General features: G+C 47.1%; 5 protein-coding genes and 1 non-coding gene across 8 annotated transcripts; 3 read left to right on the forward strand and 3 right to left on the reverse strand.

The window, feature by feature from the left end:
- The first annotated feature begins 8,585 nt into the window (after positions 1-8,585).
- TOP1 (DNA topoisomerase I) lies at positions 8,586-63,665 on the forward strand. The gene is made up of 20 exons (XM_065893295.1): positions 8,586-8,595; positions 9,314-9,416; positions 22,335-22,458; positions 23,634-23,689; positions 26,553-26,648; positions 27,657-27,732; positions 30,962-31,074; positions 36,392-36,507; positions 39,788-39,909; positions 40,834-40,956; positions 43,092-43,279; positions 43,541-43,685; positions 54,461-54,604; positions 55,548-55,733; positions 56,821-56,889; positions 57,433-57,547; positions 58,836-58,963; positions 62,061-62,155; positions 62,377-62,526; positions 63,563-63,665. Exons 1-20 carry the CDS (start codon positions 8,586-8,588, stop codon positions 63,663-63,665), a joined length of 2,262 nt encoding a protein of 753 aa, XP_065749367.1.
- An 11,012-nt stretch (positions 63,666-74,677) lies between these two features.
- On the forward strand, positions 74,678-108,808 carry PLCG1 (phospholipase C gamma 1). Of its 2 annotated transcripts, none has more exons than XM_065893676.1 (32): positions 74,678-75,158; positions 94,659-94,811; positions 94,889-94,982; positions 95,125-95,172; positions 97,370-97,454; positions 97,549-97,632; positions 97,856-97,890; positions 98,114-98,186; positions 98,286-98,387; positions 98,575-98,693; positions 98,772-98,857; positions 98,935-99,055; positions 99,761-99,929; positions 100,043-100,165; positions 100,247-100,348; positions 100,429-100,616; positions 100,844-101,044; positions 101,116-101,235; positions 101,325-101,505; positions 102,280-102,357; positions 103,161-103,264; positions 103,416-103,512; positions 103,767-103,836; positions 104,291-104,448; positions 105,819-105,915; positions 106,008-106,232; positions 106,307-106,455; positions 107,290-107,404; positions 107,523-107,684; positions 107,802-107,890; positions 107,988-108,172; positions 108,343-108,385. In XM_065893676.1, exons 1-32 carry the CDS (start codon positions 74,942-74,944, stop codon positions 108,383-108,385), a joined length of 3,873 nt encoding a protein of 1,290 aa, XP_065749748.1. In that variant the 5' UTR covers positions 74,678-74,941. The 2 variants fall into 2 exon arrangements, with proteins under 2 accessions (XP_065749748.1, XP_065749747.1); XM_065893675.1 differs by having other exon boundaries at positions 74,907-75,158; positions 107,985-108,172; positions 108,343-108,808.
- Positions 108,809-119,344: 10,536 nt separating this feature from the next.
- Positions 119,345-124,342, reverse strand: ZHX3 (zinc fingers and homeoboxes 3). The gene is made up of 2 exons (XM_065893392.1): positions 121,492-124,342; positions 119,345-119,387 (listed from the first exon to the last, which is right to left on the reverse strand). The coding sequence occupies exons 1-2, from the start codon at positions 124,340-124,342 to the stop codon at positions 119,377-119,379; spliced, it is 2,862 nt and encodes a 953-aa protein (XP_065749464.1). The 3' UTR covers positions 119,345-119,376.
- Positions 124,343-217,456: 93,114 nt separating this feature from the next.
- On the reverse strand, positions 217,457-217,563 carry LOC136135781 (U6 spliceosomal RNA). Its single transcript, XR_010656623.1, has one exon. It is a non-coding gene; the product is annotated as a U6 spliceosomal RNA (small nuclear RNA).
- Positions 217,564-261,349: 43,786 nt separating this feature from the next.
- On the forward strand, positions 261,350-272,864 carry LPIN3 (lipin 3). Of its 2 annotated transcripts, none has more exons than XM_065893703.1 (19): positions 261,350-261,535; positions 262,629-262,724; positions 263,668-263,933; positions 264,139-264,222; positions 264,750-264,870; positions 265,038-265,380; positions 266,278-266,377; positions 266,518-266,678; positions 267,082-267,175; positions 267,247-267,316; positions 268,940-269,039; positions 269,116-269,155; positions 269,890-270,028; positions 271,003-271,151; positions 271,329-271,415; positions 271,853-272,005; positions 272,225-272,339; positions 272,428-272,531; positions 272,720-272,864. In XM_065893703.1, exons 1-19 carry the CDS (start codon positions 261,350-261,352, stop codon positions 272,862-272,864), a joined length of 2,553 nt encoding a protein of 850 aa, XP_065749775.1. The 2 variants fall into 2 exon arrangements, with proteins under 2 accessions (XP_065749775.1, XP_065749776.1); XM_065893704.1 differs by having other exon boundaries at positions 264,142-264,222.
- Positions 272,865-274,831: 1,967 nt separating this feature from the next.
- On the reverse strand, positions 274,832-279,841 carry EMILIN3 (elastin microfibril interfacer 3). Its single transcript, XM_065893571.1, has 4 exons — positions 279,675-279,841; positions 278,286-278,408; positions 276,881-277,104; positions 274,832-276,618 (listed from the first exon to the last, which is right to left on the reverse strand). Exons 1-4 carry the CDS (start codon positions 279,839-279,841, stop codon positions 274,832-274,834), a joined length of 2,301 nt encoding a protein of 766 aa, XP_065749643.1.
- Between the last annotated feature and the right edge of the window lie 7,226 nt (positions 279,842-287,067).

The following is a 287,067-nucleotide window of genomic DNA, read 5'->3' on the forward strand; positions in this document are numbered from 1 at the left end:
GGGGATGTGGTATCCATGGGTTTAAAGGTCAGGGAGGAAGGAGAAGATACAAGGATTTATCCCAATAGAAGTGATTTAATAAATGATCAGGTGATGAATATCTTCTTTAGAAAATAAATTTCTTTTTTTTTTTTTTTTTTAATATTTAGGCTGTGCTGGGTCTTAGTTGCGGCACACAGGATCTTAAGTTGTGGCATGCAGGCTTCTTAGTTGCGGCATGCATGTGGGATCGAGGTCCCTGACCAGGAATCGAACCTGGGCCCCCTTCATTGGAAGCACAGATTCTTACCCACTGGATCACCAGGGAAGTCCCTAGAAAATAAATTTTTTCACCCACTGTTTTCACCCAAATCGTTCCACTGTCCACTTTCCTAAGGCACTGGCTATATATCTGTGTGTCAGAGATGAGCAGAGATTATCTTTGACAATGTTGTTTGAAGGCCTCTTTGGGGAAGGCATCTTTTGGTTGAATAACTATTCCCCACTCCCATCCTCCACACACTTGACTATCTTTGAAGGAAGAGCCCATCATATTTTACAGCTACTGCTTTAAGTCTCAAAACCTGTTGTCAGAAGTCAGTGTAAAGAGGTCTGCCTCAAAGCTTGGCAAAGAACCCTTCTTTATACCAGAAAAGTCTCTGCTTTTGTTTATAAGGAAGCAAAGGACTCTCCTGCTCTGATCTGATTACCCTAATCATTTAGAAGAAGGTTGGAGTGGTAAAATCCTTAAAGATCATGGAGTAGTTGATAAAATGGTCAGAAATCTTTGCCAATTCCTTTGCCTTTTCTCTCTTAACAAAATGTAAATGTTTGTGCTTGGGTTGAATTGTAGTTGCGTTAGTGACTTAATGCAGCTACCTAAGTCACTATGTAGCTTGTAATAAGCTTGGTAACACTGTTAGCCACCTGCTGATAACCGCTAAACTCATGCAAATATTTCTACCTGGGGGTGTTAACTGGTTTAGCAGTGTATCCCTTAAAACCAGTAGGTATTTTAGGGTTCTGGGTACAGGATTGTTAGATCAGGCCAAAGTTTTACTTCTTTCTTTGTAAGCTGCATCCAGGAAAGAAAATCAGACGGCCTTTTATTTATCGTTCGCTGGTCAGGCAAGGTGAATGGGCATGGTTGCCGCCTTAAATGCATGTATAAAACCTGAACCCTAAGTTATTTGGAATGATTGGGTAGGCTTATTTCAGTTTGATGTAAATTAATCATGAAGAGGGGTCAGTAACAATTGTACCTTATTGACAGTTGTGAACATGTTTGGAATTTTGTGAAGATTAGCCAGGAATTCTGTTACAACCATACACAAAGAATCTGATTGACTTTTGAAGTTAAAATTCTTTCAGGTCACTTAAATTTTCTGAGCCCCAATTTCTTCATCTATAAGAGAGGTGATACTGAGATTACAGGTATCAAGTCAATGATGAACAGATTTGAAGCTCTTAATCACTAACTATGCTGCCTTCTTATAGACCCAGTAGTTAAGTGACTTTTACCCAAGGTCATACAGTCAGTGGTAGAACAAGATTTGAATTGGATCTTTTTCACTCTATTGAACCAGTCTGCTTCCTTCAGAGGTTGTTTCCAACCTTCTGTGCTTGTCTGTTATGTCTCTAATCGTCATTAGGGTTTAACTATGATCTTTTGTTCTAACGGCATCGTTCTTGAACTTTTTTTCTTTTTTCTCTGGCCCTGCCGAGTGACTTGTGGGATATTAGTTCCCTGACCAGGGATTGAACCTGAGCCCTCGGCAGTGAAAGCGTGGAGTCTTAACCACTGGACTGCCGGGGACTTCCCATTCTTGAGCATATTTAACAAAGTGTTTTATGGACTTGGCTTCCTTTTTCATATGATTTGTATATGTGTCTGTGAGGAGTGAACTCTTCATCTTACACCTTGATACTGATTTGGCTACTTGGGGCTGGTTCTGTACCTGGTTTCCAAACCTGCAGCTTCATTGTCATCCTGGGATTAGGCCAGCTTTCAGGTACTTTATAACAGTTGGATCAAATTTTGCTGGATTTATTTGATACTGAAGTTTCTTATTCCTATAGGTGTTTTGTTTCTCTTCTGTCTAAGCAGAGGATTGGGACGCTAAAGCTACAAGCAGTAGAAGTGTATCTATATCTTTTTTAAGAAACTGCTTTTGGGACACATGGCTTTAGAAAAGCAAATTAAATATAACTCTGGGATTTTATTTTCTTGTATGCCCTGACAAGAATCAACTCTACCATTTCCTAGCTGGCAGGAAGTACATCACACTTAATTTTGCTCAATCATGAGAAGATACATTTTTCAGTAATAACAACAACAACAACAATAATGATAGTAATAATAGGTAGTTGACTTTCATGGCTCATCTGCCAAGAATTCCCTCTAGAGAGGGAATTCCCTCTACCTTGCTAAAACTCCTTCTTAGCCTTTAGCAAGACTTAGTTCAAATACTGCCTCCTCCAGGAAGTCTGTGTTAATGCCTCATTGCCCTGTTGGATCCAGGCTCTATTTCTATTCTCTGGTGGAATCAGATTGTTTCTCCTCATTATATTACTTTTCACTTGGAAACAAGGAGGCAGGTAACCCAGATTCATTATTTTTACTCTTAAGACTTGTTTCAAAATGCTCATAATCCTACTACCTTACTACCCTTTCTAAAAAATAACAGGGCAGAAAAGTAGAAAATCCTACCATGGTGTAAGAGACAGAGGTAATGACACCCATGTGTTTCATGTGTAGACATTTAGAAAAATGTCTGTTACCTTTTTAAATATAGGAGCATCATGATGCAATACAAACACTGTTGCTTTAAGGTCAATCATTTGACATCCGAGATTTTTGGAGATAGGAAAGGAATTTTAATCCATTTTAGCAAGTCTAAAATTAAGGTTTCTTCTCTGATGACCTAATTTTCTCTGCCTTCACATATACATAGACCAGCATAAATTTTCTGCTTTTAAATTATATATTCAGGCTAAATTCCTAGATATGGATTGCTGGGTTAAAACAGAGTATGTGAGTTAGTTCTGCTGGATATTGCCAAATTCCCCCTCTATACGAACCATATGCACCTTTTCAGAGATGTCTTAAGAGGCAAAAATGTGTATTAGATTTGGTGAAATCAGTACTGCCCAGAGTTGTGAAAACTAGAGGTAATACATAAAGCATACTACCTTGTGCAGAATGCACCCTTAGAAAGGGATAACTATTACTCTTGTGTGAAATTGGGAATATTTCCTTATCATAAGAGTAGTAAGAAAATTGAATGAGACAGTGTAAGTACTCTAGCATGGTTCAGCACCTCTATTAGTGCCCCTTTTCTCTTGCTTGCCAATGGCTGTTTGGGTTCATATCTTAATTACCTTCCTGGACAGTAAACTCCTTGAGGGCAGAGTATCTGATGAGTCTTGAGCAGGGTGCTTTTGATTTAAGAATACATTTCAAATAGTTGTAAACTGAATCAGCCCTCAGAATATAATTCTGAATCGTAAAAGTTTGTTGGTTTTTTGCTTTTTGTTTTTGTTTTGCACATTATCCATCAAGTCACTGTGTAATGCCAGCCAGCAACTATTCCTGCAATCTGAGAAGACACAGATACTTACCTCTTTTGTCGTTTGGAAGTCTCTTTACTTAAAATCTTTGTTAACCTCAAGGAACATCTTAGGTGACAATAACAGAAAATGTTGATTCCTGTTCTCTCTCTCTGTTCATTGACATATCTATTCTTAGGGAGTAACTCTAGTTAAGTTAGAGTGAAAGGAATTAGTTGTTAACGTCTTCTCAAGGCTGCCTTATTTCAGGGATCGATCTTCCTCCCATGTCTTTATCTTGAATTTTTGAAGGCTAGGGTTTGAAACACCTGTCATCAAGAGGTTATTAGGTGACCAGAATTCACAATGAATGGGGTTTTCTGGTGACTTAATATACGGTGGTTTGCACCTTTCATTTCTAATCTCCAGTCAAGTTCAAAACAATTCTTTTTGCATTTAACAGATGCTTGAAGTGGCAAGATCCTTTCTCCAAAACATTTTAACAATATCTATTCTTAGGTGAATTCCAGATAAGGGAAAGAGTATGTACTAAAAGTAATCTTCAAGTCCATTAGTATGCTGTCTACATTTTCACTATGGGGATGTAGATTATTGTGCCCTTATCGGCATCTCTTCTGACCAGCATCTTTAGATTTCCCAGTTTTACCTTAAATACAATATGACTTCAGTTAGTTTCATCATTTCTTCACTCTTTTTGTTCTCTTCGTTTTTGTTCTGCACAGCTTTCCTGTGTCTTCTTCCAAGGCACCTTGTTCTCATCACCTCGACTTAAAGTCTTTGAGTCTACTTTGACTCTTCCCCTGCGTTTATTGATTACACATACCAGTGAGTTCCTGGAACTGGATTCTACTTCCTCTTTTTCAACATGCTTTTACGTTTTCTCCTTTCTTCTCCATCCCTTTGTTATCACATTTTTCTAGATTGCTTCAAAAACACTAGCTAGTTATTTTGCTTTTACCTTCTACCCACACTGCCCTTCAATTAATCCTCCTTAAGTATGGCTTTTATTTTGTTCCTTTTCTGCTTGAAGTAGCTCCTTGTCATCCTGAGAGTAGGACACCCTGACTTGGGTTAATTTCATCTATCAGACTTTATCTCTTACTGCTCCTTAACACAAATCCTCTCTTGAACTAGGCTGGTCTTCTCCTTGCTGTACCCTATATAAGAAGAAAAAATAAGGGATTGGAAGGGACGAAGCTTAAAGATAGTGTTTAACTTTCTATTATGAAAAGTTTCAAGCATATTTAGGTAGAGAGTAGTATAGTGAACTCCCACGTATCTTATCTGCTCACTTCAATAACTATCAACCTCTTGCCAATCTTGTTTTCTCTATTCTCATATTGCTCCAATTTTTTTTTTTTTTTTTTTGCCTGAGAGTATTTTAAAGCTAATTGCAGACATCCTTCACCTGGAAGTACTTGCGTATGCATCTTTAAAGGTTATTTATCAGTTTACGTAGTGCAGATCATCTCTATGGTGGTTTCCCTGTCAGTTGGTAATTTAGCTTGTTTACACACTTTTGGTGTTCATGAGATGCCTCATTCCATTTTGCCTCCCTGTCATTTCTCCTCAGAAGGCCCAGGCTGCCATGTGGAACTATACTATAGCTATTCAGATATTTGAAGAAGTTGTCACATATTATTCTTTTTGGTACCTGTCACATCACACATAGCACAATTTGAGCATACAGGAGACATGTAATAACTTTTAAAATTAGGGGCACTTGGGTTTCAGATCTTTGACCTAGGTCTTACTTGCACTAGTGGGATTTTCAGCTACAACTTGTAAGTTTCTTACCAGACATTTTGGTTTTATGTTTTTAGATTAGCAATTGAAAGAATTGGGGACCTGGCTTTCAAAATCGATTCTGAGGTTTTGTGCACGTAAAACAATGTTTTGGGCAGACTGGTTATCTAAACCTACCTGGAATTATTTTCAACTTTTACTTAGTTTTCTTTTTCTTTAAATTTAGTGCTTTTTAGTGAGCTAATAATACGTTTTCCTTGTGTACACCAGTACTTGTCAAAATAAATTTTTAAAGCTGGGTAATTTTAAAAAATAACTTCTCTTTTTTATTATAAAAGTGACTCATCTTGGGAAAAAATTGGAAAACAAGGCAAAGTATACACACAGAAACTCAAACTGCTTATAAATTTACCACCCAAACTACTTTTAACATTTGGTGTCTATCTTCTAGTCTTTTTGGACATGTTTCTGTGTTTGTTGAATTATACACAGAATAATTTTTTTTTTAATATATTATGTCCCTGCCATTTGCTTGTGCCATAATAGCAGATCCTAATGTTCTGTTTCTTGTTTGCTAAATCTGGCCTGTAAACAAAATCAAACAACACAGACTTCATTCCAGGTTGTAGTGCTGGTGGCATGTTTTGTCATTATTGTGGTTTTAACCACAAGTGCTAGTTGGGCACAGAAGTAATGAGGGTATTAATTATTGTCAAGTGAACAGGGACCACCAACTTTGTATCAGATTGACTCAGCATTTTAAAATTGTAGACTTGAGATTTTCAGAAATTGGAGGGTTCTTTATGCTACATGGAAGATGGGGTTCAAGTCCTATTTCTGACACCATATGATTTTATTTTCCCATCTCTGTGGGATGAGAATTTCTTACAGCTAGGGGTACGGTCATGCAAATTTCTGTTTCCCTAGGGCCTGGCACAGAATAGATACTTAATGGATTGTGCCAAATGTGGCTTCTTTTTTTGCCACAGGAGTAGTGTGAACACACACATTGCCTATACATTATTGTTAGTTATCTATTGCTATTAAACATGTTATCTCAAAATTTAATGGCTTAAAATAACAAACATTTGTCTTACACAGTTTGTGTGAACCAGGAATCCAGGAACAGCTTAGCTGGGTGGTTTTGGCTCAGAGTCTGAGACTGCGGTCATATGAATGCTTAATTGAGGACCCACTTCCAAGGTGGTTCATTCGCATAGCTATTGTCGGGAAGTTTCAGTTCCTCACCACATGGGCCTCTCCATAGGGCTGCTTGGATGTCCTAACAGTATGGCAACTGGATTCCTCCAGGGCAAGGAGAAAGATCCAGTGCCTTTTATGACCTGGTGTTAGAAATTGCACACTGACATTTCCACTTTATCCTGTTTTTAGGAGTCACTAAGTCCAGCCCATATTTAAGGAGAAGGAAATTAGCACACCTTGAAAGGAAGAGTATGAAAGAATCTGTTGGACATATTTTAAAACTACCACATGTGTTGGATACATAAACTTCTAATTGATTCATATTCAACATTGGGGTCACATGTCCCCAGTGAGCTGCATTTTTAATATGCCCTTGGGTTAATTCTGATACACTAAAATTTGAGAGTCACTAACTTAAAAAAGTGGAGAGAGATACCATGTTCGTGGATGCAAAGACACAGTAATTTTTTTTTTTTTTTTTTTGCGGTACTTGGGCCTCTCACTGTTGTGGCCTCTCCCGTTGCGGAGCACAGGCTCCGGACGCACAGGCTCAGCGGCCATGGCTCGCGGGCCCAGCCGCTCCGCGGCAAGTGGGATCTTCCCGGACCAGGGCACCAACCCGTGTCCCCTGCATTGGCAGGCGGACTCTCAACCACTGTACCACCAGGGAAGCCCCACAGTAATGTTTTGATGTCACATCTCTCCAAATTGTCCTATGAACACAAACTCCCAGCTGGCTTTTTTTTTTTTTTAAAGAAATCAACCAACTGAATCTAAAATTTATATGGAAATACAGAATAGCCAAAACAATTTTGAAAAAGAACAAAGTTAAAGTACTTATATTACCTGATATCAAAACTTACTATGGAAAAAAGCTCTACTGTGAAGCTTTAGTAGTCAAGATAGTGTATAGTGTGTGTGTGTGTAGGATAAAATGGGGTCCAGAAACAGATCGATGATTATGTGGTCATTTCATTTCCAGTAAAGAGGCCTAAGGCAATTCAATGGAGAAAAGGCAGTCTTTTCAAGAAATGGTGCTAGAACAACTAGACATCTTTATAGATTAAAAAAATGTTCCCTGTCCCTTACCTCTGTAAAGCTCCTAGAAAAAAAGAATATTCACAATACACATGTCTAACCAAAAATTTGTAATGGATAATGTATAAAGAACTCTTACAACTTAGGAATAAGACAAATTTTTTTAAGTGGGGGAAGGATTTGAAGAGATACTTTACTGAAGGAGATATATGAGTGGCCAATCTGCACATGAAAAGTTACCCATCATTTAATCAGGAAACTGTATTAAAACCACAGTGAGAGGGACTTCCCTGGTGGCGCAGTGGTTAAGAATCCGCCTGCTGATGCAGGGTACACGGGTTCGAGCCCTGGCCCAGGAAGATCCCACATGCCACAGAGCAACTAAACCCGTGCACCACAACTACTGAGCCTGCACTCTAGAACCCATGAGCCACAACTGCTGGGACTGTGTGCCACAACTACTGAAGCCCGCGCGCCTAGAGCCCATGCTCTGCAACAAGAGAAGCCACTGCAATGAGAAGCCTGCACACCACAACAAAGAGTAGCCCCCGCTCATTGCAACTAGAGAAAGCCTGCGCGCAGCAATGAAGACCCAACGCAGCCAAAAATAAATAAATTATTTATTAAAAAAAAAAAAAAAGCACCACAGTGAGATACCTCTACATACCTGCTAGAATGGCTAAAATTAGAGACTGATAATACTAGGTATTGGTGAGAATTTGTAGCAGTTGGAACTCTAATCCGTTGGTGGTGGGAATGTGTAATGATACAATCACTTGGGAATACAGTTTGGCAGTTTCCTATCAGGTTAAACATGTACTTACCCTATGACCCTATAACTTCACTATTAAGTATGTACCCGAGAGAAATGAAAACACATCTACACAAAGACTTGTATATGAAAGTTCTTAACAGATTTATTCGTAAAAACCAGTGCCTGAAAAGAACTCAAATGTCCATCAACAGGTGATTGGGTAAATTGCAGTGTATCCACACAATGGGATACCATTCTAATAAAAATCTAACCAATTACTGATCCATCCAGCAACATGGTTGAATGTAAAAAAATATTTTGCTAAGCGTAAGAAGTCAGACACAGAAGAGTAAATTCTGTAATTTCATTCATATGAAACTAGAAATGTAGACAAATCTAATTCATTGTGCTAGCAGATCAGTGGTTGCTTTGGGCTGGTGATGGAAAATGGGGATTGACTGGGAATGGGCACAAGGGAGACTTCCAGGGATGATGGAATTGTTCTAAATTTTGATTGTGGTGGGGATTATATCTGTGCATATGTTTGCTAGACTTATCACACTGTATCTTTGAAATTGTATATCTTACTGTATAGAAATTATACTTCATTGAAGTTGATTTAAAAAACAGGTATCTCTTAAGGTTTGAATTTTCCAGAAGTTACATAGATAACCATCTGATCTTGAAAGTCAGTGTTCAAGATTTATCCCTTCGAATCATTTATGGCTTAGTCTTCATAGTACCTGATCTACGAGAAGAATACCAAACTGTTGCTTCCTTTTATGGTAGAATTGGCTCCCCTCCCCTTCCTGCTTATTTGTAACACATCTTGGTTTTAGAGGCAGGGTAATGGGATGCCTTGTCTGGGCTGCTTTGTGAAATCTTTCCCTCCAATGGAATGTGCTATTATGGCTACCATGCCATTTAAATCCTGTCATTGTGCTTCTTGACCAGCTTGTCAAGGTAGGTGGGCAGGAGATAGCTCATGACTGCTCTTTACTGACTCATCTCTTATGGTTACAGATTCTCATAAACACAAAGATAAACATAAAGATCGAGAACACCGGCACAAAGAACACAAGAAGGACAAGGAGAAGGACCGGGAAAAGTCCAAGCATAGCAACAGGTAAGGGTTGAACCAGCAAGTCCCTCATCATTCAGCAGTGGGTTGGCTATGGCTTGGCTCACCTGGAACAGGCCTTAACTTGAACCACAGGTAAATACCATGGATAGCAAAGTCAGCAGAGACTTTGATTCCAGAGTTGTTAAGAGGATGGCCTTGACAATTCATGCTTCCTGGGGATGCCATTTTTCAGATCAGGATGTACAAAGCAGGTATGGTGAATTGTTAACTCATGATGGCATTTAATCAAGTGTCCAGAGAGCTTGCCTTGATAAAAGGTGACTGGATTGGAGACTTGATAGATATATATTTTTCTTCTTTCCGTACTTTAAAGGGTATAAATTTAAAAATTCTTAACTTAGGCTTCCATGGTTTATAAGCCCCTGAAATCATATACAAAAGGTTGGGTATATGAGATATTCCAGGAGAGAATATTCCTAGCTTTCGTCAGGTTACCAGAAGAGTTCAGCTCTCACAAAAGCCAATAACCACCAATGTAAATGAAACTCAGCGGTGCTGCCCTCTGGGATCCAAAGGAATCAGAAAGATGTTTTCTTGTTCATTTTGCTTCCATTTTTTTGATGTAGGAGACAAGTGGTTAAGCCCAGAGACTTAGGTTATCTTTGGATATAGGACCACTTATTGAAAATGAGGACTTAAACTTCCATTTTGAGTTAAAGGCAGTTGTTGGTGAGAAAGCCATAGGGTATTCTCATAGTGGCCAAAGTTTTGGTAGAGGGAACATAATAAAGTTCAGTCATTTATTGGCACAAGTGCCTGTAGCCTAGAGTCTCTTAGAACTACTTCATTAGGTTGGCTTATTGTCTGTGGACAAGATATTTTCAACATAAATAATAGTCAAAAGTTTCTTGTCCAATATATACAGAAACCTTCTACAAATGAATAAAAATGAGGCAGATAATCCAACAGAAAAATTCATGAGAGGATTGAGTAAGCTCTTCACAAAAGAAGATATCCACATGGCCAATAAAAATACTAGAAGACGCTCAACATTATTCATCAGGGAAATGCAACCTCAATATAATATCCTACACATTGTAATAATGGCTAAATATTAAAATAACACTAATACCAAGATCTTACAATGATGTGGATCAATCCCATTTCTGATGGGACTATAAATTGTTAAATCATTTTGGAAAACTACTTAGCAGTGTCTTCTAAAGTTAACATATGTATACCCTATAACTTAAGAATTCCGTTCCTGAATGTGCTCACAACAGAAATGTGTGTATTTGTGCACCAAAGGGCATGTACAAAGCTATTCAGAGCTGCATTGCTTTTAATAGCCCCAAAGTGAAAATCTCCTAAATGCTCATTGATAGTAAAATGGATAAAGTGTGGTATATTCACATCTTAGGATACTATATATAAATAAATATGAAATAACTACTGTTAAAGTAATAAGCATAGGTGAATTCCACAAACCTATGTTGAGTGAAATAAACCAGCCAAAAAATACATATTGTATGCTTCAATTTACTTGAAGTTCAAAAACAAAAAAATTAATCAAGACCTTTAGAATTCAGTCATGGTTATCTTTGGGAAGGAAGGAAGGGTAGCAATTGTAAAATGGTATTAGGGGAACTTCTGGTGGGGTATCAATGGTATTTTTCTTAACTTTGGTGGTAATCACATATTTATCGTTATTTTGTGATAACTCTGAACTCTGCACATACGATCAGAATATAATTATGTGTATATGCTACTTTTATTTTTAAAAGTTATAAAAATAAGGCTTATCAAGAAAAAAGATAAAGTGAGAATTCTAAGTGTTCTTTTTATGAGTAATGAAAAATTTTTAACTATTTTAAATGAAAATTTTAAATTAATAAGTCTTTATGAATCATTAACCAGATTAATTTCGCTAGTGAGGATGTTTCTTCACAAAATCATCTATCACTCCTGTGGTCGGTCTTTTTCTTTTTTAATTTTTATTTCTTTTTTTTTAACTTTCTGGCTGCGTTGGGTCTTCATTGCTGCACACAGGCTTTCTCTAGTCACGGCGAGCAGGGGCTACTCTTCGTTGTGGTGTGTGGGCTTCTCATTGCAGTAGCTTCTCTTGTTTCAGAGCATGGGCCCTAGGGTGCGTGGGCTTCGGTAGTTGTGGTGCGTGGGCTCAGTAGTTGTGGTGCGTGGGCTCTAGGGCACGTGAGCTTCAGTAGTTGTGACACATGGGCTCAGTAGTTGTGGCTCTCAGGCTCAGTAGTTGTGGCTCGCAGGCTCTAGAGCACAGGCACGGTAGTTGTGGTGCGTGGGCTTAGTTGCTCCACGGCATGTGGGATCTTCCTGGACCAAGGATCAAACCCATGTCCCCTGCATTGGCAGGTGGATTCTTAACCACTGCGCCACCAGGGAAGTCCAGTCCTGTGGTCCTTCCCCACCGCTCACTCATTTCTTACCACTTGATTATCTAGTTTCCATTTTCATTAGTCTAGTGATATTAATTTTAGTAGTGGAATCCAGTCTCAGTTCACATGCATCTTTTCTTCAGTTTGTAGGTGTCCAGCCTATATTAATATCTACCAAAGTAGATTTGAGAGCAAAGAATAATGCCAGTAATGAAGAAGTTCATTTCATAATGATAAAAAGGGACCAATTAATCAGGAGGACATAGCAGTTATAAATGTTTATACACTGATATCAGAGCCTCAAAATACATGAAGTAAAAACTGATAGAATTGCAAAGAAAAATAATTCATATTTATAGTTAGATTTTACTACCTCTTTCTCAATCGATAAGCAGAGAGAAAAGCATTAAGGATATAGAAGACTTTGAACATCATCAACCAACCTAATTTAATTGACATTTATAGAATATTACGCTCAACAGTAAAATACACGTGGAACATTTGCCAAGATATACCATATTCTGGGCCCAGGCCTTCTCCTTGAAATCAGCTTCCCTTGGCTTTCCACTTTTCTGGCCACCTTTTTCATCTTCTCATTCCAGTTCACAGAGTGATTCTCTTAAGTTTTTGGCTCTCTTCCTCTGCCACCTCTCTTGCCATTTACCCTTCTCTCAAATTCCATTTCCAGTCTCCCTGAACTTCTTTTCAGTTCCCCAAACACAGCATGTCTTCTGAATACTCTGGGTTTTAAAATATGCTGTTACTGATTCTGGAATACTCTGTTGCCCTCTTAAGAACATTCTTTTAGTTGCAGCATAGAGTTTACTTCTTTCAGGTATCCTTTATGCCCTCCACCCTCATATTAAATTTTTATGAGTTCCCTCGCACCTTGAATATATCCCTATCACAGTAATTATCAGTTGTGGTGGTGTTGTAATTGTCTCTTTACTTTTCTGTGTGCCTTATTAGACTCTTGAGGTCCCTGGGAACAATGTTGGGGTCTGTTGTATTCATTTTACATCCTCAAGGCTTAGTATAGTACCTGGCAGATAGGTGGTACTTAGTAGTGTATGTTTATTGAATCAATGAGTGGTTGACCTATGGTTACACCAGTTACCATCTTCTCTCTCCTTTTCATATATTCTCAATGCTATAGGATGGTTCCCTTTGGCCATCCCACATTTCAGATACCTTTGTGTGTGTGTGTGTGTGTGTGGTGAAATATGCATAACATAAAGTTTGCCATTTTGAAGTGGCATTAAGTACATTCACCATATTGTGCAACCATCCCCAGTATCCACCTTCAGAACTTTATCGTCATCCCAAATAATCTCTGAACCTCTTAAATAATACCTCCTCATCCCCCTTCCCCCCATCCATTAGCAACTTCTACTTTTTATCTCTGTGAATTTTTCCACTCTAGCTACCTCATGTAAGTGGAATCATAAAATATTTGTCATTTTTGTGTCTGGCTTATTTTTCTTAGCATAATGTTTTCAAGGTTCATCCATTTTGTCAAATATCAGAATTCCATTCCTTTTTATAGTTGACTAATATTTCTTTTTTTTTTTTTTTTTTTTTTTTGCGGTACGCGGGCCTCTCACTGTTGTGGCCTCTCCCGTTGCGGGGCACAGGCTCCGGACGCACAGGCTCAGCGGCCATGGCTCACGGGCCCAGCCGCTCCGCGGCATGCGGGATCTTCCCGGACCGGGGCACGAACCCGCGTCCCCCGCATCGGCAGGCGGATTCTCAACCACTGCACCACCAGGGAAGCCCTAGTTGACTAATATTTCGTTGTATGTCTACCACATTTTTAAAAATTCATTCATCTGTTGATGGATATTTGGGGTTGTTTCTACCTGTTGGCTGTTGTGAATAATGCTGCTAAGAACATGGGTGTACAAGTGTCTGTTTGAGTCCTTGCTTTCAATTCTTTTGGGTGTATACTTAGGAGTAGAATTGCTGATCATGTCAAACAAGAATTATCTTGCTTGCCATGTTTATGATGTGCTAGTTGATGTGAAGTGCCAAAAAATGTGAGATAGTCTTGACCATGAAGAACTTCATCATCTGAGGAAAATGCTTACAGATCAGATGAAGAAAAACTAATTTTCATGTTACCTGAAATCTGTCCAAAAAGACTTTAAAAAGATAGAAGTTACTATTTAAACCATAAGCTTTTTTTTTTTTTAAGTTGAGAATTACGTTTTATTTGACGGACTTGCTGAGGACTTAAGCCTGGAAGACAGCCTCTCAGATGACTCTGAGGGACTGCTCCGAAGAGGTAAGGGAGGAGCCAGGATACATAGGAGTTTTTGCAAGAAACCAGGTAGTAGGAAGGTCAAAAGATTATTTTTAATTAAAGAAAAACAGGGACTTCCCTGGTGGTCCAGTGGTTAAGACTCCAGGCTTCCACTGCAGGGGGTGTGGGTTTGATCCGTGTAAACCATAAGCTTTTAAAAATGGATCTCTTACTCTCTGATACATCTTACTTCACCAACCATAATTTGCAATTGTGATGGGAGAAAAGATTAGGTAGAAGTGGCATAAAAGACTTTGGGATATAAATTTGGCCCTCTCCTGTTTTGCCAGAATCTCCTTTTTAAAAATAAAGGATGTAATTTTGGCATCATTTTTCTTGAAAAGTCCACAGTGGTTTCTTGCCTGTATCTAGGAGAAGGCCTCTGGTCTGGTCTATCCACTTAGGTCTCATGAGATCTTGACTAGGTTATCTAACCTTCCTCAACTGAGCTTTCTCGTCTTCCTTAGTTTCCCCATATTAATACATGCTTCAGAAGGGACCCTGGGAGTCAATAAGTATGAAAGCTCTTTAACTGTGATCTGCTCTACAGATGTGAGGAGATAATATTTTGTACATCTATTAAAAGCATGCTTTTCCAAGATTATAGCATAGGCAATCAGGAATTTGTTCTACGCAATTTTGTGCCTTTTAATATTTTCTTCATTTCTAATCAGAAGACTTGAGAAAACAGTAGCCTGTTTGCCAAAAGGCATTGGAAGAACCTGCTCTGAGTTTCTGTTTATATATGACTAAATCTAGCCCTGGATCTCTAATTCACATGTGAGTAAGTTTAAGACAGTTTAACCAGATGATGTGTTGTAAGCAGACTTTTAAATGCTTCCTGTTTTGACCTCTCCTGACACACTACCTCTTTGCAACAAAGCAAGTGTGTTGGTTATGGTCCAGTAAAATCCTGTACACTGTGTTCCTTTTTAAGTGACTTCTGATCTTAACGGTAGTTTTGGGTTTCTTCATTTTTCTTCTTAGCACATTAAGGAAACCTTGAGGATTGTTTAATCACCTCTGAAGCCCAGAATAATTAAGATGTAGTATGTTCTGTTCCAAAATGCTTCACTTTAACACCTTGATCATCAACCCTGCCTAATTTTGTGGCTATCTATATGAGGAAACAAGTTCTACAGTAATGTGTTTCTATATTCCCTCCTTCTCTGCTAGATATTAGCATCAGTCATTTTTCATTAGGCTACACTTCGGACCCAAATCCAGGAGGCCTCTTTGTCCTGCATAGTAATATGTACTGCATATTTGGAGTGTCAGAGGATGGGAAACAAGCCTTTGAGAGCTAGAATGGGATTTAGACCTACCTCTTAGGAGATCCCATCTTATTCATATGCTTTCTCCTTTTATTATTCTAATTCAAGGTGCAAAATAGGGGAAGGGGTGTTAAAGATCATTCCACCTCATCTCTTTTTTGTGTGGACATGAGTCTGAGGTGACATGCCCAAAGTCACATGGCAGGGTGGTAGCAGAGTGAGGATAAGAGACCAGGGCTTCTGAGTCCTAGTATGATTTTTCTCCCACTACATTATTCCTTCCAGTAAAAAACAAAACATAACAAAACAATCTCCCTCCCTAAGAAAGGTTAGTTGTGTTGCTAAACTGTGTTTAAATACAAGCATCTCTTTCTCATATGCATATTGTTGGCAGCTTAGGTTTTAAAATGCCAGATCATTTCAGGCGCTGCCTCTTTCTTTGGGCCCCAAATCCCTAAAGTTTTTGGCATTAGAAGTATTAATCTCATTAAATTCTGACCCTGTGAAAACCCCATCTCTGACTCTCTGGCCTATAACATCACAGGAAGTTTCTACCAAAGTCAAATAAAAATAATTTCTTCTGTTATTTGTCTCTGATACTGCTTCTTTCCATTAGCATTGATATTTAGTACTTGAGGTCCTTTAAAGCAATATATAAATCCTCTCTAAAGAAATAAAAGGAATACTCTTACCAGATGCTAAGGAATCACTGGACTTGTAGGATCTCACCAGATCCTTCTCTTGACAGGTTGCATTCTTAGCATAAATTATCTTTAATACTAGACCTCTTATATATACAACATAATTAAAAGCAATTGCGGGGGGGGGGGAGGCTTGATTTTAGAAAACAAAGGACTGTCACATGTGAAACATAAGATTTCTCCTGCTAGCTTTTGACTGTGTGCATCTCTTGTCATTTTTAAACCTGACACTCAGGGTGGAGTGACAATTTTGTGGAAGGCCAGGGAAGATACAACTGCTGTGAAATAGTAAGGGAAGTGCTTTTCCAGCCACATTGGCAGTGCTAATTTATACAGTCAGTGTGAGAATAAGGATGCTTTTGGTTTCTGCTTTCCCTTCAGTTCCAAATCCTACCTGAATTAGAGTTGAGAGAACATAGGCTCGTAGGGAAATGCACTGGAATTAAGCAACTGGTTCTCAGATTAGGGGCAGTTTTTCTGAAAGTAATCACATTTAAAAGATTGTTTACTGCTTTTTTTGTGAGCTGTTGCTGAAGCCCTCCATTTATCTACATGTCCCTATATCACCCTCTCTGGGGGAAATGGACAGTTAACATAGGTAAATAGAGAAGATTGGGTAGTTTAGAAATGAGAAAACTGAGTGCCACCACCATTCACATGGGAGTCAATGTGATGTAGTGGAAAGCACACTAAAATAGAAGTGGAGAAGCTAGGTTCTATCATTTACTAGCTGTGGGTCCTCATCCAAGCCGCTTAACTTCTGGGTCTTTTCCCATTTTGGTTGAGTGTTGATAGCAATACTAGCCTGGTTAAGCTTTCAAGTGTGTTGCGGGAGAATTCAATGTAATTATGCAGATAAAAGCTCTTTGGAAACTGTAACATACTCAGTAATTGAGATTATTATGATTACCACAAAGCCTGGTAGAATACCATTCAGATAAATTGAAGCTGTTGATTTTGGTAGTTGAATCTAATTTAGTAGTTACTTATTGATAACTTCTATTTTGGTGCCCTGGTTTTCATTGATATCTAGCCCTATTATAATGACCTACAGTCTTTTTTTTTTTTTTAAAGATTTCATGGTGGAAAGGGTATTTGAGCTAGCCATGGAAAGATGGTTAAGATCTTGTCAAGGGAAGGTGATGGCTAGAAAGAGTGACATTCCAGACAGCGAGAAAGCATAAACAAAATATGGAAGCATTGTAATGTACTTTGCTCTGAGAAGAATCCAGTTAGGTGGATGCCTGGGTTAACAGGATGGGTTAGAAAATGAGGGCTCCAAAAAGTTGCTTGAGGCAGAACTATTAAATGCTATTTTGAGAAGCTGGGACTTGATTCTAAAGGAGCAAGAAGCCTTTGAAAATAGTTGAGAAAGGGAAATATAGGACGTAGCTACAAGTGGCATGAGGGGGTCTAAGAAAAAGGATTCCTAGCTTGGATAACTGTGTGACTGTTTACCCTATTGGTAGAGATAAAGAACTTAGGGGAGGAATGGGAGTTCAGAATGTGTATCGGCTTTGGCATCTTTGGGCACATCCCTTTATCTGCTCTGGCCTGCAAACAAAGGATTAAATAATTTCTAAGATTCCACTCAACTCCCAAGTTTTAATAATTCTTGGGCTTTTGTTTAGTAACCTATTAATGGTGGATGAGCATTGAGAAATCTTCATTTCTCAGAGCCTTTCAGAAACTAGCTGCTGCATTTTTTCAAGAGGCAACTTTTGAATTTACCTCCTAGAATGTTTAATTGAACAAACATTATTTAAGCTCTAATTGTCTGCTTTCCTTTGAAGGGTATCCTCCTTTCACAGCTTGGAATCTTTCTAGGCTCTCCCAGAGGAATCCCCTGTGACTCCATTGGCTGCAACCTGCAGGGGTCTGCTGCCTTGAGGAAGTGGGCAGATTGCTGGAATGAGTTTGTCCTCTTAGCCATTAGTGGCTAGGTCCTATTCGCAGAAGATAAAGAGGCTTCTTCTCCCCTTAGCAGTGTTTCGTTTTTTGCTTTGTTTGGGGAGTAAGGCACCAGAGTGGTCAAATGCATGACTGCCTGAGTTTAAGTCCTAGTTATTGTTCGTTAGATGTATTTCCTTGGGCAAGTTACTGAATCTTCCCGTGTCTCAGTCTTAGTTGCGGTGAGCGGGGGCTGCTCTTCATTGCGGTGCGTGGGCTTCTCACTGCGGTGGCTTCTCTTGTTGCAGAGCCACGGGTTCTAGGCACGCAGGCTTCAGTAGTTGTGGCACATGGGCTCAGTAGTTGTGGCTTGCGGGCTCTAGAGCTCAGGCTCAGTAGTTGTGGCGCACAGGGTTAGTTGCTCCGAGGCATGTGGGATCTTCCCAGGCCAGGGCTCGAACCCGTGTCCCTTGCATTGGCAGGCAGATTCTTAACCACTGCGCCACCAGGGAAGCCCTGGGTAATGTCTCTTAAACAGGTTGTCAGCATATGACTCCTCTTCTGCATTGGATAGAATTTCCATCATCTCACTATCATAAGTGGAAAGGTGCTGCCCTTTAAGCCAGTGTGAAAGTCAAGCCAATTTTAAGTCTTGGAAAAAGAGGTACATGTTAGGAAATCCTGAATGGTGATGAGTCAGCCTAACTGATCCAGATTGGCTGCACTTCCTACCACTGGCCAAATTCTGCTTCTGACTTCCATGGCACAGCCTTAGACATGCTTCTGTATGATAGGACTTTGACCCCCAAGTGCATCTGCTACTTACTTCAGGTAGATTCCTAGGAAAGACTACCACTGAGGCTCGCTCTTTGGCAGCACTTCTGTCGGTGTGGGGTTATGGATGAGGGGTAGGACCCCCGGTGCTCTGCTGTCTATTTCTGGAGGCAGGGACAGGAACAGCACCTGACACGTAGATACGATGTTAGCATTGTGTCCAGGAGACTTAATAGGGCTTCATAAACCCGTATTTCTAATAGTCCCCAATGGAATGCATTGTACCACAAGATGTTCCTTAACCCTGAATCACCGGAACTCACTTAGTCTAAAAATCTAAACTTGTTCTCTTATATCTAAACAGTTGGGAATAGAGGAGAGTGAGTTGCCTTTGGAAAGTCAAGTTGATAGTTTCATCTCATTTTGGTCTTTGTGATTAATTATGACCTACAAAGGGGTTACTACTCTAGCAGGAACTTTGAATTTCCTGAATAGATTTCCCTCTGGTTAGCAGGCAGAGGAAGTACTGACTTTTTTCACTTTCCTGGGGTGGCCTGGGTACTATCTCATCGCCATGTCATTTGTTGACTTCTTTTCCCTGATCTCTTGTTTGGTGTGGTAATGAATAGCAAAGCAGAAAACTGGAGGCCTATGTGTATACTTATGGTGTCCATGCTGTGATTGCCAGAAGGCCAGAGAGCCAGTTTTCTAGTGAAACAGACTAATGTTCTAAGAATTGCTTTCATTGAGAAAGAGAACAAGGGGGGTGGGGGTGGGGGAGGCGTGGAGGTGGAGCATAAAGGAATAAGGAATATAGAGCATTCCTAAACTTAGATTCCTAAGTCAGCCATTTAGAGTTTCATGGGAAGACAAAATGAGAAGTAGCTGTCCCAAGGGTTTTATCATTTCAGATATCCTAGATCTCTATTCTAGAAAGTTTCCACTGATGGTAGAATAAAGTTTTGATCTTATACATCAAATCTCAGACTGGACATGCATTTGTCTCTAACAACACCAGGCTACCCTTATGTGGTACTTATCGACTTCATGGAATTGTAATGATATTGATTTAGTGGAAAGTGCTCTGAACTTGGAGATGGAAATACTCAGTTTAAATCCCAACTGCCCTTCTTTCTAACATTGTAACTTTGAATAGACTTTGAACCACTGGCTCCTGTGTTTCTAAATCAGTCTAAGGGGATAATAAAGCCTACTTCACACGGGTGTTGTGAGGACTGAATGAAATAATGTATGTGAAAGCACTGAGCAGCACAATGCTTGCTTAGATTTTTCTTTTTTCTTAGTCTAGGGAGGGATGTATATATCCACCCATTAATATTATGGATGTAATTTTCCACCTTTTTTGCTTTTAGGCAGAAACTTCTGTAGATGACCATTAATTCCTCTTACAGTTAATGTTCAAAACAAAACAAAAACTGAAACTTCAGTGCTTGCATATAGAATAGTAAGCTCAGACATTTTGCTGGTAGTATCAAAACGATGGGCCTATGATTTCACATATGTAAACTCCTAAAGAATCAACTGCAATCTTGGCAACTTTGCTTTTTCACCATTCTAAAGCTGGAAGAATTAATGAGAACTGGAAGTAAGAGTGTTATTGTAATCGGGAGCCATTTTGTACAAAATAAAGGATAAATTTGTTTATAAAAACATTGCGTTTTAGTAAAAACAGATTATGAGAGAGAGCACATTGAGTAGAGAGTGACATCATAATAATGCTGAGAATAAAAAGCATGGTGGGAAAAATTGATCATCATGTGCTTCCAAGCATACTAGAGTTGAAAAGAAAAGTGTGCTCATATAGAAATTTGTTATTTTTCAGTGTGTGGCACATCTAAATAACAACGTAATGAGAACAACATAGAGGGAGGAGTACATCAACCAAGGAAAGTGGACATTGCTTTATTTTCCATCTGTGGTAGTTCTGGGTCTTCCCTACATCTGTAGTCCTGTTTATACTAGTCCCCCTGCCCTCCTGGCTGGATTCATAGTTTCTGCTGATTTATTATCCAAACTCCTATCTTTAGTTGGGGCTCCTTTTGTGCCCAGAGATGTGAGTGATAGCGATGCTCTCCTGATCCACATTCTGGGGCTCTCACCTAACTGGTCGCCATCATTTGTTTCTCCCTTTTTGGCCTTTGATGTGGCTGAGTATGCTAGCCAAATCTCTTTAGAACAAACTTCGTGGGATGGTTGTAACCTAATGAGCTCATTGCTGGTAAAATCTGTTGTTTTTCTCCTGGGCTGAAGGTGGTAAATGTGAGATAGGAAATACAGTCTATGGTGGGAAAGGCAAGAGCCGATGCTGCCTATAGGTTTGACTGTCCCTGTCAGCTGTCAGCTGTCCTGTGTCTGGGCTGACCCCCAACTCATAGCACTTGAATTCATGCTCTCTTTTGTTAACTTGTGGAATATATTGGCTGCTGAGGTGAGCAAGGTTCCTAAACCTCCTGCCCAGTGTACTGAAGAAAATAGTCATCCAGTGTTCACCTTAAAATACAGCTTGTGATTTTTGCTCTTTAGTCTTTGTCTACATGCATGTTTTTATATAACTGCAGTCATTTTATATATTCCTTTTTTCCATTTGTGTCATAAACATTTTCCATGTATATTTGTAGGACTCACAAATTATAGCATAACAGCTACATAATGATAATGATAACTGTGATGTATACCTTTGATATATCACAGTTTCTCCCTCTTGGTATTTACCAAGGCTGTATCTGGTTTCTTGGTGCTTTTTTGTTTGTTTATTTGTTCTTGTTTGTTTTTTGTTATGGGAGGCATCAAAATGAACATCTCTCTGTAATGTTTTACCCAGAGAGAAATCTCCAGGAGCTAGACCCAGGATATGAACACTTTAATGGCTCTTGTTTTGTAATGTCATATTTTGTTTTCCAGAGAAGCGGCACCTTTTTACAGTGCTACCACTGTGCCCACAAACCCCTTTAAAAGTAAGGCTTTAAATATTTAGCACAGGAAATGCCCTTGCTTTTAGATGGATCTTTTCTTATTCTCAGGAAAGAACCAAGCAGGATTTATAAGCCCTAGCTAGAAAAGCTAGAAGTGACTAGCTTTTCCTAAGCTGGCAGGAAACACTGACTGTGTTGGGCTGCTACTGCACAAAGCCCTGGCGTGGCTACATTTGTGATATGTCTCACATCTGGCACTGAGCCACCAAATGATTTTTGGTGAACTGTTTTTACCTCCTCACATCAGATGTGAGAGCTCAAGTTGGAGCTTTCATTATAGTTTTCTGCTGGTAGAATGTTGTAGAAATACAGTGGGTTTGCTGTATAGTCTTAGTAGCTTAAAAAAATGTCCTGTTACGTTTAGAATGACTATGTTTTTTCCATTTGATTCCTTTGCTCCTTCGAAAAAATTAAAACATTAAGCACGATAAAGAAAGTCTGATGTAGCCAAGAGCCTCTACTTGAACCTTCTGTCAGGACTATTTATTTAAAGCATTGTAAGTTTCCATGGTTCATGTTATCTCAGGGTATCTTGTGAGTTAATCTTGTGATATGAACCCTGTGGTCCCTACTCTGTTTGTCCCTACTCTGCTAACTGTGTCTTATTTTTCACAGTGAACATAAAGATTCTGAAAAGAAACACAAAGAGAAGGAGAAAACCAAACACAAAGATGGAAGTTCAGAGAAGCATAAAGACAAACACAAAGACAGAGACAAGGAAAAACGAAAGGAGGAAAAGGTACAGAACTTTCCAGTGGGGAATGAAGAGGTGTGGGATGTACTTTTCATTTTGTTTACCTGTAAAAGCAGGTATTGAAAGTACCTTCATTGACTAGTAAGATTCCCTGGCCTTTGAATGAAAAAGGTCTGTGTCAGGAGACGTCAGAGCCAACCAGAGTCTTAAACTATAAAAACCAAAGCCCTTTACCACTGTATTTCATGCACCAAACCTATCCATATCATTACCTTACTTTATATGGCAAATGGATAAATTGAGGGATGTAGGGTTTCTGGGAAAGTCAGTTTTCTTTCATGGGGAGAATTAATTCTGCTAGCCAAATCTCTGTAGAACAAACTTTGTGGGATGCTTGTAAACTAATGAGCTCATTGCTGGTAAAATCTGTTTTTTTTCCACCTGGGCTGAAGAAGGTGGTACATGTGACATGCACATCTGGCTGTGAATAAGTAGTAGTACTGTGCATAGACTTTTTAAAAAAAGTTTTTATATTAGTTTCTGAAAAGGTAATGCTGGATGGACTTGCTAAATTCAGACAATATGAAATAGAGAATAATAGTGAGAAATACATCTCCCTTTTACCCTCAAATCATTGTCGTCTATCTTTCCCTTTCTGGAGACAGCCACTGAGCTACTTTTTGTATTCTTCCATTGGTACCTGTGTGTGTGTGTGTGTGTGTGTGTGTGTGTGTGTGTGTGTGTGTGTGTGTTCGTTCCTCTGAGTGTATGTGTGAAGATTTTTGTAATGTCTGGAAAGTTGAAGGAGGGCAAAAGTAATTATACTTTGCCTAAATCAGAGAAGATAGGAAATAAAGTACTCTTTTTTGTTTTGGTTTGGTTTTTTATTTCCTGTCTGCACTGCCAAGGGCAAATCCTTGAGAGGTGGAGTATATTTATTGAGGGAGAGGGACCTACCATCATTTAAAGGTAAAAAGCCACCATTTTGAAGGGAAACATTTCTCAGTAAATTGGACAGTTCATCTGAAGAATTGTTAAAAAGGAGTCTTAGAAAAGTGTCAAGACCTTTGGTCCACCTGTTTAGTTTTGCTAACAAGAAGAGTCAGTCTGGGATCAAGATGCCCCAAGAGTGGAGGCCAGATCATCTCAAGTAAGGTAGAGGCTTCTTCAAGTTTAGTCCTTTTAAGGTACTAATCAGTTACTGTTGTTTTACCTTTCAGATTAGAGCCTCTGGGGATGTAAAAATAAAAAAGGAGAAGGAAAATGGCTTTTCTAGGTAAGATTCCTCTGCTGCCTTGGCTTCTCTTTCTCTGTGTGCATCCAGTAGGCCAGCTGCCCATGTTACAGTGTTGTCTGATCTTACCTAAGATGCACTGACTGGCCATCTCCAGGTTTTCGAGGAAGTTGGCAGTGAAAGGACTTGGTCTAAGCCAATGTGAGCATTTCTAGAGTGCCATTTAGTGAGACTGACCAGCACATTTTCTAGAAGGCTGTTTTGAGTGGAGAAGGTTGGCAGGTGAGACTGACCAGCACATTTTCTAGAAGGCTGTTTTGAGTGGAGAAGGTTGACAGAAAGAAGCTTTTTTAAATTGAGATATAATTTAACATTCCATAAAATATACCCTTTTAAAGTATACAGTTTATTGGTTTTTAGTATTTCACAAGGTTATATAACCTCCCCATTATCCCTATCTAATTTCAGAACATCTTCATCACCCCCAAAAGAAACTCTGTACTTAGTAGTAATTTTGGAGTTGCCTGAAAAACCCCTACTCTGAACCCCTACTCTGAATTGCCCCTATGCTGAGGCTCATATTTAAAAACTAACTTGATTTGCATTTTAGGGACAGGTGTAGATTTGAGTAGAAATATTTTATATCTTTTCCAGAAGGAAAGGAAAATACGCACAATCTAGAGGTCACTTTTCCTTTACTTTTTGGGGCCATTTTGATTGTTTTCCTCATCAGCCTCAACTCCCTAAAATAAGCCCGAATGTCTCCTCTGGTTTCAAAAAACCCAGAACTTATATGATCATATATTCTCACCTGCTCCACTAAATGGCAGGATGCATTTACGAGGAGTTGTGGGGAGTATTTGCATTACTGTCCAGGGCAAAGTGTTTTGACAGTTTTGCTTCCTTGAAACTTTGAACTTTCAGTTTCGTTTGAGAACATTTTTGAAAATTGTCCCATTTACTCTGGGTCCCTTAGACCAGGGAGAAGCAAGTGCCGTCTTCAGGCATGTTCTGTAACTGTTCTAGGAATGCAGAATAGTAAAATTCAAGAAGCATTAGAGCTGTAAGCTGGGCATTCTGATTTCTTAGATAACAGTAACTGAACACAGGGCAACTATTTTCTGCCAGGAGACTGCCTTGAACTTTTATTAAACTAAGATATGATTAGACTCTCTGGACTTGGTGTGTAGTCCTGGTTCAGTTTCAGACTTTCTGGGCTAGACGGTCAGAAGCACACCCTTCGAGGCAGTGGTCTCTGTGTTCACTTTGCTGGACTGCTCTCTAGCTTGCATCTGTATCGTGGTAGAGAATCCACATGCTTCACTGGATGGAACAGTTTTCTGGTAATTGTTTTAAAAATTCTTTCTTCAGGCCTAGTAACCCTTCCCAAGTGTTTTTAACTTCACTCATGACAGTACTAGGATCTAGCATTTACTTAACTAGTTGGGTAAATGGCAGCATTTCTTTCTTTCTGGTGCAAAGCCTTTGGAGATTTTGGACACTTGGGGCTGTGTCAGTGGTTTCCGTCGTGGGGAGAAACAGCTATAGAGGTCAGCATTTGGGGAGTGTGCATAAATAAGGAAAGAAAGCTAATCTGTTTAAACATTCAAATTCATTTGCAAGCAAGGGGATCCAGTATGCTTGGGGTGGGGGCGGGAGTGGGGGGACAGCACTGAAACCCTGTGAATATCCTTTCTTTGGCAGCTAAATCTGGATGCTTATCCCTTGGCCCCCCTAGAGATGAGTGGCTTTGTGTCTGGAGGCCATTCCCTGTGCCGAGTTAGTTAGCTTTGTAGATGCTTCTGGCTGTGAGCAGTGCAGTTCCAACAAGATGTGCCAGGCCAGGGAATATCCCAGGCTGTGGTGATTGCTGGTCCCATTGGTTGTTTTTTTTTTTTTTTTTTTTTTAATGTATTTATTTATTCATTCATTCATTCACTCACTCACTTATTTATTTATGGTTGTGTTGGGTCTTCGTTGCTGCATGCGGGCTTTCCCTAGTTGCAGTGAGTGGGGGCTACTCTTCGTTGCAGTGCGCGGGCTTCTCATTGCGGTGGCTTCTCTTGTTGCAGAGCACGGGCTCTAGGCATGCGGGCCTCAGTAGTTGTGGCTCCTGGGCTCTAGAGCACAGGCTCAGTAGTTGTGAGGCTACTTAGTTGCTTAGTTGCTCTGTAGCATGTGGGATCTTCCCGGACCAGGGCTCAAACCTGTGTCCCATGGCAGGCAGATTCTTAACCACTGCGCCACCAAGGGAAGTCGGGTCCCATTGGTTTTTTAACTTGTTCCTTCCTCTTTTTGGTTCAAGATAGTCATCTAACAGAATCATCTTTTTATATTCAGAAGGCAGAATCTTAGCAAAAATAGGACAAGGTACTCTTCTGTGTATAAAGTAAGTAAACCAAAGGAGGAAGTTGAACAGTGAATAGATTTGGCTTAGAATGACTTCAGTTTGTTTTGGGCCTCAAGTTTGGGGAATACATTTTTATTTCTTTTTTTGTGAAAGCTATATTTTAGCTTTTGGAGCACTAGAATAATCAGTTCACATCACTTGAAGGATCAGATACACAGACCCCTCAAAAAAGGGGAGGAAACAACTTAGGTTTGTTCCTGTTGTGGTGTGGGTTCCGTTGGCGCAGATAGCTAAGATGTAGTGGAAAGAATCCTGAGAATAAGGAGTCCGGATCCCGAACCTTGATACCGCCTCTTCATCTGTAACTGAGATCAATACTGTCTACCTCACAGGGTTGTAGTGAGAATTAAGTGAGAAAAAGTACTCATGGAAAACCTTTTAATATGTACACATGTATGTTGTTATCCTTCCACTAGCTACCTTCCGCTACTTTGCATTACTTGATATAATGTAGATGTTCCACTGCTCATTAACTAGCAATTTTTTTTTCTTTAGTCCACCATTGATTAAAGATGAACCTGAAGATGATGGCTATTTTGCTCCTCCTAGAGAGGATATAAAGCCATTAAAGAGACCTCGAGACGAGGATGAGTGAGTATTTCTTATTACTTTAATTTTTTTAAACAAAAAGGAGTCGTTTAGACAATAATACACAGAACAACTGCATTAGTTGACTTTTACTCATTAGGAATTTGTGATTAATAGACCGGGTGACTGATTTCTCTTTGAATTATGAGAAATAGGGTTTCTTAAATAAATAAGTAGTATGCCTGAGGCTTAAATGGAGTATATATATTTACACTTTTCTTACGTTTTTTCTTATTAAAAAGGTAATGCATATTTATTGTTGGAATTTCAAATAATCCAGAATTCACAAAGAATATTTAAATTATTTAAGTTACTTTAAGTTTATCATCACCTACCACAGATAAGTTTTCATTGCTGAAGCAGTTTTTCCTAGGATCTGTGCCTGTTCGTACCTTCTGAGTGAAGTTTCCATGTATAGAAGTAATAAAGTTGCTCTTACGTAAAACAGTTATTTGAGACTTATATGTACCTCTTTCTCAAGTTCAGTCATTGCGGTTAAATCCTGTTCATTATTTTCAATCTTGCAGAGTTTATTATGTTTTGGGAATCTACAAAGGATTTATGGTAGAAGATGGATGGAAAGGGAGGAGGGAAATACTTAATGAGCTCATTTGTATATATTCAGAATTCATAGAGAATTTCTCTCCTCCCCTTCCTTTTCCAGTTACTACTTTGTGGTAGCTATTGTTGCCCTGTGTGTGTGCTTCCCAGATTTCTACCTTCTAGTGTTGTCTATGTTTGTATGTATTCCTCTACTCCACTTCCCTTCCAGGCCTGCGTGTAGTATAAAGTTGTTTGTTTTGTTCTATAGAGGACTGTAACTATTGGTCCTTGGTCTGGCCTTCTTTACTTTCTCCATTCCTGTTCTTGACTGTAGAATGCCCAGCCAAGAGTAATAGCAGCCACGCCTGCCTTGGAGGCCGCCAAGAAGAGTTTGGAGGTCCTAATCCTATTGGTGAGAACTACTGAGTCACAATTGTGTTAACTGCGTATTCATGTTCCCCTTTCTAGTGCTGATTATAAACCTAAGAAAATTAAAACAGAAGATACCAAGAAAGAGAAGAAACGAAAACTAGAGGAAGAAGAGGTTAGTAAAGAGACTTAGGCCCTTTGGGGCTTGAGTTTGGAATAGGGAGTTTTCCATAAGATAACTTTTGAAGGCCAAATGGGTTTGAGGAATTTATTGCTCTGTTGTAGAGGAAACACTGGGAAAAACTCTTAAGTGTGTTACAGTGGCTGCGGCACTGTTAGTTTTAAGATCTCAGCCTTCCTGGGTGTCTACCCATAGCTATGCTGCCAACTGACATGTTCTTGGAGAAACTGTGCTCTCTTCATACATACAGGGGAAGTGTTAGCAATAAATCATATTTTGGCTTACAACCCAGAAGAGTTTTCCCTAGGAATGTTTTCTAGTGCTTTCTTATATCTAACAAAGCTTGCTCGTCACTCATTTTGGGTAACTCTCCCTATTTAAAGTCCTTTAAATGGGTGTCCCTTGGATACAGGATTAAATCCAAGCTCTTTACAGCTTCTTCCGATCTGGCCCCTGCATCTTGTGCCTCTTCTCTAATTTACCTTGTTCCAGCCTCACAGACCTCCTTTTCTTCTTTCCACACCAGATTCTTTTGTGCTTCAGGGCTTTATGTAACACATGCTGTTCCCTCTGTCTGGAACACATATACTCTTCCTCTTTTCTTTCTCTCCTAGCTTATAACCTTCCTTAAAATCTTAGTTTCAATTCAGGTACTTTCCTAAGGGTTCTATTTGATGCTTGTGGTAGATTTAACATATACTAATATGGTTCCTTCTTTTGACACTGTCTATTTCTTGGACTAAAAACTGTGGGCGAGTAATTCAAGAAAAAGATGTCAGAAATTCACAGGGGTCTTAATCTTGCACTCTCCTAAGAGAAGGGGTTGAGTAAGTTACTAGCTTTGCTGCATTTGAGTTTAGCCATTGTCTTGAGCAAAATGGATTCACAAGTATAAAGTCTATAGCTTGAAGTATCGTCAGTAAAGATAGTGAAAATAAGGGGCAGTGAATATTAAAAGTGTAATCTATCATAGTAGTAATAATATTAATAATTCAAATTAAATGTACTAGATGTTTACAGTGTACCAGGCACTATTATTCATGCTTTATAGGTATCATTTCATTTAATCCTTACAACAGTCCTTAGAGATAAATATTGCTACTATTATCTCCATTTTACACGTGCAGAAACTGAGGTACAGAGAGGTTACATCATTTGCCTGAAGCCACACAGATACCAAGTGGTAAAGCCGGGATTTGATCCCATGTGGTTTGATTCCAGAACCAGCACACTAGCTGCCATGTTATCCTGCTTCCTGTGGAACTTTGCTGATCCTCCAAATCCACAAGAAGGCAGAAGGAGTGTCTTTAATGAAATCATATTAAGAATATGAATGAGTAGGTGAGCCGTAGAGAGATGATCAGGGTCTGCATTTAGGGAATTGTAGCTTTTCTGACAACTAGCCTGTTCTTGGCAGAAGCTCAAGTGTATAAGAGCCAACTCAAGGAATCGAGAGTGAAATGTTGAGTAGTGAGTATGATAGTCACTCCACTTTCATGTAGATTACCAGTACAGACCAGTCAATAAAGAAATGTAAAACTTTAGCTCTCCATGCGTTCTATATTGCCCTTATGCTTATGTTGCATTTATGTAAAATAATACCTTTCTCTGGGTTTCACAGAGGTTAGTAATAACTGTTAAAACCATCTGGGAGAAAGAATGGTTGACTTCATTTATTTAATTGTCTTAGCGACCCTCTCCCTACAGGGGAGGGGAAAAAAAAGCAGGCTGAAAGACTAAATTAATACCCAGTCTTATTGTGGTAGGGACCCCAGATGGCAAGATCAGTCATTAAACCTCACTTGCTGGCTATGGTGTTTTTCATTTCTGGGAATTGTTCTGAAGTCTCCTAGTGACTGATAATCCCATTTTGAGGCTTGAAAACATACGATGTAGCCAGTAGTTTCCTGATGAAACCATCTGCATGCCTGTTCAGAAGCTGTTTAGAGAATGTCTTAACTGAAAAACATTTCCTTTTCCTGTGGTGTGTTTCAGCCTAAACAGTAAACATTATCTGAATTAATGCAATTCTCTAGTATTTTCTCTTCCCAGACATACTTACACGTATATATTCTCCATTCCTATTTTAAACTATGTGTAGTACTGTAGTCTTTCCCCTTCTTTGTACACTGGAGGCCATTTGCTTTCCCTAAGTTTATCTGATTACCATCCTATCATGTGTAGTCCTAGAATGTTTATATATTCCAGCCATTCCCATGAGTCACATTCTGTTATTTTTCTGGTAAACGGGCTCTCATCATAGTCAATAGCAGCTTTTTGACCTTGAGCAAGTGACAAAACCTGTTTCAGAGTTTCCTTGACTATAACTGGAAGAGGTCAAACCAAACTAAAGTTCTTTCAAGTTCTGCCATTCTGAAACTGACTTTAAGATGACTCAAAACCATTTTTCATAGCTATATAAAACTTAACTGAATAAAGACTTAAATTATATTTAATAGTTAGGACAAAGGAAAATATTCTTCAGAAGAGTTTAGATTCTGTTAAGCAGGACCCCCACCTGTTGAATAGCACATTTTTGTCTGGATGTGTGTGTGTGTGTGTGTGTGTGTGTGTGTGTTTTGAGATTTATCACCTGTATTGATGGATTATACTTGTTTATGTTTGTTCTTTTTCTGTGCTACTGTGACAGCTCATCTAGGGTTACAGTTCAAAGAAATACTATCATGGGAATTGGTCATTGTTGTAGGGCTTCCCAAGTACTTGCTTGCTTACTGCTTCATGACTTTGTGTATACAAATAGCAGTAATAAAGTATTTCCCCCCCAGGCTCAATCAGAAATTTCCTTTCAAATTGTATATTTAATACATTAAAAGTCTCCTGTACCTGTTATTTGGTGGTATTAGAAGAGGTTTAAAGATGAGTAGATTTTAAAATAAGTGAGGATAATACACTGGGATTACTCTGTCCCAAACTCCACTGAGGCTAAAAAAATACAATTTCCCAGGCTCTTCTCCTACAGAATGAATGTTTTTAACTACTTTCTCAGGTAATCAATGTGTCTGGGAGTTTTAGGAAATACCGCTTTAGAGAAAAGTACCAATAAATTTTTATTCGTCTGTCAAATTGAGAGTATTGGACTCAGGAACTTCTCCAGTTCTCATATTCCATGATTCCAGTTTTTCTGTCTAATGGCTCCCCAAAACTACTTCCAGAAGTGTAATTGGTCCTTATTTAAGTGCTTTCTCACCATGTTTCTTTGTAGGATGGTAAATTGAAAAAACCCAAGAATAAGGATAAAGATAAAGATAAAAAAGTTCCTGAGCCAGATAGTAAGAAAAAGAAGCCGAAGAAAGAAGAGGAACAGAAGTGGAAATGGTAATATTTCAGCACTGGGTTAAAATGTTAGCTCTTTTATTCTACAACCTAATGAAACAAGAATATTGAGTATTAAAATGAATAGCTTGATATTTGTGGGAGGAGGGAAGTACTTAAAAGAATCTCTCTGGAATAACATTCTGAAATAAGTTTTGCAGGACCTAGTGAGAACATTAACTACCTCTTACCCTATTGGATCTCAATACTATGTCCCACCCTGTTGAACTATAGAAGTCCTATATATTTAGCATATGAATGAAGTTGCATTTAAAATGAGAGGGGAAAAGATGGATTGTTCTATAAATCATATTGGGGAAATTGCCTATTTGTTTAAAAAAAAAAAACCTCCACAAGAAAACCTGGGTGAATATTTTTATAATTGTAGAATAACGAAGACCTTTTGAAGCAAGACATATAAGCAGAGCCATAAGGAAAATATTTATAAATTTGATAAAATTAAAGTCTTCTATATGGCAAATCAACAAACTCATGCCATTAAAAAAAAAAATCCTAAAGGAAAATATTTGTACTACAATGGGCTAAGATTCGTAATATGAAAAAAAAAAGGTCTTTTAAAACAATGAAAGGAATAGTCTGATAGAAAAATGAGGAAAAGGCAACTCATTAAAGAAGATAAATGATTAACAAACATCTTAAAATATGGTGAACCTCACAAGTAGCAAAGAAAGGTGCAAAGAAAAATAATAAATGAAACATCTTTTTGTTTAATGTGTCACAGATTAGGAAAGATTAGTAAGTACCAAAACATCTAGGGTTGTAAATATGAGAAAACAGGCATTCTTCTTCACTGTGGGGAGTGAAGATTCAGACAATCTTCAATGGAGGACAGTTTAGCAATAACAGGTTATTTCTAGATGTTTAGAGTTTTGAAATAAACTTGTATTTTTTATACTGGCTGTTCTTAAAACTTTGTATTATTTAGCCGGTGCATCTATACTATACATGATTTGTGTTTATGTTGAAAAAATTCCAATGATTCAGAGGTATACGAGTTAGAAAAAAATGACTGTTCCCTTTCCTTCTTTCTCCCGTTCCCATTTTTCTTTTCTAGCTTTGAGGTATCCACTATTTGTAGTTTGGTATGTAGAGTTCCAGACCCATTGGTATGCATTTACTCTATGGCTTTTGTAATAGAGAATAGTAATCTCACCAGTACTTCTGAGCAAAGGGGAAACATCAGTGTCCAGAGAGGTGGCTGAGAGGAGCAGAGCTGCAGTGGCAGAAAGGCTCAGCACAGCTGTGCAATTGGCATTATTGGTGTGGACATATGTGGGGTTAAAAAAGGAAAGTGTAAAGGAAAAATACAGAGCAAAGGAACTCTGGGCCTTTCTGGGGTCTGTCAGAAAACTAAAGAACATGTGTTTTTATTTTCCTCATTTTTATTTCATTTTTTTCCTTTGAAATTAATCAAATTTTTTAGTGATGGAATTTAGAAAGGTTTTTATGACCTTTAATAAAATTTTTTTTTAAGATGAAATTAAGTGATTCTATAAATCAGGGGTTATTATTGGGAGTGGTGAGTTAGTAATTCGTCAGTTTGTTATGTCTCTGGGTCCTGTGGTAGGGTGCTCAGTAAGTTTGTTGAGTGAACAAGGTACTTTCTTTGTCATCACAGGCTCTCTGCTGCCTTCCCCCTTCCTTTGGAGCCCTGGCTCTTATTGGGCCTGAAAGCAGATGTACTCTTTTTTCTAGTCCAGCCTTTTGTGTGTGCAATTAGGTATCCTTGAAGGGTCTAATAGCCTGATTTTGCTTCCGTGGTTGAAATTCTTGTCAGTGTTACCACACTTTAATTCTGAGAGATTTGTGACCTATGGTTTTTATTCTTGTTTTGGTTTAAGTGGGACCATTGAAGATGGTAGGTTTGGGGCTGAGTAATCTTTGCTACAGCCTCCAGTGCATGCATTTCTCAAGTCTGGTTGTTAAATCGTGTGCATTCTTAAGCACAATGCTTGAAGGTACCACTGTAAGTTTTTATAAGTAGAGAACAGGAATGAATGACTGGCCTCTTAACCTATCGCTTGCCCTTTCCTGCTGTCACTGTAGGCTTACCTGTTAGACTCTGAAGTCGGTGGTCAAGTCCTCAGTGACTGTCACTGAGAGCCTAGTCAGTGAACTTAAATGGCAGATACTCTCATTTTTACTACCTCTCTTGCTATCTCACTAAAAGAATTAACACCCTTTATCAGTTTGGTAAATGTGTAGATCTTCCGCTTCCCCCCCAGAGTCATAGACTTGTTCATCCTGCCAAAAAACAAGCCAACTTTGAGCCTTTTCTCCCTCTTTGGTAATTTTGGGAATGGGAAAATGTTCGGGATCCCTGTGGGTTTCTTTACTGTGTCACATTTTCTCCATAGAAACAATGTTACAAGTGGTGGCAGTAATGCTCAGGCTCATTCATAGAAACCTATTAAACCCAGCTCCCCCTATTTTTTAAAAATTTTTTAAATTTATTTTTTATTGTTTTTAATTAATTGTATGTTTGTTTTTGGCTGCATTGGGTCTTCGTTGCTGCACACTTGCTTTCTCTAGTCGCGGCGAGCTGAGGCTACTCTTCATTGTGGTGCGCGGGCTTCTCTTGTTGCGGAGCACGGGCTCTAGGCACATGGGCTACAGTCGTTGCAGCACATGGGCTCAGTAGTTGCAGCACATGGGCCCTAGAGCATGCGGGCTTCAGTAGTTGCAGCACACAGGCTCAGTAGTTGTGGCATGTGGGCCCTAGAGCGCAGGCTCAGTAGTTGTGGCACACGGGCTTAGTTGCTCTGTGGCATGTGGGATCTTCCCGGACCAGGGCTCGAACCCATGTCGCCTGCATTGGCAGGAGGATTCTTAACCACTGCGCCACCAGGGAAGTCCCAGCTCCCCCTATTTTTATCTGTTACTCGTTGTAGCTATATAGGGTTTCTGCGCTGCTTTGAGTTGAGTGTACTTTTGTGTCAGGGTTGGTCTGTTGGAACATAAGTCCCATGTTTATTCTAAACAGATGATTCTTCATGAGAATATCTAGAAACTGGGGAGTTTGTTGATGGTGTTAAGTGTGATTAAGTACATGTTTTTCTTAACTTTGTTGGTGAACCATTGATGGGGGCCTTAAAAGGCCAACACTACTATTTTTATTTGTATAGTACTAGTTGCTGATCCAATGATATCAGCATGTGTCATAGGTTATGTTCTTTCTTTCTGTTTAAACTGAGGTTTAGTGTTGAGTGCATCTCTTAATTTGCTTAAATGGTTAAGAAGTTACTGTGAGCCCTCAGGATGAATGTGACGGAATAGAAAGAATTATAAAAAGTTGGAATCTTAATTAAAAAGCACTGGAGTTGGGAATTCCCTGGCGGTCCAGTAGTTAGGACTCTGCACTTTCACTGCTGTAGGCCCAGGTTTGATCCTTGGTCAGGGAACTAAGGTCCCACAAGCCATGCTGCGCGGCCAAAAACATAAAACGAAAACAAAACAGTGGAGTTGATGAGAAGAATGGAACCAAGTTATAGGATAAAGGAAAACATGGTGCTCTGGATCCCCATACAGTTACTTTGTGACTGCTATAGATAGGCTTCTTGCAGTTTCTCTCACCTCCGTACACACATCCATCCATACATACGTATTTTCTCTGATTTGGAGAGTAAAAGATCCTGGGGGAAGTGTGCCGTTAAGTGGTATTATAATACATTCACTTTGTTGTGCAGTGATCCCCACCACCGTCTGTCTCCAGAATTCCCATCACCTTGCAAAACTGAAACTCTTTTTTAAACAATAACCCTCCTTCATTCCCCCTTTTCTTGCCATCAGTAACTACCATTCTACTTTCTGTCTCTGTGAATTTGATTAATCTAGGTACCTTGTATCAGTGGAATCACAATATCTGGCCTTTGGTGGCTGGATTATTTTACTTAAGAAAATGTCCTCAAGGTTCATTCATGTTGTAGCATGTCAGAATTTTCTTCCTGTTTCAGGCTGAGTAATATTCCATTGTATGTATAGACTACTTTTTATTTATCCACTCATCAGTTAATGGATGCTTAGGTGGTTTCTACCTTTTGGAAGTTGTGAATAGTGCTTCTGTGAACATTTGTGTACAAATATTTGTTTGAATGCCTGCTTTCAGTCCTCTTGAGTGTACTCCCAGGAGTGAAGTTTCTAGATCATATGGTAATTCTATGTTTAACTTTTTGAAGAACCGCCATATTGTTTTCTACAGCTGCACCCACTTCATTCCCACCAGCAGTGCACAAGAGTTCCAGTTTCTCCACATCCTCATCAACACTTGTTATTTCTGATTTGTTTTTGTTTTTTAAGAATAGCTATCCTAGTGGCTGAGAGTGCTATCTCATGGTTTTGATTTACATTTTCCTAATAATCAGCACCCTTGTCAAAAATTATTTGATCATATATATTGACCTTGGTTTTATAGTAATGCTCTTGTTACAGCACAGTTTTTGATACATGTAATTTTTATTTGATGTTTCTGAACTTTAAAACATTGGCGTTGTAAGATGACAGGAAGTAATAGAATATGCATAACTGGCCTCCTGAATAATTCTGTAGAACTGTAGTACTTTTCATTTTAAGATAGGAATACCAAAGATTAAAATCTGTGAAGTTTTAAAGTATTCTATCTGTAAGACAACTGACTGACTCTTTAAAAAACAAAATGGTGGTGGTGGTGGTGAGAAGGTTTGTCTAATTCTAGAGAAAGAAAGACTTTGAGACATATCAACCAATTGCAGTGTGTGGTCCTTAATTGTATCCTAGTCTATAAAATACTTTTTGGATATAATAGGGATGTTTTTAATATGGTCTGAGTATTTGAAGGATACTAGGGAACTATTACATGAGATGATAGTCATTATGTACTTTCTCAAAGGATTGTTTTCCCTTACACCTTCACCTGGCATCTCCATTCCCAGGAGGCCTTTTCCTATGTATCAGCTGTATAAATAATACCTCTGTCATGTACATCGTTGTGGCTGTTATATCATTGTGATAAAACAGTTGTTTCCATATCCATATCCCCTACTTATTGCTGAATAATGATCTCATGTACTCAATATCTTTGGACTAAACTGCTGAAATGTATTTTCCTCCGTTCACCTGATTATTCCATCATATTTGTTGTGAGTATTGGCTTTTACAAAGTGAAGGATGCTGGGGTTTTTTGACCCAGGCCTTGAATGTGGGGCAGAGAGTCATTCCAGAGCACCAATCAGTTGAGCAGATAATTATTTTGGCATTTAATAGGTGATAATCTCTATATTAGGTGAAGTGATCACTAAATGAGGTTGTACTTTGTCTTTTAAAGGTGGGAAGAAGAGCGCTATCCTGAAGGCATCAAGTGGAAATTCCTAGAACATAAAGGTCCTGTATTTGCTCCACCATATGAACCTCTTCCAGAGAATGTCAAGTTTTACTATGATGGTGAGTTGTTCCAAGGTTGTCCAATTCTTGGCCAAGGAAAGAGTTTGCTTCTATTTAGGAATAGAAAGTGAGGAAGGATCTTGTGCTGTATAATCCTTTTTGTTTGTTTCATTTTGTTTTATTGTCATCGTATGGTTTGGGGAAAGGGCTCTCAGGTGTTTACTTAACTCTTAAAAGGCCCATTTGGTGCTGAAAAAGTGCCATGAGAAAGGGGCTGTCTTATCTCCCTTGTCTCCCTTTGAGACATGGTCCCCAAAAGGTCCATCTACATAGGTCACAGCACTTGGTCCACAAGCCTAATGTTTTTATCTGAACTTCACTTCTAAGGAGCTACTCTTTGTAAGAGTTACTGGAAAAGCCTGACTTGAATGGTGGTATTTTATTTTAGTGACATAATGCAAGCTGACAAGCTGCTCATTGCTAGAAATAGTATTTAGTACTTGATTGAGGATTAATTAGTCTGCCATCAACATCTAGGTAGGGCTAATAGGTGTCTGTCACTCTACACAGCGCAACACTATGCCTTTGCCCTTTATGCAGTCAAGTCTGCTGGGCTGCTCTGAAGAAATAGCCTGCCTCGTTCTCTTAGAACCCTCAGAACTGTCTATTAACTGTCACTGGTATTTCTGTCCTTGGGTTGAACATTTTGAGAGTAGTCTTTGATGCTCCCTTATTGGCATATAGCAGTATGCAGATGGTAATACTCAGCTGATTTCCCTCATTCCAAGAGTTTTCTCCAGAAATGGCTAGAGCATTATTCCTCAAACTCTCATGTGCTTTAGATTCACCAAGAGGATCTGGGCCCATTTAATTGGTGTTGAGTGATATTGGGTGCTTCTGAACCAAGTGGTCTGCTGACCAAACTTTGAGAAACACTGGGCCAGGAGGACTGCTGAAAAGCATCAGTGGTGAACACTCAGAGTTCTGGTATATCTCTGTGTCCACGAGCAGTGGCCTCAGGCCATGGATGCTTATAGGTCAAGGGTGGTAGTTTATACTGAAAGGCCGGGTCTTGCAAGTGAGGAACATGTCAGACTTGGCAAGCTGGACTTCGTTTTTTTTAAACTGTATTTATTCAGCGTGCCTGTATTCAGACACCAAGACCCAGCAGCGACAATACTGACGAATCCCTGATCTCATGGACTGTGCCATCTAGCAGGACCTTATAGCCTCAGTGACAAATGCTTACATCAGATAAACATTCTGACCTATGTTGACTGGACAACACAGGACAAGAGTACAGAGTTCTGCTGTCAGCCCTCACAGTGGGTCACTCCTGGAGACTCTTCAGTGTGACTCAAAGCTAAAACTCCAATGAACAGAAAGAGCCTTAGATAATCATAAAAGTTCAGGTATTCTGTAACCCTAGTATGGGTTTACCAAGAGCTTTAGAATGCTCAACTGGTAAAGCCTAACTCTGAGGTCCAAAGTGATTTGAAGGAAAGCTAGATTCCTTTCTTTAGCCTTTGGGTTTCTCTTACTTTCCAAGATGGGAATTCTTGCCTGGTCCTCCTTTATAGGAGCTCCAGCTCCAGGGCTCTCACATTTTCTCATGTGCTCTTTCTCAGATCTCTTCCCTTTGATTAGGTAAAGTCCCACACTGCAGTAAGTCAAGAAGTTGTATTTGACTTACTAGTCTAGAGTGATACTGTCAGTCCTGCCTGCTCTCTAGGGAAGAGAATTCTCAGACTCCTTTAGCGCTTGCCAGGGAGGTGGGGAACGGACTGGCTGAAGCAGTGAATGGCCTCTAAGAAACTCCAGTTTTCAGCTCTGACTCAGCAGTTTCTTATTCCTGGAGCTCAGCCTTTTCTACAAAACACTACCATTGTCAGGAACCTTTAAGTCATCCTCCTACCCTTCTACTGCTGGGAGCTGTCATTTCATCGTTTGACAGCTCATCTAAAACAGGAGGCGTCAAAATTGTTCTCTATTGGGACAGAATTCAGTAAAATTTCCCAAAGAGTATACCAGAGATACCCGAGAACAGTTTACATTCTTTCTTGCCTTTTATTTTATTCTTAGTGACTTAATGGTTTCCTTTATATTGGAAGCATGTTACATCTTAACTGGCAACACTGGTTCCGACTTGAGTGGGGGAATTCTAAAGAAGTGCAGGAAACTCTTGAAAGCCAGCCTATCCTCAAGGTGTCGTCTTTGGAAGGAGCCAGAATGTTGAGAGGGGAAGCCGCGCCACCTGCTGGCCTTTTAAAATTATGAATTTCAAGCAGGTTCTTTCTGTCTACCCAGAAAGTTTCAGTTTGGAGCTGCAATTCCCTGTATCAACCCTACAATCAGGGATAATAACTTTCTAACCATCATGAGATGAGATGTCTTCTAAGTTTTGAAATGAATGGATTTCTGGTTAAGTTTTAGTTTTCTGTAATAAATGGGAAAATCCTTGGTGAATTATTAGTACCTATGTAATAGTAAGGCAGTGGAGAAACGTGTATGCCAAGAACCCCAGTCATCCCTGTGTTCTGGATGAGCCCTGTTTCCCTGAAAGAGGCAACCTCATAATGCCTGTGTTCCAGGGCATCTCAAACTCTAGTGTATACACAAGCCACTTGGGGGTCTCATTGAAATGTACTTTCTGGTCAGTAGGTCTGGGGTGGGGCCTGAGATGCTGCACTTCTAACAAACTCCCACGTGATGTCAATACTGCTGGTCCATGAACTATACTTTGAGTAGCAAGGTTCTAGAGGAATGTCTTACTTAGATTTTTCATATGGGATATCTGGGCTTGCCTGCTGTGAATATATATTTTTAATTCATATTCCACCCACCTAACTTTGAAGAAGAAAGATGCCTATTTCTTTTCCCCACAATTCCTTTCTTCCACTCCCTGCCCTATCCCTTCCTCCCCTTCTTGAACAGAAGCTGTTTAGCTTAGCAGTGGCAGGAGTCCCTCTGAGGATTTGATTTTTAAAAACCATTGAAGAGGTGTAAAGGACCCTGCTTGCTGAAAGGAAAAGGAAGAGTGACTGGGCCTCCCCCAGGTCATCCCTGTCCTGAGCAGGCTCCTGGGAACAATTTACTGGCATAGTCTCCAGAGAATGACCCAGGTAAATATCTGATACAGAGAAGGCGAATTCGTACAAGTAGATACAAATCAATATACTACTGTCTTTGTTGTTATTGTTGTTACCACGTGTCACCAGACCTTTATATACATACCGTTGGAAGGTAAACCATTATTAAAGAAGACGTCTCCAGAGCCTCAGTGTTTATACTCAGAACATGAATACTACACCTCATTTTTTGGAACCACTTTTTTCTCTAGGTAAAGTCATGAAGCTGAGCCCCAAAGCAGAAGAAGTAGCTACGTTCTTTGCAAAAATGCTCGACCATGAATATACTACTAAGGAAATATTTAGGAAAAATTTCTTTAAAGACTGGAGAAAGGTATTGTAGCCTATATATTGATATCCTAGCACCTTACAAAAATATTGATCAACTACTAAGTAATAAATTGTAATTTTACAAAAAATTCCCTGATGTACAATTTGAGTTTTATGAATTTTATTGTATTAAAAAATTGGGGGAGGGGGTTCTGTTCATTTACTGTATTATATAGGTTTTCTGTCCAACAAGAATACCTATATTTCTTTCCTGTCAGCTGTCATAGGACGGTAGGGGGTAGTTTATCAGATTAGGCCAAACAGAAAACCTCAGCTCCAGCTGAGCAAAGCAAAGTTTGCCTCTGCAGGACTGCCCTCTGTCTGCTATTGCAAAGAGACATGCATTGATGTTGTGCTGTTCCCTCTTGATTCGTGCTCGTTAGCTTAGGTACTTCCTGCTCTTGAAACCGCATATCTGTCCTGTATCTGCCCATGTGATTTTAAACAACTTCCTTATTCTCAATATGGATAATATGACAGAGGCTGAGCTGAAGGTTACCTTCTGAATAGCTCTAGAAGTAAGATTTAATAAGTGAAGAGAGCAAGGATGTTTCTAGGAGAGAATGAATGTGGGAATATCTCTCCCATTACTAAAATGAACAATGTGTATTCATGTTTCCCCAGCTGTAGTACTCATATGCTTAGGGGGTTGTGGCAGTGTGCCAAGGAGTACGAGAAACTACATAAGAGTGTTACCCTTTTCAGTGTTAAGTTATTTTGAATGTTCTTCTATTGAATACATATTTATAATAGAATGAAGTAAGAAACGTGTTCCTTTTTTTTCAAAACTCACAAGTTTAGATTGACTACCTTGCCAGATACCCTTTGACTGAAAACATGATGCTTTGCTGTAACTGCAGAAAAACCAGAGGGCTTTTTAGTTTATTTACCTTCTTCTTCTTCTGTCTCCCCCTTTTCTTTTAACTAGGAAATGACCAATGAAGAGAAGAATGTTATCACCAACCTCAGCAAATGTGATTTTACCCAGATGAGCCAGTATTTCAAAGCCCAGACAGAAGCTCGGAAGCAGATGAGCAAGGAAGAGAAACTGGTACTGCAGAATTTCTTAAACCTCTGGAGAATTTTAGAATAGTGATCAGTTTATCTAATTTTCTTCTTGTTTCTTTTTTTTTTTTTTTTTTTTTAATTTTTATTTATTTATTTATGGCTACATTGGGTCTTCGTTGCTGTGCACGGGCTTTCTCTAATTGCGGCAAGCAGGGGCTCCTCTTTGTTATGGTGCACAGGCTTCTCATTGCAGTGGTTTCTCTTGTTGTGGAGCACAGGCTCTAGGCGTTTGGGCTCAGCAGTTGTGGCTCGCGGGCTCTAGAGCACGGGCTCAGTAGTTGTGGCACACGGGCTTAGTTACTCCGTGGCATGTGGAATCTTCCCCGACCAGGGCTCGAACCCATGTCGCCTGCATTGGCAGGCGGACTCCTAACCACTGAGCCACCAGGGAAGTCCCTCTTCTTGTTTCTTACAAAACAGTTTTGACTTTAATGATTTCACATGGCTCTATACTAAAGATGTAGGATTCTCAGCCTAGTGAAGTCTAGAATTTCTTAAGGGTTTTATGTAGACTGAAAATTGTGAATAAGCACTATGTTTAATGGCTCAATATGAGAACCCTGGTGTTCTGTTGATCTAAAAACCAGCCAGTAGCTCCAATAATACAGTATTTAAGGATGGGCAGATCTGACTCACAGTGGCTCCTGGATGTTAGGGATTTAAGACAGATAAAATCATATTGGCTATGTGTACACACACACACACACACACACACACACACACACACACACTCCTTTGACATATTTTACTCTGGAATCTAGGCATGCTCATCCATCTTCGTCTTCTAGCCATGGCCAACCTCATTCCTAAAGGATCTTTCTAGTATCCAGCTGGGATGTCACTTTCTTCTAGAATACTGGTAGGCAAGCTATAGATAGGCTGCTTGTTATTGTAGAAAAGTTTTATTGGAACATGCCACATCTGCTTGTTTACCTATTATCTATGGTTGCTTTCATGCAACAGTGGCAGAGTTGAGTAATTACAGCAGAGACTGTATGGCCCTCAAGCCTAAAACATTTTCTATCTAGAATCAGAGGGCTAAGAGTTAAGGATTTTAAGGAATTCTTTGCACTTCAAGGCCTGGTAGTTTTAGTATATTAAACTTGCATGTTTATATAATTTAGGCCATTGTCTTTATGTAACTCATTGTTTGAGGGTGCCTATTTGACCTTCAGTTTAAAAAATTAGAAGTTACTATAGGGATCATAAGAATGGTCCCTGCACCAGGCTTTTTAGTCTCAGCTTAGTCTTTTCTCCAGTCTTCCCAATTAGTAAAATTTGGTTTATTTTTCACTTCAGGGGTGTTTTTCAAATTAAAAACCACTTTAGGGAGGGTTCGTTTTGGGGTTTTTTTTTTTTTAATATTTATGTATTTGTTTTATTTATTTATTTGGCTGAGCCGAGTCTTAGTTATGGCACGCGGGATCTTTGTTGCCACGTGCAGGATCTTCATTGCGGCATGCAGGATCTTTTAGTTGCGGCATGCAGGATCTGGTTCCCTGACCCAGGTATCGAACCTGGGCCCCTTGCATTGGGAGCACAAGTCTTAACCACTGGACTGCCAGAGACATCCCTAGGGAGGTTTTTTAAGTAACACCATGTCAGAGCCTTGTCAAGGACACCTGTTGCCAGCAAGTTGTGGATTTTTGTCTACATACAAGGCAGCAGGACTTACTTAAATTGAATTGCTGAGTATAATATGAAGGAAGAGTCAGCAGAGGGTAAGGAGGCTCCAAATCATTCCATCTTTGGAGCAAGGATCACAGTATAAAATATATGTACCCATGTACTAGGAAAGAATCCGTAACAGGTTTCTTTGCACTTGAAAACCCACGTGAAATACTGTTCACATGGGAATTTTATTGTATTTAAGCTTGAAAAATCTCTTTGGTCTTCTGGGAATTCCCTGGCAGTCCAGTGGTTAGGACTCTGCACTTCCACTATAGGGGGCCCGTGCGGCCAAAAAAAAACCTCTTAGGTTTTCCTTTATCTGAATTTGTTTCTTAGTGATTTTTAGACTTTTCTCTACCTTGACCTGTCCTCCCACAAGAGCTAAGAATGTATGAGTTGAGCACAGTAATTTGAATCCCTTTTGAGTACTTCCTTACCATCTTCCAGAAAATCAAAGAGGAGAATGAAAAATTACTGAAAGAATATGGCTTCTGTGTTATGGATAACCACAGAGAGAGGATTGCCAACTTCAAGATAGAACCTCCTGGGCTTTTCCGTGGCCGTGGCAACCACCCCAAGATGGGCATGCTGAAGAGAAGGATCATGCCTGAGGATATAATCATCAACTGTAGCAAGTGAGCACAGTTCATCCTTTGGCCGGAAATGAAGTGGAGGGCTTCCTTTGTTCTTGGTAGTTGGGAGTTTTTCCTACATTACAGAGGACTGTTTGGGAGCAGCATGGTATTTCTATGTACAGATCTCTAAGTGTTTATCACGTATTGACTGGTGAGGAGGAAACCTGGAAATATATGCTCAGCAGATTTGTCCACTTCACGTTATGAAAGGTGAAATTGCTCATTACTTCTCACCTCACTGCTCTCACTTTATTTCCACAGAGATGCCAAGGTTCCTTCTCCTCCTCCAGGTCATAAGTGGAAAGAGGTCCGACATGATAACAAGGTTACTTGGCTAGTCTCCTGGACAGAGAACATCCAAGGTTCTATTAAATACATCATGCTGAACCCTAGCTCACGAATCAAGGTAAGGGGTAGCTAAGAGCTGCACCAGTTAGTGGGGCTGATAATCTCTGTCTTTTTGTTGAAATCTAATGTTCTCAGCCTCTAGAATCACTTGACAAATTGAAAACCATCCCCACAAATAGAAGGTAATTTCATAATTAGCATTATCTGGTGATGTCCCTAAGATGTATCCATTTTTTACATCACATTGTATTCTTATTTATTAATTCACAAATATTAACCGAAATCCCAGTATGAGCCTGGCACGGTGTATGCACGGTGCTAGGAATTGTGTTGGTAAACAAGGTGGACACAGTCCTTGCCTTCACATTGTTTACTGTCCAGAGGTCAGAGTGCAATGAAGAACGTGGTAAATGTGTATTGGCTTCTACAGCTAGTTCTCTTCCTCACCTTCCTTGGCTCTGAAGAAGGGGATGTAATTACTCTGAATCCAGAAAGAGGTTGTAAAACCTAGAGTCTTACATACTCTGTCTTCCTAAGGTTTCATCTGGGTAGATTCCACCAGGACCAAGTGGGATAATGTATGTGAAAGATTATCATAAACTGTTGAGTACCCATGTGCTGCTGCTTATTGATACTGCTACTGACAGGAGGAAACTGTCTTGGAAGGGCAGTCAGTTCTTGTTAGCCTGCTAGGCATACCCTGCTTGGGCAAGTCCCTCAGACATACTATGGAAATGTGAACGGCAACTTAAAAGAGAGATGGGCTCCACAGAAAAACAGTCAAGGAATTAGTTCTGTATAGACTGACTGTTTACATGCAGGGGACTGAGGCTAAAGACCCTCTTAATCTTGGTTTATAGTTTATTAAACACTTGTTAAGATTTGAAAGCCACAGCTCAAAAGGCTGTGTGTCTTTTCAAGACTAAATGCACATTTTCTAGCTTATAGTCCTGTGTCCTAATGAAAAATACCCATGTATATATTTTCTTCAGTGTAATTGGAAAATGTCACTGTTTTTAGTTTAGAGTAAGTATAAAATCAGAAAGAGAACCCCCGTGGCAAGTAAAAGTCAGGTCATTTAAAGAAACATGTTGTATTCCTCTTCTGAAATACCACCAAGCTGTAGGGCTACCAAGGTGGATTAACAATGGTTTTAGCCCTCAAGGAACTTACAGGCTGCTGGGCAAATCGGATAAGAAGTCAATTGTATTGGAAAGGTAAATGCTGAATGCTTCAGATAAATGGAGTAGTTATTCCCAGCAGTTAGAGATTAGAAACAACTTTATGAAGGAAATTTTGTTACAGTTAGGTCTTAAAAGAGAGGCATTTAAAACAGAGAAATGTGTCATTATGGACAGAGACGAGGAGTATGAAAAGGAGTAACAGAGAATTGTCAAGTGATGGTTGCACAGCATTGTGAATGTGCCAGCTGTCACTAATGGTAAATTTTATATTATGTGTGTTCTACCACATAAAAAAAATTTATCAAAATAAAAGATTTTGGATTACTGTTAAAGTATTTTCACATAAGTTGACATTTGATTCTGTTAATAACCACACCAGATATGAACTAATGCCATCGTTTTACAGATAAATTTAATCTCTGAGAGGCCAAACTGTTGCCAGCCTTAAATGCCATGCTAAAGCGACTAGACCATGTTCTGCAATTGATGAACCACGGCTTGGAACAGAGGAGTGTCTTGAGCATAACCCGACTTGAGCAAGATTTACAGGCATTACACATAATCAAATCAATAAATACAAACTGTTGTACATGCTGCAAAGGATACAGGGTACCTATTTGAGAGTATGCCAGGGCACCTGATCTGGCTTCTGGGGTTTAGGAAAGGCCTTTCTGAGAAAGTAACATTTAAGATGAGACTTACAGAATGAATAGGATTTATCCATGGAAAGGATAGGGGAATGGGCATTCCAAAGCAAATAGCCTTTTGAAATCCCTGAGGTAAGAAGGAGCTGCGTGTTCTTGAGGACTGAAAGGCGAACACCGTAATTGGAGTATAATGAGCAAGAAAGAGGCATGATGAGAGGAGACTTGGAGAGAAGAATGCAGGCCAGATCTTCAGACTCTTCCTTAAAAAAAATTTCGTTTTTTTTTTTTTTTTTAATGTGGACCATTTTTAAAGTCCGTATTGAATTTTGTTACAGTATTGCTTCTGTTTTTTGTTTCTGTTTTTTAATTAATTATTTATTTTTGGCTGCGTTGGGTCTTCGTTGCGTCACGCTGGCTTTCTCTCGTTGCGGGGAGTGGGGGCTACTCTTCGTTGCGGTGTGCAGGCTTCTCATTGCGGTGGCTTCTCTTGTTGCGGAGCATAGGCCCTAGGTGCGCGGGCTTCAGTAGTTGTGGCACGCAGGCTTCAGTAGTTGTGGCTCGCGGGCTCTAGAGCACAGGCTCAGTAGTTGTGGCACATGGGCTTAGCTGCTCTGTGGAATGTGGGATCTTCCGGGACCAGGGATTGAACCCCTGTCCCCTGCATTGGCAGGTGGATTCTTAACCACTGCGCCACCAGGGAAGCCCTTGCTTCTGGTTTTATGTTTTGGTTTTTTGGCCACGAGGCATGTGGGATCTTAACTCCCCGACCAGGGATAGAACCTGCAACCCCCTGCATTGAAAGGCAAAGTCTTAACCAGTGGATCGCCAGGGAAGTCCCTAAAATTTTGTCTATTATCCAAATCCAGTAGGAAGCCACTGGGTTTTAAAGAGGGGAATAACGCAATTTGTGTTTTAGTAACCTGTGATATAACTGATCATTCTGACTGCTGCTCTGTGGAGACTGGATTGGACACAGACAGGAAGTAGGGAGACCAGTAGGAGGCTGTTGCAGTACTCCAGGCAAGAAATGGCAATGACCGAGACAAGATGATGGCAGTGGGGGTCGAGAGAGGGGAACAGATGCCAAATACATGTGTGCTCTTACAGGCAGGATTAGAGTCGATAGTAGGAGAGTCTCTGAGGGTTGAGAGACTCGTTAGACAAGCTGGTGGAGCTCCTCAAGGGCAGAGAGCCAGCCAATTTTTATTCAGACAATATCCAGATAACTCCTGTGCACTGTAAGGATTTGTGCAGGTTTCTGAGTGATTGTTATGATAGTAAACCTAGAAAGTCACCTAGATGTAGGCCCTGCCTAGAACCTCCCAGGACAGAGTGGCTCACTCTAGCAACTGGGTTGGGATCCTGAGTCATGAAAAATGGTTAAAGCTTTGGCAAGTGGTACTGTTGAGGGGAAAATAAATGTGATTTCTTAAGCTTTCTGTCAGTCCTCCTCAGTTATGTCCCACTCAGCAGAACAGATCTTCAGAGGTTGAGGTTTTGACAGCATGTTAAATGGTTTTTTAACTGCACTGCCAGCAGGAGAAGCATTCTCTTTTTAGATAAAAAATAGAAAGATACAAGTAACAGGGATTTTATTTTCAATGAAATATTTCAAATATACAAGAATAGATACAATGAACACTTACATACCTACCATCTGGCTGTGTCAAACCTTAACACCATGTCCTATTTCAGTTGCTTCATTTCATAAAAGTATTCTGAAAACCATAGCTTGAAGCCCACTAGGTACCATTCATCTCTTTCCCTAGAGAATACTATATTGAATTTAATGTTTTCATTCTTGTGTGTATTTTTGTATTTTTACAGTGTATTATGTGTGCATGAACAATATGTAATATTGTTTTACAAGGTTTGATTTTAAATTAGATATGTTATTGAGATCGTTCTGCAACTTATTTCACCCAGCTTTGGTGTTGAGATTTTATTATCTTGATATACATTTCTAATTTATCCATTTTATTTGCTACATGGTATTCTATTATATAAAAAATTATCTGGGGCTTCCCTGGTGGCGCAGTGGTTGGGAGACCGCCTGCCGATGCAGGGGATATGGGTTCTTGCCCCGGTCCCGGAAGATCCCACATGCCGCGGAGTGGCTGGGCCCGTGAGCCATGGCCGTGGAGCCTGCGCGTCCAGAGCCTGCGCGTCTGGAGCCTGTGCTCCGCAAAGGGAGAGGCCACAACAGTGAGAGGCCAGGGTACCGCAAGAAAAAAAAATTATCTGTTCTCTTGTCAAGAGACACTTCGGGTTTACAGTCATTAGCTAATATAAATAGTGCTGGCATAAACACATTTTCCTTGTGTATACAGACGAAAATGTCCCTTAAAAATTCTTTATTAGATATTTCCAAATTGTTCTCTAAAGTACTTGAACGAGTTTACATCACCACCGTCCTCCCAACATTGAGCACAAGTTTCTCTTTTTTCCATATGTTTCTAAGATTTTGCTTTTTATATTTGGATCTTTGATCAACTAGAATGTATTTTTGTGTATGGTGTGAGGTTGAGATCTAATGCATTTTTCCCAAATGCATAACCAGTTGTCCCAGAACAATTTAGTTGTGTTACCCCTCTGTCATATATCACATTTGTACACATATGTCATATTGTTTCTGGGCTCTCTGTCCTGTTTCATTTGTCTGTTTCTTCATCAGTAGCATACTGTCTGAACTACTGTAGCTTTATAAGTCTTACTATTGAGTCGGACAAGTTTCCTTCGTCTCATTCTTCAAAATTATTTTGGCTCTCTGCTGTTCCACATTAATTCTGAGATAAATTTGTCAAGTTCTAATGAAGATGATTGAGACTTTTCTTATAAGATTGCATTGAAATTATAGATTAATAGGGAGAAAATATTGAGATTATTTTATTGAATCTTCCAATCCAGGAACATGTTGTACCTCTCCATTAATTCATATCTTTGAATATACCCTTCAATATTGTTTTGTAATTTTCTCCATAGAGGTATTACACATTTTTTTAAACTTTTCTTAGAGACCTTATAGTTTTTTGTGCTATTGAATAAGTATTTTTCGTTGTTACATTTTTGTTTGTTATTACTGGAGTGGTAATGCTGTTGATTTTTTTAATATTGATCTTCTATCTGGCAACATTGCTGAACTCTTATTCTAAAAGTGTCTGTGTCTTTTTGGAGTTTCTGTATAGTGACACTATTTTTATATTTTTAAAAAAACAATCATCCATGAAACCTTAACTTCTCACTAGTCAGCTATTGTCACAGTCAAATACTTGATTAATTTCTGTACTCAGTACCTTCTCTCTGGGTTTACTTGTTGAAATACATCCTTTATCATTTATTTAGTGAGTTTCCATAGGTGGCAAATTTTTCTTTTATCTGAAAGTTTCTTTATTTTCCTTCTTATGATCTGTCTTTTCTCCAGTAAAGAATGCATCTTTATTATTGGCGATCTATGGTGTATCTAAATATACATATATTTTTAAAGATACTCAGACTAGACTTTCAATTTGAGGACAAAAGCATTTTTATTCTAGAAAACTCTCGGCCATTATTTCTTCCATAGCTTCTAGGCCATTCCTCTCATTTATTTGTCTCTTTAGGTCTGGTCTTCATTTTCAGGGGAGTTCTAGAGACTTACTTCTGTTCACTAATTCTCTTTTTGATTATATCCAATCTAAAGTTTATCCCACCTACAATTTGTTTCAATTATTATTTTTGTTTTCAGGATTTCTAATTATTTTTATTTCATATTTACCTGATTTCATTTCATTTCATTTAAGACATGTGCTTATTTTATCATTCTTTTGTCCTTTTTAGTAGATGTTATATATATTTTTTTCTCTTGAAAGTCTTTGTTCTTTAAAATGTTACCTGAAGTGAATTCATGTACTAATTATTTTGTTGGCAGTTCTTCTAACCCATTTTCCTCACATATTTTGGAATTTGTTTGTAAACCCTTTTGAACGGGAAGTAGTTTTTGTCTGTGTATCATTCCCTTTTCCTCCTCTTTGCTCTCCACTTCCTCTGCTCATTCCTCCTGTCTTGGAGCGAGTCTTCTAACCCAGCTCAGCCCATGCTAACACAGCCCCTGGCTTCAGGTTGCCCCTTCTTGCATGGAGCACTTTCATTGCTACATGTTTGGAGTACAGTGATGATTAAAGCATGAATTCATTGACCTGATCTGACCCAAAGGTCTGTGAAGAGTAAGTTTTTGTCATAGAGGGTGAAGGGTGGTAACTGGTGGTTTTACTTCATGGAGGACTTTAGGTCCAGTTTATGGGAGGCTGCCACCATCATGGGGCTTTGCTGTACACCTTTCTGCTCAGCCTCCAGGGATTTCTCCTGAGATTCTTTGCTTGCTCTTGTATCTATATCTTGCTCATTCACTTCTTGCATGTAATACTGTTACACCTTTCTACTCCATCTCTGCTCCTTCAAAAAATTTAACTCAAGCATGATATGACTTACAGATTTTTGACAATTTAAAAAATTTGGTTAGTCAAGGGTAAAAAAGAGCACAGCTGAAATGTGTCCCTTTGATGTACCCTGTCCTTGCCCCCTTTCTAGAAACTTGGATTGGTCTGCTTGTGGTCATAGCCAGCATTACACTACTTCTGGTCTCCTAGGTCATTGAAAGGATCAGGACTTCTGAGAGCCACAGTAACACATGCTCCAGCTACTGAAAAGATTGTCCTGAGCTCATTCACCTCTTTATATACTCATCTTGGTTTGTTCCGCTTTTCCACCCAGGATTCCCGTTATACAGGATTCCCGTTATCTTCTTGCAAGTGTTTCCATTCCCTTCCTTTTCCACTCTGTACCTGGTGCCCGTATAATCTGAAATAGCAGGGAAATGACGGTCAGCTTTCTGGAACCTGTGTTTTCAACAAAACTCTCTGATCCCAGATAAACCATGGATCGAGAGGTTGCAAAAGGACTGCTTATAGTAAGTTCTCAACTGCTAAGTCCGACCCCTGCCAAGCATTATCTGGTCTTGTAACCTGGGGAAGTAGGCCTTAGTAAAAGTAAGAATCTTCAAACCAGTCTTAGCTTTATGAACAAAATTTATCATTTTTCTTTTAAATGAAGTACAGCAACCTTCAGTATCACTGTTGCTATCACATTGCATTCAATCATACTAAGATATTCTCAGTGCCAAATACCCACTTCTATTTTTTCTCTCTTTAGGACCTAGGGGTTTCAAAGATGTATGTGTCTACAACCTTTTAAATGTAACCATCTGGGATTACAGGGCTGGATTGAAGGAAAATGTCTTTGTAAAACTTGATAGTTTTGGGAAGCTCTGATTTTGGTGAGTTTTATTAGAAGGAGAAAATAAGACGTGCTTATTTTTTTAAAAGTTACATTCTGAACCTGACTTCTTAGTATACAGTTCTAAATTTTTAAGTGTAAGAGCTAGAACATTAAAGCTTCTAGATGATAATCATGGTAGAACATCTTCATTACCTTAGATTTCTTAGGACACAAAATAAACACAATAAGCAGTTGATACAGTGGACTTTATTAAAAATAAAAACTTATGTTCAACACAGGACACTGCTAAGATAATAAATATACAAGTAACAGACTGGGAGAAAACATTTGCAACATGTATATCTGACAAAAGACTTGTATCTCAAATATACAAAGAATTCCTATCCCTCAATAATAAAAAGACAAAACATCCCCATAAAAAAAGAGCAAAAGACAGATAGATGCTTTAGAAGGTAGAGGATTGGCCAGTAAAAAAGCACATGAAAGAGTACTCAGCATCACCAGTTATCAGTGGAATGCAGATTTAAACCACAATAAGATACTAATTCCAGTTCTAGGTAATTTTGCTGCAAATAAAATGAAAACATATGTCCACAAAAAGACCTATACAACAATGTTCATAATGCTATATTTATGCTAGTCCAAAACTGGAAACATCCCAGGGGTCCATCATCAGAATAAACACAGTGTAGTATAGTCAAACACATTAGAGATAGTCATGGAATATACCAACAAGGTAAAAGGAGTGAACTGCTTATAAATACAACAACATGGATGAATCTTTAAAACACATTGAGCAGCCAGACATGAGAATCTAAACTTTATGATTCCACTTAAATAATATTCTAGATTAGTCAAAGCTAATCTATGATAATAGAAATCAGATTAAAAGATCAATGGTTGCTTGGTTGGTGATCAACTGGGAAGGGTCATAAGGGAACTTTCTGGAATGACAGAAATATTCTCTAACTTGATGGGGTATAGGTTACATGGGTTACGGATGGTCAAAACTGATCTAACTGTATACTTAAATCTGCATAACGTAAAATCTTTTTAGAAGATTTACTCAGAGTGAAAGGTTGAATAGGAAGTATTGGAAGGAAAAATACTTTTATCTGAAAAGAATTTGAATCTATAAAGAACTCTACAAATGAATAATAAGACAAACATATTTAAGAATGGGCGTGTATGGAAAGCTGGTTGGATTTTATTTTTAAACATAGTATAAACACGTAGGGCCAGTTTATTGTCTTTTGTTTAAATTATGTATGTGTGGGGTTCAGACTGCTGTTCACTCTCTGGATTCTGTTTAGGGAAACTGAAGGGCACAGGGATATGCATACTTCTTAGACGCCAGCCCTCTCCTTTTAGACCTAGACAAGGTGGCTCTTCCCACCACCCCCATCTCTGTGTCCTTATTTGAGAGAATCCTGGATCCTTGTGCCAGGAGCCTAGCCAACCTGTGAAGAAAATCTGGTCTTGTGGTTATCCCGTGAATGACTTACTTGTTAGGTTTTCTAAACTTTGTTTCACTGGTATGACTAAGGAATGAGCAAGTGTAACCCTACTGGACTTCGAAGACTCAGACTCAGGTTTTGGTAGGCCTGTGTGTATCAGAATGATGGGAGAGAGCCCAGTTCTGAGCTGGAGACTGTACTGTTGAAGATGAACCTTTCGTGTCCCGTCTTTTGTGTGTGTGTATATAAGAATGATTGTCAGGGAGATTTATTACTGACTTGAGATTTATTACTTACATGAGGAAAGTTTCTACCGCACCTTTTTCTTATTTGCCCTCTTTTTTTTCCTTTTTTAAGATGTGTGATTGCTTTTTTTTTTGGCTGTGTTGGCTCTTTGTTGCTGCCCACGGGCTTTTCTCTAGTTGCGGTGAGCAGGGGCTACTCTTCGTTGCGGTGCACGGGCTTCTCATTTCAGTGGCTTCTCTTCTTGTGGAGCCGCGGGCTCTAGGTAGGGCACCTGCAGGCTTCAGTAGTTATGGCACACGGACTTAGTTGCTCCGCAGCATGTGGGATATTCCCAGACCAGAGATCAAACCCGTGTCCCCTGCATCGGCAGGCAGATTCCTAACTACTGTGCCACCAGGGAAGTCCTATTTGCCCTCTTAACTGTCAGAATGTACTTAGAAAAACCAGAGAGAAGTTTTCAGCTTCCCATTGACAGTATATAGAACTTGGATATTTCTCCTGTATCACTCAACTACTAAACCACCCACCCACAACAACAGGTAGTTACTGAGCCTCTTGTTTTGTAGCCAAACAAGCATATACAACTAGTCCACACACAATTGTGGGAGAGTGCTGATGACTCATTAGCGTAGCTTTCATTTCTGAATGTTAGGAGCTAGAAGCAGAAGACGTTTCTTTCTTTCTTCTTCCCTTCCCTTTCTCCCTTTCTTTCTCTCCCTCTCTCTCTCTTCCTTGAGTCTTCTTTGCTGTGCATGGGCTTTCTCTAGTTGCGGCAAGTAGGGGCTACTCTTCGTTGTGGTGCACGGGCTTCTCATCGCAGTGGCTTCTCTTGTTGCGGAGCACGGGCTCTAGGCGTGCAGGCTCAGTAGTTGTGGCTCGTGGGCTCTAGAGTGCAGGCTCAGTAGTTGTGGCACACCGGCTTAGTTGCTCCGCGGCATGTGGGATCTTCCTGGACCAGGGCTCGAACCCGTGTCCCCTGCATTGACAGGTGGGTTCTTAACCACTGTGCCACCAGGGAAGCCCCAGAAGACATTTCTTGCTCCATGTGCCCCACACACCTGCATGCTCAGAAGGCCAGGTACCTTGACCACAGTTCTTATGCCTCAAAGACCACATGTCTATGTCATAGGTAGAAATCACTGCAACTCTCTTTGGTTGTTGGCTGGGGAAACTAAGAGCCGAGATTCTTGAGTTCTCAAATTCTTGCCGTGTTCATGTCATATAGTCTGTTTCAGGCCTTGTGATATTCCCTGGCCCTTTTGGATTTCTTGGATTTTATTTTCCTTCCTTTCCTTTCTCACTTGACATTATCAGTCCTTGCTTGTGAACCTTTTTTCATTCAACAAGGTAACAGAAATCTTTTTCCATCACTGTTGATTAGATTGTCTTTTCACACCCTTTTTAAAACCTTTCATTGGCTTTAGAATCAATTTTTAAACCTGCCACTAAAAGCTCTGTTAAAAAAATGTCTTCCCAGTAACACTGTTTCCCTCAATCTCATTAAGAATACTTTTAAATGCAGAAGTTAGAAAATGGTGAATTATAGCTGTTCCTGGAAGTCACTGTGTTCCTTAGTAATTACATGTTGTTATCTTTGGTTCTGCTTCCTTGACAGTTCCATCAAATTGTGAATGATTGTCTTGAATTTAATGAAATTCAGTCCTAGCAGAAAACTGTTGTTGGGTCACAGATTCAGCAGCAAAGCTGTGATGCTGATGTGGGAATAGGGATGTTTATACCCGTTGTGTTGACAGAAGTTAATTTTGGGGACATGTCATGTGGGCTTTTCTTAAGAACATAAACATTTCACAAAATGAAAGCCAGAGGATTTCTTAGCAATCAGACAAGAGCCAGTTCTGCTTGTCAGGGAAATGGGACAGCGTGAGTTCTCATCAGGTATATGCCTTGCTTAACTGAAGCTCAAGTTCCTTCTCTTTGGTTCAGAGCTCTGAACTTGGATATTCAGTGTCTGTTTTTACTCCACCGTCCCTAAGCAATCCACCTTTGGCGCTGGGTCTTTTGCAGGGTGAGAAAGACTGGCAGAAATATGAGACTGCTCGGCGGCTAAAGAAGTGTGTGGACAAGATCCGGAACCAATACCGGGAAGACTGGAAGTCCAAAGAGATGAAAGTCCGGCAAAGAGCTGTAGCTCTGTACTTCATCGACAAGGTGAGAGCATCTTCCCGTTACGTCGTCTACCATGTTCATCTTAACGAAGATGTGGGAAGCATTTACTCCTCCAGGCCCTGTGCTATAAGTACTGCTGGAGAGGCAGTGATAGCCCAGACATCTGTGGTTCTGCTCACCTGATCTCTGGTCCAGTAAGGAAGGTAGAAGTGGATAGTGGGGTGTTCAGTGTCTGATGCTGTCTAGATACAGTCTGCCTAATAGGAGGATCTTCATGAATCTGAATGTGCCAGCAATACTGACACTTTCAAACTCTTTCTGACAATGCACCACCCCCCCAAATTTTATTTTATATCACAACCCAACACATAAATATGTTTGTGTGTGATTGAAACAAATGTTGCACAAAATAATGCTTAGCCTTTCTATGAGCAGTGAATTCTGATGTCTTTTACTCTTTCTTGTTTTTAAAAAGGATGGTTATAATCCTTAAAATTGGTTAAATAATCTGCCAATGTATCACAACTACAGTTTAGAAGTCAGTGCTTTGAAGATCAGTTTCTCAGCACTCTTTTGGAAGAAAAAGATTTCTTGTTTTCCCCGGTTTTGCACTGAGTATATTTTAACACAAGTTCTTATTGTCTTAAAAATTCAGCAAAATTACGAGACTAGCTTTTTGAGTCTGATTGCTGAGAGTTTAAAATATGTTCTTTCCTCTATTCCCATTTGAAAGGACAAGAGTAAACAGACGCTTAGATTTCTGAGAAAGTTTAATATCCCTTGACGATCCACACTTCATTTTATAAGGGAAGAAGCAACAATGCAGATCCGGAATTCCCAGGCCTTGCAAGCTGATGCTCTGTCCCTGAAGAGAATTGGGAGGCTTCTGGTTTTGGTTTCCTACAGAGCCTGTGATGTTGACGTTTCTTCATTCATGCTTATCTTTTTTTTTTTTTTTTTTTTCCCTTCTCTCATCCCTGGGCAGCTTGCTCTGCGAGCAGGCAATGAGAAGGAGGAAGGAGAAACAGCGGACACTGTGGGTTGCTGCTCACTTCGTGTGGAGCACATCAATCTGCACCCAGAGTTGGATGGTCAGGAATACGTGGTAGAGTTTGACTTCCTGGGAAAGGACTCAATCAGATACTATAACAAAGTCCCCGTTGAGAAACGAGTAAGTTAATGTGGCCTGAGCTCCCTGGCCTGTTTTTTCATTCATTCATTCAACAAGCATTTGTTGAGTGCTTTTTCTGTGCTCTGTGCTTTGCCGAACACTAGAAGAAATGGCTTGAAAGAGAGTGGAGAGGTATTGTTTGGTGTCCTGTGTACCTCCTTTTAGTCCCTGCCCCTCACCCCTCACCCCTCACCCCATGCTACTTTACTGGAAGGAGGGGCCATCTCCTGTGGCAGCATTCAACAGAATGCTATAGAGAGTTGGCCCTCACAACGAACTGCACAGTAGGTTTATCCCATCACACTGTTTAATGATCTAACCACACTTCAGTATTCCCTGGTCATGTTGCAAATTTGTCATTTTCGTAGCATTGCTCAACTTTCCCCCAACTCCTCATTCAGCAGAAAGGTAGCCCTTGAGTCCCCGGATCTCTGAGCCCATAGCTGAAGAGGGTGCGGCAGCACCACGGTCCGCCAGAAGTACTGGGCTTGAACTGGAGACCTTACAGAGTGCAGTACCCCAGTAGTCCAGCCCTTCAGCAGTCTGATGTTTCATCAGTAATTAGGTTTTGCTGGCTGTGGAAATGGTTCAGATTAAACAAAGCTAAAGAGATCTGACAGTTAAATGTAATATTTGAGTTTAGGTTGGATTCCATACTGGGGAGGTAAAGAACATCATTGGGTCAGCTGACAAAATTGGAATATGGACAATAGATTGGATGAAAATGTGTCAGTATAAATTTATAAAGCTGAGAAGTACTGTGTGTATATAAGGGAATATCTCTATTCTTAGGAAACACACTGAAGTATTCAAGGGTAAAGGGCCATAATTATGTAAGTACCCAGAAATGGTTCTGAACGAATATTGTGTATATACACACATAAATGTGGAAAGGAAATGAATGTACGTGTGCACTGCACAAATAGGAAATGAGGTAAAACATTAATGGTAGGTGGATCTGGGTTAAGGATATGGGTGTTTCTTTGTGCTCTGTGGGGTTGGTTTGTTTGTTTGCAAGTTTTAAGTTGCAGTTATTTCCAAAGTAGAGGTTTCAAAAATAATATTAGGCTCTGCTTATTTCTTTTAGGTTTTTAAGAACTTACAACTATTTATGGAGAACAAACAGCCTGAGGATGATCTTTTTGATAGACTCAATGTGAGTGGGTAAACTGCACTGGGTTGAAGAGGGGTCCAGCCAGCGCCTCCCAAGCACCTAAAGGAGAGGTCTGCCTGGGAGTGACTGGGGCTCTCCCCTCGGCCTGTCCTGGGGCACCCTGTATACTCTCCCTTCCTCAGGCACACAGCAAAATCCATGGCCGAAGCCCTGGGATGGGGTGGACGAACCCTGCCTGTTATCCTCTGGCTCCTGCAGAGCCTTCCCTTGGCTGGATGCTTAGCCACCTGTGCTAGAGACCCAAGACCTGTCCCTGAAGTCTTATTGGGGAAGATCTTAATAGGGAAGGATACAGTTGCTTTATTGGCCTGCTTAAGATTGAAGTGTGCTTCTTTGGGAGGTACATGCAACTCTGTATTCTGGAATTCTTCTCCCATTTCCTAACTTCCCACTGGCAGGACAGTAAACTTGGCAAGGTGTAACTGCACTGGCATAAATTTCCTGGAGCTTGCCAGAAGGGCCAGGGTGGTATGTATGGCTTTTACCTAAATCCCAACATCCTCTCCGTTGCTTTGTCTCCTCCAGACTGGTATTCTAAATAAACATCTTCAGGATCTCATGGAGGGCTTGACAGCGAAGGTGTTCCGTACATACAACGCCTCCATCACGCTACAGCAGCAGCTAAAGGAACTCACAGCTCGTAAGTATTGCCTGACCAGATAGGGCCCATGGCCTTAGCGATGGTGACCACTATCCTTACTCAGCTAAGTCCTAGATCTGTTCTACTTATCCTCCTTGACATTGTGACTGGAAACTTTTTCCCTCCATACCTCTAATAGAGGGCTAAGCTTAGATGTATAAGCAGATCAGTGCTGTTTCCCCTATTCCTACTCTAGCTTCTAGAATAGTTTTATGAAATGCTGACAGGGGCTTTCTGTCTGCTCTGAAAATGCCTGCATTTTGTGTTTTATATCTATGTTATTTAAAAGCTCATAGAATGAAGATAAAGTGCTATGATGTTCTGTTAAATTGGAGAGAGTAAGGCTGTCATGGTTACTAAAACAGCATAGGAGCAAACCCTTTCCCTGAGGTTTCTTTTTTTCCCTCTTAAGACTAGGTAGTATTCGGGACTTCGCTGGTGGTCCAGTGGTTAAGAATCCACCTTCCAATGCAGGGGATGTGGGTTCGATCCCTGGTTGGGGAACTAAGATCCCACATACTGCAGGGCAACTAAGCTCACGTGCTCTAGAGCCCACACGCCACAACTAGAGAGCCCGCATGCTGCAACTACTAAGCCCACGTGCCGCCACAAAAGATCCTGCATGTCACAATGAAGATCCTGCGTGCCGCAACTTAAGACCCGACACAGCCAAATAGATAGATAACTAAATAAGTATAAAAGAAAAAAAAGAGTAGGTAGTGTCCTCCTAAAAACTAGCTGCAGAAAGTATCACCAAGATCCACAAGCTTTTTTTCCTCTAGAGCCTAGTCACTGCTGAATTTCCACTGTCCTCTAGAAATATGTCAAATGGTATTAGAAAATGGTATTCAAAAAGCCAAAGATGGGTATGTTGAGGGTCAGTATTTTAGGGTGGGGCAAAGAATGCTATATGACACAAGTAAAAACATTTCTGAGATGACACTTTGTATTTTTCTTTCTGAAAGATATAGTGTCTTGTGGTTTTAAAATGTAAAATTTCTGGTCCCTTCATTTTACCCTCCTCTACAGGCTCTTTCTGTCCCAATTCCCATATTTTCTTCAGGCTATTTTGGGTGGTTAGATGGGGGAGGTGGGCACTGAGGCAAGCAGATGATTCTCTTAACTCTCAGATTTTGACCTCGTGCCTTGGGGGAACCTGAATTGATCATCTGAGTGAGATGAGGACCAGTAAAATCTTTACGTGAGGATAAAGCGCTGGGGAAGGGACATTGTGTGTTCTCTCTTCTTATACAGATGGACTCTTATTACTATGTTTCTTTCTTTACAGCCGATGAGAACATCCCAGCAAAGATACTATCTTATAACCGTGCCAACCGAGCCGTTGCAATTCTTTGTAACCATCAGAGGGCACCACCAAAAACTTTTGAGAAGTCCATGATGAACTTGCAATCTAAGGTATTTTGGATGTGGATGGTGGGGTAGCAAAATGGAAGAGAAGCATGTCTGCTGTGGGCATTTATACTCCACCCTTCTGGGTTGGGATATCAGAAAGGTTCGTGCTAAATAAATGGAAATTTGGTAGTAACTATTGCTGATCAAGATACTGAATATCAGGTACTCAGTGTTCAGCAAGTCTTTATTCTGTGTTGAGAAGGTAAATTTGATGTACCCTCTTTGAAACACTGCTAATTATTGTCCTTATACATGAGGATAATGGATATAAAGATAGTCTTCACAATTCCTTTCCACAGCCCAGAAATACAACTATTTCCAAATTATATTGTTTTAAATTGAAGATGATGAAACAATATTTAATTTCCCCCTAATCCTAGCACAACTATTTTTATTTCTGCACATTCCACATGAATCATATTTTTATATAGCTCATCATCAAACATCTGTTGAATACAGGCTGTGTGCCAGAGCTGCTGCCCTAGAGGGAGAGGGTGATGTGCAAACAACTAGACGCTGTTCCTCTTCCAGGTGCCTCTCTCCTTCCTCCAGCTCTGCCTGGTACTGAGCTTTTAAGCGGCAAGGCACTTAACATTTGATGATGTGCATTTCTGTGTTACCAATGGCTACATAACTAATCCATTCTAATGTATTAATCCACAATGAGAATTTGTAGATATTTCACTACAAAGCAGACACATGGGTTACAAAGTAAACCAACTATCTTGAAATATGTTTACCAAAAAGTCTGATACAGTAATAGATGTCCTTCCTTATTAATTTATTAAGTTAGATCTTAGGTGGGTCTGACAATTACTATAAATGTCAAGGTAGTCATGAATATAAATGATACTTTGATTTCTGCAGCAGTATGAAAGTATATGAACTAGCTATGGGTGATAAAGTCATAGATACTACTGATATTACTGTGTTCAATTGCCCACACTCATAACTGAAGAAGAAACGATGAGTTTCAACTAGAGGTTAATTAAACTACAGATTGATTCTTTTCCATCTGCGTTCACAGCATACCGTACTTGGACAACTGGAGTTTAAAAACTAATGCTGTAGAGTGAGGCTGCATACATATTCTGAGGCCCAGGGTGTTTTCCTTCTGTTGAAATTTCTTCCAGATAGATACCCAGCTGTAGTACATATGGGTCAGAAGACACACATAACCTGCAGTTCATGCTACAGATGCCATCTGGCTTTCCTGAAGGGATGCACACATCCACAGTAAATAAATGTGTGTCCACAGACAACTCAAATCCTTGGATCATGTGACTGGCAGGCAAAGAACCTGTACAGACCGCCCATCCTAGCAGCTCTGTTAATGGCAGTCATCTGGTGCCGTTTACTCTCCTCATGCTATCATTTCAAGCCAGAAGTAAAAGCATGACTCTTCAGGTGGTATTTACCTAATTCAGGAGACCCCTCCCTGGAGCATGAGGAGGCCTTTTGTTGGTCTCACTCTGGAACCACTGTTTGGGCACCCAGGCTGCCTGCCAGACGAGCCCTCTAAGCACAGGAACCATCTCCTGTGTGCCCACAAAGCAAACACATGTCCCCTATTTGCCAAGTGAATCAATGGAGTCTTTGATGCTTTGAGAGAATTCGACATAGCCTGCCAATTTAGCATTCACAGAAATGGTTAAAAGATTGTGGTTTGTTGCATTTCTGGCCTAAGAATCTGGCTAGTGTTGTCTGTGATGCTTTTGTGTCAGTTCCTTCAGCTTGACTTTGGACAACATAGATGTTGGAAGTAATCCATTCATAGTAAACAGATTTAATGATTTTCTCACAATGGTGACCTCTGTTTCCAGTCTTAGGCTGTGCATGTAAATCTAACAGACAATTCCAGGCTGAGAGCAACAGCTCAGTGTGTATGAGTCAGGCATGTATTTACTCTGCAGAGGTTCCCTTGACCTTACAGGTTAGCAAGGTAGTAACAGGTCAGGGGCACTCCTGCTCCCAGCACTGTGAGCTCACTGCTTTGGGGCTCTAACTCCACAGTGTTGCTTAAGTAAGAAGAACTTAGGGCTTCCCTGGTGGCGCAGTGGTTGAGAGTCCGCCTGCCGATGCAGGGGATGCAGGTTCATGCCCCAGTCCGGGAAGATCCCACATGCCGCGGAGGGGCTGGGCCCGTGAGCCATGGCCGCTGAGCCTGCGCATCCGGAGCCTGTGCTCTGCAACCGGAGAGGCCACAACAGTGAGAGGCCCGCGTACCACAAAAAAAAAAAAGAACTTAGAACTGGTTCTTTCAAGCAAGAAAGACTGGAACTGCCTTTGTCTCTTCCTTTAAAGACTGGGTCCCCATGAGATTTCATTTGAAAAAAGAGCTCCACAGCTAAAAAGTTTTCAAATCTGCTTTGGGTGATGACCATTTTAATTTCCTTCCCATCTCAGTTTTCTCCCCTTTTAAAAACAGAATGCCAAAGCCAGGCCATGCCATGTATTGGCTTGGAACATACTAAGCTGAGCTGTTTGGCTTCCTGGGTACCTCTTAATTGCCATTTTCTAGTCCCTCGGATATTCTCTTCAGTGCATCCTTCTTTCTTGAGAAGTTGGCATCTCCTTCCCAGAGTGCTGGTAGAATCTGAGGAGTGAGCTGCGCTCAGTAGATGCAAGGACCCTATCTCAGCTTCATAAAGAGTATCTCCTGCAGTAGTATTCTTAGAATGGAAGCGACAACCTGGCACAAGAGCAATTTGATAAACAGCTCTCACCTGTAGCCCTCCTTTCCCAGTATCTAAAACCAAAGTGTTCTCTGACTGTAAGATTAGCACCCACATTCCCAGTCCCAGTGGGTTCTTTTCCCTGAGCTTCTGGATTAATGGGGGCCCTGGGTCACTGCCTATGAAACCCTCATTTCTTCAAGGGTGACTGAAGAACGTAAATGGCCAAGTAGCATTTGAGTTCAGCACCCGGTGCACATCTACTCTGTGCCTTCATGAAGCCACCCCTAGTTGTTTTGACCTGGCAAACCACCAAGACAGCCTGCCTGGTGTAGACAACTAGGTTTCATCCTCTCTTGAGGAGCCCTTCTTTGTATTCTCTGGGCTTACTTTATTCCTAAATCTTATTGTTCTTCCCCACCCAGATTGATGCCAAGAAGGAACAGCTAGCAGATGCCCGGAGAGACCTGAAAAGTGCTAAGGCTGATGCCAAGGTCCTTAAGGATGCAAAAACCAAGAAGTACGTGCCTGGTGTGATACAAAGCTGGGGGTTGTTGTGAGAGAAAAAAGGGCGGAGCATCAGCCAGAGGCCCTAGCCTTTCTAGGGTTTCTGAGTGATGTCTTTTAGAAATCTCTGTACCTGGGGCTTTTCTGCTTTTACTGTCCCTGGATGGCACCATGGGGTTGCAGTGCTCTTGTCCAGAGGCCAGGCCTGGCTCTTGATGACTTCCTTTCTTCCAGGGTGGTAGAGTCAAAGAAGAAGGCTGTGCAGAGACTGGAGGAGCAGTTGATGAAGCTTGAAGTACAAGCCACAGACCGAGAGGAGAATAAACAAATTGCTTTGGGAACCTCCAAACTCAATTATCTGGACCCAAGGATCAGCGTGGCTTGGTAAGCACCGCACCCTTCTTGAACTCCACCTGCTGGCTTGAGAAGGGTGATGGGGGTTCCAAGAGCGTTGTCAGCTTTCACATGCAGTTCCCACGCTGCACACTTAGAGTCCTCTGGGAAACCTCTGTCTTCTGCTGTGCCCACTACAAATGCATTGGAACATCCTGGACGGTCCTAAATGGTCAACACTGTTACGCCATCTTGGAGTGTGTTTATGTTTGTTAATGCAGGTATGGTCCCTACCCCTAATGGAACTTTAGGACAAGAATGGAGACTCTTAGTCCTTATTGAAGGAAAAATACAAAAGAGCCCACCCATCTACCTACACTTTAACTTTTCAATAACATTTTTTTTTCTTTACAAGTGAAGGAAGTAAGGTATGGACAAGGAGAAAAAAAAAATGAGAATACATATCTGAGAAACCTATGCAAAGAGTTTGTGCTACTGTTTGCTTGTTTCCCTGTACCACTGCCCCGCCCCGGCCTCAACATCCAAAATAAATGGCTTTTTTGGAAGATGCTTATTAGTTAACTTGAGTTATTATTAGCTTCTGGGCCTAGGAGGAGCAGTCATCTCCTGTGGCCCTGCTCCTCTGGGCCAGGGGTTCCAGCAAGCTCTTGTATCCTTTCGACTCTTTTTGCCCTGTTTAGTGCTAGAGGTTTGGTTAGCTTGACAGGCAATAGACTGCAGTGGTTAAGAGCATGGACTCTGGAGCCAGATGGCTTGGGTTCACTTTTCAGCTCCATTTTAACTAGCTGCATGAGAATGAAAGCAAATTACCCAACTTCTCTGCCTTAGTTTTTCATCTGTACCTTTTTCATTTGTACATCTATAATAGCATCTACTTTAGAAGTCTTTGTCAAGATTAAATGAGTTAAGCACATGAAGCTCTAAGAAACATGTCTGGTACCTTATTAACTCTCATTCTCACCAGACGGATGTGAAGGAGAAGGTGGCACATCCAAGCCTCAGCCTTGGGTCTGGCCCGTTGTTCCCTGAGACACACTAATCCCCGTTCTTTCTCCCTTGTCTGCAGGTGCAAGAAGTGGGGGGTCCCAATTGAGAAAATTTACAACAAAACCCAGCGGGAGAAGTTTGCCTGGGCCATCGACATGGCTGATGAGGACTACGAGTTCTAGCCTGTCTTGAGGGGCAGGGTTCTGTGAAAAGGAACAGTGTGGTTTGGGGCAGATGGATAAACTGTGAGCCTCGATTGCCCTCGCACCTGAGGGAAAGGGGCAGCAAGTCTTAACAAAGCAACATCTTTGAGAAAAGATAAACCTGGAAATATTATAAGGGAGAGCTGAGCCAGTTGTCCTATGGACAACTTATTTAAAAATATTTCAGATATCAAAATTCTAGCTGTATGATTTGTTTTGAATTTTGTTTTTATTTTCAAGGGGTCAAGTGGATGGGAATTTGTCAGAGTTCTGCCAGACAAATTCACTGTTTCACTGAAACATTTGGATTCTCTTAGCTACTGTATATGAAGTCCGATTATATTGGTGCGTTTTTACAGTTAGGGTTTTGCAATAACTTCTATATTTTAATAGAAATGAGTTCCTAAACTCCCCTCTCCCCCATTTCAGGAATTTAAAATTAAGTAGAACAAAAACCCAGCGCACCTGTTAGAGTTGTCACTATCTATTGTCATGGGAATCAGTTTTCATTAAACTTGAAGCAGTCGTGACATCGGCAGTGTTTTGGTTCAGACACCTGTTCACAGAAAAGCATGATGGGAAAATATTTCCTGACTTGAGTGTTCCTTTTTAAATGTGAATTTTTATTTCTTTTTAATTATTTTAAAATATTTAAACCTTTTTCTTGATCTTAAAGATCGTGTAGATTGGGGCTGGGGAGGGATGAGAGGGGGTGAGCGAGTCTAAGGATAATGAAATAATCAGTGACTGAAACCATTTTCCCATCATCCTTTGTTCTGAACATTCTCTGTGCCCTTTCAGATACCCATCTTTTTCATTTTAAACCCCAGTCTTTCACTTGAAAGATTTTATTGTATAAAAAGTTCCACAGGTCAAAAATTTAGAGGAAAATGAGTATTTGGTCCAAAAAAGGAAAAATAATCAAGATTTTAGGGCTTTTATTTTTTCTTTTGTAATTGTGTAAAAAATGGAAAAAAAACCACATAAAAAGCAGAATTTTAATGTGAAGACATTTTTTGCTATAATCATTAGTTTTAGAGGCATTGTTAGTTTAGCGTGTGTGCAGAGTCCATTTCCCACATCTTTCCTCAAGTATCTTCTATTTTTATCATGAATTCCCTTTTAATCAACTGTAGGTTATTTAAAATAAATTCCTACAACTTAACGGAAACTTGGTGTCTGCCTCTTTGTTACCCAGGGCCCCAGGCCAGAGTGGAGCTCTGGGGCTGGGACTTGGGAGTGGGATGTGGTCTGCCTGCTCCAGTGATGCCTTCCTCCCCAGGAGCTGGGGGCTGGGCCAGGCCTGGAAGGGGCTGCATCTGTCCTGCTGCCGTGGGTGTGGGTCACAGAGGAGGGAGCCAGAGTCCACATCCTTAGAAAAAGGCAGGCCCAGGAAGTGAGGGCGAGTACAGAAAGTCGTCTACAAGAACAGGTGGGGTGCAAGAACTATATTTGGAGCGTAGGGTAGGTTTATTGAGCAAGACGGAGCAAGTGTATTCAGGAGGCAGATTTTGGAACACTTTCCATGTGTGCTGGCAAGAAGCAGTAGGAGCTTCTTTGGGTTTGCTTATGTGGCTAAGGTTACTGTTAGGATGGCAGGAATGAAGGGTACTAAGCCAATCAGAACACTGGATCCCAGAAGCGCTCTCCCAGATGGAATGCAGTCTTCTTTTGTTGATTGAGAGAGGGAGTGGTCTGTGACCACTTCTCTGTGCTCTAGTACCTGAGCTGGCCAGGGTCCCTACAAAAATTGTTTTTCCATTCATCCTAGGTTACAGCTAAGTCTGGAATTAGGTTGAAAGGTGAGGTCTCCTGGTCAAATGGAGCCAGGGGGGCAGGAAGGCCAAAGTGGTCAGAACTGATCCCTTAGCTAGCCAGCAGGCACAGGTGTACTCTGGGAGGAGAGCCATCTCCCTGATGGTCTCTGAACTTCCTGGGGCTGGGCCCACTGCAGAGAATCCTGAGGGGTCCTTGGCAGCCTGTATGTCACTGGCCAGTGAGGGAGGCAGCATTCACCCCAGGAAATAAAGGAGGTTATGTAGCCACCATTGCTTTGGAGCAAGAGATTGCAGCCAGGCATTTTTGAATTCTATGGTTCTGGGGTAGCTAGACCACTGAATGTAAGGAATAGTAACGAGAGGCTCGTCCAGTGCCTTATCAATACACTTCAGCGGGACCTGCCACAACCAGAGGACAAACCTTGGACCACAACTAGAAACCGGGGACAGGCGGCCTTACAGGCAGATTTTACTGATGAGCACAAACTTGCGCCCACCTTTCCTGGCAAGGACCTTCCTTCTGCTGAGGGCAGGTGCAGGGCAACTAGATACTGGTCAAGAATGGTTGTGAAGGACATCCTGGGTGGTGGCAACAAGGCTGGGAGAGCAAGCCAGAGAATGGGAAGCTGACCTGGCCACTGCAATGAGGGAAGAGTCTAGACAGGTAGGTGAGGGCCAGGTATGAAGGGCCCCGAAGGATGCTTGAACACGGAGTCAGGGGACCACCCCTTCCTATTCATCTGGCAGGTAGGTTCCCTCCTCCCACTTCCAGCCTCATCTGGGAGCAGAGGCCAGATGTGCAGGGTCTGACCCACTCCCTCCTGTCAGGCTCCTCCATGATGCTAGAGTCCAGCTGTGGGCAACGGGAGACCGCTTCCACACGCTACCACAGCCAGACATCCGGGTGCTTGCTTGCCTCCGCCCTCACCCGCCACGTCTGGTCAGCCCGTCCGTTCTCCCTGTCGAGTCTACCTCAGGCCTCTCCCACATTAAAAAAAAAAACGAGAAAAGAAACCACAACTCCCAACCCTTTCCAGCCACCACCCCCTCCCTCTCTCTGTTTCACAAGCACCTGGAATGAGTCATCTCTACCACCCGGTCACTCCCCCACCCACTGCAACTAGCTTCTGCCCCATCTTGCTTCCAGTTCCCCCTCCACTCGGACCACAATCACCCATGAATGAGTAACCAAACCACTAAATGGGCTCTGCTTCTGCATCTTATTTAAACTCACTGTGGCACTGGACACTTGACCACTTTTTTTTAATTACTATTGATACATATCATAAATCCACCCATTCCAACTGTACAATGATTTTTAGTAACTTGAGTGAGTGGTGTAGCCATCACCATAAATCAGTTTTAGAACTTCTTCCCCCTAGTAAGATCCCTCATGCCCACATACAGTTAATCCCCATTCCCACCTCCAGCCTCCACTAATCTACTCTCTCTATAGATCTGTCCTTCCTAGACATCTCACATAAATGGAATCATACAACGTGTGACCACTCCCTTAAAGCACTTCTCTCGGGTTTCCATGGTGCCACCCTCTCCTGATTTTACCCCTCCCTCTCAGGCTGTTGCTTCTGTTTCCTCCTCTATCAGGTCCTTAACTGCTGTGGTTCTCTTCTCAGCCTAGCTGATTTCGTTCACACTTGAACACGATGACCTCCACATCATTACCTCCAGCCTAGACCCCCTTCCTGAGCTCCAGACACATACTGCACTGCCAACTACGTCTCAGTGGGGATGTCCGTGTTCAATCTCAAGTCTGTAGAACCGAGCTCAGTACCTACCACTCCAAGCCCACTGTGCTTGGTTTCACATCTCAGGGAAAGGCACCACCATCCACTCTGTCCCCCAACTGGAACCTAGGGCAGCCATCATCCTTCACATCTTTCTCTCACTTCCACAACCAGTAAATCACCAACTCTGATATCACCTCCTAAATACCACATACACCAAATATAGGTATTTCCTCCACAGAAAACTTAAAAAAAAAAAATTTTTTTTTTCTTCTGAGAAAAGAGTTTACTTATATTTCAGTCCTTACAAAATCCCTCATATATTGCGTTATTCTCTCAACTGTTTCGAACCGAAAAGCACTTTTTGGAGAAAACACATTATCCTGAAATGACCTCAGTCAAGCTAGTTTTGGATGATTATAAGTAGTCCCTTGACAAAACCAGTAAACAAGGAGGCAAAGAAATTTACCACAGACTCGGTAATTATTTCTCACAATCCCAAGTATTACATGTAAACAGGCCTCTTCAAGATCACTTTAAATAGCAAAACGGTATTGATTTTTTTCAGGTTTGAAAATGATACTGCAGTTATGTATTTACGTTTTTAAAGAGTCTCTTAGAAAAACACTGAAATATTTATAGATAACATTATAGAGCTAAGATTTGTGTCAAAATTATTATATGGAAGGGGTTAGTGGGTAGAGTCTGGCACAAAACAAGAGTGGCCACAATTAAAGCTGGCTGATGCTATCCTGTCTCCATTTATATACATTTGAAATTTTCTGTAACATTTTTAAAGCAATACAATTTAAGTGGTGATTATGTAGATCATTGATATATATCTATGGGAGAAATGAAAAGAAACCTGTTTTAATGTTATACAAAAAGGTAATTATGCTTAGGTTAAAATTTCTAGTGATAGTATCACATACTGATTCAAAAAGTATCTTCTCTGCAACAACACAGATGAATCTCAAAAACATGCTGAACACAGACCCAAGGGTACATACTCTATGGTTCCATTCACATGAAATTTTAGAACTCACATAACTAATCTGTAGTGACAGAAAGTAGACAGTGATTGCTGGCTAGGGGCAGGGGAGATTGACTGTAAAAGGACACCCAAACACTTTTTGGGGTGATGGAAATGTTCTATGACTTAACTGGGTGGAGGGCACATGAGGGTATACATTTGTCAAAGCTCACCAAACTTTACACTTAAAATGGGTGCATTCTGGGCTTCCCTGGTGTCGCAGTGGTTGAGAGTCTGCCTGCCGATGCAGGGAACACGGGTTCGTGCCCCGGTCCGGGAAGATCCCACATGCCGCGGATCGGCTGGGCCCGTGAGCCATGGCCGCTGGGCCTGCGCGTCCGGAGCCTGTGCTCCGCAACGGGAGAGGCCACAACAGTGAGAGGCCCGTGTACCGCAAAAAAAAAAAAAAAAAAAAAAAAGTGTGCATTTTAGTTTATGTAAGTTATTCCTTATTAAAGCTGATTTTTCAAAAGTGCTCTTTCTCGACTGAGAAGGAAGATGACGTGCTTTCAGAAATTATACTAGATGACTCAAAAAGTGGCTTTAATGGCGACAACTATATAGAAGTCAAAGATTCATGTAAAGAGGGACTTCCCTGGTGGCTCAGTGGTTAAGAATCTGCCTGCCGATGCAGGGGACACAGGTTCGAGCCCTGGTCCGGGAGGATCCCACATGCCGCGGAGCAGCTAAGCCCATGCGCCACAACTACTGAAGCCCGCGCACCTAGAGCCCGTGCTCCACAAGAGAAGCCACCGCAATGAGAAGCCCGCACACCGCAATGAAGAGTAGCCCCCACTCGCCACAGCTAGAGAAAGCCCACGTGCAGCAATGAAGACCCAACACAGCCAAAAATGAAATAAATAAAATAAATTTAAAGGATAAATAACTAAAATATGTAACTAAATAAACTTTTATGTGGACATCTGAATCATGCATGTCTAAAAATATTTATCAATACATTTTAGTTGCAAAAATAGCCACAAAACACCTGGAGTGTGACCTTATTGTCAAAACAGGTGATTGACTGTCTTATATTTAGAGCTGCCATATCTTAAGGCATACCCCTCACTTTGCTCCGTCCCCACAGCCACCAACAGGTCTAGTAAGGTCAGCTGTCCCTTCCCAGTGCTCCAGGGGCCCTTATCACACCAAATTGTCATCTGTTGACAAATGTCTGTTGGCATTTCTCTCTCCACTACTGGAGTGGGAACTCAGTCTGATTCATTCTGCTGTCTCAATGCTATAGAGGAGGCATCAGGAGTGTTTGTTGGAAGAAGGGAAGAAAAGGTGGAAAAACAGCAGGTCCGGCCTGGCCTGTGCCAGCGGCTAGCAAGGGCACTCCCCTTCTCTGCCTGCAGCGAAGCAGTTACAGTATCCCTGCCACCTCCCTGAAGAAGGGACATCTGGAGTCCAGCTCTCCTGCCTCAACATCTGGGTCTCATTAGAGGAGCCCATCAGCAAAGGGGAAGCAGGGTCTGCAGAGAGAGCAGAGTCCCGGCCTGGTTTCCCCCTGAGGGACAGAAAACACGAGGCTCTGGAGCAGCTGAGAGTACCTCCCAGGTGAGCAGGAGAATAAGACAGAAAAAGTGTGAGGCCCAATGACTAAGGTGGAGCCAATGGATGGATACTGGGGATGAGAGCTCAAAAGACAAGACCGCAGGTTATGGGATGGAGTTCAAAGTGCACTAAGGTGAATGCTTATTAAGTACCAGCTGTAGGCTTAGGGGCAGGCTGGCTGACTCAGATGCTGGAGAAGGGCTGGTCAGACATCTAACATAAGAAACTACTGAGTAACAATTTTAAAAAGTTTAAAGAAAAGGGATAAAGTTTCATGCATGGATCAGATTTGATGCTGCAAGTCTATAAATCTGCCTACCTTCAACTGTGGAAGGGGCTTCACTAAGCTGTATTTTTATACCTTCTATATTCACTCGAGGTCATTACGAGGAACAATGAAAACTGTGTCGGCATTTGCTGTTAACCTGCTGAGAACATTCTCCACTATTTCAATCAAATAAGTGTCCACTTGAGAAACTTCTTTTAAAACTTAAACCCAGGAAAATTTTTCTCCCCCAAGGAATCAATTATCAGAATAGAAGGAGTTTTTGCTTTGGCTACCAGGAAGCTCAGCCAACGTTCAATTCTCAATCACAGCCACCATGTTAACCCATATTAACCAAATTACATTCCTCCTTCGGATAACAGCATATCCCATTTCTACAGGACAATATTTTTGCCTTTTAAGAAATGTTTCGAGTACTTAAAAGCCTAGAAAGAAGACATCTGTGATGGGCACAGTGATGTGCCACTCAGATTCCCCTTCAAGGAAGCACTTGTTTCCGGGAAACCTGTCAGCTCCCTAAGACCGCCGTGGCTGCAGACAGCTGTCTGGCCGAGGCTGTGCTCTTCCCAAGACAGCCCACCTTTGCCCACCTTCAATGGCTTATTGAGGTGCTGCAGCAGAGCTCCCTGGGGGCTGGCTGAGGCTTTTACCAGGCCTGAGTCACAGCTTAACTTCTCCCTGCGTCCCCTCCTGTTTCCTTCCCTCCCTTCCACAGTGTTGATCCCAAGGGCACTCCCTAAAAAATGTTCTGCACACTAACCTCTGTCACAAAGCCTGCTTCCCAAAGAACCCAGCCTGTAACAGTATTTAACCAAATAACTGAAAATAGAAAACACATCAGGTATGGGTATTAAGGAAGGGGTAAGAAAACAAAATAAAATGTTCATACCTACATGGAAGGCAACACAGCATGGACTCTGGATGGGTTTGAATCCCATCTCTGCCACCTCTTAGCTATGTGTCCACGAGGATGCCTCTCAACCTCTCCATGCCTCAATTTTTTTTCTGTGAAATGGGGATAATGAGAGAACTTACCTCAGTGCTGTAATGAAGAGTAAATGAGCCAATGGGGGTAAAGCAGTTATACTACATGCCAAGTGCTGTTCTAAGTGTTTGCTAAATAAACACCTGTGGGGTCAGGCCCACAAGGCCAAAGGGGCAACTCGGCTAGGACTCCCCCTCCAAACTCCAGGCACAGGTACTGGCATAGCCGGAGCATGCTGAAGCATGAGTGTTGACAGAAATAGGCCCAAGCCGGGCTAGCTTTGGTGATGTCATCTGTGTGGGCCTTGCGTGGGTGCTGGGCTGCTCCCTCCCAGCCAGCGCAGCTGCAGGCACTGCCAGTAACACCCACGTACCCATATATATGCTGAGCTGGGGGAAGCCCATACTAGTCACACCCTCTGCACACCCTGCTTTTCCTGAACCTACTTTGGTGGAGGGAGGCACCTGAGACCTGGGATGCTGGCTCAGAAGTCCCAGGAAAAAATGGGGCCCTGTTTCCTGATTAAGAGCCTGGCAGCAGACTGAAAACTTGAGATCCTGTTGGCAGGGATTTCTGGAGCCCCCAGAGGCCCGGACCCAGAGGCAAAAGTAAAAGCAAAAGCAAGGAAGCATGGGCTACATGTCGGGAAGCTCTCAGAAAATGGAAAAATGGAGATTTTTAAAAAGCATCACCACCCACAGGCTGCCCAAGTTGGCCCAAGAAGTAAATGAGGGCTGCAGCACTTAGGAGGCCTCCTGGAAAAACGGATTAGATCAGATAAGCAGGGAGGGGCCCAGTCAGCCCCAACCTGTCTTCCTGGCCTCATCACCTCCCGTGTTTCCTCTCATTTAGTAAACTCTAGCCCTCTTTCTATTCCTAAACTTACTAAGCTCTTTCTGGTCTCAGGGCCTTTGTACATGCTGTTACCTCTGCCTGGAAAGTACTTTCCTCCAACCCACCTCTAATAATTCACCCAGCCATCTCCTCACATCCTTTAGGCCTCTGCTGATGTCTTCTTGTCTACTAGATCTCAAGTAAGTCTCCCTAATGTTTTAGCTCATAGTCCTCTGTTCTTTTTCTCCATAGCCTCCGTGATAATTGTCCCTACATAACAAAGTGTTTGTCTAATGTCTGTGAATACCCGGGGCGCTGGTGCTGAGTTTCTCTTGTTCTCCTGACTCATGGTTCCGACACCTAGCACAGAGAAGCTCAAGGCCGCAGACAGGGGCAAGCACCACTTCAAGCCCCAGCAAGCCCAAACCACACGCTGTGAGCACTCAAGTTCTGCACTCAGGTTTCCTGTGCCCAGGGCCAGCCACTCCCAGAGCCAGCCACGCCCAGGGCCTCCCCTCACCCTTGCTGATCAGCCAGCTAGCCTCCGTGTCCACTGTCCACTGACCACCAGCACCTACTGAAGCCAGTGGCTTTCCTGTGAGGCAGAAAATGCATGGCATCAGACAGATTTGGGTTCAAATCCCCACTTGTTAGTTATGTGGCCTTGGGGCAAGCTGTAGAACTTCTCTGAATCTCAGTTTCTCATCAGTAAATTGGGAACAGTCATCCCTGATTAGAGTAATTATGAGGATCAGGTGTGACAACATGTTGTAAACCTTGTAATGCTGGGCCGGGCATTGGGTCAACTTTCATTCCCTCCCTCCTACTTTAAAGGCCTGTCACTAGGTGGCAGTCCATCTCAGCCACTCCACCACCCCTTGGGTAGCTGAAGCCTACTAGCACAAACACCTCAACTGCAGGCTGAATTCTCAGCTCCTTGGGGGTTGCACTTGAGGGGATCAAAACACACATACACACATGCTACCACTACAGCAAGACAAAGTCAGAGGTAGCCCCAGACACTAGTCACCACCCAGATGGGGGGAAAGCCCGAACACACACGCATATGTACTCACACATTCCTGGAAGCCTGGATCTTTCTCTAGCATCAGCTGGGTGCTCTGCTGAGCCTCTTACCTCTGATGTGCAGTACGTTGTCCTGCTCTGTCTGGCTCTGCCTGGCTCAACATCCGTCAGACAGGCTCCACTGTGACCGCAGGTGTCTTTAGTTTGGGCGGTGTTCTGTGACAGGGGCAGCTAGATTGCAGGGGTGAGTCTAGGGAGTGGCTGCTGGAAGACAAAGAGTGGGAATTATTCAAATAACCAACAAAAGGCCTTGTGGCTGGAGAATGGATTGAAGGGGAGGTGGTGAGAGATGAAATGGGTGAGAAAGGGGCCAGACCACATAAGACCTGCTGGGCCAGGTAGGGAGAGTGGATTTTGTGTGCCGTAGGAAGTTATGAATGGTTTGAGGCTGGAGGTAGGGAATCATGATTTAATTTCATTTTAAAGACTAGAGCATAGAGAATAGATGCAGGCAAGACCAAGGAGGCTAAAGAGTCTGTCTGAGAGAAGTTGGGCCTTGAGCTCGTGGGTGGAGCGGAGATATCCCAAGGTAGAGTGAACTGGACTTGATGGATTGCTGTGGGGTTTAGGCAGAGAGAGGAATCAAGGGTATCTCCAACGGTTTTGGCCCAAGCATCTTAGAGGAGTTTAATGCCACGTTCTGACAATGTGAAGGCTATGGGAGAAGCAATTTGAAGAGGGAGGTGAGATGTCTGTGTTACGTGGGGACGTGGAGCAGGTAGTTGGATGTGGGGGAGATACAGCTTTGGCACTAGGGTGCCTGGGTTTGGCGGGGGAGGGGGGACGGGGGGGTGACGCCATGGGAAGGGTCAGGTCGCCTTGGGAACTGACTCAGGACCCACCGCAGAGGAAGAGAAGCTTCTGGAGGTCGAAAGGTAGCGGCCAGAGAGGGAGGAGGAAAACAGGGGGAGTTGGGCCGGGAAAACCAAAGCTCCGGAGAGCATCTGCAGGAGGGGCGCAGTGAGGTAGGGCCTGAGCCCGCGTCCTGCCGCGTGGAGACGCAGCGTGCGGTGCGGAAAACACTGGTCCAGGCAAGGGACAGAGGCGAAGACCACTGGAGGACTTGCAGTGGATGCTCAGGCCTGGGGTACTACTCCGAATAACGGGACCCCCCCAAGGCCACACTGGCCACTGGGCCGGGACAAACGTGGGTCCAACAATCTTAGGAGCTGCCCGCGGGCCGGCCCTGGGCGGCCAGAGGGGAAAGACGGGACAGGCCAGCTGTCCGTCAGAGCCTGACGACCAATCCGCAGGAGGCCCCGCCCCCTCCCCTCCCCAGAGATGGAGCGCGGAGGACCCGCCTCCGCCGCCGCCGCCGCCGCCGCCGCCGCGGGTGTGAGGCGAAGCGGCCTGGCCTGGTTCCCTCCGCTGGGCAGCCCGCCCAGGTACTGGGTTTGGCTGGCGGGCCCGGGGGGCGCTCCGCACCCTCACCTCTCCTCCCGGTCGCTGCGCGGGCGGCGCTCCGGAGGCGGGCTTGAGGGAACTGCTGCGGCCGGGCCTGTGCGGGACAGTGGGCTGGGCAGCCGGTGTGTCCGACTGACGGCCGGGCCGGCGCGAGGCTGCCGCGCGTGACGGGGCCGGCCGTGGCCGCCAGGCTGTGTCCGGGGCCGCGTGAGGTAGCTCTGCGGGACGGAGGGACTGGCACGTCGACCGCGGGCGGCGCGCGCGCCCCCAGCCGGGGCCTGTCCGGGGGTCGCGGGGCGCAGGCGCAGGCGCGGGCGCGGCGGGCGACGGGCGGGGGTCCTCCCCACGGGTGCGCGGGCGCCTTTGTTCCAGGCGCGCGGGCCGAGGCGGGGCCTGCAGGGCCGCCCCGCCCCCCGCTCAGGCCCCGCCCCGTCTCCGCCCGCAGGAGCCGCCGCCGGGGTCTGCTCGCCCGCCGCCTCCGCCGCCGCCAGCTCGCTCCCGGCGGGCCTGCGCCGCGGCAGCCTGTGCCACCCCCAGCGTCGGAGCCATGGCGGGCGCCGCGTCCCCCTGCGCCAACGGCTGCGGGCCCGGCGCGCCCTCGGACGCCGAGGTGCTGCACCTCTGCCGCAGCCTCGAGGTGGGCACCGTCATGACTTTGTTCTACTCCAAGAAGTCGCAGCGGCCCGAGCGGAAGACCTTCCAGGTCAAGCTGGAGACGCGGCAGATCACGTGGAGCCGTGGCGCCGACAAGATCGAGGGGGCCAGTAAGTGCGCCCCCCTCCCTGGGGCCCGCCGCGCGCGCGGGGGCGGCGGTGGTCTGCGCCCGGCTCCCGCGCTCCTCGGGCCGCCGCTGAAGAGAGACTTGGGCAAACTTTCGGGCTTTCCCCCCCACACCCTGTGGGCCCCGCCCCCGCCTCGGCCCGGGTGGTCACCGGGGGCGGGGGGCATCCGGGTCCTCAGTCACCTGACAGGACACCCCCTCCCCCAGCCGGGGGGGCGTGTTCCAGGCTCTTTGCCCAGAGGCCTAAAAATCCTAGCGGGTTGGAGACCAGCGAGGCCGGCGTCTGGTCCCCCACAGCCCGGGAGCGGTGTCGGCCGAGGCGACGGGAGCCGAGGCAGCGTGCCCCCTGCCAGCCCCAGAACCGGGGCCAGACCAGATGCGCGCCCTTTCTCCAAAAAGAGCAGCGTCCGCGAAACTGTGGGCCTCCTGGCTGGGCTCATACTTGGAACGGAACCTTTGGGTTTCCTGGGTAGAACTTAGGCAGTTGCTACGGGAGGGCTGGTTTTGGAGCGGAACCGGGCCTATGCATCTCCGTCACGGGGAGAGGGAGGAAGGTGGTCCTGTTCGGTTTGGAAAAGCCTGAGGGGAGGCAGTGGCTGCTTTTTCCCGCCGCTTCTTTTGTCCCGAAGCTGAATTTTGGAGGTCTGTGTGCGTGGGCAGATACCCAAAGCCGGGGCACGGAGAGGGGCCAGACTCCCCTTGTCCTTGGATGCACGTTCTCAAGAGCTTGGCTCCCAGGAGGCCAGCCTCACTGCTTTGTGTCAGGTACTGTTCAAGAGCACGCAGCCAAATTGGGGTCTAGCCCTTTGTGTCCTGTGGCCTGTGTCCCGTAGCTGGAGGGAACCAGGAGTGGCTACTCTTGATTTCCTGCCTCTTTGCCTTCCCAGGCCTGACCTTGGCTGCTTTTGCGAAGGAGGGAGGTGGGGGATTTTGAAAAACCCCAAATCCTTCAGAGTGTTATTCCCCTGGGCGCGTGCTTGTGCTGTGGCCGGATGGGCCCCAGCTCCGCTCTCCGTTCCCCCACCTCCAAGTGTGAGGGGTGATTTGTCTGCAACCCCAGGCTGTGGGTTGCTAACTGCAGAGACCCCCAGAGACTGATGTTAGAGCCAGGTTCAGAATTAGGTCCATGTGTAGGAAGCGGGTTCAGGAAGTGACACCCCCAAGGGAAGGTCCCACAGACCTCCTTGGCTGTGGTGTACCTGCCTGAAGATGGCTGAGAAGATTGGGAGGAAGGAAGGTCTTACGGTGAGGCAGCCGTCCTCAACTACAAACTCCAGATCTGACACAGCTGCCGAACTTCCACACGGCAGCCGCCTTCCTCGGTGCCCCCGTCAGCCCTGTCAGCCATTGGGAGAAAATTTTAGTTATTTGAGAGACTGGATTCCAAAGTGGAGGAAGGACAGACACTGCAGAGAGCTGGGATGGCCCTGGAAACATCACCCAGGCATCAGACTCCAGGCGCAGCCCCTTCCATGTTTCTGTGGTGCTCTGTGTGCTCGCTCTCCTGAATTGGTAGCATGGGCTGGAGGTTCCCAGATAGATAGACTTCTCCTAAGTAACAAGCTGCATTTCAAACCGTGCTCGTGACCAGCAGGCAGTACGTGCAGCACAGCGGTTGACGGCAGGGTTGGATTTGAAGCCCGTGTATATTAGTTGTGTGTCCCCTGCAGCTAGCTACTTCTCAGAGCTTTAGTCTCCTCATCTGCGAAGTGGGAGTAATAATACATCCACTATATTTTGTTGCTCTGGGGGTTAAATGAGAAGATTAAAACAGCTAGCACAGTGCCCGACACATTGTAAATGTTTAATAAGTGTAAGCCGTTATTAATGGTAACAATAATGATCTCCTGGACTGGGACTGTGTGGCTGCAGAAGAGGGTGAGGGTGAGGGTGTCGGAAGGGAGGAGGATGGGGCCCCAGTTCCCACTTCACTGAGATCACTACCCGGAGACGGGAGGATATGGTTTTGTTTTGCCCTGACCCAACTCCTCAGCTACCCACCTACCACGTAGAACAGTGGATAGAGTAAGTATAAGGAGATGTGCACATCTGGCTCATGAGTGGGTAACTTTCTCGTTTGTACGTTGGGGCATGTACAGAAGGAATGGGTGTGGAGAGGCAAGAGGCTAGTCCCACGATGTCTCAGGTGTTTGGGGATGGAGGCAGGAATGCAGAGGACCTGATGACCCCCAGCCCCCAATGGTGGGTCAGCCAGAGAGGTACAAATTCAGTGATCTCATCAGTTAGCTGGGATTTGAGAGGCCTGGAACGTGGGCAAAGGATGTGGAAGGGGCCCTGGCCCTTTGATTTTGGAGGCCCGGATTGAAGGATTCCGGGTGAGAAGGCTAATGGACACTCGTGTGGCGTTCAGACCTTGCAAACAGAGCCTCGTGCTGAAGCTGCCCCATTGCTGCCTATTCATGGGTGCACCTCATTGTGGGGTTCTGATCCCTGCAGCCCCCGTCTGTGGGTTCTGAGGAAGTTTAGACTCCCAGCAGGGCCCCTTGCCGTCTGGCCTTTTCCTGCTGACCCTGTAACCTGGCCAAAGAGAGAGAGAGACACTTCTGGGACCCTCAGGGTGTCCGTGGCCCTGAGGAGAGACTGGGGTTCAATGAAAGTGCCCGGCACTCATGTAGAGCAGGGGTCCCCAACCCCCGGGCCATGGACTGGTACCAGTCCTCGGCCTGTGAGGAACCAGGCCGCACAGCAGGAGGTGAGCGTGGGCGAGTGAGCAAAGCTTCATCTGCTGCCCCCCCCCCCCATCGCTCGCATTCCCGCCTGAAACGCCCCCGCCCCCCGTCAGTGGAAAAATTGTCTTCCTCGAAACCAGTCCCTGGTGCCAAAAAGTTTGGGGACCGCTTATGTACAGGACCTCAACAGGACCTCATTCTGGCCTAACCCTGTGCCCTCTCGCTTTATCCTGCACTTGTGAGACGGGGCTGGCAGGTGCTCACTTCTCCAGTGGGAGTTTGGCTTAAAAGAGGGGTGGGGAAGTGCCTTGGTGCTGGTTGTCACGGTGGTGTGACAGGAACCAGGTCAACGTTGGGCTTTTTATGTTATAGATACTGACTTAAATGAGCACAAAGCAATTACAGACCTCCTGCTGAGTGCTACAGAGACTTTTCATCATGTTTTCTTGGTTTATCCTCTAAAGGGCCTGGAGTACCACCCCACTTTACAGATGAGGAAATAGAAGTGTAGGGAGTGAATTGTGCTGCCATGTGACAGCCTCAGTTGGACCCGGCTCTCCAGTCAGTGGCTGGTCGGCCAGTCCCAAGAGGACTCAGAGCCCCGGGATTGTGCTGTGAGTGGTCTCAGGCCCCCGTTCTGTGGTCTGCGTTGCACCTCTGAGGAGAAACCTTTGTGTTCGGACTGTTCCTTACAGACAGCCTCAGCCTCTCTAGGCTCTGGCTGTACACTTTTCCCTCAGGTGCCTTCTGGGATGAGAGGTTCAGTCAAGGGTCATTGTGGGTACAGTGGCTCGGGTGGAGGCTCCACGGTGGGCTCTGAGTGCCATCCAAGCGTATCTGTGGGAACTTTTGCAGCCCCAGCCTTTCGTCTTTGATTCTTACATTGACACCCTTCTAGACGCCAGGCTTTCTCAGGTGGTGAATGAAAACAGGCCCTTGCCCTTAGGGAAACTAAAGGGGACAATAGAATGGTACCTTTGATGCCAGGGGTGGGGGATGGCAGAAGAACGCAAACCGCCTGGACAAGGCAGTCAGGCTCACAGGGTAGGTGACATTGGTACCAGCTGTCTGAGGCCTGACCCCTGTGGCTGTCAGACTGCTGAGGAGATAGACCACAGGGCCAGCCCTGAAGGCTGGGCCCAAGGTGCCCGAGGAGGGCAGGCCTGTATCATTGGGGATTTTCTTTGTGCTGGCTGGTTGCTCCCGGGGGGAGAGGGGTGAGAGCACATGTCCGGATCTCCAGAGCTAGCCATCCTCGCCTGTGCGTTTCCTGTCTGACTAGTTTTTCCAGGGGAAGTCAGACCTCTTAGTGTTTCCTCAGCCCCCCAGGCTTGCCCTGATGTGTGGGTTTCCAGACCAGCCCGGCCAAGCTCTCTGTCCAGCTGGGGCTTTTTCTTTCCTGTGAACCTAGGAAAGGGGCCTGCTTCACAGATGCCTGGAAGAGCTGAGCACAGCAGCCCTGGGGCCCCCAACACCTCCACCTTCTCTGTGTGTGTGCGCGTGTCCACACAGACGTACGCAGATGCATAGGCTTGAGTTACCAGTTAGAGAGCTTGGTCACTAGCTTGTTTTGGGTAGCCCCTTAGAATGGGGGGCATTTATTTGCTCAGTAAATATTGTGTGAACACCTCTTATTTGCCCAGTGCTAGGCACTAAGGGTTCAAAAGATGGATAAGACTTGGTCAGTGGCATTGAGGGACTCCCAGACTCCTGGAAGAGACAGATTTGGGAACGTGTAATTATAACCCTGTGTGTTATGTACCTAGAGGTCCATACTGAGAGCTTTCTGAGTGCAGAGTAACGAGCTCTGCTCAGCAAGCAGGGGGGTCGAGAGGAGAGAGCCGGGAAGGCTTCACACGGAAGGTGGCCGGGGAGCTGGGCCTTCCTGAGTGGTTGAGGAACTTGCCTGTGCCCTGGCTGAGGCCCTGGGGATCGCTGTGCAGGGGTTGGGCTGGGGGCAGCGTAGGGAGGGCCATGGCATGCTGTAACTCGTGGGTTGTGCTCTGTTCTGTAGGCCAGCTGTCACCAGAGGCTGAAGCAGGACTGTCCTGTGTTTGTCTGGGAGAGGTTGAGGAGGGAGACCTGTGAGCCACTTGCAGTTTGCAGGAGAGACCTGATGGGCACAGCACAGCCTCCTTGCGAGGCAGGCGGGAGGCGGCAGTGATGGAGGGGAGGGGAGGGGCTGGGGCTGGAGGGAGGAGACAGTAGAGCCAGGGTAGCTTAGCATTCGGGCTCTGAACTCTGACTGCCTAGGTTAAAATCCTGTTGTGCCGCTTACTTGCTCTGTGACCTTGAGAGGGTTGACTTTATCTCTCTGGACTCCTTGTTTATAAAAGAGGGATAGATTACATTTTTCTCATAAGGGAGTTGCGAGGATTCGGAGAGAGTCTGCAAGATGCTTCGCGTGGAGTGTAGCACCGTGTAAGTGCTTCACGCATGGGAGCCCTGACGAGGAGGAAGGTGAAGATTAAGTTGCCCAGGAGGACCTGTTAGTGGAAGGGAGCAAATGTACCTGTGGTATTGAGGGGGCTGGCCACTAAGCGCTTTGATTCGGAGACAAGGAGCCACTTAGCCTCTTTCTTGAAGCTCTCAGGAGCCCCTCTATCATCAGGGCTCTTTCCTGCCACTGACTTTTGCAGGGTGCCAGGGCAGTTGGCTGTGAGCAGCGGTTTTGGTATCATATGAAGATATCAGATTGGCCTATTTCTGAGAACGTCGCCCTGAGAAATGCTACCTGAGCACCTTGGTGGGAGACCCCTGTCTTCCAGGAAGTGCTTTAATGCCAGCACGTCAGTGTGCTAGGGCCTGCCTTTGCCTCTCCCATCACCATCCCTGTCGGTCTCCGTTAATTCAAGGCATCTCTTCCCACTCTGTGCCCTTTTCTCTGGGATGTGGCTTCAAGGAAGTCAGCGGTGGCTAAGGTAGAGGGAGGAAGGGAGGCCTAATGTAGCAAAGGCCTGATGTTAGGGGATAGGAGACGTTTTCCCCTCTCTGCTCCCTCTCTTAGAACTGCAGAAGTCAGTGGGGACTTTGAGGGGAGTCCCAGGAGGAGGGGAGTGTTCTGGAGCTCCTAGTAGAGTGCTTTGTTTAGAGAAGCATGGCGCCCGGGCTTCTCTGGGGGGAAATCTTTGAGAGCAGCATGGTATCAGGTAATAAGACTCTAGGTGGAGCCCAGGGTGAGGAGTGGCCTCCAGCAGCTGTAGCCAGAATCAGTCAGATTTGGGTCTGAGTCTCAGCTCTTCCTGTGACCTTGGGTACACGTCACTTTAACCTATCTTAAACTGATCTTCAGCTGTAAAAATCATTTCTCCCTCACGGAGCAGTATACTAACAACGGTCAAATAGGTTTTGTGTGAGAGGGCTCAGCACAGCATGTTGCACTCGTGGGTGCCTAACAACTATTTGTTTCCTTTGCTTTCACCATAACTAACTACAGAGCTCCAGTTCTTCTGTCCACCACGAAGCTGGATGCCGTGGCTGCTCTGACAGCCTGGGCTAGAAGTCTGTTTCCTACTTCTTTTCTTTGTTCCCTCCCTGAGTCTGTACACAGAGGTCGGGGGCAGGAGAAAAATTAGGTACTTGAATAGTGCATTAGTTCATGGAGCATTTTCTCATCCATTGTGTTGTTTGAGCTCCACCACAGCTCCACCTGAGAGGTGGGAATGATAGGCTCTCCCTTGTAGATGAGGAAACCAAGGCCCCAAGGCTAAGGTGCCCAGCAGGTTCATGGTAGTGCTGGGACGAGAGCCTGGAACTTCTGATTCCCACTGCAGTGTTCAGTTCATTCCTCCACTCTGGGGAAGTGACAGTAAGGTGGGTGTTCTGCGGGACCAGAGTTGTTTTACTTTATGTGGACAGAGCTCCCTGATCTCTCCTCTGCCCTCTGGGCAGATGTGCTGGTCGATGCGCCCAGGCCCCCTTCCTGGCACGCTGGACTCAGAGCCTCCATCGGGACCCTCTGCTGCCCTCGGCTTGCCACAGCCCCCATCGAGATGCTTCTCTCCCTGCTGCGGGGGCCAAGGTAGCAGAAGAGCCTTGCCCTGACTTGCTCTTACTGGGCTGTGGTGACATCCGCACTGAGCCTCTGCCAGGGCAGTGGGAGTCTGGGCTCTGGGCTCTAGGTGCCCTGAGAAGGGCCTCTCCAGGACCCCAACGACAAGCTGAAGCACATGCCTTCGTCCACATGTTCCTTCGTTCATCCCACATTTAGTGTGGTCTTAGCTCTTGTGTGTTAGGTACGCTGAACCAGACATGATGACTCCAGCCTCTGACTTGTTCACTGTGGCAGTAGATCTCTAGCATAGTGAGCTTTCCATATCACCATAGCTACTCTTTCCTTGAAGGAAAAAAAAAAAAAAAAGCCCTGAAAACGGCTTTCTTGGGCCCTGTGGCACACTGAACAAGTGAGGTGCCACTTGTGCCTCCCTGGCTTTGGACTCTGGCATTTGCTGACGTGCCAAGCACTGTGGAGTCTAGCGGTAAACATAAAGGTTAAGGCACATACAGCCAGAAAGAAAAAATAACGGCGGGGTCCGGGCACGCTGAGAAGGAAACAAGCCAAGCTTGCTCTGTCGGTCTGGAGAGATGAGGGTGTGCTGTGTTCATCTCCATGGCTGACGGCAGCCGAGGCTTGGCTCTCCCGTAGGCCATATGTGTGCGCCGTGGCGAGCCACCCCACTGTTTCCGGAGGGGGGCCTTGGCGGCTCTGGGTCTGCCCCCAGGTGCAGAGCCTCAGCACTCAGGGCAGATTAGGCTGGAGGAGGATTTGGGGAAAGGAGGCCAGGGAGGAATTAGTTCCTGTGACTTGAGCACGGGGTACAGTGAGGGTGGCCCCGCTGTTGTGGCAGGTAGGCTGCAGCCCTTGTGGGTCAAGAGGCTGCCTCGGCTGGGGTCTCGGAAACAGAGAACTTTGTGTTCTCACTCCGAGGTATTATAGCTGTGCCCTTGCCTAATTGTATCTCTCCGCCTTCACCCCAACACACATACCCCTGCTTGAGCTGCCCCCGAGCCACAGCTTCCTGCCATCACCCCAGAGTTAGAGCCGCTCATCACAGCTGGGTGTGCTGGGGCCTCCAGAGGGAGCGGAGACTGAGGCTGCCTCGAGAGAGTGCCCTCAGCCCTAGAGGAGAGGGAAGAAGTGTGAGAAGGGGGAGGTCCTTGGATATGCTGGGGCTGGGGAAGAGAGGTGGTGGGGACGGTGCAGGTGGTCGCTTTGGTGGAGGCTGAGGTCCCAGGAGATGCGGCTCGGAGAGTCTCTGCTTGCATTCCTGCCGCAGTTCTTGATGGTCTCCCTCTCCTCCTTGTAAGACTAGTTCCTTTTGAGGAGGTGCTTGGCTTGCCTTTGAGAGGCTGCAGTGGCTGAGTGCCCAAGCACAAGTACTAGGTCTCTCCCCGACTTGTCACCTCTAGGAACCAAGCCTGTCCTCGGGGAAGCAGGGAGGGCTCCTTTTTATAGCCCACATGTAGGCTTTGTGTATAGGCTGTGCTGCTTCCTTCTGGGCCCTTCCCGGTGTTGGCCGGTGGCCCTGGCTTCAGCAAGACTAAGGATGAAGAATACATGGGGCAGGGCTTTCTCCTGCAGGAGACTGGCATCTCCCTTGCTGAGCCAGGCCTGGCACAAAGCAGCCTGGAGTTAGGAAGCAAGAAAAGAAGGTGACCCAGTCCTTGATCCTGGGAAGCTTGTGATCTGGAACGTGCAGAAAACCGTGAAAGCCCAGGGCCGGCAGGAGACAGTTGTGCCTGAAGTGCTGTTGGCTGAGCACGGGGCTCCAGAGAGAATCAGCCTGCCACTGTGGGTCGCTCCCCCTGCTGGCTAGCAGGCTGGCGTTGGCTAGAGGATCGAGGCGTGGGCTCGGTGAGGAGTGGACGGTCTGACCAAAGCTCCAGGCCCTGGTGGCAGACATCTGACCAGAATGGTAAGGCGTTGGGCCACGGAGAGTTGGACCGCTTGTTTGTGTGAGACCTAATTCTAACTCATCGCGGGTGGGCCATTCACACTGGGGTTGGCTTCCTGTTTTCTTGGATACCTGGGGACGTGGCTGAGCTGAAATGTCCTGAAGGAAGTGGTTGTTTAAGGGGCGCCCCCCAGGTCCCAGTGTCCTTGGCCTGGCCTTGCCCTTGCAGGGGTAGGGCACTGACCATACTGGGACTCTGGCTGTGTAGCTGTGGTTGTGTGGTGGGTGAATGCAAACCCCATGGGATTGTGTGACTTCAGCCTCAGGCCCAGAGAGTGTGGGCCCGAGTTCATGGAGTGACTGACCCTAGGAAGGAGGGGAGGAGTTGCCCACAGGTCCCAAAGGCTTCTGCGCCTACTTGAAGGTAGGAGGTCAGCTGGGAAGTTGGGTAGCGACAGGGGCGGGGGGCGACGAGTCCCTCTCTGAGGCTCTGAAGACCCCTTCCCCCTGTTTGTCCTCCGGTAGCTCTCCTATTCTGACCCTAACACAGTAATTGAGTATAATGTGCCTGTGTTCGCCTGTCAGTCCCTAACTGGGGCTGGCCTTTCTTGGGAGCTCTTAGCATATCCAGCAAGGAGGTTAGAAAACGTAGTATATATCGGTTTGTCCGGGGTTACTCAGAGCCTCTTGAGGCCAGCAGTAAAATAACAGAGAGAGTCCCCTCCAGTGAGAACACCTGATGCCTAGACTGTTCCTTGAGGGTGTCCTGGTCCCTGGCCTGAGAACTGGCCCACACTGGAAGGGTGAGGCTCTGCAGGCAGGGGTGGGAGGCTAGCAGGCAGCTGTCTGTGCTACAGGAGGTGAGGCCAGGAGCTGTCTTAAGAGCGTGGAACCAGGGAATTAAAATCAGGAAGGGCAAGTCCCAAGGTAGCCACTCCTCTCAATAGGGGAGGTGATTTTGAAGAATCTGAACTGGGCTTCCTGGGGAGGCAGGGAGTGGGTGTTCCCTTTCACCTTGGAGTGAGGTCAGAGAGTAGATCACATACTGGGGCCTTGGCTCCCCGGGAAGCAAAAGGAGGATGGGAGAGTGGCTTGGCTTGGGCTGGTGTTGCCCAAAGGGAGTGGCCCACTGAGGAGAGGCTGGACCAAGCAGCTCTAAACCGGGAGAGCAGGTGGGTGTACAGGAGAGGGCGTCTGAATGAGCAGGCCTGTGACCTACTGACCCTTGTCATTGTTTAGAACGTCTCCAACCTAATCAGGGTTGACTCTGTTGGGGGTTTGAGGGCTGGCCCCATATGTCCCCCAAAGAGGGAAGGGCCCATGGTGACAGTAACAGAAACCAAAGAGGCGGGGAGGCAGGGCCGGGGTCGTGAGACAGCATGGGGGTCAGCAAGCTCCACAGGGGAAGGCCTCTGCCATCCCCCTCCCACCTGTACCCCAACTTCAGCCCCTATCACTCAGCCCCCAGCCGGAGGCCCCTATCATTTCCTTTCAGGAGAGGGCCCCAGAGTTTTTCTTTCTTCTCCTAACAGTCCATTTCCTGCTAGGCACTGGGGCATTGACGCCAACAGGCATGGAGCTTATGCTCCAGTGGAGAAGGCAGTCAGTCAAATAGCCTTAAAATACACAGCGTTCCCACTCATCTAGGTACTAGGTAAATGTGGTTGTGAATGATATTAGAAAAGCCAGTAGGACTTGTTCAAGGATTAGATTGGAGGGGGTGAGAGAAAAAATGTTAAGCATGATTCTGAAGAGTCGAGTCTATGCACCTCTTTGGAGGTGGTGCTGTTAGCGGACCCAAGAGGTGTGGCAAGAGGCCTCGTTTTTGTGAGGGGTTGACTTTGAGGCGAACAGGTGGAGACAGCAAGTAGGCAGTTGGTTTGAAGGGTCTGAAGCTTACAGTCAAGGAGTAGGCTAGAGCTGTGTTTGTAAATTGCCTGCATTGACACTGACTGGGGAGCAGGGAGAGCATCGGGAGAGGTGAGGCCCTTGGCATGGGGCCTTGATGAAGGCCAGCGTGGGGACAGGTGGGGATAGGCCTGGAGCCCAAGAAGAAGCAGGAAATCAGGAGAGGAGAAGTCAAGGGCAGAGCTTGCAGCAGGAGGGAGGGTGTAGACAACCGTGTTGATTGCCCTGAGGGTCAGGAAAGAGGAGGCTAGAAAAGTGACTTATGCTTAGTACTCTGGTTCTCCAGGTGGCCTGAATGTACCATGAGGAGCATTTCATTGGGCCTTTTGAGATCCTGGACACTCCAATACCCAGCCCTGCTGGGCCCTCATCCTCTTCCCTGTAGCTGGGAGCCTGGCAGACACAGGCCATCTAGAAAGAACTCGGGCAGCACCAGCCTGCAGAGTGGGCAGACGTCAGCATCCAAGGGACTGCCTGGGGCGTCACGTGGGCTCGGGCAGAGAAGCTGGAGCAAGCCCCCTGTTGCACCTGACCCCACTGTGGTGTTGATGGCCAGTGGAGGCCTACCTTCCCTCCCCTCTCATCCATGAAACTCTGAATGCCCTTTTCCCCAAACCCCCAGACTGCTGCATCGATGCCTTGGCTTCTGTGATCCTCCCTGACAGACCCGGACAGGCCAGTCCTCCAGACCTGCCTTCCGTGGACAGAGTGGTCCGAGACTTCCCACATCCAGCTCCTCACTTTCTCTGGCTCTCGGTGCCACAGACACCTCCCTGTTGTTCTACTCTTTGCAGGACCTCATAGTTATCTGCTTCCCCATCTGTTTCCTCCACCGGGCAGGAGCTTTCTGGCTTTCTCAGGGGCAGGAACTCCAATGCCTTACTGATCTCTGTTTATCCAGGACCCATCCCAGGGCCTGACGTGGAGTAGACAGACATTTGAAAGTTTGATCCCGGTGATGGAGTGAAAGAACAAGCCCAGTAGATAACTGCTCATCTCTCTCCCAGCTTTGAGTTCCTTGGGTGGGGCTTCCTTGCCCTTCCTTCCTTTGGAGCCAGGGCATGCTGTTCCCACCCCTGAAATGGATGGGATTAATTTTGCATCTTAGGGAAGAGGGCTGCCTGCCTGAATGGTGTGAAGGCTTGCTGGGCTGCCCAGCTTTTTCTCTGCAAACCCAAGTTCAGGGTGTGTGCTGCTGTGGGGCCGCTGCAGAGGGTCCCAGTTCTACATGAACTACCATGTGACTGTGACAAGACCCTTGGGAGCCTCCATTTCCTCATTGCTCCACAGAGGAGGTTCACCTAGAATCTAGACTCCAGATGATTCATGAACTGGCGAGGATCCTTGGCAGCTGTGACCTGAAGCAGTTAGTATGTAGGAGTGCAGGGTTCCGTGTAGGAGGATCCCACAGATCCCCATCCAACTGTCTGAATGGCCTTTTCCTGTTTATTAAGGTGGGAGAAGGGCTGGCTGCTCTTCTCGGTCAGGTGTTTGGGGAACAGTGATGGACGAAACCCCAACCGGGAACAGATGCTGAGCTCTGCCCTGGGTGTGCCCTGTACTCCAGGGTTTGGCTAGGCCTTCCCTGTTGCATCTGGGAAGGGGTTTAGTCCTCTCGCCCCTGCTGGTCTGGTTTGAAGGTGCTGCTGCACAGGAATGGGAAGGAGATAAACTCTGGCCTCACCTTCCCTTTGCTGCATGACCCTGTGACCCTGGGTCTCTGAGTCAGGATCCGTCCTTTGTAAAATGGAGACTGAGAGCTCCCCACCCCTCTGCTCTCATCTTTCTCCCTGGGAGCCGCTCCAGACTGTTGTGTTGGGCGGGGATAGGGGGGCTCTCATTCCTACTCCTTGAGCAGTAGGTGGCCGACATGGAAGCTGCTGGCCATCCCAGGCCCTGGCTCCTGCTGCATCAGACTCCTTTCCCACCTGTGTGCAGGTTCTGTCTTGTCTTCTCTTTGGCCACCTCCATCCTTCTCCTTCCAAGCTGTGAGGCTCTGTATAATCCTGGCCGATCCAGGCACCCTAGGGTGCAGAGGCCTCTGGCTCCCTGTGTAGGGCAGCAGAGGTGCAGAGCTGGGAATCAGCTGGTTGGCAGTGCGCTTCCCTTCGTGGATTCCTTTCTCCATCTCAGCGTCCTCTGGGGGAGAAAGTTGAGCTCCATTTGTGCTCTCTCCGGCCCTGATGTGTAGTTTCTTTGGAGGGTGGTACAGGAGGTGCTGACTTGCGGGATGGGGACTGGGAGTGGCCCATCTGTTTGGCCCAGGCTGTATGTGGAGAAGATGTGATTGATGAGAGAGCGTTTCTGGGAAGGTCTGTACAACTCTCCCGACCCCTGGGACCCGCTCTTTTGAATCTCCTGGTGGCCTTGGCTTAGACCCAAGCAGGGCGTGGTGCTCAAAGAGCCCTGCCTGTTCTCTTTTGTTTTCCCCAAAGCACCATTAGCTTCCCATGGTTCCCACCGGCTACAGGAACCTGTGTACAGGAACCTCCCAGTGTTTTCAGATTACTCTGGCCCCTGGGGTGGTGCCCGCGCCCTCCCCCCTGCACCCCGTGTCTGGTCCTTCTTTCTTCTCTCCACATGGTCACCCCACTGACCACTGGATTTGCATATTTGTTGGAGCTCCTCAGCCTTTGTTGCCCCATGGCACCACCTCTTCCAGGAAGTCATCCCTGATACCCTCTTTGAGCATCTGTGGCCTCTTAGATAATTAGCTCTGGAGTCTAACTCTCGTGTGTTCATTCCTGCTTCTAAGCACTCTGTAAGGCATTTTGAAGCCTCCCCAGGGACCTGGGTTTGGGGAATGGAGAGGAGGCAGATGTGGTTTCTTCCTTGTGGAACTCACAGGTCAGTGGCCTTGACACCAAGGAGGCATCAGATGGTGTGACCAGAATGCGGAAGCACCAAGTATGCCACGGGACCAGGCCTGATGGAAACTTGAGTTGAGAAGGTGGGCCTGGCACATGCAGAGGCTCAGAGGTAGGGGGAGCGCTGGGAGCGGATGTGGGGCTGGGGTCTCTGGATCTCGTGGCTCTGACTGGACTTGGGCCCTTTTGAGGAGTGCTGAGCTTTGCCCACCTTCCTCCAGGACACGCTGCAGGGCTGGGCGTGCACAGCCCACTGTCAGGGGCAGTGAAAACCCCAGGGGAAGGGACCTGTCCCGATAACATTCACTTACCTCTTTCAAGCTTCCTAGATGTTTTTTAAAAAACTTTGGTATTGGGCTTCCCTGGTGGCGCAGTGGTTGAGAGTCCGCCTGCCGATGCAGGGGACACGGGTTCGTGCCCCGGTCTGGGAAGATCCCACATGCCGCGGAGCGGCTGGGCCCGTGAGCCATGGCCGCTGAGCCTGCGCGTCCGGAGCCTGTCCTCCGCAACGGGAGAGGCCACAACAGTGAGAGGCCCGCGTAACGCATAAAAAAAAAAAAAAAAAAAAAAAAAAAAACTTTGGTATTTATCATGACTTACAGCTATTTTAAGTTGTAAAAAGTATTTACATGCATTTTTATACGGTTGGTTTCTTTTTTTTAAATTAATTTTTGGCTGCGTTGGGTCTTCGTTGCTGCGTGCGAGCTTCAGTAGTTGTGGCACACGGGCTCAGTAATTGTGGCTCGTGGGCTCTAGAGCGCAGGCTTAGTAGTTGTGGCACACAGGCGTAGTTGCTCCGCAGCATGTGGGATCTTCCTGGACCAGGGCTCGAACCCGTGTCCCCTGCACTGGCAGGAGGATTCTTAACCACTGCACCACCAGGGGAGTCTGGTTAGTTTTGAATTTCCTGGTGGCCTTGGGGAGAAACGGTTAGTTTCTATTGCAGTTTCCACCAATTAATTTATGCACTTAAAGGGAAGACTCTCTTAAGAGAAATATTTTGGCGAATGAATGCATGTTTCATGTCCAGAAATTTGTGATATGTGTCATTTCGTTTTTTTGTGTGTGGTGGTGCTGGTGGTTTTCTTGACCGTATCTTCATCATTAGGGGGTTTAATTTTCAGTATGTCCTCTTGTCCCTTTCTAGCAAAATCACCTTGCTGACTCTGTGTAGTTCTCTGTCTGCATGTGAAGGGTTTATGGCAGGCCCACCCCCACTAAGGCCTTCACTTTATCCACAGGCTACCTAAGAGCTGAGAGACTTGCCCGAGGCCCAAGCTGTATCCTCAGAAACAGGATTTGAAACGTGGTGTTTGTGATTTCAGATCTGTTAGCATTCTCTTCTGGTGCCCCACCCTATGCAAGGTTGGGGTATGTGTAGTGCCGGCACGTGTTGGCTAGTGCGTAGGTGAGATGCTGTGACTGCAACAGGCCCGGTGCTGAGGCTCAGGAAGCAGCCTCTGGCTTAGAGCGTGTCATGTCCATGTGCACCCGATGTGAACTCGGAGGCTCCACAAGTCCCACTCTTCCCCCATGGTGCCCCACCCCTGTGAGACCCTTTTTGGAGCTGGGGAAATGGCTACTTGGGTTCTTTTCCTTGGGCCAAGGCAGCTGTAGGCCAGCTTTACCTCGCCTAGGTTTGGGTTTGCCCCCAGCAAAGCCCTGGCAGTGGCTGCTGCTGGCTCACATAGGCCCCATGTCAATGGCACTAGGCACACAGGCAGGGGGCTTCAGACTTCACTGGGACTGGCGGCTCCTGGCAGGGCCCTTATGCAACCCAGTGAGGTAGGAGGAATCCCCAGTTTACTGATAGGGAAACTGAGGCCAGAAGAGTGCGGGACTGGGCTTCCCTGGTGACGCAGTGGTTAAGAATCCGCCTGCCAATGCAGGGGACACGAGTTTGAGCCCTGGTCTGGGAAGATCCCACATGCCGCGGAGCAACTAAGCCCGTGCGCCACAACTACTGAGCCCGCGTGCCATAGCTACTGAAGCCTGTGTACCTACAGCCTGTGCTGCACAAGAGAGGCCACCACAATGAGAAGCCTGCGCACCACAACGAAGAGCAAGCCCCCGCTCGCTGCAACTAGAAGAAGGCCCGCATGCAGCAACGAAGACCCAACGCAGCCAAAAATAAGTAAAATAAATAAATTTTTTTAAAAAAAGAGCGGGACTGCCCAGGACCTCACAGCTAGAATTTAAGATCTGTGTGGTTCTCCTCTGCTGGGCCTGGACAGCCTTCAGGAAGGGGATGGTCAGGGCAGGCTTCCTGAAGGAGTGGGAGGAGGCAGCCTGGCCTGTGAGCAGGCCCTCAGCCCTTAGGGCTGGCATGAGAGGCCAGTCCCTGGTCCAGGTGCGGTGGTCCCTCATTAGCCCAGAGCCTCTTGAGGAGGGCTAGTCTATTTCTTCATGAGAGTTTGTGGGCGATTAAATGCCGGGGACTGAGTCCCCCCTCACCGCCCAGGCTTGTCGCTGTCTGCCAGGGCCTTGCTTGGAATGGTGATACCCACACTGTTCCTTGGGGCCTCTGCGTGGGCCTTGGGGACCTGGTCCTTAGAGGAATGAGCCCTCCACGGCTCCTAATGGGCTGAGCTGGCTGGGTTGTGCTGATGGACCCCCCCAGGCCCTCTAGGGTTTGGGTGAGCTTGCGGGTGGGCCTTTGTCAGAAACGAAAGCCCTACTCCCTTCTGCTGCACATCAGCCCAGCCTGGCTGCAGGCCCCTGGTTGTGGGATCCTGCCCTTGTCCTCAGAGAGTTCCCCCGTCTCCAGCCTAGCCGGGACCTCCCAGTACCACTGGCTTTTCTTTTCCCCATGTCCCTTGAATGTTATTCTCCGTGGTTCTATGTGGGAATGAGTGCTGGGTCGTGGGTTTCCTGCTCCTCTAAACAGTTTTCCTCCCTCCCCCAAGCTCCCAAGTCCTGAGAGGCTCTCTCTTCCTGCCCTTCCTTCAGGTCTGACCCAGACCCTGCAGGGCAGAGGCCGTGCCTGTCCCAGGGGGTCTCCTCCCCTTGATGGCAGTCCCTGGGCAACCGGTCCTGGCTCTCAGGAAGAGGACCCTGCTGTATTTATTCTGGGAGGCGGGAGGGTGGGGCTGAGGTGGGAGGTCACACAGGATGCAGCTTTTAAGAACCTGGTAGCGCCTCTCACCCTGGTGTCTTGTCCTTCCAGCCTGCGGTTGGCTTGATGGACTTGGAGGGCCTGAGGGCCGGGCTGACAGCTCCAGTGGGGAGAAGTACAAGGGGCCTTGTGTGGCCAGCAGGAGCCTGGGAGACTTGGGCGCCTGGCCCAGAGTTGTTGTGTGCCTACCTGGTCCCTGTTTCGGGGACCAGCCTCTTTTGCTTCCGGTATGGTCTCACTGGAAATGTACTCAGGGGCACGGGGCAGGCCACAGGGCACCTAGGACCCGCTGGCAGTGTGTGTTGTGTGTACATGTGTGCGCACATGCAGCACATGTGTGGGGTGCTGCAGGTGGCCTGGCAGCAGGCTTCAGGTTGACCCTGCAGTTGCTTGCCGGGCGGTAGCCACATCGTGGACTAACTGCCTCTGATGACTGGTGGGCAGCTGCGCGGAAGGGCCCAGGCTGTGGACCACACAGGCCTCGTTGGCCTGTATGCGTTGTATGTGTGAGGTCGTGTGCCTGTGTGAGAGGTGTGGGAGCAGGGTGACAGCAGCTCTGCACCGGAAAAGCATGCTGGTTTCTGTTTCAGAGGGCAAGGTTTGTGGTTATTCTGCAGTTTCTGATCTGGGCATTTCCCCTGTTCAGCTCCTCCTTCCATCTTTGGGAACCCTGTCTTCTCAGGCTGGGTCTTTGTGACCCAGTCTCCCTCCCCACCCCCGCTCTGTTTTTACCTGAGCATAACTCTTCATTTTAAAAACCACTCCCATTGTGCTACCCCTCCCCCCAGTGGTGTGCCTGCTTTTTCCGTTGTTTGTTCAGTCATTCAGCAAGCACTGGGTGGCCTTGCCCAGCCTGGGAGAGATTGAAGAACAAACACACACGTAGTGCCCCAGGGTGTCAAGGGCATGATTACTGCAGGAAGGCTCTTCCAAATTGGGTCTTTGGTGAGAGAGAGTGGAGTCTGGGAGGTAGACAGCCCCTGGCTAGGGACCAAGGTGAAATGGGGACAGGAAACACGACAGTTCTTGCCCTCAGTCCAGCTTAGGTGGGATGGAGCAGAGAAGATGGGAGGGCAGAAGTGGCAGTAAATCACTGGAGCCGCATCACAGCGGGCCTTCAAGGCCGGAGAAGGAGTGGGTTCTCCATAGTGAGCAACCTCAGGGGAGATCAGAACAACAACAGCCTATACAGATTTGTAGGCTCAAGAAGGTTGGCTGATTGGTGAGAACTGGGGGGCCCTCAGCTGGAGGACTGGGCCTGTGAGGGTTGCTGAGGGCACGGGAGCAGGGCCCAGGGAGAACCAGCAGTGTTCTGGCAGGGGAGCTGGGCCTGGGGCTGGAGGCGATGCCACTGTTTGAGGTAGGATAGGTGGAGCACAGCTGTGGCTAGAGGGACAGGAAGAAGGCCTTGGGATTGGGCCTCTTAGAACATTCCAGCCGGGGTGCTGTGCACTTCAGGCCAGGAGGGCTCTGGGGGGAGGTGGGCCAGGCAGCATGCTGGCAGCCCTCCTGGCTCCAGATCTTCCGGGCCAGTCTGGGTCGAGAGCATTTGAAGAGGCTCTAGAGCCAAGGGAGTGCTCAGAGTCATTTCTGGCGGCTAAGCCAGGCTTCTCTCTTTTTGACCTCCCTAAATCTGTCTCTTTATCTGGCTGGAAAGTGTGCCCTCTGTGCAGGGTCCCAGCCGGCACCCAGGGACAGTGTGAGTGTGCAGCCAGGCGCTCTCCAGGCCTGGGGTCGCAACCTGTGTGCCTGCTCTGACTGCCTGTGCAGACCACAGACCACCGAAGGAGACAGAGCCGAGGGAGGGGGAGGGAGGCTTGAATGAGTGCCCACCATGTGCCAGGTGGCTGGCACACAGGGCTGGGCGCTCTGGGCTGTTAGGACCTTTGAGCTCAGCAACACCTCCAGGTGCCGCAGTCTGTTACCTGTGTTCACCGAGGGAAGCAGTGGGGTCAGAGTGGTTGTCACTCTGCTGAGGTCGCGCAGCTAAGGTGAGGTGGAGCCCGGGAGTCCAGTCCCAGCAGGCCCACCCCAGGGCCCACACAGGTCTTTTCTGCCGCCCTGCCTTCTAGAGAAATTCAGTCAAGCTCTTTGCTCTAGAGATAGTAAAACCGAGATGGAGGGAAGTTAAGTGAGTCACTCAGTGTCATCTCAGAGGTAGTGGCTGAAGCAGTTCATCTGCCACTCTGACCTGGGTGCTTCCCCAGTCTGTGCCGTGAGGCCAGAATGGGAGCCATCCGTGGGCAGCCGCTGCTCTTGCTGGGTCTTGCTCAGGGATATTTAGGGGGTGAGCCGTCAGGCTGCACCAGTTCTCTTGGCCCAATCCCTCCTTCCTCCTATGGACCCTGAAACCCATTTGGGCCTGCCCAGCCCCAGGCCTGCCCTTGGGACTTTATGATTCAGTTTGTGTACCCTTTTTTTTTTTTTTTGCGGTACACGGGCCTCTCACTGTTGTGGCCTCTCCCATTGCGGAGCACAGGCTCTGGACGCGCAGGCTCAGCGGCCATGGCTCACGGGCCCAGCCGCTCCGCGGCACGTGGGATCTTCCCGGACCGAGGCACGAACCCGTGTCCCCTGCATCGGCAGGCGGACTCTCAACCACTGCGCCACCAGGGAAGCCCTAGTTTTATTACTTTTGTGTCAGGAAAGGGTCCTCACAGAACAGCCGTGGGTCCCCACTTCTCTTTGTAGAGTCCAGCTCTTTCCCAGGTCAGAGTGAACTGCCTATATTGTCACCGAGGGAAGGTACACAGGACGGAGATTCCTGTTCCCGCAGACACTCAGCTTTTAGCAGAGCTCTGTCCTTAGACTCAGCCCAGTTCTCTTCTGTCCCCCAGTAGGACTGAGTGGTCTTGACTCTGCCCCGCTTCCCGGGGTGGGGGGGGGGGTCTCTCTTTGTGGTCCTCCATGAGGAGAGTGTGGGAATGAGTGGGAGACAAGGCTGCCCTCGTTTCAGTGTTAACCCTGAGAGACCTCAGCCTGACCTTGACCTCTTCCCTGCCTTCCTAGTTGACATTCGAGAAATCAAGGAGATCCGCCCGGGGAAGACCTCACGGGACTTCGATCGCTACCAAGAGGATCCTGCTTTTCGACCGGACCAGTCACACTGCTTTGTCATCCTGTATGGAATGGAATTCCGCCTGAAGACCCTGAGCCTGCAAGGTGGGAGCTGAGGAGGTGGAGGAGTTAAGGGGAGCAGCCCCTGGCCCCAGGCTCAGCTCTTTGCCCCTTGCTCATAGCTACGTCTGAGGACGAAGTGAACATGTGGATCAAGGGCCTGACTTGGCTGATGGAGGATACGTTGCAGGCAGCCACACCCTTGCAGATTGAGAGGTAAGAACCCCCCGCAGACGTGCTTAGGGTTGGGGCATCGGGCTCTAGGGAGCAGGGCAGGGACTCAGGCCTCTGTGCCCAGAGCCTGCCTGCTGGTCTCCTCCCTAAGCCTGGGCCTCACTTCGGGCTTCTCTCCCTCCAGGTGGCTGCGGAAGCAGTTCTACTCAGTGGACCGGAATCGTGAGGATCGGTGGGTCCTGCGCTGTGGCTTTAGCCCGGCAGGGTGGGTTGGGGCCGCCAGAGCAATAGCCCACCTCCAGGCAGCTGCCTCGAGAACCGGAGGACCCGCCTCAAGCAGGGTGGGCAGGTGGTTCTGGCACAAGGAGCTTCCTGCAGAAAGCCCTCTGATGGCCTTGTGCGAGCTGGCGGGAGAGGCCAGGGACGATAAGCCACGTGCCCTGCCACTGTGGGCAGAGATAGGCGGTACAGAACTGGCTCTGGGTGTCCTGTAGTTTGTGTGTGTGTGGGGGGGGGGTGCTTTGAAGCTCACGGCTTTGAGGCCATGGTGTGACTACCAGAGGGGCTACAGAGAGGTGCAGGACAAAAGCTGGGTGATGGATGATGAGGACCGTTGACTGGGAGAGAGGTGGACACCACGGAGGGTGTTGAAGAGAAACGTGACGTGACCCGGGTTCAGTTGCACAGAACTGCTAGCTGCGCTTGGAGGGTCCAGGGCAGGTGGAGTGGAGAACTCAGGGAGCAACTCCAACGCTCTGGGTGAAGAAGACTGGGTCAGGGTGGGGTATTAGGAAGGGGTTGGATTTTGGCTAGGCTGTATTTTGAAGATAGAGCCCAATAGCATTTCCTAACAGATTGATTTTGGGGTGAGAGAGGGAGTTGAGATTCACAGCAAAAAGCTTTTTGGCATGAGCATCTGGAAAGGTGGAGTTGCCATTGACTGAGATGGGGAAGGCTGTGGGAGGTGCACACTTGAGTGGGTGAAGTTCTGTGATGCCCTTAGATGTTCAGGTAGAGATATTGAGTAGGCAGGTGTGTAGAACGAGTTCAGGGGAGAAGTCGGGCTGGAGCTGGAACCTGAGGAGCACATAGGTGATTTGGAAGGCCACGAGGCTGGTGATGCCTGGGGGTAACCTTGGCAAGAAAAGGGAAGGAGGCTGGTGGCTGATCGAAGGCCCGTGCTGCCTCAACACTGGGGACTGGGGAGGTGAGGAGAGGAGCCAGCCAAGGGAAGTGGCTGCTCTAGAGTTAAGAGGAAAATCGGAGAGTGTAGAGCCCTGGAAGCCCAGGGAAGAGGGGGTGGTCAGCTCTGCCAGGCCTTGTGACGTGTGGGGAAGACTGAGAGGTGCTCCTTGGACTTGACAGCACAGAGGTCGTTGGTGACCTTGAGGCAGGCAGTGGACAGTGGGGATGGGGTTCAGGAAATGAAAGGAGCCTGGGTCTCTCCTTTAAGGCACTGCTGTGAAGAGGAGCAGAGAAGGGGCAGTGGCTGGAGAGGAAGCAGGGCAGACAGGTGTTTGGGGGGGAGTGGTAACAATCTGCGTGTAATGCTGATGGCAAGGAGTCCACAGAAGGAAAGCTTGATGACGCAGCAAGTTTCCTAACCTGCCCAGTGAGGACCCTGACGGCCCCACCCCGGGTGACTGAGACCAGGCAAGCGCTTGCTGAACAGCGCTGGCTGATAGATAGCAGGACTGCCCAGGGCAGGGCTGGACCCCTCGGGGAGTTTTGGTGCTGCCTGCCAGGCCCTTGGGCAAGAGAAGGAGGGGTGCCCACATTCCCTCCCTGCCACCACCTCCCAGGAAAGAAGGCCTCCCTCTCCCAATCGTGTTCATCCTGTTGCCAGGCCCAGCATTATCCTCCGCCCCATTCTTGGGCAGGGGTGCTTCCCTGTCAGACCCCGGGAGTGTGCTCCATCGCCAGCAGTGGTACTGAGCTGAGAAGGATCTTCCCCCTCCTCCCCTCGGAGGCCCTGACTCCCAGGGGCAGTGGGCGGGAGTCCTGTGAGCTGCCTGCCCCTCTCGGGGAGTTTGAGAATGAGGTGGAAGGAGCCTGGAGGTCCCGCAGTAGTGGCTGCCTCTCTCTGTCCTTGGGAGAGCTGAGGGCCCAGACCTGTGAGCTGAGCGGTGCTGGTGGGAGGGCGGCCCCGAAGATGGGCTCCCCTTGCCCCGCCCTGACCCACTTTACTGAGGCTGGTGACCCCTCCTTGCCAGAATCCTAGACTTTCCTTTGCTCAGCTGAGGAGACCGAGGCCCAGAGAAAGGAAGGGGCTTCCTTTGCTACCCCGTGGCTCTGAGCCAGCCTCACTGTCAGGACCACAGGTCCCAGAGTAGTGTTGTTTACCTGTTCGGCCCCAGGTGGACTCAGCCCACAGGTCAGAGGTTGTGAGAGGTGGGGTGAGGCCACTGGCGATGTCCTTGTTTCCTCAGTATATCAGCCAAGGACCTGAAGAACATGCTGTCCCAGGTCAACTACCGGGTCCCCAACATGCGCTTCCTCCGAGAGCGGCTGACGGTAAGGGCCGGTGGGCCGTCTGCAGGCGGGTGGGGAGGCTGGCTGCCCCAGGCCCTGCGGGAGGCCTGACCGGAAGTGCCGCTCTGCCTCGCAGGACCTGGAGCAGCGCACCAGCGACATCACCTACGGGCAGTTTGCTCAGCTGTACCGCAGCCTTATGTACAGCGCCCAGAAGACGGTGCATGAGCCACCTACCCCCACCGCCCCTACCCTGCTGTCCCACCCCAGCCCCGCTTGCCTCAGCCCTGCTGCCCTGCTTGGGGGTGATTGGGTGCCATTTCTCCAGTTCTTCTCCTCGTGAGGCCTGCCCCTTTCTGTTGCCCCAGCCCTTCTTCCTGAGAGCCCCTTCCCCACGTGGCCTCCCAGGGGCTCTCATGCTGACCTGGTTCTGTCTCCTGCAGATGGACCTCCCCTTCCTGGAAGCCAGTGCCCTGAGGTTTGGTTTGAGTTGGGGAGGTGGGGTTCTCCCTGGGCCCCTTCGTCCCTCCCCTGGTTGATTCCCGATGCAGGTGGGAGGCAGCGGGAGCAGGGGAGCCCTGCTGGCCCATTCCGGGCGGCTGTGCTGGCCGGGAGCTGGGCCCTGCCTTCCCAGGGGCCCCTCATTGTCTGTGGCCCACGCTAGCCAGCCGGCCGCCAGGCATTTCCCTTCTCTCCCACAGGGCGGGGGAGCGGCCGGAGCTCTGCCGGGTGTCCCTTCCTGAGTTCCAGCAGTTCCTCCTCGAGTACCAGGGGGTAGGACTGGGCTGGGGTTGGGCCAGGGTGCTGGCTGAGAGGGGCTGGGCTCACCACGGGATGGAGGCCCCTCACATGCCCCACCCTCCCACCCATCAGGAGCTATGGGCTGTCGACCGGCTCCAGGTGCAGGAGTTCATGCTCAGCTTCCTTCGAGACCCCTTGCGAGAGATCGAGGAGCCTTACTTCTTCCTGGATGAGGTGAGCCCTGCCCCTCACCCTCCATCGGGGAATCAGGGAGCAGACGGGCCCACGGGAGCCCGGCCAGGTCCCTCCCGCAGTCCGTCGTGCCCCCGACCTGGATTGAGCATTCTCTCCCGTGTCACCCTGTGCTGTGGCCCAGGGCAGGGGCTCATCCTCTCTTCTCTCCGCATTTGCTCCTGGGCAGTTCGTCACCTTCCTGTTCTCCAAGGAGAACAGCATATGGAATTCTCAGCTGGACGCCGTGTGCCCCGACACCATGAACAACCCCCTGTCCCACTACTGGATCTCCTCCTCGCACAACACGTGAGTGGCTCCCTTGGCCCACACCCGACCCCGGGAGGTGGGTCTCGCCTGACCACCCCGCCCTGCTTCCCTGTCCAGGTACCTGACCGGGGACCAGTTTTCCAGCGAGTCCTCCCTGGAAGCCTACGCCCGCTGCCTGCGGATGGGCTGCCGCTGCATCGAGTGTGCGTGGGGGCTAGGTTGGGGTGGGGGCGGGGGGAGGCCTGCCCGCTTGACTCTGGTCACCTTGCTTGCTCTCCAGTGGACTGCTGGGATGGTCCAGACGGGATGCCAGTCATTTACCACGGACACACCCTGACCACCAAGATCAAGTTCTCAGACGTCCTGCACACCATCAAGGAGCACGCCTTTGTGGCCTCAGAGTGAGTGGCGTGGCTCGGCTCCGGCTCTCTCCTGGGTCCCCTTGAATGTGCTACCCCCCTCCCTGCCTTCCACCTCCTGCCACCTGCTGGAGCCCACCCTTCCCGAGCCATTCACTTCCTGCACGCTTGGCCCACCTGCTCACTCCGCGGGTCCTTCTCCTCAGCCTGTGGAACACAGTCAAGCTCTCCTCATCCTCAAAAATTAATTCCTTAACCCTGGGCTCACAAGGCCATTGTCCTGCCAGCTCCTCTCCCGTCACAATCCGGAGAATTGTCTGTGCTCCTTGTGTCTCGCTCTGCAGTTCCTATTGTTCCCCACAACACGTGGTCACTAGTCTCTCCCACCTCACTGAGGGGGTCACTGGGGTCCCCCAGTAGCTAACTTTGGAGGCTGCTTGTCACCTCTCCTGACCTTGGGTGTAGGATGTCTCTCCTTGCTGATGGGGCAGCCTCCATGATGAGATCAACTCTGGGGACACCTGTCTGCAACAGTCCCAGCCCTTGGTTTCTGCTGCACCCAAAAGTGCCTCTCTAGACCCCTCTCCTACCCCCCACAGTGGCCAGGGCCTGCCTCTTCTCTGGGGTGACTACCCTCTAGAAAGGACCTTGGGCCCTAGGCTCCTAACACCTCACTCTGTGAGGGTCTGAGCCGTGACTCCTCGGAATTGCAGGATCTGTGTTACGCACTGGTCCCCCACCCTGCAGGTACCCGGTCATCTTGTCCATCGAGGACCATTGCAGCATCGCCCAGCAGAGGAACATGGCCCAGTACTTCAAGAAGGTGCTCGGGGACACACTCCTCACCAAGCCCGTGGACATTGCTGCTGACGGGCTCCCCTCACCCAGCCAGCTCAAGAGGAAGATCCTCATCAAGGTAGGGCTTTGGGGGCCCCACTCCTCCGCTCCAGCTGTGGGTCCAGGCCTGGGTGAGGAGGTGGGGCTCTGGGCCTGGGCCTGGGAAGCCACGTCGTGGCCTGTCCCCCACAGCACAAGAAGCTGGCTGAGGGCAGTGCCTATGAAGAGGTGCCTACGTCCGTGATGTACTCTGAGAACGACATCAGCAACTCCATCAAGAATGGCATCCTCTACCTGGAGGACCCCGTGAATCACGTGAGAGCTGGGCCTGGCTGGGCCTGAGGGGCAGGGTGGTGAGAGGGCTTTGTTCACAGGCCTCGCTCCCGCCTCTTCCAGGAGTGGTATCCCCACTACTTCGTTCTGACCAGTAGCAAGATCTACTACTCCGAGGAGACGAGCAGTGACCAGGGCAACGAGGACGAGGAGGAGCCCAAGGAGGTGAGGGGCTGGCCCAGGGCCGGGGGCCGGGCTGGGGTCAGAGTCACCGAGTGTCTCTGCCGTCGCCCTCTGCCTTGCAGGCCAGTGGCAGCACAGAGCTGCACTCCAATGAGAAGTGGTTTCACGGGAAGCTCGGGGCAGGACGGGACGGGCGGCACATTGCCGAGCGCCTGCTCACAGAGTACTGCATCGAGACCGGGGCCCCCGACGGCTCCTTCCTCGTGCGCGAGAGCGAGACCTTCGTGGGCGACTACACCCTCTCCTTCTGGTAACCCTCCCAGCGCGTGCACACGTGGATCCAACGCCGGCAGGGGAGGCCAGGTCCCACAGTGCGTCACGCGCACACACGCTTGCAGTTAGCGCGGAGCCCCTAGAGGGCCGCCCCCACCTGAGCCGTCCTCAGGGTGTCTCCTGCTTGAGGCCTGGTGCCTCGCCGCGGGTGGAGCGTGGCGTGTGGCCCGGCCTGCTGCTCACTGCCTCCCCGTGTCCCCTCAGGCGGAACGGCAAAGTCCAGCACTGCCGGATCCACTCCCGGCAGGACGCAGGGACCCCCAAGTTCTTCCTGACTGACAACCTCGTCTTCGACTCACTCTATGACCTCATCACACACTACCAGCAGGTGCCCCTGCGCTGCAACGAATTTGAGATGCGCCTCTCAGAGCCCGTCCCGCAGACCAACGCCCACGAGAGCAAAGAGTGAGGGAGGGGATGGGGACGGGGCAGGAACCCGGGGGTGGGGGCCGGGTCTGACTCGGGCCAGTCCACAGGTGGTACCACGCGAGCCTGACCAGAGCGCAGGCCGAGCACATGCTGATGCGCGTTCCCCGGGACGGGGCCTTCCTGGTGCGGAAACGGAATGAGCCGAACTCCTACGCCATCTCCTTCCGGTGAGGGGGTCCCCCTGGAGGGCTGGGGCGGTGCGGGCACGCCTGGTCTGGGCTGCCCTGACCCTGTGTGGCTGTTCGGTCCCTGTCAGGGCTGAGGGCAAGATCAAGCACTGCCGCGTCCAGCAGGAGGGCCAGACCGTGATGCTGGGCAACTCGGAGTTTGACAGCCTCGTGGACCTCGTCAGCTACTACGAGAAGCATCCCCTGTACCGCAAGATGAAGCTACGCTATCCCATCAACGAGGAGGCACTGGAGAAGATCGGCACAGCGGTGAGAGCCTGGGAGGCAGGGCGGGGCAGGCCGCACCTGACGGTCCCGGGGTGCTGTGGATGTGGGGAGCAGAGAGGCCCGGGGGCTGCGGTGCTGCTGGGAGGGCCAGCTAGCCCAGCTGGAGCCAGGAGGGCATCCTGGAGGGAGTGGCCTCCGAGTGGCGTCTACAAGGACAGGCACAAGCTGGCCGGGTGAAGAGGTGGGGGCAGGCGTCCAGCAGAGAGATCCCCGTGGGCCAGGATATGGGGTGCGGAGGTCCTAGGGCTCACACGGGGAGAGGGTCTGCCCGGGGCTGGGCGCAGACCAGACTCTGTCCCCAGGGCAGGGGTGCATAGGCTACAGAGGCGCGGCTGTGGAGGGAGACCAGTGAGGGAGGAAGGCAGGGCTGTGGGGCGGGGCCCCAAGGGCTCTGGGCCAGGGGTGTGGCCCTGGGGAAGAGGAAGGGGTCTAGCGCAGAAGGTCCACTTGAGACTCTTGTCCTTGGACCTGGGTGGCCTAGGCGCGGGCTGCCGCCTGCTGAGGCTGGGGGGTGAGAGAAGTGTGCTGGGGGCCTGGGGCAGGCGCAGGGGGGCTTCAGGAACCGAGACTTTGGAGCCGTGGGCGCGAGGGCAGAGAGAGGAGGGGTGAGGCCAGGCCCCTGAGGTTGGGGGACCCTGGCGGACCAGGTGCGTGAAGGCAGCAGACTTGGTCCGGTGAGGAGGGGTGGGGACACGGAAGCCAGCAGCCTCTTTCCCCTCTGGGCGTTTAACAAAGCCCCTTCTGTCCCGTTTCCAGGAACCCGACTATGGGGCCCTGTATGAGGGCCGCAACCCCGGCTTCTACGTGGAGGCGAACCCCATGCCAACTTTCAAGGTGCAGCCTCGGGCTCTGGGCGCAGGCAGCTGGGGAGCATCTCCAGCTGCCTGGGGCTTGCATTCTCTGCTCAGGGCCACCTGCGGTCTTTGGGGAGAAGTGGTGTTGTGGTCTTCCGAGGCCAGAGAGGGGGTGAGAGGTGTGCGGTTGGTGTACGACCGCGTCTCTCCCGGCGCCGACCCCTCCCCAGCCCTGTTCCTGGGGGTCAGCACCGACCCTTCCAGACTACTCCCCGGGTGACCCCCGTTTTCTCCCTGGGGGCAGTGGGGTGGGGGTGGGGCACGCTGGCCAGAAGACGGTGTACTCTGCCCCTCCCTCCCTCCCTCCCTCCCCTTATGGAGCTCTGTCAGGGCTTTTTTCTAAGGGGTAAGGAGCTGTGCCCTTTTCCTCACCCGCTTTCCTCAGCAGCCATGGAGCCTGGGAGAAGATTCCTTCTCCTACTTTGCAGATGAGGAATGATGGGGTCCCAGGCACACTGCAAGCCTTCCGGTCCCAGAGGAGGCACTCAGCACCCACAGACACTCCCTTCCTAGCCTCCTGGCCTGGCTCCTGGGGCCCCGGGCAGGGGCTTGCAAGGTTCTCCCTGGACCCTGAGGAGCTTCCCTGGCAGAGGCCCTGCTCTCCTGTTCCATCTGCCCTGGAGCCTCCCACAGGCCCCGGCTGAGGACGGTAGTGAGGCTGGGTCACTGGCGGTGGCGCCTGAGCCCCAGCTGGTCAGCCCCAGCGCATGTGCGTGCGGCCGCAGGTCAGGAGAGGAGGCGGAGGGGCCTGTCTGCTTTGACCGGTGATTCTCTTCCCTGCAGTGCGCCGTCAAAGCTCTCTTCGACTACAAGGCCCAGAGAGAGGACGAGCTGACTTTCACCAAGAGCGCCATCATCCAGAACGTGGAGAAGCAGGAAGGAGGCTGGTGAGCCAGCTGAGAGCCCGTGGTGCGGGGCCAGGCATCCTGGGCGCCGGCGGCACGGGCCTGCGCGGGCCCCGAGGTGTACCTGCAGGGCTGCCTTCCTCTGGGGGGGTTGGGGTGGATGCTAGGGGTCAGCATGCTGTGGCTTCCCCAGGTGGCGTGGTGACTATGGTGGGAAGAAGCAGCTGTGGTTCCCGTCGAACTACGTGGAAGAGATGGTCAGCCCTGCGGCCCTGGAACCTGAGAGGGAGGTGAGGCCAGAGCCCCGTTGGTGGGACGGGGCTCCCGTCCCCAGACTCCCTTCCCGTGCACACGCCACCACGGGCAGGGTCAGCGTGCCTGTGCGTGCACAGCCCCTCAACGTGCGGTCCCGTCTGCCCCGCCGAGGCCGCGGTCTCTGATAAACGTGGGCCACGCTCGTGCGTTCACACGCTCGCTTGTCAGATGTATTTCCCGTGTGGGCACAGTGGGCTTGCTGACCGTCCGTGGGCTTTGCCTTCCGCAGCACTTGGACGAGAACAGCCCCCTGGGGGACTTGCTGCGGGGGGTCTTGGATGTGCCGGCTTGTCAGATAGGTGAGCCCCCAGCCCCTTCTCTGCCCCTTAGGGTCACGCAGTCCCTGGTGGCCCTGTTCAGGCCCCAAGGGAGAAAGCCAATGGCCGGACCCCTAAAGGCTGCCCTCACCCTGAGCTCTCCCCATTCCTGGATACACTTGACGCCCAGGCTCCCTTCTTCACCCCTGGCCTTGACCCCTGCGTGCTCGCCCTGCGCAGGCGCTGTGGAGGGTGCCGCTGGCGAGCTGAAGCCCACGGTCCTGATGGGCTGGTCCCTGGGTTGACAGAGGCTTGGGGACGGGGTGGGGAGGGGCACGCGGCCCGGAGTGGCAGCGACTTATTGCTGGTCTGCAGCGTTCTCAGCTGTGAAGTGGGCCTGGCAGAGCAGTGCCGCCTCCTCACGGGGTGTGGGGTGGGGACTCAGGCACGTCTGTCCCCAGCTCTGCGCTCCTCTCCCTCCCTCCCTCCCTCCCAGCCATCCGTCCTGAGGGCAAGAACAACCGGCCCTTCGTCTTCTCCATCAGCATGGCATCGGTGGCACACTGGTCCCTAGATGTGGCTGCCGACTCACAGGAGGAGCTGCAGGACTGGGTGAAAAAGATCCGGGAAGTGGCCCAGACCGCGGATGCCAGGGTGAGAGCCTGCCAGTGGCCCTCAGAGCAGCGGGGCAGCCCCGGGTGGGCAGCCCCCGCTGCTAGGCAGGGATCGGAGGAAACACACGTGGTCGGCGGTATGGCATGTTGAGGGTGTGTTGAGTTTGAGGTACCTGTGGGACGTCCAAGTGGCCCTGCTCAGTGGGCTTTTGGATACCAAGGGCAGAGGTGAGAGGACAGGTCGTGGGCTGGAAGCAGGAGTGGGTGGCCAGGGGCTTAGGGATGAGGTGGTATAGGTTGGGAACCAGGTGTGACCTTTGAGGACGTAGGTTTCAAGAAAGAGAGGCAGAGGGGTCTGATGCGCGGAGGGCTGCAGAGCAGACAGGCAGGGTCAGAATCTGAAAGTGCCTGTTGGGAGTTGGCAGCAGCCGTGTCAGGTCGTGGTTGGGTGGGATGGCAGTGGGCATCACGGAGCGTGGAAGGCAAGGGCGCAGCCTCTGCGGGGCAGGATGGTGGAAGAACGCGGAGCCCAAGCTGGGTCGGGAGGACCAGCCTCTGGAGGAGGGAGGCTCTTCCACTGAGCCTGGGACAGAGGAGGAAGTGCTTGCCAGGGTGTGGGAACTCCTGCTCAATGCCACCGCAGTCATTTGGGGTGGGGTGGAAGGCCTGCAGTACACACCTGTGGCTGCTTTGGAGAAAGGACACCCACGAGCCAAGCCGAGAGGGCTGGGTGCTGAGGATTTTGTCAGGGCAGGGCCCGGAAGGACAAGGCAGAAAGGACCAGGTGGTTGAAGGGATGGATCCTGAGGTCTGGGCTGAGAGGGGAAGGAAGAGTCTGAGAATAGGAGCCCCTTCTGGAAGGAAGTGGGCCTCCAGGGGTCAGAGGAGGGGATGGGGGCACTTGTGAGTGGGGACTCCGTAGCTGAAGTCTGGCCACAGCGAGTATAGGTGGTTGTGTTGAGTGAGTGAGGGGAACTAAGGGGTGAGGCTTCTGGGCCAGGGTGGGTGGGAAGGACGACAGTCCTTAGGACACAGAAGGTAAGCCCGAGTCCCCAGCGAGGTCACAAGGAAATGGGGAGGCGGCCTGTGTGCCTATGTGAGGGAGGCTTGGGTACCGAATGGTCACAGCATCACTGCAGGTGCATCCAGCTCAGGGCCCTGGGGTGTCACTGGGGCCCGGTTGGTGGTGAGGATTCCACTCTCCTAAGTCTTGGAGGGCATGTGTCCTCAGGGGCAGGGAGGAGAGAGGACGTTTCTGGGGTGAGACTGGGGACAGACAGTGGGGTCTGGAAGGTGTGGGTGGGCATGCCCCAGGTGGCTGGGGGCTTCCCTCTCCTGGCGGTGGGGGAGGGGGGGGGAGGGAGGGGTCCGGAGGGGTCCTGCCTAGGCTCAGGGCCTGTGTGTCACCAGCTCACTGAGGGGAAGATGATGGAGCGAAGGAAGAAGATCGCCCTGGAGCTCTCCGAGCTTGTCGTCTACTGCCGGCCTGTTCCCTTCGACGAAGAGAGTAAGGGTCTGGCCCAGGGGCAGTGCGGGGGTCTGGCCCCCAGCAGCGCCCGGGTGGGCGGGCTCTGTGAGCTCTCTCCCTGTTTGGCCCAGAGATCGGCACAGAACGCGCCTGCTACCGGGACATGTCGTCCTTCCCGGAAACCAAGGCTGAGAAGTACGTGAACAAGGCCAAAGGCAAGAAGTTCCTCCAGTACAACCGGCTGCAGCTCTCCCGCATCTACCCCAAGGGCCAGCGGCTGGACTCCTCCAATTACGACCCCTTGCCCATGTGGATCTGTGGCAGTCAGCTGGTAGCCCTCAACTTCCAAACCCCAGGTGAGGAGGTGGCCCATGGGGCGGGGTCCTGCCGGGCAGCTGGGCTGGAGTCCACTGTAACCCGGCTCTTCCAGACAAGCCTATGCAGATGAACCAGGCCCTCTTCCTGGCCGGCGGGCACTGTGGCTACGTGCTGCAGCCGAGCATCATGCGTGACGAGGCCTTCGACCCCTTTGACAAGAGCAGCCTCCGTGGGCTGGAGCCGTGCGCCATCTGCATCGAGGTGGGAAGGGGACGCTCTGCCGGGCTCGTCCCAGCGTCCAGGCCAGGGTGCTGGTTAACGCCATGGGGCACGGGGCACTGGGCTGTCCTGGAGTTCGAGGAAGATGTAACTGTCTTCTGAGGTGGGCGTGTAGCTACCAGCCTCCCCCGTGGGGCTGGGCTCTCTGACCAGCACAGGCTGGAGGCAGCTGGCTAAGTGTGGACAGTGCTTGGCACTAAGGAGTCAGGCTATCCAGTAAGGCCAAGCCATGGAGAGCCACTGCCTGGCAGGAGTGGGCAGAAGACAGGCAGGAAGCTAGTGCCAGTGGTGAGCTAGCGGCCCACCGGCAGGAATCGGCTAGATGGTACTTAACTTCCTGGAACGGGGCTTGAGTGAGACGGAGGCCCCCTGCCGCCCCTCGAGGTCCCGGGGCTCGCTCTGTGATCGCACCCTTGAGGCCCCTGGTGAGCAGCCGTGATGTGGGCAGCTTGGTGCTGTGGGGTTCGGGTGTGGGGCCTGGAGGGAGGAGTGAGGACAGCGTGGGGTGAACCAGGTTTCTCCCGGAGAGGAGCTATTTTTCTGTTCTAGGGGGAAGTAATTTTTAAATTTTCATGTTAAAATAGACATGGATTTCATGTGGAGTTGATTGCAAAAACTCACGTGAAATTTTTGGTTTAAGGCTAGGACGTCTTCAAATGAACTTTTGCCGCGGCAGCTGCCTTGAGAGCCCTGATGACTTGAGGGACTTAGTGGGCAGTGTCCTTGGGGCCCAGCAGAGGGCGCACTGCCTCCGCTGGGTAGTGGGGACTTGGCATGCGTTGGACCATCCTGGGCCCATCTTTGCCTGCCTTACAGGTGCTGGGGGCCCGGCATCTGCCGAAGAATGGCCGAGGCATCGTGTGTCCTTTCGTGGAGATTGAGGTGGCCGGTGCTGAGTATGACAGCACCAAGCAGAAAACCGAGTTTGTGGGTGAGTCTCCTCTCCCCGCTCACCATCCTCATCCTCCAGGGCACTGAAGGCCCCTCCGCACCTGTGATCCGTCTTCTCCTGGCCAGTGGCCTGAGGCCTTTTGCCCTTGCTTTCGCAGTGGACAATGGACTGAACCCCATGTGGCCAGCCAAGCCCTTCCACTTCCAGATCAGTAACCCCGAATTCGCTTTCCTGCGCTTTGTGGTGTATGAGGAAGACATGTTTAGTGACCAGAACTTCCTGGCTCAGGCTACCTTCCCGGTGAAGGGCCTGAAGACAGGTGAGGACCCTTCCTAGAGACTGTGCCCCCCCACCCCCACCCCCGAGATCTGGCTTGTGGGTGAGGGGGCTTTGCTCGCCTTCCCCTTGGGCTCAGGGCCAGGCTTTCTCCTCCTAGGATACAGAGCTGTGCCTTTGAAGAACAACTATAGTGAGGACCTGGAGTTGGCCTCCCTGCTCGTCAAGGTCGACGTTTTCCCTGCCAAGGTACCTGCGGCCAGGTGGGGCGGGGCAAGTGCCGGGCCCAGCCTCACCGGGGGCCAGTCAGCCGCTGACCCCTGTGCATCTGCCCCTGTTGAAGCAGGAGAACGGCGACCTCAGTCCCTTTGGGGGTGCGTCCCTGCGGGAGCGGGGCTGCGACGCCTCGGGCCAGCTGTTTCACGGCCGGGCCCGGGAAGGCTCCTTCGAAGCTCGCTACCAGCAGCCATTTGAGGACTTCCGCATCTCCCAGGAGCATCTCGCCGACCATTTTGACAGTCGGGAACGAAGGTGAGGGGGTGGAGGCGAGGTGGCCAGTGTGCAGCCTGGAGGAGGGGGCCTGAGAGACGGGAAGGAGTGGCCGGTCCGCCTTCGGTTCCTCTCCCTCCTGTTGGCCTGTGGGCTGTCCCCCTGGGCTGTAAGGCCCGCTGCTGGTAAGGACACTCTCCCCTTCCGTCCAGGGCCCCGCGAAGGACTCGGGTCAATGGAGACAACCGCCTCTAGCTGTGCCCCGGCCTCGTTGAGAGCAGCAGGTGCTGTGCACCTCACGGAGGGCCGTGGACTGGGTTCCTGGGAGGCTGCCTGCGTGGCAGCCTTCCTGGCCTTGCCGCCTGGAGCCTGGATTCCAGCAGTGGACGCTAGACGGAAAGCATGCTGTTAATGAAATGTATCACTCACTATTTGGGGCCTCCGCGCCCCAGCTCTGGGTGAAGGCAAAAACTGTACTGTGTCTCGCATTTAAGCACACGCATCTGGCCCTGCCTTCTGGAGATGGAGCCTTCCATCTGTGGGACCAGGACCACGGCCGCAGCCTCTCGGAGAGAGAGGCTGCCTCAGCCGGCGGCACGGGAGGCTCTGAGGGGCCACTGACATTCCTGAGAGGAGGGAAGGAGGAGCAGCTTTGCTGGGCTAGGGCAACGACGTTTACATAGTCCTGCAGCTTTAAAACCACAGCCGGGCAGGGAGGGAGGGTAGGTGTTCCCGCAGTTCGGCCCTGGAGCCAGGGCGGAGGAGCACAGGGCCTGCCTGGCGAGGACGATGCAGCACAAGGGCACATTGCCCACGACCAGGAACACCACCCAGCCTGACAGACGCGGGGCCGCGTGGGCAGCCGGGCTGTGGAGGGTTGCCCCGAGAGGGCCAGCAGAGGAGGCCGAGCCCCGGGGTGCCACCTGGAGCGGGGACAGTGATGACGTGCCCAAGGCCACAGCAGCACCCCGGGGCCATGGGAAGACGAGGGCCCCGGGGCTGGACGCGCTGGGCTGTGGCGCCACCTGCCTGCGGCCTGGACGCAAGCCTGAAGCACCCGCTCACCAGGGTGGACCTGTTCGTGGGCGCTGGATGTGCTGGGCGGCGACTCCTCCCACGTGGTCAGCGAGGACGTGCCTGCATTCACGCCACGGCCCCCGAGATCCACAGCAAGGCAACAGCTTGGTCAGGACGATCAGCGCCAGTGGGGCCAGGATGGAAAAGCAGGTCACCAAGGCAGAGGTCAAGCTGGGCACTGTCCCTGTTCGTTCAGGAAACTCCTGCACACAAGTAACGTGTCCTCCCCCAGCAAGGCACCCTCTGCAACCCCAGCAGGCTGGCTGTGAACCCCAAATCAGACCGAAGACCACCACTTTCCCTGTTGCATCGAAAGACCTTGGATCTGAATCTGCCGGATGACAGTGCAAGGGGACGCCGTCTGAGATGATCTCAAGTATTTGAGAAATCATCGATCAGTCAAATCCTGTTAATAGACGTACATGATGTTGGAGTATGGAATTTTAAAGTTTATTTTTTGCACACTCTATTTCTCGCGATCTTCATTACTTCACATAGGATGTATGATTTTCTACGTCTTCCACTTTGACCTGAAAGCTGCTTGGTGAGGGGATTGGGGAAGCAGAATGAATCAACTTCTTATCTGTGCACTGTGGCAGAACTGTTATTTTTATGGATTTTACAGCTCAACTAACAGTGTTACCTTTTCAAGGTTTATATATACTCTTCAGAAGAACCACTGAGCCGTTAAAGCCTTGTTGTTATTCGAGCCTAATAGTGATTCAGTTTTCTATAGCTTACTTTTAGGATAGACAGTAAATTATTTAACATTATATTAAACTTTCCATATCATGGACTGTAAACCGAAGGAAATTATACAATTTCTGAGAAAACGTATTGATTTATTTAAACTAATTCTGAAGTTGTATTTGAAAGTATGACCTCACAGTCAGCTGTCCATAGCAAACATGTCTATATATGGTTGCCAACGTTTGGTTTATAATTTAAATGTTAATAAAAATTTTAAATTTTATTGGAAAAGCGTTCCTTCTGAAAAGGACTTTAACAATTAGAATTCTTTTTCTTCTCCGTGGTATTGTAATGACGTTCTGCTCCCCGCCCTTGGATGGAAACGTCTGAGAGGAGAGCAGCGGTGGGCTGCCTGCCCCCCTGGCAGGGGTTGACCTGGGATGTTAAGTACCGTCAGGAATGGGCGAGGCGGGGTGGGGGTGGGGGAGTGGGGAGGAGAAGACAGAGCAAAGCCTCTTCTGATGATGGAGGTTTCTTTAAAGGCAAGGAGAACACAGGATGCTTTCCCTCAGGAAGGAAAGCGGGATTAAGGAGCTGCCGGCCTCGTGGGGGACAGGCAGCCGGCGGCTGAAGGGCACTCACTGTTAGGCTCAATGGCAGTTCCTGTCCAGCTGGTGAGAAGACCCAAGGAAGGCGACGGAAGCTTGGGGAGGACAGAGGGCCGGGGTCCAGGCCCGTGGGCGTGAAGGCGCTTCGGCACAGCCAGGGTTCAGCTCACGCAAACCCGCTGCCCGCACCTGGGCGCAGAGCTGGCCGTTTGCTAGCTCTATTGCCCTCTTAAGATCTAACTAACTGTCAGATAAATTATCCTCACGTCCTTTACCCTTTAACTTGTTCTCCTGGAGGCTCGGCAAAGCCTGCTGCTGTCTGGAGACTTGTCACCTAGGGACGCTTGCCTGGTGGTTATTCTGCGGTAGAAGCAGGTGGGGAGTTTCTGTTCGCCTCCCAGGTCCAGCAGATCTTCCCTCTGGGCTACCGGGAGGTGTGAGGCCACGCCCTCCTCCGGCTCTTCCGCCGAGGGTGCGGCAGCGTGGAGTGCAGCGTGCCTGCGAGCAAGCCCAGGCTTCCACAGGCAGCCAGCTTTCAGGGTGAACAGGAAGCAACCAGAGTCCCCTTGCCAGTTCCGCAGAAACCTCGCCTTAAAAAAAAAAAAAAAAAAAAAAGCATTCAAATGTACATTTCTGGGTGCCATTCTGGTTGCCTCTGTAGCTTGCAGACAAAATCTCTGTGCCTAGAACATGGTTTAATGGGCCCTTCCCTTCCTGTGGCTATTTTTGTAATGGTCTGTGCTGGTGTGGATCGAAAATGATGCTGTACAGAGAAAAGAGCTGCCTGCCTGATGGATGGGTGGGGACAGGCATAGTAAGCCAGCCCAGGAAGCCTGAGAAGATCTGTCATTGAAGAGACGCAGGTAGGTAGGTATAATCGGTTGGTTGGTTGGTAGAATGGTCATTGGCACGCCACCCTGGTGTGATAATGCAGTAGGTACCCAAACATGGTCACTGGCCTTGGAGAGGCGAAGATTATTTTGAAGACAAGCTCAAGGTGGATTTAGTTGTCAGTTCAGAGCATCCCTTTTCTGTATGACAAATCAGACCAAGACGTACATTCCCCAAGTTCTCAGATTTGGGGCCAGTCCTGGTCCATTGTAGACCCCCTCTGAGTACCATCCACCAGGAGAACTGGGATCGCAGTTTAAAATGTTTCCTGTCATCTCTGAACTAGATCAGCCGGAGCGCCCCTGCTTGGGTTCTTGCTGGCCCCTCGGCTTTCTTCCTGGAGCTTCGTGGTCTGACTCAGAGGAAGGTGGTCTTTTCCCTCGGACGAGAAGGTGGCAGGTGGGAATTAACCTAGGCTTTCCTGACCCGTGTTTTCCCAGAGTCTTATAGGCAGGAGCAGAAAGCTTTTCTAACCAGCGACGAAGAGGTTCTGTGCTGGCCTTTGGATAAGGAGCCATCTGTGCCGTCATGTGACTTCCCTGGCTGTGGATGTAGACCACTTTCATTTTCCCAGGACATCCCTCCTTTACTGGCTCTGCTGTCTCAGGCAGCCTCACTGACCTGAGACACGCCTCCTCCGGGCTCTCCTACGATAGCCAGGTGACTGCCTTTGCCTTTCACTGCAAATGTCTTGATCCTCCTTCCTAGTGGAAAGCAGGATAGCAAATTGGAGCAAATGCACAGATCAGCGTCACCTCGAATTCCTCCAGACCTGACAATGGTTGAATGGCCCAGGAGGCCCAGCGGGGGGGGCTGGGGGGAGACCCTCACTTGGGATGGGACCTCCTGGCCCACGGTGGGGAGTGGCCTGCCTCACCACACGCGCACACAGCACCACCTACAAGGACAGGGGCTTTCTGCAGCCTGACCAGAGGGCTCAGGTCAGGAAGCCCCGCTCCACGGCTGCCCTGCAGGGAGGAGAGAGGAGCGGTTTCTGGCCTCGTCACAGCCCTTGACAAGGGTCCGCGGTCCTGAGCGCTGAGGGCAGGGCCTCCCCCCACACACACACCTGAACGTCATCACCCACGGCTGCGCCTAGGGCTAGATACTCGCTGGCCTTCCAGCTTGAGCTCATCTCTCACCTCCTCAGTTCTGTTGGGCGAGAAAACAACGCTAAGTAGTACCAGGTCACCCCACCAAACAAGCTCACGGAACAGAACGCAGTCGTCCTCCTGGCCATTTCACTTGAACTGATCAAGTCCTGTCTCAGCCTGAGAGTCCTCAGTGGGTCTTCCAGAGTCAGTCTGGGGTTCTGTTCCCTGCTGGAGGCCACTGCAGCTGGCCCAAGGACACCCACAGTGACCCCTGGCTGCCACTGCTGCCCACTCCGTCATCCGTGGTTAGGTCCTCTGTGAGCTGCTGCCTGTGTCTGCAGCCACCACGGGGTCAGCTGACTGGCTTCAGGGTTCCACACCCGGTTGGTCTAGCTCCCGAAGACTTGCTTGTTAGGTTCAGCAAAAAGCTGCTTCCCCAAGACTTAAGCTGGCCTCCAGAGGGCCAGGTCAGGAACAGGGCCTGGTGTGTCCCTGCCCCAGGGGCTTCGTCAGGGGCCCCTTTTCCCGTTGGCACAGGCCCTGAGCGTCAACCCAACGAGATTCAATTGCTTTGAACATTAGAAGTTGGCCTTTAATCCTACTCCTTCAAGACCCCAGGGTCCTTAGACATAGCCACCCTCTCCTTAGCCAATGACAAGCTTATCAGTACCCTCCTCCCAGATGGCTGATTGCTCCAGGTCTGACTCAGTTTCCCTTTGTCTAGCATAAATTCTGCCACACTGCACTTCATTCCCCCAGGAGGCCGCGCATGCGAGACGAGACGGGCGGGCGAGCTGGAACTTTCCTGGAGCGCCTGAGGGAAACTGCCCCACTCACCCCTCCACGTTGTGGGTCTTGCCCCCAGGGTAAATCAGGAGATAGAAGTGTTCTCAGCTTTCTTTGATTCCCCCACAAAATAGTCAGCAGATGAGAAATGCGTTTACGTTTTTATTTAGGAGCAATCGAAAGATTTTCAGTACCATTTCGGCCCATTTCAAATTGTACAAGCAGTTTGTCCCTGTTCCCCTCCCTTATCCAAATCCACAGATACAAAATCTAGGAAATGTGCAATTTGCATCTTAGAAATAGCAGCATCCCCACAGGGGACCTTGTGAGGCCTGGAGACTCAGCCCGGAGACGGCAGCGCACTCCTCCCGCCCCGGCACAGCCCCGGTCCAAAGGCAAGTTCCATCTTTCTGTTAAAAACATTTCCCTAGGGCGAAGAACCCCCTTCCACCCAGGCCCGGTGACAGCCAAAGTGTGCCTGTGCCTCTCTCTCGGTTTGGTCTCTCACACGCAGCCACTGCAGGAGGAGAGGCCCTCTGGACAAACAGGAGCCGGGCAGTGGCCTCTTAGCACCAAGACGATGGCTTCTTCGGCGTCTCCGGGAGACGGAAGCGCACCACAGCCAGCTGCCCCTGCCTTCTGCAGCCTCCCTCCACAGATATCCTTGCCCTCGGGGAACAAAGGGTCTGAGCTGAACACCAGACCGGAAGTGGGTGGCAGAAAACCAGGAACCTGCAGGCCTCTGGCAACCTCTTCCCGACTTGCACAAAGGCGGCGCCGCTCAGTACCCTTTCAGTCAACCACGTCAGGGGGGCGGGGTGGGGGGAGGACGAGGTCTCTTTTCAACAACAACGATGGCACAGTCCGGCCCTCCCGACGCACTGAACAAGGCGGGGTGCTGGGGGGCAGGGTGGGAACCCGCTCCCCGGGGGCAAGCACCCCTCCCCGCGCGCATCACCCAGTGGCCTGCCGACCAGGCTGCATCCGCGGAGGGTGGCGCTGGCTCTCCGGGCCATGTCTGCAGCAAACCGCGCGACAGGGCAGCGGGCCGGGCCGGAGCCAGGGATGAATGACAGTCTCTCTCTGAACACAAATTACAGGATTAGCAGGCACCCCTGTCCGGGTGCCTGCTCTGCGGCTGACTCCTGAGAAAGACCACGGGCCTGCAGCTTTCTGCGCTCCACGACTCCAGACGGCCTCCACCCGAGACATTACACCTCCAACTCCAGTCACATCGGGGGCCTTCAAACCACTCATCAAGGGAAGGAACAGACGTCATAAAGCATTAGCCGAGAAAAGCTACTCATCAACACACACGCGGTGGAGCCCGGCTCCTGAATTCAGGAAAGGGCGCTCACGGCGGGTAAGCACGCAGACTCCTCTCAGGTCGCCACTTGCCACCTGCCCCGAGTGGACAGCAGGAGAGACTCCCGCAGCCGGAGGGGAGACAGCCCGCTCCACCCCGTGGGGCTCTGGCCCGAGCAGCCTGAGGGCTGTGAAAGCCTGGGGCCTAAGACAGCAAAGCAGGAACTACACGCTCTCTGCGAATCCTCACGGTCCCACAAACCACAAGACAGGATTTTAACAACGCGAGGCAACAGGTGCGGGCCCCGCCCCTGCCCACAGGGTCAGCGGTGCCTGCTCACCCCACACTCTGGGTCCCCACCCCTGCTCAGGTAGGATGGTTGGTTCCCGCGGGGTCCAGGCTGTCGGTCTCCAGTCTGGCTGCAGGGCTGGGGCTCCAAGCAAAGGAGAGGCCGGACTGACAGGCAAGTCACGGTTCTTCAGGGTTGAAGAACCAAAGAGCGTGCCTCCCGTCCCCCGGGGGCTTCCGTCTGCTCCTCCTCCCGCTCGGGCTCTGGGCCAACCAGGGGGAGCTGACGTCAGCCCTCGCCCCCCTCCCCAGCGCGACAGCACTGGGAACACACACAGATTGCAGCAGAAACGAATTCCAACCGAGGTCTGTGGGTTCCACCTAGACCTAGAGCTGGGCCGGGCAGCAAGCCCAGCGGCTCTGTGATCCCCACCTCCACCCTCCACTCACTCGGCCCAAGTCAGCATCCAACCCTTGGTTGAGAGGTTGCCTGCAGCCGCCTCAGCCCCAGCGTTGCTCGGCTCGGCTACCGTGAATGGACCACGGGAGACAAAACAGACTGAAGCCTTGCTCCGGGAGGGGCCCGTTCAGGAGAGGGCGTGGGCTCCACACTCCCCGCTTTTTCGGGTGTTGGAGCTTCTGTGAGGGCAGGTGCTCCCCCAGTCACACGGAGATGGCCCCCCAGTCCCGGGCAGGAAGGCTGGGAGGGCCTGTGCTCCCAAGAAAGGGAGCGAAGGAAGCCGGTTCAGGAGAGCTGGAGAGGGGCCTCCGGTGGGAGTGGGGAGGATGGAGCCCCGTTACTCTCCTGACCTGGGCAGGCTGCCGGCTTCTGCCTGGAACGGCTGGCCACGCGGACCTTTACGCGTCTAGAGGACTTTTCTTCTCCAGCAGATAACTGAGCCTTGCCAATCAATGGGATACAGGACAATCTAGACGTAATACAAAAGGTAAGTCAAACCAATAACCTGCCCCAGGTAAAGTCTGAGCAAGGAAAAAGGGGGAAGAAACTTTAGGAAAAGCCCAAACTCCAGGTTTGGTTTGTTTAAGATTTTCTTCTTGGCTGGTTCTCCTCTCCTGCAAAGTGCCTTTATCCACTTGGGCTGCGATGTTTGTATAGACAGAGCCGCTCCAACCCGAGGATTCTGGTCCGAGAAGAGGACAGGAAGACAAGAGGCAACCGGGCCCAAGGCAGGGCGGCACAAGCAGGGAGCTGTGGGTGAGGACGTGCCCCAAAAGGGCGACGCTGAGCCTCTGTGGAAGGCAGCCTGGCACATGGGGGAGAGGGGGTGTCACAGGACCTGCCATGGGACCACGGACTGAGCAAGACAAAACCCATGGCACCCACATCTCGGCCTGGAGAACACGCTGAGACTTCCCGGTGGAACGGCCTCCCAGGGCCGCGAGCGCACGCGGGAGCCTGCAGGTACCACCGACCCTCGCCCACCTCCCACCTTTGCTTCCCGACAGCAGGATGGGCACTTGGCTGCGAAAGGAGCTCCAAGTCATACAGGGCCACCCACCCCAGGTGCCACGAGTCCTCCAGCCAGGCTTTCCACTTCAGGAGCCCACGACTCAGGAAAACGAGAGCCCGCCTTCCAAATCACAAAGCTCCTCAACAGTCAAGAATTAATGTACGTAATCAAAGTATGCAGAGTATCTGTATCATAAATCCAGGTTTCCTTTGTCAGAATGGTGATCTGGGCTCACCTATTAAAACTGGATCTACAACCCCATGTAAAAAATATAATAAACCAAACATGTACAAGACACAGGCAACAAGAAACACTGACATATTTCACCATCTCTGATGAGTCCAAGTGCATACAGAGAAGAGGGGAAAGATTAGTCACCTTACGAAACAAGCTTTTTCTTTGGGAGAGACTAACCCCACCCTACTCCCCTCAACTCTAGAGCCCACAGACTCTCCTGAAGGCAGCAGCACAGTCTAACCCTGGGTGGGGCGCAAACCGTGGTGACCTCCCTGGCCACGGGGCCGGCTGCGGCCGTCCAGCATCCCCACCGCACTCTGGCGCGCGCCGCCGGCTCCGGGCTGCTGCGGCTGTGTCTGTGTTCCTGGTTTTGCCCCCAGGGCCCCGGGGGACCTGCCGCGACGTCCCTTTAGGCACCTGCTCGATGAACCAACCATTTCTGTCTCCATCTCCTCGTTCCTTAGTCACTCGGGTCCCAGAGTAAAGGAAGGAGGAGGATCTGTCCAGCCTGGGCAGTCTCGCCGTTTGAGGGGTCGCCCTGGCTAGCGGGCAGGCTGACTCCTGTGAGCAAAACCTGCCCGCAGGCAGCACCGTGACGCTTCCACTTTTTGAGGACGAGCTGGTGCTGAGCTCGGGCCCTACGTCCTGCGTGAACTTGTCCACCATGTAATTTATGTTTTCTGTTTCGCTGTTTGGGTTGTAAATGACATGAATACAAATAAAATAACCAAGAAACTCCGCTGTAAAGACACGGCCCTCGGCTGGGGCACGCAGGGCTCTGGGAGTGACGCTGGCAGGGTGGCGTCGCAGACACTCGGATGTGGCTTCGCGCGGGGCCGCCCCGGCCTCCCCCGCAACCCCCCGACACGGGCTGCTCTCCCCAACACCCACGTGCCGCGTCAGGCAGACGCGTCACGAGTAAAGCATCAAACGAGTATCTGTGCTGTATATGGATACATATAAATTAATCTGCATGTACATAACCACTACAGGAAAAGTTCTAGGTGTCTGTTCTCTGAAGGAAGGCAATCATTCGCCATTCTGGGCAATTCCGCAAAGAGGCCTTGGGGCTAAATATGGAAAGGATATAAAAACAGGCTGCCAAACTTGCCAAGTCCTCACAAGTCACCTGTTTGAAACCAAGAAGAGGTGGTCCCTAACGGGACAGGGCAAGCAAGAGGAGACTCTTTAGAAGAACAATGGTTCAAGGGCTTTTGGTTTCCGAAGAAAAGCCTCTCCTGGAGGCAGGAGGTGCGACCCCCATCTCTGTGCTCGGAGCCAAACCTGGGAGGTGCCCTGCCCGGCCCAGTTCCCGGGGGGACGGGGGAGAAGGACCGTGCCGAACACCCCCCCCCCCAAGTATTTCTTGCCCAAAGCCCCTGCCCTGTCTCTGGGGTCTCCGAGGCCTTGGTGCTCTGGGAAGCGGGTGGTTTCTGGGAGGTGATCCACCTTTGCCAGCCCCCTCTTCACCTGCTGCTCTCGGGGCAGCCGGTCTCGGGGAGATCGGGATTTACCGTTCAGCACAGCTTTGTAGGCAACTTTCTCAATGTTTCAAAGGCACCTTTTCCTGTGACTTTTCTCAATTAAAAAAATGGATATGAGGGTTAGGCTTAAGTAGACAGAGATCTTGTTTCCAAGTCTGGGGATATAAATATAGAACTTTAAAAACATCCTCACAAGGACCTGTCCAGCGATGTCCAGCACGCCAACCAGGCCCCAGGCACGGGGGCCAGGAGGACTCTGGGTCTTCTGCTGGGAACCCCACATGCAGGTCTTTGTGCTGAGGGCCACCCCGGCTCCGATAATTCCGAGAAGTCCCCGAATCCCGCCAGCTCTCAGTCTAACCAGGCGAGCGTGGGCCTGCCTTCCCAAACCAGAGGCGGCTCTGGGGTGAGGGTCGATAGAGGGCAGAGAGAGCCCCAGCGGCTGTGCGCCTTCACTCCCATCCCCCACCCGTTTCGCTTGTCAATTTTCCTCTAAACGTGTCTAGACTGAAAAAAAAAAAGGCGGCACATAGGTCAGTACATTAGGGTTAATAACAAATGTTTCTTCAGTTGACCTGATCACTGAAGAGTTATGGTCCATGATTCAAACTCCCATGAGAAAGCAGAACTACTGTAACAACTTACGAGAGTGGTAGGCATCAAACACTAAGCACATAACCGGTCAGTTTTCTGAACTGCGGGTAACAGCATGTTCTGCACTGATCATCCCGTAAGGCAAGGCAAACCTGCTATGCAATGTTGCTGGTCACCGCGTAAGGAGCAGAGGTCTCTTCAAAGGTGCCACCTTCCCGAAGGAGCGCAAAGAGGGCCCCAGCGGTTGCAGGTGTGGTTCTGAGCGTGTGATAACCCCGGCCTGACCGTGGAAGGTGCGGGAACACGTAGCCCAGCGATCTCCAGAGAACAGACACAGGGCATTTCCAGAGATGATATAAAAGACCATGTACTGCTTTGCTAACCAAAGTTTCTATGTAATGAAAGTGTTTATAATCTGATGTTTTATTAAATGTGTATAGGCAGATTTATATGTTAAAAACTTGATTCTGTGTCTATGAATATGAAATCTGAACTATTTATCCACTGGAAGGCAAAAGAAAGGTCCTACATTGTGGGCGGAAGAACTGCCAGACGCTCCTCCCTGCTCGCTGGGGTGGCGGGCCGGGTGCGGACGGCGGCGGGCTTGGCCGCGTGGAGACCTGTGTGAGCATGGCGGGCCGGGGCAGCAGAGAGGGGTCAGGCCCTTCCATGTGGAGGGCGGCCGCCCCGGCCAGGCCTTCACAGCCGTCGGTTCCGGTTCAGTCAGTTTCTGAGGAGAAAACACAGGCCCGTCACCTCTATGTGCATCGCCAGGATGGCCCATCCTCCCACGTCTGGGGACTTAATCCCACCAGCCCGGCCTTCCTACCAGCCCCTCCCTGCCTTCCAGCCCGAGGGAAGGTGGGGAAGGGCATCTGGGCTGAGGACAGGGTGCTGGCTAAACCCGGCGGGGCACTGGGACCACCCAGGGGCCACCCGAACCGGGGCATGGAGCCGGGGCGGGAGCCTGACTTCTCTGGGCCGGGAACCCTCGCTGTGCGCCGCCCTCCCCCCATCCCCGGATCTCCAGGGAACGCTGCTGTCACACAGCAGCAGCTGGTCTACTTCCACATATGTGTCCCACTGATGCCCTCCCTTCATTTGTCGGGGGTCGTTCGGAGAGGCCCTCACCATCGATGCTTACAGGTGGGGCCCCGGCATCGAGGCTGGCTCGGGAAGCCGCGAGAAAACAGCTACAGACAGACAGGCAGACAGGCCCTCCCTGTCCCCTCGGGTACCTCCCTCAGCCAAAAGAGGGTGACGCCACAATGGCACAGCCACCCTGGCCACTCCTGCTCTGCCCCACCTAGGACACCAGCTCCTTGCTTAGTGTTGGAGCTACCAGCTGAGGGGAGCCGGTGGATTTAAACCCATTCATCCCAACTCCACGTTAGCATTTTTAATTGTGGTCAAATATACGTCACATAAAACCTACCATTTTAACCATTTTTAATAAGTATACAATGACGTGGCATTAAGTACATTCACAATGCTGTGTAACCACCACCCTATTTCCAGCTACAAGAATGTAATTCAAAAAAAAAGGGGCGGGCTACCATGGTGGCGCAGTGGTTGAGAGTCCGCCTGCCGATGCAGGGGACACGGGTTCATGCCCCGGTCCGGGAACATCCCACATGCCACGGAGCGGCTGGGCCCGTGAGCCACGGCCGCTAAGCCTCCGTGTCCGGAGCCTGTGCTCCGCAACGGGAGAGGCCACAACAGTGAGAGGCCTGCATACCACAAAAAAAAAAAAAGAATATAATTTAGTAGAATTTCAATTAAAAAAACACAAAATACCTAAAGAAATTAGTTTTCCTAGTGCCCAGCAATCTGCCATGTTGCTGGCAGAGCCAAAGCCAGGGGTGGGCAGGCCCAGTGCTGGAGAAGGTGCCTGAGGCAACCCGCCCTGTGAGCCCACACCTGTTCCCTGGTGCCCGTGATGCTCCCTGCGGGGACCTCACTGACTCACAGGGGCTTGGAGGAAACAAGGTCGAGTCCAGAAACGCCGGCCCTGGAACCACCTTCTAAAGGTCCCAAATCAGGGAATCTGGGAATCCAGATACTTCCTTGGTTTCCACAGCTTCCCGTGAAGAGCTCAGCTACCTCGCTCCTGGCCAACCTGTGACAAGGCCACCCAAGAGGAGGGTGGGAGGGAAGGGAGAGGCCAGGAACTCAGAGATCAAGACCCGAGAAAATCAACACCCAATAACGTGATTTGTCTGAGGCTTCAAACTGTCTTCAGTAAAATAATCTTCTAAAGCTCTCTTTCAAGTACTACTGTCCTGATCCAGAGAAAATGAGGAACAAAATTCAAGCTTTCGATTCCACGTTATGTCTAAGAGGGAAAAAGATTTTCCACTCCCTCTACATCAGGAAGAATAACTGAAATGCAAATTACAGGATTTTTCATCATTTAGAAAAAAAAAGCACTTCATGTATCTAAGGTCAATTAAAGGCTCCCTCTGCTTTTGTTCACCAGCTGGGGTTGAATTTCCTCGCAAGTCCTATTCTCTCTCTTACCCAGTGGTCGTGCTTCTATCTGGCTCAGATGACATTCTGACCTATTCTCCTTTGGCTAAGAAATGACTAGAAAAGGGTGGGCCCTTGGAGGTTCACTACACTCCTTCCCCTGTGCAGGTTTAACAAACACGAAACAAAAAACCAAGTGTCAAGCCTTTATCACATGATGATGCTCCAATGGATTCTGCTGCCAGGTGCCCCCTGAAGCAGCCAGACAGCCTTAGAAACAGCAGATGCCCCGGCACCGGATTCGGTGCCTGCCACAGGTGCCCCCCCGACCCACAGAGGACGGCACAGCCCCACAGGCTCCTTACCCAGCTGAGGTCCAGCCTGGGGACTCGGCGTGTCAACGGGCTCTGAGCTGGCCTCAGGGGCACCAGGTTCCCATGACTCACTGTTTTCGGACACCTCTGAATAGGTGTCGCCCATCCCTTTGTGAACCGCTGCAGGGTCGCTGGGGCCCTGGCCCTCCCCACCCGTGTCGGCCACGGCCCGGGTCTCCTCGCCCATCCTCTCGGCAAACCACTGCTTGACCTGCTGGGCGCTCATCTGGGTTTTGCCGCAGAGGCTCTGCAGGTCCCGCTCGTGCAGCGTCTTGTGGGTCACGTAATAGTCTTGCAGCAGCTCCCGGTTGCCGGGGCTGATGACCAGCAGCCCGGGGGGGAAGTTGCCCCGTCTGTAGTCTTCGTACCACTTGAGCTGGCCATTCTTCAGGGCGTACCTGCTGTCCCCAAACCAGCGCACCACCTCGGGCCGCGGCAGGCCCGTCTGGGCCATGATGGAGTCGTAGTCCTGGTTGCTGGGCCACTGCGTCTGCAGGAAGAGCTGCCGCAGCAGGTGCCGCTGCTGGGCCGTCTTCCTGTAGCTCACCTTGCCCGGCAGCTGCTCCGCTGGCTTGCTGGGCACGTCGTCCTCGGGCTCACAGGCGCCCAGCCCCGGGAGCTCGCCCTTGCCGTTGGCCTCCGTGACTCGCAGGTTCTTGAGGTTGATTTTGATGGGGCTGACTTTGCGTTCTGCCGGCACGTGGCTGCCGGGCGTTTCTGGGGAGCCATCTTCCCCTGGGACCCTCGGGTCCCTGGCAGAGCCCTCCTCCCCCTCGTCCTCGGCGGCCTCCTCCTCCCCCTGAGAGGCGCCCTCCTCGGCCTTCTTGGCCTCCTCGGCACTCACTTTTTTCCGTCTCTCTGAAAACCAGCCATCAATCTCCCTGCGGGTCATTTTGGTCTCGGTCCTCAGGCGGTCCAGTTCCTCGTCGAGAGGAAGGGGGTTTTGTGCAAAACTGTTCTCCAGGGCTCTGAGCTGCTCGGGGGCCCGCTCCTTGTATTTGGTTGGTGTGAAGTCGGGGGTCTGGTGCCAGGACTGTCGCTTGGCAGAAGGGGGGGTAGCTGGGGTGGCCGCTGTCAGGAGGCAGGTCACCTCCGGGGCCTTGGACGCCAGGGAGAAGGGCACCTCGGGCACAGAGTCGACGAGCAGGGCGCCGTGCTCCCCGGCCAGCCCGGCCCTGGAGCCCTTCAGGTTCCGGCAGTGGTACCTGCGGTCACTGAACCACTTCCGCACCTCACGGGTGCTGAGGCCGGTCACTTTGGTCAGATGCTCAACTTCGCTCTGTCCTGGGAACTGGTTCCGACAGAAGCTCCCTTTCAGAGCTGACAGCTGTTCATGAGATTTCTTGTTTTTGTAGATGCTGGCATCCAGGAAGGCTTGGGAGGTGATGCTGGGACATGCCGTGAGGAGGGACTGGGCGGCATTCACCACCTTCACGGCGGACGTTGTATTTGAACACACGGTGTTAATGGGCGCGACAGCGGGCAGCTTGGGGACAGATGTGACTGCCAGGGGGATAGATGAGCTGGGTGCCTGCAACCCATTGGCCATCAGTGGCTGAGTGACCAGAAGTCCCCCGGCTGTGCCCTCTGGCTGGCCCACCACGTGGCCAGGCAGAGTGGGCTGGATGAGATGTTGGACGTTGCCGCCACTGGCAACCAGCGGGGTGTTGAGGACAGTGATTGTGGGCTGGGGGACGGACTGGATGACCGTGTTGAACATCTTCTTCCGGGCGTCCTCAATCTCCTCCGGGGACCAGCTGATACCTTGCTTCAGCCTCTGGGCGGTGAACCAGATCTTGAGCTGTTCTTCCGGGTACTTGGTGACCACAGTCAAATAGCAGAGCTCGGCTTTGGTTGGGTAGGGGAACTTATGGAAGGAGTTCTTCAGAAAGCTGTTGGAGTCCATGGCCGCGTTGTACGTGGGAATGCTGCTCAGGGGGATCATCACTTTGGGGAGGGACTTGGCCGTGGGCAGGGGCTGGTGGGCGTGGTGCTGGGCATGCGGGGGCGGCTGCTGGAGGGAGAGGAACTGGGCAATGCCCGCGGGCAGCACCGGCACCGTCCCCAGCAGGGGCCCGTTGGCCGCGTGAGGGGGTTTTGCGGAGCTGGTAGAGGCCTGGCTGACCGGGGCTGCCCCATTGACAAAGGCGTGGTCCCCCTCTTTCACCTCCGTGTCCCCAGCTGAAGGGTTCGGTAAGGCCTCCCCAGCAGGCTGACTGGGGACGTTCTCCTTGAGCGTGTGAATTTTTTTGGCTTCGGCTTTGCCTTTCATTATCTTCATGATTGGAGTTTTGGTGATGATGATTTCCGCCTGTCCATCTGTCCCTTCCATGTGTGGCTCCCCCGATGGGTCGGGAGGGCTGGTGCTCTCGGGGACACTCTGCTCCACGACGACACGATTGTCTGGCTTGGCCACGTTCCACACAAAGCTGGCTTCCCCCGAGTGACACTCGGCATTGTGCAGAGAAAGCCCCTCGGGAGTTTTTGCCAGGAAACTGCATTCAGTGCATACAAAGTTTGGGTCTTTGCTAAAGTCTGTGTGCTCTGAGCTCAGGTGTCCCACAAACCGGGTTATGTCCTGGGATCTGAAGTCACAGCATTTACAGGCGTATGTGTAGCCGTCCAAGGTGCTCCGGTGCCCGTTGGCCAGTGCGGCACTGTCTGGACCGCTGGTGCCCTGGGTGGCCTCGCCACTGGCGGTGGGAGCTTCTGGGGGCGGCTCCTGCGGGGGCCCCTCGGGCACTGGGGGCTCCTCGGGCAGGGCCTCGGTGCCAGTGCCCTGCAGCAACACCGTCTTCACGGGGATCATGCACGGGGTGGTGGACTTCCTCTTGCTGGCCATGGCGACAGCCGCACTGGGGGATCAGTGGGCGACAGTTCGTCCTGTCGGGGGCCTCACAGCACAGGTTCCAGCTGCTCCATGAGGCCCAAAGAAACAGCTTCCGAGGGCGGCTTTTTCAGTTGTTTGCAGAAAGCAAGTTTTCCCTATTAAACCTGAGGAGGAAAAGAGAAACGGTGAGCATCCCTCTCTCGGGCTGCGTGTGTATTTCCCAGATTCCCAGGCACACTCCACTGCTTGCCTTCGATCACCCGGGCCTTTTCCCAAGGAACCAACATCCAACCTCGGATGTGACTTTTGAGTCAGAAGCCCCACAAACGCTCACAAAAATAGTGCCCTGAGGAATGACGCGGGGACGTCCCAACACCACTGGACAGACTTCAGCCATGTGTTTCTGTGTTGTGTTTCCCTCTGTTTCCTCGCATAAAATAACTCATTCAAAAATGACAACAACAAAAAAAAACCCTCTTCTGGACCTCCAAATGAATTCTGACTGTGTCATAGAGAGAACAAAAGATCCTAGTGTAATTCTTGTTTAAATGTTTGGGCCCACAAGGGTTTTCTTTTCATAGCCTTCCCACGTGTGAGAGCAGGATGCCCGCTCCAGGCCCAGAGGCCAAGCCCACTGCAGTGCGTGCACCAGGGAGGGGCACTGATGCCACAGCAGCGGGGCTCTGCGGGCTGTCCCTACCTTCTACCCCGTCACCCCAGCCCCCTGTTGCTCAGGTGAAGCCCGAGGTCAGAAGGTCAGGGGATCCGCAGACGTGGTTTGTGGCCCATGAACTGTACATCTCTCTCTGGGGCAGCAACCCCACAAGAAGCCTCACCTTGGGTGTGCACGCTACCTGTGACCTTGTAGTGGGCTTACTTTTTATTTTTTTTCAGTGCCTTTATTAGTCCTTAAAAAAAAACAAGCAAACAAAAACCCTTAAATCTTTGTTCCATTTCAAATTTATTTCAAAAGCTGGGATGATTGATTTATTCACATGTTAAATACTACTACTACTAATTCTTCCATGAGATGCCAGGAGAAAAGTACTTCTGTGATCTCTACTATTAACATACCACCACAATCATCATTACCTTTTTTTTTTAGCAAATTGCAATGCTGACAATGACTAAAATAATAGTAATTCTAATACCAGAATCATGTGATCACCTGTGTTTGGATTTGATATAAAAATGTAAGAAAATTAAATACCTCTATTCAAATTCTTAGTAAATAAACACAGCAAACTATCTTTTCTGATTTTAAGACTAGTCCTGGTGATCATGATGATAAAAAATACTTACTCTTAAAAAAATAGTTGGTGTGTGATAAGGATAAACAGATACCCAGTGTACCCACCTGTCACCATTTCCCCCACTGATGTGAAATGTCAGGCATGTTTTTTTAACTTAATTTTTAATAGTAAAAAAATATATTTCAGTAGAAAATGAAATTTAAGAAAGCCACCTATAATCTTCCATCTAGTCCAGATATTTTATACACATTTTTCATCATTAATGGGCACACACTTGTGTTTTGGTTTTTTCCACTAAACATTTCATCAACAGTGTCATTAAATCAGCTTCGTAATTACAATATGCAATAGCTGCCTAATAATGTACCGCGATGGACTTAACCTCCTCTGCTATGAACTGGCTTTCCGCAAGTTAACCTCCTCTGCTATGAACTGGCTTTCCGCAAGTTAACCTCCTCTGCTATGAACTGGCTTTGCGCGCGCCACTCTCATAGGTGACAGTGAAATGACCTCTGGGCATATAGGATGTATTTCTTCTATCATATTATTTCCTGAGGCTGAGCGCACAGAAACGGGTAATTTACCAGCTCAACAAGTATCAACATTTCTAAGCTCTTCTATCTATATATTACCGGCAAACATTTTAAATCAGGTGCTTTACCACCTGATTAGATTCCAAATCAGGAAAACTAAGAATAATACAGTTTCGTTTCCAGTAAGCCAATCAGATTTTCCGATAAGACACTGAAGACATCAAATAGAATATGTGAATGTGCAAGTGACATGAGAAAAAAACAGATAAATCAGACTTCATCAAAATTAAAAAACTTTTGTGCTTTAAAGGTCATCATCAAGAAAGTGAAAAAGACAAGCCACAGGAGACAATATTTGAAAATCACATTATCTGGTAAGGCGCTCATAACTGAATAATAAAAGGACAAAAACCCAATTTAAAAATAGGTAAAGGACTTGAATAGACATTTCTCCAAAGAAGACATACAAATGACCAATAAGCATATTAAAATAAGTGCTCAACATCATTAGTCATTAGGGAAATACAAATTAAAACCACAATGAGATACCAATTCACACCCACCAGGATGGCTATAATCACAGTGACAGATAATACTACAGGTGAGGAAGTGGGGGAATCTAGAGCCCTCCTACGTTGCTGGTGGGAAGGTGAAACGGTGCAGCCACTGCCGCACTTCAGAAACCAGTTTGGCAGTTCCTCAGAAAGTTATATATACAGTTACCATAAGACCCAGTAATTCCATTCCTAGGTATATACCAAATAGAAATGAAAATATGTCCACACAAATATTCAGAGCATCCTCATAATAACAGCCAAATAGTAGAAGCAACCTCCACGGCCATCAATGGGTGAATGAATAAACACAATACGGCATGTCCCTATGACGGACTACTGTTCAGCCATAGAAAGGCATGGAGTACTGACACATGCTACAGCGTGGACAGAAACATCATGAAGACAGACACAAAATGCCACGTATCATGTGACTGCATTTGTATGAAACACCCAGAATAGGTACATCCATAGCGACAGAAAACAGATTAGTGTTTGCCAAGGGCTGAGGGGAGGGGAGAATGGGGACTGACCACTAATGGGGATGAGGTTTCTTTTGGGGGTGATGCAAATGTTCTAAAATTAGGTAGTGGTGATGGTTGCATAAAACTGTGAATATACTAAAAACCACTGAAAGGACTTCAAAAACCCAAGAAAGGTGGAGGAAAGTTACAGCACTCAGTTCTGTAGAAGAGGGTCATCATTCTCACTTCTAAGGTTACAGGTGATGCCATTGATTTATGACTTCCTGATTTGCCTTCCTCTTCCTGACTTCTGCCCTGGGGAAAGGTGAAAGGCAGTGGCTGTGAACGCCAGGTTTGAGGCGAGAGAGGGAAGAGAACCGCAGCCCTGGCAGCTAAGGAAGCAAGGGTGCTCACCAGGAGGCCAAGGGAGCAGCGGAGCTGAGGGGCAGGGAAGTGCAGGCCCAAGGTACACAGCACCTGACACTCAGGCCTAACTGACACTTGCTATGGGGACTGTTCGCCACCGAGGAAGAGTTACATTATGTCCCTCGTATTTTATTTACTAAGGCTGAGAGGGGAACAACATGAAGATGCATTTGATTTGGGGAAATGGTCCCAATGTCATTCACAACTGAGTCTCAGGGTAGCCCCAAATTGTCTTTCAAATCAATGATGGAGGGGAGCACCACTGCCTACCACTCTCTGGGGGAGTCAGTCATCCATGATGAAGATGATTGAATAACAGCAGTGGGGGAGGGGGGAGGAGGGGCAGCCATTGCCAAAGGTCACTGAGTGTTTAATACCAATACCGTAGGGAGAGCTTTTAGCCACACCCTCTCATTTTACTCTCACAGCAAACCCCAGAGGAGGAAACTACTGTCACTCCTGTTGTACAGACAAGAAAAACAAGGCTCAGAGAAGTGCAGTAACCACCTGAAGGGCGCATAGCTAGGAGGCAGCAGAGGCTGGTAAGCTGGTTATGGAGCCTGCCCGCAACCGCTCCACGCACTGAGCTCTCCGAGCAACCACAACACTGCTGGAAGAAGGCCTGCATGACTTTCCTGAGCTGTATTTACCCCCGGTGTTTATTAGGAAAGATTTCAAACATTCAGCAAAGTTGAAAGAATTGTTCAGTGAACACCCACGTACTCACCACCTGGCTACTGCCACGGGGCTACTTCCAGCAACGTGACCCATATAGGTAAGCTGGGGTTGGTCTATTTGTCATACATTTTTTAAAGGGTATCCAATAAAAGCGGTGCTTAAAGGGGAAAGCTCTAATTATCTAGAAACCACTCCTCCAGCAGGCACTCATGGACCACGCCTGACAAGCAAGGCAGCAATTACGGTGAGGAGACACAGTTTGCCGAGTCGAGCCCCGACTGAGGTGAGCTGTATAAATGTGAGGTTCTGTGCTGCCAGAGACTCGCAGCAAAGGACCAGACGACAATTGCCGGTTCTTCATTCTTTGTACAATCCTTTCTACACCCTTTCTCGAAAGCTTCTGTCTTATAAATGCATTGCTTTTTTAATGAGGAAATAAGACTGAAAGTACACAGCTTTCCCCCCAGAACCTGTCTTTGGAACCTGGGAATTGCTCAATTCCCTAAATTAACAAAGCTGCAGCTAATTGTCACTGTACTTCAACACTGCAAAATATCACACATATGGGGGCTGGAAATGAGTTTGTAGATCAAACTCTTATTAAAGTGTTTAGCTTTAAATTATAGATAAGTCAGAAACTTTCTGTTGTTGTTTTAATTCTCAGGAAGGAACTGAAAGGACAGTAAGAGTTCAACAAAAGATTTCAAATGTTTAGAAGGCGACTGTCAGTAGACGCTTTCCAAATGTTATGGTGGCCGGGCCTCGGCCCTCCTGGACATGCAACCCACAACTTATTGATAGAAACAGGAATAATGGGAGAAGCTGACAGAGTTATAGAAACATAATCAGAGACTTCAATACACTACTCGTGGTTTTGAAAGCTCAAGTAGACAATAAGAAAGGATGTGAAGAATGAGACTTCTGTAACGAGGATGATTTGACACATTTGGGTAGTCTTGAATATTCCACAGTAATCAACTTCATATTCTTTTAAGAACATTCATGAGACATATTTAAAAGTGGGTCATGTGTGGGGCTTCCCTGGTGGTGCAGTGGTTGGGGGTCCGCCTGCCGATGCGGGGGACGCGGGTTCGTGCCCCGGTCCAGGAGGATCCCGCATGCCGCGGAGCGGCTGGGCCCGTGGGCTGTGGCCGCTGGGTCTGCGCGTCCGGAGCCTGTGCTCCGCGATGGGAGAGGCTGCAGCGGTGAGAGGACCGCGTACCACAGAAAGAAAAAAAAAAAAAGTGGGTCATGTGGTATAACAGATCACAAGGAAACCTCAACTCATTCCAAAATAAAAATTTGCAGGTAGCATTCCCTTTTCTTTGTAATTGTTAGCAATACAGATTTACATTGAAATGTATCTTTTTTCCTTTCTATTTCAAATGATGCTCTATGTAGAGTTTCTCTCAGAAATGATGAAGAAAAGTGAAAATCCTTCCTATTCTCCCCAGAGATAGCCACTGTTAACAATCTAGGGCCCATTATTTCAGATATGTTTTCTAGACATAAGTTACTACAACCAATTTTTTAAAAAACCAAAAAAGGAGTTGTATTTTCACATTCTGTTCTGATCCTCTTTTTTTCTTCCCACAACAATGTAGTTCCAACATCTCTCCATGTCAGAACCTACAGTTTATCTCACTCTTTTAAACACTGTTCCAATTTATGTGTGCATCATAATTTACTTAACCAACCTAGTTCTTAACAGACATTTGCATTTCGCCAATTTTTGAAACTCTTACAAAAATGTTTCAATGGTTATCCCTGCGAATACTTTTGCGCATTTGAAAATATCTGAAATTCTGAATTTCTTATAAGCAATTTCTTATACAATTGCTGTGACATTTAAAATACTGTCAGTAAACTACAAAACTGCCCTCTAAATAGGTGGTACTGATTTTCACCCCCATCACCAGAGAATGCATGTCATCACTACTTCTAGTCTTTGCTAATACATACATGAAAAACTGGTCACTACTGTTTTAACTTGCATTTCTTTACAGGCATGGCTGAGAAGCTTTTCATGTGTTACTGACATTTTGTGATAAATTATTTTTTGTCCATTTTTCTATGGATTTTAAGAGTTCTCTATATATTAAGGAAATTGGCTCTTCATCATCTGTCAGAGGAAGCTGTGGTTTATACCAACATTGCAAGGATGTTTTAAAACTAGGAAATCTCTAAAAATCATTAACATCATTAATAAATTAAAGGAGAGAAACCAAAACAGCACTTAATAGGATTACACTCACGTTTTTTCTTGTGGTAAAAAACAAGTAGCTTAAAATTTACCATCTTAACCACTTTTAAGTGTACAGTAGTGTTAACTACACCCACACTGTTGTAGGTCGGATTTCCAGACCTCTTTTTATCTTGCAGAACTGCAACACTATACTCACTGAACAAAAATGGGTCCCCTTTCCCGTCCCCCAGCCCCTGAGAACCACCATTCTACTTTCTGCCTCTACAAGTTTGACAACTTTAGACGCCTCGTGTAAGTGGATCCATGCAGAACTTGTGTTTCTGTGACTGGCTTATTTCACTATGTCCTCAAGGTTCACCCATGTGGTATCATGTGACAGGATTCCCTTCCTTTGAAGGGTTGAATAATATTCCATTGTGTGTGTATACATATACATACATATATATACATTGTGCATGTGTATATATATATATATGTGTGTGTGTGTGTGTATACATTTATGTGTGTGTGTATTCTCCACATTTCCTTTATCCATTCATCTGGTGATGGACATTTAAGTTGCTTCCATATCTTGGCTATTGTAAACAATGCTATGAACATGGGCGTACAAATATCAAATACAAATATCCTGCTTTCAATTCTTCTGGATATAAACCCTGAAGTAGGTTTGCTGGACACATGGATTTACTAAGGAACCTTCATAATGTTTTCCATAGCATCTACACCATTTTACATTCCCAACAGTGACAAGGGTTCCAACTTTTCCACACCCTCACCAACACTTATTATTTTTGTGTGTGGGTTTTTTTTTGGGGGGGGGAGGCATGGGGTAGATAGTGGCCGTCCTAACAGGCATGAGGTGATATCCGATCTGGTTTGATCTGCATTTCGCTAATGATTAGTGATGTTGAGCATCTCTTCATATGCTTGTTGGCCTTTTGTATAGCTTCTTTGGAGAAATGTCTATCCAAGTCCTTTGCCCATTTTTAATCAGGCTGTTTTCTGTTTTTGTGTTGTAAGAGTTCTTTATGTATTACAGATATTAACCCATTATCAGATATATGGTTTGCAAATATTTTCTCCCATTCTATAGGTTGCCTTTTCTTTCTGTTCACTGTTTCCTTTGATGCACAGAAGTTTTTAAGGTTAATATAGTCCCATTTGTCCATTTTTGCTTTTGTTGCATGTGCTTTTTGTGTCACAGCCAAGAAATCACTGCCAAACCAATATCATGAAGCTTTTCCCCTATGTTTCCTTCCGGGAGTTTTACAGTTTCAGGTCTTTATTTTTGACTTAATTTTTATATATGATGTAAAGTAACGGTTCAACTTTATTCTTTTTCATGTGGATGTCCAGTTTTCCCACATCACCATTTGTTGAACATTTGTTGAAGAGACTATCCTTTCTCCACTGTGTAGCCTTGGCACCCTTGCTGAAGATCATTTGGTCATATGTGAGAGAGTTTTACTTCTGGGCTCTGTATTCTGTTCCATTGGTCTGTGCCTGTCTTTATACCAGTACCATACTGTTTCTATCACTGTAGCTTTGTAATATATTTTGAAATCAGGATGTGTGAGGCCTCTAGCTTTGTTTTTCTTCCACAAGATTGTTTTAGCTATTCAGGGTCCTTTGAGATTCCATATGAATTTTAGAATTTTTTTTCCATTTCTGCAAGCAAATGTCAATGGGATACCGATAGGGATAGCACTGAACCTGTAGATTACTTTGGGTAGTATGGACATTTTAACAATATTAAGTTTTTCAATCCATGAACATGAGATGTCTATTTACTTGCATCCTCTTTAATTTCTTTTGGAATTGTTCTGTAGTTTTTAATGTACAAGTCTTTTGACTCCTTGATTAAGCTTAAGTATTTTATTCTTTCTGACACTATTGTAAATGAGATTATTTTCCTAATTTCCTTTTTGGATTTTTCCCTGTTAGTATATAGAAGCTGATTTTGTTGTGTGTTGATTTTGTGTCCTGTAACTTTGTTGAATTCCTTTGTTCTAACAGTTATTTTGGTGGAATCTTTAGGGTTTCCTATCTATATGATCATGTCACCTGTGTACAGAGACAACTTTACTTTTTCCTTTCCAAGTCAGATGCCTCTGCTAAGACTTCCAGTAGTTCAAAAGAGCTGGTAAGAGTGGGCATCCTTGCCTTGTTCCTAATCCTAGATGAAAAGCTTTCAGTTCTTCACCATTAAGAATAATGTTAGCTGTGGGCTTTTCATATATGGCCTTTATTATGCTGAGGTAATTACCTTCTATTCCTAGTTTGTTGAAAGTTTTTATCATAAAGGATGTTAAATTTTATCAAGTGCTTTTTCTTCATCAATTGAGGTGATCACATGGTTCTTATCCTTAGTTCTGTTAATGTTGTATATTACACTGATTGATTTTCACAAATCCTCCCACTTGGTCATAGTATATAATCCTTTTAATATGCTGTTGAATTCAATTTGCTAGTGTTTTGTTGAGCATTTTTATATCAACATTCATCAGGAATATTGGTCTGCAGTCTTCTTTTCTTGTAGTATCTTTGTCTGGCTTTGGTATCAGGTAATGCTGACCTCATGAGTTTGGAAGTGTTCCCTCCTCTTCAATTTTTGGAAGAGTTTGAGAAGGTTTGGTGTTAAAATTCATTCATTCATTCATTCATTTTTTTTAATAAATTTATTTCATTTATTTATTTATTTATTTTTGGCTGTGTTGGGTCTTTGTTGCCATGCATGGGCTTTCTCTAGTTGCGGCAAATGGGGACTCTTCTTTGTTGCGATGCGTGGGCTTCTCATTGCAGTGTCTTCTCTTGTTGTGGAGCATGGGCTCTGAGCATGCAGGCTTCAGTAGTTGTGGCGTGTGGGATTCAGTAGTTGTGGATTGCAGGCTCTAGAGCACAGGCTCAGTAGTCGTGGTGCATGGGCTTAGTTGCTCTGCAGCATGTGGGATCTTCCCGGACCAGGGCTTGAACCCGTGTCCCCTGCATTGGCAGGCAGATTCTTAACCACTGTGCCACCAGGGAAGTCCCATTCATTCATTTATTATTGAGGTACAGGTGAATTCAAATTTTTTAAATGTTTGGTAGAAATCTCCAGTGAAGCCATTTGGCTTTTCTTTGTTAAAAGGTTTTTGATTACTGATTTAATCTCCTTATTGGTTATAAGTCTGGTCAGATTTTTTATTTCTTCATGACTCAGTCTTGGTAGGTTGTATGTATTGCAGAATTTATCCATTTCTTCTAGGTTATCCAATTTGTTGGCATATAATAGTCTCTTACGATCTTTTTTATTTTTGTGGCATCAGTTGTACTGTCTCCTCTTTCATTTCTGATTTTTGTTATTGGGTCTTCTCTGTTTTATTCTTAGTCTGGCTAAGCATTTGTGAATTTTGTCTGTCCTTAAAAAAAAAAAAAACTCAACTCTGTTTTGAATATTTCTACTGTTTTTTATTCTCTATTTTCCCTCTAATCTTTATTATTTCCTTCCTTCTGCCAGCTCTGGGTTTAGTTTGTTCTTCTTTTTCTAGTTCCTTGAGGTATAAAGTTAGTTGACTTGAGATCTTTCTTCTTTTTTTATTTTTTATTTTTTATTTTTTATTTTTTTTTTCTGTACGTGGGCCTGTCACTGTTGTGGCCTCTCCCATTGCGGAGCACAGTCTCCAGACGCGCAGGCTCAGCGGCCATGGCTCACGGGCCCAGCTGCTCCGTGGCATGTGGGATCTTCCTGGACCGGGGCACGAACCCATGTCCCCTGCATCGGCAGGCGGACTCTCAACCACTGCGCCACCAGGGAAGCCCTCTTCTTTTTTTAATGAAAGTATTTACCGCTATAAATGTCCCTCTTTGTATTGCTTTTGCTGCATACCTAAGTTTTGGAATGTTGTGTTTTTGTTTTCATTTGTTTCAAGGTATTCTCTAACTTCCCCTGTGATTTCATCCTTGACCCACTGGTTGTTCAAGAATGTGTTGTTTAATTTCCTCATATTTGTGAATTTTTCCGTTTTCCTTCTGCTATTGGTTCCTCGTTTCATTTCACTGTGGTTGAAAAAGATACTTGATACAATTTCAATCTTCTTAAATTTCTTAAGACTTGTTTTATGTCCTAACATGTGATCTATCCTAGAAAATGTTCTCTGTGCACTTGAGAGGGTGTATATTCTGCTGTTGCTGGGTGAAGTGTTCTATATATGTCCATTAGGTGCAGTTGTTCTTTAGTGTTATTCAAGTCTAAACGACCATTCTTGAAAAGATTTAGCAAATGAAGGAAATAAAGGAAAAAAGAAGGAAATGTCCTTAGATGAAGGATTTCTCCCAGAAACCACAGCAAACATTATACCTAACAGTGAAACATTCAAGTCAGGAACAAGATAAGGATTTTCCCGCTATTATCATTTGACACAGTAATAGGATGCTAGATGGTAAAAACTGTTGAGACAAAGCAGTGTTACTTGCATATGAGGGGACTGTCTAGTAAGAAAACCCCCTGAAAATTTATTATAACTAATAAGAAAACTGACAGGATGATGAGATATATCTGCCACAAACACATATCATTAAGTTTCCCATATGCCAAAAGTAATCAATTAGAGAAGGAAATGGAGGTGGGGAGAGAGTGAGCCCATTCACATTCACAAGCAAATGTGGAAAAGACCTCAGAATAAACCTTGTATCACCTCACACCTGTCAAAATGGCTATCATCCAAAAGTCTACAAATAACAAATGTTGGTGAGAATGTGGAGGAAAGGGACCCTTGTACACTGTTGGTGAGAATGTAAATTGGTACAGTCACTATGGAAAACACTATGGAGGTTCCTCAAAAAACTAAAAATAGAACTACCATATGATCCAGCAATCTCACTCCTGGGCATATATCTGGAAAAGATGAAAACTCAAATTTGAAAAGATACATCACCCCAATGTTCACAGCAGCACTATTTATAATAGCCAAGATATGGAAGCTACCTAAGTGTCCATGAACAGATGAATGAATAAAGAAGATGTAGTGTGCGTATGTGTGTGTGTATGTGCATGTATATACATATATATGTGTGTGTGTATATACACACACACATACAAATGTGATCGAATATTACTCAGCCATAAGAAAGAATGAAATTCTGCCATTTGCAACAACATGGATAGAACTAGACAATATTATGCTTAGTGAAATAAGTCAGACAGAGAACGACAAACACTCTATGTTGTCACTTATATGTAGAATCTAAAGGGTAAAACAATCAACCGTATATAACAAAACAGAAACAGACTTACAGATATAGAGAACAAACTAGTGGTTACCAGTAGGGAGAGGGAAGGGGGTAGGTAAGATAGGGGTATGGGATTAACAGACACAAACTACTCTGTATAAAATAAACAACAAGGATATATTGTACAGCACAGGGAAATACAGCCATTATTTTGCAATAACTTTAAAAGGAGTATAATCTATAAAAATACTGAATCACTATGTTGTATACCTGAAACTAATATAGTATTATAAATTAACTATACTCAATTTTTAAAAAAATTTAAATAAAGCTGATATGTGTAAAATCTATATGACAATAACTATAAACCTTTAATAAGAACAAAAAAGACTTAAATATAGAGAGAGTCATAGCATATTCCTAGAGCTAAAGATTTGCATTTATATAGATGTCAATTCTCTCTAGATTAATCTCTAAATTCAGAAGAATTACAATCACAATCAAAATTCCATCAGGTAAAGCAAGTATTGTAAAATGTTAATGGTAAAATCTAGGTGGTGAGTATACGCATGTTCATTATAAAATTCTTTCAGTTTTTCTGTATGTTTGAAACTTTTTATTTAAAATATGTTGGGAGAAATGCATCATGATTTTTGATGGAATCTGACAAGCTGAATCTGAAATTCCTCTGGAAGGAGAAAAGTACAGAACAGCTTTAAAAGTTTTGAGACAGAACTATTTAGAGGAACTTACTTTACATCAAAACATATTTTAAGGCTAGAATGATTAAAATAACGTATGATCAGCATAAGAATTGATAACTGGATGAATGGATCATTTACATACACTTTGAATACATGGGATTTTCAGGCCATGAAAGCAGTGCTATTTTTAAATCAGTTGGGAAAGAGAGGCAAATAAGTATTAGGACAACTGAGTTCAACACATTATAAAGAACAATATTTTTCAAGCGAATTTAATAGAGAAATATAACAAGCAAAATTACAAACATAGTAGAAAAAAAAAAGAGAAGTTTATAGCTGTGCTGAACATTTTCAAGTTCTTCCTATGTAAGACTCAAAACCTAGAAACCACAAAAGAAAAGGTTGATTGATTTGGCTACATAAATATTTAAAACTTTTGAATAGTAAAGGAAGCCATTAATAAGGGTTAAACACAAGTGACATACTGGGATAAATTTTATAAAGCACATTATAAATAATTAATATTTACAATGTGTAAGACAAAAATATAGAAAAGGCTGCAAAGAAAATGAACAAGCAAAATACACAAGCTATAAACTAGGAAAGATGCTCAACCTCACTAGTAATCAGGGAAATTGAAATTAAATAAAAAATGAGGTTTTTTCCCCCATTCTTCACAGATTGGCAAAAATTGGAAAGACAGACCATACAGTATGCATGCACCATTGGTGAGAGCATAAATTGGTGAAATTTTTATTACGGTCAATCTAGTAACAGCCATCAAAATTTTAAAAGGCATATCCTTTTATCTAGCCATTTCACTTCTAACAACCCACATAGTCTGATGAAGTACTAAAATACAGGCACACGATCACAACGATATCAATAAGGTCATTTACCGCATCATTTCTTAGCATTAAAAGTGTCCATTAGTAAAGTAGTGATAAAACAAAAAACAGAACATATGTACTAGGAAATGAAATGCAGCCACTGAAAAGGATTAAGACCTATGTGTACTGATGTAAACATATCTCCAAGACATATTTAAACAATAAAATATGTAAATATACTGCATAATAAAATACATGATTTCATCATATAGTGAACAATCTATCTAGACTTGTATTTGTTTGAATATGAACAGAATTTAGAAGAACAAAGGATAAATACTGATCCATCAAACAATAATGACTTTATCAGGAAGGAGAAGAGCATTTATTCTTTTTTTTTTAACTTTATGCCTTCTATATTGTTTAAATTTGTTACAATCACGTGTTGCTTTTAATTTTTAAAATAGCAGTAAGGATTAAAATAAATAGAATGATTAGTGCCAGTGAGCAGTACGCCCTGCAAATAGGGCAGCCAGCATACAGAATGGTTGTGAATTGCTCATTTACAGCTGGGAGGTTTCAGTGTGACGTGGACCATTCTGTGCACAAGAGGTACAAGAGGGGGAATGGGGGCGGCATCCTGATACCCCAAGGCCTTGTCAAAATGGAGCCCTATTCTGTGCCACTATCTTATCATTTACTTTGCAAACTTGCCTTGCTGAAGACATTCAACTGGAACAATAAATGATAACTGCCATGGATTTCCCTGTACCAGAGAGGCGGAGGGAATCGGACCACTCACTGTTTTCAAGTATCATTTTCAAGTCATCAGTGGATTTGACCATTTTGTTGAACCCTTGCCATCCTGAAATCCTTACGGGCACAATTTGATTAGGCAGAATCCTTGGAAGTGCAGTTTTTACCCTTGAAAATAGCCCGAGTTAACAAACATCCTAAAAATTACATATCAGTGTGAAGTCACACATGATAGCTGGAAAAATTTAGTAAACCCTACACACTGGAAGTGTCAAAAAGTTGTATGGGGGCCAGATGTGCAAGAAAAGTGAAACAGAACACCCAGAAGGTTCTTGTGTGAATTCAGTCCGGGCTGTAAGCGACAGAACGTATAAATACCTTTTAGAGTCGCTGTTTGGCATGAATCAAGTGATCCCAGTAGCAGTACTGTGAACCACTGCCATAAACTCTGAATTAAATCAATGGGTTCCATCTCCAGAGACTTCTGAAGTATAAGATAATACCACACAAAAGTGGATCAATTTGCACTAATGGCGCCACCGCTATGCTAGAAAGTCTGAGAAATTTCCATGCCAACCAGGAAACTGGATTTACTTCAATTCTCTCTCTCAAAGTGCTTCATAGCCTGCAAAGCGCTTTTGTCTCTCTCAATTCATCCCAGTAGCCTCCGGAGTTGGTTATTATTGCCCCTGTGCCCACAGCACCGAGGAGCTATTGAGCAAGAAAGGGGAGGTGACAGGACCGAAGTCACACGCAGATTCGTATGTGAGCCTGATGTTTTACCTCCTATGTTCTTTCTTAGGCCACATCCACTATGAATACCAACTGAATAATAAACCCACTACCTATAATTATTTTTTACATTAGCTACATTATTAATTGCATAATTTTGGGCCTTCTTACAGAGGGCTCAAAGATTTTTCCAAGCTGAGTTTGTCCAGTGTTGTTATTTTTAAAGATTAAAATGACTTGACAGGGCTATCATGATCCTTAATATGTATAACATTTTTAGACTGACAGAAGAGGGGAGGGATTACTTACTCTCATGACTAGAGAACTCTGTTACAGTGGGGCTAAGTGATTAGACCGAGGTTAGTCAGCAGGAACCTACAACAAAAAGAACACAAGGGAGACCATCCATCCTCAGGAATGTATATGGGCAGGACCTTGGCAGCCCAGCAGATCTGCTGGCTGGAATTGTCAGATTTCTGCTGAAACAAAGAAAGGAGTTACAAAGAACTGAAGTCTGTCTCTGAGCCCAAGGCCTCCAGTGTCAAAGCCACGTCAAGCCCAGAGCTGGCCTCATTTTGCTCTCTGGATACTTACGGGTCACAATACTTCCTGCATTTAGTAATCACCATGCAGCGGAGGGCTCAGGGCCAGAGCTCTCTACTTATTTGTCCCCCTCAAAGAATTCTTGTTTCTGTCAAGTCACCAACAGAAATAGCCTGCTCCCGTCAGATGTCATCACCTCTATAGTGAACAGTAATTCACTCTTTCTCAAGCTCAGAGAGGCGATGATGATAAAAAATACAGTGGCCTCAGAATTAAAGGGACTTTAGAGACCACATATTTCCATCGCTCTTCTTTGCATGAATCATCTTGAAAGTATCACTACTGTGGTTAGATGGCTAACCACGCAGTCCTTCCAGGTGGTTAGGCTGGCCTATGCTTGACTACCTCCAGAGACGGGAGGTCAGCACCTACCGGGCTTGAAAAGATGTTGGAAATGGCTCCTTGTAGTCAGCACCCCCAAAATTACCTTCCTGTGTGTTTTACTCACTAAATTTAATTTTTCACTCAAAAATAGTTGAGGACTTACTATGTGCTAGGCACTGGGTACGCAAGGATTTTTTAAAAGATGCCACCCCTGTACTGAAGAAGCTTATCACTTACTGTAGTTATTAGGCTCTTCATCTGTAATCTGGGGCTTACTTTCTTTCTGCACACAGTGGACTTCCCTGACCACCTGCAGTTGGGTGTAAACAGTGAAATGTAAGCAAATGTGTCATCTCTAGGGAAAAGCAGTAAGAGAAAGTCCACGCTTTGCTTCACTGTTTACTCTCTGGCCTGGCAACTGGCAATGTTTCAGATCATGGTTACTGTTAGCCTGGGTTAGGGAAACAAAAGCTGACCTGCAATGTACACATAACGTGAGCAAGAAATAACCTTTGTCGTGTTAAGCCACTGCAGTTTTTGGAGTTGCTTGTTACTACAGCATAATCCAACCCATCCTGACAGATACACAGTACAAGGGAAGCCAGACAAATAAATCAACAAAAATCGAATGACAAGCCGAGTGTTGCAGTGGGGGCATTGCAAGATTCAGTGAGGGTGTAGGAAAAGATTTACCACCACCTAAGTTTTCTGGAGTTGGGTAAGGCTTCACAGAAGGGGCAGCCTTTGAAATAGACATTGGAGGATGAGTAGATACTGACAAGCAGACATGTTAAGAAAAAGGTGCTCTAGACAGAGGAACTCTTTATGCAGAACCACGGAGGAAAGAGGGGACATGGTTGGAGAGCTACCAAGGAGCTCGGTTTTGCTGGCATATGAGTCTGAATGTGGTGTATCTCCCATGAAGCTAAAGAAGCTGAAGCTTCAGGGACCCTCACTTGATGGGCACTTTCCAAGGAATGTATCTATATTTTTATAAATTTATGCTTATATTCTAGACACTTCCCCTCCCCCTCAGGAGACCCTCCCTCCTAATGTTCAGGTTCCACCAAAGCTGGGTCTGCTTCTGATGGGGTAGAGGGGAGTAGGAGATGACAACAGGTATACAGAGAAGATCTGAAGACCTATAAATCTTCCACATGACACCTTTTTCAACATTTGAAAAAAGGAATCATGTTCCCTAAGAGTCTTTTACCCCCCAAGCCAGTCATTCTCATTGCTGCACTTGGGGTCATGGGTTGGAATGTCTGGCGTCATCTCAATTGCTCTTCTCTGAATGCGCTATTTGTCTAGAGCCCTCTTAAGAGTGGCACCTGAATCCAAATCGAATTCTCCAGATGGAGTCTGAATGTATTTATCACTTTTCTTAATGGAGTTTCATGCATCATACTTAATCCTTCCATAAAAGTTGTTACCCAGGGCTTCCCTGGTGGCGCAGTGGTTGGGAGTCCGCCTGCCGATGCAGGGGACACGGGTTCGTGCCCCGGTCCGGGAAGATCCCACATGCCGCGGAGCGGCTGGGCCTGCGAGCCATGGCCGCTGAGCCTGCGCGTCCGGAGCCTGTGCTCCACAACGGGAGAGGCCGCAGCAGTGAGAGGCCCGCATACCATAAAAAAAAAAAAAAAAAAAAAGTTGTTACCCAATGATGCCAGATTATTTACACTGTGAAATTTCCCAGAAAAATATAAGCATTGCTCTTGGATTTAATTCACCCCCAATACCAATACCAAAATACAACACTTGATTGTTTCCCTTTAGGTTTGGCAGACTGTGAAGAACAAGTCTGATAGAAAAAAGAAAGAAAGTTAATTCATTTAACAAATGTTTCCTAAGCACCTACCCCATGCCAGGCACTGTCCTAGATGCTAGAATATGGGTAAGGCAAAAAAGAGATATAAAATTCTCTGCCGTCCTGGAGTTTACATTCTAGTTTAGGGGACAGACAATAAACCAAATAGATATGTGAAATTGTGTGTTAAAGAGGAGTAAGTACAATGGAGAAAAATAAAGCAGGGAAGGGGGACAAGGAATGTGGTAGGTGGGGAGGGGATGAGGCGGCAATGTTAATTATGGTGGCTAGAATGGCCCTGCTGAGAACATGACATTGGAGCAGGGACTCAGAGGTGAGGAAGCGAGCCATCTGGAGTTGAAGAGTGTCCCAGGCACAGGCACAAGCTGGTGCAAGGACCTTGAGGTGGGAATGTGTCTGGTTTGTTCAAAGAACAGCAAGGAGGCCAGCACAGCTGAGTGGGAGTAGTCAAGAGAGAGCAGGAGAAGACAGGGTCAAAGAGGTGGGGAGGCAGACTGTGCAGGGCCATTGTGACAACTTGGGCTTCTCTGAGATGGACAGTGCCCTGGGGGGGCTTGGAGCAGAGGGTTGATGTGATCTGACTTGTGTCCCACAGGACGCATCTGCTGGCCGTGTTGAGAACAGGCCACAGGAAAAGCAAGAGGAGAAGTAGAAACCTGTCAGGAGGGTATGGCAGCAATCCGGGCAGGAGATGACAACAGCCTGGTCCAGGACAGTAGAGATGGAGGTAAAGAGAGATGTCTGGATTCTGGACACATTCTGAAAGTAGAGCTGACAAGATTTCCTAAGGATGGAGCATGTGAACATCGCATCCACAGGAATCAAGGATGACTCTGAGGTTTTTGACCTAAGCAACCGGAAGGGTGGTGCTGCCATCAACCAAGATAGGTTTGAACCTGGGAAGCTTACTATCAAAAGCCAAAGCAAATGCGTACTGAGACTGGAAGGTCCCTTTCTAGGTGGAAAACTGGACTGGGCTGGTTTGGACATAAGAATTTCAGAGAACTAATGGGTCAGGCTGCTAATGAGCGGGGAGGCTGTGCAAGGCCAGTGTCCCAGTGAAAATTCTGGTGTCTGCCGAAACCTGCTCGAACCCACAGAGAAACGATGGGAAGCAGGGTGGGGGCTGGAGGGTGAGGAGGTGGGGACAGGGGGAAGCTGGGGACAAACCGAGGCTACTGTGAAAGCCAACTAGTCAGAACCGGCACCTTTCAAAGTTAATCATGTTACAGGGAAATGTACTTGAATCCCAAATGCTGTTCCAAGTACAAAAGTAAATTACTTTATTAACTTTAAAACTAAAAATTCGAGAGAGCAAAATAGGAAATGGTTTGTTCTGGATATGGTTTTCCTTCTGAATTGCATTGGTTTTGTTTTAACTGAACTTTTCCAGCATGGGTCAGAGACTTTACAGGCTAGATAGCTTGCAGGCCAGTGGGCACGCCTGAGCCTCTCAGGAGCACTCATCTAAAGCGAACTCTCTGGCTCTCCCCCCTGGGGGCTCTGTTCTCCTCTCCCCTCCCAGGCTCAGCCTGCACCGTGGACTTTCTTCAGGGGCCCCACTACAAAGCCCAGCAAGAGCTCACACACAAGAAAGGAGGCTCCATTGCACTCAGAGCACGAGAAATACTAATTAAAACCACTCTTGATTCTCCTTCTTTCACTTACTTTGGAAAAGCTTGAAACATGTGACAATGTACTGAGTTGGCAGGGAAGTGAGGAAATTAGGCGCTCTCACACACGGCTTGTGGGAGTGAGAAGTGGTAAAATCTCTACCGAGAATATTTAACAATAGCTAACAAAATTACAAACGCTCACCCGCTTTGATTCAGCAAGTCTGCTTCTAGGAACATAGCCTACAGATGTGCTTGTCCATGAGCGCAGTGTTGTAGGTACAAGGTGGTCCACTGTCAACCCCGTAGTAACAAAGAGCTGGAAATAACCTAACTGTCCCACAAAAAGGGGAAGGGGAATAACATGCACCCGTGAAAAAGAGTGGGGCACACTTTTTACACTGCTATGGATTAAGCTTCAAGATGTCTTTTTTTTGGGGGGGGGTATAGTTGATTTACAATGTTCTGTTAGTTTCAGGTGTACAGCAAAGTGAATCAGTTATACATATATATATATAATCCACTCTTTTTTTTTTTTTTTTAGATTCTCTTCCCATTTAGGCCATTACAGAGTATTGAGTAGAGTTCCCTGTGCTTTTCAGCAGGTTCTTATTCGTATTAGTTACCTATTTTATATATAGTAGTGTGAAGATGTCCTGATATATGTTGTCTTTTAAAAAGCACAGTGCAGAAGAAAAGACATACACGTGCTTATGTATACACGCACTTCAAATCTCTCCAGACCAGGACGTGAGAAACTAGTAACAGCGGCTGCCTCTGGGGAGGGGGACGGGGTGACAGGGAAGCTTTTGCCTGTGAACCGTTTCAAATGCCGAACAATGTGAAGGTGCTAGATATTCAAAACAAAAGATTAAAATGTGAATAAATATATACATAGAAAAATGTTAACCCCTTTCCTAAAGTATGTGAGTTGTTACAAACAGCAACAAGTGAAGCAGTGAGTGGCTGCTGGGGCTGGGCAGAGGGCCTTCAAGAATATGCGACTGGGGCCCAACACCATGTAGAGCTCCTCCACAGTTCAAGCTTCTAATCAATACAGATGGGCTTGTGCTTAACTTCTGTAGTGGTGCGCAAGGGCACATCACCTACAGCTAAATAGAATACCTGCAGCTAAATATACTCCGCCTGCCTCCAGCCTAAAGCCATGGTTGTAAAGTGACTTCTATGCATGCAAGTTGGAGGAATGGGACAGTACATGCAGAGCAACCTCTTTCCCAATCAAAAAATCCTACGGCAACCTGTTATCCAGCCTCCATTTGAGTACCTCCATGGTCTGAGAGCTCATTATCACTTACAGCAATTTATTAAAAGCTCTTTTCTTAGTTGGACCTGATTCCCAGGTTTTAGACTTGTGTTTTGAACAGACACAGAACAAGTCAACACTCTTCACTACGTGAGCAGTCAACTCTCTCTATACGTCAGCCTTTCACGCAGTTGAAGGTCGTCATTTCATCCTTTAGTATTCACCTCTGCAGTGTAAGCATCCCGAATTCAACCCACTCTCTCTCTAGTGACCTGTTTTTTGAACACCCTCTATTTTGTCTATGTCTCTCTCAAAATGTGGCAATTAGAACCAAACAAGCATTCAAGATTTAGCCTAAACAGAAGAGAATTAAACCAGGCAGTGTTTTAATCATTCTACTACCACTGCTAATACTATCAGAAATCTATCCAGGGAGAAGTTCTATTTTCTTTTTCTCCCCACACAAATGAGGGATTTGAGGCCCAGAGAGGTGAGGTGACCCAGTGGGACAAGGGAACACTGTTGGAATTTGGTGGGACTGGGATTCTTTCATCACGAGGCCATTGGAGTACACATTTTACAATTCTGATAGAGCAGTTAGTTCTCTTTCTTCCCCTCTGAATTCTACCTTCTCGCCTTTTTTTCTTTCCTTCCAGTTTTACTGAGATATAATTGACATACAGCACTTCATAAGTTTAAAGTGTACAGCCTAATGATGTGACTTCCCTACAGCATGAAATGGTGACCACGATAAGTTTAGTGAACATCCACCATCTCAGACAGATACATTAAAGAAAAAGAAATTTAAAAAAATTTTTGTCCTTGTGATGAGAACTCTTAGGATTTACTCTCAACAGATTTCCTATATAACATCCAGCAGTGTTCACTGTATTTGTCATGTAGTACATGACATCCCTAGTGCTTATTTATCTCCTAACTGGAAGCCTGTCCCTTCTGACTGCCTTCATCCTATTCCCCCTCCCCTCACATACCCACCTTCTCGTCTTGAGGGAATGTTTCGGTTTCTTGTCTTCGTTATAGCCATGCCACAGGGGTCACAGCTCTGTGGCCAATGAGGCTCTTGTGGGCTCCAGAGGGCCTGGCTGGGGATGGCATCTGGGGCCCCTCCGTGCCGCTAACACCTCTCTCCCCAGGGATAACAGCCCTTGCGAGATCTTCTCTGAAAACCCTCTTCAAACATGTAAGTCAGCCCAACCTCCGCCCTGAACAGTCTTCTAGCACAGCACCATCTTTCACAACACTTATCAAAATTTGTCATTGGCTCCTTATTCACATCTTTTCCTGCTTACTGTCTCTCACAGTTGGCTGTAAGCTCGATAAAGTCGGGGCCTAAACCCCCAGTGTCCTCAGCATCCAGCTCAGTGCCTGGCACACAGTAATGATTTTCAGCGAGTGAATGGATGAATAAATGGGAGCTGAGAATGGGGTTAACAACTCTCACCAGACAGAGCTGGGTTTGTGTCCCAGAGCCCTGCCACTGTGAGCTGTGTATTCCTGGGCAAATGACTCAATTCCTCACTGGTAAGATGGAGACAATGACGCCTAACTCACAGAGCTGACATGATATTCAGTGAATTGATGAGTGCACATAAGCATTTAGCGTGCTGCCTCGTTCACAGTAAGCGCTCAGTAAATCACAGTTACTGCAGCAATTGCGGCTGCCCTAATTCTACCACCTTCCACTCAGAGGCTGGCCACTGGAGGATGACAATTAACTGGAATAGCAAAAGGTACATCCGCTCTTTTATCCTGTTTGCTTTTTTTAAAAGTTGTGTAAAAAAAAACACAAAACACACCAGCTTAATACTTTTAAGTGTACAGTAGGATTAACTAGACCCATACTGTTGAACAACACATCTCCAGCCCTCTTTTCATCTTGCAAAACTGAAAGTCTATACCCAGGGAACAGCAATGGGTCCCCTTTCCCCTTCCCCAAGCCCCTGGCAGCCACCGTTCTATCTTCTAAGAGTCTCTGCCTACTTGAGGCGTGGAGCTGTGCAGTATTTGTGTTTCTGTGCCTGGCTTATTTCACTTAGCATTATGGCCTCAAGGTTCACCCAGGTTGCACTATGTGACAGGATGCCCTTCCCTTTTTAAGGCCGAATATTTCATTGTATGTATAGACCATGTTTTTATCCATTTATCTGTTGACAGACATTTGGGTTGCTTCGGCTAGTGTGAAAATGTTGCTTCATATAAACAAGTGTGTGCAGATCTCTGAGATGCTGCTTTCGATACTTTTGGATAGAGATTGCTTTTTTTTTTTTTTTTTTTTTAAACTCTCCACAAACCAATCATGCCAGTGGAGCAGCAATAGTCACAGAGGTCATATCTGCCTTCACCTTTCTGCTCCTGTCACCAAGTTATCTCTGTCCCAAGCTCACTCGCTAGTCCTTTCTGATGTCCTCCAGGTTCCTCTATTTTTAAGTGAATTCCACAGGTCAAAATTTGAATTTATATCTTTGTCAAGAAGAGAGGGAAGCTATTAAGCCTCTCCTTCTCCCCTCTGTTGCAAAATCTCCAGGTCCCTCATCTGGAGTAGGGCCCTGCCCCAGGTCTAAGCAGGACGAGGCTGCAAGAGGCCAGGGCCCAGGCCCCTGGAACAGTGCAGGGCTGTGGCATAACCTCAGTTGGTCCAGTACAGTTTTAATAATGTTCAGTTTATGAGTAGTTTTTCTCCCCTGCACCATGCGGGATCTTAGTTCCCCAACCAGGGATCGAACCCGGACACCGGCAGTGAAAGTGCCGAGCCCTAACCACTGAACTGCCAGGGAAGTCCCAATGAGTAATGTTTTGAATGCTGCTGGTATCTCATCAGGAAGTTATTTGTTTCCCTTGACAGGTAAGATTAAATAACATTCACTGGGTTTAACAGCCTTGTGACAGAGCCAGGGTATTTGTATGCAAACCCACTTCCAATCTTACGATGTCCAACCAAAGGGTCCAACTGGACGTGATCAATAAAGTGCCACATTTTCTCATAACTCTCAGGATCACTTTCACATTATTGTCCTGAGGAGCAACAGAACAGAGGTGTTGAGAGCCAGATGGAGGACACATTAGGGGCCTTCTGGGGGCATGTGGCTCTGTTTTGAGGAACCGTGGGTGCCAAGGTCACCCAGGGGCAAGGAGGAGCAATAGGCCTCCGCACTCACGCCTCCTCTAGTCTACAAAGCAGTAACGAGAGGGGCTATGGTTGTGCAAAATATAAAATTCCCACAACTATTTACTCACAAACATCGTCAAACCAGGAATAAAGTACACACATCTCCCCATTCCCATCTCAGCCCTCTTCCTACAAAACGTGAGTGGGTGTGCGCACACACACACCACTGGTACACTCACGAGAGTGTCTGAGGAGGTGTAACTTCTGCTGCAAACGAGCAAACATATTTATTTTCTTGCCATGAGATTTCAGGAAGCTAAATCAAAAGTTTCTAAGATCTTTTCTTGATGGTGTATAAGAGAACTGCTGTGATGTGCCTGCCATCATCTATTTGCTTATCTGTTTTTCAACGAAAGGCTGCTTTAATATTACATGGTGGTGGTATTTCTATGATAATCCTGGACAACAAAAGTTCATCTGACTTTACTTAAAATATGACTTAACTCTCCTAAGAACAGAGATCACCCCCTTAACTGGCCCTCGCCCACGCCTCCCCACCACAGCCAGCTCCCACTGTCACACTTACTCAATTTCCTTGCTCAGTCAGTCCTTGGCTGCAGGCTCCATTCCCTCCTATTCTGCCCAAACTACTTGACTAAGGTCACCAGTCAAGTGGCTCTTTCTGACTCCCGGGTGGCGAGTCTCAAAGTCATTCAGGACCTAAAGGAGGTTAACACCCACACCTCGACAAGCTCTCCACAAGGGAGCCAACTCACCCCGGCCTAGGGCTTTGCAATCTCCTGTACCCAAGTGACTTCAAAATTGCCCTTGCCAGCCATAAAGTACTTGTCAAGCTCCAAATCTATCACTTCCAACTGCCATTGGTTCTTGCAGGTTTTTTAAAACTAGACACAGTTTCTACCTCCCCTTATCTTGGCATTCACCCCTCAAAACAGAACAAAACAAGCAAAACAAAAAAATTCAGTCACCATGTTCTACTGCCGAGATCTTCATCTCACGTCTCATCATCCATCCAGATTTCCAAGCACGAGATCTGATCTCCAAATCACTCCTGTATCCTTTATGCAGCCCTCTCCCATCTTCCCCTTACCCGGCTGCCATCAAATCTTATACATGGAAGAATGTTTCAAATCCAACCTGTCTCCATTCCTCCAAGACACAGCCCAGTGGTTATGTGCGTTTATGTCCTGGTTTATGTCCTGATTCTGCCTCCTGTGAGCTTGGGTACCCTGGACAAGGTGCTTGTGCCTCCTCTGTCTCCATTCCTCCTCTGCAAGTGGAAATAACAGTCTCAATCTTTCAGAGTTATTACAAAAATGAAGATCTGAGTATAACGGGTGCAACACCATGCGTGACACCTAGCAAGTGCACCATAAACGATGGCTACTGGCATCATCCTCGTGTCTTCTACCCTAATTCAGTCCCTCGTCTGCTCTGGCCTGGAGTCCTAGAACAACCCTTCAGGTTCCCAGCCCTTAGTTCTTTCCCCCTTCAGTCCACTTCTAACATTGCCACCAGGCTCAACATCTGAAAACACAAATCTGTTCATGTCACTCCTTGGTTTCAAGAATTTCTGTAGGCTTCTTACTTCCAGTCAGAAGATTCTACACGTATGTAGTTCGATACTTTAGCCACATGTGGCTATTCAGCACTTCAATTGTGGTGTGTCCAAATTGAGATGTACTATAAGGGTAAAATACACACTGGATTTGAAGATTTAGTATGAAAAGGAATGTAAAATAACTCACTAATAATTTTCTTTAGTAGAACAGAGTTCTTCATTTAAAGCAGAGACAGAACAAACGCCAATTTAGTACCTTTTAAATTACCTTTTTATATCAACATGCTTACATTTTTTGGTAGTTTCTTATTTTTTCTTAGTCCCTTACTCATGTCTCCTTTTTCTCTTTTTCCATCTGAAATGTCTATAGTCTCAGAAGTAATTACATCTTTTTTAGAAGGAGAGGGATTTTTAAAAAAGATTGTGGTAAAATACTGTAAAAAAAAGTACGTATTTACATATAATACAAAATTTATGTTACACATAACATCAAATCTTAATCATCTTTAAGTATACAATTCAGGGGCATTAAGTACGTTCACACTGTCGTGTAACCATCATCAACACCGTCCAGCTTCAGAATTCTTTTTATCTTGCAAAACAGAAACTCTGTCCCCACTAAACAGTAACTCCTAATTCCCTCTCCCTTTAGTCTCTGGAAACCAGGGACTTTCTATCTCTATGAATTTGACTTCTCTGGGTCCCTCATATAAGTGGAATCACATGTGACTGGCTTATTTCAGTTAGCAGGACGTCTTCAAGGTTCATCCATGTTGTAGCATGTGTCAGAATTTCCTTCCTTTATAAGACAGAATAATATTCCCTTGTATGGATATAACACATTTCATTTATCCATTCATCCTTCAATGAACATTTGAGTTGCTTCCATCTTTTGGCTACTGTAAATAATGCTGCTATGAACATGGGGGTACAAATATCTCTTTGGGTCCTTGCTTTCAATATTTTGGGGGTATATACCCAGAAGCAGACTTACTAGATTGAATGGTAATTATATGTTCAACTATCTGAGTAACTTTCATATTGTTTTCCATAGTAGCTGCCCCATTTTATATTTCTACCACAGTGACGAGAGCTCTAATTACTCTACATCCATGCCAATATTTGTTATTTTCTGGGTTTTTTGATAGTGGCCATCCTAAGAGGTGTGAGATGGTATCTTACTGTGGGTTTGATTTGCATTTCCCTAATGATTAGTGATGTTGAACACATTTTCAGGTGCTTGTTAGTCATTTGAATAACTTCTTTGAAGAAGTGTCTATTCAAGTGCTCTGCCCATTTTAAAAATCAGGTTGGGCTTTTGTTGTCGTTGAGCTGCAGGAGTTCTTTATATATTCTGGATATTAACCCTTATGAAATATATGATTTGCAAATATTTTCTTCCATTCCACAGGCTGGGCTCCCACTCTGTTGAATGTGTCCTTTGAAGCACAGAATTTTTAATTGTGATGTAGTACAATTTATCTATTTTTTTCTTTTGTTGCCTATGCTTTTGGTATTATGTCCAAGAAAGCACTGCTAAATCCAATGTCATAAAGCTTTTCCCCTATGTTTCCTTCTAAGAATCTCATAGTTTTAGGTCTTCAAATTAGGCCTTTGATCCATTTTTAATTAATTTTTGTATATGGTATAAAGATAAGGGTCCAACATCACTCTTTTACATGTGAATATCCAGTTTTTCCAGCATCATTTGTTGAAAAGACTGTCCTTTTCCCATTTAATGGTTTTGGCACTCTTGTCAAAATCATTTGACTTCATGTGAGGGTTTATTTTTGGGCTTTCTATTCTCTTCCAATGGTCTGTATGTGTCTTCGTTAATAATTTTTAATACTAGGTACATGTTGAAACAATATTTATGATATATTGGGTTAAATACAGTCTTAAAATTAATTTTATCTGCTTCTTTTCACTTTTTCAGTGTGGTTCCTAAAACATTTTAAGTCACACATGTGGCTCGCATTATACTTCTATTAGACAGTGCCGCTCTAGATGCTCTGAACTCAGGCCACCGGGCAACAGCTGACACCGGGGGTTCAGTGACCGTCTGCAAGCTCCCTTCCATTACAGTGCTTAGGGAGCAGGAGAGAAGTGTGGTTGAGAAGTGAGGTTTCTGAATCAGAGAAGCTCAGGCTTCAGTCTTCAAGACCTGCCCCGTCCAATGCAACAGCCACTAGCCACATATGCCCACTGAGTACTTGAAATGTGGCCGGTGCAAACGGAGATGCACCGGAAGTGTAAAATTCAGACTAGATCTCAAAGACTCGGTACCAAAATAAGTGATGTCAAATATCTCATTAATGACCTTTATATTCATTACATGTTGAAATTTTAATACTTTGATAGTTGGGTTAAATAAAATATATTGTTAAAATAAACTCCAGTTGTTTGTTCATTAATTTTTAATAGTTTTTTAAGAGCAGTTTTAGGTTCACAGAAAAACCTTGCGGCAGGTATAGAGACGTCCCGTACACCCCCGGTTCCCACACATGCACAGCCCCACCCATCATCAACAGCCCCACCGGGTGGTACCTTTGTTACAACTGATGAACGTACAAGGACACATCATCATCAGCCAAAGTCCACAGCTTACATCACAGTTCACTCTTGATGTTGTACATTCTATGGGTCTGAACAAATTTATAACAACATGTATCTACCATTACAGGACCCTATAGAATAGTTTTACTGCCCTAAAAATCCTCTGTGCTCTACCTATTTATCCCTCCTTCCCCCCAACCCCTGGCAACCACTGATCTTTTTACTATCTCCACAGTTTTGCTTTTTCCAGAGTGTCATATAGTTGGACTCATACACCATGTAGCCTTTTCGGATGGGCTTCTTTCACCTAATAATATGCATTTAAGGTTCCTCCATGTCTTTTCAAGGCTTGATGGCTCATGTCTTCTTTATTTTTTAAAATGTTGCTCCTAGAATTTTAAAATGACTTAGGCAGCTCACATTACATTTCTGTTGGATACTTGTTGGCTTGGCACGGGCAGTTTTTCAGAGGCTGGCATCTCCCTGCCTCTCCAGCCACTCAGGTCATGGCTGGCCACCCCGAGTTCCCTGCCCCATGACATGCCAGCCTCCTCGCCTTCACATGTACTAGAGTCTCCTCACTAGACTTTACCTTCCTTTTCCCTGAAGACTAATTCATATTCAGACCCAGTTCAAATATGACATGTTCAGTGAAGCCTTTCTAAACTTCCACTGCACCTAAGTCACCTTTTACAGCACTTTGCACTTTATAGTGTAAAATTTTTTTTTTTTTTGGCTGTGCCGCATGGCTTGTGGGATCTTAGTTCCCCAATCAGGGATTGAACCCGGGCCCTCGGCAGTGAAGGCACAGAGTCCTAACTAACCACTGGACCACCAGGGAATTCCCATACTGTAAATTTTTATGTGCCTGACTTTCCCTTTAGACTTGAGCTCCTTGAAGTTAGGGACCATGTTTTGTTCATCTTTGGGTCCTCGATCCCTAGCACAGAGCCTGACACTCAGTAGGCATTCACAGATGTTGAATGACTAAATGAAGAAAACACTACAAAATTCAGATTATCCTCCAATAAGAGACAAGATATCCACTTAGACATCAGACAGCTCAGAAAAGTATCTTAAATGCAACAAACCAGGCTGCAAAAGTATATCAACCAATAGTTAAAACTATTCACAAGCTAACATTTGTTTTTTAAGTCAAATCAACACCGTAATAACATTTATAAAGCGGGTCACAATTGAGAGATGGTAAACCAGTCCCTAATGGTGAGAGGATTCTGATTGGCTTGGAAATGGGGGGGGACTAGCTATGGAAACTGAATGGTTAAAACCACATTCCATATCCATTAGCTGACAGCCCAGACCCCACCAGAACAGAGGCCCTGAAACTGAGCCTTTGATGTAGTTTCCAAAGAAAGCCACCAAGATGATTAAAGGGTTGGAAAATGAGATTTATGGGGAATGGCCACAGGAACAGAGACAGTTTTGCCCAGACAAGAGAAAAGGCCAAAGGGTGACTTAATAACCATCTTCAATCATTGTTACTACACAGATGATGGTGACCAGATGGTCTCCATTTCCACCAAAGAAAGAATACTGAAAATGGACTTAAGCTGAAGCATAAGAAAAGCTGTCTAGTTTTAAAGAAAGAACTTAATGGCTAAGAACTAGCTTACAGCAAAGCAGACCCAGGGAGTGTGTGCTATAGTCTTTATTATGCTAAGAAAGCAGCAAGTGGGTAGAGCTTGTTCAGGCCTTCAACAATCCTTTGTTGAGGGCAAATCCTCAACTGGCTAATCATCAAACGAATCACGTAATGCGCAACCACAGGAATAGAAAAGAAATAAAGATATGAAACACAGCACCCTCTGGTGTACATAACTGTCCTCCAATCAAGGAAGATTCTTGACATATGTATTTCTCAAAATATAGGGTACAAACCATGACAGAGTCCAGAGAAACTTACACCAGACTGGTCCTAATGTTCATTTAATCCCTACATCCATCTGTATCAAGCACCTCCTCTGCACTTCCCCTTTGGTACCAGGAAGGCTCTTACACAGGCAACCTCACTTCTGTGAACACTGAACATGGCTGCATCCCAATCACATTAGAATGTTGAACTCAGACTCTGATACATCAACTGGCACACGAACATCTCATGCTGTACGCCGTTCAGGAGTACATTACGTACAGAGTTAGGGAACACCCGAATGGGGTGCTCCTCTAACGTGTCCCTCTGCTCTGCCATGGTGTACATGGCCCTGCCTTTCCAATCCCTCTTTGTCTCCTGAATGCCAACAGGCCACTTTTTACATCTTCCTAGGCTATATGCTCCAGAACTTTCCAAGCTCAAAAGGTTTGAGAATCAGTCAGGGATGTTTTGAGGTCCTCCCCGTGTCTTTAGTCATCTTGGTGCTGGGTGGAACCTCATTACATGACACGGACACTTCATTCATGTGACTCACTACTGCTAAAGCAGCTGGTGTGTGTCCTCGATGAATAAATCACAGGCCCTGTGTCCAAGAGCCACAGTCCAGTGGGGGAGATGGATAAATACAGGTGTAAATCGTTGTAGCTCAAAGCTGTAAGTGCTAACAGAGCAAAGAAAAAAGGGAATGGAAACACCAGCGAAGTACTATCTGGGAGTTCCTCAGGACATGAGAGCAGAACTGACATCCTGTGGGAGCAGGTCTCAAAGGGTGAGAGGCATTGCCCAGGCAGAGGAGGCAGGAGCAGGTATCACTCTAGGTGTAAAGATCTAATGGTCCCCAGGCACGTCACCACTGGGAGAACGGAGCCATGTAACACACTACGCCTCCCGTCCCAGGGTCTCCTTGAGGAGGCAGGAGAAATGTACCCGAACAACCTGACCTCTGTACACTATACAAAGCGCATGCCTAAGTGGCAACAAACAAACAAAAATGATGCAGACCAGGCACTGGTCTGATGAAGGTGTGAACGGGCTGGAGTGGCGAGTTCTGCGAGGCAAGGCGTCTGGCTGGAAAGCTCCAACAGGAATTCCCCTGACACCCTCCTCGGCCCCCCTCCGTCCCAGTGAGTCCCATCCTTGCTTGGCGGCTCTCTCCCTTACAGCACTGGCGACAACGCACTGTGACTGTGCGTACAAGCTTCCTCCCCCATGAGACCATGGACTGAGACAAGAGCAGTCATCTTCTTATCACTATGCCTCGATCACTCCACACATGTGGAGCTCAAACAAACTGGATGAGTACACCGAGTCATCAGTTCATAGGCATGATAGGGTTTAAAAGGGCAGAGCCTGGACCTATTACCCCAACACCTTCCCCTATGCAGTTCACCTTGTTTTGTTCTTCCTCATAAGCTATCCATCCTCACGTGGTTCAGGTTTTCCTATTCTTTCACTCTATCCTCACAAATCAACCCTGACCCTCCAACTGAGGAAAAGGAGCACATATCTGTGTCCCCAGTTAAGAGTGACCTATGTCGGGACTTCCCTGGTGGCACAGTGGATAAGACTCCACGCTCCCAATGCAGGGGGCCCGGGTTCAATCCCTGGTCAGGGAACTAGATCCCACATGCTTGCCGCAACTAAGAGTGCACATGCCACAACTAAGGAGCCCTGGAGCCGCAACTAAGACCCACCGCAACCAAATAAATAAATAAATATTTTAAAAAGAGAGTGACCTATGTCACATGGAAAACCCACTAAACCAAAGAGGTGACAGGGAAGTGGCTTCCCACACACCCGGAAGAATGTGAGATTACCTCCTCACAAGGGAAAAAGAGAAACCCAACCCGATTACAGTGTAAAAATAGGTCACTGCCTGAATATAGCCCTTTGGGTTACTGGCAGCCAAGCCCCTTTTGCCTCTGGCTCCAGTGTCACAAGAAAGCGGCGGCACCATCTTAGAATAAGGGCTCCATGGCCAGCTGCCAGCCTCGGCCTGGCCTTCCCTCTGGCATCCTAGAACTACTAGGCGCTCAGCAAGCCTCTGTCATGGCTGACGTGGAAGAGCCAGAGTTGGTAAGTTTTGTTTTGAACAAACTAGGAGGCAATTCAAGGTTGTGCTTATGACAAGTCTCTTTCCCCTGTATCCAGCCGCACTTACTTCAGTAGGAAAGAAAGGAAGACTTTCAGTAGCTTGCTTGTACCTAGGCGGGGCCAACAGCAGCCTCTCTTCCATGACAGAGTTACAATTATGATCACTGTAATGCTTTACTTGCAGCAAATTCTCTAGGTGTGCATGACTGGAAGGGGTGTCAAAATTTTGCTTCTATGGAAAAAAACTGCTGTGGATTGCTTTAAAAAAAAAAAAAAAAAAGCGCCTGAGAATTACCCATCAAGAATCAGTGGTAGAACAGAGAAGGTGGGGGGAGTTCCCTGGTAGCCTAGTGGTTAGGATTCCAGGCTTTCACTGCCGTGGCCCAGATTCAATCCCTGGTCGGGGAACTGAGATACCACAAGAAAAAAAGAACACTGACTGACTGCCACTGGGTTAATCACTGTGGTGACATGCGAGGGGTTACCTGATTGGGCTTAAACACTCAAGGGCCACCCCTGGAGCTGAGGCGGTACCAACCCCTCTCTACCAGAAGACAAAAACGTTGTTTGCTATGGGAGGAAGTGGGGAGGTAGAAGACATGGGGGAGACAATTATATAGTCCTTCACACATCACCTGGTACTGAATTTGACTCAGATACCCAGTATCGAGGGCAAACGTGAAAGTGCATTTTGTGTTTGTTTCTGTTTTTTGTTTTTTGGCGCATGGCAGGTGGGATCTTAGTTCCCTGACCAGGGATCGAACCCGCGTCCCTTGAGCTGGAAGCACGGAGTCTTAACCACTGGACTGCGGGGGAAGTCCTAAAAGTGCATTTTGAGTGATACTTTAGCATTTAACAAAGATGAACGTTTATTCCTATACAGAGACAAATTCCCTTGGAAGGTAAACTCAAGAAACGTATGTCTCGGAACTCTACGTAGGGGAAAATAGGTAAAGGTGAGGACAGCAGTCTGTTTGGAAAGATGCAGTGAAGCCCACTCAAACAGGCCCTTCTTACATTGATCCTCCAGAAGGCAGAGGACATGACAGTAAATCAAAACCAACTGAAGTTATTTCAGCAGAGGGCTGAGATGAAACGGTCCAGATGCTTCTCTTCAAATGATCTAACTTACTGCAGATAGAGATTGACTTGTCTTAGACGCCTTCCTATATATCAAATTTCTAAAAATTAGCTACAACACTTTAAAAACCTGACCCCTAGAGTTTTTCAAGTTATTGTCATTATCAGGTTATCCTCTGAGAGTGTGTTTGCATGTACATGTGTGTACCTGTCACTTTAAATAAAATATTTGAGGGCTACTAGGTGCTCAGCTCTGTGCTAGCAGGGTGGAAATGGGAGGAGTAAAGGTCACATCTCTGCCCTCAAGGCGTACAACCACCAGCTGAGTAACCTTACTATTCGTCAGGCACTGTGCTAACTGCTTTACATTTATTTCCTCGTTTAATTTTATCCTCACAATGATCCTGTGAGCTAAGTATCAGCAATGGATTTTCCAAATTAGGAAACCAAAGTTAAATGGCTAAGCAACTTGACTCAGCTCACACAAGCAGCAGGCAACAGCTGGGATTCACACCTAGGTCCTCCTCATTGCAAAACTACGCTCTTAACCCACAGCACAAACATCCCGTAAAAGTGGACAGTACAAGACGGTACGTTAGAGTGAAGAGCTCAGTGCTGGGACGCAGAGCTGAGTGCCTCCGGATTCTGGGGAAGCCAAAGAAGGCACATGGTGTGAGGATGAGGATGAGCCATCACACGCTGCTGTCACTCATGTGAGCCGATGCCCAAGTGCCAATACAGTGTCTGTCCCCTGGCCTCGCACCCATGGCCACCTCCTGTAATATTTCTTCACTCTCAACCATTTATAAAAATGGAAGGCCAGCAACATTTGTGCAGGCCTTAGGATGTTTCATAGCTATCTCCAAGGATGGAATCAGTTCTTCCTTGATGTGCAAAGATTTCCTCTCTGTTCTAGAGATGTGACCACATATTGAGGAATTAAGTTTGAAACTCTTTAGGCAAATACTAGATGTTATTTCCACTGCTGATGATTTGTATAACCCTAGCCCTAGCTCTAACCTCTTGGCACTGTGGCAAAAAGTAAATGTAACATAATGTCTGAACAAAATGTGATACTACTTCCTCTGTGCTGGTCTCCGTGTACCAGAAAGTGGTGGGAGTGAATGGAGGCAGTGTCCCTCTCATGCCTCAGCAGCCCCTTTACCAGGCAGCCAGCCGACTTCTGGTTACCTCAGGGCAGGGCAGACCTCCCAACCTCCAGGCTATGGTTCCAGGGCTCCGATGTTCCAAGTGAGGGAGAAATGTCTCCTTCTAAAACAGCAGGGAGTCAGAAGCATATGGGATTTCTGCTTCCATGGGATTAGGGGAAAGTATCAATACTCTAGTACTTCTTCAATGAATAGGATGTGCTGGTACTACGGCTCCTACACATTCTCATGTAAGGAGCAACACTGAGGTGTGATCTGGAACTAGGACTGCTGCTATCAAGGCAATGGGAAACAATTCTGTTTTCAGGGTCACATCTGGGACCCTGGAATCATTTCCAGTTTCAACCTTCAACATTGGACTGATCGCTGGGTACCAGGTTCTGAGCGAACATCTCCTCATAGCTGCAAACCATCCTAGGAAATGGACATTATCTCTACCTTACTTGTGTGGACGCCAGGGCTCAGGGAAATAGTTATGTCTATGGTCACAGAGCTGGAGTGTTATAGTTGGGGACCAGACTGAATCTCCTGATGCCAAGTCCAGTGTTCATTCCACGTTATACAAGGTTTGCGGCCTTGGGATATTATTATTATATAAACTGGGGTTTGGATGGTCATCCTCATTATAGCCAAGCTCTCACTTTGCTTTCAAAGGAGAAAGAATAAATCATGTTGAAGGGGGCTATTGGAAGGCCAAGGGCGGTAAGTGTTGCAGTGAACGGACACAAGGCGTATGGAAACCCTGGGGTGCAAATCAGCTCTGACTGAAGTTGGGATGGAAAGACCTCAGAGAGGTGAGGCCACCCACTGGGCAGGAGGAGCTCTGGGGGTTAACAAAAGACCCTCAAAGCGCAGACATGGAGAGGAAAGCACGAAGGGACTCGTGCGGGAACCCCTTACAGCAGGGCTTCTCAACCCTGGTCCTAACATTTTGGATCAGATAATTCTTTGTTCTGGGGGCTGCACTGTAGGATATTTAGCAACATCCCTGACCTTTATCCACTAGGCGCCTGTGGCGCCTCCCACCTTGTCCCTTGTTGTGACAATCAAAAAAGTCTCCCGACATTGCCAATCACCCCCTGTTGAGAACCACTGCCTTAGACAGTGATGTGTCAGCAACTGGGGGCTGGCTGGCAGGGGGTCTGGGGAGGAGCAGAGAAAGAAGGGGAGGCCACGAACCTGGCAGGGAAGGGAACAGATGCGTGCCCTGAGTGTCCTCTCGTTAAGCCCTTCAGGTACGGACTCTGACGACATTAGGACAAATGGGGCCAAACATGATCCCAGGATGAGATCCCTTTGAAGGGTGCCCAGCAGGACCCTGGCTGGGAGGAGAACATTTGCAGGAGAGAAAGGGTTCTAGACTAGGCAACTTGCAAAGGGCACCCTTACTCCCATACTCTCTTTTCTCCTTTCAGTGAACGGAAGCAAGAGAGGATGACACGGGGAATGCTACAGGAGCCTGGAACTCCCAAACTTGTTTGGGAGCTTTAAGGGGACCTCGACTAGGAGGATGAGTGAGCTGCAATTTGCCTGTGACGGCAACACCATCCTTCCCCCCAGAAGCCATCCCCCACTCCCGCACCTCTCACCCTTGGACCACAGTCGCCCAGGAAAAGCGGAAAGGAATTGGGATACTTATCCTGGGAGACAGGAAGCAAAAAGGAGAAAGGGGGTGAAGATGAAAGAATTTTGAGCTTCAAGAGAGATATACTGACAGAGTTCACAAAGGGGACCATGTTTCTCAGCGAAGTAACAACAAAGTAGAACTGGGTCTGGGGGTTTGAGGAAAGGAAAGAGGCAGAGAAATTAGTATTTACAAAATGTCCACTGAGTGCCAGTTCTGGGCAAGGCCCACTGCATGAGTTACACCTTCGGGTTTCACAGCATCATTCAATACCTATGTGTGGTGTGGGCATTACAATCTTTTTAGAGCAGAGGAAAGTAAGGTGTAGGGAGGCGAGGAATTTCTCTTTGTTCCCGGATGGAGGGGCCTCCCCAAATGACCAGGGGCCCCAGGCGTGGTTGGCGGGTCCCCCTCCCCCCTCTGCTGTGCCTCCTCCCCTCGGCTCCAGGGCCCACAGCCTCTTGCTCCCCTTGCTTGCCTGCCTGCCTGCTCCACTGGACTGAGGCTGTCAGGGGCTGTGTTTTGGGTTCTGCTGGTCCAGCATCTCCTTATGTGCCGGGCATGGGCCTGCATCCACGAAGGAAGCAGGCAAGAGTTAACGCGGAGGCAAACAAAGAGCCGTGAGGCCCAGCTGTGTGAGCTGAGGGCAGAAGCAATGAGCACACCCGTTACATAAGTGCTTCTCCTGCTCTGCTCAGGGCCGGGAGGAGAGCGGGGCTTTTGCCTCCCCTGTGCTATATATAATCTCTGTTTTGGCAGAGGAGCTTGCTACAGTTCCACAGCTCCCTCACAGGAGATACTCATGTTTTCTTAAGAATCCAGCAAATTTTCTTTGACTAGTGATGCCACAAAATAATAAGACAGACTTGGTGTAAGGTTTAGACACTTTTCCCACATTCCCAGCATTTTTCTCTCTCAAAAACAGTATTTCTGGTTCCACTTCAAGAAGCAAAGGAAGGGTGAAAATGAGATGGCAAAGAGACAGCTTGCAACATCCCATAATTACAGCCTTTGATGCTGGAACCTCAAGGCTCCAATCCCAGATGGGACAGTGTTTCCCTTTTTGAGGCTCCAATCCCAGATGGGACAGTTACCCTTTGGTAACTAAACAGGGGCTGATCCATTAACCAAGAATACGTCCCCCCGAACACCTTTTCTTCTGGCCGCACGGCTTGTGGGATCTTAGCTTCCCAACCAGGGACTGAACCCGGGCCCTTGGCAGTGGAAGCATGGGGTCCTAACCACTGGACCGCCAGGGAAGGCCCCAAGAATACGTGTTTGATACAGAGTGGGCCAGGTTTGTTTCTGATTCTTTCTCACCTTCCTCGTAAGCCCTTACCCTGGAATCCATGACCTCATGACTATAGAATGAATATTTCATAGAACCATTCATTTATCCTGGGACTTAATTGAAGATAAGTTCTACTTAGTTAACCCCTTCTTTAGCTGTAGTAGATTTACCTGAAAAATGTTTTCTAAGACCTTTAAAAACATGTATTTGCTAAAAATCACCACATTAACTTCATGTTAGTCCTAAAAGGTTCTCTAATTACTGAAAGCCATAGTTCATTATTGTAATACAAACTGTTATAACACATACTCACTTGAACATTAAAACATGACATTTCCTTTAAGTATAATCAGTCCTTTAACTTTTTACCAATTTGGTTGGGACTTCCTCCAGATCAATTCTTCCAAAATGATGCATTTTTAAGAAATAAAATCATGAACCTGATGTTTTCATAAGATGACAGGTTAAGAAGAAAAATAGGCTTTTAAAATGTTAATTTTATTAACATTAATACTAACATCTAAGTATTAGCAGAGCTATTATTTATAAGCATAGCTCCTATAGTGAGTATGCAGACATTGTGAGACTTGCTGACAATGGGCAGCTCAGTTCTAGCAGGTTCTATTCCAAGGTGGCCCGTCACTATAGTGGGAGTCCGATAAACCTGAGTCCCAGCCCTGACTCAGCAACTTCCTAGTGCAGGTCACTTGGGTCTTGGGTGACGTATTTAACCTCCCAAACCTCAGTTTTCTTTTATAAAATGGGAATGGTATCAGTGTATATAGGGTAAGGTTCACTTCAAAAAATAAACAAGACAGTCTATGGGAAAGCATCTGGACAGGCATGTTGACAGTCAGGCAGAAGTCTCAGGCTTCCTGCCTCCTCACTCCCTGCACTGTCCCATCACCAAGGTGGCCCCTCTGCACGGTTTCTGAGTACTGACCTTCTCCTCTCACCTGCAAACAGCTGCGGTGACTTCAGTGACCTACACTGCCTGCACACACACTTGCCCCCTTCCCCCTATTAGCCTTTAGACACACAGATCACTGTCTTCAGTGATTCCCTGCAGCATAAAGTCCACCCACTTGAGCCTGGTGTCATGGTCCTTTCTTAGTCTGGCCCAACCCACCCTTTCTGAGCTCATGGTCCCTTGCAAACCCAAGTCTTCCAACTCTGCCCATCGCCCTGCTTCAAAGCTCTTACACAGCCTCCACGGCCTACAGTATGAACTCCAAACTGCTTCATGTGGCATCTGAGACATGTTATCTGGTCCCTGTCCATCTCCAGTTTCACTGGCCACCACTCCTTTGCCTCCTTGTACTTTATAGCCAAGCAATTCTACTTACAGTACTGGAACCCTATGTTGTCTCATCACTCTTCAACTTTAAACACACTCCCCTTTTTGCCCAGAATACCCTCCTCCTCTCATCTATTTGGCAAAGTCCTAGACAGTTTTTAAATGGCCCCACTTCTGTGACAGTCTGTCAAGCACTGACTGTGTCTTGTACCTTTGTCTGTTACTGCACCTGCCATGTTGTAATTATTTTTCATGTTTTTCTTGTAATTCACTAGACCACTATAAATATCTTCTTTGGGGGGTGAACCCAGGACTTGGTCTTACACAGAGCAGTCACTCAGGAAATATTTACAGTGTTGAGCCGAAAAAGCTTCCAAGCTGGTGGGAAGAGCCACTGAAATGCAGGGGCTGCGACCTACCAGAGCAGCCTGCCGCTATGAGAGCAGGCAGAGGGAGAATTTAACAAAATTCCCATTGAAAATGGTAAAATGGTGGTGACTGCCAGAGCTCAGGAAAAGAAACCCTTTTTACGTGGTTATAACTCTAACAAGTCAATTACATTTACCTAAAGCCAGTGGAACTCCAAACTGTATTTTTCTCCCCATAGCTTCATTCTTTTATAAAGTTCCCTTGCTCTGTGCAATGATCATGGGCAATCGCGTCTGCAGTTTTCGGCGATGCCAGTTCATGGCTATGTTTTTCTGTTCACTGAACTGGCTCATTTCTTCAGAACAAACTGTTCTGCACTGAAGCAGGAATTGGCTGGGTTCTAACAAAAAGATTTTTCCCCCCTGACAGTGTTTTTGCAAAAGACCCAAGTCAATTTATAGCCAAGTAACAAAAGGTCAGAAAGGTTAGTCAAGCAATGGGCGTAATTCCTGTGTGTCACAGCCAATAAAGGAAATGGGTGGGAATAAATAGTATGCAATTTTAACCTGAAATTATTTGTGCAAAACTATCATTGTAAACTATACAAAGGGACCCATGGCTTCCAATAAAAAGGATTTCCCACTCTGATTTTTCTTAAGACACATTTACTGTGGAAGAACTGAGATGACCTCGAATTCCTCATTTGCAAATGGAAAAATGTCAAAAACTTTTTCACACTAATTTATGAAAAAACTTGGCCACTGTTTTGCAGCCCTGAAATAGAAATATTCACATAAAAAATTAAATATCTCCCAGTTAAATCACAATTAAATACAATCTGCAGGGCTGAATTTAATACAAAATCTTTGCCAAAAGAGAAAATTAACCAAAAGAGAGGCTGAGAAAAGGGCTCTAAAAAGGCCATAGTTTATCTGTTTTAATCATGCTAGAAGTGTGGCAAACTACTGCATTATTCAACGAGCATAAGAACAACAAGAAATGCCTGCCTTTAAAGCAGACACGAAGAGCTGACATCACAGCCAAGCAAACAGAAGACAGATGAGTAACAGCCTGCACTGGGAGGCCAACCAGGCCCAGGCTTGTGGGTCTGTGGAGTAAGGAAGCCTTTCAAATTTCAAGGCCGATGGAACCACCCCCCACACCCCATCATCACGATGTCTATAGTAGTCACCATTTAAAACAACCTGATCATCCAAAAGATGAATCGTTAAATAGAACACTGTCAGAGTCCTGGACAAGATGCTGTAAACCATTTCTCCCCCAGCCTCCTTGCTAAGTACAACTATAAACTCTGGAAATAATACAAGAGGCAACCAAAGGAGAAGTCTGAAAGGGGGGAAAAGGAAGGTGAACAAGTTAGGGATCCCAGGGCTAAAGGAACAACACAGCAGCAGGGCATCTTATGACTCCCCTATCCAACTGAAGAAGGTGGCCCAAGCCAAATGTTTCCCAAGCCCCAGTCTAGCAACATAAGGCAACTCAGGAAGGCTTATCCTTCCCTATGACAGAACGGGAGTTCTGCGGACAACACCAGGCCAGCTGGCAGCACCAACAAGGAGGATAGTTCAGGATCCCACTGATATTAAAACAATCTGGGAAAACACTCTCCCTCCCTGCAGGGCCCCCAGGAAGTACTCTTTATTCCAGCAGGATGGAGACTTCTTTCTTCCACCTGAGGGCACCAGGCAGCATGGCCTGGGGAAACTTCTTCCTTCCATCAGATAGCACCAGCAGGGCCCAGTGGGAGCCCCAGCTGCACCAGATAAACCAAGCAGACCAAAACAGTAACAGCAAAGCCTCTGAAAAGTAAATCATCATTGGAATCACAGCCCACAACAGTAGATCCCAACCTGTGTGCTAAACCTAAAGAGAGTGACTTCCTGGTAAAACAAAAGGTTTAAATAGGACCCAGAGTTTCCTAACATAATAGACAAAATGTCCAGAACAGAATGGAAAATTCCCTTCCTACCAAGAACCAGGAAACTCACAACTTGAATGAGAAAAGACGATCAACCGACACCAATACCACGATGAATCTGATGTTGGAATCAGCTTACAAAGAATTTTAAAGCAGCCCTCACAAAAACACTGCAACAAGCAATTACAAATTCTCTAGAAATAAATGAAAAAATAGAAAAACTCATCAAAGAAACAGAAGTTATAAAAAGGACCAAATACAAATTATAGAACTGAAAGACATAATAATAGAAATAAAAACTTGCTAGATAGGCTTAATAATAGAGATGACAGAGGATAAAAATCAATGAACTTGAAGACAGATCAGTAGAGCTTACCCAATGTGAACAAAAGAGAGAAGACAGACTGAAAACAAATGAACAGAGCTTCAAGAACTTGTGAGACAAGTAACAAAAGATCCAATGTTCATATCATCAGAGTCCCAGAAGGAGAATAAAAAGAAAGGGGCTGAAAGAGTATTCAAAAAGATAATGGCTGAGAATTTCCCAAACCCGGTGAAAGACATAAACCTACAGCTTCAAGAAGCTGGGCAAACCTCAAATAGATAAGCTCAAAGAAATCCATGACAAGACACATGATGATTAAATTTCTGATAATTAAAGACAAAGAAAAACCCTTGAAAACTGAGAAAAACAACCCATTGTCTATAAGGGAACACCAATTCAAATGACAACAGATTTCTCATTTGAAACCACAGAGGCCAGAAGGAAGTAGCACAATATTTTCAACGCTGAAAGAAAAGAACTGTCAACCATGAATTCTATATCTGGGGAAACTATACCTCAAGACTGGAGGGGAAAAGACATTCTCAGACTAAGGAAAACTAAAAGAATGTGTAGCTAGAAGACCTACCCTTAAAGAATGGCTAAAGGAAGTTCTTCAAAGAGAAAGGAAATGATAAAAGAAGAAATCTTGGCATATCCGTTAGGAATAAGGAACAGAAAAAGAAAATGAGTATATACAATAGGCTATCCTTCTCCTCATGAGTTTTATATCATATTTAATGACTGAAACAAAAATTATAATACCACCTGATGCTCAAGATAATTATATTTAGAAGTGGGGATTAAAGGGACCTAGATGGAAGTAAGGTTTCCACATTTCACTCAAAGTGGTGAAACGCTGATACCAGTAGACTGTTATAAGTCAAATATGTATCTTGTAATACTCAGAGCGACCACTAAGAAAATGATACAGAGAGATACACTCAAAAACATTACAAGTAAGATAAAATCCTCTAAAATGTTCAAGTCACCCAGAGAAAGGCAAGAAAAGAGAAACCGGAAGCAAAACAAACAATAAAATGGCAGATTAAAATCTTAATATATAAATAATTACCTTAAATGTAAATGGTCTAAATACACCAATTAAAAAGTAGAAACTGTCAGAATGGATAACTATATGCTGTTCACACGAAACTCACTTCAAATTCAATGAGATAAGTAGGCTGAAAACAGAGTGCTGTCCATATAGTAGATGGAATATCAATAGCTCTTTTAAACTGTGCTTATGAATAACTTTCATGATATAGGAAAATGTTTAGAATATTACATTTTATAAGACGTGATAATTAAATAAGTAAATATTTTCAAAACAAGACACAAAATGTATATATAGCATGACTTCACACTGTATGTAAACAATTTATAAATAAATGCCTCAAAAGAATGCATGTTAGGGTACCACTAGCAAGAATCTCAATTATCTTCATTATGCTTTCTTATATTTTTCAGATTTCTACCATAGAATGAATGGCTTTTATAATCAGAAAACAACATTACGCTTTAAAACTTCTCTTCAATTAAAGCAGTCTATTAAAGATAACTGCTGCATTCTGAAGAACCTAGGGGCAGGACAGGAATAAAGACGCAGATGTAGAGAATGGACTTGAGGACACAGGGAAGGGGAAGGGGAAGCTGGGACAAAGTGAGAGAGTGGTATGGACATATATACACTACCAAATGTAAAATAGATAGCTAGTGGAAAGCAGCCGCATAGCACAGGGAGATCAGCTCGGTGCTTTGTGACCCCCTAGAGGGGTGGGATAGGGAGGGTGGGAGCGAGATGCAAGAGGGAGGAGATATGGGGACATATGTGTATGTATAGCTGATTCACTTTGTTTTAAAGCATAAACTAACATACCATTGTAAAGCAATTATACTCCAATAAAGATGTTAAAAAAAAAGATAGTTATCAAAAAAAAAAAAAAAAAGATAACTGCTGCTGCCTGGGGAGGAAGAACTAATATTTATCATCGGCAGCCACCATTAACGTGGCTCTTTCTACTGGTGAGTTGGCTGCCTCTCCCTTTCCTGCTCCCCAGAGGACCAAAGGTACAAGGCAGAAGGCCTGAAAGACTCAGAAAGTGCTCTCTCTGCAAGCTTTGTACATGGGATCCAGGAGATGAGGGTAGGAAGGGGGAGGGAACTGACAGATAGGGACAGCAGAGCAGGACTGCTAGAAACCTGCCTCATGTCCAGTGGTCTCCAGAGTCACTGCTGTAGGTCTCCACAGGCCTGACCACCGAGTTGGGTCCCATGATTCTTCACTCCATCACCCAAGGCCACACGAGCATGTCTTGGTCCTCACAGCCCAACAGAGCCTAACACGAGGATCATCCCACCACGCTGGAGGCCACAGTACAGAAGAGGAAATTCTTCTATTTGATATTGCCAAGTCGGTATCAATTTAACACCCCTGTCTTCCTTTCTTTTTCAAAGTCTCTCTCTAATTTTATCCAGGAGCCCAGTGATAAGCTTCCTACTATAACAGACCCAATCCTTTTTCTGACATTTCAAGTAAGAAAACTCAAAGTAATCTTCAATTCTTCCTTACCCTTTATTTGTATATCCAATCTATTATCAAGAAGTAGATTCAGCATAGAATGCAGAAGGTAGCAGATATAATGATTTCTAAGATTCCCTATCAGAGATGTGTAATTCTTTTACCAAAGATTACCTTTACCCTTTCTTAATGCAATGAATAAACAAACCCTCTTAAAGTCAGAGTCGAAATCTCTGACCAAGGCTCCTTCACATATAAGATGCTTCCTTGTTGATTTAACAGGCAATGGGCCCATTTCAAGACTTCCCACTGTTATGACCAATTCTGGAAAAGTTGCCGTTTTCTCTTGCTGAGGACATGGAATCCCATCTCTATGGCCATACAGGATAACTCAAAGCCAACCTTGATTTTACAGCACTTTGCAGACTCTGCAGGACTATTTCAGTGCCTCTGCCTTTGCCATCTCCCATATCTAAACTACGCACATGATGAGGTAACACAAATTTACAAATACTTGAGCACGTACTGGTGACCACGTTAACTTTTTTTTTTTTTTTTTTGCGGTACGCAGGCCTCTCACTATTGTGGCCTCTCCCGTTGCGGAGCACAGGCTCCGGACGCGCAGGCTCAGCGGCCATGGCTCACGGGCCCAGCCGCTCCGCGGCATGTGGGATCCTCCCGGACCGGGGCACGAACCCGTGTCCCCTGCATCGGCAGGCGGACTCTCAACCACTGAGCCACCAGGGAAGCCCCATGTTCACTTTTTAAATAAACTTTAGATTTGCCTGTTGTCCTGCTTTTTTGGGGCTAGAGTGGAAAAAGCATGGACTCTGGAGTCAAAGAGTATCCCTATTACTTATTAGCCACATAACTTTGCAGCCTCTTCATCTATAAAATGGAAATAAGTATGCATACCTCTTATGAGGATTAAGTAATATATTACTTATAAAAGTGCCTAGCATATCATAGGTGCTCTCTTGGATCATTCCTACCTTAGTTTCTTTTTTTTCCAACTACTTCTCGTTTATGATTTATGCTTTATGCTTTTATGGACCTAAATGAGTCACCTTAAATTCTTATGGAACAAAAAAAAGCACATAAAAATACAACGTAAAAATAGTAGACACTCTGCTGGGAAGTAGGGGTGGGCACTGACTGGGAAGGGATATGAGGCAACTTTCTGGATAATGATACCCTCGTAGGAGTTTGGGTTACACAGGTGTATGCATTTGTCAAAACTCAGCAAATGTACAGTTAAAATTTAACTACAATGAAATGTACCAATCTTACCTCAAAAGAAGAAAAAACTATAAACAAATAACGACCTCTACTTAGTGATAGGCATGCTGAAGCACTGAGAGGGAATGCATAAAAAATAGGATGGACAGACGAACAGGAAGCACAGAGTAAACTGTTAATGGTCAAACCTGGTGGTGGGTGGATGGCTGCCCACTGTAAAATCCTTTCAATTTTGCAGTATGTTTGAAATTTTTCATAATAAAATGTTGGGAAAACATATGCTATGGAAAAGAATGGAAGGCACTCAATACACGTTAGTTCTCTTCCCGAATCCTCTCCCTTATCTTCATTCATCCATTTGTTCATTTACCTGCAAACATTTCCTAGGCACACACCGCAGAATCGCCTAGTACAAGTTGCTTAACCCCAAGCCCTCTGAATACGTTTCCTCATCCGTGGAATAATAACTACATGTGCCTCATGGGGTTTCTGTGAGGATTAAGATGATAAACATATAACGCTTAAGCTCAGTACCTGCCCTGTAGCTGGTGCTTGACAAAAGCTAGCTATGATTATGTCAGTATTACATAAAGAGCCCAGGCATTATAGTGTATTATTCTAGTAGCAAGTAGTGGCTAGAAGCCCTGACCCCTAACTGACTGCTTGGGTTCAAATTCCAACTCTACCACTTTGTAGCTTTGGGCAAAATCCTTAACCTTTCTGTGCCCCAGTTTCCTATTCTGTGAAAAAGGGATAAGTGTTCTCTTTCATGGGGTTATTAAGACAATTCAACATGATAATATATACAAAATGCTTAGACACTGGCTGGAACTGTATAAGCACTCAATCAATGTGAGCAAACTCACTAGGCTGGATATTTAGAGAATATGAAGATGAACGGAATGCCTAAGTCCCTGACACCTCAAGGAGTTGGTTATCCAGGAGAGGAGAAGGCCATGTCAACAGAAGCATCGCAAAGTGGTGCGTGATGTGTGCCATAGGGGACCTGCTACTATGGGCTTGGGATACCGGAAAAACAGACTGATGATAATGACCGAGGAAGACCAAGGAAGGCCTCAAGGTAGTGGCACTGGATGACCTGGAACCTGAAGGCAGAGAAGGGGAAGAAAAAGGTTGGTAATGTGAAAATACATGGTACAGAGAACTTAATAAAAGATAGGGAGGGGCGGGTTAAAAGATTTGAGGCTGGAAAGAGATTGGGATCAGATGGCAGAAAGCTCTGCTGATGAATGTGGACTTTGTTCTGCAAAAGTACTTTGAAAAAATGATCATCCATTCATATATTCCATGGATTAGAAGAGGTGAGTCTTCAAAATTAATTGTCGACCAAAAAAAAAATTCTTGATTTTTCTATCTGATAAATAACAAATACTGCTAATCATTTATCCACTGCACTCTTTATGTAAAGTAACTAAAAATTCATTACAATAACTATTTTACCAATTCACGGCATCTCTACTGGATAAGAAGGCCCAGAGCCTCTGGAAGGAGGGCCAGGGAAAAGCTTACTAGCAGCGTTGTGGAATCAGGTTAGTTAGCACCACTCTAACTGGTCATTGCTTTGAGGTTCAGTTTGGAATCTGACCCAAGAGATTACATTCAGGAAGGGAGAGAAGTCCAGGCAGCAGCAGAGAAGGGCTGGCTCCCTTTGGATGCTGCCAGCTGGCCACGCTGCGCCTCTCAGAGCTCACTCTGCCTTGGTAAACACATTTCTGATGGCCGTAGGCACTGAGCAAACCCGCTAAGCCTTACCCAAGTGTCTTCAGCATCAGAGCCTGAGGGGAGCGGCCAGGGGACGGGGAAGGTTTTACGATTAAAGGCAGCAAATGCTGCTTCCAAATTATGTAATTTAAATATATGAACCACCCATGAAAACACCTTTTCTTTCTAGCACTATTGGAAGGAAATTAAAATAACATAAAACATATACGGTGAGGTTTAAAAGTTACAGGATTATCTACAGGGAAACTTTTATCTTCGTGTGGACCAGGTCCTTTTAGCGGAGGCACCTTTGAATTGGCTGGTGCGAGGGCCGGCTCCGGCTCGGAGGCACAGTCTCCTGGCCTGCGGGCTCTGTGAGGAGCTCAGCTGTCTTGCTCCTCTGTGTTCTCAGGGCCTAATACAGTGCCTGGCCTGCAAAGGGTGCTCACAAAATCTTTGTTAACTCAATAAGTAAATGATCTAGTCCCCAGCTTTATAAGTTCAGAAATATGATTTGTTTTAGTTCACTGAGATTATTAAATTCTTAATTGAGTGGGGGTAGAATTGGTTTAATACCAACCAAACTCAATGGAGACACATTAGATCTTACCCCACCCTCCCATTTTAGAGGGGGTATAGCTTTCCAGGAGCCCCACTGCTTCTGAAATTTACCCAGAATTGTCCTTTCCTAACATGAGGGCACCTGGGAAACAGAATCCCTAATCAGGTGGTTGCCTGAGGAACAAATTTAGAACTTCTAAGGTTTTCAACCTAGGTATGCGGCAAGCCCAGCTTTGCAGCAAACAGAATGTTTGCCCCAGGCCAGTGTGGCATCTCGCCTCCTGTGGACAGAGTGAGATGTACTCTGACAGAGTCCAACCCTCCACATACTTCCCAGGCTCCATGCACACTCCCAATGTGGTGTCCCTTTGCAGCATTCTTCATTTGAACAAGTCATGAACCCCTCGCTTTTAAGATTTTTCTGTTTATAGGGCTTTAATTTGGCCCCTAATGACGAAACAGGGACTTTCATCTCCACATGCCTCCAGAGGACCACTTGGATCTGGTCGTCTCTGCACGGATGTGTACCAATTTTCAGGCCATTCTGGGCTCAGCAGCAAACGCTGAGCAGTATCTTCAGAGAACCCCAGGGTACTAAGTGATACCCACCCATAGCTCTGTTTAAGACTGGTTTGGATTTTTTTTTTCCCTAATTGCAGTATTTTGCACTGTCTAATTTTCTATCTGCTTGGCCTCATAAAATTTTCAGAAAAATTTCCCATCAGCATAGCTTTTTACTACTGTACCCTTTAAAAAGGTCTCGGAAATTCAACATATCTGGAATGAGCCTCGAGGCAACGCTGTGAGAGGTCATCATTAACAGTTACCCACTTGGAGAAGGGACCATAATTCTAAGCTTTCTTTCCTCTTCTTAAGACAGTTTCTACTCAGAATCAAATAGTTTCTCTATCCCATGATGGCTTTTTACTTAAAAGAAAAATGAGATAGAGAAAAAACAGAAAACATTAAATTTTGAGCTAATTTTAGACTTACAGAAAAGTTACAAAAATAGTACAGAGAGTTTCCTTATGTCCCTGACCCAGCTTCCCCAAATCTTACATAACCATAGTAACTGAACAGAACCAGGGCATTAATATTGGCACAGTACTATTAACTAAACCAAAGATCTTATTCATATTGCACCAGTTTTTTCTACTAATGTCCTTTTTCTGTCCCAGGATCCTATCCAGGATCCCCATTGTATTTCGTCGTTATTTCTTAGTCTCCTGTGGTCTGTGACAGCTTATCAGTCTTCCTTGTTATTCATGCCCTTGACACTTTTCAAAAGTATTAATCAGTTATTTTGTTGACTGTCCCTTGATTTGGGTTTGCCTGATGTTTTCTCATGATTACACTGAGGTTATGCATTTCTGGCAAAAATGCCACAGAAATGATGTTGTGTTCTTCTTAGCGCATCGTATCATGGGGTTTCATTGATGCTGCTTGTCTTATTACTGGTGATGCTGACCTTGATCTCTTGGCTAAGGTGCTTTCTGCACTGTAAAGTTACTGTCTTTTCTTTCCTTTATAGATAATAAATAAGTTGAAGGAGTTGATTTGAGACTATGCAAATTTCTGGCAAAGGTTTCTTAAAGGATTACTGGCTCCCTCATTCACAAGCCTGCTTGCTTTCCTTAAAAACTCCAAGAGGTTAGTTGATAGTATTTCCCCTTATTATGTTTGTCATGCAAGCACTTTATTACTTTTTTGTTTGTTCAATGAGATTTATTTTTCTTCTACTTGTAAAAAGAGCACATCTTCACTGTCAAAGAAAATATGGCATGTTCATAAACATGGTTTTAGAGATTGGCACCTATTATGGACTGAACGTTTGTGTCACCCTCCCTCCAAATTCACGTTGGAATTCTAACCCCCAGTGTGATGGTATGAGGACATGGGGCCTTTGGGAGATAATTAGGTCATCACAGTGGAACCCTCATGAATGGGATTAGTGCCCTTATCAAAGGGACCCTAAAGAGCTCTCTCACCCCTCTCCACCATGCGAGGCTACAAGAAGAAAAAGGCCATCTGCAACCCAGAAGAGGGCCTCACCAGAGCCCGACCATGCTAGCACCCAGCCACCAGGACAGTGAGGAAAAAAATGTCTTTTGTTTATAAGCCACCCTTATTTTGTTACAGCAGCCTAAACTAAAATAGCAACTCTCTATATAAATGCAGATACAGATATAGATATACAGATATCAGTGAACCTCTTTTCCTCTTTTAATACCACTGGAGTCAGATACCATGGGCTTATTCATTAAGTCCCAGCCCCACCACGGACTTCAGGAAAGTTACTTAATTTGTGTGCTGGTTTGCCCAGCATCTGTTATTTGCTGATGGGATGAGCAAAATTAAATAACATTTTTTGGGAAGAACTATTCAGAAAGGTAGAGGTAAAAATTTTATGGTCTGTGTTTAATGGAAGTCAACTGAACACTACCATGGGGAAGGTGAGGTCACACAGTAGACATCTGCAACTCCAGGTGCCACCTGTGGACAAAGGTTCAAAGTGTTCACTGCTGAATTCCTTAATGACAGGAAGGACTGCTACATGGTCCCCAGGATTTGCCTATTTCCAGTTTACCAAGTGAGGCTCCAACAGACTGTAAATTTATCACTTATTTGCGTGGCCCAAATACAATCAGGAAAAGGTTATTACCTCTCCCACTATTTTCCCCCAGAACAATAACAACAACAGGAACAGCTAACAATGGTGGAAAACACAACTCGCACTGGACACTGTGCCTTCTAAGCCCGTTACGTGCACTGGTTCATTCAACTCTCATCACAGTCCTTGCTAGGAGGTACTATTATTGACTCCAGTTTACAGATAAGGAAAATGAGGCACAAAGAAGTTACAAAAAGTAACTTGCTCAAGGTCACTCAGCTAGTAGCTGGTAGAGCCAGAATCTGAACCCAGGCAAGCCTAGTTCCAGAGCGCAGGCATTTAGCACTACGCTCTCCTATTGTCAAGAGAATGCAAGAACACATTATCATCTAGAAGAGAGAGACAGTCCATGAATTCAAGTTCCGGGGGAAGCTGAAATGAACAAAAGATTCACATGACAGACGAAAACCACTTCCAGAATGGAAAGACCTGAGAGAAGAAACAAGAAGGGGCTCTCAGGATCGATCACACACATAATTAGCAATCAAAGTGGGTCACTAAGACAACAGCCTGGAAACATCTGAAAACAATGCGTAGAAAAGGACTCCAAGTTGACAAGTTAAACAAGCAGGTTATGTGAAAGGGAACCCAGCAGTTACTTTTGATTTTTTTTTTAAGTAACAGAAGCCCAGAGACAAGGCGATCTAAAATGTAAGACCTCAAAGGAAAAGAGATGAGTGAATCAGAATACTTCAAGCTGTCATCTCTAAACAAACAAAATGATGCCAACCCCCTAGGCCAGATGCTCTTGTCATTCCTCTACTACCAAGATGTCTCCAAGAGCTGCGGTCAACAGCGCTGTCTGCATTTCCTCAGCTGGTCTGACTCCAGTGTGAGCTGACTTCCGCACCCTGTGGACTGAGCACGGTGGAATCACTATCAATTTTCTAACTGAGAAAACCAGGGGCTGAGCTTCTCCTTCTCCTTATCCTGCTGGACCCTCTGGGTGAGTGGCCACTGCCCCTCGTAGGAAACCATCTCTTCCACACCACTCTTTTCTGCTTCTCCCCTACCTCTTCCTCTAGCATCAGCTTGGCATTCAGGCCTGGTTTGCAATCCCACTTACTAGCTTAGTAACAATGCCTTGGAGCCTTAGTTTCCTGGCCCACGAAGCAGGGTAGTAATAATTTCCACACACAGGGCTATTAAAAAGATAAAGTAAGCCATCTGAAAAAGCTCTCACCACCCCGTGCAGGACATGTATTACAGGGCTCAGTACATTTTGACTTCCTGCACATAAAGACTGGTCTTGGCCAGGAGGCCAACCTAAGCCCTTTTTTCTGCCTACGTGCTCTGACGGGGAACTTTATATCTATTCCATGGCTTTGACCTCCTCCTTGGAGCAAGTATATCTCACAACCTTTATCTCCGGCCCCTACATCTCAACTGAGTTTCTAACTCATATTTCCAATTACTCCTAGATATGTTTTCCTAGATCTGTTGACAATTTTTTAAACTCAGGAAGTCCTAAAATGCTCTCTCTCCAAAGTCTCTGCGACCCCCTCCACAACATCCACCCCGTGATATAAGGTAGTCGATATTTCCACCGTCTGTTATTACCTTCCCTAAAACGAACAAACAAGAAAACCCTCTAAGTCATCCTCTAATCCCAATCTCACCTGAGTCAGGAACGAGTACTGATTCTTCCTCAAAACACCTCATCTTCTCCATCGCCGCTGCTACCACCTTGTTTGAGTTCTCATCATCTCTTACCTGGATGACTGCCACAGCTGCTCAACTGACTTCCTCCCTGCAGTCCGTGCCTCACATGACAGTCAGAGTTATCTTCCTAAAAACAGGCTTGAACAGAGTACTCCCCGGCTTTAAAACCTTTCTGCTGGGGCCGCAGAAAGCCGAAATTTGTTGGCCAGGCATTCCAGGTGCTTCGCAATCTGGCCCCAACAACCCTTTGTCCAGTCTCCTCTCCAGCCACTTAGGTACCTTCAGGCTTTTGCCCATCCGCTTTATCCTCTATCCCGCAAAGCCCTACTGGCACAGTAACACTCAGCATTCAGGATGCCTTCGCTGACTCACCAAACATCATTCCCTCCCTCCCTGTGTCTCCAGGACACCTGACACATCACGTCTTTCGCCATTGTGGGTTTGCATGCATGCCACCTCCTCAACCAGAAAGGGACCTTGAAGGCAAGGACAGAGCTACCTTTCTCTTTGTATCTCCTGCACCTAGTTCAGTGTCTGTCCAGCTCAGAGTGAGGCTTCAGTGGTTGTTAACTAACTTAATCAAGAATAACAAAATACTTATGAGTATCAGGCTGAAACCTAGAAGAATTAGTGCACCTCACAGAACAAATGTAAAATGTGAAGGGTAAAAATATCTGGGGTAGATGAGAAGTAGGAAGAGGGGATGCCAAAACAGGGAGAAACTGAGTTTCCTTATATGGAAGGAAAGGAAAGTTCCTGCTTTTGCTTTGATGATAGTAAATAAATTTAGGGAACAAATGTTATTTTTAGCACTAAGAGAATTGTTCACATTTAAATTTTGTCTTAAAGTTAAAAAGAAGAAAAGGCCACTCCACAAAACAGAAGGTGTAACAGGAAAGAGACAACTAAGCAATACAAAAATTAAGAAACGAATTATACGTAGAAAACATAACAAATGCAAAAGCAACCATAAATTAAAGATGCTAAATTCACACATAAGTTATAGAATCTTCAAGATTGGTTGAACAGAAGACAAAATCCGACAACATTCTGCTTGAAATAACAGAGCTCTGAAATAATAATGAAATTAGAAAATATAACAAAACCACTGCACAAGAAATTTATAGACTATTAAAAAAAAGAACAGAGGACAAGCATTGCTTTAAGCATTGTTAGAAAACAAAGATTCTAAAATACTTAACTAGACCAACATCTTTGAAAAAATAAATAACTACACCCCCACCCCCAAAGCAACTCGCCCCTGATGGTTTATTAGTGGATCATTTCAAACTCTCCACAAACAAACAAAACATATTATAGAAAACATATCTAAGAAAGTTCAAGATATAGGTTATCTAGTTCATTCTACGAACCCAATTCTAAAACTGGCAGAGGAAATGAAGAGAGAAAACCAGATGAAGCTTACTCAAAATTTATGCTCAAAAATTAAAAATAAAAAAAAAAACAGTAAATAGAATCTAGGAATAGGTTAAAATTTTAAATTGTGTCATGTCATCAGATACCAAAAATTCATTTGTTAAACTCCAACAGATATTCTTAATTTTAAAATTCTAAAACTAATAATAAAGGTATACTTTCTTACCCTTTTTAGAGTAACTATTTAAAACCAAATGTCAACAGTATACTTCAAGGAAGAAATGAGACATGCAGTCATTAAAAACAGGCACAAAGTGAAGAAGCATTTTATCATCACTGTTAATTAATATAGGATCAGAAGTGCCTTCCAATACAAAGCAACATGAAAACGAATAAGAAATACAAATACAATAAAGGAAGAGGCAAAATTTTTAATATATATAACACCACTGTAACTTGCAAACCCAAAGGAATCACTTAAATGGTTACGATGAGCTTAAAGTGACCAAAGTCATCACCAGTATAGAAAAATCAACACTATTTCTGGTCCTCAAACTTGACCGCAGTGAAAATCACCCTGGCAGATTTTTAAAATGCCAATGCTTACAACTCACCCCAGACAAACTGCCTCAGCATCTTTGGTGGTGGGACGAGACATTAGTAATTTATAACGCTTCTAAGTTGATTCTAATGTGCAGCTACGTCGAGACACCACTACTCTATACGTAATTATCTAAGTGTCTAAAAAAGGCAACGCAAAACCATTTGTAATGTTTGTAAATGGGAAGAGAAAGATTGCTGTAAGGCAACGGGAGTGCAAAAGAAGAAGCCCAAAAGGGGACACTTAGCTCCGGTGCCTGCAGTTCAGGCAAAGAGGCAGGCAGCCGCCTAAGTTATTGGACAGGTACGTGACCCATGGCAACAACGGAAGAGTGGCAGCAAGAGATAATTAGTCTCAGTCCAAGTGCTACTGAAATCAGAAGCATGCATGAAGATTTAACAGAGGCTGAGGAGGTTCAAGATTACGTGCATACCTGTGCGAGGTTACATGTGAGATCAATTCCTAGAAATGCAATTGCTGAGTCAAATGGCATGTGCCTTTGAAAGTGAAAGATTAATTTTAAAAGATCTTAAAGGTGAAATAGAAAAAGCATGATGTGTAGAATAAACAAAACATCACATTTGATAGGAGGAGTGGAGTGGGAGAAAGGAGGGAAGCTGGAGCTAGGCAAGGTGGCTCAGTGTTGCCAGGGGCTAGGTAGGGAGACTGACATCACAGAAAATTCCTGGTGATCCAATTTGGCTTTGGCCTTCACATTCACTTTGCCCCCACAGCAGAGACCTGAAGGAGAAGGTGGCCAGGAGCCACGTGGCTACCTGGGAGGACAAGATTCCACGACTGACTGAAGAACCGTAAGGAGATCAGTGTGACTGACGCAGAGTCGGTGTGAAGGTGAGCACTAGAAAATGTGTGCACAAGTGCACTTGTAATAAACTTGTCTTATGCCGTTTTTAGTTTAGAGGATTGATATACAAGGCCATTAAATAGTTTTTACTCCACCTTCCAACTCAAAGTTAAAGAATGAGAAAACTGGAATATACCTTCTATCTAACGGTAGGCCTACCACAATCCACCATGAGACAGGAAGTTCCACAAGTGACAGCTGTGAGGAAATTCCCATGGGCTGGGTGGCCCAGGCTTGTGGGGAGGGAGTGATGTTGCCATGGAGTTATCCAAGTCAGGCTGCTGTGCACAGAACTTCCATTATATACCAGCAATGACCCTGACTCCATTTCCTCCCCTTTCTTTCCAAAAAGTTCTACTTATTAAGGTTCTTAACTTTATAATGATAAATAAGGTAGTAAATTTCCTTTATTTAAAAAACTTTAACAACAAAACCCCTCAAAATCTAAGCCTGTGAGTGGCTCAGTAACAGAATAAACTGAGTTCCCAACTCATATATGTATATACATATGTGTATATGTATATACATATATGAGTATATAACTTTACTAGGGCACATCTAGTTCATCAAGGGGAGGCTATGCCTATTTACATTAATTATTGGCCAGTCAGCTTTGTCTTTAGTATTAATTTTCATATTCCAGAGAGCAGTACCACACATCCTATAGCCTGAGAACATGGCTTGGATAATTTGGTATTCAAACCAGTGTTTTTTGAGTCAGTCATTTAATAAAGCATAAGTATGTTTTGCACTCAGACTAAAAAACTGACCTTGAACTAAACCTGCACATCACAAGAGACACAACACACAACTCTTTTATAATACCCAATGGTCAACCTAAGATATAACAGGTTCCTATCGAGTGATCTAAGAAGTCACCTAAATTGTATATTCAATACAGATATTTTTAGATTAATCCAAATGATTAAAAGAATCATTTGATCAAAGAGCTCAGCAATAAAAATCAAGGAAGGAGAAAATAAAGAATGTGTAACAGCAATACAAAGATTAAATACAGCCATAAAGACTTAGGCATGACAAAGTAATGGTAATTGATATGCAAGAAACCTAAATTCAGAAGTGTACTATTTACCCAGGAAACATACTTTTTCCTTACTTCCTTGGTTTCTCCAGTTTCTCTCTTCTCTTTGTGCAGCCCCATATGCATCTTTAAAGGTTCACTTGTTGCTTCTGCAGTTGTATCCAGTCCTGCAAAAGAAGCGACATATCCTCACTTCATGAGAAAAGAGATAAAGTGTATTCTAGGATGCTGAGCTATCCAATCTCATCAATCTCCTTTCCTAACTCATTTTCACCAGAACTATACACAAACAGAAAAACCAAGGGGGTGGGGAGAGTAAGAAGAGGTCACTAAAATACAAACTAGCAATTTTAAATGATTAAAAATGCTAGTAGTAACTGAAAAATATCAATGGAAAAAAGGCAAACTTGATTGTCTCTGATGATAGATCAGAACAAGATGATTCATTAAAATCTCTTTCCACCAATGAGTTTCCATCTTTCTCTCCTGGCTAAGTTTGAGATGGCTTAGCAGAAATGATCAAATTAACTGATGTGTGGGACTTCCCTGGTGGCACAGTGGTTAAGACTCCTCGCTCCCAATGCAGGGGGCCCAGGTTCAATCCATGGTCAGGGAACTAGATCCCACATGCATGCCACAACTAAGAGTTCACATGCTACAACTAAGGAGCCCACGAGCCACAACTAAGGAGCCCGCCTGCCGCAACTAACACCTGACACAACTAAATAAATAAATAAATGAATAATATTTTAAAAAATTAATTGATGTGTAGCCTTACAACTTCAAGGGTGAGTACCATTAAGGATGTGCTATTTTCTGATGCTCTTCCATTCAAAGCCCTGGGGTTTTCCTGACATGGATTCTAGAGGTACAAAAAATGGTCTAGACTGAGTTCTGGGCTAAGAAGTTATGTTATCTTCATCCTTTGTCTCTGACCCTTATCCCTATGTCATCCCATTCTACCCAATGACAGACACATGGTAGCTCTTGCTTAATGAACGAGACAGTAACTATGTTTTCAACAAACAACCAGAAATGCTTCACATGATCTTAAAATTACTTGGGAAGCAGTTGAAAAACCACTGCTTTTGAGTTCTTTATTTCTTTCCCAAAGCATTCTCTTTGGTTGAGATGCCCAGTAAAATGGCCCTCAAGTGAGTATGCCAGAGGGTTTCAGAACTTCAAACGGTGCATGGGTACGAGAGAGTAGGGACTATGCATATCTGAATGTAAACAAATTTGTCCCTCGAAAAAGCACCCTGGGGACTTCCCTGGTGGTCCTCCAGTGCAAGGGATGTGGGTTCAATCCCTGGTCGGGGAACTAAGATCCCACATGCCGCGGGGCAACTAAGCCCATGCATCACAATTAGAGAAGCCGTGCACTGCAAGAAAGACCCAGCGCAGCACCGAGTGATCTTTCCCCATCATTCTTATGTCTTTAGCATACACATGTCAAGCTTTTACTCTGTGTCAGGCACTGCTCTAAGAGCTTTAACTAGCTGTGGGTTCAATCCACTACAAACCACTTCGCTTTGTTTGCTTCAAGTCTGCAAACCCTTAGCCTGGATGGCACGTTGTGGGTCATGAGAGGAGCCAGGTGGAAGCGTGCAAGACAACTAGCATAAATAACATCTGCTTGAGAAACAAGTCTACACACAACACAGGGGCAGAAGCATGACTCTGAGGCAGAAGCATCAACTCCATACATAAAGAAAAGCTTCATGATCACTGGCAAAGCACTTCTACCTTTCTGAGCTAAGACGCTCTTCTCAAGCTCAGATCTTTTTGCTAGAATCTAACTTAAAGTCCCTCCTTCAAAAAACAAAACAGGTATAAGATTAAAATAAGAAACTAAGGATTTTAGTTTTTGCACACACAAAAAATTTCTTATTCCTGACACCAATTCCACTTACAATAAAAAGCACTTGTAATGGCTTTCGAAAGTGTCACAGAAGTCTCTAGCAGTGCAACACAGCAAACCACCAGAAAAATCTTACTGCAGTTCCATATGTATATCTCACATTCTTGAAAAATTACTCCTAATTTTCATAAAACCAAAAGCTGCTGCATCTCCAAATAATATAAAGTTATTTTAAACACGCTCTTTCAAATTAAATGAAGAGACCAAATCCTATCAGTCCAGATCACATTTTAAAACAACCAAGGGCCCACTCAAGGTAGAAGTTTTAACAGCTTCCACAAGTCAAAAAGAAAAGGCTATATTCCTTAACTGTTATTCTATTACGAAACCCACTTGGGATCATCTGTCTTCGTGTTTTCTTGCCCACAGCTGGAAAGAACTTTCCCAATGTATTAATGCTACAAAGTACATGGATTCCAACAGTCACAAGGTAACCATGACAGCAAAGCCACAGTTATTTATGAGATCACAAAAACTATATGATGCAATTTTTTTAAGCTGAGGGAAAATTCACATAACATAAAATTAACCATTTTAATGTGTACAATTCAATGGCATTTAGTATATTCACAATGCTATACAACCCTCACCTGTATCTAGTTCCAAAACATTTTAGTCATCCCCAAATGAAACCTTGTACTCATGAATCAGTCACTACCATTCCCCCTGCTCCAGCCCCTGGCAACCACTAATATGCTCTTTGTCTCAATGAATTTATCTATTCCGGACATTTCACATAAATGTAATCACACAATATGTGACCTTTTGCGTCTGCCTTCTTTCACTTAGCATGATGTTTTGAGGTGTTTCCACATTATCACTGCATCAGTACTTTACTCCTTTTTATGGCTAAAAAATATTCCATTGTATGGATAAATCACATTTTGTTCACCCATCCATCCACTGATGGACATCTGGGTTGTTCCTACCTTTTGGCTGCTGTGAATAGTGCTGCTAGGAACATCTGTGTACAAGTACTTGTTTGAATACCTGTCTTCAATTATTTGGGGTATGTACCCAGAGGTAGAACTGCTGGGTCATATGGTAAGTCTATATTTAACTTTCTGAGGAACTGCCAAACTGTTCTCCACGGTGGCTATGCAATTTTACATTCTCGCCAGCAAAGCACAAGGGTCTGACATCCTCACCAACACGTCATATTCTGCGTTTGGGATGTTTTTAAATTATAGCCATCCTTGGGGGTGTGAAGTAGTATCTCACTGTGGCTGATTTGCATTTCCTTAATGACCAATGACGTTGCACATCTTTTCATATATTTGTTGGCCATTTGTATATCTTCTTTGGATAAATGTCCAATGAAGTCTTTGCCCATATTTTAATTGTGTTGTTTTTCTTTCTGTTGTTGAGTTCTTAGAGGTCTTTTTATATTTTTTTTTTTTGCGGTACGCCGGCCTCTCACCGCTGCGGCCTCTCCCGTTGCGGAGCAGAGGCTCCAGACGCGCAGGCTTAGCGGCCATGGCTCACGGGCCCAGCCGCTCCGCGGCATGTGGGATCTTCCCAGAATGGGGCACGAACCCGTGTCCCCTGCATCAGCAGGCGGACTTTCAACCACTGCACCACCAGGGAAGCCCCAGAGGTCTTTTTTTATTTTTTTTAATGTATTATGGATACTAGGCCCTTCTCAGATTTGCATATTTTCTCCCATTCTGTAGATTGTCTTTCCACTTTCTTAATAATGTCATTTGGTTAGGACCTGTGCAGTGGGGAGAGAAAGCACATCGAAAGGAGGGCCTCTGGAGTGTGGGCTTCCGGAGTGTGGAGCTGTGTGGCTGACAGGGTCTTGGTGCTCTGGCCAGGTGTCAGGCCTGTGCCTCTGAGGTGGGAGAGCCGAGTTCAGGACATTGGTCCACCAGAGACCTCCTGGCTCCACGTAATATCAAACAGCAAAAGCTCTCCCAGAGAGCTCCATCTCAATGCTAAGACCCAGCTCCACTCAACGACCAGCAAGCTACAGTGCTGGACACCCTATGCCAAACAACTAGCAAGACAGGAACACAACCCCACCCATCAGCAGCAAAGAGGCTGCCTAAAATCATAATAAGGCCACAGACACCCCAAAACACACCACCGGACGCGGTCCTGCCCAACAGAAAGTCAAGATCCAGCCTCATCCACCAGAACAGAGCAACCAGTCCCCTCCACCAGGAAATCTACACAAGCCACTGAACCGACCTCACCCACTGGGGGCAAACACCAAAAACAAAGGGAACTACACACCTGCAGCCTGCAAAAAGGAAACACCAAACACAGTGAGTTAAGCAAAATGAGAAGACACAGAAAGACACAGCAGATGAAGAAGCAAGGTAAAAACCCACCAGACCTAACAAAGCAAGAGGAAATACGGAGTCTACCTGAAAAAGAATTCAGAGTAATGATAGTAAAGAGGATGCAAAATCTTGGAAATAGAATAGAGAAAATACAAGAAACATTTACAAGGACCTAGAAGAACTAAAGAGCAAACAAACAATGATGAACAACACAATAAATGAAATTAAAAATTCTCTAGAAGGAATCAATAGCAGAATAACTGAGGCAGAAGAATGGATAAGTGACCTGGAAGATAAAATAGTGGAAAAAACTACCACAGAGGAGAATAAAGAGAAAAGAATGAAAAGAATTGAGGACAGTCTCAGAGACCTCTGGGACAACATTAAACGCACCAACATTCGAATTACAGGGGTCCCAGAAGAAGAAGAGAAAAATAAAGGGACTGAGAAAATATTTGAAGAGACAGTTGAAAACTTCCCTAATATGGGAGAGGAAATAGTCACTCAAGTCCAGGAAGCACAGAGAGTCCCATACACGATAAATCCATGGAGAAACACGCCAAGACACATATTAATCAAACTATCAAAAATTAAATACAGGGCTTCCCTGGTAGCGCAGTGGTTGAGAGTCTGCCTGCCGATGCAGGGGACACGGGTTCGTGCCCCAGTCCAGGAGGATCCCACAAGCCGCAGAGCGGCTGGGCCTGTGAGCCATGGCCACTGAGCCTGCGCGTCCGGAGCCTGTGCTCCACAACGGGAGAGGCCACAACAGCGAGAGGCCCGCGTACCGCAAAAAAAAAAAAAAAAAAATTAAATACAAAGAAAAAATATTAAAAGCAGCAAGGGGAAAATAACATACAAGGGAATCCCCATAAGGTTAACAGCTGACCTTTCAGGAGAAACTCTGCAAGCCAGAAGGGAGTGGCAGGACGTATTTAAAGTGATGAAAGGGAAAAACCTACAACCAAGATTACTCTACCCAGCAAGGATCTCATTCAGATTCAACGGAGAAATTAAAACCTTAACAGATAAGCACAAGCTAAAAGAAGCCAGCACCACCAAACCAGCTTTACAACAAATGCTAAAGGAACTTCTCTAGGCAGGAAACACAAGAAAAGGAAAAGACCAACAATAACAAACCCAAAACAATTAAGAAAATAGGAATAGGAACATACATATCAACAATTACCTTAAATGTAAATACATTAAATGCTCCAACCAAAAGACACAGACTGGCTGAATGGATACAAAAACAAGGCCCGTATATATGCTGTCTACAAGAGGCCCACTTCAGACCTAGGGACACATACAGACTGAAACTGAGGGGATGGAAAAAGATATTCCATGCAAATGGAAATCAAAGGAAAGATGGAGTAGCAATTCTCCTATCAGACAAAAGAGACTTTAAAATAAAGACTATTACAAGAGATAAAGAAGGACACTACGTAATGATCAAGGGATCAATCCAAGAAGAAGATGTAACAATTGTAAATATTTATGCACCCAACATAGGAGCACATCAATACCTAAGGCAAATGTTAACAGCCATAAAAGGAGAAATCGACAGTAACACAATCATAGTAGGGGACTTTAACACCCCACTTTCACCAATGGACAGATCATCCAAAATGAAAATAAATAAGGAAACACAAGCTTTAAATGATACATTAAACCAGATGGACTTAATTGATATTTATAGGACATTCCATCCAAAAACAACAGAATACACTTTCTTCTCAAGTGCTCATGGAACGTTCTCCAGGATAGATCATATCTTGGGTCACAAATCAAGCCTTGGTAAATTTAAGAAAATTGAAATCGTATCAAGTATCTTTTCCGACCACAATGCTATGAGACTAGATATCAACTACAGGAAAAAAATCTGTCAAAAATACAAACACATGGAAGCTAAACAGTACAGTACTAAATACCAAGAGATCACAGAAGAAATCAAAGAGGAAATCAAAAAATATCTAGAAACAAATGACAATGAGAACACGACGGCCCAAAACCTATGGATGCAGCAAATGCAGTTCAAAGAGGGAAGTTTATAGCAATACAATCCTACCTCAAGAAACAAGAAACATCTCAAATCAACAACCTAACCTTACACCTAAAGGAATTAGCGAAAGAGGAACAAAAAAACCCCCAAAGTTAGCAGAAGGAAAGAAATCATAAATATCAGATCAGAAAAAAATGAAAAACAAATGAAGGAAACAATAGCAAAGATCAAAACTAAAAGCTGGTTCTTTGAGAAGATAAAAGTGATAAACCATTAGCCAGACTCATCAAGAAAAAAAGGGAGACGACTTAAATCAATAAAATTAGAGGACGAGGGGAAGATGGTGGAAGAGTAAGACGCGGAGATCACCTTCCTCCCCACAGATACACCAGAAATACATCTACACGTGGAACTACTCCTACAGAACACCTACTGAATGCTGGCAGAAGACCTCAGACCTCCCAAAAGGCAAGAAACCCCCCACGTACCTGGGTAGGGCAAAAGAAAAAAGAATACACAGAGACAAAAGAATAGGGACGGGACCTGCACCAGTGGGAGGGAGCTGTGAAGAAGGAACGGTTTCCACACACTAGGAAGCGCCTTCACGGGCAGAGACTGCGGGCGGCGGAGGGGGAAATCTTCGGAGCCACGGAGGAGAGCGCAGCCACAGGGGTGCGGAAGGAAAAGCGGAGAGATTCCTGCACAGAGGATCAGGGCCGACCGGCACTCACCAGCCCGAGAGGCTTCTCTGCTCACCCGCCGGGGCAGGCGGGGCTGGGAGCTGAGGCTCGGTCGGAGCAGCGCAGGGAGAGGAATGGGGTTGGCGGCGGCGTGAACACAGCCTGAAGGGGGTTAGTGCACCACGGCTAGCCGGGAGGGAGTCCGGGGAAAAGTCTGGACCTGCCGAAGAGGCAAGAGACTTTTTCTTCCCTCTTTGTTTCCTGGTGCTCGAGGAGAGGGGATTATGAGCGCTGCTTAAAGGAGCTCCAGAGACAGGCATGAGACGCGGCTAAAAGCGCGGACCCCAGAGATGTGCATGAGACGCTAAGGCTGCTGCTGCCGCCACCAAGAAGCCTGTGTGCGAGCACAGGTCACTATCCACATCCCCCTTCCAGGGAGCCTGTGCAGCCCGCCACTGCCAGCGTCCCAGGATCCAGGGACAACTTCCTCGGGAGAAGCACAGCGTGATGCAACGTCACGCCGGCCTCTGCCGCCCCGCACTCCGTGCCCCTCCCTCCCCCACGGCCTGAGTGAGCCAGAGTGCCCAAGCAGCTGCTCCTTTAACCCCATCCTGTCTGAGCGAAGAACAGACGCCCTCCGGCGACCTACACGCAGAGGTGGGGCCAAATCCAAAGCTGAGCCCCTGGGAGCTGTGAGAACAAAGAAGAGAAAGGGAAATCTCTCCCAGCAGCCTCAGAAGCAGCGGATTAAAGCTCCACAGTCAACCTGATGTACCCTGCATCTGTGGAATACATGAATAAACAACGAATCATCCCAAATTGAGGAGGTGGACTTTGAGAGCAAGATTTATGATTTTTTCCCCTTTTCCTCTTTTTGTGAGTGTGTATGCGTATGCTTCTGTGTGAGATTTTCTCTGTATAGCTTTGCTTCCACCATTTGTCCTAGGGTTCTATCCGTCTGTTTTTCTGTTAATTTTTTTTTAATTATTTTTTATTTTAATAACTTTATTATATTTTATCTTACTTTATTTTATTTTACTTTATCTTCTTTCCTTCCTTCCTTCCTTCCTCCCTTCCTTCGTCTCTCCCTCCCTCTCCTTCCTTCCTTCCTTCCTTCCTTCCTTCTTTCTTTCTTTCTACTTCTACTAACTCTTTTTTTCTACTTTTTATTCTGAGCCGTGTGGATGAAAGGCTCTTGGTGCTGCAGCCAGGAGTCAGTGCTGTGCCTCTGAGGTCAGAGAGCCAACTTCGAACACTGGTCCACAAGACACCTCCCAGCTCCACATATCAAACGGCAAAAATCTCCCATCTCAACACCAGCAGCCAGCTTCAGTCAACGACCAGCAAGCTACAGTGCTGGACACCCTATGCCAAACAACTAGCAAGACAGGAACACAACCCCACCCATCAGCAGCAAAGAGGCTGCCTAAAATCATAATAAGGCCACAGATACCCCAAAACACACCACCAGACGTGGACCTGCCCACCAGAAAGACAAGATCCAGCCTCATCCACCAGAACACAGGCACTAGTCCCCTCCACCAGGAAGCCTACACGACCCACTGAACCAACCTTTGCCACTGGGGACAGACACCAAAAACAACGGGAACTATGAACCTGCAGCCTGCAAAAAGGAGACCCCCAAACACAGTAAGATAAGCAAAATGAGAAGACAGAAAAACACACAGCAGATGAAGGAGCAAGATAAAAACCCACCAGACCTAACAAATGAAGAGGAAATAGGCAGTCTACCTGAAAAAGAATTCAGAATACTGATAGTAAAGATGATCCAAAATCTTGGAAATAGAATAGACAAAGTGCAAGAAACATTTAACAAGGACCTAGAAGAACTAAAGATGAAACAAACAACGATGAACAACACAATAAATTAAATTAAAAATACTCTAGATGGGATCAATAGCAGAATAACTGAGGCAGAAGAACGGATAAGTGACCTGGAAGATAAAACAATAGAAATAACTACTACAGAGCAGAATAAAGAAAAAAGAATGAAAAGAACTGAGGACAGTCTCAGAGACCTCTGGGACAACATTAAACGCACCAACATTCGAATTATAGGGGTTCCAGAAGAAGAAGAGAAAAAGAAAGGGACTGAGAAAATATTTGAAGAGATTACAGTTGAAAACTTCCCTAATATGGGAAAGGAAATAGTTAATCAAGTCCAGGAAGTACAGAGAGTCCCATACAGGATAAATCCAAGGAGAAATACGCCGACACATATTAATCAAACTGTCAACAATTAAATACAAAGAAAACATATTAAAAGCAGCAAGGGAAAAACAGCAAATAACACACAAGGGAATCCCCATAAGGTTAACAGCTGATCTTTCAGCAGAAACTCTGCAAGCCAGAAGGGACTGGCAGGACATATTTAAAGTGATGAAGGAGAAAAACCTGCAACCAAGATTACTCTACCCAACAAGGATCTCATTCAGATTTGATGGAGTAATTAAAACCTTTACAGACAAGCAGAAGCTGAGAGAGTTCAGCACCACCAAACCAGCTCTACAACAACTGCTAAAGGAACTTCTCTAGGCAAGGAACACAAGAGAAGGAAAAGACCTACAATAACGAACCCAAAGCAATTAAGAAAATGGGAATAGGAACATACATATCAATAATTACCTTAAATGTAAATGGACTAAATGCTCCCACCAAAGGGCACAGATTGGCTGAATGGATACAAAAGCAAGACCCATAGATATGCTGTCTACAAGAGACCCACTTCAGACCTAGAGACACATACGGACTGAAAGTAAGGGGATGGAAAAAGATATTCCATGCAGATGGAAACCAAAAGAAAGCTGCAGTAGCAATTCTCCTATCAGACAAAAGAGACTTTAAAATAAAGACTATTAGAAGAGACAAAGAAGGACACTACATAATGATCAAGGGATTGATCCAAGAAGAAGATACAACAATTGCAAATATTTATGCACCCAACACAGGAGCACCTCAATACATAAGGCAAATGCTAACAGCCATAAAAGGGGAAATCGACAGTAACACATTCATAGTAGGGCACTTTAACACCCCACTTTCACCAATGGACAGATCATCCAAAACGAAAACAAATAAGGAAGCACAAGCTTTAAATGATAAATTAAACCAGATGGACTTAATTGATATTTTTAGGACATTCCATCCAAAAACAACAGAATACACATTTTTCTCAAGTGCTCATGGAACGTTCTCCAGGATAGATTATATCTTGAGTCACAAATCAAGCCATAGTAAATTTAAGAAAAGTGAAATTGTATCAAGTATCTTTTCTGACCACAACACTATGAGACTAGATATCAATTACAAGAAAAGATCTGTAAAAAATACAAACACATGGAGGCTAAACAATACACTACTTAATAACGAAGTGATCACTGAAGAAATCAAAGAGGAAATCAAATACCTAGAAACAAATGACAATGGAGACACGACGACCCAAAACCTATGGGATGCAGCAAAAGCAGTTCTAAGAGGGAAGTTTATAGCAATACAATCTTACCTTAAGAAACAGGAAACATCTCGAATAAACAACCTAACCTTGCACCTAAAGCAATTAGAGAAAGAAGAACAAAAAAACCCCAAGTTAGCAGAAGAAAAGAAATCATAGAAACAAGATCAGAAATAAATGAAAAAGAAATGAAGGAAACTATAGCAAAGATCAATACAACTAAAAGCTGGTTCTTTGAGAAGATAAACAAAATTGATAAACCATTAGCCAGACTCATCAAGAAAATGAGGGAGAAGACTCAAATCAATAGAATTAGAAATGAAAAAGGAGAAGTAACAACTGACACTGCAGAAATACAAAAGATCATGAGAGATTACTACAAGCAACTCTATGCCAATAAAATGGACAACCTGGAAGAAATGGACAAAATCTTGGAAATGCACAACCTGCCAAGACTGAATCAGGAAGAAATAGAAAATACGAAGAGACCAATCACAAGCACTGAAGTTGACACTGTGATTAAAAATCTTCCAACAAACAAAAGCCCAGGACCAGATGGCTTCACAGGCAATTCTATCAAACATTTAGAGAAGAGCTAACACCTATCCTTCTCAATCTCTTCCAAAATATAGCAGAGAGAGGAACACTCCCAAACTCATTCTAAGAGGCCACCATCACCCTGATACCAAAACCAGACAAGGATGTCACAAAGAAAGAGAACTACAGGCCAATATCACTGATGAACATAGATGCAAAAATCCTCAACAAGATACCAGCAAACAGAATCCAACAGCACATTAAAAGGATCATACACCACGATCAAGTGGGGTTTATCCCAGGAATGCAAGGATTCTTCAATATATGCAAACCAATCAATGTGATAAGGCATATTAACAAACTGAAGGATAAAAACCATATGATCATCTCAATAGATGCAGAAAAAGCTTTCAACAAAATTCAACACCAATTTATGATAAAAATGCTACAGAAAGTAGGCATAGAGGAAACTTATCTCAACATAATAAAGTCCATATATGACAAACCCACAGCCAACATCGTTCTCAATGGGGAAAAAATGAAAGCATTTCCTCTAAGATCAGGAACAAGACAAGGTTGTCCACTCTCATCACTGTTACTCAACATAGTTTTGGAAGTTTTAACCACAGCAATCAGAGAAGAAAAAGAAATAAAAGGAATCCAAATCAGAAAAGAAGAAGTAAAGCTGTCACTGTTTGCAGATGACATGATACTATACACAGAGAATCCTAAAGATGCTACCAGAAAACTACTAGAGCTAATCAATGAATTTGGTAAAGTTGTAGGATACAAAGTTAATGCACAGAAAATCTCTTGCATTCCTATACACTAATGATGAGAAATCTGAAAGAGAAATTAAGGAAACACTCCCATTTACCAGTGCAACAAAAAGAAATGCAGAAAACTGTATGCAGAAAACGATAAGACTCTGATGAAAGAAATTAAAGATGATACAAACAGATAGAGATATACCATGTTCTTGGATTGGAAGAATCAATATTGTGAAAATGACTGTACTACCCAAAGCAATCTATAGATTCAATGCAATCCCTTTGAAACTACCAATGGCATTTTTCACAGAACTAGAACAAAAAAATTTCACATTTATATGGAAACACAAAAGACCCCGAATCGCCAAAGCAATCTTGAGAAACAAAAACTGAGATGGAGGAATCAGGCTCCTGGACGACAGACTATACTACAAAGCTACAGTAATCAAGAGAGTATGGTACTGGCACAAAAACAGAAATACAGATCAATGGAACAGGACAGAAAGCCCAGAGATAAACCCACGCACATATGGTCACGATTTTTTTTTTTTTTTTTTTGGTGGTACGCGGGCCTCTCACTGTTGTGGCCTCTTCCGTTGCGGAGCACAGGCTCTGGATGCACAGGCTCAGCGGCCATGGCTCACGGGCCCAGCCGCTCCGCGGCACGTAGGATCTTCCTGGACCAGGGCATGAACCCGTGTCCCCCGCATCAGCAGGCGGACTCCCAGCCACCGCGCTACCAGGGAAGCCCTGGTCACCTTATTTTTGATAAAGGAGGCAAGAATATACAATGGAGAAAAGACAGCCTCTTCAATAAGTGGTGCTGGGAAAACTGGACAGCTACATGGAAAAGAATGAAATTAGAACACTCCCTAACACCATACACAAAAGTAAACTCAAAATTGTTTACAGACCTAAATGTTAAGGCCAGACACTATAAAACTCTTAGAGGAAAACAGGCAGAACAATCTATGACATAAATCACAGCAAGATCCTTTTTGACCCACCTCCTAGAGAAATGGGATAAAAAACAAAAATAAACTAACGGGACCCAATGAAACTTAAAAGCTTTTGCACAGCAAAGGAAAACATAAAGACGACAAAAAGACAACCCTCAGAATGGGAGAAAATATTTGCAAATGAAGTAACTGAGGAAAGGATTAATCTACAAAATTTACAAGCAGCTCATGCAGCTCGATATCGAAACAACAAACAACGCAATCCAAAAATGGGCAGAAGAGGGCTTCCCTGGTGGCGCAGTGGTTGAGAGTCTGCCTGCCAATGCAGGGGACACGGGTTCGTGCCCCGGTCCGGGAAGATCCCACATGCTGTGAAGGGGCTGGGCCCGTGAGCCATGGCCGCTGAGCCTGCGCGTCCGGAGCCTGTGCTCCGCAACGGGAGAGGCCACAACAGTGAGAGGCCCGCGTACCGCAAAAAAAAAAAAAAAAAAAAAAAAAATCTACAAACAATAAATGCTGGAGAGGATGTGGAGAAAAGAGAACCCTCTTGCACTGTTGGTGGGAATGTAAACTGATACAGCCACTATGGAGAAAACAGTATGGAGGTTCCTCAAAAAACTAAAAATAGAACTACCATACGACCCAGCAATCCCACTACTGGGCATATACCCTGAGAAAACCATAATTCAAAAAGAGTCATGTACCACAATGTTCATTGCAGCTCTATTTACAATAGCCAGGACATGGAAGCAACCTAAGTGTCCATCGACAGATGAATGGATAAAGAAGATGTGGCACATATATACAATGGAATATTACTCAGGTGTAAAAAGAAACGAAATTGAGTTATTCGTAGTGAGGTGGATGGACCTAGAGTCTGTCATACAGAGTGAAGTAAGTCAGGAAGAGAAAAACACATATCGTATGCTAACACATATATATGGAATCTAAAAAACAAAAAATGGTTCTGAAGAACCTAGGGGCAGGGCAGGAATAAAGACGCAGATGTAGAGAACGGACTTGAGGACACGGGAAGGGGGAAGGGTAAGCTGGGACGAAGTAAGAGAGTGGCATGGACATATATACACTACCAAATGTAAAACAGACAGCTAGTGGGAAGCAGCCACATAGCACAGGGAGATCAGCTCGGTGTTTTGTGACCACCTAGAGGGGTGGGATAGGGAGGGTGTGAGGGAGACGCAAGTGGGAGGAGATATGGGGATATATGTATATGTATAGCTGATTCACTTTGTTATAGAGCAGAAACTAACACACCATTGTAAAGCAATTATACTCCAATAAAGATGTTTTAAAAAAAATAATGTCATTTGATGCACAAAAGTTGTAAATTTTGATGAAGTCCAATGTATCTAATTTTTTCTAGTGCTGCTCCTGCCATTAGTGTCATTTCTAAGAATCCATTACCAAATTCAAGGTCATGAATATTTACCCTTATGTTTCCTTCTAAGAGTTTTGGCTCTTCCAGTTAGGTCTTTGGTTCATTTTGAGTTACTTTTAGTATATGGTGTGAGGCTGGAATGTAACTTCATTTTTTTGCATGTGGCTATCCAGTTATCCCAGCACCATTTGTTGAAGAGACTGTCCTTTCCCCCATTGAACGGACTTGGTACCCTTGTCAAAAATCAACTGACTACAGATAAATGGGTTTATCTCTGGACTTTCAATTCCATTCCATTGATCTATGTTATCCATCCTTATGCCAGTACCACATTGTTTTGATTATTTTTTTAAGGTAATTAGTGGATTTATTTAGAGAGATACACATTCCATAGACAGAATCCAGTCCATCTCAAAAGGCGAGAACGGCCCTAGGGGAAACATACTCCATAGACAGAGTGTGGGCCATCTCAGAAGGCGAGAGGCCTATTGCAGCTTTTTTAAAATTGGGAAGCATGAGTCCTTCAACTATATCTTTCTTTGTCAAGACTGTTTTGACTATTCGGAGTCCCTGGCAATTTCATATGAATTTTAGGATCAACTTTTCCATCTCTGCAAAAAAGGCTGCCTGGATTTTGGGAGAGATTTCATTGAATCCGTAGAGCACTTTGGGTAGTATTGCCATCTTTATATCAAGGCTTCCAATCCATGGATGTGGGATATCTTTCCATTCTATGACATAATTTTAAGTTACCTTAAAATGTCCTTGATAAGGTAATGCCATAACTTCCTTTAGTGGTCTGTCTACCTATATCTAGGTAATCTACTAAGTACAGCCTGGAGTAAGTCACAAATATGAAGTTTATATTTACCATGGAGAGCCCAGTATCCATATTCCAGAGAAGGAATGTCAATTATTCAGGGTCTTGCTGTTTGCTTTTGTCTATGCAAAAGGTTAGAACTCAAGGATTTTCATTTCCTTGATTTATAATTAATTATCATCTTCAGTTCCTAGTAGAGGAATTGACACACATGAATCTTGTATATTCCCTGATAAGAGTAAGTTGTTTAGTAGATTTCATAGAATGGTATCATGAACTCTCTTTCATATAGTTCAAATTTAAAAGAAATTGATCGTGAAACATTAGCTACTTTGCCAAAGATTGTGCTCAAACACCCTTGGTTAGTTAGAGCTTAAAGTATCAACTATAATTGGGAGGGAGGGGAGGAAGTCTTTAAAAGTCTTTTCTCCAAAAAAGTTTTGCTAAAGACTATGAGAGGACAATTGTTTGAAGTTATAAAAGTAACTTGGGCTGGACACAATCTGTTCTTTGCACTCAGGTCAAAATTAGAACTGAAGACAATATAGTAGCCCAGAAAAAATAACTGTGGCTTTTTCTAAGAGTAGCAATTTCAAGGAATTTATAGATTCCTCAAAGTAAAAGTCATCTTAAAACCAGTGGACTATTAGTCTGAGGTGTAACAATTGCTTCAGTTCCCATGTTTGGTGTCAACTTTTTGAAGCTTCCATTTATACCTCCTCTCAACATATGGGTCACATGGGACTCATGGCCCAAGGTGCTCCAGTAAGATCAAAAGAGGCTTTAAGAATCAAACTGCCTATAATTATAAATCAATCAGAAAATACCATCTGGTGTTGAGATAAACTAGCAAACAAATCCTGGGAAAAAGAAATCCAATTCCATGTATTTTGTCATCTATAATGAAACCAAAGGCAATAAGAATATCTTCTGGCAGGTGCTCAGGGTCAGTGCCTTGGCAGGGGAATGTTAACTAAGGCAAAGTTAGAAGGTCTAGTTTTTAACCAGATAGTTTAAGTTGAAGAGGGCAAAAAATAAGGAGGCAAGGGGAAAAAATAGACCCGGGCAAGAAATGGGGGCCAGATAAGCAGGTAAGAACCTGACGCACTGAGGTAACAAACAACAGTCCAGGGAAGGGACAGCTAGCCTGGGGGGTACGTGGGGTGGACAGCTTGCTGGCTGAGTTCACTGCCGAACATCAGAGGATGCTTTCAGCACAGTTATCAGCAAAGCTGGTCAGTATAACACCCGCAGTAGACTCACTCTCATGGCATGACTTTTGCTACAAATTCTTCTAGAATTGGAAAGCCCTTATCACATGGCAGGTGGAGAGGGCACCCTCTCCTTTGGTCCTGCCACTGCCTAATGGGGGTCCTATCTTCAGAGATCACACCATTTCCCACCCCCTAAAAGCAGTTTCCACACACTGACTGAACAACTGTACTTCTCCCCCCACGCCTCCTCAGCTCTATCTGCACTCAGTTCATCTGACCCTGTGTCAAAATTCAGGGGAAAGGCGGGAGAAAGAGCCAGTGCCCAAGGAAGTGGGATAAAGGCCATATTTTCCTTGGTGGGAATAGGACAGATGGAAATGAACTCTACGAGGAGTGAACTGGGGAAGGGGAGTGCTGGGCCCTTCCCTGTCCCAGAGAGAGACATCCTGGGCCTCTCAAACCCAGAACTCGTAATTTCTGCTCTTGTGTAATAACGCTGAATACCTGAATGTGCGATAGCCCCTCGGGTCTGAGAGGAGTTTTTTCCCAATTATCAAATCACATGCCCCAAGAGGCTGTGGGGTTTTTTATATAGCTCTATTGGCAGTGCAGTCAGAAGCCACATAGCAAGTGTTTCAAGTCATCCTGCTCCCCTCACCCAAGAAACCCCAGCAGAAGGGAGCCCAGATGGGCACTCGGGCAACACCTGCTGCGGGGCCAGCTGGGGTGAGGAAGCACCCCACCCCACTCTCGGTGTAGTTAACACTGAGCATCCCGAGTAACCTCAAACAACTGCTGTGATTTGGATCTAATGTGGTAATGGCTCTCTTGGTCCCCAACTGGGTGCTCTGAGCTCTCTCACTGCTTAGCTTTTTTTCTTTCTTTCTGTAAAAGGAGCGTTCAGTTAGTCTGCAGGCCTGCCACTCTGTGCCCAGGAGCTGAACTCCTGGGGCTTCTGCCCTGGACTTGGCGGGCCCACTTTACTTTTGTTCTCTGATCTCTTTGTGGTGGTCTTAGTTACAAGCTCCTGGAAACAAGCCCTGATTTGCAAGCACTGCTAGTCAAGAAAAGAGAAGTGGGGGGTTAGGGAGCAGCTACAAACTCAGCATTCCTGATTTTGAAAGAGTCCAAACCCAGATACATCCTACATGTCTGTCAACATGAGAGTGGATAAACAAACTGTGGTGTTCGTACAATGGAATACTACTCAGCAATTAAAAAGAAAAATGTTCCCAATACACACAATACAGAAGAGTCTCAAAATCATGGTGAGCAAAATAAGGCAGACATGAAAGAGAATATATTATATGATTCTGTTTATGTGGCGCTCTAGAAGAAACAAGATTAATTTATGGTGGTAAAAACTGTAACAGAGCTTATGTTCAGATGTGAAGACTGACAAGAAGGGAGCACGACGGAACTTTTCTGGAGTGACAAAAAAGTTCTATAGATTGTTGAGGTGGCATTTACGTGGGTAGAAACATTTGCCAAAACTTATTAAACTACACAGTTAAAATCTGCACATTTTGCTGTATGTAGATTATACCTCAATTTTTAAAAATAAGAAGTTCAAAAGTCTTTACTAAAACTGGCAAGAAGATAGTTTTCCATCACGTTGCACCTATGTGGCTAACATTCTGAGAAAGAGACAAGATATTCAAAGTACTCAAATATATTCCTATAGACAAAACAAAGATAAATCTCTCAAAGTTACATGAAATTTATATCAATGCATTCATTTAATTCTTAAGATTGAATTAGGTAAAGAAGTCCCTCAAATTTCTCTTATTCAACATCCAAGTTAAATATTTTAAGAATACTTTAGAGCAGAAAGTATAGTATAGAGGATAGAAAGACAAAAATAATGTATGAAAAAAATTTCCCCTGATTATAAAAGCAATATACATTTAGTATAGGAAAACTGGAAAATACATAAGATAAGACTATAGGGGAAGAAAACTCACATAATCCAAACCAGAAGCATAAAGAAGAAAATTAAAAGTCATCTGAAAAATATTCCCTACCCAAAGCTAATAAGCACTGTCAACACTTTGATACACACACACACAAATTTTAACCAAATTGGGATCATAGTGTACATATTGTTACTATTTTTTCACTTAAATTTATGTAACAAACATTTTCCATGTCATTGAGCATTCTTCGCATTTTTTGTTACTACTGAAATTAAATAGTTTCATGTGATTATTGGCCATTCTTATTTCTCTGTGAGACAGCTTGCCAATTTAAAAAATAATATTGATTCTTTTTCCTGATTATAATATAGTTACTGCTGAAATGTGGAAAATACAAAAGAGCATGAGACTATGGTGGGGGCTTCCCTGGTGGCACAGTGGTTAAGAATCCGCCTGCCAATGCAGGGGACGCAGGTTCGAGCCCTGGTCCAGGAAGATATCACATGCCGCAGAGCAACTAAGCCCGTGCACCACAGCTACTGAGCCTGTGCTCTAGAGCCCACAAGCCACAACTACTGAGCCCGCGCGCCACAACTATCAAAGCCTGCGCACCTAGAGCCCGTGCTCTGCAACAAGAGAAGCCACCGCAATGAGAAGCCCAGGCACCACAACAAAGGGTAACCCCTGCTCGCCACAACTAGAAAAAAGCCCACGTGCAGCAATGAAGACCGAACACAGCCAAAAATAAATTAATTAATTTTTAAAAAAACTATAGGTGGGAAAACTCACATAATTCAAATCAAAAAAACAATCGTTACTGTTAATCTTCTTTGCACATATGTTTTTCTTATAGAATTGATATTCTAGGTAAGTCCGTTTTAGAGTATATCTTTTTTCACTTAGCATTATTAAAAACTACATAAGCATTTTCCCTATGTAATTAAAGTCTTTCTAAACATTTATTTTTGTTAGCTTCATTTTGTTTGTAGAATTTTGTTAGCTGAATAGATGTACCAAAATTTAACAACTGCTCAGTGTCAGGCACTTGAACGTGTACATTTTTGTTTGTTTGTTTGTTTGTTTTACTTTACAATGTGGAGATAAATATCTCTATACATAAAATATTGTCTTAACCTATGATTATTTCCTTGGGATAGACTGCCAGTATTTTAATCCCTGGGTCAAAGAGTATGAACTTTTTTAAAGGCCCACATTGCCAAAATGCATTGAGAGTTATATCAATTTGCATTTCACAAGCAGTATATAAGACTGGCATTAAATTCTTTCTCTGTCCCTCACATACACACACTCCACATTCCTTATTACTCCCTACCATACCTCCCACCATACCCCACCCCCCCCGCCAAAAAAAACACACCTTGCTAATTTGATATGTGCAAATGGTATCTTACAACTTTAAATGCAGTTTTCACTAATGGAATGAAGTCATTTTTCACTTGGTTAAACTGCCTATAGTTCCTCTTCCATGATAAGCCTGCTGAATTCCTTGGATATTTGATGTTTTTCAGAGGTAAACAAAAAGTGTTTGCGGGCTGCTGGTTCATGACAAATAATAGAGTATTAGAAGTACTTCTCCCCTCCTTTAAAATGCCAAATATAACAGACTATTTAGTTATTTATTATAACAGTAAGAATATATATTATAAAAATATTAAAGTAAGAATAAGTCCACAGCAGCACAGGATAAACAGGAACGATGCCATCAGGAGAAGAGAAAGGAATTGTGGGCAAAAAAAAAGCCATCGGAACTGAATGATGTCAGTGCTTAACCATGTAGAGGAACCTCCAACATGAACCAAGCAAAAGAAGAAAGTTTTTAAAATGTGTGTGCCCAAGAGAAGCTTGGTGGAAAACAAACCTAAATTCAGAGATAGTAGAAGCTGGATGTGGGAGAGGAAGAGCACCAGGGATGGTCAAGAGAATAATTAAAGATCTATGGAACAGCTACATCCTCCATTGTTCTCAGAAAGGCTAAGCTGTGAGACCAGCTCTCTATAAAGCGGGGATCAGCAGTAGGGGACCACCCACATAAGTGCCAGGACTAAAGGATGAAGAAATAGCACCACAAATGACAAGGCACACACCCACCGAGGACTCTAGAGGGATATCCTGGCCACTCAGCAGGACCTGTACTCTGAATTTACTCCTGAAAGAACAATTCTCAGGCAAACGCAAATCAAAATCACTATGAGATCTCACTCCACACCTGTTAGAATGTCTATTATCAAAAAGACAAGAAATGACAAGTTTTGGTGAGACTGTGGAGAAAAGGAAACCTTGTGCACTGTTGGTGGAATGTAAACTGGTGCATCCGCTATGGAAAATAGTAAGGAGGTTCCTCAAAAAAATTAAAAATAGAACTACCATATTGTGGTGTGCTCCAAGGACAAAGAACAAGATAAACTCAAAGGGCCAATACTGCCAGAACAAGGAGTTACAGGACTCCTATCACTCTGTCACAATGTGACCATTGCACTGTCCCAGAGCCCTCCCAAGTAGCATGCCCTGTCCCTTTCCCATCCCATATAAGAAAACACATTTGTCCCGTTTTTCTCCCGCTCAGCACACTGAAAGTATACATACTGCCCAGTCAGCAGATGACTTGCAGGTTCCCTGTCTATAAGTACAGACAAGCAACCCATGCTCATTGTCAACTTTCCCTGGCTACCAGGAAGTCGGCTCGCTGTTCTTGCAGCGACCCCTCCCTTTAATAAACTCTATCTTCCTTACATTCTGCCTCATGTCTGGAAATGCTTTTCCAACCCACGCTCAGACCACGACATTTTGGTGGCCCGTATGGGGATATCTCTTGGGGGGATCTCCTCCCCCACCTCCTCTCCTCAATTCTTGGGACCCTCTGTGAACAGGCAAGTTGCCAGGCAAGCAACAGAGGAACTCTGGCCAGGGCCACACCCTGGTGTGTTCTGAAGACTCCACGGCTCACTTCACCACCGTAACTACCGCCCAGAACCAGTGAGGATCCCTCTGTCTTCCTTCTGGCTGAAGACTAGGCCAACTGGTATTGTGCGGGCACGGGTCAGGCCATAGGGCGCCTGCCGCTTGAAGACTCCCATGAAAGGATAAAGGGGTCACAGAACAGACCAGGCTGTTAGAGCATCTGCCCCCAGCAAGACAACTTCCGTGCACCCTTGAGGCACATACTGGTTCAAGAAAAACCCCTCCCCTCGGCCGCCACCTTCCCGGCAGGGCTACGAGGCCAACTCCTCAGCCTGTCTTCTCTGTTACTTTCACTTTTTTCTCAGTCCGGATTGATTTACAGGAGCCTAGGTGTTGCCTCTGAGCCATCCCAGGAGTGCCTTTTCACGTTTCAGGGACTCGCCAAACGGTGAGTCACCCGGTGGGTCCCGGGAATCTCTCTCTCTCTCTCTTTCTTCCCCTGCCCGAGTGGCACGGTGCCTCAGTCACACGGTTTGTGCCTCAGTCGCACTCTCAGGGGTCACTTCTCACGGTCGGACACGATTGTTGGGACGGTCGGCCCATTTTGTGCCTTAGTTGCATGGAGAGATCACTGGGACAAAGGGGACGCCCTTCTGTCAGCCGGTGACTCTCAGTACCCCCTTTCTATGGCATATAGGCTAAGTAAGAACAGGTTCTGGTACGTCTCGGGAGCCTCCCTGAGACTCACCCCTCGACAGTATCCTCAGGAACTGGAAAAAATTTGACCCTGAAAATCTCAAAAAGAGGCTCACTTTCTTTTGTAACACAGCTTAGTCCCAGTATAAAGTGGGGGACCAAGAACAATGGCCCCTTAATGGCACACTAAATTATAACACGATCCTCCAACTTGATCTCTTCTGCCAGAAAAAAAGAAAGGACTCAGAGGTTCCTTATGTCCAGACCTTTATGGCCCTTAGTCAGAATCTGGATCTCAGGGACTCATGCCGCATGTGTCTTTCTGTTGCCGCCTTAGCCCCCTGACCCCCTCTGTCTCCCTCTCCAGCAGATCTCCTAGATGACCCTCTACTCGACCTTTCCTGTCCCCCACCCCATCAACCCCCTTTGCTTCAGCCCCCGCCCCCTCACCTCAACCCACAGCTCCCCGACAGGCACCCCCTTATCCAGGCGAAAGCCCCCTCTCCCCTCCCAACACAGGATCGAGGACTGCCCAAAGCCAGGAAACAGATTCTGATATGCTTCCCTTGAGGGAAGTAGCAAATGGAGACATGGGCACTATTACAGTCCATGTTCCCTTTCCCATGTCTGACATTTCCCAAATTCAAAACAAGTTAGGTTCCTTTAGTCAGGATCCCACCACTTCTATTAAGCAATTTCAGGCCCTCAATATAGCCTCTGACCTGACCTGGCAAGACATTTCATGTAGTCCTGACTGCTTGTTGTACTCATGAAGAGAAAAACAGGATATGGGCATTAGCCCAACTTGGGCAGACGAGGCACAGTTCTGTTTCCAAAACCCGGATGGATGGGGACCCATTTTGGCCTGGCTAAATTACTCTCTTTGTAACTACACCCTCAATTCTAATCGGACTAGCCTGGAGTGGAATCTCTGTTCAGAGAAAATTAAATATGATGTACATGAAGGTAATTTCACTTTGTGCTGGGGAAATTCAAGGAAAAATGCGACTAAGAAATGTATTAATGAAGACCATGTTCCCATAAACAGCTCGGCCCTGGGAACTAAATATGTGGGGATTGGTGTGACCACCGGACACTTACTTAGTTTAACCTCCCGGCAAGATTCTCCTCCAAAATATAACATAATTCAGCTAACATTCAGAAAGTTGTTATGCCAATCCCCCAGTCACACTGCTAATCAGCCAGAGCCTGGATTCTCCCCTTTATGTATAGATGATTACTTCCTTGGAGTATGGCCTTCCCAATATAATCCTAGGCCATGGGACCCCAGTCTATTCCCAGAGGCAAACTCCCAAAAGGTCAGGGCCTGGCTCTGGGGACCCACAACGGGGGTATCCTTGAGGGGCACCGGATTTTCATTTCTATGCGGTAACAGGGTCTATCTGGATCTTCTCACACTTTGGAGGGGCTCCTGCACAATTATTGCTGCGGTCCCAGAGGCGACGTTATGACTACAAAGGATTTAGCTTCCTCAGGAGGCATTCCCAACCTTGGGTCCTTCCTCGAGGAGGCCATAAGACCTGTCTGGGAGAGACAAAAACGAACCACTGATTGGGGGGGACATGCGTATGATAACCCAATTCTTGATCGGCCCGAAATAATACACAGCATCTTTAGAGGGCTCTTTTGGTTTGCAGGCATACCCCTCTTAGAGAGGAGTGTTCTCAATTTCACCATCATGGTCCAGGAATCTTGGAAGGCTTCGGTAGCAGCCACTGAGGAACAGCAGTCAGCCCTAGGCTCTCTGGTCAAGGTGGTTTTACAAAATAGAAGGGCCCTTAATGTTGTAACAGCTGAGCGGGGGGGATGTCTGTGCCCTACTAAATGGAACATGCTGCTTCTATATTAATACCTCTGGCCAGGGTGAAGAAGACCTTCAGATTCTAAATAAAAACATCAAATTAATAGAAGATTTAAAAAAGAGAGCAGGACAGGGCCCCAGCTGGCTTTCCAGCCTCCTCTCCTCTATGGGGATCCAGATATGGACGTGGCTATTGCCCTTGTTGGGACCATTAATCCTGATAGCCCGTGTTTTGTTGTTTGGCCCCTGCATTATTTTTTTTAATTAATTTATTTATTTTGGCTGTGTTGGGTCTTCATTGCTGTGCACGGGCTTTCTCTAGATGTGGTGAGCAGAGGCTACTCTTCACTGCAGTGTGCGGGCCTCTCATTGTCCTGGCTTCTCTTGTTGCGGAGCACGGGCTCTAGGCATGCAGGCTTCAGTAGTTGTGGCACGTGGGCTCAGTAGTTGTGGCTCGTGGGTTCTAGAGCACAGGCTCAGTAGTTGTGGCACACGGGCTTAGTTGTTCCGTGGCACGTGGGACCTTCCCAGGCCAGGGCTCGAACCTGTGTCCCTTGCATTGGCAGGCAGATTCTTAATCACTGCACCACCAGGGAAGTCCGGCCCCTACATTATTAACACATTATCTAAGTTCATCTCCTGACAGGTTCAAAGGATTCAATTCCAGATGGTGCTACAACAAGGGTACCAGCCATTTGGCACATGGACTACATTGGAACAAGCCGTCTTATCATTCCATGGGCTCTCATCTCCCTCCATAAATATACCCTGACAGAGAGCAGGCATCAGGAACCCAGGACCCCTACGACGCCCCCACCCAGAAGGAAGTAGCCAGAGAGATCGTCACCCCTTCTCCTTACAAAAAGGGTTCCCAAACACCTGAGAAGGAGCTAGGCAGGTAGGTAGACATGAGCAGGGTATCCAGTAGGGCCAAAGAATTGGCCCTGTAAATAAAGAGAGGGGGGAATGAGGTGTGCTCCATGGACAAATAACAAGATAAACTCAAAGGGCCAATACTGTCAGAACAAAGAGTTACAGGACACCTATGGCTCTGTCACAATGTAACCATTGCACAGTCCCAGAGCCCTCCCAAGTAGCATGCCCTGTCCCTTTCCCATCCCATATAAGGAAAGACATTTGCCCCGTTTTTCTCCCGCTCAGCACACTGAAAGTATACATACTCTGCCCAGTCAGCAGATGACTTGCAGGTTCCCTGGCTATAAAAACAGACAAGCAACCCATGCTCATTGTCGACTTTCCCTGGCTACCAGGAAGTCAGCCCGCTGTTCTTGCAGCGACCCTTCTCTTTAACAAAACGCTATCTTCCTTACATTCTGCCTCGTGTCTGGAAATTCTTTTCCGACCGTGCTCAGACCATGACACATATGATCCAGCAATTACACCTCTGGGTACTTATCCCAAGAAAACGGAAACATAACTCAAAAAGACATATGCACCCCCATACACAGGACACTTAGGAAACCACCTAAGTGTCCATCGATGGATGAATGGATAAAGAAAATGTGGTATCTTTATATAATGGAATATTATCCAGCCATAAAAAAGAATGAAATCTTGCCATTTGTGACCACATGCATGGACCTTAAAGGCATTGTGCTAAGTGAAATAAATCAAAGAAAGACAAATACCGTTTGATCTCACTTATATGCAGAATCTAAAACAACAACACCAAGCTCACAGATACAGAGGACAGACTGGTGGTTGCCAGAGGCAAGGGGTGGGGGGCGGTTGGTGAAACTGGTGAAGGGGGTCAAAAAGTACAGATTTCCAGCTGCAGAATAAACAAATCATGGGTGTACTTATTTACTTATAAAACAGATAAGTACATCGTGGTGACTATGTTAATAGTTGCACATTTGAAATTTGCTAAGAGAGTAGATCTTAAAAGTCCTAATCACAAGAAAAAAACAACTTTTGTAACTATATATGACGATGGATATTAACTAGGCTTCTTGTGGTGCTCATTTCACATGTACACACATATCAAATCATTATACTGCACACGTGAAACTCCTGAAACATAATGCTATATGTCAATTATATCTCAAAAAATTCAAATATCAGTTGCCTAGGCCCCACCTTAATCCAATTAAACTAGCATTTATAGAGGGAATGAGGAGCTAGGCATTTGTATTTAAATGCTCTCCAGATAATTTAATGCACCCTTAGGACTGAAAACCTCTGACCTGGATCCTTATTTAGAAATGTGAACAGAAAACTAACTAAGGGGACTTCCCTGGTGGTGCAGTGGTTAAGAATCCGCCTGCCAATGCAGGGGACACGAGTTCAAGCCCTGGTCCGGGAAGATCCCACATGCCTCGGAGCAACTAAGCCCACGTGCCACAACTACTGAGTCTGCGCTCTAGAGCCCGCGAGCCACAACTACTGAGCCCGTGTGCCACAGCTACTGAAGCCTGTGTGCCTAGAGCCCATGCTCCGCAACAAGAGAAGCCACCGCAATGAGAAGCCCGCGCACCGCAACAAAGAGTAGCCCTCCTCACCGCAACTAGAGAAAGCCCATGTGCAGCAACAAAGACCTAAGGCAGCCAAAAATAAATAAATAAATTTGCAAAAAAGAAAGAAAACTAACTAAGAATAAAACACTAAGAAAAACAATAGATTGAAAGGAGGCACCAAATTGAATAGAGGAACCAAGCCCAAAGGAAACAGGGTTAACAAAGGAAACAAAATAATTTTAGTGTTCTCTGAAAGATCTATAAAGATACCCTTTCAAAGATAAGATACTAAGGCGCGGAAAAGCACTACTATAAGTTACCAGTGGAGAATAAGGAAACAAAACTACAAAAAAAAATCATTTTTTAAATCCCTCAACAGCAAATCCCTGTATAGAAAAACAAGCATGATCAAAGATGGAAGGAGTGATCTGGAAGGCTGAACTGATAAATTCTCCCAAACCAAGGGATAAGAAATATGGGGGGGGGGGGGATAAATCTAGATGATCCAATGTATATCTAATATACATCTAGTTTTTTCAAAGGGAGAGGATGGAGGGGAAAAAATATCAAAGGAAGAGCAGGAGCAAATTTCTCTAAGTTGAAAAGGGACCTGAGTGCGAGGTTGAAAGGGTCTGCCAACGGTTTATAACAACACTGAAAAAAGAAACACCTAAATACAACTTGGTGAAATTTTTAAACTGCAAAAATAAAGAGACCCTGACAATCTAAGGTGGGGAAGGATGGCGGGGGTACGAACTATAACAAAAGGAAAAGTGGATCTGCATCAGACTTCTCATCTATAACACCAGATGCTAAAACACAAGTGAAACAATTTCTACAAACTTTTGAAGGAAAAAAGTCATTTTAAACTTAGAACCCTAGATCCCCCTAAGACCATCATTTAAGTATGAAGGCAAAATGAAGATATTTGGGGGTGTGCAAGAGCTCCATGAAGTTCACCACCCATGCATTTTGGAAGGGAAAGAAGTATAAGAGACATACTTAAAGTATAAGCTTATAAAGTATAAGACTTATACTCAAAGTTGTACCTTAGCAAAATTTAATTTAAATTTAAGAAATAAAAGTCAAATTGAGATACAAGAAGCAGTGTTGATCAAAGAAATAAGTAAAACTTATAGTTAAATCTCAACAATTATTGCTCAAATATAATGTGAAGTACAATGCAACTGCTAATAAGAATTCTTGAAAGAGCGCAGGTATAATATAGAAAATTAATCAGAAACTTTGAAAAAAAATCTGGGAACCAAAGGAGTAGGAAAAAAGAAGCAGACATAGGTTAAAGTCTTTTCTTATTTGTGGAGGAAACATAAATGCTACTTAATTTTGATGCCTACAGAGAAAGTTGGGCTCAAATAAAAGGATAACCTGGCTCCAGGAACTGGACGGATGGTGCCAAACATAGGTGAGAGGGTTCAAAATAACGTTAGCGAGTCCAAGGCCATGTCATGCAGCCTTGCAGACCAAACGGGCGATTTAAAAATTTTATCCTAAGTGCAATGGGAAGCCATTTAAGAGTTTTAAGCAGGGGAGTAAATCCACACTTGATTTATGTTTCCAAAAAGATCACTCTGGTTAAAGTATAGAATGCATGGGAGAGAGACAAGAGAGGGAGCCGAAAAGGAAGGCAGAAGGCCACTGCAGAAGTCCCAGACGGTGATGACAGTGACCCACATTAGGGCGCTGGCAATGGAGGTGGGCTTTCTGTGTGTTGGAAGTGGGATCTGCAGGCCTTTTGGTGGAGTGGGCATGAGGGACAGAGTGGTTAAGCATGACTCCCAGGTTTCTGACTTTACCACGAAGTCTGCAAAGGTACTATTTTACCAAGATGGGGAAGACCAGAGATCAGCAAGTTGTCAAAGAAATACTAAATACCCTTTCAGTGATTTTGCTCTGGATCTTGTGGTAATACTGCAGACACTAAGGGCAATCACAGTTATCTTCTCATCCTCCCTGCCAAGTAACAGTCTTCCTCAAGCACCTATTTTATGCATCTTAAACACTGTGGAGGCAATGCCGCAGAGATCCATTAGACACATTTAGGCGCCTCTAACGAGGTCACCTCTAAATGATGGCCAAGCATCAACGCTAGAAACTTAGGCCCATTGCATGCAGTAAAACTGGGCAAATAAGGAACCTAATAAAATCTACAGTGTCTCTGTGACTAACTTCTCACTAACGTTCCCTAAAGATGATTATTTTGATCAGCTAGAGGTTGGTACAAGTAATAACACCCACGATTCAGTGCCTCACCAGAGATACGTCACAACTCTTTAGGTATCCCGTGTGTGTGTGCGCGCACGTGTGCGCACACATATGCATGTGTTCACACGCCAATGATTTTCTATACCCTGGAAGTGAGATATTTCCCCTAACCTGCATCGGTCCAGCTGTAACAGAGCTTCGGAAAGTCCATAATATGGAGCTCCAGCTATCCACTAACTATGCAGTTGAATGACTTCCTATAAAGGCAAGGTTGCCCACCACTAAGGGCAAAGGCAAGTACATCTCCTGGGGAGGCAGTGAATGAATATTAATACAACTCATCTATGGTCACTGTGAGTCAAAGATACACAAGAGGAATCGCGTTCTCCAATCTCCAACCTAGACGCTGTTCAGAACATAGCTTCTCTTAGGAACAGTACATGGAAAGTCATTGAAAAGTCTTGGGTGGGAAAAGGGTGAGGAGAGAGGTAAAGGGACAAATTTTGTTCTCTATACTCATGTATTTTTTGGCTGTTACAAGTTTGTGAATTACTTATCCAAATCTAAAAAGAAAAAAAAGGAAAGGTTATTACATGAAAACCTCCATTTCTCAAACCTCTGTAATAGAAGAAAGTTTCCCCAAAGTAACAAGAAAATTGTACTTGCTTCATAATGTTACAATTACCGAATAAGGAATGCCCTGGTGGCACAGTGGTTAAGAATCTGCCTGCCAATGCAGGGGAAACGGATTCGATCCCTGGTCTGGGAAGATCCCACATGCCGTGGAGCAACTAAGCCCAGGAGCCACAACTACTGAAGCCCGTGCACCGCAACAAAGAGTAGCCCCCGCTCGCCTCAACTAGAGAAAGCCGGTGTGCAGCAACGAAGACCCAACGCAGCCAAAAATTAAAAAAAAAAAAAAAAAAAAGCAATGCTTATTACATAGTTACTTCAAAAGGAACACAGCTGTACATCAAATAACTGAATTCATAAACATCTACTTGGTACTTTACAAGGCACCAAGCATCATGCCATGCTAGACTCTCTTCTCTCAGACCACTCATTTTCCCTTGCTGACCTCTGCTCCAATTGTTTCAAATTCCACCTTCCATGCCAACAATCCCCAAAGCCAGTTTTCCCTCAACTACAGAGCCAGCTGTGCATCAGATATCTGCTCTCAGATGGCCCACTACCTCCCGTGTTCAACATGTCCCAAGCCAGAATCATCATCTCCCTCAGACCTGATCCATTTCCTTTATTTCACATTCGACTGCAACTTTAGGGCCACTCATTCATGAACTCTCCATGATGGTAGTTGCTTTTTGCTTGGTGCTATCATATCTTTTGCCTAGAAGAGTGACTGGTACACAATAGACACTTAATAAATATTAGCTAATTTAAAACATGGTTAAAACCATGTGCTATAATGGTAATTACAAGTTTAGAAAACTAAAAAGATCCTAGGATGTTTCTCTAGCCAGTGCCAGAGTTTACTGGAAGGGCTACAAACTGGAGGTCCAGAGGCAGAAACTGGACTGTGGAAGACAAGTCTTAGTTGGCCAGATGATACTTGGAAAAACAATTGTACTTACATAGGGCCCAAAAGCTTCCCATAGGTAACTACCACTCCTGTCTTATAAAGACAAATTCCCACCTTTATTTATTTTTTTAATCTTTTCTTTTTTTTTAATTTATTTATTTTTATTTATTTTTGGCTGCATTGGGTCTTCGTTGCTGTGCGCAGGCTTCTCAATGTCATGGCTTCTCTTGTTGCAGAGCACGGGCTCTAGGCGCGCAGACCTCAGTAGTTGTGGCGCACGGGCTTAGCTGCTCCGCAGCATGTGGGATCTTCCCAGACCAGGGCTCAAAACCCGTGTCCCCTGCATTGGCAGGCGGATTCTTAACCACTGCACCACCAGGGAAGTCCCCCCGCCTTTCTATTATATGCCCATGACCCCTGGTCTATAGTTAAACATTCTCCATCAGCAGAGGTGTTGGACGTAGGCTTGAAGGCATTTCTGCACTATAAGGGTGACTATCCTAAATTATCTTTAAAGCTCCTCTGAATTTTGGGACTCCATAATTATGTTTATTTATATATGTTACTTATGTATTTATTTGCAATTATTTAACATTAAGGTGTTAAAATTGAATAAACACAAATATTTGGAAAGTTTTAAGAAATCAACACACTTTTTAGACATGCTAACCAATGGAACCTAACAGAGTCTTTTTTTTTTTTTTTTTTTCAAAGAACCCAGGAATAATTTTAATACTAAACATATGTTGAAAACACTGCAGGTATCTAAATCCAAAAGATCCATCACGTATCACCACAACAAACTTGGCAGGTTCTTCACAAACTTAGATACCATTCTTTAGGGATTAGACTCTGTCTCCATTAACCTGAATCAATCTCAATCCTGGAAATCAGTCAGTCCATTCAAACAGTTGTGTCTCATTTCAGGAGGTGGTGGTATAGACAGGAGTAAATGCCCGCTTCTTAGGTCTCTGTATGATGTGAGTAATCCTGCATTTACTAAGGGGCATTTTCAGTCCATTGGCCTGGTCTCAAAGTTATTCACATGATGGCATCATGGAGCATTCTTACTTATAGCTGATTGCAAACACTTTCAGGGAAGAATCATGAGTAAAACACAACTGTCTTCCTCTCTTGACAGAGCACTATAGCCAGAGATCTGGGAGGGCTGACTTTAGTAAGAATTCTTATTTATTTTTCATTGACTTTTGTCAGTTTTCACAAGATCCCATCTGCAGCTTCCAGAGCAAGTGGGGTGCCCCAGCCATCCCTTCATAGTCACCAGAAACGGTAGGGGAGAAAAAATATCTTTTTCCTCTACCGTTCTAAGTTCCCAGCTGGGTCTCCGGGCTCCGTGTCCCGCGGCACAGGGCGGTGGTGGGGCCGGGAGGCATCCACTGAGGAGATGAGTGCCTGGGACTCTCCAGCTCCAATCCAGACCCGAAGCCGGACAAATACTCTTGAATGCATGACCAAGAATTATTTTCAATCATCACCAGGCTACTGGTGAGTGATAATTTAGTTTCAATTGTGTTGTTTAATGTAACTGTGCTTCCAATTTCAAGTTCATGAATGACTCCAAAGTCACAGTCAAGCAGAGAAGAGATAAAGGAGCTCCTTGTCTTATTCCAAATTTGAATTTAAAGGTCTGGTTACATCACTGCACAGATACAGATCAGTGTCTCCCTCAGTACAACTCATTTATTCATAAAGAAGGCATCTGTCTTCCTTTGGAATAACATATCATGGATGTATTGGATATATCTACAAAATATTCCAAAATTTGCATTTTTCTCTTCAGCTGTTTTAATAATGTCAATTCGTGCTGTCACATTTTTGATACAATCCAAGCTGATGAAAGCTTTTTGCCCCTTAGATTACAAATGCCATGGGGAAATGACCCCATCTTACTTGTTCACTGCTATTATCCTAGTGTCTAGCAGTAGCTGACAAACAGTAGGTGGTCAATTAAAGTCTGTTGAATAAATAAATTTAATTATGTAAGTATTCACCTTTATCTTAGGCCTAATTTTAGCAAAAAGACACCTATAGACTAAAAATTAGTAAAAAGAAGTCCAAACACATTTTGAGGCACAGGCAACACTGGAATACATAAGGTTTCAAGATGACCAGTTTGAAAGGAAAGCACTCATATGTTTGACAAAGTTCTGTTCTGGTTGTTGGAAAATCTGCTAAATCTGTGGTCACAATTTTGAATGTTATTAAGCTACTAAAACTCTACAGCCTTCCTTTAGAAAGACTGGTAAGTCTAAAAAGAAGTAAAGGATAAATAGCAGCTTGCTTTGTTGAATGCTGATTACATACCAGATACTGTGCTTGGCACCTCACACACTTATTTCATCTAATCCTCACCAATACCCTATAAAACAGATTCTCATTACCTCCCTGTTATTGATGAGGAATCAGACACAGAGAGGCCAAGGGACCTGTCTTATGTCACACAGTGGCAAGGCAGGAATTTCAACCCAGACTATGGCTTTTAACCACTTGGCTACCTTGGCAGAGGCAATGTTACACTGATCATAAAATTACCAGGGCAGCTATGAGGTCCAAAGGAGCACATGGAAAAGAGATTACAGGCACTCAGTAAATACTACTTACCATCTCCCTTCCTGGTTCTCGTCTCCCACTTTGTGAGTCTAGGGGCCTCCCATCCTGGCTCCTTAGGCAATGCTCCCTAAGTTGTAATTTGGGAAGACAAGCAGTGACCCGATAATTTGTTTCCTCCCTGCCTACAAATTTGGGGAGCTTTTGGAGATTTTAAACAAATTGTGGTATTGTTTGATGCAGGCCACTGAAAAGGAAGTAGACATGTTACAAATAATTGGGGAAGTTAAATACACCACCTCGGGTCACACGGTAAGTGGTAGAACTGAGATTTGAACCCAGGCTTCTTTTCCCCCATGTAGTGCTCCTTCTATTACTGAAAGGGGAGTCACATAACCTCAAGGTGGGCTACCCACATGAAAAAGGGAAGAGAAAAGAATATACATAAAACTTTAAGAATGTGTGGAAGTCGATGAGAAATGCTGCCAGAGAAAAGCAAATCCAGAATAATACAATTGATTTTGCAGAAGGAGGGTTACAGAAGTGTCTGTAAATTGGTACTGTACTAAACCAAGTTAGTACAGATTTGGAAAAGATGGCTGGATCAATTTTTAAAATATCCTCTCTTCTAACCAAAGATGCAATAATTATGATAAAAAATGACTACATTTGTCTTTGTTACTAATTTAGCAAGCATGAGCATTGTATGAAAGCAGTGGTTATGTGAAAACAATAAAAGATAGATTAAGAAATATATCTTCTAAACCTACAACGATTTTTATATGGGCCATTAACTAAAGCATGAATCTAAAAAAAAAGACATTTTTGAGCAATAAGGAAAATTTTAGTGTACAGATTAGTAGATGATATTAAAGAACTTATTGATATTTTTAGCTACGTTAATGGCACTATAGTTATAGGTTTTTTAAAGTACTATTATTCAATCATTGTTAATGCATTCAAGTCACTACTTTTCAACTTGGATTGAATATGGGCATTATTGCTTAATTTTCACTGAAAATAAAGCAGTCTAATTATTGTCAATATCAAAGCTTTACTTTTGTTGCTACTGTCTTTCTCCTGTGGTTGGGATTTCCTAATTTAATGTCTAGTCACAGGACTCAACTTTTAGGACATGTTTGAAAGACACTGTCTTTAGTACTCAGGAGTCAAAATTATCTAAACACATTAATCAACAGTGGTTGAAGTGATCAACTCATTGAGACTAATAATACTTTCTTTTTTCAATCAGAGTTAGTCAAATTGTGTTTTATCTATTTGGAATGAAAACTTACTTATATTACATTTACTTAATTAAATTGTGGACATACCATAAAAGCTTCAATTATGCACTGAAATAGGTTCAGAATGTTTAGTAAATGACAAGTTGGAGATTAACATTGAATTTATCCAGAAAAGCCAGAAGTCCACCACTTGGTGCTGGCAATGTTCTCTGTTTCTTGATCTGGGTGCTCATTATATAGGCCTATTCAGTTTGTGAAAATTCACCAGCCTCTACACTTATGTTCATTTTTATGTATATTATACTTCAATTTAAAAAGTTTTACAAAATTTCTCTGTTATGTTACATACTGAAGTATTACAGATGAAATGACAGGCTATCTGGAATTTGCTTTAAAAGACTAGAAGATGGGGTGGCGGGGAGGGGGGAAGACCATGTATGCTAGTGGGTGGGGAAGCGGATGAAGAGCGGTGAGAAATAAATGAAGAAACAAGATTAGAAAGATGCTGACATTGTTGAGATTATATGATGGGTGCATGGAGGTTCATAATACATATTTGAAAATTACTATAATAAAAGAATTGTTAAAGGGAAGGCATAATTGCTGCTGCACCTGTGCTTGCATGTGAGCTGCTAAAAGAACAAAGAGACATCTGACTGATCTTGGAAAACCATTACAGAAAGGGAGGAAATTAATGGGTGAACTACAGCAGCAACTACAGGTCGCTCCGTACCTGTCTCCCACAGGCTCAAATGACAAACTCAGGGCTAAGGGGCTTTAAGAACCCAGAGAGAGAGGGTTTTTTGATATTCAGTGAGCTGCATACCTTCCATGGTGGTGGCCACACCTATTATTTTCAAAAAAGGAAAAGGGGAGAGGGATAAATTGGGAATTTGGGATTAACAGATTCACACTACTATATATAAAACAGATAAACAACAAGGACTTATTGTACAGCACAGTGAACTATACACACACACACACACACATATAACGGAATCACTTTGCTGTACACCTGAAACACTGTACATCACCTATATTCCAATCAAAAAATAAATAATAAAATTAAATCAAAATTCCTTCTGTTTCCATTGGGGGAAAAAAAAAGGAAAAGGTGACCAGGTCACAATAAGCTCTACAAAATAAGTAAGTGTCGATATTTTTTCTCTCTACATTTTGACATAATAATCATTCCTTGAACTGACCAAAAAAGTCTTGGCCACAGTGTTACCTGCCTTGTACAAAGGGCAAAAGAAAAGTACCTGTCCCCTGAGCTAAGAGAGAGAAAGCTTGGAGAAAGAGAGGGTCAGGTGCTCATGACCTCCCTGCCTTGTGTTCTACAGACTCACTTGCTAAATCTGTTACTGAAAGGCTGCCAGCTACATGAGGATATTTCAGCTTAGGAATGTAATTTCAACAATGCATCCATTTTCTCCAAATTCCAATAGAGTAAAAAAATTTGGATGCTCCATAATATTTCTTATAAAAGAATTTTATCAGGAACACTGTATCTTATAAACAATGTTTAAAAAACGAAATATCCATTTAGTTTCTCTTCTGGTAACTTTCTGGTATATGAAGGTATACCATAACCATGAAAAAATTTTTAAAGTGCTCAGTTTACATGAGCACTTTTATCAAATGTCCAGATGACGAGAAACTTGAAAAGATACCAAATATGTTGGATCACGGCTAGTCAGGCTGGAATAAAGGGTCCAACCAAACATGCACAGAGAGGTACCTACCACTTGGAAGCTGGCGAAAGAGCATCCCTCTTGTTTTCTTCATTTACTTAGTGAGGTAGGAGATGAACCTCTGAGTATTTGGGGTCAAGTATCTGTATCAGAGAGCATCTTCTGGGGGCTCTGATGGGCACAGCACAGCTATCGAAACACTGAAGGATTTTTTTCTCATGAACAACTCTTTCCCAAAACTGGGCCTTTCTACTCAAAGTATGACCTGATAGACCTGCAGCATCAGCATCACCTGGCAACTTGTGAGAAAGACGGAATCTCAGGGTGCACCCAGACCTACTGAATCAGACTCTGCATTTTAACCAGACCCCCAGGTGATCTGTGTGCACATCACAGTTCGAAAAAAGCATGGGATTAGGGGATTACTGTCAATGTGGAGGGAGGTTTCCAGAGCTCTTCCATGGGCCTCCCCTCTTCCTCACTTTTACTAATGACTCACATGAAGATACTGAAGAGCCTTCATCAAATCCCAAGTGACACTAATCGAGAAGGAAACACTCAATTGCACAAGCACCTCCTGGAGGAGGCCGGGCTTGACAGCAGATCACGTGAAAAGATGTAAGCAACCAGCAATTTGCTGAAGAAAAAAAAAGTAGTGCACACTTGACTGTATTACTGCAAATCAGACCACTTCTGGAGAACAGGCTGCAGATCTGGCCACATATCCTAAGTGTGACTGAGAGCAAACCGTGGTCAAAGACAATGGTGAGAACCCGACTGGGAGGGAAAGGGATCCGGAGAGTGTTCCATGAGGAATGGCTGACCTAGAGGACATTAAACCCAAAGAGGAGGCGACTAAGTGGGGACATCATGGCTGCATTCACACATTTAAAGGACCGTCTCAAGACATTTCATTCTGCAAATGTGATTTTGAGACTCTGCTATGTGCCAGGCACTATGCCAGGAGCTAAGGACAGAGCAAAAACCAGAACTGCTCTCTGATTTTCTAAAGCTTCCCGACTAGAGGAAGAAACTTGTCTGTTGTTCCAGAAAGCAGAACTGTGGCAGACGGAAGGCAAGTGGAAGGGCAAGGGCACCATACAAGGAAGCCCCTCTGGCCAGGGGGCTCCACCTTCATAAAGAGGGCACAGATGAAAGTGGCCTGGCCCCCCTGGGCTGAGCAGAATGGGTTAGGGAGGGGATGCATGCTTCCCGGGGAGTAGCCCAGGGGACTGCCGGGCCAATGCTATATTCCAGGGATGCAGGATAACCGGGGCCAATATCATTAATCAAATACAAAATTTGTTCAGAATTACACTATATTCAATTTAGCCAAGAACAAATTTTTTAAAACTTAATCACAACTTAGGGTTTCAGCTAAATTTTGTATGTAAATGTAAATGGTGTCTAATTTCTCTTTTAGCAGTTTTTTAAACCTAGGATTTAATAAAACTCCATATTAACATTTTAAGCAACAACTCTGCTTAATGACTCATTTTAACTGTAATCTTACTTCTCTCAGTGACCCTTTAGAACTACTCTACTTAATGTCCCTTGATATACCTTCAGAGTCGCTCATCCCACTGCTGAGAAATTATCCTAAAAAAATAACAATTCCTTTCCCTCTGCCACAAAGAACAAAAGAGGGAGGGGATGGGGAAACTAGATGCATGGAGATTCAAATGAACAACGTTTATAAAGAAAAATAGTAAATAAACCACTTAAATGTTCAATAAAACCGCCAATCTTTTTATGGCATGAAGCAGGGGAAATAAACAATATCTAACAATAGGAGAATGTTTAAGGTGAATTGAAAAACTATTTTAAATAATCATGAAGGTTATATAGCAACATGGAAATATACACCTAATGACAAGAAAACAACATAAACTTGCACAATTCTAGCCATGTAAAATCTATGCATGCATGTAATGAAAACTAGAAAAAAAAAAAGAAAAATTTAAAGTTTATTTTCTAGGTTGTTAGAATTTCTCTTTTTTAAATTTAAATTTTCAATTTCACTGTTGACTGTTCAATAAATAATTTTACAATGAATGTATCAGGAATCAAAATAATTTTAACTTATAAGTGTAATAATTTGTGTATCAGCAAGAAGTGAAATCACAAAGGTGACACACAGTTGGAGCTTAATGTTCAATTGGTTCTTTGTCTTTTATAAAGCTATTTTTCATAAACAACTAAAAGTAAAAGAAAATGAGATTCATGTTATGAACGGTGCTTAACATTCGTGGAAAGTAAAAAGGACTTTGTACAGCAGCTGCGCATGAACTTTGGGTAAAAGCAAAACTAAATTTCTGGATTCTATTTTGCTTTTCACCTTATTTGATCTCAGTTAACATCGTTCATGCCAAGTTGAATTTTTTTCCTCCTCTTTCCCCTTCTCTTCAAGTTCACAGACGTGAAGGAAAAAAAAAAAAAAATACACAGCAGCTCTTTTACAGTTCCCCCCGGCTCTCCCAGCAATGCCATGAACGGTGGCTTTCTGGAATGGGCTCAGAGAAAGTCAGATGTGAGAGCTATCTGGCTACCATCTGTCACCACGGGGATCACCAGGACTGAACTGACTTAGGGACAAGAGATTTGGGTTCAAGTTTTCCACATCTATAACATATAAATACTTCTACTTACCCCGCAAGGTGATTGGATCAGGAGAAAGTACATAACACGTGGCTATGGTAAGAAATGCTTACCTTATCCTTTTTTCCCACCTTGCACTACACACACACACACACACACACACACACACGCACACACGCACGCACGCACACACACAAGTTCTGTCCATCGTGAAGTCACGTGGTCCTTCTGTCTAGTATCTTTCTATTGCTCTCCAGGTGCACTCTCCACCCTTCCCTACCTTGCTCCTGCCCCCGCAGACTGATCTCTATGGATCCCATCAACAAGCCTCTGTGCCCTGGACTTCTAATTGAGTTTGTCCAATGCTGAGTCCCAGAAAGAGGTCAGGGAAGGAAACGGGGGTGGGGGCACAGGGCGAGGAAAGGGTGAGGTTAGGAATTCGAATATTCTACTTCTGCCGGCTGTATCCCTCAACCAGAAGTCACTGCTCCTCTCAAGGTGACCTCTTCTAAACGACAATCTCTTCTGGCTTCTGATGGCCACTTCATCCACTTGTCTCACTGCAGCTAGGGGTGGTATTAGTTCCACCATTACCACAACTCTGGGTTCCTGCTCTGTCCCTTGAGATTTCCTCTACATCCTATCCACACCTCTTTTTTTCTTTTATTATTTTTTTAACATCTTCATTGGAGTATAATTGCTTCACAATGGTATGTTAGTCTCTGCTTTATAACAAAGTGCATCAGTTATACATATACATATGCTCCCATCTCTCTTCCCTCTTGTGTCAAAAATATGGAACACTTCACGAATTTGCGTGTCATCCTTGTGCAGGGGCCACGCTAATCTTCTCTGTATCGTTCCAATTTTAGTATATGTGCTGCCGAAGCGAGCACCTATCCACACCTCTTTAACTCTCCCATCATTTCCCTAAATTGAGAATACCAGCTTTTCCTGTTGGGACTCTGACTAATAAAGTCCTATCGACAGCATTCCATCTACACCATTTACACCTTGAATCACAGGGAGAATGGGCAGTCCCAGAGTTCATCTCAGGCTGAGAGGCACACACAGGCAGGATCTGATGATTCTAAGATACCTGACTGGCAGGACTAGCCTGTGCTCCCCCACTAGGCCTGAAGTAGTCCTACAACTGAGCCCCTCTCCTCAGACCACAGGGGAATTAACATCAGTTCCTAAACCCTTGGGGCCCTGTGAACTGGGGGTGAGATTCTGGGCAGACCTAGATTTTAATTCCTCAGTCCAGGCTCACTTAAAGAGTTCCAGTTTTCATAATTCAAAAACAGCCATGTACCACAATGTCCATTGCAGCTCGATTTACAATAGCCAGGACATGGAAGCAACCTAAGTGTCCATCAACAGATGAATGGATAAAGAAAATGTGGCACATATATACAATGGAATAATACTCAGCCATAATAAGAAACATAATTGAGTTATTTGTAGTGAAGTGGATGGACCTAGAGACTGTCATACAGAGTGAAGTAAGTCAGAAAGAGAAAAACAAATACCGCATGCTAACATATATGGAATCTAAAAAAAAAAATGGTTCTGAAGAACCTAGGGGCAGGACAGGAATAAAGATGCAGACACAGAGAATGGACTTGGGGAGGGAGAAGGGTAAGCTGGGACGAAGTGAGAGAGTGGCACTGACATATATACACTACCAAATGTAAAACAGGTAGCTAGTGGGAAGCAGCCGCATAGCACAGGGAGATCAGCTCGGTGCTTTGTGACCACCTAGAGGGGTGGGATAGGGAGGGTGGGAGGGAGATGCAAGAGGGAGGAGATATGGGGAAAAAAAATAAAAAGTAAATAAAATAAAGAGTTTTATCCCAAGTTTAAAATGGTGTCCAACTCACCAATTTCTTAGGGACTGGGGGAAGGGAAAGAGCAGCTTCCCAAAGTCCCATCCTTCCAACTGTGCCACTGTCTCAAGTGTGGAGTTGGGAAACAGGGCACAAGAACTGACTCTCCAGCACCAAATGGGCTATTTTAACCTCTGAAAGAGTGGGAAAAGAACGTGGAGTAAACAGCTCCCTGCTACCCTCATACATTTCTCTCCCTCCCAGGAAAGGAGGACACTAAGGCTCACAGAGGGTGAGTGTGGAAGACAGAGCCAAGACTGATCTGGGTATCAGATCCCTGTATTCAGTCCTGGCTGCTGGTCCAACCTTAACGACAATAACCATACTCTCCCCTTGGTCCGTGCTAGCCAGCTGCCCAAAGGCAAATCAAAGGTTTAGTCCTAGCCCACCATGACAGCATTAGACTTTTACTGGTTTAAGATGGACTTTTCTTGGCCCTGGAGACACATAACTAAGGACCTCAGTTCTCCTTTCAGCACCCACCATATGCAGAGCACTCTTCTAGGGGCCCTGGTGAGTTGCAAAGAACCACCCAATTCTTTCTTTTTAAAATTTACTTTTTAATTAAGAAGACCAGAGAGCTAAACGTGAGGCACAAGAGAAGGGCATGGTACACAGAGCTTTACCCAGCAGAAAGGTGTCAGAGAGGGAGGATAGTGGCATAGGAGGAGCTCAAGGTCTGGGTCACACTATGATATGTGAAACATGGGCAAGTCCCCACCTTTCTAAGACTCCATTTCTTCACCATTAAAATGAGGTCAGTAACAGTGTCTACTATTAATGATATCATTATTAACCAGGGTCGTTGTGAGTATGAAACTAAATGATATGTGTAACAATCCCTGGCACAGTGGCAGGCATGCTCTGAGGGCACAGTCAATGCCAGCCTTTATTATCAGACCCAACTGGACTTGCTTAAGCCTCCTCTGGCGAGAAATCAAATTCCATGCCTTACTGGTATTTTACCTGCACCCTAGGACTTAAAAGCCTTTGTTTTCTTTTAAGGGAAAGTATATTACAACATTATCAAATGTAACAAAATGCTTTCCTGTTACGTAAGACCACTGAGATAAAAAATAGTCCGTTAAATAGACATTTTAGAACCTCCGCTCAGAGGTGGGTTCCACGAGGGCGGGTTTCAGCTGAGAGTAAGTTTAACAAGAGATGGAGCCACCAGAGAAAGCTAACAAAACCATGGGATGCTCTATTAGGACCACAATATGTAGAAAAAGGAAGGAGGTTATATCTGAAGAAACCAGGAATCCACAGTCTATAAAGAAGGGCTTGGGCAATAAAAGGGAAGATAGCTGTCTTCAAGTACTTAAAGGGTTGAACATGCTGTATGTGGTGGAAGAGACTCACTAAGTGAATCCAAAGGGTCAAAGACTGTAGTTTCCTGTGAGGAAGAATGTTCTCAGGCTAACAGAGAGGTCCCCCACGTAAGAAGGGATCTCACTGGTGGGCACACTGGAAAACCCTGTGTCCTTTCCTATCTGAGCATCTGTAATCCTAATGTCTTGTTTGGACACCAGAAATAAACATAAGTGGGAATCAAAACAGTGGAGTTCGTGTGTGTGCAAGCATTTCTCATCCTGAGAACAGCAAACCCTCAAGAGAGTAATGTGGGGACTCAAACTTAGTCCCTTGTTACACATACTTAGGCATTCTTATTTCATTTGAGAGATGTCGAAATTTAAAAATAAATAACAGGGCTTCCCTGGTGGTGCAGTGGTTGAGAGTCCGCCTGCCGATGCAGGGGACACGGGTTCGTGCCCTGGTCCGGGAAGATCCCACATGCCGCGGAGTGGCTGGGCCCGTGAGCCGTGGCCGGTGAGCCTGCGCGTCTGGAGGCTGGGCTCCGCAACAGGAGAGGCCACAACAGTGAGAGGCCCGCGTACCGCAAAAAAAAATAAATAAATAAAATAAATAAATAAATAACAATCTTACAGTGTTCTTTTCTTAGAAAATAATCAGCCCAACACTACATCCAAAAAACACAAGTACAACCTGCAGCATTATTTTGAGTAACGAAGCTAAGAGTTCCACTTAGTCAAAGGCATCTCTGCTTTTTGCTCTGTTAGTCTCAGAAAACTAAACACAAGGGAAAAAATTTTAAAAGATTCTAAAAATCCAGCCACTGGGAAGAAAGTGATTCGACATTTTCTTTTCTTTGTTCTACCTGCCAAAAAAGATAAAGTGGGTTTGGAACTGAGAGAAACGACAAAAAGAAAGAAAGGGTAGAAAAAGGCATTTGAAAGAGAAGCATGAGAGTTTAGTGACATTAACCACCCAGAACCTTACTGAAATTCCAGATGTGTGACGTGCACACTTTGCTGTCTCTACCCACCTCTTCTTTTCACCCCTGGTTAGCAGGAGGGAAGGATATAAAGGCAGAAGCGCATCTTTCATTCAGCCCATTTGCTGCCTTTGAAGGCGATCACACTTGAGCCCAGGAGAACGTTAGTGCTCATCACCATAGAGGCAGCTGGAACGTCAAACCCAGAACTGTGGAATCTCAAAACGTGAGGCACCTGTGACAGGTTTCGGGGTGGGTGCGAGGGAGCAGAGACCCAAGTTACCAGGCAATGCCGGTCTTCGGAAGCTCTTCTGAAGCAATTCATATTCTTAAATTCTCAGCTTTTTTTCCTTTCAGAAGATGGAGACAATTACTAATTCTTTGGCACTAAATGAATTCCTTCTGTTCACAGAAGACATTATACCAGACTTCACAGCCCTCAGACCCAGTGAGAAATGAATGATCTACTAAAGGACATACAATCAGGTGTAGATACCTACATTATAAAGTGTGGCTTTCACCTGAATTGGAGAAAGCAATCTTTGTCCTAGATCACAGGGTATTTCGTTGTAATCCTATCCTTCCAGTACTGTTAGACCGGGGAGACTAATAAGTAAGCAGGGTGCTAAGTGCTACCATATCCACTTTATACTCCAGGAGAAGTGGAAATGGAGGAGAAGCGGCACCTAACCCAGCCTGAGGGGTCAGGGAAGGCTTCCTGAAGGTGGGGGGCACCTGACATGAAGATGAAAGGCAAGTAGGCATTGTCCTGATGAAAGCGGGGAGGGCTCTTTCTTTTCCAAGAGGCACAGAGGAAATCCAGGAGGACCAAGGTCAGTAGCCTGGGTAATGCTGTCATTTCAGAACTGGTCTAAGGACTTGGGGACCACAAAGGGGCCAGAGAGACAGAGGGCTAAGGAGAATTTCAAGGCAGGAATGGCTCACAGTGTGACTGGATGCAGCTCAAGCCAGGAGAGGGTCAAAGGCCTGGACTTGGCTAATCATAAAGGGCCTTAAGTGCCCTATGCCCTAGACATTTCAGGAAAGTGGCAGTGACAGAGGCCAGAGCACAGAGGCTGGAGCTGAGGAGGTGAGGAAGTAGAGATGGTGGATAAGCTACTCACAGGAAGCTTGGCTGAGAACAGGGAGGGAGCTAACAGGAAATACAGCATCAAATTTTCTTTGCCAGCCTGAACCTCTGCTCTGAGCTCCAGACTCACTTCCATCTTGAATTCCTTTTCCCTTACCCACCGCATCCAATATACCCCATGACCTCCCTTCCACCCATTCACCATACAACAGCCAGAGTAGTCTTTTTAAGCTATAAATCAGCCCATCTTGCCCCCATGCAAAGTGTACAACGGTTTCCTGCTGCCCTTAGAATAAAATCTCAACCCCCCGGCCATGGCCTGTACATGCTTGTGCGACCTGGGCCCTGTTTACCTCCCCAGCACCTTCTCCCGCACCCTCCCTCCTGCTCAGCATGGACCATGCTGGCCTCTGTTCAGTCCCCAAACCCTCTAAGCACTTTTCTGCCTTAGGATCTTTGCTCAGGCTGCTCCCTCTGCCTGGAATGCTCCTCTCTTGCCCTCCCTCCTCCAACCCAAGCAGCCAAAGGGTGAATCACCTATAAAGGAACAGCTACCACAGAGGTGCTCCCCTCCCCCACCCCAGGGGTTCCCCTCAAGCCTACTTCAGAGTCCAGGTTCTCCGGTTCTCCAGGTGGGATATTTCCTGGCTCTCACCGCCAGGGGCTCTGATGTCAAAAACCTCAAGTCCTAGCTCATTTCTCTGCTGCCTATTAATTGGGTGTCTCTTGTCAAGGCACCACCTCACAGGGTCTGCCTCCCCAGCTGTTAGGAAGCTCATCTCAGAAGGTGTGCAGACACCCGGGTTCTCGCCCACCTGTCTCCCCCCGCCCTGGGGGCCCTCTCTCCTACCTTAGTGGTGCCCCGCCTTCATGGGGAACAGTCCTGGGCCCCTCAGCCCTTCCCCCTTCCCCAGCTCTGTCTCTCAAGGCAGGAGGAGTGGCCTCTCCATTCTGTCCTAGGCTCCACAGGTCCTGCCTCACTCTTTTCAGCCCCCTCTACCCTTCTGTGCACACTAAAACCCACACACCCCAAATTCATCTCCATCCAGTAAATGCCTCCTCTCAACCATCTCTCCTTTGGCCTTAGTCACCAGCTCCCATCCTAGGCCTGATGCATCAAAGCCTCCCAATCATAGACATTCTCTTCCCCCACCCTGCTTCCTGGACATCGATACCCAGGGCAACCATGGAAACCACGGTTTGAAGACAGCAGAGCAGCCACCAGTCTGGGCCCCCACCCCCACCCCCATGGCTGACTGGATTTGAAATGAGCATGAAAATGTTTTAAGCCACTGAGATTTCAGCAGGGTTTACCTGTTACAGGAGCTAGCATTTCTCTATATAATACAGGCTGAATTTAGATAGTTGAAGAGAAGCGGACAGGACTCTAGTGGTAAAGAAGAAAGGTTATACAAACGCCTGGCTCTAGGATTATTCGTGGCCTGATGACACCAGCTCCATTTATATACTCCTTATCCTCTTCAAAATACTTTAAAATACGTTTTCTCATCTGACACAACCATCATCGTCATCACTTATCATTGGTGGTGTTATAATTAACAGTTTACAAATGAAGAGGCGGACTGAGAGAAGTTAAGGGGTGTCCAAGGTCCCATCGCTAGTAAACGGAGGAGCCAAGATTGGACCACAGGACTCCTGACTCATCGTCCACTGGCAGCTCCCCCGCAGCATCCAGTCTCGCAAAGCCACACTCCGGTGCTACCAGAGACACTCTCGGCTAAAGTACACAAGGGTGCTGGAATCAAGCAAGGAAAGATAGGGAGTCTGGCAGAACTGGTTAAAGGCAGACTGGAGGACTTTATAAACATCAGACTGCGGAGAATAACTTTCATTCAATAGACAATGGGGAACAATAATCAGCCTCCACTTTCAAGTCGCACAGCAGTAATTTTATACCTTTACCTCTGTCTTCAAAGACCTTACTGCACCCTCTCCCCTTGGCTATCAGATGTTGCCAGAGGTCCACTTTACAAAGAAAATAGAAGCTTTTATGAGGGCAAAACTTCCAGCCGCCTAGCTTCTATAGACATACCTGTATCCCCAAATAGCCTTTCCCCTTTCCATACCAAGTGAAAGAGGCATCCCTCCTCTGGTAAAACTACTGACCCTGTGCACATCCCTCTATCCATGGAGGAAACCTTGATCAATCGTTTGTCCTTTCTCTCCCTTCTTCCTTTCTTCTAGCTCTGTTTCTTCAGCCTCTGAACATGCTAGAACCCCTCACATCCTAAAATCATCCCTTCCTCAGGAAGTTCACAGCCCCTTCTCCTCATACGTCATAACTGAGCTCCTTAAGAAGCAGCAGCAGCAAACATGCATCTCCACTTCATCACCCCAGGTCATCTATTCCACCCACTGTAATGAATTATGACACTGAAACAGTTACCTCTAATGATACCTCCTAAGAGCTAGGTTCAATGGACAGACAGCAACATTTCTCTCGACCTTTATATGGGACTTGACAGTGCTGCATTCTTGAAATTCTCCCTGGCCATGATTTCCATGATCCACTCTCTCCTGATCTTCCTCCTCTCTGTCTGCTCCTTCCTGGTTTCCCTTACTGGCTCCTCTTCCTCTGCCTCTCCCCTAAATGTTAGTGTTTCCTAGGATTCCATTTTGATACTTCACCTTACCTTACAAACTCTGTTCTCTCTTTCTGAAATCACCCACAAACACAGCTTCAACTGACAGCTATAGACTGGTGACTTCCAAATTTACATCCCTTCAGTCCAGACCACTCATGTGATCTCTCCACACCCTGGCTACATTTGCCTGCCGGTATCTCCCCATGGATTCCATGGGCGCCTCAAATTCAACACAGCTAAAACCAAACCACTAAGCATCTTGCTTACCACACTTGTTCCACCTCTTTCTGCACTGATAATGACAGCATTTGTTGAGTATCATATCAGTCTTGGTTCTCCAGGAAAACAGAACCAAGAGGATATGTATATGTATGCATGCGTGTGTGTGTGTGTGTGTGTGTGTGTGTGTGTGTGTACACATTCAAATTAAGAGATTTATTTTAAGGAACTGGCTCACATGATTGTAGGGGCTTGCAAGTCTGAAATCGGAAGAGAAGACCAGCAGGCTGGAAATGCAGGCCAAAGTTGATGCGCAGTCTTGGACTTAAACAGGCACTCTGGAGTCAGGGTCCGGCCCTCTCACCTCTACATCCACAGCACTCTACACAATGCCTGACACATAGCAGAAGCTCCATAAATGTTGGCTAATGACCAACTGGGTATAAAACAAAATGCTTTTATTCATTTATTTATTTTTGGCTGCGTTGGGTCTTTACTGCCACGTGCGGGCTTTCTCTAGTTGCAGCGAGCGGGGGCTACTCTTCATTGCGGTGCGCAGGCTTCTCATTGCGGTGGCTTCTCTTTGTTGCGGAGCATGGGCTCTAGGCACGCGGGCTTCAGTAGTTGTGGCATGCAGGCTCAGTAGTTGTGGCACACGGGCTTAGTTGCTCCATGGCATGTGGGATCTTCCCAGACCAGGGCTCAAACCCATGTCCCCTGCATTGGCAGGTGGATTCTTAACCACTGCACCACCAGGAAAGTCCCCGAAATGCTTTTAAATGCGAATGGGACAAAATGATGTAGAAGGCACTGAATTGTGATGAAGAAGAATCAGGAAACTTGAACAAGGGCTGGGCTGTAAGTCAAGACACAGCCCTTCCGGGGCATTCACTTGCCAGAATTACCTGACCACTATCCCTACAACCAAATGGGGACTCTCACATTGAAAGTAGTACATCAGTTCCAACTTGAATGTCTCAACAACCCTGTGAAGTTGGTGTGGCCAAGAAAAGGCCACATTTTATGAGTAACCTGAGGCTCAGAAAAACTAAGGGTCATGTCTAGGTTGCTACAGAAAATATCTACAATGAAGGGTCTTAGTTCTTCAGTGACAGGTATAAGGGGACCATAAAAACAACAGAAGGTCAGAACCAAAAAGGACCCACGCAGTTCAAAACTCTTTATCAAAATCTGCAAAAACTAAAAGTATCTTCTACTACTTACAAGGGATACTTTTTATTTTATTATGATTATTATTCAGACACATTTTTGTCTTACTGTACTATAAGTCCATGGTATATATTAGATTATTAGCACTGTCACATATACATTGTTGTAGTTCTATACTAAATATCTAGAAGCACATACTGCTTTCTGAAGTAACTCCCAGTATGTATTAAATCTGTAGTTCTTTAGGGAGGACTAAGTAGTCTGTACTAACTCCAGGCACCAAAAAATCCCTGGTTTTTAAATTTATTATTAATAAACATTAGAATTAGTGAAATATTAATAATATACAGTCCAAATATTATATTTGGTGATTTTCTGAAGCCATGGAGTAGTGGAAACTCTCCATTAGCTATTCCTACTGAACATAGCTGATTACCCCCACCTATATTTGCATATATAGTAACTTGACATTTTCAAAACTTATTTATGTACTGTCATTTAAGTATGATAAAACTCTTATAAACCTTTTTAAAAGGTGTTTCAGTCCAGCTGACAGAAAAGAGAGGCAAACGTCTAACGTCATGTAATTGATAAAAGGCAAAAGCAGGACTAGACACCAGGCCTTTCCACCTCCGCCTACCGTTACACTACAAAGCTATGGTGGCTTCCTGGCCATGGAGCTGCCAGACTGTCAGTGATATGAGGCCAGAGGGAGACCACGTCTGACTTGCTCCCAACAGTGTCTAGCACAGTACCTGACCCACAGCAGACACATAACAAGTACATTACTGGTGAGCAACTGAATTCATTTTCTTAGAGTTGCTTTAGTCACCTGCATGGTCGATTGGGACATACAGCATTGCCAAATATCTTGGCTTTTAAAATGCTATTGGCATTATCAGGAATAAGCAAAAAGTACTATCTTTTCAAAACTGTATGTGTTGATTCCCAAAGGGATCAGAATTCTGAGCCAGGGCCCCATTTCAGCACAAAAGGTAGCAAGTTGTATGTTTTTCAGCTTCCTAGAAAATTAAGTGTTGGCTTGATGCAGCAAGGGGGAGATTGAAAATAGAGTCTTCTCGTGGGAAAGAAAAAACTGCAAGGTCTCTGGCATAATATAACCATTTGCAAGGCTGGTACAATGGTCCAGCTGTCGCTAACTTACCATGGCAAGAAATGGGCTTGCTAAAGGAGTGTGGATTCACCCAGAAGGACACACATCAACACGACAGAATCTGTGGCACGAAGATGCAGGTCTGAGGCAGGACAAGCCCAGCAACAAGGAACACAGAGGCTTGGGGCAGGAAGAAAAATTCTGGGCATGGCTTCACAGCCTTCCTGTAAAAGCCCACGTGCTCAGCCATGCTAGAGCAAAGGAGAACGAGAAGAAGCTGGCCGCCTTCAGTTTATTATGGTGTTCAAGAGGCCTCCCAACCCGGCAGACTATTCCTTTCCTATGAAGTTCTCACCAGTATCACTTAGAGCTCCATCTTCCCCCAGTTCCTAAACCACACATCCAAACATATGCCTTCCATTGTCATTCTGATTGTCTAGTCACCACCACAGCACTGTATTTCCATTTCTTCAGGGATTTGAGATATCCACTGTGATTCCAAGATTACCTTTAAGGGCTTCCATAAAAGCACTTCTCCATCATACATTCCTTAATACTTCATATTTTACTTACAGAGACAGGTTATCCAAAATAATTAAGGCGTGAGGCATTCTGGATGAGTGAGTCATTTAGATAACTGAACGCTAATCCATTAAGCACCGAAATATTTCTATAGTCTTGCTAAAATAAATGATGCCTTAGTAAACAAAGAATATAAAAAATAGTTCAAAATTCTATCCAACTTTCAAGATCCAGTCTGATTACAAACATTCCCTGAAAGCATCCTCCAACCCCCTCTTGCCACCTCTACCCACCACCAGAAATAACCTCTCTTTTGCTGTGATCCCACATTTTGATTATACCTCCTTTGCAGCTCACTGCATGGTCTGCTTGAGGTTAGAGATTTAAATGCACCTTGTCTAACTTAAAAAAAAAAAAAAAGTTCCTGGAGACCAGAGACCTTCTTTTTTAATACCAAGGTGCCTAGTTCAAGGCAGGCCTACAAACACTTCACAAACTGAAATACTCTTAGTGATTCAGACGCTGTAAAGGGCACCATAACACAGCAGAGCCTTCAAGGGTTCCCGAGCTCTGGAGGGCAGGAAAGTGTGACATTAGAGAATATGTTAGTACCATTAAAATCCTCTTTGGCCTCTGTCAGTATTTCTCAGCTTTAGAGAAAGTGTTTTTCTACAAGGTAAAAATACTCTAAATTCCTGTTTGTTTGGGGTTTTTTCCTAAAAGGGAATTAGTTAATCTCAACTTGCAAACAGAAAGCTCTGGTGGAGCTGGCATTGCTAAACCTCCACTGGTCTCAAGGTGTGCATTCGAATGGCTGTCTGCAGTTCAGCAGGGAGATGAGACAGCGCATGGAAGGACGTGATAAGTGACAGGAATATAGCCAAGATGCTATGCCATGTTTGACATCCAGTTCACCAGTCTGAAAGCCAGACTCCTCAGTCTGGAAATAAGGAACAGAGCACACGATGGAGCAATTAAAGTTTCAGGCTCAAGGTCCAAAGCAACCACTTCTAGCAGGGTAACAACATTGTTTTCCCAAAGCTTTAGTGTTTGGGCATGACAAAACAGGTGGTAAGTATAGTTTAATATTCCAAACACTCAACTCAAACCCTCCTCACCAGCAACAAGGGATTCTAAGTGGTCAGCCCAGGATGGTGACCTCCAAGTTCCCTCCCCAGCAGCTATTCTCTTGCAGGATTCCTTTTCCTCGTCATGGAAACAAACAGAATTTTCTTCATAAAAATAGGGAGAATGGGGTGGTAGGGTTGCTGGTATCATGATATTAAGTATCTAGGCATGTTCTCAGCCCCTCAGGGGTAATAATTGCTCTTGTCTTTGCCTTGTCATTGAGTAAAGGGTTTTTTAATCCAGTCTCTTCAGAGACAGAACTGCGTCACATAAGCTAATTGTACTGATAACTGAAGCACTAAAACATGCAAGATCAGAACAGAAAGCGTTCTAACTTCAATCGCATTACTTCCTTCTCAACCTTTCTGAACTAACCAAACCATAATTTGACCTATTCCTGCTGAACAGGATAGCAATTATGATTAATTAATGTATTCGGAGACCACAGAGGCAAACAAGACTGTTTCCTCTATGAACGTCCCCAAACTGCTGTACTTTGAATTATTTTGTGGAGAGTTTTTGTCTCTGTCATCACCAGCTGTCTCTTCCTGTTTTCGTCAGGGGGTTTGCCTCTAATGGAGGGTCTCTTAATTCAGTGCATCTGGTATCAGCTAGACCTGGAAAGGCAAGCTATTAAGAGTCACCGGCTAAGGCTCTCTCTCACCAGCCTCACTTCAGACCCCAGCAGTCGGCCTCCAGACCCCGTGTTCTTACCCACTACAGGCACATTTCCCAAACTTGCCTAATTATAAAGGACTACCAGGTGTGTGTGTGGAGGGCGGAGTGTTAAAATGCACATTCTCAGACTCCTGTCCTAGAAATTCTAATTCAGTGGGCCTGGGGTGGAGCCCTGGAATCTGTGTTTTTAACACAGACTCTCAGATGATTTCCATGACCAGGTTTAGAAACACAAATCTATATGCCATCCATGCTGCCCACCTAGAATTGGGATTCCTTCAGAAGCATAATGAACCTGGGCCAAGACCAACTTCTTCCAAAGAGACCTTGCAACCAACAAAGCTTCCAGGTCACTGCTCTGCCAATGCCCTGATCCTCTGCGGCTCCTGCAGGCTGGTCATCACACCTCTTCTCATTGCCAGTACGTCATTCACCGAAGATTTGGCACGCCTTCCTTCTCTCCACCCGACATGTCCCACCACCCTTTTGATGGCTTGGATAACCACATGGATGACCCAAACAACACTCCAGCCTCAGTTACTTGACCTTCTTCACTGAGTTCGCTTCACTTCAGCCACTTATGTCTGTGGCAAAACCCAGGTGCCTGTCATGTCCAGTAATTAATTGCTCCAACTCTGAAATCTTCCACTCACATGTCGCTCTCTAACCACATCCTCCTATTACTCCATCGCTCCAATACATCCACTGCTTGATTTCACCCACACCTCTGGTCCTTTTCTCATCCACATGCGGCAGAGACCCCCTTACTGCTCGTGTTAATCACTCCCTGCTCAACACCCTCAGTTCCTCTGCTCCACTGTCCTTCTGCTGCTCACCGCCAGCAAGACTCAACCCTGGCTCAGTCCAGCTATATGTCTTCTTTGCTCCTAAACCCAGGCAGCTGAATGCTCCTGGCGCCCTGATCAATCCACGGTCTCCTACCTCAACGGAGCCCTGCATACTGCCGAGAGGTCATGGACGTTGCCCCAAGTTCACTCTTCCTCTTCCTGACCTCAGCTGTATGTCAAATCTCCTTGTTTTTCCTCTGACCTCTTCCCTCTTACTCTTAGAGGACAACCTCACCCTCTATTTCACAAAGATGATGGAAGTCATCAGACTGGCACTTGCTCTTAAGCCATCCCACCAGAAAATGCAACTGTGCCCAGATATTCCATCATAAGGGTTGCCAAGCCCATCCACGCCTGTGCTGGGCCTACTGTTTGCTTGGTTATTTGAAGTAAACTCCCTGGTGATAATCATAACTGAAGTAAGCTGTAACGGTGGTGAATGGGGGAAAAAAACAGCCAGCCTCTCAAAGGATCCCTCTACCCTGAGAATCTTTTTAAGATTGGGAGGAGTTTAAAAAGAAAAAGAAGAAAACAAAACTATCTAACCTACAAGCAGTGAACAAGTTTAAATACAAACATAAAGTTGCATACATCAACAGAATGATTATAAATCCCAAGCCAAATAGTTAATTCCCTGATAATTTTTATAAACTCAAAACCAGAGTCACTGAAACACTACTGTTAGTTATGGTTTCTGTCTTTCACTCTTAACCAAACTCTAGTTTGTTGATGGGGCTAAAAGTCTTTTCCTAACTTTTTTTCCTCCTTATAATATTAATATTGATAGCTAGCATTGACTGTTTTTTGCGTGTAATTATGCTACTCACAATGACCCTGTGAGATAAGAACTATTATTTTTCTCCATTTCCAGCTGAAAAAAACAGACTTAGACATGTTAAGGAATTTGCCCAAGAGCTTGCAGCTAGAAAGTGGCAAAGGTAAAAGTAAAACACAGAGCCCAAACACAAACTCATCTCTGTTCTTTGGCACAGTGGTTATCAACAGAAACTTCCCAGGAAACGCACCACCCTAACCCAAGCATTTTTTTTTTTTATACTCCAATATATGCTCAGAAACACAAACATGAGGAACCACCCAATATTAATATCACCGCATATTCCACATTCATTCACTCATTCCTACATTCATATCAGAAGGCAGCAATGAATCAAAGGGAAGCAATGAATTCTACAGTCAGATCATACAGATCCAAATTCGAGCTCCGCCACTTTCTTAGCTGCCGTATTTTAAAAATTACTTCTCTAAGCTCAATTTTCTCAAAACCAAAAAACCCCCCAAATGATAATATAATAATGATGGTAATATAATAATATAATGATAATATAATAACCATCACCACCTTAGTAGGTTCTCCCAGAGATTTAGAGATAATGCACGAACACACTTAGCCACGGACCTGGCACATAGTCTCAAGAAAGGTTAGCTGTTATAATAATTCTTATCACTCAGAAGGTACTGGGGACCTGCAGCTGGTGGAGTCTAGGCAGAGCACAGTGCCCAGACTGGACCATAAACAGGCCAAGGCTGTCCCTGCCCTCTTGGTCTTGCAGTCTACTGGAGTAGACAATAAAGAAGGAAACAAACATATGAATGAAATACCTGGAATTTTAGTGAAGTGCTAGCAGGAAATGCACACATACCGAGAGGGGGACAATGGGGAGGAAGCTACTGTAAAGGGGTGATCAGGGAAGAGGCTCCTCTGAGGCGGGACATTTTTGCTGAGCCCAGATGTTGGAGAAGGACCTTCCACAAGAAGAGTCGGGGGAACAGTGTCGGGCAGAGGGAAGGGCTGTACAGAAGAGGAGAAGAACTTGGCATTGAGAGGACCCGATGATGCTCCCACCTGACAGAGGCGCAGCGAGTGAGAAGCGGAGCAGAGAGGAGACAGAGGCCGGCACCTGAGTAAGTGTGCACGTGGGTCTGAGGGCGGTGGGGAGCCTCGAAGTGGGCAGGGGATGAGCAGGGTGACAGGGACTGGTAGGCTCACTGGCTGCTGGCAGGAGAACGGGTTAGCGAAGGCAGGAGTGGATGCTGGGAGACCCGGTGACAGGCAGGAACAGTCATCCAGCTGAGAGAAGACGGTGGCTGGATTAGGAGGACGGAGGGAAGGGAGGATCTGAAGTACCTGGAAGCCAGGCCGACAGGCCACGCCGACAGACTGGAGGTAGGGTGAGGAATCTGGAAAAATCCAGGTCAACTTTCAGGTCTCTGGTGAAACGATGAATGGACAGTAATGACATTGAGACAGGGAAGGCTCAGGGCAGGGGAAAGCTGCATGAGACAGGAGAGGGGTCAAGAATAAGGAATACAAATTTGGAAGTTTGAGGGGGAGATTGAGCAATCGATTTTGGACACGTGAAGTTTGAGATCACTGTGAGGCTGCCAGGAGAGAGAGAAGAGGGGCGGTAGGTAAAAATGTAAGTCTAGGGCTTCCCTGGTGGCGCAGTGGTTGAGAGTCCGCCTGCTGATGCAGGGGACACGGGTTCGTGCCCCGGTCCGGGAAGATCCCACGTGCCGCGGAGCTGCTGGGCGCATGGGCCATGGCCGCTGAGCCTGTGCTCCGCAACGGGAGAGGCCACAACAGTGAGAGGCCCGCGTACCGCAAAACAAAAAAAAACAAAAAACAACAAAAAAAATGTAAGTCTAGAACCAAAGAAGGGTCCAGGCGGGAGGTGTTACTGAGGTAGTCATCTGCATCCAGAGGGTAATCAAGCCCTGGGAATGGATGAGATCACTTAGGAAGAGACTATGATGAGAGAAGGGAGGGAGCCAAGCGAGAAAAGAGAAGAAGTAATACCAAATCAGATCGGTAATCTAAAACGAAATGTGGTAATGTAGCCCATACAAAACCACACAGAACTGCCCCGACTATGTGCTTGATAAATGCCCGTGGAACAAAGAAAAATTAATTAACACACTCCCTTTAGGCCTTAAAAGAATAAAATTTTTCATTTAGGATTTTTTTCCCCAAGTTCTTATATGTTTGAGGCATAAGAAAAAAGATTTTGAAGGTTTGGATTGTGTTCAAAGGAATTCTTTTCCTTTAGAGCAAAAAGCAAGGATTCTTTTCAAAAACTCACTGAAATTAAAGATTGCCTACTTGAAATATAAGCTTTTAGAAAGCTTACACTCACACTATATTCTCTCTGTAAAAATTCTACCCCAATATACAATTTTTCCCTTCCTTATAATGAAAATGCAATTATATGTTCTACTACAGATGTCATTTTATCCTGAAAGATGAAGCTGGTACTTTCAAATAGTTCGAGAGTCACGTGAGAGTTGTAAAATGCTCAAGAGATCAAGGATTTATTTTTAAATGTTTAAAAAAAAAAAAAAAAACTTAAGTTACCTGCTAGGCCATCCAAAAACTGATAACCAGGGAATTGAAAAGGATAAAACTGCCAGGAAAATAAGTAAATATAACAGCTACTCCTCAAATGAAAATGCATTAAAGCTGTAATTATATCTCTGGGTATCTGTTGACACAGAAAACTCACCATCCTCTTGAGGCTAATACTATCACTACGAACTACCACACCGAAATCATAGCAGTAAACACAACTGAGATACTTTATACGTTTCAAAGTTTTCCAATGTAACACAAGGTATAATGCATAAGAAGGAGAGCCAGTAACATTTGCCAAAACTGTTCCTTCCCTCAACTGTTCAAGTTAAATCAAGATTGTAATTCTTTTTAAGATCATAAGCCTCACTTTGTAAAATTCTTCTCCTCAGATATGTAAAGGAGAGGACTATCCTGACTTTTAAAGGATTGTTATCCCACTTCATGATACAGCAATCTAAGAGCCTAGGAGGAAAAAAATAAATGGTTCTGATGAACCTACAGGCAGGACAGGAATAAAGATGCAGACATAAAGAATGGATTTGAGAACACGGGGAGGGGGCAGGGTAAGCTGGGACGAAGTGAGAGAGTAGCATGGACATATACACACTACCAAATGTAAAATAGATAGCTAGTGGGAAGCAGCCACATAGCACAGGGAGATCAGCTCAGTGCTGTGTGACCACCTAGAGGGGTGGGATAGGGAGGGTGGGAGGGAGAGGCAAGAGGGAGGGGATATGGGGATACATGTACATGTATAGCTGATTCACTTTGTTATACAGCAGAAACTAACACACCATTGTAAAGCAATTATACTCCAATAAAGATGTTAAAAAATAAATAAATAAATAAAATAAAAGCCTAGGAGGCTACCAGGAAGGTTACATGCATGGATCGGTAATAAGCATTCACTCATTCAACAAATATTGATTAAGCACCAAAATGGGTCAGGTCCTCTCTGGGCCCTGAAGATACACCAGTGAAAAAAGCCTCACACTTCCAGATTAATTAAGGGAAGGAGACAATAAACCAACAAATAAATAGGTATTTGCCAAGTGTGGTAAGTGCCATGAAGAAAAGTAAGGTTGGTTAAGGAGGACAGGGGAATGGGGTGTATCCTCCACAGAGTGGTCAGGGAAAGGCCTTAAAAGGTTACTCTGGAGCAGAGCCTGAGGGAAGAAGAATCACGGTGTTCAGGGAACAGAGTTCCAAGCCGACGCAATAGCAAATGCAAAGGCGAGGAGGCTGGCGCATGCTTGAAGTTTTTAAGGAATAGCAAAAAGATCTGTCTGGCAAGGCTGGAAGTGAAGACACAGAGGTAGCCTTGTAGACCAAAGCAAGGACTTCAGATTTTACTTTAAGATGTGAAGCTGTTGGAGCTCTCTAAGCAAAGGACCTAATCTTTTTAAAAGGCTCAAAAAAGGAACAAGTTCTTATTAAAACAAGACATACCTCTCACAATCTATTTATAAGTGTAAAACAGCAGACAATAAAACAATCTTATGGTAAAGCAGCATTTCTGTAAGAAAAAAAAAAATACATATGGGAACAAAAGACTAATGGGATAAATACCAAAGTATGGTTTACTATGGTTTGTGGGATGGTGGGTTTTTTCTTATGCTTTTCTTAGGTGTTTTTTTTCCCTAGTTTTCTGCCTTAAACATGAGTTATTTTTGTAATTTTTGATGTTATCTTAGAAAAGAAAAAAAACCCACTCCCACATGAGACTGCCCTAGTCTGAAATCTTAGTTAAATATGACAAAAAAAAAAAATGGGGACCATTTTCTCCCCAAATTACCCTGCTTCCCATGCAATGTCTTCCTGTTAGGAAGCATTGTACAAATCAAGCGCCACGCAATGCATCAAGGTCACAAAACCAGCTTGGTTAATATGTTTATCATTACACAGCAGCTCTGCCCTCTACAGCAGCTTTGATACCATCTTTCCAAGGCAGCAACAGAAGGGCCCTTTTCATTAATTTCCTAACACTCTTAGCTACTACTATGCCGCTTCTGGATTTTTCCACTGTATGTCTCTTAGAAACAAATTAAGCCCGAATAAGTTGTTCCAGCTAATGAAGTGCGCTTTTGGCTCTTTCCCCGTGGTTGAGAATTATCCGGCAAAATACCAATTGTTTTAGGACGCATTTTCTCTTAGTTTTGAAATATGCAATACGAAGTTACCGCAAATAAAGAACATTAAGATAACAGCATACAAGAGCATGTATAAATGGAAACTACTGTAATCCTTCTTAAAACTGAGGATGTGTGGAGGTCTCATGAATTAACATACTATACGTCCACATGACACAGATAAAGACGGAAAGGAGTGTGCCCTCCCTCCTCCTCTACACCCCCCTCCCCCCGCCCCACCACATAACATTTTCTCGCAGGGCAAAAGCCCAGGGCAATCACTGCTCAGAAATGCAAACCACGCAACTCAAAATGACTCAAGCTCTCAAAACACTTTCCACCTAAGCTCCTCATCCCACCCACTCCTCAATCACTTCCGACAGGCTTCTCTGAATGGAAATCCCAAACTGGGAAGGTTCAGCAAGCCCCCAAACTCTGCTCACATGCCACCTGCGGCATCCGGGGAGCCAGAGCCCAGCTTCGCTGCCTTCTCGAGGGCAAACACCGGTCCCAGGATGGAGAAGTCTACTGCACCCAGAGTGGCTCGAGTCCCGGCTCAGCTGCCTCCCTGGCCGAGCGGACCAGAGCCTGGGGCTGCCCCCATCCCCGCAGGACGCAGCCGGCCCGAGGGACTTGTAGCAAGCGGCTCTCGGCCGCCCGGCATCTCCGCCCCACGTTGGTCAGGCCGCCCCCCGCGCTCCCCTCCCGGCGCTCGGGCGCACACGCGGTGCTCACAGCCGGCGCACACGGGGACACGCACCCTCACATGGTCCGGCGGGCATCTGCGGACACCCCCACTGCCCCGCCACAACCCCCTCGTTGCAGCCGTGTGGCCCGCGGGGGCTACTCGGACCCCCGGGAGCGGCGGCGGCGGCACCCTCACGCCTCCAGGGTGCCCGAGCCAGCAGCTAGGTCGGGGTGGGGGGGGTTGCTGACAGATGGGGCGGAGGGAGGGGCTTCGGGGGGAAGGGGCGGAGCGTCCCAGCCAGGGGGTGCTGGCGGCTGACAGAAAGACCCGGGGCAGCCGGCGGGAGGGGGTGGCGGACACTGCGGGCAGGGCCGGGGGCCAGGTGTGGTGGGAGGAGCTCGCGCAGACACAGGGGGCTGACAGGAGGAGACACACACACACACACACGGGGACTGACAGTCGCGGGGGCACACGGGGCCGGCGGGCCGCGGCGAGCGCTCACCTGGCAGCGGCAGCGGCGGGGGCGCCCGCGGCCGGGCTGCTCTCCCCGCGCTCCGGGCCTCCCTCCCGGCGGGTGGGCGGCCGGCCGGCCGGCGCAGGCCCCGCGGAGGCGGTGGCGGTGGCGGTGGCGGTGGCGGTGGCGGTGGCGGTGGCGGCGGCGGCGGCGGCGGCGGCGGCGGCGACGCCGGAGCCGCGGACTACTGGGCGGCGGGGACGCAGCTGCACCAACGGACTCCGGGCCGCTCGGCTCGGCTCGGCCGCACTCGGAGGCGCTCGGTTCCGCTCGGCCCCGCTCGGCTCGGTTGGGGGCGTGGCCCGAGGCCCCCCGCCCAGGTCGCCTCTGGCGCCCGGGGGGGCGGGGCTTTCGTGCGGGCGCAAGCCCCCTGACGTCGCAGAAAGCGGACCTTACCCCGGGCGCATGCGCGGGCGCCGCTCCCGCTTCTCCCCGCTTGGAGGCTGAAGGGGGCGGAGAAGGAGGGGACTGGGGGCGGATGCTGCGGTTCTGGAGGTTCCCGGCTTTTGTACTCCGTATCCTGGTCCTTCTAGAGGACCACCTGAGGAAAGCCACGGCAGGCAGGGCAGGAACCCTGGCCCTTTCCCGGCCCCTCTGCTCCCACTCCCGTGTTTCCCAACGAGCATCGCCTGGGATTTGGTTTTTCTTTTATCCCACTAGCACAGCCCCGCAATTTTTTATCTCTTCTGTTTCTTAACAACAACGACGACTTCCGATGACTGCTTTCTTAACATTAAGTCTTCAGGTACTTGAGAACTTTCAAGCATCAGTTAGCCCCCTCAGGTACAATAATGCTCTTTTTTTCACAGCTTCTGTTGTGGAACCTGTAACGCCTGAGGTGAGGGTGACCCTTTTCTGAGTTTTTGTCACAAGTTCCAGGCACCTTTTTTGTTATGGAGTCCATGTCTGTAGCAAATATGCCCAGAAAGTGGTCCCCGCCTTTAGCATCTCTAGTCTGACATACCTAGGTTGAAATCCTGCGTCTGCATTATACTAGCAGATTAATAATTGGCTGAGTGACTTTGGATATGCTATTTAATCTCTCATCCATAAAAGAGCAATGAAAATATCAGTAATGAAGCCAATAGGAATGACTGAAAGGATTAAATAACAGCACACGTGCAGCTCTCAGCACAGTGCCTGGTGTTCAATAAACAACACTGACTTTAACTTCAGGTTGCATCATAACCTTCAGATCCTGAAAACCAGTGAACATAAACAAGCGCTGAGCAATATGTCCAACTTGACATGTCCAAAGCTAAACTGTGGAATTTGCCCCTCAACTTGCACCTTTCAAAGTCTTCCACACCTCATTTAAGGTCAATTCCATCCTTCCAGTGGCTTCCACCAAACCTTTAAGTCATCCTTGACTCCTCTCTTCCTATTATATCCCACATGTAATCCAGTAGCAAAGTCTGTCAGCTCTACTTTTAAAATACCCTCATTTGAGCCCTCATCTTCTCTGTCCTGGAATATTGCAATAACTTCCAAACTGCTCTCCTTGATTCCACTCTGCTCTCATAGAACTTGTTCTCAAGCAGCCAGAGAGATTCTTTTAAATCCTAAGTCAAAACCTATTTCCCTCCTCTAAAGCCTCCAATGGCTTCCCATCTCAGACAGAGCAAAAACCAAAAAATTTTTTTCAAGGGCCTCCAAGATCCTATTTGATCTCCCCCCTCCCCCCCTCCTTACACTCCCCCACCTCTCTAACTGCATCTCTGTCCACTCAACCCCTTAACTACTTTCCAGTCACACTAGCCTCCTTCATGCTCCTGGAATGTGCAGGCTCACTCCTACCCCAGGACCTTTGCACTGAGTGTTTCTTCCCCCAAGATATCAGAAACACATATGCCCTTAATCCAAATTTCTATTCAGAAGTCACCTTCCCAGAAAGACATTCCCAGAACACTCTCCTAAAACATCAAGTCCCAAGCCCCATCATTCTCTCCCATCATCTTGCTTTACTTTTCCTCGTAGCCCTTATGAGCTCAATAGCATCTGTAATGTTCTGAGAGCAGGAACTTTGTGTTATCCACCTGCAGCATCTGGAATATGGCCTGATGTTCTTAGCTGTTCAATAAATATTTTTTGAATGAGTAAGTATATATACAGTTGACACTTGAACAACACAGGTTTGAACTGCACATGTCATGGATCTTTTTCAATAAAGACATACCACTGTATTACACGATCCATGGTTGGTTGAATCCGGGGATGTGGAAGCAGGGGTACAGAGGGCCAACTATGGGGCTTGAGCATCCATGGATGTTGGTATCTGCAGCAGATCCTGGAAACAACCCCCCACAGATACTGAGGAACAGCTGTATATAGGATATGTTACTCCCGTTTAAAATTTCATTTATTCAACAAACTTTTTCGAGCATCTATTCTGATCCAGCACTGTGGGATACAGAGATAAACAACGCACTCTCCCAACCACTAAGAACTCAGTATTTCAGAGGAGCCAGACATGGAAAGAAAGAATTCTGGAAGAAAATATGTAACACTAGATGTATGTGTCAACTGCTTTCGGAAGCAGAGAGAAGGACATCATTCGTACTACATAGGAGAGCATGGAAAGACTTCCCAGAGGAGGTGACAGTGGGGCAGGGTCTAAAGAGTAGATGAGAAGAGGACACCAGGCAGAGGAAACAGCATGCACTTGATACCAGTATTGGGAGGTATGTGGCAAATAATGTTTATCCAGGGAGGCAAATCATTTTCCTTTAAAAAACGTTTTAAATGAATTCAAGGTGATCCGTATAATAATGTCACCTGCACTCACTCACATTCTGAGGAGCTTTCTCAAGCAGAAAAGAAACTGCCAGAAGTATAGTTGATGAAATAGAATTACAACCCGACCTCTATTCTGTAGGACCAGGATCGTGACAGACCCCTTAGCTTAATCAACAGTACATAGTTCATTTCAGAGCGAGGGTCATATCACTCTTTATGAATCCTTATGTTGCCTTTATAAAGTCTGGAGTGAAAGAATCCCGGAGGCAGTTAGTTTAATACAGTATGTAAGTAAGTAGGATTTAAATCCAGAACTCCTGAGTTTGAATCCTGTCTTCCCCACTTACTTGCTGTGTGAGCTTGAGTAAACTGACTTAACCCCCTAATGTTGTGAGAATTGAGTGAGATAATCCACATGTTGCTGTTACCACGGTGTCTGATGCGTGATGAGAACTCAAAAGTTAAAAAGGAAGTCCCATTAGTCTTCTTAAGAAAAGTTCTGAATCCAGTTATGCCAACTTATTGCCTCTCTGCTCTAAATCCACCCTTCCTTGCCTTGCTTTGTGATACTGGAGTTGAATTCTGTCAACATTTCTTTTTTGTCAGTGGCACAGTGTTTGGCTTTGTCAGTAGAGAGTGCTAGAGGGATGCTGCTAGACCAGAGATGAACTCGGATGTCCGTAAAAGCCTCCCAGCTCAAGGCACTGTCTGTCCCCACCCACCACTCTTTTTCCCAGTAAATATGTATTGTGCACCTACTATGTACCTGGCTGTGTGTTAGGTTCTGGGTATGCGGCCTTGAATAAAACCAAAGGCCATCATGGAATTTACAGTCTAGTATGTCAGGCAGATATTGGTCAAATAATCAAAAACATAAATCTTACATGGTGCATGGTACCATGAGACCCAGAAATAGGAGGCTTTGGATCAAAGATGTTTAGGGAAATAGTTGGTGTGAGAGCTAAAGGGGAAAATAGGGGTTAAACTGGATGTATTGGTGTGCTTGGGCTGCCATAACAAAATACCATAGACCAGGTGGCTTAAACAGCAGAAATTAATATTCTCACAATTCTTGAGGCTGGAAGTCCAAGATCAAGCTTCCAGCCAATTCAGTTTTGGTGAAGACTCTCTTCCTGGCTTGCACATGGCTGCTTTCTCACTGTGTCCTCATATGTGTGCATGGGGAGAGAAGAAGAGTAAACTTTCTGGTATCTCTTCTTATAAGGACACTAATCCTATGGGACCAGGGGCTCACTCTCATGACCTCATTTAACTTTAATGACTTCCTTACTCCAAATATAGCCACACTGGAAGTGAGGGCTTCAACATATGAATTTTTTGGGTACACATATGTTTAGTCCATAACACTAGGAAAATACGGGAAAGAAGAGTGCTCCCTGTAGAGGGAACAGCACGTGCATAGGCCCTGTGGCTGTCAAGGGTACATGGTGATTTAAACAAAGAGGGAGAAGGTGCACAGACAATGAGGCAGATAATGGGAGGAGATCAGGCTGGAGAGGCGGACAGTGGCCAGATCATGCAGGGCCTTGAAGGTAGTGGTAATAAGTTGAGTTGTACCCTAAGAGCCCTTCAGTAAAGGTGTAGGGACAACGTGCTGGGTGCAGATCAGAATGGAGGGCTCAAAATGGATGCAGGGAGAAAAATAACGAAGTTGTCCTGAGTGTCCAGATTCAGCCCAGGTTATACAAATGGGCACTGGTTGGCCTGGAGGAGACACTGGCCAGCCAAGCTGCCCAGGACCAGGGAAGAGAACTTGCTTCTGGCCCAGGTGAACAGAGGCCTTGGACTACAGAGTCATCCCCAGTCACATTCTCAGCTTCTCTACAGTCCTGGCTTCTCCCCTCCCCTCTTCTAGCTTCTAGACCCTGTGCCTTATACCACCTCAGTCAGGACAGCCCATATCTGTGGCTGGTTCTGTTTCCCTAGCCCTAGTCTGGCCCAGCCTGCCTTCCTCGTTTTCCCACATTGGACCACAGAACCAAGATTCAACATGCTGCCCTCTAATGTAAGTTGGTGCAGCCACTGTGGAAAACAGTATGGAGGTTCCTCAGAAAACTAAAAATAGAATTACCATATGATCCAGCAATCCCACTCCTGGGCATATAACCAGACAAAACTATAATTCAAAAAGATACATGCACCCCTATGTTCATAGCAGCAGTATTCACAATAGCCAAGACATGGAAACAACCTAAATGTCCATCGACAGACGAATGGATAAAGAAGGTGTGATACGTATATACAATGGAATACTACTCAGTCATAAAAAAAGAACGAAATAAAGCCATTTGCACCAAAATGGATGCAACTAGAGATTTTCGTACTAAGTGGTGTAAGTCAGAAAGAGAAAGACAAATACCGTATCATATCAGGACTTCCCTGGTGGTGCAGTGGTTAAGAATCTGCCTGCCAATTCAGGGGACATGGGTTCGAGCCCTGGTCTGGGAAGATCCCACATGCCACAGAGCAACTAAGCCCATGAGCCAGAACTACTGAGCCTGCGCTCTAGAGCCCACAAGCCACAAATACGGAGCCTGTGTGCCACAACTACTGAAGCCTGCGTGCCTAGAATCCATGCTCGCAACAAGAGAAGTGCACCGCAGTGAAGAGTAGCCCCCCCCCCCGCAACTAGAGAAAAGCCCACGCACAGCAACGAAGACCCAACACAGCCAAAAATAAATTAATTAATTAATTAAAAAAAAATACATCCAGGGCTTCCCTGGTGGCGCAGTGGTGGAGAGTCCGCCTGCTGATGCAGGGAACATGGGTCTGTGCCCCGGTCCAGGAGGATCCCACAGGCCGCAGAGCGGCTAGGCCCATGAGCCATGGCCACTGAGCCTGCGTGTCCGGAACCTGTGCTCCACAACGGGAGAGACCACAACAGTGAGAGGCCCACGTACCACAAAAAAAAAAAAAAAAAGAAAAAAAAATACATCCAGTCTGATTTTCTATGGCTTTAGAATTTTTACAAATTTTTTTCTTTTTTTAAAGTGGTTGCCCAAAATTAACACCTTGTGGGTTTTTTAAATGTCATAGATACTCTACAGGCCAAATATTGCTAATATATTTGAATCAAACTGATATTTCATAGTAAAATCACAAACCATACATGTTTATTAGAGTTATTGCCAATAAACTCCCAATTAAATAGAAACAAAAGTAATTTGAGTCACAGAAGGAGAAGAGATAGTGGAAAGAAAAAAATATTTGAAGAGATGATAGTTAAGAATGTTTCAAAATTAATGAAAGATATTCATAGGTTCAAGAGGCTCAGCAAATAAATAATACATTGAATACTATATAAAGAAAACCACATCTTAGACATAGTCAAACTACTAAAAGCCAACAACATAGTCAAACTACTTAAAAGTAGGCAGAAGCAAAAGTAAGACATTTCAGAGAAACAACAATTAGAATGACCACATGCTTCTCATCAAAAAGAAGATAGAAGACTAAAATGATATCTTTAAAGTTTACAGGGGGAATAAAACTGCCAACCCAGGAATTTTGTACTCAGTGAAAATAGCTTTCAAAAATTAAATGAAATAGGGCTTCCCTGGTGGCGCAGTGGTTGAGAGTCCGCCTGCCGATGCAGGGGACACGGGTTCGTGCCCTGGTCCGGGAAGATCCCACATGCTGCAGAGTGGCTGGGCCCGTGAGCCATGGCCGCTGAGCCTGCGCATCCGGAGCTTGTACCCTGCAATGGGGGAGGCCACAGCAGTGAGAGGCCCGCGTACCGCAAAAAAAAAAAAAAAAAAAGAAAAAGGATGGTGTTAACTCTAGAGTTTTTCCATACCTTATATCAGATTGAGAAGTTCTTTCCTATTCCTAGGTTGCTGAGAGGTTTTATTGTGAGTAGATGTTGAATTTTATCAGATGCTTTTTCAGCATCTATTCAGATGATCAAATTATTTTTCCCTTTTATGCTGTTAATGTGGTTGGTAGTTTTTAAATGTTAAACCAATTTGCATTCCTAGCCCCCTGGCTCACGGGCCCAGCCGCTCCGTGGCATGTGGGATCTTAAACTGGGGCACGAACCCGTGTCCCCTGCATCGGCAGGTGGACTCTCATCCACTGCGCCACCAGGGAAGCCCAACACCATCCTTAATGGTAAAATATTGAATATTTTCCTCCCTAAAGTCAGGAACAGAGCAAGGATATCAGCTAATACCACCTCTAGTCAACATTTTACTAGATGTCCTAGCCAGGGCAGTAAGGCAAAAAAGAAAAAGTCATAAAGACAGGAAAGAATAAAATAAAACTATCTTTATTCAAAGATGACATGACTGTGTAGAAAATCCTAAGGAATCTCAAACAAACTTTTAGAACTAAAAAATGACTGTCTTAGTCTGGTTGCTATAACAAAATAGCACTCGGTAGCTTGTAAACAATAGAAATTTATTTCTCACAGTTCTAGAGGCTGGAAGTCTGAGATCAGGGTGCCACCATGGTCAGGTTCTGATGAAGGCTCTCTTCTGGGTTGCAAAATCAATATACCAAAATCAACCTTATTTCTATACTCCAGCAAGAATCAGAAAAGAGTTTTTGAAAAGAATAGTCAAAATAGTTTCGAAATAGCAAAAAAAAAAAAAAAAAACCCAAGTACCTAGGGGTGGATCTTACAAACAACATGTAAGACCTCTATGGCGGAAACCACAAACATTTTAATAGATATTAAAGAATAAATGAATAATGGAGAAAAATACCGTGTTAATTAGGTGAAAAGACCCAATAATGTAAAGCTATCATTCTCTCCAGTTGGTCTATAAAGTCAAAGCAATCCCAGTTGATTTTCATATGGAACACGACAAGATGATTCTAATGTAAAATTTATGTGAAACTGCAGAAAGCCAAGAACAGCTAAGATACTCTTGAAGAAGTACAAGGTGGGAAGATTTACTCTATCAGCTAATAAGACTTATAATAAAGCTCTAATAGTTACAACAGTATGGTATTGGCACAAGAGTAGACAAAAACTAATGGACAGAGAGAGACACCCCCCCCACAAAAAAAACCCAGGTTAATAATAAAGATAGCACTGCAGAACAGTGTGGGGTAATGATCTTTTAAACAAATAGTGTTGAGTCAGTTTAATATCCATATGGGAAAAATGACATTGGAACCCTATCTCACACCATACTCAAAAGCCAATTTCTGATGGATTGTGGACCTAAACATGAAAAGTAAAACAATAAACATGGCCTGACACACAGAAGAAACTCAGTAAATGAATGGGTGTATATAGGGGATGCGTTATTCCAATTTAACTTAATTTAGTCAATAAACAAAAAACCAATTTCTGTTGGATTATGGACTTAAATATGTAAGGTAAAACAACACAGATTTAGAAGATAACATACAATAATATTTTCATGACCTCAAGGTAGAAAAGGTTTTCTTAAGCAAGACAGAAAAAGCACTAATCACAAAGGAAAGACTGATAAATTGGACTTTTTTTTTTTTACAGTTAAGAGCTTCTTTCATCAAGAAACATTATTAGCAGAGTGAAGAGGGAAGCTACAGAGGAGAAAGATTTGCAATGCATATAACTGACAAAGGGTTTATATCCAGAATATACCAAAAAAAAAAAAACCTACTATAAATAACTAATTAAAAGATAGCCCAATAGAAAAGTGGGCAAGAACAGGCTCTTCACTTCACATCAAGAAAATCCAAATGGCCAATAACATGAAAGGTGTTTAGCCTCTTTAGTAATCAAGAAAATGAACCACAGTGAGCAACTACTACAGACCCACCAGATGGCTAAAAGTACAAACTCTGACAGTACCAACAGCTGGTGAGAACTGTTGGTGAATGTACAAGGCGAACTCGTATATATTGCTGGGGCAGACTGTACGTGTATAATCATTTTGGAAAACAGTTCGGCATCATTTTTCAGAATTAAGCATAAGGCATACTTATAACCCAGCAATTCTGCTCCAAAGTGTATACCTAAGAGAAAAACATGCTCAGGTAGAGCAGTAGACACGTACCAAAATGGTCGCAGCAGCATTATTTATAATAGTCCCAAGTTGGAAACAACCCAAATGTCAATTAGTAGTTGACGGCATAAATAAATTATGGTATATTCACCCAATGGAATGCTATATGCTGTACTAAAAGTGAATAAACTACAGCTGCACACAACAACCTGGAAGACTCTGACAAATAATGTGGAGTGAAAGAAGCCAGACAGAAAAGAACACACACTTAATGATGGCCTTTATATAAAACCCATAATCAGACAAAACTAAATATGCCCCTGCCCCCACAGACTTCCTCCACTCCTGTACTTATGAGCTATGAGAAGAGCAGTAACAAAAGACGGATCTGAAAACAAGTTGAGGAATCATTCTTTTGTCCTCAGCCACAGTCAGCCCACTGCTGGAATACCTCCTGTTTGGAGGGGTGATAAGAGAAAATGACTGGGAGGTGAACTGAAGGAAATTATTGACACAGCTCTCTGATGTCGGGGTGGAGAATGATAAAGTCAGGTACCCTTCTGTCAGGGTCCATTGTGATGGCCTCAGTGACATTTTAATAAAGTCACTCAAAGTTAGGGGACCATAATGACAAATTTCTAGTGTGTTAAACCTTCACTGGAAACCTGGAGACCACGATATGGGCTAACAGGTATGGATAGTTTCTGAGGTGCAATGGGGCCATGCAGCTTTTGCAAGATTCCCGACAACAAATACAATTTAGTTTGGTATACGTGCTTCCAGATTTTTTCAGGGTACCTAAACATTTTTTGTTATTATAACTATGGGATTATATTACACACACTGCTGAACTTTTTTTTTTTTTCTAACTTAATAGGTGTTCAACATCTGTTGAACTTCATACTTTGTGGGGAGATGGATGTATTCAGTAGCTTGATAGCGGTGATGGTTTCATGGGTATCTACACACGTCAAAACTCAAATCGTATGCTTAAAATATATGGGGTTTATTGTATATCAGTCATAACTCAGTAAAACTGGAAAAGCATTGTCCTTTAAATCTTTTACTGTCTTCCCCACTTAACACCTTACGTTTCATCCATGCTGTAGGATGTACATCTAACTCATCATTTCTCAGTGCTGTATAGAATTCCAAGGTCTGCCTCCACCATGGTTTACTAACTCACTTCTGCCTCCTGCTCACCTATCTTGTCTTCTTATGTATCTGAGCAAACTTTCTTTAAAACATACTTCAAGGAGTAAGATTGCTGAATTCTCTGCCCCATGCATACTTACTTTTGCTGAAAACTGCCTGTTTATTTTGCTTATTTTATGGGAGGACTGAGCAAGTTTCCATTTCTGCCAGCCGAGCATGAGAGTTCCCAGTCTCTTCACCTGGATTTCTGACCCTTCATGCAGCAACAGGACAGAAGGCATGGATGTCATTCTTGGTGCCCGGCCCCCCGCCCCTCCCCACACTCAATTTGGTATAGACTTCATGGTTGCTGACAAATAATTGTTCAGTGTGTGACACATGGCTTTGGCCATTCCTTAGTGTTTAACAGATGGAATTTCTATTTTCACTTGTTTTTTAAATCCTGTTTTTGGGGAGAGGTGCAGGTGAGAGACGGGAGCTCTGTAGCCTGTCTTTCCAAGGCACTCCCTGGCAGCCTTCAAAGGTCCCACCTACATGAAGGAACTGGGCCCCTGTGCTTAGGCCAGTGTTTTAAGCTGCAAGGAATGTGGTGACTCAGCTGGTCGTCCAGGGACACCTCGGTGAACAAGGCAGAGGAAAGGAAGTCATTACACAGACAGCTGGGTTGTAAAAAACAAAAATACTCCACACACCAAGCTTTACAAAGCAGTGTGGCTGTGTGTCCCGTGACTTAACGGGACTGCTTCTGCCACGTGGCCCTCCAGCCCACGATATGTGGCACCCAGCTCATGACACGTGGCACCCAGCTCAGAATATGTGGCACGCAGCCCTTACTCAGTGCTGGCTGCTCCTCAAGCCGCTTGGAAAGCTGACTGGGTGGGGACCCCAGGAAAATCCGTGACTGTCTTCTCCCTTCCACCCTCTCCTACTGCTTCCTGCATCATCTCTTTTCTCCTCGCTCCTTCCTCTTGAATTCTCTTGCCCTTAAAGAAATTTAAAAACATGGAATTTAGTATTCAGTGGGAGACTTGGCAGAGATACAGCAAGATCCAAACACTGACCCCCTAGGAAGGCCCTGCTGTGTCAGGCAGATACTGGCAACAAGTCATATCACCTGCACAAGGTCCAGAGCACGGTGAGAGAGGCCAGGGGGAGACAGGCCAGAAGTACGGGATGGAGACTCCAAGGTGGAGGCAAGACCATCGAAGATGTGGACTCTCACCCAGGCTTCTTTATTGGATACCTACTATGTGCCAGACCCCATTCTTGGGATGTATCAGTGAAGACACATCCAGAGTCTTATCTTCATAGGGCCTGCATTCTCAAAGGGGGAGACAGATAAACATCAAATATCAGAAATAAGTCAATTATATAGCATGTGCATGGGTGGTTAGTGCTACTTTAAAAGGTCAGAACAGGGAAAGATGCATGGGAGTGGTCCCGGTAGAAAGGTGACATCTGAGTGCTCCGAAGCGGGTGAGGGAGTGAGTCACGTGGATATGTGGGGAAAGAGCCTTCTGAACAGAGGAAACCTCCAGGGCAAGGGGGAGTGTGCCTGTGTGCTTAAACATCCATGAGGTGGTAACCCTGGTGGCTGCAGAGTAAGTGCTTGGGGGGAGTGTAGTGGGAGGGCACAGCAGAGAGGTGGCAGGTGTGAGGGTGGGAGCCATTGGAGGGTCCTGAGCAGAGCTCTAACCCCAACTGACATCCCGCTGTCAGATGGCTTTGACCACTGAGAGTCCAACGCAAGCAGAGTGCAAAGTGAAAGTGCCAATCTTGCCGAAGATGTGGAGTTCATGAAGTTGATGCAAATGATGTTGAATGCAGGTAGAATCATACAAAGCTTCAGAAGATGACGGCCTGTCGTTGTTAACAGGGCAGGAATTTCAGAAGAATAAGTAAGGGTTATGAGAAGGCTTTGGGGAAACCAAAGGAGCCCAGAAGCAATTTTTGATAGCTGTGCTTTTTCAGCAAATGCAATGCTCCATGAAGGATGTCATACCATGTAATCTATACCCTGCTCCCAAATCATTTATTCTTCAGTCATACTAAAAATTAGGCTACAGTGGTATGCACAACCAGATCTTATTAAGTATAAGATAATAACATTTTGTTCAGCATACTTTTGAGTACATATTAATAACTGGTTTCCTTTTCTTCATATGTAACAATGCTTCCCACTTTACTAGATGGAGTAAAGATTAAATAAGAGCATTCACTCACTAACACATGCAACTAATACTTATTACGGGTCTTATTCTAAGTGACAGGCACCAAGTGAGGCTCTAGGGTACAGTGATGAACAGAAAGTACCCTCATGAAGACATAGCATTCATCAAATGGTATATATAAATAAAGTTCACATAAAAGAGTAAGATGAAAAAGCACATGATGTTATGAGAGCCTATGTAAGGGAAATTTAACCTAGCCAGAAGGTGTACTAGTTAGCTATTGCTGCAACAAATCACTACCACCTTAGGGCTTTAAACAACATACATTTATTATCTCAGTTTCTGTGAGAGTCGGGAATCTGAGCATGGCTTAGCTGAGTCTCTGCCTTAGGGACTCACAAGGCTGTAATCAAGGTGACAGCTTGGCTGCATTCTCATCTGAAGACTCGGCTGGGGAGGAGTTGCTTCCAAGCCCCCTCAGGCTGTTGGCAGGATTCATTTCCCTGTGGCTGTAGAACCGAGGACCCTGGCTTCTCGCTGACTGTCAGCTTCTAGACGCCACCCAGAGCTCCTTGACATGTTTGTTTCCTCTACATGGCTGTTTACTTCATCAAGTGAGCAAGGAGAGTTTCCAGCGCTAGTCTGCTAGCAAGACTCTTTTTTGTTTTAGTAAATTTATTTATTTATTTATTTGGGGCTGCACCGGGCCTTCGTTGCTGCACGTGGGCTTTCTCTAGTTGAGGCAAGCGGGGGCTATTCTTCCTTGTGGTGCATGGGCTTCTCATTGCGGTGGCTTCTCTTGTTGTGGAGCAAGGGCTCTAGGCGCATGGGCTTCAGTAGTTGTGCCACGCGGGCTTAGTTGCTCCACAGCATGTGGGATCATCCTGGACCAGGGCTCAAACCCACGTCCCCTGCATTGGCAGGTGGATTCTTAACCACTGTGCCACCAGGGAAGTCCAAGACTCTTATATGATGTAATGTACTATGGGAGGTGACATCCCATTACCTTTGCTATATTCTATTAGTTAAAAGCAAGTCACAGCATATATACACCACCAAACATAAGGTAGATAGCTAGTGGGAAGCAGCCGCATAGCACAGGGAGATCAGCTCAGTGCTTTGTGACCACCTAGAGGGGTGGGATAGGGAGGGTGGGAGGGAGGGAGACGCAACAGGGAAGAGATGTGGGAACATATGTATATATATAACTGATTCATTTTGTTGTAAAGCAGAAACTAACACACCATTGTAAAGCAATTATACTCCAATAAAGATGTTAAAAAAAAAAAAAAAGCAAGTCACAGGCCCCACTCACACTCAAGAGGAAGGGGTTACACAAAGGCATGAACACCAGGAGGTGGGAATACAGGGGGTGACCTTAGAGTCTCTCTGCTACTGAAAGCTTTCCTGAGGAAGGAACAATGGAGCCGGAATCTAAAAAATGAGTTAACTATATGGACAGGAGAGGGAACCACTGCCCAGGTAGAGAGAACAATGTGGGCAGAACAGTGCATATAACACTTACAAAGGATCTAGCACAGTGGCTACCAATACTGTGTCACTCTCCTGCTCAGCGACCATCAATGGCTCCTCAATGCCGATGGTTTTGCCCCATATTCAAGGTCAGACAGGCCATCTCCTTGCACTCACTTTCATGGTTTCACTCACCGCTTCCACAGCTTCACTCACCATTTACACTGCGCCTGACCCTCCTGTACATACTCCATCTACATATAGTTCAAGGCCCAGCATCAACTGATCTCTAAACAATATTTCTGAACATCTATTATCATTCTATTTATGAACAAAATTTAAATCTTTTGAACATCCATGCTAGACCCTCCTTGAATTGAAAAGCATACCGAGACATGATTCTGGATCCCAGATGGAAGGGAATGGGGCCAGAAAGTATATCTAAATAAAAAGAGGAAAAATAAGAGGTCCCCTGGCTGAAGGTCCACCCCATGGGACAGCTGGTAAGTCCTGCAGGGATGTTAGAACACACAGAAAGCTCCACTTCATAGAATGGTTAATGATCTTTTAGTTTTCTTCCCTAGGCTAGAAATCACAAATGGATTACAAAAGAGTTCGCTCAAACTGACGTTTTTCCGGGAAGGACAGTTGGAGCGGAGAACTGCCCAGCCGCAGCCCACACTGCCAGGCAACCTGGCCAGGTCGGGCCAGTCCTCGACTGGCACCAACGGCTTGGTTGGCAGGAGTAGAGGACAGCAACGGAAGTCCCCTGCCCTCCAGCCTAGGGATCCCTGATCCAGAGCCTGTCCCTGGAGGGCCTGGGAGAAGAGGCCCCAGTAGCACCGCAGCCTTAGCCACATCAGCAGGGAAAGAGAGCAAGGAGAGGAAAAGCAACCCAGATCGCAGCCCAGAGTCTGGCTTCCTCCAGCCAACAGCTGCAGGAGGGGCTGAGTCTGGGGGCGAGGCCGGCGGTGGGGGCGGACCATGGGGGGCGGGCCGGTAGTGGTGGGCGGGGTCTGGTGGGGCTGCTTCCCCAGCCCCACCCCTGAGCCCCGGAAGGAGCAGGCCTTGGTTGCTGCAACTCCACCTGCCCAAAGCTGTTATTGGGGGCTGAGTCTCTGCAGCTGCCTTGGAGGTCAGAAGCAGGCTGGATCTAGGGGCGACGGAAGGCCTGACACCCTCTGGGTCTCTCCTCGCCGCCCTCCCCTCCCGTGCTATCTTCCCTAGTGCCCGCTCCACATGGAAGCCGGAGGGCTTTTTCTCAATACCCATTAAAGCTTCTTCCTTTGCTTTGAGTGCAGAGGACCCCGCACTCCCTCCCCCAACAAACACACTATCTGATTCCTCCCCCCGCCCCCTACTCACACTGTCACAGCTTCCGTCATGAACTATCAGACTTCCCCGGTGGTCCAGTGGTTAAGAATCCGCCTGCCAATGCAGGGGACACGGTTTGATCCCTGGTCCGAGAAGATCCCACATGCCGCGGAGCAACTAAGCCCGTGTGCCACAACTACTGAGCCTGCGCTCTAGAGCCCGCGAGCCACAACTACTGAGCCCATGTGCCACAACTACTGAAGCCCGTGGGCCTAGAGCCCGTGCTCTGCAACAAGAGAAGCCACCGCAATGAGAAGCCTGTGCACGGCACCGAAGAGCAGCCCCCGCTCACCGCAACTAGAGAAAGCCTACGCGCAGCAACGAAGACCCAATGCAGCCAAAAAATAAATAAATAATAATTTAAAAGAAAAGACTGAACTATCCCCAGGTAGTTCTGCCCAGCCTCTGTACAAACTAGTCAGTACACTTGTAACACCGTTCCCACCCTTCTTCATCTAACTAATTCCAATTTATTTTTCAGGCTTAGATAGATATCTACTCGGGAAAGCTTTCCTGGACCCTCCCATCCTGCTACCTTACATCACAATTGCCTGACTGCCTGTCTGTTCTTCTTCTTTCCCTTCTCCCTCCCCCCACCAAGACTGTGCCGTCACTGCAGCGTCTCCAGTGCCTCACCCAGGCACGTGGCTCAGAATGATCGTAAATGCCCTGCCTGGCAGTCCTCTACACCTCTATCCTCTATACCTCTGCCTGGATGGGAGGTTCCTGCAGTTACTACATGTCTTAGAACAACAGGTCACGAACTAGAAACCCTTTGGTGTGGGGGAAGGGAGTTTATTCAAATACAGATTGCTGGGCCCCACGCTCAGAGTTTCTGATTCAGTAGGTCTGGAGTAGGGCCTGAGAGTGTGAATTTCTAACAAGTTCCCAGGTGATGTTGCAGCTGCTGGCCCAGGGACCACACTTTAAGAATCACGTCTGGGACTTCCCTGGTGGTACCGTGGTTAAGAATCTGCTTGCCAATGCAGGGGTCACAGGTTTGAGCCCTGGTCTGGGAAGATCCCACATGCTGTGGAGCAACTAAGCCTGTGCGCTACAACTACTGAGCCTGCACTCTAGAGCCCGCGAGCCACAACTACTGAGCCTACGCACCTCAGCTACTGAGCCCACGTGCCTAGAGCCCATGCTCCGCAACAAGAGAAGCCACCACAATGAGAACCCTGCGCACTGCAACGAAGAGTAGCCCCTGCTCGCCACAACTAGAGAAAGCCCGCACGCAACAACAAACACCCAACACAGCCAGAAATAAAATAAATAAATTTATTTTAAAAAAAAGAATCATGTCTTACGACCTACAGACTAGGAGAAGCCATTTGCAAATGACACAGGGCTTAATTTCCAAAGTATAGAAACAGCTCGTACAACTCAATATCAAAAAAACAAACAACCCAATCAAAAAATGGGCCAAAGACCTAAATAGACATTTCTTCAAAGAATCATACAGATGGCCAAATAAATGCTGGTGAGGGTTGGAGAAAAGGAAACCCTCCTACACTGTTAGTGGGAATGTAAATGCATGCAGCCACTATGAAAAACAGTATAGAGGTTCCTCAAAAAACTAAAAATAGAGCTACCATATGATCCTGCAATTCCACTCCTGTGCATATATCTAGAAAAGATGAAAACTCTAATTCAAAAAGATACATGTACCCCAATGTTCACAGCAGCACTATTTACAACAGCCAAGACACGGAAGCAACCTAAATGCCCATCAACAGACGAATGGATAAAGATGTGGTATACTCAGCCATAAAAAAGAATGAAATATTGCCAATTGCAGCAACATGGATGGACCTAGAGATTATCATGCTAAGTGAGGTTAGTCAGACAGAGAAGGACAAATATTATATATCACTTATATGTGGAATCTAAAAAATAATACAAATGAAGTTATTTACAAAACAGAAACAGACTCACAGACATAGAAAACAAACTTATGACTACCAAAGGGGAAAGGGGGAGAGGGATAAATTAGGCGTATAGGATTAACAGATACACACTACTACATATAAAATAGATAAACAGCAAGGATTACTGTATAGCACATGGAACTATATTCAATATCTTGTAATAACTTGTAATGGAAAAGAATCTGAAAAATAATATATATATATATAAAACCAAATCACTTTGCTGTACACTTGAAACTAACACAATATTGTAAATCAACTATACTTCAATTTAAAAAATAAGAATCACATTTTAGAGCATCAGTTTCTTCACTGGCAAAAGAGGATAACTACTGTCCCTCCTGTACGAGGTTATGTGACAATCAAATGAGACAATGCAGATGAAAAACTCAGCGTGTTGTCTGCACCCAGTAGGTGCTCAGTAAGTGTCTGCAATTACTACAGGGAATGGGCAGGAGAAACGCCAGGCAGGGAAAACATGAGAAGGGGCAGAGGTGGGAAAGGGCCCAAGCAGGGCAGCTGGCCTGGCAGAAGAGCACGGCCCAGCATAGCAGCCAGGGAGTCCTAGTTGCTCTATGGAAGCAGCTGGGAGCCACACATAGTTCTGGAGCAGGGCAGTGACAGGTGGAAGCTGTATGTGGCAACATTAAGCAGGAGGCCGTTGCAAACCCCATGTGCTGAGTACTCCTTGGCTGTTTGACCAGTTATAGGGGTGCCAGATTCAACCAATAAAAATAAAGGATATCCCATGAAATTTGAATTTCAGATGCCAATGAATATTTTTTTTAGTATAAGTATGTCCCAAATATTGCATGGGACATACTTACACTAAAAAATCTTTTGTTATTTATCTGAAATTGAAAGTTAACTGGGCATCCTTTATTTTTATTTGCTAAATCTGACCATCCTGGCCAGACCTCAACTGCCTGCCGCCCAACCTATGAGTCTGCCTCCTGCAGGGAGCCCGTGCAGGTTCCTTTGCTTCCCTTCCCACCTTCAACGGGGCCACCAGGAGTGGTTGAGGAGACACTCCTGCAGCCAATCTTGCTACCCATGACAAGTGGCCACAGCTGCAGGCCTGGGTGAAGGTGTCCTCCCACTTCATGCCAGGTTCACCCAGCAAGAAAGCAGTGGGGAGCAATAAACAATCATTGGGTCTGAGACTTAAAGAACATATGGCCACCAAGTTCTATGAAGAAGGCAGTGCCCCCTACACTGATGGGTTACTCAAAAAACAAACAGTGGTGTAAGCCCCACCACCCTGCCCACCACCGGTGAGGGAGAGGAGAAAATTGGCTCTATCCTTAACACCAGAAATGGGCATACACAAGCGCTCATGCTGCTTGCACGCTCCAAGGACGCCTTGGAAATGGTGATGTAAACTGCAGGGTGGTCCCTGCCTCGTACATTTCAGTTGGGTGTTAGGACAAGACATACTAGAGGCTGCCTGTCTTCCCCACCGCTGTAAGCATCAAATCCCAGATGATTCATTGTTCTGGAAACAAGCCTGTCGGAAATCCAATTTCTGCAACAACCTTTATGTCAACTTTTTTTTTTCTCTAAGAAGGAACAATGAACACAATGTGTACTCCATTTTTTTTTAATGTGATAAACATTGTTGAACACCTAGTGTTTGCCCTGCGCTGTGTGCAGCGTTTTCTTTAGCTCTGTAGTTCTCAGCCTTGGGTGCACATTACAATCACCTGGAGAGTCTTTTGTTTTTTTGTTTTAATTTCCACACCCCAGGCATCAGTATTTGCCAAGGGCATAGTAACTTCAGTGTGCAGCCAAGGTTGAGAACCACTGATTTACTTCATCCTGTTTAATCCCCACAATACAATCCTGCAAGGTAGATTTTGTCTCCATTTGCAGATGAGGAAATTGAGGCTCAAAGAGGTAGCATTACTGTGGCATCTGTAGCCATAACCCCTGATCTGTCCTTCCTTCCCTCCCAGCCTCCCTTGAAGGATTCCTGATGTTTACAGTTTTTCATTGCTGAATATAGTAGCTATATACAATGCTTCCACGGACATGTCTGTGGCATGGCTCTGCCCTCTGGCCACCTTAAAATAGCTTTGCTCCCATCAGAGCTCTTCTGAGATACCAGCCAGACAGCCTGGTTTCAGGACTGACACCAAATGACTTTTGCTAAAGCAAGGACAACTGAGGCCAGTCACTTCCAGACAGGTCGTGTCATCTTGAGTCAGAACAATAGCGGACACTTCTCACTCCCCACCGCCCAGTACTTTCTAAGCCTGACTCTTTGCCATTGTGCCCCACCCCTCCGAGCTTTTCCTGGGTTCCCGCTCTCTTTATAGCAAACTCCCTCACCTCCTGACCTTTTTCGGAGCATCTTCTTAGCAGGGGCCATCCTCACAGGTTGTGGGAGACGTCTTTGGTACAGGACAAGCCACCAACCACAGATCCAAAGGATAAAATCATTCCCTGGCCCAAGCCTCGATCCTTCAAATCTTCGCGCAACCCGGGCTTACCTGCTTCCCTCGTGGCGCCTGCCGGCGGAGAGGATGCGCAACTGGGCGAGAAGGCTGGTCATCGCCTGTCCTCTGCTGGCCAGTGGAGGTATTGACCCTGCTTCCGCTCCACCAGGGCATCAACTGGATGGAATGGAGAGTGGGCATTTATTGAGCTCCTGCTGTATGTCAGGACTGAACTGGACACTGGGGTGTAAGGATGAACGAGACCTGTTCTCACGGAATTCAAATTCAGAGAGGCTGACAATAATCAAATAGTTATTCAAGCGAATATGAAATTACAGCTGTGGGCTCTGTGAGTGTATAATAACGAGGGTCCGGTCCAGCCTTGGGGGTGGGAGTCAAAGCTGCCCCCGAGAGGGGACTTTTGAGCGCCAGGTGCCTCACAAAGTCATTTCAGGTAATCTCGAAAATCCTGCAAGGTGGCTACCCCCTTTGACAAAGTAGAAAAGTGGGGTCAGATTGGGGAAAGAATTTACCAAAGTCACACAGCGAGCTAGGAGCAAAGCCAGGAAGGTTTAGGTCGGCTCGATTGGAAAGTCTCTGCTTTTCCGCCGCTCCTGGAGGTGGGGCTGGTGGCGGGCAACTGGGACTTTCCTTCGAGGAACGCTAGAGCGCGGGGCGGGACGGGCTGGAGCTGGAGTGGGCGGAGCCTGGAGCCTGGCCTCGCCCCGCACTCTATAAGGTGAAAGGACGCCCTTGGGCGTGGGGACTGGGCGGGGGCGGGGTCTCTTTGGGAGGTGGAGTCTAGACGGATTGGGACTTGCAGAGGCCGCCCTTGGCTCGTGGAAGGGGCGGAACCGGGATCTCACCCACTCCTAGAGGAGCCGGAAGTGCCTAGTGAGTGCGGGGCCGAAGACACCTGCTGATCTGTGCACTCAGGTAGAAGCGGCAGCTCCGGGGCCCGGAGTCCAGTGGGCAGCTCCTCAGGTAGGGCCCAACTAGAGCCAGAGATGAGGTATCCCTCCCCTGCCCCACCCTGCCCCGCCCATCTGTCCTGCCATCTGACCCTCATTCCTTCCCGTTCCCGGGCCTGAGGGGCCGGCTTCACTTCATCCCTCTCCCCGATCCAGGGGCTGCGGGGCCCCCCCAGACATCCAGAATGTGGGATCGGGAGAGAATGAGATGTAAAAACCTCTCAGGGGAAAAGTTTCACCCCAACTTCACTCCAGACTAAGTGTGTCATCTTGGGGAAGACACCCACCCTCTCTGGTACTGAGTGTCCTCAGTTGCAAAACAGGGTCTGACCCTTGCCCACCTGCCCTGAGACTGGGCAGGTCAGATGAAGTAGTTGTGAAGGCTACTGGGGATCCTGGGTGGAGCTGCCTCCCTTCCAGGGCAATAGCAGTGCTGATTCTCCTGCTGCGTCTGGTCCTACACGGAGAGCCACATCCCCACCCCTCCCTGAATCTGGGAGCCCAGAAAGGCTGAGGGCTGACAACCAGGGCAGCTTGTTCTGGCTTTCCTGTGGTGGGATTGTGTGCAGGCCTGGGAGGCATGTGGATGTTCCCAGAGTAGGCTCTGAGGCCAGGGCACCTCTTGAGGCCCTCTTGGAGCAAAGAGCGGGGCCACCATCATGCAGGGCCTTGAATGCCAAGTTAAGAAGTCTAAACTCTCAACTCAGGGCAGGGGCAGTGCATTGGAGTCTGACCTGTCGTGCCCTCAGGACCAGCCCGGGTGAGTGGGGCTGTCACGATTCCAAAAACAATGCTGCTGCTGCTAGGTGGCGTGGGTGGGCATTTACTACATGCTACTGCTTTACACGAATTATGTCATGAATTCCTCATGCATCCCCTATGTTATCCCCATTCCAGAGGCCGAAAATGAGGCTCAGAGAGGTGAAGTGATTTGCACAGGGTCACAACTAGTAAGTGTCAGGGAGGGGATTAGAATCCAGACAGTCTCATGCCTTAACCACAGTGCCTGCTATCACCCAGGATCTGGGCATTGGTCAGAAAGCCTTGACCTAGGCACCTGGAGGAGAAAGGAGGGGCCAGATGAGCAGGAAATTGGGGAATAGGACTCAGAGGGCTTGGGAGGGAGGGGTACCCATGAGTCCTGAGAGGAATTCAGCTGACCAGGTTCCCCAGGGGAAGATGAAGTGTTTGATTTTAGCCATGTTAGTTTGGGGGTGAAGGGTGGTATAGGGAAGCCAAGAGGAGCTCTCCTCCATCGCGAGCCGACCAAGGAGGCAGAGCTGGTCCTGGGGGCAGGAGATGCCTTCAGGGATGGGTGCAGGTAGCGGAGAGGAGGCCGGGGCCTGGCTCACAGGAGTCCCCCTCCCTCTCCACAATGCTAAGCAGGCAGAGATGGGGGCATCCACTCGTGGGGCGGGAGGAACAAGGAGAGGAATGACTTCTAGGCTCCCATGACATTAGAGCTGAGAAGGTCTAAGAAATCCAGGTCTCGTTTCATAGAAGGGCAAACTGAGGCCAGCAAGTTACTTGCCCTAGAGTACTCCATGGGTGGATCAGAGTAGGACCCAGGTGCCCCCAGGTGCCCCCTTTGCCACTCAGCTCTTTCTGCTATTTCAGTGGCTCTCAACTGCGGGCAATTTTGTCCAGCAGGGGACATTTGACAAAGTTTAGAGACAATTTGGTTGTCACAGCTGGAGGTAGGGTGCTACCTGGCATCTAGTGGGTAGACTAGGAATGCTGCTAAACATCTTACAACACTCCCGGCAGCCCTGCAACAAAGAATGATCCAGGGCTTCCCTGGTGGCACAGTGGTCGAGAGTCCGCCTGCCGATGCAGGGGACACCGGTTCGTGCCCCGGTCCGGGAGGATCCCACATGCCGCGGAGCGGCTGGGCCCGTGAGCCATGGCCGCTGAGCCTGCGTGTCCGGAGCCTGTGCTCCGCAACGGGAGAGGCCACAGCAGTGAGAGGCCCGCGTACCACACACACAAAAAAGAATGATCCAGTCCCAAGCAGCAGGGGTGGCGAAGTTGAGAAGCTCAGTAGTAGGTGGAGCCGAGCCTGTTTCCTCTGCCCCCTCCCCATCCACCCACCCACTGCCTGCTCTTTGGCTCTCCGCAGAGCAGATAGCTCAGACTTGGGCTGCCAGCTGGGCAGAACTTTGCCCCCACTCCCGGTGTGCCCCTCCCATGCGTGCTTCTTCATATTCCTGGAAGCTTCTGGAGTCTTCTCTGCTTTTCCTGGGCACAGTGGTCTAGAGCCCTGCCTACCACATGTCTCTCCTTGTCAGTCGGTCTGTCTCCCCAGACCCATATTCAGACTTTGGTGTTAGGGACAGAGAAACCAAAGTGGGAGTTTTCACCTATCACATAGCAGGTGCCTTGCAGATAAAAGATGTATTCAATTTGAGTGACGTTTTCGGGGTCCAAAGAGTTTCATTTTTTATCCCAAATTTTCACTTTAGCAAATCTCACAGGACCTTATGTTTGTGAAGCTCTCCGTTTCTAACCAGCTCCCAGGTGATGCTGGGCCCTGGACCACATTTTGAGTGGCGAGGCATTACAGAGCTGTGCAGAAGTGGGCTGGGGGCTGGGCAGCCCTCTCTGCAGACAATGGTGGTGTGGTTTGGGGACCATGGAGGGGAAGGAACCATGGTATGGAATCAGGAAACCAGGATATGAGTCATCACTCCCTCCCTCCATCTATGGCCTATTAGCTTCATAAGGTTTGGACAAGTCACTTGACTTTCGGACGCGCAGGCTCAGCGGCCATGGCTCACGGGGCCCAGCCGCTCTGCGGCATGTGGGATCTTCCCGGACCGGGGCATGAACCCGTGTCCCCTGCATGGGCAGGCGGACTCTCAACCACTGCGCCACCAGGGGAGCCCCCACTTGACTTTTTTGAAGGGTGATCTTGCATGGCAGGCGGAGCTCCAGGGGTTCTGATGCAAGGTCAGAGGGAAGTGCCCTGTGGAGCTGGGATGGTTTGGGGTCCTGGCAGCCAGAAGGGCCTAGGCCACTGGCGAGGCCAGCAGGGAAGGGGCGACGAGCTGAAGCTGGCAGGGCGGGCACCATGCCAGGGTAGAGGTGGCTCTCATTATGTCCCTGGCTCTTCTCCGCGGCTGCTAAAGCTCCTGCCTCTGGCTCACCCAGCTCTACCTGTTGTGGGAGAGCTGGAGGGACCGGTCTGGCTGGGGGAAGAAGGAACAGCTTTGGTGGGCCAGGAGCCAGCCCAAGGCCTGAATGTGGGTCTGAGGAGTAGGGGTCGGGGGCTGAGAACTATGTCCTAGAGACACTGGGGTCAGGTTGTGGCCATGGACGGGCTTCCCACATATCCCAGGGAGACTAAGAAGAATTTTGGAGTTTGAGCCTTAAATTCTGTAGTTTGGGCCCAGCTATAGGGGGTGCCCTACTGCAAGCATCTGAGAACTGGGCAGAACCTTAGGTACCTGAGGTACCCCCACCCCTGGCCCCCCACAAATTAGCCACAATAGCCCAGCAAGGTCCCTTCCAACTTCTAGGACCAGGAGGCAGCAAGACAGCTGAACCCATTTCTCAGATGGAAAAACTGAGGCTCCCTCCTCCCCACTTCCTGGAAAGAGATCAGCCTTCAGGACTGTCACCTGTTACCCAGCAGGGCCCTGGTCCTGATCTATCATGAGGCTGCCCCTTACTGCACCTCAGGGAGGGGTGCCTGTCCCCACAGTTGGGCCATCCCAGTGGTTCACACCAAGGGCTCTGCAATCACACAGGCCTGTATGTGAACCCTGGCTCCTGACTAGTGGCCGTGGGCAAGTCACTCCACCTCTCTGAGCCTGGGCTGGCTTGTCTGTAAACAGGCATAATGAAACCTGCTCGGCCAGCCTGGCAGGTTGTTGTAAAGATGAAAGGAGCTGCGGTCATTTTCATTACTCGTGGCATTTAGAGGCTCACAGTGCCCCGGATGGCCTTACCCGGTGCCCTGATTTGACAGATGTGGGCAGCAGCCCTTGGAGAAGGGAGATGGCCGTCCAAGAGCCCCACGGCCGGTGGGGATTAGAGCCCACGTCTTCAGGCGCACCTCCCACCCCATCACTGCTGCCCACCTGCAGAGGTGCCCCGAGGGCCACACGCTGTAAGCCTGGGGTCCCAGGGGTCAGGCTGCGGAGCCCCGTACGGAGGCCGGTGGGCCAGGCCTTGGTCCCAGCACCACCTCCCTTTACCAGCACAGCCATGAACTACGTGGGGCAGCTGGCAGAGACTGTGTTTGGGAAGGGGCTGTACCGGGGCCTGAACCCGGCCACGCTGAGCGGGGGCATCGATGTGCTGGTGGTGAGACAGGCGGACGGCTCCTTCCGGTGCTCGCCCTTCCACGTGCGCTTCGGCAAGCTGGGCGTCCTGTGCTCGCGGGAGAAGGTGGTGAGTGATGGCGGTAGAGGGACCTCTGCAGGGCACACTCAGGAAGCCGGGGTAGTCACTACAGTCCAAGGACACGAACCAAACCTCCCTGGGGCAGGGATGTGTCCTCTGGACAGGCTTCCCTTCTTTTGTATTTTCTTGGAAGGTTTTGGGTTGGTTTGGGGGTTTGGGTCCAGGAGGGCCCTTATTTTCCCCTGGAAGCAGCACAGCGGGGCAGCCTTCTGTACTGGGGCCATCAGACCTGGCTCCAGCTTCCCGAGACCTTACCTGTGTATTCCTGGTAAGTCACCTCACCTGAACAAATTGATACACTCTCATTACCTGGTGATTAAATAAGAGGTGATCACGCTGTCCCAGGGCGAGGCATGGGGCTGATACTCAAAAATTACCTCCTCACTCTTCGGAAACCGGCACCGTCTTCATGGGGCTCAGGTGAACGTGACAGATTTTTGTTAGCACTGAGTTCTGGTTCTGGTTTGGTGGGCCCAAACCCCCTTCACACTGGGGCGACTGTGAATCTTCCAGAATCCTAATGGGAGAGTGTAACCTTGCGGGAGACAGTATAGCTAAGTGGTTAAGAGCTTGCGTTGTGGATTCAGACCTTCTGGGTTCATAGTAATTCCCAGAGAATTACTTAACCCCTCTGAGCCTCAGTTTCCTCATCTATAGAGTGGGGATAATGATGGGAGGTACTGCCAGGGGTTGCTGTGAAGATTAAATAAGATGGTCTGTGTAACACACTGGACGAAGTGCCCAGGAAAGGGTCATACTTACTGTTGTTCATGTTACCCACAAATGTTCGGACACTCTTCTGCGGGTTGGGGACACACAGTGACAAGATTGGATCGTGTTCTTGTTCTTATGGGCTGTGGGAGAGAGAGGAACACAGAAACCAAGGCATAAACAAGAATACTGAGATGGTGAGCAGAGACCCTCAGAGTGGGGAGCAGGGGGCTCCCCGAGTTCCAGAAAGTGCAGTGCTCTGGGGCAGCAGGGAGCCTGTGTCTCCGGGACCCGCTGGGAGTCCAGAGGACTGAAGCATGGGAGTAAGATCCGACGGTGGGGAGCCCCATCCCACCACGCCCCATTACAGGTAGACATCGAGATCAATGGGGAGCCAGTAGACTTGCACATGAAGCTGGGGGACAGTGGGGAGGCCTTCTTCATCCAGGAGCTGGAGAGCGATGTGGTAAGTGCCTCTGGGCCTGCCTGGCCCTGTCTCTTCACTAGTGTTCCCTCCAGGCGGGGCCTGGGGATTTGTCACCGTCCCCACCGTGGGGAGGACCCCATCGGCGAGGGTCTGAGGCAGGGGCATCAGGATGTGCTGGTGGACCCTGGGGAGGGATGGGGGCAGGAAGGGCTGGCGCTTCTTTGGGGGAAGTTTTCTCAGAAGAGGACACTTGAGCTGGGCCCCTGAAAGGGGAAAAGGAGGCCCTCCCTGGGCAGCTTGGAGAGGAGACGGGTGCCGAGCAATGGCCGGGACTGGAAAGCATAAGATGGCTTGTTGTAGATCTGGTGCCGGCTCGGGGCAGCTGGAACATGGAAGTGTGGGAGCGGGGGAGGACCAGAGGGGTGTTTGCAGAAGGGAGGCAGGGCCCAGCAGAAGCCATTAGAGGTGTTTAAAGTTTTGACAAACTTAATAATTGAGCCCCTACTCTACTGTAGGCCAGAAACAGCAGTAGACCTGGATGAGGGGTGACCCCTGCCAAAAAAGAAGGTTCCCAGACTAACCTGGGAGACAGACCTGTAAACAACAGATGAAAGAACTATTTGGTTATTGCAGCGAAGGGGGTTGGAACTGAGGCTGAAGGAAGTCAGGGCAAGCTTCCTGGAGGAGGTGACACCTGGCTGAGTCTTAAAAGGGGAAGTAGGTGTCTGCTGTGGTAGATGTGGGCAGGGGAGATGAGAGGCTGATGCCCAGGTTTCTGTCTGGACTGTGTGGTTGCCGTGGGCTGCCAGAGGTGTAGGCACCCCTGGGATTGGGGCCGCTTTATCTCTGTTAGGGAACGTTGAGGCCAGCAACAGTTACAAGGCCATGCTACCACTGGCTCTGTCCAGCGTCCAGGCCTGTTTTCCTGCCCCCTGCCCCCAAGCTGCAGACCCCTCAGCCCTGCCCCCGATCTGCTCCACAGGAAGACATGCCTCCCCACCTGTGCACATCACCCATCCCTTGGGGGGGCCTGTCTGGGTTACCTTCGGACTCCCACCTGGGCACAGCCAGAGAGCCTGAGGCCAGCATCGCGGGCACAGCCTCCACGGGGTGGAAGAAGAAGCGTCGCAGGAGGAAACCCAGGCGGAAGGAGGACACGGTGGCAGCCGATTCTAGTTCGGAGGAGCTGGAGGCAGGCACTGGGAGTGAGCTATCCCTGCTGGAAAAGCCGAGGCCGGAGCCCCCGGGGTATGTAGGGGGTTGAGGGTGTAGGAATGCCACTTGGGGTTCAAGCACAGTGTCCTCTGCTGATGCTGTGTGACCCTGGGCTAGGTCCTTGACCTCTCTGGCCTTTAGTTGCTTTGCTTCATCAAGCCCCTGATATCCAGGCTTCCATGCCCTGCCCAGGTTGCCTGTCCTATCACTGACCATTTATTTCCCTGTGGTCCCGCAGCAGTGTCCAGCCAGAAGGAGAGGCCTCACCACAGGCGAAAGACATCTACCCCTACTCCGATGGGGAGCAGCCCTCCCAGGCCAGGTGAGAGTCCAGGTGGGCTACAGGCAGAGACTCAAAGCCAAGGTCTCAGAGGGCTCTCCATTTACATTTTTCTGATGAATAATGACATAGAACATATTTATTGTGTTTACCAGCCATTTGTGTGTCTTTTCAGTAAAGTGTTGACATTCAAGTCTTTTGCCCATTTTTTTTGTTGTGGTAGAACACACACAACATAAAGTTTACCATTTGAAAGGGCATAATTCAGTGGCATTTAGTATATTCACAATGTTGTACAACCATCACCCCTTATCCAATTCCACAACTTCTTCATCACCCTTAGTGGACACCCTACACCCGTTGAGAAGTCACAGCCTTGCCCATTGTTTCGTTTTGTTTTGGTTTTTCTACTGGATTGCCTTCTTATTGTTGATTTATAGGAGTTCCTTATACATTCTGGATCCAACACAGGCATAAATACGTGTTGCAGAAAAAATCTTCCCAGGCCAAGGAGGGCGGCAGGGGGTGGCAGGCTGGCTTGGGGGCCTCTGAGTTCTTGCTTCCTGCAGCCTCTCAACGGGTGGGCTAACATCCCCCAAGAGTGACTCGGAGCTGGAGCTGCGGACCCCCGAACCCATTCCCCTGAGAGCTGAGTCCCACATGCAGTGGGCCTGGGGGAGGCTGCCTAAGGTAAGTTCCCCTGTGTCAACCCTCCATCCTTACCTTTCAGCGGCTCCGTGGCCCCTACGGGTCAGGACTGGAGTGACTTGAGACTTGGGCCACCTCCCTGAGGCCTTTTGGGGTGTGGGGGGCAGGCCCTGCACCGCCTCTGTCTTCCCCCATTTGTTTGATCGAAGGTGGGCAAAGCTGAGTGGCCCGCGTCCTCAGTGGTCCCTGATGGCAGCTCCAAGACAGCCTCTCCACCTCAGGGGGCGCCCAGCACCCCTTCTGCCTCTGTGGTTGGCGTGGACCCTTCGGGAATTCCAATCCTGCAAACAGGGCCTGGCACCCACCTTCTTCACCCTGACACGGAGGTGCCTGCTCTGGTGGGTCCCCCTCTCCAGCCCCCTGAGAGAGAGGAAACCAAGACTCAGAGTTCCGGGGATGTGGGCCTCCCTCCTCCCTCTAAGTCATGGAGCTGGCCTGCTTTGGAGGCCCCCGCTTGCACAGGGCAGCCGGAGGGGATCTCCAGGAGGAAAGGTGAGTGATAGCTGGACCCCTCCTACTGCTTCCCTGGCCTCACGTTATCCCTGGGTGGACTCTGGAATTTCAAGCATGTTTGAGCACCTACTGTGTTCCGAGCACTGTTTCTGGCCCCGGCCCTCATGGGACTCACAGTCCAGAGGGGCAGACAGATGACAGACGCATAACAGGAGGAGCATGATGTGGGGGGGGCGGGACGCAGGACAGAATCATTGGTTGGGACGGGGGCTATTTAAATCACGTGGCCAGGGATGGCCTCTCTGCGCGGGTGATGCCTGGGCTGAGACGTGGGCCGTAAAGATCCAGCCGAGTGAGGACCAGGGGAAGAGAATTCTAGGCAGGGAGAACATCAAGGCCATGAGGAGGGAGAGAGGTTTCATGTCTAGGAACTGAGGCAGCTGGTGTGTCCTGAGCGAGGCCAGGGAGAGGGTTGGGAGGGGAAGCTGGCACCTGTGCTATCCAGATGGGTAGTTACTGGCTATATGTGGCTATTTAAAATTAAATTTAAATTAATTAAAATTAAATAACACTTGCAGGACTTCCCTGGCGGTCCACTGGTTAAGACTCCGTACCTCCACCGCAAGGGGTGCCGTGCGATCCCTTGCTGGGGAACGAAGATCCCATGTGCCACACGGCATGGCGAAAAGAAAAAAAAGAATTAAATAACACTTAAAATTCTATTTTTCCATCACACCATATTTTAAGTATGCCCAGTAGCCTTCTGTGGCCAGCAGCTACCCTACTGGACAGTGCAGACATAGGACTTTTCTAGCATTGCAGAAAGTTCTACTGGACAGTGCCACCTTAAGGCGTTCAAAGGTAGGGGGACGCACACTGATCACAGTAGTAGTCCTCACGGGTTAGGTCTACAGATGTCCCCTCCTCTGCTCTCAGGCTCCCTGAAGAGAAGCCAGCACCTGGGCCCCAGTGAAATCTACCTGGATGACTTGCCCTCCCTGGATTCTGAGAACGCAGCCCTTTACTTCCCCCAGAGGTGCCTGGGTTCTGGACGCCAGGGTGTCCTGGGATTGGGGCCTGTGGGGCTAGGAGTCGGCTATCAGGGGCCTGGGAGGGCTCCAGCCCCTCCTCCCAGCCTCCTTGTATTCATGTCACCATTGGCCCCTTTGTCCCCAGCGACTGTGGGCTGGGGGCCAGGAAGTGGAGTGAAGCCGGAAGCCAAAAGTCTCTGGGGGACTGCAACCCTGAGCGGGAGCCAGAGCCCGCTCGGGACACAGCGGACACAGTAGTGCTGTCCCTCTCGGGGGGGCTGGCTGACAGCGGAGACATCTCTGTGGGTATGCTCAACTGTGGCCCCCCCACCCCTCCAAGGACTGTCACTGAGCCCAGGGGTCGGGAGAAGAGAGGGAAGACCCCGGGGTGGGGGGGTAGCAGAGGTGTGCATGACTCTGGGGTTTGTGGAGCCCACCCTCGGCCAGCAAGCGCTGGGCATCTCCAAGACCCCGTGAAGCAAATGCTAAGTCATGCTAGGCTGTGACTTATCCTGTGAATCCAGGATGGCAAGTGCCTGGGGCGGGACCATCAGGTGCCAAAATCCCAGGTAGCAAGGAGCCCTGCTAGGTCGAAGACCCAAGTTGCAGGAGGCCAGAGCAGCAGAGGTGGGGCAGCCAGGAGGGGCGGGGGCGACGGGTCACGTGGGATGTGCTGGCCTCACCCCTCGCTCTCTGCCTCTGTGCCTAGAGAAGTTCAACCAGCACATCGTCTCCTACCAGGACCTCGCCCAAAACCCCGGCCTCCTGGACGACCCGAACCTGGTGGTGAAGATCAACGAGAAGTGGGTATCCGGGAATGGGCCGCTGGATCGCCCCGCCCTCCACGGTCCTAACACCCTATCTGTCTCCCCAGGCATTATAACTGGGCTGTAGCTGCCTCTATGATCCTCTCCCTGCAAGCTTTCCAGAAAAACTTGCCCAAGGTAATGGTTATAGCATCCCTGGGCCTCCTGGGGGACGTGGCCATAGGCTTGGGGTCGGGGGCCCTTGGCAAGGAAGTGGAGGGTGGGCAGAGATGGGCCTGGGGCTGCAGGACCCACTCTGAGAGAAGAGACACAGGTCCTCTGAAGCCTTGCCCCAGGCTGTGTGGACGAAGAACCCCCCGCTGCCCTGGTTTCCTGGCATGGCTGAATCCATTTGGATTGGATTTAGGCTTGACTTCAAAGGAATTCAGGACAAACCAGAGGCGACAGGGACATGCCTTCAACGGGAGGTTTCGGGATCTGCGAGACAGTCTCGGGAGATGGAGGTCCTACCCCTCACTTTCCTCTGAGACCCTCTCCAGGCTGGGCTGCAGGGGCTTGCTTTATCAGCACACAGTTGTTGAGTACCTACTGTGTGCCGGGCCCAGGCTGGGGACAGTCATGCCCTCATAGGAAGACAGTTAATCAAAGACTCAGCCAAATGAATATAAAATTCAACTGTGAGTACTGGGAAGGAGAGGTCTGGGGTGCTTTGAGAGCCTCCAACAGGGCGTTTGCTGGGCAAGTGCCCACCGGGTAGAGGTCTGAAGGATGAGTAGGCAAGGGGTGGGGAACAGCATGTGCAGTTGCTCAGAGGTGGGAAGGACCAGCCTCTACAGTCCCTCCCAGAACCTCTATCCTGTGCAGGGCTGGCCTGCACCTGCCCCTTCTGCCCCTCTGGGAGCCATCCAGTGCCCCACCCTGGTCTGGCCCAGCATTACTGGCTTGGCTTGCCCAAAGAACCTCACTCACCTGATGTTGACAGCTGGTGCCTCCCTTTGGTGAAGCTCAGCTCTATCCTCTGGCTGGTTCTGGGTTTGAGCAAGGACCCAGAGCTTGTGGGAAGAGAGAGGGTCCCCCCATGCTTGGCTTTCCTCACCTTACCCAGAGAGACCCACCACCTAGGGGAAAACTCTCCCAGCCTCTTCCCAGCCCCAGTGGACACCCTGGCTGTTTTCCTCGACTTGGGTTCTCCATTCTGTGTTTGCAGGAAGCTGATATGTCTCCTAGGTGGGCCTGGGCCCTCCCTGGATTTATCTAGCACAAATCTAATCAGAATTTTTCGCAGGGTCATGTTGTCCCCACCAGACAATGACGGTAACAAGCAGAGAGGGAGGCTGTTCACGGGATAGATCACTGACCTTAGGAATTGCCCATGTTGGTCTTGGAGGTTGAGGGTGGTACTGACTAGAGACTGTCCCTGCCACCAGTTGGTGGCATCATGCAGGGAGACCCAGATCTTGAGAATCTCCCAAAGCGCTGCCTTTAGCTACTGGAATAGGGAGACTGAGCCACAAGGTCTGGAGGCCAGGCCAAGGCTGGGCTAGAGCTGGGGGCGGGGGGGTCAGGGCTGGGGTGGAGTGGAGGCGGGCAGAAGTGGCCCTTGTTCTCCCATGCTTATCTCCTTGAACCAGTGCTCAGAATCCCAAGATGGGGGTGAGTATGCTTCTTTAGCCTCCAGATGTTGGTAGCACCTTGCTGTAGGGTCAGCCCCAGACTCTGGGCCCATGGGGGCCCCAAGGGCAACGTAAGGTGGGTTTTTGTGGTACAGGAAAAGATGCCATGGCCTTCATCTGCCCGCAGAGCACCGTGGACAAGCTGAAGAAGGAAAAGATGCCCCGGAAGGGAGGGCGGTGGTGGTTTTCCTGGCGATGCAGGGACCTTCCGGCCAAGGAGGTGGGTGGTCATGTCCACAAGGCGGGGCCGGCACAGGCATGAGGCGGGGTTCACTAGATGGATATTCTCCCCACAGTGCAGAGCCCGGAGGGAGAAAACCACAGCGCGGCAGCAGCAGCTGGGGTGAGCTGGATCTCCTGCCTGGGGCTCTGCAGCTGGAGCTCAGCCTGGGAAAGATCACTGTGGGAGCGGCAGTGGAGCCAGAACCCCTCCCCTGCCGTGGCATGTCTTTGTCACTCTGCAATCACTTCTACACCTCTTCTTTCTCCTGGGACATGTCCCCGTGTCACAGATGGGAAAGCCTAGATACACCAAAGTTCTCGCAGCCGGGAAGCGGCAGGGCTGGAATGGGTACCCAGACTCCCGGCCCAGACAAAGGGCTACCATACGAAGGCGGAGAAGGGCTTCCTCTCTCCACCAGGGGCCAGCTGGCCCCAGCTGACCTTGCTTCTTTTTTTCATGTCTGAAGTGACCCAGAATGTCCAAGGCTGGGTGGGAGGTGATCAAGGACGGGCTGACTGCCTCCCACAGCAGGTGGGATTGGCCACGATGCAATTCTAGATTTTTCTGGTGCACATCCCCAGAGCAGGTACCAGCATCCTAGCTATGGAGAGCGGCCTGGGGCCTGGGCGCCCCGGGTCTCTGCTCCAGCTCTGCAGTCACCGTTCTGGGTGTAGACTACTGGCCTGTATCCTGATGTCTGCTGCCACCCCCAAAACGGGTGGCACCTAAAGGGAGGGGTCCTTAGAGGGGCAGAGACCAGCGGCAGGCTCCTTGCGGCCTGGGTGAGGGGTGGGCATCTACAGGAGTGAAGGCCTTGGCTGGGGGAAGTGGCTCAAGCACCGGGCGGCCCGCAGGGAGAAGACCGAAGCCCCGAGCAGTGAGGACGATGCCCCCGACAGCCCCATCCTTCTGGAGGCCCCCTCCCCGCCCCTCTCGCCTCCAGCCCACACTCCTACCTACAAGAAGTCCCTCCGCCTCTCCTCCAATCAGATTGTAAGTGTGTGCAGGTGTGGGAGTGGCGGGCCTGAGATGACAGTGTTCCCCGAGGCCCTCAGGGCCCAGCTGAGGAACGGCTGGTGTTCCGCAAAGCCCAGAATCCATCCCTGTGGCAGCCGCCTGCCGGCCTCTGCTTGCATCATCCAGGGACAGCTTTCTGTGCCGCTTCTTCACGTGCCAGCCCATTCTCTGTTGGATGTTCTCGCTAGAAAAGTCCCCTCTTATGTCATCTTAAAATACCTACCTGCGGTGGGTTGGCTGGCTCTGGGCCTGCCTTTGGGAGCTACAGGAACCAAACGGCCCATGACAGCCTCTCAGATCCTGGCAACCCTAGGCCCCCAACTCACACCTCGGAGTAACTGTGGCTCCTGTCATGTCTTCTTCCTGAGTGGAACTCTGTGGTCAGAGAGGTGCCCAGGAGAGTCTGGTGCACCTGGTACAGAGTGGCTGCCCTGTGTGGTTCCCTGGGGCTCACACCCAACTCGGGGTCAGCCAGGTCACAGGCTGTGGCTAAGAGCTGCCCTGATCCTTATCTTTGGACCAAGGACAGGGCTAGGTCTCTCTTTGGCGGGGATGTCCCAGGTACCCTAGCCCCAGGCAGGAGGCTGCCTGTGAAGATCCCCACAGGGGCCCCTCTGTGGAGTGGGGTGTCCCTCTGCCCAGAGCAGTGCTGGCCCCAAGGCTGACCTGAGAAACCTGGACGGGGTCATGGGCCAGGCTTGGCCCGTGAGCCTCATCTCAAAGCTCCTGTACCTGGAGCTTTGCAGGCCCCCCAGCACCCCTCACTTCCTCCTTGAGCCACCTTCTGTCTACATGGCTGTCTCTGATGATCTCAGCAAGGTTCTTGAGTTGGGAGGAACAGGAGGAAGAGAGGCCCATGGAGATGGAAGGCCACAGTTCTGGGGGGGTTGGCGGTGGGCGGACAGCGTCCAGCTGCGGCAGCCACAGTTCCCCCCCTTGCCTGGCCTCAGCGGCGCCTGAACCTGCAAGAAGGTGCCAACAAGGTGGTCTTCAGCGTGACCACCCAGTACCAGGGCACCTGCCGCTGTAGGGCCACCATCTACCTGTGGAAATGGGACGACAGGGTGATCATCTCAGACATTGATGGCACCATCACCAAGTGAGACCCGGTCGGCTGTAGAGGGGGAGACTCGCCTCCCTCTGTGCTGGGGGAGGGGGGACAGGGAGAGAGGCCCTCCCCTCCCGATGGGCCATCCTGGGATGGGGGCGGGGCCACACCCACAGAGCAGGAGGGCCATGTGGGGCTGCCTTGGCCTGACCATCACTCTGGGCCTAGGTCGGATGTCCTGGGCCACATTCTGCCCCAGCTGGGGAAAGACTGGACACATCAGGGCATCACTAGTCTCTACCACAAAATCCACCTGTGAGTGCCTGGACTGGGCTGGGGTGGGACCCCAGGGAGGGAGGAATGGCCTGGCCTCAGCCCCGGGAAGCCAGGCTTGGGGACCCACAGGGAAGGAGGCCAGGGCAGGTCCCTGGAGTGCTGAGACCTACTGGTCCTCAGTTCTCCTGTGAAAGACTTGTCTCTTGGGGCTGCGGTCGGGCTCTGAGTCTAGCTGCTGGCCTTCCTGCCGTAAGCAAAGCCTACAGACTTGCCCAAGTCCTCACCTATCCTGGTCCACCTGGGCCTCAGGACTCTGTGCACGCTTCTTCTACCTCTCAGCCCTGGCTCAGCTCTTCTCTTAAGTCCCCTCCTTGCAGAGGCTCCAGGGTTGGGCTGAGCTGGCCGAAGCCCAGAAGGCGAGATGGGGATGGCTGGTCTCTTGACGGCTCTGTGCTACCCCTTTGTCCCGCCCCCAGAAATGGGTACAAGTTCCTGTACTGCTCGGCACGGGCCATCGGCATGGCTGACCTCACCAAGGGGTACCTGCAGTGGGTGAGCGAGCGGGGCTGTGGCCTCCCTGAGGGCCCCATCCTGCTGTCTCCCAACAGGCTCTTCTCTGCCCTGCACAGGTAACCGCCCTGCACAGGTAACCTCCCCATGGGACGTGAGCCCACAGCCCAGCAGGGGGTTGCACAGGCCCACTGCCAGCCCTGCACAGCCCAGGCCGGGCCAGCATCAGACCTCGCTCAGGTGTCCACTGGGTCAGACCCTGTCACCAGCACTGTCACCTCACCCTGCCATCCTCTGGTCGCTAACCCCTTCCCTGCCCATGGCCCCGACTGCCGCAGGGAGGTGATTGAGAAGAAGCCGGAGGTGTTCAAGATTGCCTGCCTGAGTGACATCCAGCAGCTCTTTCTGCCCCAGAAACAGCCCTTCTATGCCGCCTTTGGGAACAGGCCCAATGTGAGTGTCCCCTCCACGGTGGGGGCGGGGGGCCTGAGCCACTTTCTCCACACCTCTCAGCCCACCGACCCCTCCTTGTCTCCTGTAGGATGTCACTGCCTACCGGCAGGTCGGCCTGCCTACATCCCGCATCTTCACAGTCAACCCCCGAGGAGAGCTCAGCCAGGAGCTCATGAAGAATCACAAGTCCACGTGAGGCCAAACCCTGCCACGTGCCTCCACAGCCCAGCCTCTCCCTGGGACCCAGTGCCACGCCACCCCGCCCCCGCCAGGGACCCCCTCCCCGGTCCAGGGCTCCCGGGAAGGACCCCCTCCACCTGCTGTGATGGGGCTGAAGCCTGGCAGTGGCTGAGGCTCACTCCAGCGCCTCCTGCCCGTAGGTACGAACGGCTCGGTGAGGTGGCTGAACTCTTCTTCCCACCTGTGGCCCGTGGCCCCAGCACAGACTTGGCCAGCCCCGAATACAGCAACTTCTGCTACTGGCGGGAGCCACTGGCCCCTGTGGACCTCGACACCTTGGCCTGAACGAGCCCTGGCTGCTCCCCAGGACTGTGTGTCCCAGGGCATGGGGGTTGGAAGTTGGATGCTGCAGGGCCAACCCACTGAAGGGGAGGAGGGGGCTGCGGGCTAGTTGTGGCCTCTCCTGTCCCCTGCCTTTGCCAGCTGAGCCATGCTACAGGCCTCAGCATGGCCCTGCCCTGTAGCCATTAAGTGACTGGGTCCTTGCAGCGTTCTCCATACCCTTGATATCTGTCCCTGTCACCCTGGGACCCTGCCTCAACTCCTGATAGGACAGAGACAAGAAGGAAGCCCCTATGAGGTTTGAGACCTGTAAGCCCAGGAAAGGGTTGGTGGCAGCCAACAATCAGGGAAGAAATTTTCCCCCGACTCACTTTGGGGAGTCTGGACCATACCCTCTGACGCTAGACCCTACATAGCCCTGGCCCCTTCCCATAGCTCTGGAGCCAGACATCACTGCTCTCCCACGCTGGTGCCCTGATTATCTCAGCACATCCCCACCCCAGATACTCTAGGGCCCCTCCAACATCTGGGAAGGGGGGATCCCAGGGCAGTGCCAGGGCTGAGGGGGTGTGGCTCCCACTTGGCTTAGTACATACCCAGCTGCCATCCCTGCCCCTCCCCACACCTCTGCTGAGGACACAGCCCCAAACCCTGCCAGGGCAGGTGCCTGGCCTCCCCCAGCCTTTGCCAGTCATTTCACTGCCCGCACAGCTGCTGAGTGAGCTTCTGCCCAAGGAGCAGGGCTGACACCCCACTGCAGCCTTCCCGCCTACTGCCTTTGGGGAACAAATTTCCTTTAGACAGGCTAAAAGCTTTAATCCAGGCCTGCCCTCCCCCAACGGCACCAAAGTGGGGGGCAGAACACCAAATGTCAGGAACCCAGAAGGTGGGGCTGCAGGGACCTGCAAAACACCATGGAAGGGCCCGAGCTGCTGTGGGGAAACTGAGGCTGGGAACCTCAGCAGGGATGGGCCTCTGGGGCGTACGCAGGCCAGACGAACGCTTGTGTCCTCATATTTTCATACCTGAATTTCTCACCACCTTGTGAACATCCGGGCAGGGCTGGGGTTTTCCAAGGATGTTGGAAACTAGGCCTGGAGCCCTTTTCCTCCAGCTGTGGCCTCCTGCCCAGGGTCTGGCCTCATTCAGGCCATGATGTACATGAGGGCCGCCCTTTGGAGAGAGGCCCTAACCTGGGGTGGAGGGAGATCCTCCTCCAAGTGGGAAGGAGAGGCTCAGATGGGGACCAGAGTACCCCAAAAACATCTTTGGGGAGGGGAACGAAAAGGATAAATTACAGTGGGAGGCGTCTCCAAACAGATCACTTGGACCCCATCCTTTCCTCCGGAAATCCATGGCTGCCTAAGCCCTCGCCTTGGGAGAGAATCAAAAGGAATAAAGAGAACTCTCCACTGAGTCCTTGTGTTTCCGTTCTGTCCTGAAGGACCTGTAGGGTGGTGGAAACCTCTGGCCCTTGGTTCAGGAACAGCATCCTTGAAGCTGCCAGGTGGGAGGACAGTGCCAGTGGGCACGACCTTCCTGAAGAAACCAAGCCCAGGTGGCTGAGAAGCCTCTAAGGGCTTGGAGCTGCTGTCCACGGGCGAAGGGAGATGCGGAGAGACTGCTGTCTGAGAACGGACCTGAAGGTCTGCGCAGATGCTAACTGGTGTGTCTGCGGAAGAGCGATTTGCAGACCGTGGATGGTGCGGTCTCTTGGGGCCACCCCGGCCTTCAGGCATGACGTACTGGCCTGGACCGCAGTCCCGAATTGCCCAGCTGGTGCAGCACCAAGCGTGGATGTTGGTGCCTGGGCAGTCAGGTGGAGCCGGACCCACACTGTTCCTTCAAGGCCCTCTGAAATGGCATCCGCGCTGGCCGGGGGAGGCTGGGAGGCACTGCTAGGCAAGGCTGGGCTCTGGGGGAGGGTCCCCAGGGTTGGCGGGATCTGGGGGTTGGCCTGTCCAGCCCACCTAGTCGGCCTGCCCTGCCCGGACCTGCTCGGCCAGCTGGGCCCGGCAGTCCAGCAGGTCATCCCGGAGGCGGGTAATGTCCTTTGCGTGCTGGGCCAGCGTGCGGTTCAGCTGGTCCACGTGGTCCCACAGGCCCTCCCTGGGCCCAAGGGACTCAGCCGCCAAGCTGTCCAGGCCCGCAGCCAGCAGGCCCAGCCTCCCACAGGTACCTTCCACTTGCGCCACCCTCTGGTCAAAGTGACCCACCGCAAGCTGCAGTTCCTGGGCTGTGTCCTGGCAGCGGCTCAGCCTGCCAGCCACACTGGCCACGCCGGCCTTGAGTTGCTCCAGCTGCCCCCGCAGGCTCAGGACCTGCCTGTGTCCGGCCCGAAGCCACGAGCCTTGGCTGCTGACCTGCTCCTGGATGGCGTGGACCTCAGCCTCCACCTTGCGTTCCCGCTCATCCAGGGATGTGTTGGCGGCCAAGAGGGCATCAGAATACTGGCTGACAGAGTCACTGAGGCCCGTGAGCGACTTGCTCACAGAGTTCAGATTGACCTTGAGCAGGGTGATCTCGCCTTGGAGGGAGCTGCCCGCTGCTTCTGCCAGCTGCCCCTGGACCTCAGCCACGGTGCCATTGAGCTTCTGGAGCAGGGCCGCATGGCTGGCCACCTGGCGTAGGAGGGCCTCGCTCCGGCTCTGCCAGGCCTTCACTTCGGCCACGAGATTGTCCAGGATGGCTAGGGTGGTCCTAGGGGTACACGAGGCCTCCAGTGAAACCAGCCGTTGTTCCAGCACTGCCAGCTCCGTCTGCACGAGGGGCCGAGCCGATCTGCCTGCAGGAGCGCTATCGTGGCTCGGCTCCCCAGCCAGCGTCAGCAGGCGTTCCTCCAGCCTCTGCACGCGCTCTTCCAGCGTGGTGTGGAAGCCACGCACACCCCAGCCCCCCTCCTGCATCCCCAGACAGCAGCCCCTGGCTCCACCCTCTGTGCTGTTGACGGTCTCCAAGCCCTCCAGCAGCCCATCCACGCCCCCCTCGAGCATGGCAGCAGAGAGCCGTGTGAGGTCATTCCCGTCGGGGGGGCTGTGGCCCCTTTGGGCCTCGGTCACTGCCTGCAGCTTCCTCTCGAGGCTGTCCACGCGGGTACTGATCAAGGCCAGCTGGCCACAGCAGCTGCCCCTGCCAGCCACGCCCAAGCCCTGCAGCCGGGTACCCAGCTGTGAGAGCTCCCGGCGCAGGGCCAGCTCCCGGCCATCCAGGCTCTGGTGCAGCCTCCGGCTGGCCGCCTGGCCCTCCTCGAACTGCTGCCGCACCTCCTGCACCTGTAGGTCGCACGCATTCTGGACACCCTGCAGCTTCTGCTCGAAGCCATCCAGCAGGTTCCCCCAGAGTCGGTGCAGCCGTCGGTCCACATACTCGTCCAGCAGCGCCAGGGAGGTGAGCGGAGATGGGGGGCTCTCCCGCAGCCGCTGCAGGTGAGCCTCGTGGCCGAGGGCCAGTCCATGCACCTCGTCCAGCAGTTGCACCTTGGTCCGGAGTGTGTTGCTCACCTCTGTCACCTTGCTCAGGATCTCATCCAGAGGAGGAGTGAGTGGTCCTCCAGCTCTGTCTCTGGGGTTCACAAACCCCTCGGGGATGACCCCAAAGCCCACAGGGGCAGCAGGAGCGTTGGGGCCACCAGTCACCCTGTTGGGGTCTTCGTGGCTGGCCACCAGGCCACTGAGGGTACCATATGCTTGTGCCAGGCGCTGGACATCACCCTCCAGGCGTTCCAGCCGTTCACCAAACAGCCCTGGGCCTTTCCTTCCTGGGAAAGAGGAGGAGAGAACCCCAGGGTCATCACTGGCCTGGCTCTCTCAGCTTGTCCTGTTGCCGGGCCACCCAAGAGGTTTTCTGGTCTGAGCCAACCTTGCTGGGTATGGTCCCCCCAGCTGTGGGAGGGGGCTCTAGGGGCTCACCCTCACGTCCAACACGAGATGCACCCTCCCCAGCCCTGATCGGGCTCAGCCAGCTTGTGTCAGTCCCCAGAAACCGATCACCTTGGCGAGGGTCTCCATGGGCAGACTCACCGTGGGGGCTGGAGGCTGCTCTGCTAGAAGGAAGGGGCCTGGGGCCTGGGCCCACCTGCCCCGAGGGAACCTGGGGCTCAGGCTCTGGCTGAGGTGGGGTGGCCGCGTGGTCCGTGAGATGCTCGGGGCAGCCTTCTCCAGCGAGGCCAGGGCAGCAGCGCCAGGCGAGGTCAGTCACTGTCTTGTAGCCCACCTTGTATTTGGGTCTGAGCACTGTGCGGTACCTGGGCCAGGGGCGGGCAGAGGGCAGGGCTCTGTACCTGTGGGCTGAGGCTCCTGCCTCCTGGCGAGTGACCTTGCCCCCTGGCTGGGGTCCAGGGCCACTCCAGACACTGGCAGAAGGTCTAGATGTCTCCCAGCTTCACTACACCACCAGCATTTTTCCTTCTTCTGTGCTTAAGGCGACAGGCGGTGGGGTGGAAGCAGGCCTTGCAGAGGCTCAGAGATGCGTTAGGGGAGGGGGCAGGTAGAAGCCCTACCCCATCTTGTTTGCTTGGGGAAAGGCTAGTGGGAATTTAGCCTCAAGACTCCCAAGACCACTTGGACGCCCTGTGGCTCATACTGCCATCAGAAATTCCACTCTGGCTTTGGGGGTACCTTGAAAACTTTTGACAAAACCCCAGCCCCTCCCTCTGGGTGGATGAGGGGTACAGCACTGGAGCTGGGGCAGGCAGCCCTTCACACTGCCTGGGGGCCACTCCCTACCTGGGGGCCACTTAGTTCTTTCCCCTCCTTCCTGGCCTACTCTGGGAATTCAGCTCTGGTCCTGGAAGCTGGCGGAATGGCACCTCTGATTTTGAGCACAGCGGGGAAGGCCCAGGGGTGCAGGGCAGAGCTCACCATGTGTACTCTCCCCTGTTCAGCCGTGTACCTGTTTACCCACTGACACATGGGAATAAACAGGTCTGTTTTCAGACACATGTTTGAACATCTCCAAGTACATCACACCTGCATGCAACACATCCTCACAGCCCACCTGTCTGGCTGAAGCCCCAGAAGTCTGGCTTCCCTCCTCTCACCCTTGGCCTGCCTTCTCCACGGTCACCACAACCCTCCCTGGGTCTACCCAGGGATCAACCATTGCTGGTGTTGATCCTCTGCTCTCCCCTGTCCCCAGCCCTCCCCCCCCCGCCCCCCCCCCCCCGCCCCGTGCCTCTGCTGCTTCTTCCTTGCCTTGCACTGCTTCTCCCCTGGGAGCCCTCCCCTGGGTCCCCTTGGGGGCTCCAACCAAGCCTGACCTGGCCCCCCGCCGGCCCCCTCCAAATGGCCTGTGTTGGGGCAGGGGTAGGCTCTTTGGAGTCCAAGGAGTTATAACTCTTGTGGAGCTGGCTGCTACCCTCAGCTGAAGGCAGGCCTGGGGCTTATGCCCATGGATCCTGAGTCAGTGGGATGGGGGTGCACTCACGTGACTGTCCCGGGGCACTTGGGCCCCCATCCACACTGCCGGTATTCAGCCTTTATGTAGTTATCCGCTCCCTCCTGTAGGACACAGGTCACATTCCTGTGTACAATGTAGGCACAGAGGGCCCTGCAGGGGGAAATGGCATCCTTGGAATATCTGGCCTGTGCCAGGCCCACTGAGGCTTCTACTCTTCCCCTCCCCCAGCTGTGGGCCTAGGAAGGAGACCAGACTCCCATCTCTCCTCTGCCCCTTATTCTTGTTCCTGGGATCCAGGGCCCTTGGCCTGGGGTCCTGCCCCATTGCTGGTCTCTCCAATCCCAGCCACGCCAGTGGGCTGGTCACTGGGCTAAGTAAGTGCTGTACTGAACCGGGCGCCCAGTGCAGCTGCCTCCCTGCCTGGGGAAGAGGCCCACCCTGGATCCCCCTCAAGAGCCTTGCCACACTCCCCACCCTCCTCCAACTCCTTCACTGGCTCTCAACTCCTCATCTCGGCATTGAAGCTTCTGAGATCCCAACATACTGCCTTTGAGACCACACTTCTCATCTTTCCTCCCGACTGACTCCCACCCTGTAATTTTCCCACTCCTGCCTTTGCTTCTGGTTCCTCCCTCTCAGATCACTTTTTATACCACCTCCTCCAGGAAGCCTGCTCTGATGTGCCCAGGCCTACTAAGTGTCAGCCATGGGCTGGGTACACTCCTCCTATAATACCTCTCAAACTCAGCTAGAGCTCACATTCAGCTAGCACCCCAGGCAGAGGCCCTAACTCACCTGAAGCTACTAAAGACCAGAAGCTGAGGCAGGGGAGGACACAAGGGCTAGGGAGGCTGCTGCCTGGCATAAGCTGACCACCTGTGGACTGCTATTGGGCTCTGGAGCCACAACACGGGCCCAGGACCCAGGAGCCCCCACCAGCTCTGCCGCCCAGCCACGTTGGGCCTCCCAAAGGGTCGCAGGGGTCCAGGCTGAGCACGGGAGGGGTCGAGCCGCCGGATGCACGGCCTCCATCTCCTACCTGGCGGGGCAGGGGAGAGATGAGAGGCCCTGGCACGGGATGGGGGTGGCCCCGCGTGCTCCGCGTCGCGGACCGCCCGCCCTCCCTCCTCTCCCTCCACCTGGTCCACTGCGCCCGGAGTCTGCACACAGAGCAGCTGGAAAATGTTACTTCGCTGGAAAGGTTTCCGCGGGCACTGCCAGTACCCCAGCCGCCGCGCCAGGCCCCCTCGGCTTCTTTTCCCTCGCCAGCCTCGCAGGCCCCCGGAGCGTGGGGCGCCCGCCCGGGCGGGGGCTCGTCCTGGTGTGCCCGGGGCCCCCGCGCGCGCCCGGGGCAGGTGGGAGCCTCGCCCGGGCCCATCCCTCCCGCTTCCCGCCCGCGGAGCGGCCCGCTCTTACTTGTGCGGCCCCGGGCGCAGCCGCGGGCGCCATCCCGTCGTGTAGAGGCTGTAGCGGGAGGCACCGGGCGGCGCGGGCCGCGCGAGGAGCGGGGTGCCCTTGGCCTGCGCCCCCGAGAGAAGCGCCGCGACGGCGCACAGCCAGACCGGCAGGCGGCGGCGACCCATCGCGGCCCCCGGGTCTCCACCTGGCCCCGCGCGGGTGCCCGCCGGGTGTGCGCCCGCCGCCCCTCCGCTCGCCCGCCCGGGTCCCGCCGCCGGTCGCGGCCCCCGGAGCTCGCTGGCCCGGCCGCCTGGCGCTTCGCGGCGGCTGCGTCCCGCCGAGTGGCCGGCGCTGCTCGCGCCTGGGGCCGCCGAGGGGAGGCGGGAGGCGGGCTCTGCGCTGATTAGCATAAACTTGGGGCCGCGTCGCTCTCCTCCGCCGGCCCCCTCTCCGCCGCCGGCCCCCCGCCCCAGCTCGGAGCTGACGCCCGAGGGGCCGCCCGCGAGCGAGAGGTTAAGAAGAGAGCAACCCCGAAGTGGCAGGGGCGCAGGCTGTCGCACCCCGGGAGGCCCCCCAAACACACCCATCACCCATCCGCCACTGTCTCCCGCGTGCACCCGGGCGAGAAGCAGAGCCAGAACCCTGGGGCCGGCCTGGACGCGGGGCCGTCTAAGAACGCCCACCCACTGGACACACTGCTCTTAAAAACCCGTGTGCTCCCGGGAACCGCGGTCCAGGGCTCTGAAGCTGAGATGACCGTGTTTGGGGACGGGCCAGCAACACCTTCGCAGCCACTTCCTTGGAATAGGCCCCAGATCATCCCTGTTGGCTAGCTCTGCCTCCCCGCAGCGTCACTGTCCCAGGGTGACCAGGACATCTGATAACTCTGCCTACCCCTCCCCGGACAACTTAACCCCTCTGTGCTCGAGAACCCTCCACAATCCGTCTGGTGGCCAGGCTGTCCTTCTGGTTTCCTGGTGGAGTGCATCTTATCTCTGTCTCTCTCAGGTCTCTGGCTGCACGGAGTCCTGAACGCCTGTCACCCCTCCAGCCCCGCCAAAGGTGCTCTGCTTCTCCTTGTGCAACTAAAGCTCTTAGCAGGCTGGACTGCAGCACTGGCCCATTTTCAGCGTCTGGTCAAAGAAAACCTTTAGGTCTTTCTCACAAGGAGTTGCTGTTAAGTCAGGCTTCCTCCATATTTCCCTTGTGAAACTGACTCTTGGAACCCAAGAGTTGACCTTTACAGCCACCCTCATTCAATGTCATCTTGTTGGCTTTCTAAGCTGCAAAAAGCCTTTCGAATCCTGCTTCTGTCCTCCAACAGACTGCCGCTTCTTCCTGGCTTGATCTTATCCACACAGATGATCACAGCCACCTGGGTCTTTCCCCAAGACAGGTGTGCAGAAAGCACAGATCTCTGAGGCACACCTGGAGAGGCCTCTCTCCAACCGGACTTTGAGATGTGAATTCACACCCTTTGGGGAAAGCGATGCTATCAGGGGTGCTGGACTAGGGCCGGTGTGAAGCCCACATCTGCACCCCTGCCCTCTCCCAGCCATGCTGGCTTGCGGGTCTTGGAGCAGGGGTGAGGCCGGCGCACACCTGAGCCAAGCAGGCCAATTGTTCTCTCTCCTGGGTTTTGAAATTGAAACGCAGAGGCTGAGGGCGATCCGGCTTCCAGGTGGAGACTCTATTTGTTTCCTAGGGCTGCTGTAACAAATTACTACAAATATAGTGGCTTCAAACAACAGAAATTTATTCTTCCACAATCCTAGAGGCTAGAAGTCTGAAATCAAGGTGTCAGCAGGGCCACAGGGAAGATTCCTTCCTGGTCTCTTGTAGCTTCTGGTGGTTTCTGGCATCCTTGGCACTCTTTGGCTTGTAGCTGCATCTCCCAATATCTGTTTCTGTCTTTACGTGGCCTTCTCTCTTGTCTCTGCATGGCCTTCTTCACAAGGCCCTCGTCTCTGTGTCTCTGGGTCCTCTCCTCCTACGAGGTCACCTGTCATTGAATTTAGGTCCCAGTCTAATCCAGTCTGACCTCATCTTAAGTAATTACATCTTCAGAGACCCTATTTCCAAATAAGGTCCTATTCTAAGGTTCTAGGTGGACATGAATTTTGCGGGAACGCCATTCAACCCGCTACAGGGTCCCTGAAGGGTAGTGAGAGGACAGGCCAGGGCACCCTGTAGCCATAGCTCCGTGGGAGTTATGGGGAAGCTGAGGAAGAGAGCTTGCAGGAGGAGAATGGGGCAGAGTGGAGGGGCTATGTACTCAGGGAGAAGTACGGTGAGTTGCCATTTGGTGACTGGCTTCCTCTGTCTGCCTCCAATAACCCACTTCACTTGAGCTCCAGTGGGTTTCTGATCCCAGCAAATGATGCCTAAGACAGTCTTCATCCTCCACCACAAATCCACCACCCAATGTGCTCCAGACTTTAACAAAGACGTCCATCTCACTGGGCAAGATACACAGGATGCATAACATGATCTTGATCTTGGAGCCACTGAATTTCTACTTCTCAGAAAGTGAGAGACATCTGAGTGGAAGATGAGCGGAGCCCGGCTCTTCCCCCTAGGCTGGGTTCTGACCGCCTGGCAGCACTGCCCATCCGGCTCTGGAAAAAACTCCCCACCTCCCTGCCCCAGAGCTCTGATCCTTTTCCAAGGGGTCCCACCCCTTCCTCTCACTCCCTTCCTCAACCCAGATGTGGGACCCACAACTCAGAGGGAGGAGGCTGGGCCTTGTCTGAACTTGGAAAAGCCCACATAACAAAGGGCCGAAAGGACAGATGGACCCCCTCTTCCCCCTTCCCCAGGTGGTTGACATCAAACACCATGCTCCCTCTCTAATTGGAACAGTTTCGGGAGCCAGCACTGGGGCCACATCCTGGTAGGGGAGGAGGACATGGGTGGAGGAGATGCTTGGGTTCTTGGCTGTATCCAGCCAGCGGCTGAGGTTCCCCCCCTCCTCCCCCCGCAGATGATGAGGCTACTTTGCATCTGCCAGACAGGAAGCCTAGGGAGGCCAGAGGCAAGGGAGGAAGACAGATGGTCGTGTCCTCCCCCCGCTCGGGCTGGAGTTTCCACACCTGGATGGAGGTGGGCTGAGGGGCCACACACAGGATCAGGCTTTCTGTTCCCAGGGACGTGCACAGCCATATCCAGACACATCCTGTCTACCCCAGTCCACTTCCAGACACGTGCAGAAGCAGATTTTCCCAACTTTCATTAGCCACTGGTGACAGATGTGCCACCTCTCTCTTCAGGAAAAAAATGGAGGATGCCATCAGGATGACAAGATAAACCTGGACAGGAATGAGTGTAGTCTTGCATTGAGGGTTCAGGGGGGCGAGCGTAAGTGGGCACCTCTGCCAGACTCTGGAGCTTCCTTCCTTCTTCCACAGCCTCCCTGGGGCAGAAGGAAGAACTGTGTCCTAAGGGCAGAGAAGACGAGAGACTGGATCCCAGGAAGCTGCAGTGAGACAGATGGTGAGTTCACACATAGCTCCTGTGGAGCCTGGCATCCCATTGCCTGCCTCCATGCACTTCTCAGAATCCGAGGCGGTTCCTCTCCCCTCTCTGGGCTCCATCCACCTGCCTCAGGATGTGCTCTCCTTTTTCATTGAGGCCCCACCACATAAGATCACTGAGAGCCTCACAAAATTTTCTGGAATGTAGCTCCCCTGAAAGAGACAGAAATAGCACTGAAACTGCTGACTTTCTGGCACAAGCCCTTCCCATCGCAGATGAGCCCCTGCCACTGGGAGAAGCACGCCTCCCCCTTCCCCAAGCCACCTGTGCAGCTTGGCCTTCCTGCACGTGAGGCGCCTTTGGAAGTGCTGTGTAGCAAGGCTCTACCCGGGCCCACTCTCTCCTCAACAGAAACATTAGCATGCTCAAAGCCCAGCTGCCGTTTTGATTACACCCGCACCTTCAAAAGAGGTCACCGTCAAATAAATCCACATGCGTTTCAGAGCAGGAGTTTGGAGTGACCCCTTCCAGCTGGGCAGAAGCATGGCCTCTCTGGGACCTGGAGTGGGTAGTTATGCAGCCCCAAGGTGAGGGCCTGAGAGAGAGTCCAGAAATCAGGGAAATTGGACTCAGTAACGCCCGGGTGATGGACTTATTAGAGTTGCTTAGAAGCAACTTAAAAATTGTGCGGCTGGGCTTCCCTGGTGGCGCAGTGGTTGAGAATCTGCCTGCTAATGCAGGGGACACGGGTTCGAGCCCTGGTCTGGGAGGATCCCATATGCCGCGGAGCAACTAGGCCCGTGAGCCACAACTACTGAGCCTGTGTGTCTGGAGCCTGTGCTCCGCAACAAGAGAGGCCGCGATAGTCAGAGGCCCGCGCACGGCGATGAAGAGCGGTCCCCGCTTGCCACAACAAGAGAAAGCCCTCGCACAGAAACGAAGGCCCAACACAGCAAAAATAAATAAATAAATGACTAAATTCCTACCCCCAACATCTTCTTTTAAAAAAAAATTGTGCAGTGCTGACGGGTCCTCAGCATGGACACATGCAAACCAGATGCGATCATTATGCAAATAATATGCAAAATACATGTGTGGGCCTCCCGACCATTGCAAATGCCAGATGTGGCCCTTGGGGATCCTGGGTTTAGCTGAGCCAGGCTGTGGGGCTGAGAGATGACCCGGGACTAGCCTCTGTGGTGGGCAGGAGGGGCTCAGCTCTGAGGCCTTTCACACACTGATGGAAGGAACCAGACGGGGAGTCAATCAGACCTCCAATCACAAGTCCCGTGACCTTCATGGAGGCACTTCACCCCTCTGAGCCTCTGTCTTCTCATCTGTAAAATGGTCGACTACGGGGACTAATTGAGAACATTGGCTAAAGGCCCCATCTGCACAGCCAGGCACATAAGAGACACCTTTCACTCACTGAAATGCAGGACCTCCAAGGACAACATCACAGCTGTGGGCTTGGGGAAGGTCAGGGTTGGATGGGTCAAGAATCCACATACTCCTCGTTCATTCAGAATCTGTGAGAGGTCCCACTTGACAGGGGGTGTGGTGGATGCTGGTGGTACCCTGCCAGGCCCCCTGTCCCTGGCCATAGCACTCACAATCCCCACCCCCCACGCCCATTGCTAATGCCTAATGCCCACAGCTGCCCCTCCTGCAGATTGCTATTGGCTAATGAGCACCGCCTCCCCTGGGAAGTTCCAAACCCTCCCATCCCACAGCCAGTGACTGCCTGATACAGGGATATGACGGGCTGGCCTCCTCACCTCAAGGGGACAGTCCAGCCGTGTGGTTATATCCCAGAGCACCCCTGCCCCCCCAATCAGGCCACATCTAGACTCCACCTGGGATCCCCTTCTTGCTCTGCCCCTTCCCTCTCCTGCTTCCCTCCCTCCCTCCCTCCCTCCCATATGCATTTCTCCTGGGAGGCCTCCCTTCATAAATCTCATGTTCCTGAATCCCTATTTCCAGCTGTGCTTCTGGGAAACCCAACCCAACACAGGGAGACAGCCCTGCAATCAGAGAGGGATAAGGAATGTGATACTCATTATGTCAAGCACCACAGGGAGGTATGGGATCGCAGAGGAAGAAGCGACCAGAGTTGGGAGAAAGGATCAGAGACATCTCCACAGACAGCCACCACCAGAGATCAACTGTGGGGAGAAAGCATCCAGGTGGCGGGCGCAGCATGTGCAAGGCCTGGGGGCAGGAGACGGCCTGTGGGTTTGGGGAGCCCAGCAGAGCTCCAGTGGGGGGCCCGGCCCCAAGAGAGACTGGCAGGCGCCAGAAAAGAGGGGCCTTGAATCCCCCCCAAAGAGTCTGGACTTTACGGCAGGGGAACGACACATACAGGACTGCCTCCAAAAATGTCCCTTGGCTACCACTGCTCTGAGCAGGCAGGGTGCCAGGGAGGCAGCGCCTGCAACATTCAACCACCAGGCTGACAGGGATGGGGAGGGGGATTGGGTGGGGGGAGTGGGGGGAACGGGGTGAATCCCAAAGGCTTTCAGGACAGAGAGCTGACAGGCCTTGTTGCAGTCTGCGGGTGTGGGGAGGATTCTGGAAGGCGCCAGGCAGACCAAACGTCAGACGGCACGTTAGGGTGGGGCTGGGTGACCACGTGTGGTCAAGCGTGGGGAGAGAGGAGGGTGTCATGAGCCGTACGGGGCAGGGGTCTGCATTCCGCGTGCGGCCACAGGGCAGCCACAGCCAGGCTGTCCTGAGCAGGAGGCCTCGGTGAAGGTGGGCGCCGATGGGAGTGGATGGCAAGCTGGCCTGCTTCCAGCAGGCGGCCCGGGAGCTGCTCCCGCTGGCGGGGTGGATGCAAGGCCCTGGGAAGACTGGCCTGCTTTCCTCTCTCTCCTATTCATGGACACCAGAGTAAAAACCACATGGGATTACCACTGCGTACAGAGGAGGCAGGCATGGGATGGGCGGGTGCAGAGCAGCTGAGCCAGGCCGGGGGAGGAAGGGGTGGTCGTTGCCATGGAAAACTCACGCTTGGGTAGGCAGAACCTGACCTCTACCCAGACACTGCCCTGACCTCAGACCTGCTCTGTCTTAATTCCTAACGCAGGGACCTCTGCTGTGCACTGGCTCCCTGCTGCAAGCACAGACAGGTGGGCCCCAGGCTCTGTGCTCAAGGCACCTGGGACTGGGAGGCAGAGGTGGCTGAGAGTCGGGAGAAGCCTGGGGTTGGTGGGGAGGTCAGGAGAGGGACCTGGGGAGGGGGAGGGGCAAGAGAATCCCTGGTGGGGCGTGAGCTCCAATGAGAGTGGGGCTCTCTGGAGGGGATGTTTCTGGGATGGGGAGGGCCGTTTTCAGGCTGAGGACTTGGGGGTGGTGCACAGAGATGCTTGGTCTTCACCCTGTGAATCCAACTCACCTGCCACTTCCCATGTGCCACGGTCATTGTCTTTCTGCATCGAGCTGCCCTCCCAAGAGATAGTCCGTGATGCAGGCGCCACCTCCTGCCTGTGTTTGCTGAGTGGATGAACTGTGGGTCCCTCTGTAGCCATAAGGGTACAGTGGGGAAGGTGGTGGTCCAGGCAAGAGATGCTGAGGATAAGAGAGGACAGGCATTTGGAGGGAGAGTTACCAGGCTTCCAAGAGCTGGGTCAGGGCCAAGGTCAGAGTCATGGGCCAGCACCACTGCGAGGTCCCAGGCTCTGTCTCCCTGCCCGTTTCATACTTAGTGCTAGACAGTACATCTGGCAACCATTCAAAGGGCTTCCAGCTAGGGTCTGACCTCTCTGACCCCCAGCCAGAGCGGCCCACACACCTGCTCTTGCCACCCACCATGTGACCAATGGGGCCTTCCCCAGGTTGAGCCTCCGCAGCCAGGGGCTCCCACATTCCTGGCTGCACTGATGTTGGCCGGCAGCCCCAGTTCCTTTGGGAAAGGCCAGGCAGAAGGCTCCCACGG

The sequence above is a fragment of the Phocoena phocoena genome, chromosome 15 (genome assembly GCF_963924675.1).
Source record: "Phocoena phocoena chromosome 15, mPhoPho1.1, whole genome shotgun sequence".
NCBI classification, from domain to species: Eukaryota; Metazoa; Chordata; class Mammalia; order Artiodactyla; family Phocoenidae; genus Phocoena; species Phocoena phocoena.

What these genes read in the sequence shown, in the direction of transcription:
- TOP1 (XM_065893295.1), top strand. An exon ending in AGACCTCGAGACGAGGATGA is followed by an intron (nt 26,649 to 27,656) that starts GTGAGTATTTCT and finishes TCCCCTTTCTAG; the next exon opens with TGCTGATTATAAACCTAAGA. An exon ending in AAGGATGCAAAAACCAAGAA is followed by an intron (nt 62,156 to 62,376) that starts GTACGTGCCTGG and finishes CCTTTCTTCCAG; the next exon opens with GGTGGTAGAGTCAAAGAAGA.
- PLCG1 (XM_065893675.1), top strand. Translation starts at nt 74,942, where the DNA reads ATGGCGGGCGCCGCGTCCCCCTGCGCCAACGGCTGCGGGCCCGGCGCG. An exon ending in TCCTACGCCATCTCCTTCCG is followed by an intron (nt 101,236 to 101,324) that starts GTGAGGGGGTCC and finishes GGTCCCTGTCAG; the next exon opens with GGCTGAGGGCAAGATCAAGC. An exon ending in TCGACGTTTTCCCTGCCAAG is followed by an intron (nt 107,891 to 107,984) that starts GTACCTGCGGCC and finishes CCCCTGTTGAAG; the next exon opens with CAGGAGAACGGCGACCTCAG.
- ZHX3 (XM_065893392.1), bottom strand. Translation starts at nt 124,342, where the DNA reads ATGGCCAGCAAGAGGAAGTCCACCACCCCGTGCATGATCCCCGTGAAG.
- LPIN3 (XM_065893703.1), top strand. Translation starts at nt 261,350, where the DNA reads ATGAACTACGTGGGGCAGCTGGCAGAGACTGTGTTTGGGAAGGGGCTG. An exon ending in GAGCAGCCCTCCCAGGCCAG is followed by an intron (nt 264,223 to 264,749) that starts GTGAGAGTCCAG and finishes TGCTTCCTGCAG; the next exon opens with CCTCTCAACGGGTGGGCTAA. An exon ending in CCTGGGGGAGGCTGCCTAAG is followed by an intron (nt 264,871 to 265,037) that starts GTAAGTTCCCCT and finishes GTTTGATCGAAG; the next exon opens with GTGGGCAAAGCTGAGTGGCC.
- EMILIN3 (XM_065893571.1), bottom strand. Translation starts at nt 279,841, where the DNA reads ATGGGTCGCCGCCGCCTGCCGGTCTGGCTGTGCGCCGTCGCGGCGCTT. An exon ending in CTGCGCCCGGGGCCGCACAA is followed by an intron (nt 278,409 to 279,674) that starts GTAAGAGCGGGC and finishes TTCCCCCTGCAG; the next exon opens with GGCCCTCTGTGCCTACATTG. An exon ending in AAGTGCCCCGGGACAGTCAC is followed by an intron (nt 277,105 to 278,285) that starts GTGAGTGCACCC and finishes CCCCTGGCCCAG; the next exon opens with GTACCGCACAGTGCTCAGAC.